This window comes from Equus asinus, chromosome 16 (genome assembly GCF_041296235.1).
Source record: "Equus asinus isolate D_3611 breed Donkey chromosome 16, EquAss-T2T_v2, whole genome shotgun sequence".
In the NCBI taxonomy this organism is placed as follows: domain Eukaryota; kingdom Metazoa; phylum Chordata; class Mammalia; order Perissodactyla; family Equidae; genus Equus; species Equus asinus.
Window position 1 is genome coordinate 50,829,812 of NC_091805.1, and position 288,358 is coordinate 51,118,169.

The following is a 288,358-nucleotide window of genomic DNA, read 5'->3' on the forward strand; positions in this document are numbered from 1 at the left end:
TGTCAAAGAGTGTACTGCCTACGTTTTCTTCCAGAAGCCTTATGGTTTCAGGTCTCACCTTTAGGTCTTTGATCCATTTTCAGTTTATTTTGGTGAATGGTGAAAAAGAATGGTCAATTTTCATTCTTTTACATGTTGCTTTCCAGTTTTCCCAGCACCATTTGTTGAAAAGACTTTCTTTTCTCCATTGTATGCCCTCAGCTCCTTTGTCAAAGATAAGCTGTCCATAGATGTGTGGTTTTATTTCTGGGCTTTCAATTCTGTTCCATTGATCTGTGCACCTGTTTTTGTACCAGTACCATGCTGTTTTGATTACTGTAGCTTTGTAGTACGTTTTGAAGTCAGGGATTGTGATGCCTCCCGTTTTGTTCTTTTTTCTCAGGATTGCTTTAGAAATTCGGGGTCTTTTGTTGCCCCATATGAATTTTAGGATTCTTTGTTCTAATTCTGTAAAGAATGTCATTGGGATTCTGATTGGGATGGCGTTGAATCTGTAGATTGCTTTAGGTAGAACGGACATTTTAACTATGTTTATTCTTCCAATCCATGTACATGGAATGTCTTTCCATCTCCTTATGTCATCATCCAATTCTCTCAGAAAGGCCTTGTAATTTTCATTATATAGATCCTTCACTTCCTTAGTTAAATTTACCCCAAGGTATTTTATTCTTTTTGTAGTGATTGTGAATGGTATTGTGTTCTTGAGTTCTTTTTCTGTTAGTTCGTTATTGGAGTATAGAAATGCTACTGATTTATGCAAATTGATTTTGTACCCTGCAACTTTGCTGTAGTTGATTACTTCTAAGAGTTTGCCAATGGATTCTTTGGGGTTTTCTATATATAAGATCATGTCGTCTGAACTCACTATCACTTAGTTTACCTAATTCCAAGTCCTCAGGACTTAATTCTATGTTTTTATTGTTTTCCTTCTGGTCTGGGGCTTTTATAAATTGCTGGATGGTAGAGGAGCGGTTTTTTCACATGGTGGTAGAATTTGGTTGCAGTTACAGCCTGTTGCCACTAGATGGGGGCCGAGAGCCACGTGTTATGAGCTCTCCGCCTTCGGGCAAGATGGCTGCGCCCAGTGGCTTTGCCGGGAGGGAGGGGCTGCTATTCTTGCCCCTATCTGGATTCAGATCAGTTCTGTTCTCTGGTCTCCCGAGGCCCTGGGTTTATGGGGTCCCCACGCACGGAAGCTTTCCCCTGTCAGCGGGTTTCCACTGAACCAGTGGCAGGAGTCCTGGATGATCCCTCGGTCGTGCAGCCCCTCCCCCACTCCTTCCTGGACCTGCGCAGCAGCGATCACAGACTCTAGGGGAGGGAGCCACGGTCTCTCCTACCTGTTCCAGTGCCTCCGAGGCCGTGAGCAAGGTTTGTGATCCCCGCCTTCTTGGTATTGTAGGTCTCTAACTGTTGTCATTAGATTTATTCTCTGAAATTCAGTTTTTCCAATCCTTTGTTGTATTTTGGAGGGGAGAGAATCCCGGGTCAGCTCACCTGCCATTTTGCTCCACCCCTTCCTGTTTAGCTCTCTTTTTAACACTCATTCCCATCAGCTGAGGAAAGCCTTGCTTTAGGGCTGACTTCCCTGGGCTTGCTCTGCTAGTTACTCTTGGGAAAGTCACTTATGCTCACACTGCATTGGAGTTTTCTGTTTAAATGTCACAATCTCTCACTCATCCTGCCCTTTTTAAGGCCGGAGAAGACTTTCGTATCCTCAGTAGCTATCATGCAATAGATGCTCCATCACTGCTGAGTTATTTATGTACAGGAATTCTGAGGCCGTTCTGGGCCCAGATCACACCCCATTTCCCTATGTGGTGCCCCCCTCGGTCACTTCAGTGAAATAGCACAATCCAGAGAGACAGCAGCACTGACTCCCCACGCTCCTCTGAGGTAACTTTGACTGACTATGTGGGTATCTCCTAGTGAAGTAAAATGGATACATTTGTTGGGTTGTGTAGACAACAAAACCCTCCATTTGCTTGGACTGTGTCACTTTCTGTTGGGTGGCTCTGAGACCTGTGCTCCAGGCCTCTCTACACTCTGCTGTTTTCCTGATAGGTCTTGTACAGCAATTCGATTATTCTTTCAGTAAGTTCTTCATCTTCTCATCCTTGTTTGATTTACGTATTTCTGTCTTTCTTCCTGACAGTGAACTCTTTGAGGGTAGGGGCTGTTTCTTGTCCATTCCTACGTCTTTGTAGCCCATCTAGGGTCTGGGCATGTAGTATGTTCTCCATCAATGCTTACAAAATTGAATGAGTTGGGTACACATCCCCTTCTCTCTGTTTCACCAGACAGGTGACTTCTCAGAATGCCAAGGAAGGCCCCTTGATTCTGAGTCAAATGAGACCTGGAGCTCTGGGTGACCCCTTGCTTTAGAGACACTGGTCCAAATGTGAGCCAGATTTCCTACCTTAGCATCAGACAAGTTCCTCAGCTTCCTGGAGTATCCATAGCAATTGGACTTGTGGTAAAACCATCCAGTGGCACAGCTGGGTCTCAGGATGGTGTCAGCATATAAACAAAAGGCAATGACAAGTTATGATGGCAAGAACAATCAATTCCCACACTTGAGCCAGTTTACAGACCTGGAATGCCCTGAATGAAGGGGAGGCTGGATGCCTTTGAAGAAGGATCTTACTAAGCGATTAAAACTTTATACGTTACTCTTTGTTCCAGCCTTCTCCAAAGGGAACTATGGCCTTTTTTTTTTTTTTTGAGGAAGATTAGCCCTGAGCTAACTGCTGCCAATCTGCCTGTTTTTGCTGAGGAAGACTGGCCCTGAGCTAACATCCGTGCCCATCTTCCCCTACTTTATATGTGGGATGCCTACCACAGCATGGTGTGCCAAGTGGTGCCATGTCTGCACCCAGGATCCGAACTGGCAAACCCTGGGCCACCAAAGCAGAACGTGCGAACTTAACTGCTGTGCCACCAGGCCGGCCCCAACTAGGGCCTTTTACCATGGTAACTGTGCACTGAAGAAAAGGAAATAATCGGATCTTTTGAGAATTACTAGACACTGGCTCTGCAGTGACAGTAATTCCAGGAGACCCAAAACATCACCGTGGTCTGCTGGTCAGAGTAAGAGCACGTGGAGGCCAGGTGATCAATGGAGTTTTAGCTCAGGACTGTCTCACAGTGGGCCCAGTGGGTCCCCAAGCCCCTCCTGTGGTTGTTTCTCCAGTTACAGAATGTATAATTGCAATAGACGTGATCTGCAGCTGGCAGAATCCCCACATTGGTAGTGAGGTCAAACAGCTATAATTCAAGGCATCACAAGAGTGGATGAGGAGTGTAAATTGGTAGTTTTAGGCATTACAAGGAGGAAGCAGGTTTTTTGGTCAGGGGACACAGGTCAGGTTAGATGGCAACTTGGATGGGACTTGAGAATAGGTGGGCTGTAAATCCATAGCAAGGGGAGGGGGAAATTTTAGGCAAAACTGGTGGGTGAGCAGAGGAATGGAGGCAGGAATGTGCAAGATGTGCATAGGAAGAGTGAGTACTTCAGTTTACGTCGAGTGTAGGGGATCTGTCAGACAAGCATGGTAGGAAGGAAGAGGAGAGAGTCAGGGCCTAGAGGCCAAGGAAGCCAAGATTAGGGGAGGCACAAGCTCTTCCTGCTAGTCGATTGGTAAATGGGTCACGTCAGTGAATCTGAAGATCTCTGAAGAAGGGGAGCTGGCTGGGAATGCAGAGGGCCCAGATGATGAAGGGAATGCCAAGCCAGCCAGTTTGGACTTTGTGACAATGTGGTTACACTCCAAGGCCACAGATGGGTGTGGAGGTCTTTCTGCCCCTGGTAGACATCCGCAGACTGTTGTTGTCAGATAGCATTTCCTCTCTCCTCACTCAGATGACACTATTGTCGCTTGTTTGCCCCACTCTTCTGTTCTATTTCATCCCTTGCCTATAAACTTCCAGGGGCTTCCCATTGCTCTCAGATAAGCTCCCACTCAGTCTAGCGTTTAAGGGCTTTCATGACCTGGTCCTATTGCCCTATCCAGCCCCATCTTCCTCTGCAGCAGTCCCAGCTCCATCTTGGAGCATGACACTCATTATGGACATAGATCATTTGCACGTGCTATGCTTTGTACCTCTGAATGAAGGACAGTGACTAATGCAGGTAAGGCACAGCACACAAGGTTTCAAGGGGTGCCTCAAATATGCTAGGAACAAGCAGCAAAGATACTCATGTATTTAAATGCTTCACCTTCTACTACTTTTAGAAATATAAACACCATTGTATGTGAAATAAAAAGAAGGCTTTTATGCCACTGCTGCTACTTCTGCTACCACTAGCACCAGCTTCCATACACAAAGTGCTTCCTTGCTGCCAGGCACTGTGCTAGACAGTGTATGCATACTGTGTATTTATCATATATATATATATATATATATATATCAGATTGGTATGATAAATGTATATAAATATAAATATATGTCACATATATATCATATTGTTACGATAGATATATATGATATATAAATATATATATATATATATATCATAACTTAGGGAGGTGAGGAAACAGGGTGAGGTGGTCACCTGCCCAAGGTCACACAATAAGGGAGAAAAGCTGCTTTCCAGATTCAGTTCTGTGACTTCCAAGTCCATGTTCCCACCACCAGTTCTCTCAACTGTGGATTTTATAAATATGGAAAAATAAGAAATTAGAAATTTAGCAACAGAAATCAGAGGGTTGGGATGTCTTGGTTATTTTGTCTGAAAGAAAGAAAACGAAAGAGATCCTTGACTCCTGAAGTGAAAATTGATCTTCTTAAAGAGAAGGCCGACCACTGATTACCATTCCCAATGAAAGGCTTGAGTTTCAGTAAGGGACAGCCTAGGGAGATGTTAGGAAGCGTGCCTTCCAACTTAACCCTGGTGAGAAGATCCTGAAAGGGTGGTGGAGCAGAGCACAAGCCTCAGACCTTGGTCTGAGGATTCAGACCCCTTACATCACACCAGATGCTCCTAGTTCAGTTCACTTCGATTTTTTTTTTTTTCTGTGAACTCTGAAGTGACTCCGTTTGGCATTCTGGAGCAAACCTGTTAGGACAGATCCTCCACCATCATGATCTTTATTTTTCCTGAATCTAGGTAGTGAGAGCGGAGTTCCCAGGGACACACATGGAGGACCTGTAGGGGCTCAAGGCAAAGGAGACCCAAGATCATTCTTGTGGCTAGACAGTCAGTGCTCTCACTCTTCTTTCTCCGTCTCTGTGTCTCTGTCTTTTTGAGTGTCTCTCTCCGTCTCTGCCTGTCTCTCTCTGTTCAACTCTCTCTCTGTGCATCTCTGTGTCTTTCTGGCTCTTTTTCTATATTTCTCTATTTCTCTGTCACGCTGTCTTTCTGCTCTCCCTGGCTATGTCTCTGTCTCTTCTGGACTGTCCCTTTCCATTGGTCTCTGTGCCTTTTTGAGTCTCTCTGTGTCTGTGATGCTCTATCTCTCTGTCTCTCATTCTTTCCTTGTCCCCCCACTTCTCTCTTCCTCTCTCCTCTCCCCTCTCTGGTGCTCACCCCACAGTATCACAGCTATGGCCGTGTGCTCCCTGGTGGAGACACATTAGTTCCTAGAACTACAACTATGCTGCCCTGCTAGAGTTACTGTGCTGCCTTCTCCGACACCACCTTTTTATTCAGCCTTGACTGTGTACCTGGCACTGTTCCAGAGAGTTTACATATATTCTAGTTACCCCCGTAGTAACCCTGTGAAGTACGCATTGTTATTTTCCCCATGTTCCAGATGAGAAAACAAGGGCCCACAGCAAGTAAGTGATAGAGACAGGATTTGACCTGAGACAATATGAATGCAAGTGGAAGTTCTTACTCGTTGCAGTCATTAGGCTTAATTTCTTTGTTTTAAAACTCATATGGGCAAGTGCATTCATTCAGATTGCCTTGTTTAATTACCAGAAACTTCCTGAGAGATAGGGATGTATAGCCCCATTGTACAGATAAGAAAACCTCCTCCGGGAGGTGAAGTAACCTGCTGAGGTTGCCCAGTTGGGGAGTAAGAGGGTTCCTGGGTGAGAAGCCAGTGTTCCCCCAGCAGCCCTCGCCCTGCTCTTTTGTGGTGTTAGAGCTCCTCATCACTGTGCATGCGGCGCCATGAGGCTTTGGCTCCCAGTATCTTGCCTGGACTACTACTGTCTTTTTATTCCACCACTTACTAGATGTGTGGCCTTGGGAACAGTATTTAACTGCTTTTAGCTTTAGTTTCCTTGTTTGTACAATGGACTAACAATAGATACCTTCTTCATAGGGATGATGCATATACAGTGATCAGCATGGAGCCAGTATGTAGTAATTGTTCAATAAATAGTAGCTCCTTAATAAATTGTAGCTATTAAAATAACCATATTATCATCAAAACCAGTGTACTATTTTTGAAAATAGTAACTGGATAAATTTTTTAATTATTTTATTTTTTTGAGGAATATTAGCCCTGAGCTAACACCTGCCGCCAATCCCCCTCTTTTTGCTGAGGAAGACTGGCCCTGAGCTAACATTCATGCCCATCTTCCTCTACTTTATATGTGGGACGCCTGCCACAGCGTGACTGGATGAGCTGTGCTAGGTCCGCACCCAGGATCCGAACCAGTGAACCCCAGGTCGTTGAAAGGGAACTTGCAAACCCTAACCGCTACACCAATGGGCCAGCCCCAGATAAAGCTTTTTATTGTCCATAAATCTTATTGCTCTTTGTCTCCCCATGCATTGAATTAATGTCATGCATTGCTTTGGGTGAAGGGCAGCTACAGGCCAAGAACAGAAATCACTGTTGAGGCCATAAGGGTAATAATCTTGACCACCAGGTCTTGTTGAGAGAGAAAATTAATTTCTAAGTTCTCCATACTTCCCTTAAGGGAAGATTAGACTTTGCCCATATGCCATAGTGCAAACAATCTATAGGATGTGTCATAAGAGAGGGTCCCCCAAGATAGTAAGAATAAGTAGAAAGCCTTTCCACAGCTGGGAAGACGATCTGTGAAAGAGCAATGGAAGGACCAGTGGTGAGCGGCAGGGTCTACCTCCCCTGGGGAGAGAAACTGGGGAGCTTTAGTGAAATCCCAGAGTGGGGCAGCTCATTTCTCACCCCCCAGCATATAGCTTGGGCAAATTTTAAGCCCCCTCAGAGAAGCCAGAACCAGAGCAACAGGGAACTAACTACCTAGTTAGTTGGTGAGAAAAGTCCATGAAACGTGGCTCCTCAGGAGGAGCTTGAGGGCAGCCTCTCATCGTCTTTCACACTCTAGCATGGTTCAGAGAAAGTGGCTGAATTCCCCGGGTCCTGAGCAGCCAGAGGTGATTGAGAGAACTGGTGGCTGGAAATAGGCACAGGGTTGAGGGCAGAGAGCCTTAAAGCACAAGGACGTGTCAAGGGTGGGGCTATGGCACGGACCACAGACTTCAGCCACAGGCACCAACATGATGCCTGAAGAACCCTGCTTATCTTCATATTTCCTTCCAATCGGTCCTTCTCTTGACCAAGGTATTCCCCGGTGGGAGAAGTGCCAGGTTATAGACCACACTAGATTCCCTCAGGAGGCCCTCTTCTCAACAGAAGTGCTGCTCAGGCATGGTTTCTTCACTCACTCTGCTGCATACAGGCCCAGCAGGGCCACGTGGGACTGTGAAACACCCAGGGCTAGGAGCCAGAGCATCGCATTATCTTGCTATGTGACCTTAGGCAAGTCTCTACCCTTCTCCGGGCCTCATTTTCCTCATAAACAGAACAAAGGAGTTACACCAGATGAGCCTACATTTTGTTTCCTTCCATTTCAGATATTCTGTGATGCTTATTCTTAGCTCACACACCCAGTTTTCTTCCCTGGCTTTCTTCACTGGAAGATCCTAGGGTATTGCTTTCCACTTTGTTGACGTGTTACTTTGTACTAGATGCTGGGTCTAAATGTGTGTAGGAGCCATCTGTCCAACTAGGCTGTAAGTCCCTTGCAAACCAGAATCCTGATATATTCAAATAGGAAAACAAGGCGTAAACATTGGGTAGCTCTAATTATAGCTATTACTTATTGACTGCTAGGAGTCAGGTGCTTTAAATACATTATCTCTACCCTTCACGATAAACTTGCAAAATGATTATTATAATCTACATTTAGTTGATGATTTAACTAAGGCTCACAACCATACAAGGTTAGAATTTGTTTGATTCTAAAGTCTTTGCACTTTTTACATCACTTTATCTTTCATACCTGTCTTTGACATCTATTTCCTGCAGGGCCTAACTATTTTGGGGGCGGATGGGTGGCTGTGTCAGTGCGCTGCATGAACATTGGCTGTGGGCTCAATTCCAGCTGAGTGACTGATACTCACCACCCAGGACTTCAGTGCTGGCTGCACAGCTCAGCAGTAGGAGCAACCACATGCTTTTGGAAGCCGTCTTCCTCTCCCCTTGGGGATAGAAGTGCTTCGGAAACCTCTACTGCAAGGATCTCAGAGTCCTTGTTAGTTTTTCCTTGAAGCTCCTCGATTCATCTAGAACTGTGATCTGAACACATTTGCACTGATGAGATGGACCCAAGAATTTAAATGCCAAATCACATCTGGAGGGGATCCTAGGCAACGTCCAGAGTTTCCATGGTTTACAAAGTGTATTTTAGAGAACCTCTGCCATTCTCGTGCTGCCCTGAAGAGAGAACACAAGGTTTGGCTTCCAATGGATCTTGGTTCAAGTTCTACTTCTGTTACCTACTCACTGTGTAACATTGGGTGTGCTCCTGAATCTCTCTGAGCTCAGTTTCCTAACTACATGCGGTAGAATATTACCAGATGAATTTATTTTTTATGCTACCTGTTAAACACAAGCCCATTGCCCTTTAGGTAGCTGAATGGGAACCATCATTGCTTCATGGCACAACAGAGAACAAAGATATTAACTCCAAGCCTTTTACATTCAAAAGCACTGGTCCAGATGTAAGAGAGAAAAGTGTTGACAAAATATGTGTTTAGGTGGATCGCCGCCCCCCCCCCCCAACCCTCACTGCTGTCTCCATGCCATTATAGGAAGAGTTTAAGTCTTGAGATGAGAGAAGAGAGAGAAGGAGATTAAAGAAGCCAATTAGATGTTGATAAGACTTTAAAAGGTCTTTCAGTGAATTCTCTCATTAGTTAACTCCAAAGGTGGGTATTGAGAGAACCCACATAAAAGAGTGGGATGTGAGAACATAGAGGACTGGAGAAATATCTGAATTGAAAAGGTCTACTGAACACTGAGTAGGATTATTTCAAAAAATTTCTACATGTACACTCACCACTCATGAAATTTGGCAAGGGAGAAACCTGAAACCACAAATCAGCAACAGTTACCTACAAAACAACAAGGATCAGAATGGCACCACACTGGAGAAATAAAAATGGAAGTCAGGCAACTTTAGATTATCTTTAAAGGGTGAAAGGAAACAACTTTCAACCTGGAATTCTATACCCAGCCAACCATTCATTAGGAGGGACCATGAGATAAAGACATGTTAAAATTATAACAATGTAGAAAGGTTACTGTTCATAGACTCTTATTGAAATTACTGCTTAGGTATGTCACTTGGCAAAAAAATAAAATGATCCCTGAAGAAAAGAATGTGGTACCGTAAAGAAACATGTGTTGAATATAATAATTATAATGAGGTTTGGAACAAGATTAATGGTAAGTTTGTTTTACTTTTTAATACAAAGCAGAACTAAAATACCACACAATAGCAACTGGGGTTAGAGAGAGTTTGGAATGAAGTTAAAATGTTCTAAGATCTGATGCTGATTAACTTTAGACTTTATTAGAAAGTTTTAATTTGAATATATGTATTTCCAGAATACTCTTTGTATAATGCAAACTTAATGCTGTTACTATATAATGAGAAGGTGAGTCTTGAAACTTTTTCCAGTCCTAAATCCTAAGCATGAGCGTAAACTACCCGTTAGTTTACAAATCTATAGAGGAATTCCTCCTCGCCCCCTAGGGTGCAAATTTTTACAGTCTCAGACTTCGCCCTTTCATATTTGACAGAGATATTGACTATGAGCACTGCTGCCAATGAGCCCTGTAACATCCCATGATGCTGGATCAAATCCTTTCAGCGAGAGAGCAGAAACGAGTCACTGAGGAGGTGTTTATTAACTTTTACAGCCAGTCTGGAGAAATTCTTGTCTTGAGGACAGTAGAGTTTATGCCCACTCACTCAGTCCTGATGTGGGGGACAAGTGGCTTGGAGCAATGTTCCTTTCTCCACATTTCCTGGGCAATCTACTATCTATATTTGTGAAAGCTCCACCAGCTAGAAAGCATCAGCTGATTTTCTCAAGAGGTACAATGGAAGTTATGCCACAGAGATGTAAACTGAAAAGTCTATACATGACTAGCTCTCTTCTTCATCCTTCAGTGCTTGCAACCTGGGCCTCATCTTCTCCCTGAGCCCTGCTGTAAACCAGCCCCTCCTCTGTAATAACATTTCCTTCTTTATATGGAAATTATCTGTTTATGGACCTGTTACCCTCAACAGGGTGCCCCTTCTCAAGCAGAGGGATGTGACTTCTCATCTCTCTCTGCATGTCTGGGACTTAGGTGGTGCTCAAAATGTGTTTGCTGGACCAAACACTCATTATATTGAAATGCCCAGGACAGTGCTTAACACATAGAAGATACACAATATATGTTAGCTTCCATTTTCTGTATTTCCTTCTAAAGATTTTCACTAACTTGATTGGGCTTATTATCTGAATAACTTATACATGTTTTACAGATTCATATGTAGAGGTGTGAAAATATTGTTGTAGTAGTAGGCACCATAATTTGATTTGGGGAGAGTTGTCTTCAAAGACAGTATCTTGATAAGCAAATTGAGGGAGAGTAAGACCCTAAGAATATTGATTAGCAGCATAGAAGCATAAAATATATATCTAAATAGTTCTGCTTTTGAGCAATAAACGTGAAATTTGGTGGAGGGGAGCAGAAAAGAAAGGTGAGGAGAGGGAGTGAGAGGAGAGAGGGGTAGTGAAGAACTGTGGTGTGCCCAAGGGACTTTTAAAAACAGGTTGGTCTAATGTCAGACTAGACTTTCTGTTACTATTATGTAAACAGCTCTACATTTCCCAAAGCTTTATAAATTCCGTCATATTCACAGAGACCTCATGAGATTGAGGGGTTTGGTTTGCTTTTATTCTATTTTTATAAAAGGATTTCACCATATAATATGGATTGAAAATTACAGTTTACTATGTAGACCATGATCTCATTTTTTGTAAAAGAAATCAGCTCTGTAGGTATTACGTGTGTATGTATTTATGTCCCTAGAAAAGCATGCAAAGCACATTTACCTGTGGCTACCCCTGGAGAATGAGGTGGGAATGGGAAAAGGGAAGAACTTTCGCTTTTTCTGTGATGTTGCATTGTTTGAAAATGGTAAAAAGCATATTTTACTTTTGTAATTAGCCAAACAAAAAATAAATGAAATAATCTCTTTATTACTCACCTCACCAGGCTGCTGGGAAGACAATTAGGATAATCTATGGGAAAGCCATTTTTAAACTGTAAAGTGCTCTGTAAACTCTAAAGTGCTATATGCACATAGGGGATTATTTATGACTTTGAACGAAGTACCTCATGCCTTTGATTCCTCATTTGCTTATCTTTAAAATGGGGGAGTTGGGCTAGACGGTTTCTTAAACTCCTGCCAGGTCCAGATTCTTTGTGGTCTGTAGCTGTTCCCTGGTTTTCAATCACCAAGCTCTCAAAATTTCATCCTCCTGCCTCGGGGGCTTCTGCCGCATGTCCTCAGCACCCCACCTGTCACACTGCCTTGGGCTTTCTGAGTAACTGGGCATCATTTAGCCTTGTGCAAGGAGGGCTTCTCAGCCACTAAATGTACAGGAGATCTTTTCTGTTTGCTGACCCTGCTGGGTTCCATAAGGCTGAATTAGATGTCTGCAAACATCTTTAATGACTAGGATTATTTGAGAATTTGCCAGTGCTTGTTCTTTCTCGAGGAAGGCCATTCAACCAGAGGACCACAGCTTGTGATTTTTGGTCACTTGCATTCTCTCATTTCTCTTTTCATTTCACTTTTCATTTCACTTTGGATTCTCATGGCTTCAAAATTTTTCGCTCCCCACTCACTGTTTCCTTCCTTCCTTTTGTCCTTCCTTCCTTCCTTCTTTCCCCCATCCCTCTCTCCTTCCATCTCCCCCTCCCTCCTTCGTTCCTTCCTTCCTACTTTTCCCCTTGTTCTTTGAGTCATTTGATTTCCACTGTACCATCCACTCATTTCTTGTGTGTTGAGTCTTGCCATATCACATCCTCAAAATGACTAGGTGAAAATGTAGTTCCCCTTATTGCTGAATTCCTTGTTTAATTTTGTTTTGCATTTAAAAAAGATTTTCTTATGATGACATTACTTTATTAGGCTTCATTTACATTGAATAAAATGCACACGTCTTAAATATTAAGCTCGAAGGATTTTGACAAATCTATACACCTGTGTAACAGTGTAATATAGATGAAGATATAGATATCTTCCAGGTGAAGATATAGAACATTTCTATCACCCCAGAAAATTCTCTCCTGCCTCTTCTCAGTCACTCCCCCCACCAAGGCAACAACTATTATCACTTCTATCACGTAGATTAGTTTTGTCTTTTTTTTAACTTTATGTGAATGAAATCATATACTATGTATTCTATTCTGTGTGGACTTTTTTTACATGACAGTGTTTTTTCGATTCTTCCACATTGCTGCCTGTATTAATAATTTGTTCTTTTATAATGCTAAGTAGCTTCCATTACATGACTATAGCACAGGTTCTTTCTTATTGTGATTACTTATTCCTGGTTGAGGGACATTTTAGCTGTTTCCAGCTTCTGACTAAAGCTGCTGTGAGCGCGCTCAATCTCTGGGTGGACATATGTTTTCATTCTATGGCTGGGAGTGGGTTTGCTGGCTCATGGGATGGGTGTGTATTTAAGTTTGTTAGAAAGTGACAAACTGTTTTCCAGAGCATTTGAACCATTTTACACTCCCACTAGCAATGTATGAGACTTCCAAGTGCTCCACATCCTCAATAACACTTGTTATTGTCAGCCTTTTAATACCTTGGTCTCAATTCAAAAAGTAAGATATTCTTTTCCTCTGCTGTAACTTATCCCAAAGTAAAGGATCAAAAACTACCCAAAGAAAATGACCTAGACCTTAATGGGAAGAAAATTCCTATGTGGGAGAATCAGAATTCCTTTCTGGGCCTCATTATTGTCCCTAAAATAATGGCATTGGAGTGGATGAGTTCTGAGACATTTCTAACTGAAATAATGGATTTGGAGGGAGGCAGACAAGTGTAGTTGTCAGCACACGGGCTTTGGCATCAGAGACTCGGGTTCTCACAGGCTCTGGCACTTATTAGCTGGGGGCTTTGGGGAGAGAGCAAAGGGTTTTGCATAGTGCTTGGTACCTAGTAAGAACTTAACAAATATCAGATTTTAAAAAATAGACACTTTGGGGGCTGGCCCCGTGGCCGAGTGGTTAAGTTCGCGTGCTCCGCTGCAGGCGGCCCAGTGTTTCGTCGGTTCGAATCCTGGGTGCGGACATGGCACTGCTCGTCAGACCACGCTGAGGCAGCGTCCCACATGCCACAACTAGAGGAACCCACAACGAAGAATACACAACTATCTACCGGGGGGCTTTGGGGAGAAAAAGGAAAAAATAAAATCTTTAAAAAAAAAAAAAATAGACACTTTGTAAAGTGTATTCTGGGCATGAAGGTGGCATTCTAATGAACATGTCAGTCCTTAGTGTGGCTGACATGATGTGGATGGCAGTTTCTTTCCTTGAGAGATTTCCAAAGACTTGAAGTACTTCATCATCACAAAAATTTTCAAACATAAAACAAAGTTGAAAGACTATTACAAAAGTTGTATACTTTAACCCATATGCTCATCACTTAGATTCTATCATTAGCATTTTACTACCTTTCTTTATCACATACTATATATTTACCCATCTCCCAATGTAACCATCAATCCATGTTGGAGGAGTTTTTTTTGATGCGTTTCAAAGTATATTTCAGACATCAGTACACTTCTCTATAAAGGCTTCAACATATATATCATTTACTAAAGTTTAATATTTATTTATACGTTTTTTATTTTCAGGTAAAATTCACATACAACAAAACACACAAATCTCCAGTATACATTTGCAGAGTTTTGACAAGTGCACACAAACGCATAAACCAAACCCCTATGAAGGTATAGAACATTTCCATCACCCTAGAAACTTCCTCATGCCTTTTCCCAATCAATTCCTACTCCATCCATAGGTAAATACTATTCTGAATTTTTTCCATCATAAATTAATTTTAAGTTCCAAAACTTCCATCAATGGAATTAAAGAGTATACACTCTTTTGCTCATGGCTTCTTTCACTCAATAAAATGTTTCTGAGATCCATCCATGTTGTTGTGTGCATCAGTAATTTGTTCCTTTTTATTGTTCACTTTTAGTATTCCATAAAATGAGTATATCACAGTTTAACCATTCTGTTGATAGATATCTGAATGTTTCCAGTATCAGCTATAATAATAAAGCTGCTATGAATATTCTCATTTTGTGGACATGTTTTAGTTTCTCTTGGATAAATACCTAGGAATTACTGAGTCATAGAATGGGTAGTTGTTTAGTTTTATCAGAATATACCAGATTTCTTCCCAAAGTAGTTAAACCATTTTGCATTTCCACCTATAATGTATGAGAAGGGAGAAAGCTTTTGCTACTTCCAAAGAAGTTTCTCGATCTACATGTGTGAATTTTTCTAACCAGAGACATGGCTGATGACTTCAGGAGCATGAGAATGGGACACGGGGATAACTCCACCACTACCATCACCTTGGACCTCAGGAAGTTGGTCCATTGTGTAAAGAATCCTCGAACCAGCATGAGTTCCTGTCAGACCATGCAAGGTACTCAAGGCATCTGGGCATAGGAGGCCCCGAGGTCACCGGTAGGGAAGTGTCTCATGGTGAGTTATTACACTTGTGCCCACAGGGCAGGTAAATACATTCTTTGCTCCTTCTTGGTAATCCTTAAAGATAAGGATGGTCAAACAAAGTAATATTGCCTCTGGAGAAACTCAGGTCTTGGGAAGATTTAAAAGAGAGGAATGAAGAGGTAATGCCAAGAAGTAGCCAATGGGAATCAAATTTAAGCCTGTGGGTCAAGGTGTGGAGTCAAATCTAGAGAATGTTTTTGGAAGAGGCCACCAGTTGTTTTTCCAGAGCAGAGGTGGGTTCTTTGTTTATTTTTCTCTCTAATATAGCCCATATGCTTAGCTGAGAAAGCTTCTTCATCTCTCTTTGAATGTCCATATCTCTTGTTTAATAATTCCCTAAATATTCTTTAGAATGTTATGACCATCCTTCATGGGGTTTGGCCTTAAAATTAATAAATTTATGGTATTATTGCAAAGTCTTGCCTTTGTTTCCTTTTTAAGATGACACAATTTATAATATGCAAGCTTGCTGTCTGTCTCCTCCCTTTACGTACACATCAAATGAGCAAACATTTGGCCATGACACAGACATCATAGAGTTGGTTCAATGTTTGTGGGTGCAGCAACCTGAAAGCCTCTTATCTGAAGTAGCCCTAGGAATGCCTGGACACAGTTGACATAAGGTGTTCGACTGGCTACTTTAAGATGTCTGCTTCCAAAAGCAAAGTGATTGAAAAGGACCCAGAATTACAGAATGTCAGGGCCAGAGGAGAATTTAGAGGTCTTTGGTACCTCCTCCATATCTTACAAGGGAGATAGTGGAACCGAAGCAGGGATAATTCTGACGACTGCATTCACAGTTCATTGGAAATTGTTACTGTTAAGATTTTGTTTATAATGAAGGAGAGAAACACTCCAGCCAGCTCAACATCAAGTGGGTTTCTTGAAAAGATAAGCATCTTGCGGAAAGTAAGCATGACTGGGTCTTGTGGGCTCTGGCTACGGGAATGAGAAGCTATTCGTGGCTGATGCAGTCACTGACTCTGGGATCACATGGTCTGTGGTTCCCTTTGGGCATCTATTCTACTCTCTTGCTTCTCCCCTTAGCCTGGCATTCTTCAACACGTAATCAAACGTGGCTGCCCCAGTTCCAATGTTACCTGACCCTTTAGGTCAAATTTAAAAAGCATGAAATGGCTGGCCTTTTATCACATGTCTGTTGGCATGACAGTTGAGAATCCTAATATCTTGACTCTTGGCTTAGTGATTTATGCTGAACTTTCTGTTCTGAATGTGAGCACAGACAGTGGGAGAGCTTAGCGTCAGTTCCCTCATCACTAAGTCAGGGATAATAATAGTTCTACCCTGCAGAGATTTTGTGATGATTAAACCCATTTAATACATGTAAAATGCAGAGAACAATGACTAGAAAGTACGATATTAGTGTTACCTAATTTTATTAGCTGATATTCTTCTTCTGCTCTCCCTTCTCACCATCTCCACCACTTGGCACCAGAAACCCTCTCCATTCATCACTGTCCTGCTTTGTGCCACTGGAGGTTTCTTGCCTGCAGAATGCATGCCCTGGGCTCCCTTGCTTGCAGGATTCCAGTTAAATTTGGCCAATGGGAGACAGCAGATGGAGCCTGGAAGTGAAGTCAATATTTCTCCCCTCTCCCTCCCTGCTCTGGTACTGAGTATCTGGCAGTAGCTGTATCCCTCCAGAATTTCAGTGGCCCCTCTTCCACAGTCCCTGTTCTCAGTCGGTCTCGTAGCAGAATTTCTTTCCTTGTTTCCTTGCCTTGCACCAAGGAAGGTCCAGAAGACCTTCTCTTCACCACAGTATTAAGAAATGCATAGGCGAGAGGAGCTCGGGCATCCAGGAAAAGGCCCTGCGGTGTGCGTCCTCTGTAGGCTGAGCTAACGGTGGGAGACGCTGCCATGGATCTGGCTTCCTGATGTTGGTGGGAATAATAGGATTCTGGAGAAGCAGAGGACAGCCGGTGGCACTTAACCACCTAGAGACAAAGTGAGAGTAATTACGTTTAGGGCAAGGACATACGGTGGTGATTAATCAGCGTCCCTAGGAGTGAAATAGTTGGGAAGTCTACTATAAAATTGGTTTATTTACATAACAATTTTTAAAACTCAAGTTTGGGGTGACAGAGACCTGATTGAGTCACCATAGTGGGCATTTGTGACCTCTCACCTACTTCTTAGACTTGGAGCTCCTTGACTGAGAGGAGACCGAGACTCTCTGAGAAAGAGTGAACCCTGCTATGCAGCCACAAGTGTAGGCTGTAAATCTTCCTTCAGGCCTTCTCTAGGGTCCTGAAGCCATTTCCTGGGGTGGCTGGGGGAAGGGAAAAATACTCAGACCTTCTGGGACTTATTAGGTTCTCGTTCTGAGTAACGCCAGCGTATGGGGACCTGTGGTGGCCATGAAAATACACCACTCATATCTCCAGCAGCAGAAAGCATAACTAATCAACAGCCTCAGCTAACGTGCTCTGAATCCAGGGCTCTCTGACATCTTCCCAGGTTCTGTGCTAGCCCATGAAGAAGAAAGCCTCACACCACTTCCCTGCAATAGAATACTCAAGATGAATCATGAGGATGTAAACCATTTTCCTGTCGTAACTCTGACTTTTCTTTCTCCACAATTTGTTTTGTTTCTGCATACTAACTTATTTATATAAAAAAGAGAATGAATCATTATGCTTTCATGAATCTCTTTATTGAATCCTGCGGTATGATACAGTGATGCTAAATTCAAAATGATTTTTTCTACTCTGTACCATGCAATCCCTTCTCCCACAGGATCAGTATCTTTGTATAGCTACTCGTCTTAACAGATCATAGCTAATTAGATGAGTAAGTAATAGACCCAATTCAGCCTAGTCAGTACACAGGCATCCATTCCTCACGCTGTAGTACTTGTCATCACTCCAAGGTCTTTTCCAGTTCATATTTGCTTCATTTGCTATTGCTGCATCACAAATTATCACAAACTTAGAGGCCTAAGACAACATCTGTTTATTATCTCACAGTTTCTGTAGGTCAGAAGTCCAGGCACAGTTTAGCTAGATCCTCTGCTTAGGTCTCGCAGGCTGAAATTAAGTTTTCATCCAGGTGTTGTTACTTTTTGGAGCTTCTGGGAAAGAATTCACTCCCAAGTTTATTCAAGTTGTCAGCTGAGTTCAGTTCCTTTTGACTGTTGGACTGAGGTCTCCATTTTCCTGCTGGCCATCAGCTTGGGGCCTCTCTTAGCTCCTAGAAGCTACCCACATTCCTGGCCACATGCCCCCTCCATCCAGCAAAGAAGGGACAGCTGTGCAGAAGGGTGGCTTCAAAATTCCATGTAGGTGTTTCATGTAAGTACTTTACCAAGGCCTGGGCTGCACCTGCACAGGAAAAGATTAAATGAGGTTTAGCAGAGAGTGGCTGCTACAGGGTTGAGTATAAATCAGAAATATTTGAGGTCCAGCTGTGTTGGGAAATCGGTAACGGAGTTTCCTGCCCATCCAAGGTGGGGAGACCCCAATAACACCTCATTAATACCCCAGAACTATCCAGCTGAGATGCCAGAAAGGCTGTACCTTAGGAATAAGTGCCACGCTCTGGAATAAGACCTATTCTAGACCAGTCCTAGCAAAGTCTAAAATAACATCCTGCTAAAAAATACAGGAGTCAAAGAAGAAATCACAAAAGAAATTGAAAAAGACTTCAACAAACTTAATGAGAATAAAAACACAACATACTAAAATTTGTGGGATGCAGGTAAAGTGGAATCTAGAGGAAAATATACAACTTTAAATGTCTGTACTAGAGAAGAAGAAAATTTTAAAATGAATGATCTAAATTTCCATCTCAAGAATCTAGAAAAACACAAGTGAATTCAACCTGAAGTAAGTAGAACAAAAGAAATAGTAAAGAGTAGAAATCAATGAAATAGAGAATAGATAAATAATAGAAAATTAACAAAGCCGAAAGTTGGGTTTTTGGAAAAGAAGAATAAAACTGATAAACACGTAGCAAGAGTAATCAAGAAAAAGGAAAGAAAATATAAATCATCATTATCAAGAACTTACAAGGTGATATCCACAGATTCTACAGACACTAAAGTTAACAAAAAATTATAATGAACAACTTTATGCCCATAATTGCAATAACTTAGATAAAATGGACACATCTCTAGAAAAATACAATTCAGCAAAACTGAGCAGAAGAAATAAATAACAAGAATATCTATCTGTGAAAGAAATTGCATTCATAATAAAAAAAAAACCTGAAAAAAAGCAAAATCCAAACCCAGATGATTTCCTCATGAATTCTTTCGTTTTTTTAAAGAAGAAACGATACAAATATTATACAAATTCTTTCAGAAAATAGAGGAGAAAGAAACTTGCCAATTCATTTTTGAGGCAAGCATAGCCTTAACACCAAAACCTGACAAAGATTTTATAGGAAAAAAATATACACACCATTTCTCATAAACATAGATGCAAGAAATCTTCTACAAAATGTTAGCAAATCAAATCCAGACATATATAACAGGCATAATACATCTTGACCAAGTCTAGTTTATCCAGGAATGCAGTTTGTTCAACATTTGAAAACCAATTAATATAAATCACTCTAGGGGCCAGGCCTGTGGGGAGTGGTAAGTTCGCGCTCCGGATAGGTGGCCCACAGTTCCCCTGGTTCAGATCCTGGGCACGGACATAGCTCCACTCCTCAGGCCATGCTGAGGCAGAGTCCCACACAGCACAGCCAGAGGGACTCACAGCTAGAATATGCAAGTACGTGCTGGGGGGCTTTGGGGGGAAGAAGAAGAAGAAAAGAAAAGAAGATTGGCAACAGATGTTTGCTCAGGTGCCAATCTTTAAAAAAAAAAGTTCCAGATGATGTCACCAAAAATTGAAGATGGTCAGGGAAATGTAAACAAAGAGAATACTATGTAGGAAAGTTGTGCTATCCCAACGCAATTTTCACAGTCTAAAAAGTATTCCAAAGTCATGTTAAAGGGAAGTCTGAACTAGCCAAATTTAGAGTTTCAGGAACCTACTGTTCTTTTCAGCCAGTGTTAGTATGTGACAAACTACCAACAAGCACACTTTCTCTCTACTATTTCTTTACGTCACTGTTTTCCTAATACTGCCTGGACTAACCGCATACGTGTGTGTGCTTAACACAATACATACTCCAACAGCACAAAAAGACTTGGACCAGAGCAGTCTTGAGACAAGTTGTTTCTGCACCACCGACTGATCTCCGGTTAGAAGGCAAAAGGGTGCCAGGCGAGGGGGAGACCAGCTGACGAGGCTCTCACAGCCCACCGCCAGAAAAAGAAAGCTGATCAGCTTGCTCATCCAGAGACACCCTGACCTCACTTGATATGGTTATTCTCCAAAGAGACTCGTAACTTGTGTTGAAGATACTGTTTTCCACAGGTTGGTAAAAGGCAATCCGCTAAGACTGCCATGCTCGCCAATGATGAGTTTCTCCAACCAGAGCGCTTCTGAAGAATGGACCACTAAGGGCAGCTTTCACAAAGCCCCTCAAGAAGGGAAAACACCTAAAATCCTAACTCGAGGTAAAATCCTAATTCTGACTTTTAGAAATAACACCAAAGCAGTGTCTAGCAAGGCAGAGGGTAGGCACCAAAAGAGAAGATGTTATTGGTCTTTATAAATTCTATGGACTCCCGGTTTCCCTTCTTCATTCCAGACGCTCCTGCCTTTTCTTCCGGAAGCCCTCCGCACGCTCTTGCTCCGCGCCCTTCAGCTCCACCTCGCTCCTCCAGAGTCAACCGCACCGCCTCCCGGGGGATGGGCCTCCCCGACCCTGGCTGGGCGCTGCGCAGCTCCTAGTGGGACCCAGACGAGTCTTGGCAGCCCAGCCGCCCCAGCGGCCCGGCTCGCCCTGCGCGGGTCCCTCTGGCGCCTCTAGTGGTGGCCACTGTAGTTCACGCCGGGCCTTGGGCTCAAGCTCAGGTCGGAAGGCAATGGGAACGTCCCAGTACTGGACAGCTGCTAACCTTGCGGGCAATCTGTGCTGGCTCAGCCTGCCTGGGGCAGGGTTTTAATTTCCACCCAGAGCGAGGCTTTGACTCTTACGATCATCATCACCCCCAGGAAGCTGATCCCAGAATGGAAAAACAGACTGTGCCAGGACAAGTGTGCTACTTCCTGAACCCGATGGGCAGGAATGTCTCCTTTCCCTGAGGCCCAATAGGCTCCTGCTGCCCCAAGCCTGCGAGTGTTGTTCACAGAGGGAGCCCTCCCGGAGGATCAGCCTTATTTACCTGGACATTGCAAGTACATGGGCTTTGTGGAAGGCTCCCAAGGAATCTGAAGCCACGCTAAGTACCACTGACTTAAAAAGTGAATTGGCCAGTTGTTTTATGCAGAATGAGTTTATTTGGGAATAGCCAGAGGAATTGCAATTCCACATACACAGGCTACACCCACGATAAGCAGACCCAGAGAAACAAAGAAAGGGGTTTGCTTCTAGTATAGAGGAAAAGGGGGAGAAGGGAGGGGCTGTAATAAACAAACAATCCATTGGAGAAAACTGGGAGTCCAAAGTGTAAAGGCTTCTCATTGTTTGGGTTGCCACAGTCTCTCATTGGCTGGGCTGTTGCCAGGCAGGGAGAGAAATCTACCTTCTGCTTTGTAGGAAAGCAGTAAACACCTTCCTGTCTGAGATGCAAGCGTACGTTCCCTTATTGTTCGGCATAATTGACATTGTATGATAGGGTGTGAGAGCTCCCCCTACAGGTCTTCCCGCCTCCAATTTAGTAGTAGAGCGGAAAGAAAATGGACGCAAACTTGCAGAGTCCTGCAATGGGAATTCAAGCCTCTGCCCAGATGATCCTTATGAGTAAGATGAAACTCCTTGCAAAGGTGGTTGCCTTTGTTACAAAAAGGAATGCTACATTCATTACCTATAGTGTAAAAATATATTTGGAGAAGAAGCCATAGATGGGCCACGTCAATGATACAATGCAGTGACTTTACGGGATGATGGATCTGGAAACTGTGGAATCTAGGTTATATAACATGTAAACTGAACATACATCATGTGGAAGGACGCCGTGTATCAGTGTCAAGGCCATCCCTAACATGCTTGATCATATTACTCTACCTTCCACTCATCTGCAGAAGGAAAATCTCCTGTGCTGGGGCACAGAGTATCATGCATCTTTGATAGCCTGTGGATTACCAGATTTGGGCATCGTGAGGGATGGCACTTCCTGTGGTGAGGACCTGGTATGTATTGACAGAGAATATGTCAAAATCACAACCCTAAAATGTGACTGTTGGCCTGAGATTTGCAACTACTGAGATGGTAGCAATAATAGAAAAAACTGCCAATGTTTGTGAGGTTGGCCCCTCCTTTCTGTGAGGAGGAGTGGTTTGGAGGAAGCATTGAGAATGGGCCTCCAGGAGAGAGCAAACAACACCTGTCCGAGAAAGCACACACACTGTTGTTTCTGTTTATTCGCCTCTTTCTCCTCATAAGGTCTGTGATTCTTGTGTTGTCCAGGATAATTATAGAAAAATATCTTCAACCTATAAAGATAAGAGAATTGGTAAGGAAAACCCAGGCCAAAAGTAAAACCAAATCAAAGAGATATGACAAATAAACATTATTCATGTGTTTATTGACATAATACCACCAGATTCCCTTTTGAATAACTTAACCTAAAGATAATTTATTTTGCTCTTCTGTAATTTTTTAATAATCTCAATGATCGCCGTTTCCTTCAGGTGAAGAATAGTGAAATATAATTAGAAAATTGAAAGGAGAAACATCCTAAATATACCAACCAAGATAGTCACTATTTATCAAGAATATCATCCTAAAGTGATTCAAGTAAAAGCAATTATGCTCAAAGTTACCTTATTTTAAATGCCAGTCCTATAAGTTAGTAGTCGAACAAAGGTACTGATTGTGTGTCTGTCATTCTAATTTATTTTGGTATCTTAATTCGTTTTAGTATGGTTTTCCCTTGGGTTTTCGTTAGCAAATAGCTTTTTCTTTTCCCTAGAGTCTTACATTGTTTATCTGACCATTGAACCTCAGAATGGTAAATGCTGTTGAGAAATTACAGTAATTCTCCACATAGAACTGTCTGTCCCAGGGCCTTAACCTATAGGGAGACTGTTTTGTTGTTTGTTGTTGGCACTGTCAAGTCCATTCTGACTGCTGGCGACCCTGACTTCTCAGCAGAAACTACACAAGCTAGAAGAGAGTGGCATGATATATTTAAAGTGCTGAAAGGAAAAAACCTACAGCCAAGAATACTCTACCAAGCAAGGTTATCATTCAGAATGGAAGGAGAGATAAAGAGTTTTCCAGACAAGCAAAACTTAAAGGAGTTTATCCTAAGAAACCAGTTCTACAGGAAATGCTAAAGGGATTTATTTAAGTGGGAAAGAGAAGACCACAAATAGGAATAAGAAAATTATCCCCCCAAAAAGGCAATAAAATCACTGGTAAAGGCAAAAGTACAGTAAAGGTAGCAGATCAACCGCCTATGAAGATAATATGAAGCTTAAAAGACAGAAGTACTAAAATTACCTATTTCAATGATGAGAGTAATAGATACAGATACACAAAATAAGAAGTTATATATGATATCAAAAACATAAAATATGGGAAGAGGGGAGTAAAAGAGTAGACCTTTTAGAAAGAGGTCAAACTAGAGAGACTCTCAACTCAATATAGATTGTGTATATGGAGATTTGTATATATGAACCTCACGGTAATCACAAACCGGAAACCTATAATAAATACACAAATAAGTAAGAGAAAGGAAGCCAAACATATTACAAAAGAAAGCCATCAAACCACAAAGGAAGAGAGCAAGAGAAGAAGAAAGTAACAGAGAATTACTAAAACACCCAGAAAAAAAGTAGTAACAAAGAAGGTACAATGGATACCAGAGAAATAGAAAGGATTAAAAGAGGCTGCTGTGAACGGTTATGTGCCAACAAACTGGACAACCTGGAAGAAATGGATAAATTCTTAGAGTCACACAACCATCCAAGACTGAATCATGAAGAAATAGAAAATCGGAATAGATTGTTTTGTAGTAAAGAGATTGAAACCTTAATCAAAAACCTCCCAAAAAACAAAAGTTCAGAACCAGACAACTTCATTGGTGAATCCTACCAAACGTTCAAAGATTTAATGCCTATCCTTCTCAAAGTCTTCTAAACAATTGAAGAGGAGGGAAACTTTTCTAACTCATTTTATGAGACCAACATTACCCTGATACCAAAACCATACAAGGACAATACAAAAAGGGAAAATTACTGGCCAATATCTCTGATGAACATAGGTGCCAAAATCCTCAACAAAATATTAGCAAACCGAATACAACAATACATTAAAAGGATCACACACCATGATCAAGTGTGATTTATTCCAGGAATGCAAAGATGACTTCACATCTGCAAATCAATCAATGTGATACACTACATTAATAAAATGAAGGATAAAATTTATATAATCATCTCAGCAGACACAGAAAAAGTATTTGACAAGATTAAACATTCATTTATGATAGCAACTCTCAAGAAAATGGGTATAGAAGGAAAGTACCTCAACATAATAAAGCCATATATGACAAACCCATAGTTGACATCATATTCAATGGTGAAAAACTGAAAGCTATCCTTCTAAGATCAGGAACAAGTTAAGGGTGCTCACTCTCACCACACTTATTCAACATAGTATTGGAAGTCTTACCTAGAGCAATTAGATGAGAAAAAGAAATAAAAGGCATTCAAATTGGAAAAGAAGTAGTAAACGTGTCACTATTTGCAGATGACATGATTTTGTATATAGAAAATCCTAAAGACTCAACCAAAAAACTACTGTGTTTCTATACACTAACAACAAACAAGCAGAAAAAGAAATTAGAAAACAGTTTCATTTACAATAACAGCAAAAAGACTAAAATATCTAGGAATAAATTTAATGAAGGAGGCGAAGAATTGTACACTGAAAACTGTAAGACATTATTGAAAGAAATTTAAGAAGACACAAAGAAATGGAAAGATATTCCATACTCATGGATTGGATGAATTAGTGTTGTTAAAATGTCCAGATTACCTAAAGCAATCTACAGATTCAATGCAATCTCCATCAAAATCCCAATGACACTTTTCACAGAAATCCTAAAATTTGGGGGCCTACTCAGTGGTGTAGCAGTTAAGTTCACATGCTCCACTTCGGCGGCCCAGGGTTCACTGGTTCCGATCCCAGGCAGGGACATAGGCATCGCTTATCAAGCCATGCTGTGGCAGGTGTCCCACATATAAAATAGAGGAAGATGGGCACAGAGGTTAGCTAAGGGCCAATCTTTCTCAGCAAAAATAGGAGGATTGGCAGCAGATGTCAGCTCAGGACTAATCTTTCTCAAAAAAAAAAAATCCTAAAATTTGTATTGAGCCAAAAAAATCCTGAATAGGAAAAGCAATCCCAAGCAAAGCTGGAAAAATCACACTTCCTGATTTCAAATATACTACAAAGCCATAGTAATCACAACAGTGTGGTATTGGTAAAAACAAACAAAAAAACAGACACAGAGATCAATGGAAGAGAATTGACAGCCCCAAAGTAAACTCACACATATATGGGCAACTAATTTACAACAAAGAAGCTAAGAATATACAATGGAGAAAGGAAAGTCTCTTTAATAATGGTGTTGGGAGAACAGGACGGCCATATGCAAAGAAATGAAACTACACCACTGTCTTACATAATACACAAAAATTAACTCAAAATGTATTAAATACTTCAATGTAAGACTTGAAACATATAATCCTAGAAGAAAATATAGTCCGGATGCTCTTAGACATTGGTCTTAGCAATATCTTTTTGGATATGTCTCGTTAAAAAGGGAAACATAAGAAAAAATAAACTAATGGCACTACATCAAACTAAAAAGCTTTTCATGGCAAAGGAAACCATCAGTTAACTGAAAAGACAATCTACTAAATAGGAGAAGATATTTGCAAATCATATATCCGATAAGAGGTTAATATCCAAAATATATAAAGAACTCATACAACTCAACAACTAAAAAAGAACAACCTAATTAAAAAATGAGCAGAGGATTTGAACAGACATTTTTCCAAAGAAGATATATAGATGGCCAACAGGCACATGAAAAGGTGTTCAACATCACTACTTATTAGGGAAATGCAAATCAAAACCACAATAAATTATCACTTCATGCCTATTAGAACGGCTGTTATCAAAAAGATGAGAAATAACAAGTATTGGATAGGATGTGGAGAAAAGGGAACCCTCATACACTGTTGGTGAGAATGTACACTGGTGCAGCCGCTATGGAAAACAGTATGGAGATTCCTTTAAAAATTAAGAATAGAACTACCATATGATCCAGCTATTCTACTCCTGGGTATTTATCTGAAGAATACAAGAATACTAATTCGAAAAGATATATGCACCCTATGTTCGTTGCAACTTTATTTACGATAGCCAAGATATGGAAACAACCTAAGTGTTCATTGATGGATGAATGGATAAAGAAGATGTGGTGTACATATATACAATGGAATACTATTCAGCCATAAAATCTTGCCATTAGCAACATCATGGATGGACCTTGAGGGTATTTTGCTAAGTGAAATAAGTCAAAGAAAGATAAATACCATATGATTTCACTCGTGTGAAATTAAAACAATTTTAAAAAGTAAAAAACAAACACATAGATACCAAGAACGATTGGTGGTAACTAGAGGGAAAGGTGGGGTGAGGGGAGGGTGAAATGGGTAAAGGGGGTCAATTCTATGACGTCAAATGGAAACTAGATTTTGGTGGTGAGCATGCTATAGTGTATACACAAGTAAAATTAGAATGTCATACATTTGAAACATACGATTTTATAAACCAATATTAGCTCAATAAAAAAGCTTTCTTACAATAAATGTAATAAGCACTAAAAATACAGATTAAAAAGAGAAAAATAGTTCATTAACATGTGCATTGCACATACACATGAGAGTGTTCAGTGATGAGTAACTCAAAGGGGTGGTTAGAACTTGGCCTTATATAGCATCTTAACAAAAGAACAATAAACTTGTAGAGAAGTAACAAGACAAAGGACTTAAGAGTTCTTAGGGTGGCAGATAGTGGGAAGGTAAGTATATGGGGGAAACAATGGAAGATAAGGGCTAGTTAGCACAGTCTGTGATGTAGATTCCTTTAGTGCTGATTAGTGTCTCAAGTTGTCTCTGGTGATTAACTTCCCTCTTAGTAGAGAGGGGAGGAGGGACACCTTTACAAATTTATGTCCTGCTTTTCAGCAAATAGAGGAAGAGCAGAGAACTTTTCTTGTATCTGCTTCTTCTCAATTGCCTGCAGCTCAAAATAATCCTTACACCAAAGTGGCATATTTTGGGGTGGCATATTCTGCTTCTATTCAAGTCTATCTTTCTTCACATCTTGTAAGTGGTCCTTGTATGTGTATAATACTAATAACAAATATGTACTGAGAATTTACTGTGTGCAAGACGGTAGAATGCACTCTAGCTACATTAGTCATAAAAGCACAAGTTCAAGGGATTTGTGTAATTTATAAACTCTCCAGGAGGGCCAGAAATCTCATTTGGATTAAGGATTAAGTAGTCAGAAAAAACAGGAGCCAGGAAAAAGGCCCAAACACATCACAGAGGTTTTCCAGTGGAAACCAAGAAATGCTGACTCCCCACATGTTTCTTCTGTCTTTCATTGCCTGTTTCCACATATGGGTTCATCTCAAGCGGGTTCATCTCTTTGCAGCATCTAGGCCAATCTGCAACCCTCACTCCAAGGGAATCTGGGAAATATCGCTTATAACTTTTCATTCCCTGCAATATTGGAAGCCAGGATAAAAGGAGGAAAAGATATCTGCCACAGTAGGTATTAGTAGTATTATACACTTTTTACATAAATTTACTTTTTTCTTTCAGTCTATTAATTTTTGAAATATATTAATAGATCTTCTAATATTTACCCATCATGGCATTCCTAGAACAAACATAACTCATTTATGGTGATTCTTTTTTATAACATATTGCTTAATTTGACTTAGAGATACATTATTTAAGATAATGCCTTAATTACCAAAATAATATTGATGCGTTGAGGTTTGTTTGCTTTTTTGTTTATTTGTTGTTGTTTACAGTTCATGAACCAATATTCATACATTAATATTGACTGAAGGCCATAGTTTACATTAGGGTTCACTCTTTGTGTTGCATAGTTCTCTGGATTTTGATACATGTATAAGGCCATGTATCCACCATTAGAATATCATACAGAATAGTTTCATTGCCTTAAAAATCTCCTGTGCTCCACCTACTCATCTCTCCCTCCCTACCCCTGAACCTCTGGCAATGATTGTTGGTTCCTATGGTAAGAGTATGTTTAGTTTTGTAAGAAAAGGCCAATCTGTCTTCCAAAGTGGCTGTACGATTTTGCCTTCCCGCCAGCAATGAATGAGAGTTCCTCATATTGCTCCTTAGTTCTAAAGTCACCCTTTCTGCCTGCTCTGTGAAAATGGATCTGGGCTCTTTAAATATTTTTGCTTGCTAGCATTCTGTTAAGCTTTATCAGTAGAGGGTGCTGGAGAGGTATTTTTTAGGAGTAAGGGGTTTTTCTTCCTGGTTCCAGTGACTCCCTAGACAGGCTCCTCCTGCAGTGTAAGTAGCTTGCCAAGTGCCAGGCTCCTGAAGCACAGGCAGCTTCTCCAGCGCCCAGGGTCTGCAGTGTATGGCAGCTGGAGGCACCCACCAGCCAATAGCAAGCCCAGGCACCCACTTTTTCCCAGGTGGCTTTGTAGTAGAGTATATTAGATGCCCTGGTGAGACAGCTTCCTGGGAACAGCTTTCCCCAGTCCTCAGAGGATGGATTTCTGGCAAGATCCACCAGAGGGGTGCCTCAGTGAATTCTCTGCCATCCAGCGACCGAGGCTGTGCCTCCAACAAAATCTGGCTCTTAGCCCTGAAAGATCGAGGCTCTTCCTTGGATGCCCTATTTCAGCCCAATAGCTAGTAGTAGACTACACTATATATTATAGTATTTAGATTACATTACACCATTTCTTATCTTATCACTTCAAATCTGCTATATTATGTATTATATCCACTATTCCAATATTCTTTAGAGTTCTCTTTACATTTTAGTAGTAAATCTCTTATTACTCCAATTTCCATTATAATTAATAATTCTTTGTGTTACATTTTCCCTCTTCAGTTACGATATGGATTCTCCCTCCTGATTTAACCCAGACTGATAGATACAGAGGGTAACTTTTGTAGAGAAATAAATACTACTCTCTGTTGTGCTTAGTTTTATCCTAATATCAACAAGTCAAGGCATTTTGGAATCTATATAATTCACTTTCATTGATTCACTTGCAAAAAGGAAATAATGAATCATGATGGCCATCTCAATAAGCTGAAGTTATGTTTTTTTAACTTTTAGAAAAAAGGAAGGGACAAAATATAAATGTTTACAATGTAAGTAAAAAATATTAGCCATATTTAATCTACTAGCAGTATCCCTTCAACAATATCTTTATGATTTTAAGGTAATCTGTCAACTTAAAGATTAATGATTCCAAAGCATAGTTAATTGTCTCATCTCACAAAATAGATCAAAAGACTATATTATTAAAACTTTTTTCATCATGAAATGTAACATATACAGAAGTGAGCATAAAAATTTTAGGAATGATTTAACAAATATGTACAGCCAACCTTAGTGTTCAAGCAGTATATTGCCAACACCCCAGCACCCTAGAAGCTACACCACCATACTTGCCCCTCCAGCATCCCTTCCTGATTATAGCCCCTTCCCTTCACCATGCAAGTAACAAGTCTTCTGACAGTTCTGGTAATCATTTCTATGATTTATTTTTACCAATTATGCATGCAGCCCTAAAAATAAAGTTCAGTTTGTCGGATTTTGACCTTTATATTCATTTGTTTTGCTTTTCCTTGTGTGTAATATTCATCCATGTTGTTGCATATAACTGATTCATTATCTCCATTGCCACGGTCACTGTTGATGGAAATTAGGATTGTTTCCAGTTTGGGGAATATCGCTACATCCATGCGTCCTAGTGTACATAGGTACACATTTCTGTAGGGTATATACCTAGGAGTGAAATTTTTCTGGATCATAGAGCATATTTTGAACAATATGAGATAATGCTAAACAGCTTTCTAAAGTGATTTTACTGATTTGCATTGCCACTGAAGTGTATGAGAGTTCTTATCATTCTACATCTTCACCAAAACTTCATATTATCAGTCACTTGAATTGTTGCTAACCTGATGGCTATAGTACCAGAGAGCAGCTTTAATTTGCAGTACTCTCTTTAATATTGTGGTTGAGAACATTTCCATTTGTTTATTGGCTACCTGAATTCTCTCTTTTGTGATGTGCTTGTAGAAGTCTTTTGCTCACTTTTCTGTTAGATTATCTGTCTTCTCACTGATTTGTCAGAACCATTTATAGTCCTCTTTGTCAGTTATAGGATTGCTTAATATTTGATCTAATAATAAAACAGAATCATACCACACCTAGGAAATGAAATTGTATTCCATACAAACAAAATCAGAGATGTACTAAAAGAAATTTGTTAAAGCACATATTAGGCAGACATTTTACAATCGTAGGATGAGGGAGGACAGAAGAACGCCATGAAATCCAGAAGCTAGACGGGCTTAGAATGCTCTGTATGATGAAAGACGCTATAAAAGTTAAGTGACGAATAACAGATTGTCAAAATTAATTTGCAATATCTAAGTAGCTCCAACAAATCAATAAAAGCAGAGAAAACTATGTAATAGAAGAGTGGGCAAAAGATATGTGTAGGCAAATTTAAGAATTATTTAATAAAATATTGTACATTTGAAAGTTGCTAAGAGAGTAAATCTTAAAAGTTCTCATCACAAAAAATTTTGCAACAATACTTAGTGATGGATGTTAACTAGACTTATTGTGGTGATCATTTCACAATATATACATATATTATATCATGTTGTGTACCTTAAACGAATGTAATGTTAAATATCAGTTATATCTTAAGTTAAAAAAGAATTTAAAAAGTAGTTTGGCATTAAGCTATAATACTCAACTTCACTAATAATCAGACAATGCAATTTAAAATAATGAGCTACATTCTTTTTCTAATGTGAGTCTAGATTAAAGAGTTGGATATTAAGTGCTGCTGGAAAGGTTGTAGGAATATGGTCCTTCTATAGCTGTGCTGTCTCATGTGGCAGCTAGTAGCCACAAGTGACTATTTAAATTAACTAAAATTAAAGTTTGAAGTTCAGTTCCTCAGTCACAATAGCCACATTTCAAGTGTTCAATAACCACATGTGGTTAGTGGTACAGTACTGGACTGGATTAACACTTCTACCATTGCAAAAAGTTCCATTGAACAGACTAAAGACATCAGCAAGATAGTAGAATAGGAAGCCCTAGACACTCCTTCTCCCACAAAAAAACACAAAATACCTCTGAGAAAGCCAGTTAAGGGGTTCCAGCACCCCAGGTGAGCATGAAGCCAACCACATGGAAGCTGGGTACAGAATTTGCAACACTCTCCACTCTCTCTCATCAGAGCTTCTCCCTGCTCCCACCCAGCCCCTCAATGAGGCAGCATGTTTGGGAGGAAATGCTCAACTCCCATCTTCTCCTTGGGGAGTGAAAGAAGCAGAATGTAAGTCCAACTGACTTTCAGAAGGTTGTCTGAGGGACTAGTGTCTGTTTTGCCTGTGTTCTAGTATTGATAGGAATGAGGGTGCCAGGTTGAGGACTCTCTGAGGACAAAGACATAAACCATGCACCAGGGTGTGTAGCACCACAGATGGACACTAGGTGGAGCCTTGGATGGTGATTTACTGCAACAAAAGGGAGGCTGCAATATTGCAGACAGACACCAGTGGGAGCTCCTGAGTAGAAACTGGCAAATCTCTTCAAATATGTTATACACAGAGGCCCAGAAAGGACACACACACATTACATATTACACACACATACCCAGAAAAGACTTGAGAGGTCTCCTGAATCTCTAGCCTGTCTATGTAGAGAAAGCCCACCCTCTATGAAACCAGACAGCAATCTGAGAGAGTCATCTGCTTCTTTAGATGCCAAAATCCCAAACACAAAAACAACAACAAAAACAAGACATACAAAGAAACAGGCAACCATGACAGGTTTAAAGGAACCAATTACATCTCTAGTAACTGAATCTAAAGAAATGAAGATATATGAATTGCCAAACAAAGAATTCGAATTACCATTATAAGGATGCTCAATGAACCAAAAGACAGCACAGATAGACAACTAAACAAAATCAGGAAAATGATGCATGATCAAATGAGAATATCAACAAACAGAAACTATGGAAGAACCGAACAGATTCTGGAAATGAAGAATACAATATCTGAATTGAAAAATTTACTGGAGAGATTCAACAGCACACTTGACCAGGAAGAAGAAAGAATCAGTGAACTCAAAGATGGGACTGTCATAATTAGTGAAACAGAGAAAGAAAAAGAATGAAGAAAAATGAAAAGAACCTAAGGGACTAATGAGATACCATCAAATGAAACAACATATGCATTATGGGAGTCCCAGAAAGAGAAAGGAGGGAGAAAGGGCCAGAGTACCTATCTGAAGAAGCAATGACCAAAAATGTCTCAAATCTGAGGCGAGAAATGGACCTACAAATTCAAGAAGCTCAAAAAGCTCTAAGTAGGATAAATCAAAAGAGACCTACACTGAGATGCATCATAATCAAACTGTCAAAAGTCAAAAATAAAGAGAATCTTGAAAGCAGTGAGAGAAAAGTGTATGACTGTTTCATACAAAGGAGCTCCTATTAGACTGTCATCAGATTTATCAGCAGAAACCTTGTAGGCTAGAAGAGAGTGGGATGAAATATTCAAATTACTGAAAGAAAAAACTGTCAACTAAGAATGCCATATCTGGCAAAACTATCCTCCAAAAACAAAGCAGAAATTGAGACTTTCCCAGATAAGCAAAAGCTGAGGGAGTTCATCACCACTAGACGTATCCTACAAGAAATTCTGAAAGGAGTTCTACAAGTTGAAGTGAAAGGATGATAAACAGCAACACAAAACCATACAAACATATATAATTCCCTGGTAAAGGTAAATATTTAGACAAATAAAGAATTCCATAGTATTGTAATGTAGTTGAATTAATAACTTATAAATCTGGTGTAGAATTTTTAAAGCATGAAAAGTAATTATGAATCTATGTTAATAGATAAGCAATATAAAAAGAGGTAATTTATGTCATCAATAACATAAAGAAGGAGGGGGATAGAGATGTAAAAGAGTAGAGTTTTTATATGTGATTGAAGCTAGGTTGTTATCAGTTTAAAATAGATTGTCATAACATTAAAATGTTTTCTGTAATTGCAATCATAACCACACAGAAAACATCTACAGAATATACACAAAGGGAACAGAGAAGGGAATCAAAGCATATCACTACAAAAAATCAATGAAACACAAAGGAAGACAGCAAGAGATGACAAAAGGGTCAAAACAGCTAGAAGACCTACAGAAAACAATGTAAAAAATGGCAATAGTAAGTTCTTTCCTGTCAGTAATTACTTTAAGTGTAAACAGATTAAACACACCAATTAGAAGACATAGATGGGCTGAATGGATGAAAAAACAAGATTCTACTATATGCTGCCTATAAGGACTCACACAGGCTAAAAATGAAGGGGTGGAAAAAGATATTCCATGCAAATGGGAACCTAAAGAGAGAGTGGTGGCTCTAGTTAGATCAGAATAAATAGACTTTAAGTCAACAAGTGTTACAAGAGACAAGGAAGGACATTATATAACAATGAGTCAATTCACCAGGAAACTATAAAAGTTAGAAATATGTATGCACCTAGCATTAGAGCATCCAAATATATGAAGCAAACATAGACAGAAACTGAAGGGAGAAATAGACAGCAACACAACAAAAGTAGGAGACTTCAATACCACAATTTCAGTTATGGACAGATAAACCAAACAGAAGATCAATAAAGAAACACAGGACTTGAACAACGCTATAGACCAAGTGGACATAACAGATATATACAGAACACTCTACCCAACGACAGTAGAATACACATTCTTCTCAAGTGCACATGCAACATTTCCAAGGTAGACCACATATTAGGTCACAAAATAAGTCTTCACAAATCTAAGAAGATTAAAATTATACAAAGTCTCTTCTCCAACTCTAATGGAATGAAACTAGAAATCAGTAGCATAAGGAAAACAGAAAAATCAACACATATGTGGAAATGAAACAATGCACTCTTAAACAACCAATGAGTGAAAGAAGAAATCATAAGGGAATTTAGAATATCTGGAGACAAATGAAGACACAACATACCAAAACGTATGGGATGCAGCAAAAGCAATAGTAAGAGGAAAATTTATAGCAGTGAATGCTTACATTAGAAAAAAGCAGGAGCTCATATAAAACACTTCACCTTACACCTCAAGGAACCAGAAAAAAAAGAAAAAACTAAACCCAAAGTCAGCAGAAGGAAGGAAATAATAGAGATAGGACAGAAATAAATGAAATAGAGAAAAGAAAAGCAGTAGAAAAAAATCAATAAAACCAAGAGTTGACTTTTTAAAAATATCAACAAAATTGACAAACCTTTAGCCAGACTAATGCAGAAAAAAAGAAAAGACTCAAATATCTAAAATTAGAAATGAAGGAGGAAACATTACAGTTAGTCACATTAAATTAAAAAAATTATGAGACTACTATGAATAATTACATACTAACAAATTGGATAACCTAAGAAATGGATAAATTCGTAGAAATATACAACCTACCAAGGATGAATCATGAAGAAATAAAAGATCTAAAGAGGTCTATAACTCGTGAGGAGATTGAAGCAGCAATCAAAAACCTGCAAAAAAGGAAAGCCCAGGACCAGGTGGTTTCACTGGAGAATTCTACCAAACATTTAAATAACAATTAACACCAATCTTTGCCAAACTCTTCCAAAGAACTGAAGAGGAAGGGACACTCCCAAACTCATTCTATGAAGCCAGCATTACCCTGATACCAAAACCAGACAAAACGCAACAGGGAAAGAAAGCTACAGAACAATATCCCTGATGAATGTGATACAAAAATCCTAGACAAAATACTAGCAAACTGAATTCAACAGCACATTAAAAGGGATCACATTTCATGACCAGGTAAGATTTATACTTGGATGCAAGGATGGTTCTTGACACATGAAAATCTATCAAGGTAATATACCTCATTAACAAAATGAAGAATAAAGCCATATATGAAAAGCTTACAGCTGGGATCATACTCAATGGGAAAGCTTTTCCTTTAAGTTCAGGAACAAGTGGACAAGGATGTTCAGTCTAGTCACTAATATTCAACATAGTACTGGAAGTTCTATCCAGAGCAATCAGACATGAAAAAGAAATAAAAGGCATAAAATTGGACAAGAATAATTAAAATAATCTCTGTTTGCAGATGATATGGTACATCCTTATACATAGAAAACCCTAAAGATTCCACCAAAAAACTGTTAGAACTAGTAAATGAATTCAGCAAAGTTGCACTCAAGAATCAGCACTCAAAATTCAGAGGCATTCCTATACATTAACGATGAACACAATCTGAAATGAAAATTAATAAAACAATCCCTTCTACTATAGCATCAAACAGGATAAAATACATAGGAATAAACTTAACCAAGGAGGTGAAAGACTTGTATTTGGAAAACTACAAAATACTGCTAAAAGAAACCAAAGAAGCTTCAAATAATTGGGAAGACATCTCATGCTCACAAACTTAATATTGTTAAAATGTCCCTAAAACCCAAAGCAATCTACAGATTCAGTGCAATCTCGATCAAAATCCTAATGGCATTTTTTACCGAAATAGAAAAATCCATCCTAAGATTAGTACAGAATTTCAAGGGACTCCAAATAGCCAAAACAATCTTGAAAAACAACTAACTTGGAGGCCTCACATTCCTGATTTCAAAATATACTACAAGGCAATAGTAATTAAGATGTTTTTGTGCTGGCATAAAGATAGATGTATAGATGAAAGGAATACACTTGAGAGCCCAAAGACAAACCCTTCCATATATGGCCAAATGATGTTCAACAAGAGTGCCAACACTACACAATGGAGAAAAGGCAGTCTCTTCAACAAACAGTGTTGGGAAAACTGGATATCCACATGCAAAAGAATGAAGCTAGACTCTTACCTTACACCATTTACAAAAATCAACTCAAAATGGATTAAGACCTAAATGTAAGAATGAAAACTATTAAACTCCTATAACACAACATAAGGGAAAGCCTCAGGACACTGGATTTGGCAATGATTTCTTGGATGTGACACCAAAAGCACAGACAACAAAATAAAAAATAGACAAATTGGACTACACCAAACTTTTAAACTTCTGCACACCAAAAGAAACAATAAACAGAGTGAAAAGGCAACTACAGAATGGGAAAAAATAATTGCAAATCATATGTCTGATAAGGGTTAATATGCAGAATACATAAGAAACTTCTTCAACTCAACAACAACAAAAAATAATCCAATTGAAAAAATTGGCAAAGGACTTGAATAAACATTTCTTCAAAGAAGTTATACCAGCGGCCAATAATCACATGAAAAGATGCTCAACATAATCATTACAGAAAAGTAAATCAAAACCACAGTGAGATACCACCTCATACCCAGCAGGACAGCCACTATCAAAAGAACAGAAAATAATGAGTGTTGAGAAGAATGCAGGGAAGTTGGAACCAGGAACGGTTGGTGGGAATGTAAAATGGGGCAGCCATTATGAAAAACAATACGGAGGTTTGTCAGAAAATTAAAAATAGAATTACCATATAATCCAGTAATTCTACTTCTGGATATAGTTTCTAAAGAACTCAAAGCAGGATCTTGAAGAGACATTTGCACACCCATTTTCATCACAGCATTATTCATGAAAGTCAAGGAGTGGAAGCAACCCAAATGTCTATCGACAGATGAATGATTAAAGTGTGGTACCTACATACAGGGAACATTATGCATCCTTAACAAGAAGGAAATCCTGTCACATGCTACAACATGAATGAACCTTGAGAACATTGTGCTAAGCGAAATAAGCCAGTCACAAAAGGACAAATACTGTATGATTGTACTCATTTAAAATATATTAAGAATTCAAAATCACAGAAACAGAAAGTAGAAAGGTGGTTACCAAGAGCAGAGGGAGGAGGAGTAGAATTAGCGTTTAATGAGTATAGAGTTTCAGTGTTGTAAAATGAAAAAGTTCTAGAGATCTGTTGCAGAAAAATGTGAATATACTTAACACTATGGAAATGTACCTGTAAAAATAGTTAGAAGGTAAATTTAACTTTATGTTTTGATCATAATTTTTAAAAAGTTCTATTGGACAGGGCTGCTTTATAGATAGGTGGTAAATGAATATAAGATTTTTACAGGTCTATTTGATTTTTAGAGAGCTCAGTCAATATGAGTACTTGCTTTCTTTTTGATCTAACAATTTCAATTCTAGGAATCCATCACAAGGGGCAAAAAATGTGTGTGTATATAAATGTGTGTGTATCTACATATAAATATATAATATAAATTCTTTTAAATGCATATATTTATTACCATGATGTAAAATTTTTATAAACAAGATAAATGTAAAAATGTGAAGCACTGCAACCTTATCGTCCACGCATAAAGGCAAAGGTTAAACAATGATTATGTGAACACTATAGAATATTATACTTGTAGTAGAGGCAATGATCTAAATCTGTATAAATGACCTAGAAAATTATTATAATATGTTGTTTACTGAAAAATAGGTGTATCAAAAATATATGAATGGCATGTACTATTTTACAATATGACGTAACTTCTATATTGTTAATGGCATAACAAAAGATGGAGAAATAATCATACCTAATAATCCTGTCTGGGGAGGCGAGTGTGTTGGAGAAGTCTGCAGGGTGGAGGGTAAGGAGGCTTTCATTTTCTACTCTATAAAATTCATGGCTATTCCAACCCTTTATGATACATATGTATAATTTTTGTAAATAAAGAGAAATATGTCAAATCAGCCTATTTTCACAAGGCTCTGTGTGAACAAACACGCTACAGAGTTTAGCACACAGACTGTATTGTAGCAATAGAAATTAGCAGCTTTCCTCAAGAAATTCTCCAACAGCCTAAAGGAAAATGGTAAAGAGATGAAAATGGTGATAAAACAGAATGGATGCAGGAGATAGATTCCAACTGCCCTCCTCAATTTAGGCCGCTGGGTGTTGCTTGAGAAAATCAACTGGATTTACAGACTGGGGAAACTAATTTCTGGTTTCCAACCTGAGCTAGGAGCTCAACACACTTGGTGATCCTCCCATTTTTCCCAGTCAACTCTCTCCTGAGTTCTCTTCTTCATCTCCTCTACCTCTACCAGCTACTCAGGCTCAGCAGCAGACTTCTCAGGATACAGAGCCTTTGTACTGGCCCTCCCCTACTGTCTTCTCACTACATTCACAGCTGCTCCTGCCTGCCCACCAGCTCATCTCCACTGTCCACACACCCTCTCATGGAGGCTGAGTGGGGCTGTCTGCTGCTGCTTTCCCACCAGCACATGAGAATGGCCAGGACCCTCCCATCTAACAACCACTCTTTCCACCACAGAGGACCCTCCAGTGACTGTCCCATCTCTTCTCTCTCTGTCACATCTAATTTCTTGAAGATGTGGTCTGGATCTGTGACCTCTCCTTCCTAATCCCCCATTCACATCACGACCTTCTGGCATCTGGCTTTGCTCCTCAGCAGTTTCTCAAACAATTCTCACTAAAATGACTTCACTTTTGCTAAATTCAGTGTGCTTGAACTCTGCTCAGTATTTCGACTGTTGACCACCACATCTTTCATGAAATGCTTCTACGACCAGCCCTTAGCCTCACTTTCCCCTTCCAAGGGTATCTGCTTCTTTCCAGGTCATTGCAAGCTCCTTTCTTCAGGCTGGTCTTAAATCCTAGTATTCTGGAGGCTTTCAGTCATGTCTGTTTCTCTGCTCCTTCCACACAGTCCCTTGAGGCATGTCATCAGCGTTCATGGCTTCATTCAGCACCACTGTGCTCATGACTCCAGCTCAGCTCAGGCCAGGCACCTCACCCCAGATGGTGCTGCCCATTTATCTGACTGCAGTTTAGAACCCTTTCTTTGACACTCCGCTGGCACCTCAAAATCTACAGTTCTCAAGTGGAGCTTGTCGTATTTCTTCTGCTCACCCAAGACTACTACTTGTTCTGAAGTTTTCTCCTTCCCTGAGTGACAGGAACCACAATACACACATCTGCCTGAGCCAGAAAACTGAATATTCTTTTTCATTTTTGCCTCTTTCTAACTGGGAGAATCCATTCAATCATTAAGTCTGGCAGAGTCTTCATCCTTCATATATTTTGAAACTGTCCACTTGTGTCCTTTCCCAGAGAGACAACAGAGGTGACTGGTAAGGAATACAGCTCTGGGGTGGAACTGCCTACAAGTGTGTAGTGATTGCATCACCTCGCATCACCATCTGAGCCAAAGTATTGTTTCAGCTTCCTCGTGTGTAACATACGGATGATAATAATAGGGTTATGATTATCTGCAAAATAGGATTATTATAAGAATTAACAGGCTGATTCATGTAAAGAGCCTGGCACACAGTAAGCCTTCCTTAAATACTGTGTTTCTCACGAGCCCCAAGCCCACTGTTTCTGGGCCCACAGACAACATTGCTTGTCTGGATGGTTACAAGAGCTTCTTAACTGGTCTCCCTGACTCAGCCTCGTCCTTTTTTAACCTTTCCCTGTAATGCAGCCAAAATTAAGTCCCTAAGAACAAAACTGAAAACGTTCTTCTTGTGTCAGAATCCCTCAACAGACCCTTACGGTTTACCCTTTCCATGGACAAGTCCCTCCATTGTCTTCAACGGACCTGGGCGGTCTCCTGCTCACTCACACTGCAAAAATAAACACTTGCCTTTCTCTGGAACCTCCCGGGTTTTGCCGTTTTCCGAGGTACTTTTCTCTTCCTAGATTTCCCCGCCACTGTACACACACCCCCACAAATCACGCTCATCCCTGGCACCTTAAGGACGCACGGCACAAAGAGGCCCCCCCCCCCCCCCCCCGCCGCCGCCCCCACCTGAACTCGGAACCTTTCTCTCGCCTGAATTCAGGCGCTGCCCGAGACGGGGCTGGAATGTAGACTCTGCACTGATGTTCTCAGCTCTGCTGCTGCTCTTGCCGGCTCCGTGGCGCTCCTTCCCTCCGCCTCAGGCGAGCCCAGGGGAAAACTGGCAACGGAGTGGTGAGGTGGGCACAGTGGCCCATAAAACATCCCATTCCAACCGATGGAAAACATCAGGTATGCACTCGGGCCACAGAAACAAGACTAAACGGCACAGGCATAGTGAGCCTTCAACAGGTTCTCTGTTGTTCTTCCTATTCCCTATGCCTGCTTTTCCCAGACCGCTCTCTGCCCTTTTCCATCCCTCGTGCCAATAGCCTCTCTTTTCTCTTTTATTCGCGCGCACGTTTCCCTCGTTTCTTCCACGTGCGCCCAACGGCGCCGCCCAGAAAACGGTCTAGGTATGGTTCCGGGAATGTCAGCTGGGCCGAGCCCGGGAGGCTGGAGCTCCCGCCCGCCCTGCTCTGGGAGCTCCGCACTTTGCGCTCCGGCGCCTCTAGTGGCGGCCCCTGGAAGTCTGACTCGCAAGGCCGCAGCGGCAGGGACTGACTCCCTAAAGGACGGGGCTGCGCCATGAGGTCAGTGAGGACCTTACTCTCCCAAGGCCGTTCGCTCTCCATCCTGATCCTAGTCCTGGGGCTGCTCCTGGTTGATTCTCTCGGCGAGGATTTAATTTTTCACCCTGAGTGGGGGTTTGACTCGTATGAAATCATCATCCCCAAGAAGCTGAGTTCACGGGGAGGGCAGGAGGCTGTGGCCAAGCACGTGTCCTACCTCCTGCAGGTAAAAGGCAAGGAGCATGTCCTCCACCTGTGGCCCAAGAGGTTACTATTGTCCCGAAATCTGCAGGTTTTCTCCTTCACAGAAGAGGGCGATCTCCTGGAGGATTACCCTTACATACCGGGGGACTGCAACTATATGGGTTTCATTGAAGGAACCCGGGATTCTGAAGCTACCCTAAGTACATGCCTGGGGGGTCTCCAAGGCATATTGAAAATTGATGCCAAACATTACCAAATCGAGCCCCTCAAGGCCTCTTCCAGTTTTGAACATGTCATATATCTTCTGAAGAAAGAAGAGGAATTTCACAATCAGTCCTGTGGCTTACTTGATGATGAAATAAAACGGCAGATGGCCCAGCATGAGAATGTGGCTCGGCTTAGGGACTTTTCTGACTCCTATAAACACAAAAAGTACCTTGAATTAGCCCTGGTCTTTGATCATCGTAGATATTTGTACTCCAATTCCAATCTTACTCGAGTCATAAATGATGCCATTCTTATGACTGGGATTATGGACACTTACTTCCAAGATATCAATATGAGAATACATCTGAGAGGTATTGAAGTTTGGACAGATGCAAACAAAATGAAGGTTGATTCTCCAACGACACAGCAGGTTTTAAGCCAATTTTTGCTGTACAGACGCAGGACCCTAAATGCCCGGATCCCGGCAGATTGGGCACACCTATACCTTAAAGGACAATATGTCGATTACCTTGGACAGTCCTTTGGAAGAGTGTGTAGTAAGACATACAGTGGAGCTATAAGTGTCTTTCCAGATATAAATGTCCTTGGACCTGCCACCTGGAGTGCTCATTGCCTTGGCCATGGTGTGGGAATGTCCCATGATTATGAATACTGTCAATGTAAGGGCAGGCATAGTTGCATCATGGGCACTGGGCGAACTGGGTTTAGTAATTGTAGTTATTCCTATTATATTGCTTTCATACACTCAGCAGGAGCGTGTCTAACTGACATCCCAGAAGTAGGCTATGTGGTTCAGAGATGTGGAAACAAAATTGTGGAAGAGAATGAGGAATGTGATTGTGGTTCAAGAGAGGACTGTAAAAAAGACCAGTGTTGTCAACCAGATTGTAAATTGAAACATGGTGTCAATTGTAGCATGGGACTTTGCTGTCATAAGTGTCACTTTCGTCCCTCTGGGTATGTGTGTCGGAAGGAAGAAAATGAATGTGACCTTGCAGAGTACTGCAGTGGGACCTCAGGTCTCTGCCCAAGTGACACTTATAAGCAGGATGGAACCCCTTGCAAGTACGAAGCCCGTTGTTTCAGAAAGGGGTGCCAATCCAGATATATGCAGTGCCAAAGGCTTTTTGGACCTGATGCCAGGGAGGCTCCCAGTAAGTGCTATGATGCAGTTAATTTAATTGGTGATCAATATGGGAACTGTGGTATTAGAGGAATTGGTGACTATCAAAAGTGTACTAGGGAAAATGCAGTATGTGGCAGGCTACAATGTATCAATGTCAAAACCATCCCTGAAATGCCAGAACATACTACTATCATTTCTACTCATTTGGGAGAGGAAAACCTCATGTGCTGGGGCACAGGCTATCATCTATCCAAGGTACCCTTGGGAATACCTGACATTGGTGTGGTAAATGATGGTACCTCCTGTGGTACGAATCGGATATGTGTTAACAGAACCTGTGTGGATAGCTCATTGCTGCAGTTTGACTGTTTGCCTGAGAAGTGCAACCACCGGGGCATTTGCAACAATAAAAAAAACTGCCACTGCTTGTATGGCTGGGCCCCTCCTTTCTGTGAGGAGGTAGGGTATGGAGGAAGTGTTGACAGTGGGCCACCGGGACCGCTAAAAGCAAGGGTGCCCACCTTACTTCAGGTTGTTCTCATCATGTTAACACGCATTTCTCTCTTTGCCATCTCAGTGATTATTGTGTATCTCAAGTGATTGGTAGAAAATTGTTTAAAACTCAAACAGAAAAAAACACCACCAATTAACACTGGAGTTAGAAAATCCAAGGCAAAGGAAGTCAAGAAACCAAAAGACTAATCAGGCAATCCACAGTCACTCAATAATGCAGGGCCGTATATTGAACAAGCTTGTTTATCCACAAGGCTCTTGGTTCTTCTTCCCATTCTTTTTTACTTAATTTTCCTTCAAGTGTTGATCAACAAATAAACGATATTCTTATTTTGGAAACAAATCAATGTATTTTGTTTTCCTAGTATTCACTTGTCCTTTAGTTTGTGATTGAATTTTGGATGTCCTGAAAAGAAAGCCCCGATGGACTTTCTGAACACTGAGGCTCCGAATGTTGTGGGTTTCAGGGAACTGCAGTACAGTTCCTGTCTCTCTGAATCCAGCAAACATAGTGCTTGTCTGCCTTTCCCTCTGCCTCCCTCAGGTGATCAATGAGAACATCCGTGCCTGTGCCCCCCGCTGAATGATAAATGGTGACTACCACATTTTATAAAAAGAGAGGGGATACTTTACAAGGAGTGTCCCCGCAGATTGCTATTTTCCCTGTTATGGTCACTGTATGGTCACTCCAGCTCTGCAGACATGTGGTCTCTGACTCAGTGTCTGGGGTGACCTCAGTGGGTTAAGGACAGTAATCTACTGTAACTCCTGCACTGCACTGCAGTCTATAAATGATGGCAAGCTCTGGCAGTGTTCTGGACACCAGACTCTTAAAAAAATTCTGGGCTTTGGGTTTCTCCTTACAGGGGCGGGTCTTCCAGGAATGTGTGCTGAGGGACACCTGGCCCTAGGTTTGCCACACCCCTAAGTAGAGCTGAGAAGAGGGAATAACGTCTTCCACATCCAAGTCTCCCCATGTCTGCCTCCAAATGTTCTCTCCCGTTTGCCCAGTGCTTTGGGATCACCAAGTGTGTTGAGCTCCTAGCTCAGGTTGGAAACCAGAAATTACAGTTTCCCCAGTCTGTAAATCCAGTTGATTTTCTCAAGCAACACCCAGCGGCCTAAATTGAGGAGGGCAGTTGGAATCTATCTCCTGCATCCATTCTGTTTTATCACCATTTTCATCTCTTTACCATTTTCCTTTAGGCTGTTGGAGAATTTCTTGAGGAAAGCTGCTAATTTCTATTGCTACAATACAGTCTGTGTGCTAAACTCTGTAGCGTGTTTGTTCACACAGAGCCTTGTGAAAATAGGCTGATTTGACATATTTCTCTTTATGTATTTTATTTTTTATTTATTTATAAAAATTATGCATGTATGTTCTAAAGGGTAGAAATAGCCCTGAATTATTTAGAGTAGAAAATGAAAGCCTCTTTACCCTCCACCCTGCAGGCTTCTCCAACACACTCGCCTCCCCAGACAGGATTATTAGGTATGATTATTTCTCCATCTTTTGATATGCCTTTAAAAGTTTAGAAATTATGTCACGTTTTAAAATAATACCTAACATACATATTATTTTTACACTTGCTTTTTTCACTAAATTGAATATTGTGAATAATTTTCTAGGTCCTTTATGTAAATTTAGATCATTCCCTCTAATAAATGCAGAGTATTCTGTAGAATGCAAGTAATAACTTATTTAACCATCTCCCTTATGTATGGATGATACAGTCATGTCATTTAAACTTTTTACATTTATGTTGTTTAGAAATTTTTAAATATGTGTGATTAAGCTTAACATATATATGTTTTTACAAAGAAGTGTATGTCTATATTTATATATAAACACACACACATATATGTGTAAAACTTTTTACCCCATGAGAGTATTTCTGTGGTGATAGATTCCTAGAATTGAAACAGTTACTTCAAAGAAAAAATTCAAATGTTCACATTGATGGATACTGCCAAATGGCCCTTTAAAATCTTGTGCTAATTCATAAGCTATCTGCCCAGTAGGACTGTCCAATAGAACGTTTTGCAATGATGGAAATGTTAATACAGTCCAATACTGTAGCCACTAGCTACATCTGGCTATTGAACCCTTTATATGTAGCTAGTGTGACTAAGCAACTAGATTTTAAACTTTATTTAATTTTAGTTAATTTAAATTTAAACAACACGTGTGTCTAGTAGCTGCCACTTTAAACAGTGAAGCTATAGAAGGCCTATATTCCTACAGCCTTTTTCAGCAGTGTGTAATATCCAACCCTTTAATCTAGACTCACATTAGAAAAACAGGATCGCTTGTTATTTTACTTCGCTTTCTGATTATTAGTGCGATTGAGCCTATTTTAGTAGCTTAATGCCGGTCTGCTTTTGTAACTCTCAAATTTGCCTGTTCATGTTCTTTGCCGTTCGTCTATTACACAGTTTGCTCTGATTTATTGGTTTGTTGGAGCTGTTTATCTATTGCAAATCAATTCTGCCAATCCCTTGTCACTTAACTTTTATAGTCTTTCACCAAACAAAACATTTTAAGCCCTTCTGACTTCTGGGTTCCATGTCTTTCTTCTGTTCTCCCTCATCCTATGATTGCAAAATGTCTGCCTAATATGCTCTTTAACAAATTTCTTTTAGTACATCTCTGATTTTCTTCATATGGAATAAAATTGTGCCTACCATCTGAAGCATGATTCTTTTCATTGGATCAGGATATTGAATAATCCTATAACTGACAAAGGGCAAAATCTTAAATGATTCTGACAAATCAGTGAGAAAAAGGCAGATAATCTAATAGAAAAAGTAGCAAAAGACTTCTACAGGCATTTCACGAAAGAGAATTTCAGGTAGCCAATGAACAAATGGGAAGGTTCTCAACTATATTACCAAATAGAAGGCTGCAAAGTAAAGCTGCTATCTGATGCTACATACCGTATCATCAGGTTGGCAATGATTCAAAAAAGATTGATAATCTGAAGTTTTGATGAGGATGTATAATGATAACTCTCATTCACTTCTGGAACTTATATAAATAGGCAAAACCACTTTAGAAATCTGTTTAGCATTATCTCATATAGCTGAAAATATGCAGACTCTATGATCCAGCAGTTCCACACCTAGGTATATACGCTACGGAAATGTCTACTATATGTACACCAGGATACATGGATGTAGCGATATTCCCCACACTGCAAACAATCTTAATTTCCATCCGCAGTGATTGTGGCAATGGAGATGACGAATCAGAGTTACATGCAACAACATGGACAAATAGTACAAACATGGAAAAACAAAACACAAATAAATATAAAGGTCAAAATCAGACAGAGTTGAACTTTACTTTTAGGGATATGTGTATAGTTGGTAAAATAAATCGAAGAAGTAATTACCAGAACTGTCAGGAGAGTCATTACTTTTAGGGTGAAGGGAAGGGACTATCATCAGGAGAGAATGGAGGAGGGGTAGACTATGGTTCTTGTGGTTTCTAGGGCGCTGGGGCGTTGGCAATATATGCCCTGACCACTGGCATTTGCTGTACATATTTGTTAAACCATTCCTAAAAATTTTATGCTCATTTCTGTATACGTTATATTCACATTGAAAAAATATCTTGGTAACGTCAAAGTTTTTGGTCTATTTTCTGAGATGAGACAATTAAATATGCTTTGGAATCATTAATCTTTAGCTTGACAGCTTGGAGCCATGAAGTCATTATTGAAGGGCTAGTGCTAGCAGATTAAATATGCCTAGTATTATTAACTTACATTGTAAAAATTTATATCACCAATGTATTTTGTCCCTTCCGATCATTTTTTCTTTTTAAAGAACAGCTCCAAGTTTTTGAGATGGTCATCATGATTTATTATGTCTCTTTTGGAAAGGAGTTAATAAAAGAAAATAATGTAGATTTGGTGATGGCTCTGACTTACTGATATTAGGATAAAACTAAGCACAACACAGAGCAGTGGTTTTTTTCTCTACAAAAATTATCTCCTGTACCTATCAATCTGGCTTCAGTCAGAAGGGAGAATCCATATCGTAATCAAAGATGGAAAATGCAATATAAAGAATTATTAATTATAATGGAAATTGGAGTAATAAGAGATTTACTACTAAAATGTAAAGAGAACTCTAAAGAATATTGGAATAGTGGATATAATACATAATATAGCAGATTTGAAGTGATAAGATAAGAAATGGTGTAATGTAATCTAAATACTATAATATATAGTGTAGTCTACTACTAGCTATTGGGCTGAAATAGGGCATCCAAGGAAGAGCCTCGATCTTTCAGGGCTAAGAGCCAGATTTTGTTGGAGGCACAGCCTCGGTCGCTGGATGGCAGAGAATTCACTGAGGCACCCCTCTGGTGGATCTTGCCAGAAATCCATCCTCTGAGGACTGGGGAAAGCTGTTCCCAGGAAGCTGTCTCACCAGGGCATCTAATATACTCTACTACAAAGCCACCTGGGAAAAAGTGGGTGCCTGGGCTTGCTATTGGCTGGTGGGTGCCTCCAGCTGCCATACACTGCAGACCCTGGGCGCTGGAGAAGCTGCCTGTGCTTCAGGAGCCTGGCACTTGGCAAGCTACTTACACTGCAGGAGGAGCCTGTCTAGGGAGTCACTGGAACCAGGAAGAAAAACCCCTTACTCCTAAAAAATACCTCTCCAGCACCCTCTACTGATAAAGCTTAACAGAATGCCAGCAAGCAAAAATATTTAAAGAGCCCAGATCCATTTTCACAGAGCAGGTGGAAAGGGTGGTTTTAGAAGAGTCAATAAATGGATAATCTACACAGTTTGCTAGCAGGAATTAGATTTGCCAGTCAGGAGAGGCAAGATTACAGAATTCTAGTTAGTGCTCTATTTGTTTTCACCCAGATGTCTGAGGCTGGGACAAGGAATGAAGGCTACATGCTTCCAGGATGATTCTTCCTGAGGTACAGATGGAACTGCTGGACCCATTTTTTTCCTCCAGTGTCCTCCGTTAGGTCAACAGAGGTCTATAAATCTATCCCCTTTAATGTCCCCGTTCTCACCTGACATGGGTAGATAGATTCCTGTACCCTACAGCCAGAGTGTATTTAATTTCCTTCACCATTTGGTTGGAGTCAACTAACTGTTAACAGGAAAGAGTCTGTGTGTTTGTTTGTTTCCCCTGTCTTCTTTAACGGCCACGAGTTCTAACAGTTTATATATTCTCTTGGACTTTTTATGTACGTTACCAGATGGTGTGTAAGCAATGACTGTTTTTGTTTTTCTTTCCTGGCTGAAACTAGAATTTCCAGACTGAGTTGAATAGAACATATGAGAGCTGGCATCTACATTATACCTAACTTTAAAGGAAACAAATTTAACTCTCATCATTAAGTATGATGTTTGCCATAGATTGTGGTAGATAGCCTTTAGTAGTTTGGGGAAGTTCCTGTTTCTAATTTGCTATTATATTTCATAATTTTTATCATGAAGATTTAATTTTACTAAATACTTCGTTGCGTCTATTACTTTTTTTTCAGTGAGTTCATTAATTTCTGTTTATCTTGATAATTTCCTACCTTCTATTTCTTTGGATTTAGTCTGTGGTTCTTTGTCTAATTTCTTCTATAAAATGCTTAGGTTATTGATTCAGTCTTTCTGCTGTAATATAAGCATTTAGGCTAAAGTTTCTCCACTTAAAACTTTAGTTGCTTTCCATAAGTTTTAATAATTAGTATTTCAAAAACAGTGGTACTATTGGGTAAGTATTTTTGTGCAGTTTCTAAATATCTTCTAACATATTTGTGTTAACAACTGACTTATTTATAAGTTTTTAAAATTTTCATACATATAAGTATGTTGGTTACATGTTTATTTTTGTTTCTAATTTGATAGTGTTGTGTTCAGAGATAACTGTCTGTATGATACTGATTCTTTGAAACTTTCTCTGAGATTTTATAATGACTTCATATACGTTCAATTTTTGTGAATGTTCCAGATATTCTTGAAATAAATTCATGAACTCTTACTGTTACAGTCAGTGCTCTGTATATAACAGGGTGTGAAAATGGGATTTTTTTCTGTTTTGGAGTTTGAGCACAGGGCCCTGCTGATATCTTTCAAAGACCACCAGGAGCACCTCTGCAAGTCAAACAAAGATGGATTTATTGATGCTCTTTGCTGCAGGGAAAACTGCACACCAGGGGGAAATGTGGGTATCTCAGTAAGTGGGTGTCAGGAAGGGCTTATTATAGGATTTGGAGTTGTGTTAGATGGTATTGAGATGGATTCAAAGAATTGAGTATCTTAATGAATTTTTATCTAAGTTGTGGGCATGATCAGATATATTTATGATTTTTATCTAGCAGGTGGGAAGAATAGAGCAGAGCTAAAGCTGTAATTGATAAAGCAGCAGCATCACTCAAGTTTTCAGGAGTAGGGGGTATTTGGTAATATTTGCAGTTAGGAGTTTTTTTAAAGGTTATTACTGTGTGTACATTGGGGGGAAATGTGTGTGTGTGTGTGTGTGTGTTTGTTATTTTAAATGTGGTTTTTTTCTTCAATTACATCGCCCAGTTGGTATTCGTTTATAACAAAGGTTTTTCTATGAATTAGTTTTACATCATTTTATTTATTGAATTCCTAATGGTTTAGGGTAGTTTTTCAGTAAGTTTTCTTGGGTTGCCCAGGTATATAGTCTTATTGATCTCAGATGCAGATAGCTTCTCTTTCTCCTTACCAATTCTTCTATGTAAAACCCTGCAGTAACCATAGGAACACAGATTCTGATATGACATAGTGGCTGGTGCGTATCCTCTGTCAGGACCATGTTCTTAAACCTTTTTCCAGGAGTCAAGGGAAAGGGATCATGGAGGAGAGAGAGAGAGAAACATGAGACAATTCCATTAGAGAGAGCCAGGAGCTGAGTCCCTACGTCTAGTATTTGCCTTGCCTAAATTGTCTGAAATAGGCATATGAAGCAGGTGATGATTTACAATGAGGTCTTGCAAATCCCAGCCAGATTACAGAACCCAGAATCAACCGAAACATGTTTATGCTGAAGCAGACAAGGGCTACCAGGTAGTGCCAAATAGCAGCCAGGACCCAGAGCAATACGGATTATCCAGCCCAGCTCCAGAACGCCTACTCAGCTAGCCAACAGCTGACTCCCCTCACTCATTTATTAACTTTGCAATTATGCAGTCCTATATTTTATATAATTGAATTTGAAAATATATTTTCTTCATGGATAAACTATTGCAAATAACAATATTTTTAAGAATAAAATAATCCCCACAAACCAAATTTATGAAAACAAGTAAATGGGAAAGGGAGGAGGGAGGAAGAAGAGGAGGAAGCAGGGAGAAATAAAGAAATTATCTATTATAAATTATATATAATTTTATAATAGTGTTTCTACATTTCTGTTTACTATTATACATTTTACAGCAGTGTAACTTACATAAGTAAAATGCACAAATCTTAAGTAAATTTTACATATGTATACATTCATGTAATCACCATGGATATTTTCAGATTCCAGAAAGATTTTTCTTGCCCTCTTCTCAGTCAAGATCCCTCTCCCAAAAAAGTACCCACTATTCAGTTCTCTATGTACCTTTTTTTTTTTTTTATCCTGAATTATATAATTGAATCATATAGAACGTCTTCTTTTGTGTTTGGCTTATTTTGCTCAACAGTATGTCAATGACAATTCTTCATATTGTTGCATTTTGTTCTTTTTCATTTCTTTACAGTATTCCACTGAATGAAGATACCATAAGTTATCCATCCTACTGCTGATGACTGTCTTCAGTTTGGGTACTTAAAGCCAAAGTGAGGATGAAACACACTAGTAGATCTGGAAAAGAAGTTAAGTCAGGATTATGAATACATAATTCCTTTTACTTTGTTTCCTGCCTTGACACATCAATGGCAGGCTGTCAGGAGAAGTTTTTTAGAAATGTTATGGTTGGAGGGAGAATGTTTTGGATAATGACGTGTTTGCACCTTCAGACCCACCTTCTTCCTTTCTCCACCAAGCTCTTTGTCCCCGGAAGCTGACCTGTATCAATGGATCAAATCCAACGGGCTCCTGTATTTTCAGACTTCCACTTGGATTCAGCAAATGGAAAGTCCAGGGTGGAAGTGGGTGGAGATGAGATCAGGGTATTCATTCCCGGGCTTCTTCATTGTGAGGGGACCTGGGGCTCACTGTGTTCCCTGACAGAAGTCACAGCTCTTCTTGACGTAAGTTACTCTACAAGACTCTCTCCTTCCAGGTTCCGGTAACCTCTCCCAGCCTTCATCCCTTTGGACCGAGGGGTGGTAACAGCTCTGCTGGTGCTAGCCAGGCTTCCTGCACTGCCCCTTAGAGTTCCCCTACACCTCACACACACACTTCATAATTAGTTCTTTTGTAAATAAACTCTTACTGAATTATCCTAATTTGAGTTTGCCCACACTTTGCAGTTGGGACTTGACTAGTGCAAATGTTTTAAATGTGTTTTGCTAAGCTCTAAGTCAAAAGAAGAAAAAGTTGTATTCCCTTTTCGACCACTCACCACTGTGACTCGACCACTCACACAGCTGGTCTGGAGCAGTGTTTATTGGGAGCACTTACAGAGGCAGAGGAAGTAACAGGTTCGCAGTTCCCCCATTGTCCATCACATCCTGGACCTTATGCGGGCATTCAGGATGATTGTTCTACTCATCACGTTCTGAAAGAGGAACTCAGCCCCCTCTCCTTGGGCTATGAGGATTTTTAGCTGCATCACTGGGGGAAGCATCAGTCCCTCCCCTGGCATGACCATGGCCTGGTGTCCAAGTCTATTGTTCCAGCTGTGTGATGTGGCAGCCCTTGGCCTCCAGCCCTGCTCTCCATCCTTGGATTTCATGACTGGGAGAGGCCTGGATCCTCCCCACACAATCAAGGGCTAGGTTTCTAGTCTTGCAATTGCAGGGCTAGGATGTGGTCAGCGGCCCAGTGGTCTGCAGCACAGACCCACCAAAGCAGATTTCCCTGGGGCAAGTTTTAGTTCCCAAGTAGCCTGAAGAGGCAACTCCAGCTCTGAGAGGCCAGCCTACAGAGGACCAGACCTGGTGAGTCATTCCTTAGCTCTCAAGTTCAATCTTTTTACACCATTACAAAACCCAACATGAGGACTCAAAAGTGTCTTATCTAAAATTACAACACTCTCAGGATAACCAATGTGTTACCAGTTGTGTTAAAACATATTTGTGCAGATCTTGAATAAGGTTCCTTCATCTGCTTAACTGAAACATATCCTGAGAATTTAAGTCAAGTCATTTAAAAAATACTGCTACCATTTAGTATTATGCATGTGTGTTGTAGAAGTTTCTGCTAATAGAATCTGGAAATGAACTCCATGTAGATATAAGACTGCTGATGCCATACAGATCACAAAAGTCAAATATTTATGTTCAAATGTCTCACTAATTGACTTTAAAAAAAGCAAACGTAGGAACAAACTTGGTAACATATTTATATGCAAAATGATATTTTATAATTGCATATGTTAAGTTCTACACAAAATTTGAGGAATAATATTGCAAATTAATGGTTTAAGTAACAGCACCATCAATATTTTTAATTACATCCCAATCCTCAGTTCTGGCTTTAGCAAACACTCTCCATTTCCAGTGGAAGGCACTTTGTCCTGAGCAATTGTCCACCTGTCACCAGCCAGTGCACAGAGAAGTGACTCAGTCCTGCAATGCTTCCTATCTGACAAAAGCTTTTTCCTCAAAAGCATTTATTAATGACCCAACTGGAGAAAGAAAAAAAGAAGCCTAGTGCTAGGCTTTGTGGGATTCAGAGTGAAAAGAAAATGCTTTCTCTCTCAGCAAATCACGACCCCATGAGCTAGATCATTGTGAGACCGGGGATACAGGAACGGAAAATAAAAACTGCAGTGCCACTGAACTTGACATGTAACCTTTTTTATTTTGTGATAAAAATGCTTTCATATAAATTTCATCTTAACTACTTTTAGAATGAAACTTTGAAAGTAAAAACAAAGTGTGCGTTTTCCTTACTATGTATAGTTAGGAATACGCAGTCATTTTATTGGTTACTGGGTTTTTCATACAAACAGATATAATATCACTTTTAAGGTAAATGTACACAAGGAAGGAACCATAGTACCAGACAGTTACGAGTGGGAGCCTAAGGGCACATCAACGTGTCCTCTCAGTCATCATACATTCAACGTACTGGTTAAGGCCAAAATCCCCAAACCATCTGCCAACGAAACATTACAGATTTGGTTCTTTTCTATGCAAGAATTGTGAACTAGCAAATTTAATAAAGGATGGACTTGAGCATCCTAGCTGATTGCTTACATTAAAATCTTTAACTCTCAGTCTCCCTTTCCCTCAAACCTCTCCCTCGCTCACCATCATGTAAGTCAGAAAACGATGCTTAACACAAAACAGAAAAAACAAACAATTAAACAAAACATCTATCCCCCAGACAGACAGGAGTCAAAGGAAAAACTTATAAAAATAAAAATAAACCAAAAATGGGGGGGGGGGGATGACCTATAGACAGCATAAAAGATGCGTTCCATAAAAACCTAGTCTCCAATTCTGAACCCAAATGAGAAAGTGATTCTCCGTCTTACCTTCTCTTTTATTAGATTCTATACACTCAAGGGCTCTTAAAATGTAGGAGATTGATAAATGCTCGAAAGGCAGTGTCTTCCTTCTCATCACTGAAGCCTGTCTGTAATGGCAGCTTTCACATTCCCTTCCCCAAAACCCAAGGATCCCAAGAAGGAGAAGCAAGCAAATTAGGCCTACATTGAGCTCAGGGAGGGGAGAGGCTATAAAAGATCCAAGCTGCTAGATCAGAGGCTGATACTTTCAGGACGTGGGGCTGGAACAGGATGACAGAGAGGGTCAGATGTGGTGGGGTCCACAGTGGTCCATGCAGATAGGTTCTCCCCATCTGTGAATTGACAAATGGGTCCAAGGATAGAGAATCACCATTTAGAATGATAAAATGTCATACACCATGAAAGGGGCTGCTGGAGCTGCCATATGAGAGAATAAAACACAGAATGAACAATCTGCTTATGTCAGGGCAGAACTAATTATTTTTGTTGGTTAAATGAACTTGGGCAAGACTGAAAAAACCATTTGTAGACTGCCATGCTAACAGACACACAGGGTTTCCATATAGGGCCATAGACAGATAAATCAGGTAAGTGAGAAGCACTGAGAAACACTCCCAACCAATGGGAATGAAGACTATCATTCAAACCAAAACAGAGTAGGGAATTTAACTATTAATATCTACAAAAGGGCCCGGCAGAACTAATTTTCCAGGTTTCATGACATCATAGCACAGGGAGAAGTGACAGTGTGACTACAGGACCAATTATCAGCAGACTCAGGGAGAAGAGGAAGAAAGCTATTCTCCTCCTATTTCTAGTGATGACTGGAATGCTTCTGCCCTTGACAGAGGGTCAAGGCAGTTACCAAGATCACAGATACAGAGAGGAGACTCAGGTGAGATGCAATCACAATCTGAACCTGAGGATGAGAAAGACGGTGAGTCTGAAATTGTCCATTATCATCTAGAAGGTGACGCTAGGAAAGGGAAGTGTCCTGATAAGTGTCTTTGTTAGTTGCCTAAACAGCAGTGTCATGACTGCTTCAAAGGAAAAGAAAAGGTAGCAAAAAATAGCAAAGGCTGCCTCATAGTTCCTCCCTTTCCAACCTTCTTATAGGGCTGGCTTGGACCCTAGAGAACGAGGTCAACTTTCTATTTCCTGCACTTGATCATAGAAAATCCATGTGTGCGGTGAGAACCTACTGGGTGTACCAGTAACTCAGACCATACAATGTGGAGGGAAGACTGGTGAACAGGCCTTTGATCAGAAAGAGAATCAAGAAGTAGAGACAGTGATCACCTGACGAAGGGAGGGCGACTGTCATGGGGTCCCTTGAGCTGAGGAAGGTTCAGTTCTAAATGGCAAGGGAATATCGTCTCAGACATTTTCTTCTGTGGAGATAGATGGAAGGAAAAGCTCAACAGCTAGGACTAGCTTCACCTGCTGGATGAGTGAGTGAAGCAGGCCGAGGGTTCTAAGCTCTGGGAACAAATGTGCTTCATGCTGGCAGTCAATGGAATGCTTGGCAGGAAGGGAAGGGGGGGACCTGTCAGTGGGTAACCACTTCTTGCATGAGTTAGCTTATCTCTTGGTCATTCCAACATTCCAAACCTTTGTCTGTCTGTTTGTTTTTGTAAGGAGGTCACAGTACCTATGGTGCCAAGGAAAAGATGTCACCCTGACTAGGCCCACAAATGGAAAACAACCAATTTTTATCCTTCTTTCTAGTAAGGTTTATATGAAGCCCCACATGCAGGCAAGAGAATTAAGGTGCAGCCTCTTGAAGGGGTCTCCTGTTCCCAAAATGGGTTCGAAGAAATATATTTTGCTCCCTTCTTCTTCTGGGAGTCCTATTATGTAGGAGAGTATAATAGGTCCATTTTCTAAAGAAACATACCTGAAAGGTTTATGCTGAGAACCATAACCAAAGTAAACCCTGTGAGACTCCTAGGGGCACTGGGAAAGTAGGAGGGGAAAAAGGAGGCTGAAGTTGCTTTCCAGAGCAGGAATGAGTAAAAGCACAAAGGTCTTGCCCTAGAACATGCTGGTGTGGCTACAACCATAGAAAGGTGCAAAAATTAAAGCACCAAATGAAGTCAAAAGAATTTCCAAGGATGAGAAGATGAGATAGCTCAACTCAGGCAGAATTCCAGGGCACAGTTCCCAGTAGGACTCTACTGTAGAATCTTCTCATGGATATGGCAGAAGCCCCCAGGGCTTAAAATGCAGTCTAAGCTGCAAGACTGTCTGGGCTACAACAAGCATCCATCCTAGTCTCCAAATAGAAGAGAGTAAACATGGTCCCAAGTCTTGTATTCATCTTGCATTTCCATGAACTTGGCTTGATGGGCAAGAGACTAGGAGCCATGTCTCTCCCCTACAAAACTCTGCATATAGCCAGTGAAGCTGATAAAATTGCTTCCCTTGCATTATCTAAAAGGTAAGAGCATCTCCTCTCTTCTGCCTCCAGAGGCTGGTTCCAGAGATTTCTTCATTTCTCTCCCGGATGACCTTCATTTGTTCCTCAGCAGCATTTACAATAGGCAGTTCTGTCCCTAAACTGGAGGCAGACTTTTTCATGCGTAAACCTGCATGTTGCTGCGTGGTGGCTCAGACATATGTGTCCCAGGTCCCCGCTGACCTGCTCCAGCACCCCCAGGAGTAGGGCTGGTGGTCACATCTGACCAGTCAGAAGCAGAGTGGGGTGATGAACTTGACCACTGGTCAGGAGATTCTGGGGATGGTGTCAGGTAGGGATGTTCACCCTGGAGGTGACCACTGTGACTGGGTGTTCGCTCAGCAGCATTCGAGGAAGCATAACTATGCTGTGAAGGGGGTGTGGGATACTTGCCCACAGAGGCTGGAAAAGGATGATAGGCTGGCAGAATGGTTTGAGCAACCTGCCCATCCTGCTGGGGCATCATGGCAGTGGGGAATGCCACACTGGGCAAACGAGCCATTTCTGGAATCTGGTACATGGTGGGCAGGGGGCCTGCAACAGCAGGAGGGCAATTGGACTGAGGCTGGGGAGCCCCAGCTGGCTGGGTAATACTGCCTTTGGGGATTAGCTGGAAAGTCACAATGGGGGGCAAGGGCTCCCGAGGGGTAGTTATATGCTTCCCTTCAGGTGGCCTGCTCTGGGGAGCTATGCCAGGGTGGGTGCCCTCAGCTGGAGCCAGGACCATACCAAACATCTCATTGTACTGGGTCTCATTCATCTCCATGCGGTTCATCCAATCTGCTGGCACAGTGACTGGATGTAGCCTACCCAAGCTCCCTGCACTGCCATTGCCTGGGGGAACAATGTGGTGGTGGGACAGCAGCTGGCTCACTGAGGGCAGCACAGTGCTGGCCCCATGAGACAAAGGCTGCATCTCATGAAGGTTAGAGAAAGAGAGTGCATGCTGCGCATGAACTGGGGCAGGGGGTGCAGCAGCGGCCAACATAGGGTTGGGTGAAGCCTGTAAGATTCCAGGAGATGTAATCATTGGAGAGGATGTGGTGTCAGAAACATATGTGTGAGGAGATTCTAGGGAATCAACAGGGGATAAAGTCACTGAGCTCTCAGAGAGCTGGCCCTTATCACTCAGAGACTTCTTCCTCCTACTACCCTTGGCATCCTTGGTCTCCTTGGCAAGGTTAGGGAGGCTAGTGGGCATGGCACTCTTGGCATTGGGCCGTCTAGGCTTCTTGCCCATTGGGGTGTGCTTCAGACTGAGGAAAGATCTGTTGGGCCCACAGATGACAGGTGAAAGAGCAGAAGTCAGCACAGTGCCTGGAGGGCTTGGTGTCACATTGTACTCGTCCAGGAGGCGGACAATGTCATGGTGCATGCGGTCCCGAGCCACATCCCGAGGAAGACGATCCATATGGTCTGTGATGTCCCGATTGGCAAAATGGTCTAAGAGAATCTTGGCTGCTTCATAGCTCCCCTCCCGGGCAGCAAGAAACAGAGGTGTCTCTTCCTGCAGAAAAGGCCCAGATAGAGCACATTTTAATAACGTTCTTGAGAATACAGCAGTTTCTCAATCTTTTTGTTATTATCATTCCCTTAGACATTTTTTTCCTAACTCCCTCCCACATGAAATTTTAATACCACAGATAAATTGTATATCTACCCATGTACTGAATGGATATCTGCATTTTATATACAAAAGAGTAAGATGATTTCGCACCTCCTCAACAATCAATTTTCCCTCATTGAGGATGTTATCACCTTAATGGGGAATGTATGAAATTAAACATGCCACTGGGCCAGAGAGTCACTTAAAAGAGCACTGAGCTCACCGAAATAGGGTTTTAAGAGGAAAAAGAGTTAGAAATAAGACAGGTAGGAGGGGAAGAACCTAGAGCATGTACAGAAATGGCAAAAATAAGGGAAAATAAAAAGAAGAAGAGATAAAACGTGTTCAAGAAAGAACTAAAATAAGGGAACAGAGGAAATAAATGAGACAAGATAAGATGAGTGAGAGAGGGGAAGCCTGACATAAAACTCAGGAAGAAAAGTAAAGAGGAAAACATCATGGTGTCCAACAGGAGAGAAAAGAGCAGTGGGAAAAAATGAAAACACACAGGAGAAAAGGAAGTGAGTGTGGACAGAACTGAGAGCAGGAGAAGAGAAATGTCAGAGAAAAGAGAGGCGGAGAAGGCCACGCCAGTTATTTACAGCACAGCCCGGTTCAGACTGAGTGCTGAGCAGACAGAGGGCTCCATCCTGACACTGCTCTGGAGAAGCCCAACACCCTTCCTCAAGCTCTCTGGACCAACTTCCTTTCCAACCTGCCTTCATCTTTGTCTATACATATCACAGGAGGAGCTACAGGACAAAAGGGAAGGCCTTCTAATCTGAGGCGCTGCCATGCCTGCCCTCCAGCTCAGAGCCCAGACTGTACCTTGTTGTCCTGCATGTCTCGGTTGGCCCCATTTTTCAACAGCAAAAGGGTCGCCTCCACATTATTGACAGCAGCTGCCCAGTGAAGAGCAGATTTTCCTGCAAGGAAGAACATTTTTATAAGCAGACAAGAGTTTAGAAGGACGTGAGCTACTCCTAGTAGAAGGAAACATCATGACTTATACAAGAAAACCTTAAACTTCCCAGAGAGCAACAGAAAGCCAGTTCTCTGTGAAGGCCCATAGGAAAAACCTAAGTGTTATCTTCTTGTTCCTCTGTTCTAGAAATACTTCTACAGGCTGGCTGGCCTTCAGAAAACCTCTGTGTAAAGGACCACTTGTCTACGGTACCCACATCCTCCACATGGCACAATCGACCATTGGAGGATCTACCAATCACACACTGAAGACAACAACCTATTTATTTATTACATGTCAGACTGTGTATTCAGGATCTCTGACAACCCCCCGAGTGAAGTCAGCTCTCATAAGTCCTCGTATCAAGAGTGGTATCGCTGGGAATCTACACAGGAAATCTATGCGATCTACCTTTCACAGACCTGCTTTGAGGACCAAGAACCCTCACTAAAGATCCCTTCCCATCTTCATCTATGGACTTCCCACTGGTCCAGTTCTCTGAACTCAATATGTCGAAAAGGAAGAATTAATGAATTAATCTTCAGTGGATTCAGATCTGAGACAGTTCTTTAAGGATCATGTAAAAATTTTCCTCCTTAGAGGCATGCTTTTCAGGGGAGAATTTGAATCCCTGCCTTTTGTCCCTACCATGGTCATCCACTGCATTCACATCTGCTTGGCAGTTGATCAGTTCTGCCACCATTCCCTCCACAGCCAGGCGGGCAGCCAGGATCAGGGGTGTGGTACCATCATTCATCCTGGCATCTAGATCAGTTACTCGGTTGCGGATCAGAATCTAGAAGAGGAGAACGTACAGAAAACAGAGTCACCTGGATTAAGGAAAATCATGAAGCTAAGAAAAGAAACAAAAGCATCAGAGCTGAAGCTACACTGTAAGTGCCTGGAAGGGACGGAATGTCTCGTTATCTTTGTGCCCAAAATTCTACCATGGTCAATCAATAAATATTTGTTGAATGAAAGTACAAATAAATGGATGCTCAAGAGACAATGGCTCATGTAAAGTGATGTATTTCTACTTTCTAAAGAAAGAAGGAGGTGTGGGAAAATACCATAATTTCAATTATGGCGTTAGTTTAAGCTGATTCAGAATACTTTCAATTTCCTCGTAAGGGTAAAATAAAAGGGCCTCAAGGAGTACACTGTGAACTCACGTCAAGAAAACCACCAAGGAGCAGCTGGAAGCCCATATGGTCAGATAAATTTACAGAGAGAAGCTGGCACTAGTCAAAGGCTTTATAACAGGTAAGACTCCTATCTGATCCATTCATTTGGGAGGCATTTTGCACATCGAAAAGAACAGTGATTAAGAATCAGAAGACTTGTGTTATCTGCTGTTGGTTCTATCACTATCTGGCTGTACAGAGTTAAGTCAGTTTGCCTGCCTCGCTTTTCCTGCTTTTCCGTCTAGCAAGCATGACTCTACTAACTGCCTTATTCTCTCAAAGAATTATTGAACAAATATAACGGGATATTAAGTGTCTTAACAAAGATAAAACATTATAGATCCATAAGGAACCAAGTCTTCTCATGTTCTTTACCTGGAAGACACCTTGTGCATCAGCTGCCACTGCAGCATGGAGAGGGCAGCGGCCCATGTTGTCCTGGGCATTGGCATCTGCACCTGCATCCAGCAGACGCTTGGCAGCATCAGCTCTTGAGTAGCGGGCTGCAAGGTGCAGGGCCATCTCACCAGTCCGGTCTGTCTGGGCCTGGAGGCTGGCACCCTGGTAGACCAAGTCTGTGATAATGTTGGCAGAGGAGTCCTCTGCATCTTCATCTTCATCACTCATATCTGAGCTGCCTCCTCGGAGAGAAGCCAGCATCAGTGGAGTGCACCCATCTACAGGAAAGGAAAATTCCAAAAAGTATTCAAGGAGGAGAAGGACGTTAATGTTCAATTAACTCTATTGTTGGAAAAGTTCAATTTGAGTAAAGTTCTTCTTATGGGGAAAAAAATCCCTGTGGTTCCTAATTGGCAATTCATTTTACATTTGGGACCTACTTTTCCTCTGATATTGTTCCTTCTGTAAAGAGTAAAGGGAAAGTAAGAGTCATTTTAAGCTGGGGGATCTTTTCTAAGTAAACAAGCTTTTCTCTTCAAGTTTCTAAGTGCTATGTTATTTTGAATTGGACAACAATTTGAAATATCCAATATTAACAGAACTATATGCACTCAGGTGCCAACTAAACTAATTCTCTAGCCTTCTGATTGGGGATATTATCTTTCTATCCTAGTAAAATCTATCCCATATAATCAGCCTGTTCTCAAGCATGCTGTATGTGAAGCAATGTGAAATCCTCCCCTTTCCTCTCAGGTAAATTAATAATTTCTGCATGCCTCTATTCTTTAAGCATTCGTTTCTTCATGCTGATTTAGAATCTGTGACATTGGCAGAGGGCATATCATTAAGTGGGGTCAACACAAGGACAACACTGCAGAACCAAGGGCAGGCATGCCCTAGTGAAAAGGGGAAGCTTGCAGGTGCTGACCTGGGCCACGGACATTCACGTCCAGCACATCCACCTCCTGCTCTGCCTGCGGGGGAGTGAGAGCCAACGATGGTGTCCTACGGATATCTGCAGCTTCAAGGTGCTGCTGTGTCCATGGACGTCGATCAATGGGGTCATCTTCTTCTGAGAGTAAAGCCTCATCTTCAGCCTGAGAGGGGAAAACAACTCTCCTATCAATCTGGCCCACCACCAGGAACTGCAGACAAGGACCTAGTCCAGAGCCTCCCACCACTTCTAATCTCCCCCAAGCTTTCTCTCTCCTCCTAGTCTACCCCTCCAGATTATTAACTGCATCTGCTTCCCACTGCCCTCGTGATATGGTTCCTATTTACCTCACCTGCATCATCTGTCCAACTCTCCCAACCGCCCATCTCAAACTCTAGGCTGCAGCCCTAACATGTCACCTATATTACCTACCTAATATGCTACCTATAGAACCCCGAAGCACCATTTTCTTGCTTCTGGGCTTTTGCCTCTGTTGTTCCTCTGCCTGCCATGGTCTCTCCCAATTCTTTGTTTGATTAACTCTTACCTACTTTTCAAATACAAATTAGACTTTAATTCCTCTTTTTGGTCCTAAAAAGCACACTCTGCCTACCTCTATTTAACTGACTATGTATGAAGTGCTACCAAGGCACTACATGGAAGTCTCTACCTCTAGACCGCAAGGTTCGTGAGAATATGGAACAAGACTCGTTCGAGGTTGCCCAGCACATAGCAAGCACTCAGGAAATATTTGTTGAACGATAATTATTATTATAATTTAAAAAGCAACTAGCCTTCATTGAACATTTAGTATGTGACAGAAAATAGGTAAGGCGCTTTACATGTATCATTGTGTTTAATCCTCACAACTCACAGGGGAAAGAATTATTATTGTCCCTATTTTACAGATACGGATAATTAAGTAAAAAGAGATTAAGTAATTTGGTAGCTACCAAGTAGCAGTGTTTTAGAATCCAGTTCTGATTATAACTAAAGCAATGTCCTAACCATCATGCTGTACTACATGCCTGCATTCTTCAAGCATTCATTTCTGTAGCTAATCTAGAATATCTATGGGATACATGCATATCCCAGCCATGTAGAGCTATGGATAGAAGGATGGTCTCCTTTTTCACATCAGCTTCAGCCCAATCTACTTCTGACTTCCATATGGCTTTAGTTTCCTGGGCTCAAGATGCAGAGCCTCCAAACTCAATGGTCACTGGCTTTCTTTCCCTGTTTAATTCCACCTTCCCTTCCAGAAGGAAAAGTGTCCAGAAACGATAAGGGAGAGAGCTAGCCATGAAGAAATGCTATTTACACACATCAGTCCTTATTCGACTACCATCAGCATGACACTTGAGGAAGGAAGCATGTTTGTTTCATTATTTTTAAAGAGTTCTTATTGAAAAACATACACAGGTAACCTAAGGCCATCAACGACCTAAAGAGTCCTGCCTTTCATGACACCCTGGGATGGTCATTGCCTAAGCAACATACAAAGACTATCACCCTTTTCTCCCTTCCGGGACACTCTAGATACCAAAGGACACAAATTGAAATGTGATCAGCTAATGGCCGACAGTGGTGGTTCTACCATGGCCAGCTTACCTTGGCTTTCTTTGGCTGTGGCCCTTCATCATCGACCCAATGTTCACTTGTTCCGGAACCAATTAGGTTAGCCTCTGAGACTTGCACTGAGAGATTCCTGATATGACAGAATTATGAAGGGGAAAAATAAAAGCAGAGATTATGTTACAAACTAATAGAATGGTTTTCAACTTCTTCCACCATGACACACTCTCGTGGCTATACTCAGACTTTCAGGCGCCTTGGCCTACAAAGGATGGGCAGTATCTTACATCCCATCGCCTGAGAAAATATCCTTTCCTTTCCCAATGATCAAGAGCTCACAACAAAAGTGTGCCTCAACACAGAAGCTGAGCATTACTGCAATAATATATACAGAATAGAAGCATCCAGACTATTATTTCATAGTCACTCAGTAGACATTCAGAATCATGGTCAAGTGTGATAATGTGGTGTGGCCAGAGCTCAGAATTTAGAAACATGATTCAACAAGACCTGCTTTTCAATTTATCCCTGCTCATTACCACTGTGACAGTAGCTTGTTGGCAAACCCTCTTACTTCAGCCCCACGGCATCCTGTCCCACTGGCTCACGACGCTTGTGATTGCTGGAGTCTCGGCGAAGGGTGAAACCTTCAGGCAGCCAGAGGGAGCCATGCTTACGCTTTCGTTTTGCCATGATAACCCCCAGCAGGATAATAAACAGGATGATGACAACAGCAACAGCAAGTAGATAGAGAAGCTGAGTGCGTTTTGGAGTCAAGGATTCACCTGAAAGGGCGGAGAGACAGGGAAAGCGCTGAACAAAATATCGACCTTTCAATATTCGCATCAAATTCATTTAGAGGGTAGCTTTGACCTCACCAGCCCTGAAAAATAGAGAACTGCACACTGAAAAGTGTGATGTTTTCTCTTTGCTCCCAAGTGATGCCTTTCACCCCCATACTTTCCCCTTAAGACCAGTGCCACTCACTGACGACAGACACAAGAGGGTACGACAGGGTCCCCTGGATGGCATGAGAAGCCAGAAGAGCTGCTGCTGCATCTGTGTTCTTGAAGCACTGGTCTGAATCTTGAACACACTGCCGGTTGTCAATTTCCAGAAATACCTTAGAGCTGTGAAATGCCAAGGGAAAGAGGAAAAAGGGAAATGCTAAGTAAAACAGAAGGTGCCAGTCAAGCAAGATGAGTCAGAAAGGGTTATGTGATCCTTCCTTCCTCACCTTCAGCATCACGCTTTCCATCTCTGTGATGCTGCCTCCAGAAAGATCTCAGAAATTAAGATATTGTCCCTTCAGATCCTAAACAATACTTCCCACTCAGGCGATGTCTCACCTGCTTTGGTCTGGGTGAGTCTAAGCCTTCTGACTCAGGCACACAGGACAAGGTGAGAAAACTGGGTAGCGCTGGACTTCGGTGCTCTCCTGGTTGGGTGGTCTTCTTTCACCCCTTCCTAGGTACTCAGCAGCACATAGTGCTACTCTAAAAATATACCCCCCCATACTTTTGGTTCTTATTCTCCTTTGTTTCTGCATCCCTATCTCAGCTAGCTATAGAGTTGAAAGGTGCGGGATATACCAACAAATAGTGGGGTATGAATGACAAAACAATTGGAAATTATTACCCTCATCAAAGAGAATTATATTACTAATGAAGGGCCTTGAAAAGAGGGCAATGATTAGTACAAAGGAGGAGTCACTACTAAAGGGATTTGAGGCAACACTGGCAAAACGACAGAGATTCTAGCATTTGAGGAGGGCTTCCAGACATCCTGCCTCCTGCTTGCTCCAGCCCACCCTTCAGGATCCCAAGATCAAGGCAAACCTTGAGCCTTAAGCATAAGTACTGTGATAATCAGTTTGTTTGACCTGATACACTGCTCTGTTTGTTTGGGATTCGCATTTTTATAGGTTCAGTTATGACTTCTGTGTATCAAAGTGCTCAGCTTTATAAAATTAAGCTTGAAGAAATTCAGAAACCAAAAACCTACCCAGCCACCTCCTGTTCTTCATCACTAGGAAGGGACCTGCGTGTCATCCTCGGCTTCTTCACAACAGCTGACTTCTCACCATAATAGGGATAGACCATGAGGCCCCCCTGGGAGTCCCGCTTAATGCGCAGGTTGGTGTGGAGCAGAGTGCCCAGTGCCCGCAAGAAGCTGCGGGCATCCTGACGTAGTTGTTCAGGTGGCATCAGCACGACAATTACCAGGGTACCCTCTGCCAGGTTCTCTGGCCGGTCAGCAGCACAGTCTAGTCCATCCCAGCCACACTCCTCGCTGTTGCATCCCTGGTCACAATGGTTGTCTTTGAAGTGGTCTGCACAGTATTTGTCATATCTAGGCAGGTGGAGGCAAAGGAGGGAGAGAACAAGGAAGGGAGTTCAGACTTGACTGGAGCTCTATTTGGTTTTCCACTTGGAATTACTGTGGATTTTCCTACCTGTCCTCTGTGGCCCAGATCAAGTCCCAAATGCCCCGGGAAGCCTTCCCCGAATCGCCTATCCCTGACATCATAAGTACGTATAGTCTATGCCACTTAACATCAGTGAATGCTCCATGAATGAGAAACAGCACTGAGCTCACTATGCTACACAGGCTTATGGGGCCCCAGGCAGCTCGTAATCTTGTTAAGTCAGATTTGTAAACAAAGCTGTGTATTTGAAACAAAAATCAACCTGGTTCATACTTCCTCTGTTTTTGTATCTACTGCTCCTGTGAGGTAACAAGAGGCTTTCAGAAGTATAAGCTGCCTCTAGAAGATTCTTCCAGAAACTGGACACATAGCCTTGAACCATCAAGAGTTGCTATACAGAGGGCCATGTCACTATGGCCCATTTCTTTCCCAATCAAAACTGAATACCAACTATGGAAGGTAGGCAGTGAGGGGTATGTCTCATACAGGATACCAGATCTAACTTGTACAGCCTCTTTCAAATACTGAGAATAGGAAATTGAGTCCCAAAACCTGAATGATGCACAAACCATTTCATCTACACTCTCCTCTCCTCCCCCACCCCTTGATAGTGACATGATTTGGTTCAACTTGCCACACTAGCTCAGTGAAGAGATGAGGAGTCAGGAATAGCTCATGTGCTTTGGCAAGACCTTTAACATCCCAGGTCTCAGTTCCCTCACCTGTGAAAGACTATTAACAATACCTATGCCTCACAAGGTTGTTGAGAATTAATCAGGGTTAAATTCAATGGGATGGCTAAAAGGAAAGATTCTATGTAAACCATAAAACACCCTATAACTGCAACAATGAAGATCAGCAGGGTTAAGTGGCCTAATCTAGTGTACGCTCCTTGATAAATCCAGATGGGGAACCCAGTCCTAGGGAAAGGATGGGGTGAACAGAGAGAGTACAGACCTTTCCATCCATCCTGCAGGCAGGTTATGTGAGAGGCTGCCTGAGAGTGGGTAACACCACTTCCAAAGTTATTTCCCCTGGGAGGTCACGAGAGCAGCAGGTGAGAAGGCAGAGATAGGCAGAGAGGGGGTGGTTGTGCAATGAGCATTCCTGGACCTCTGTCAGCAAGGGAGAGCACGGGGTAGCGTGTGATGGGACAAGGCTGACACCAGGAAGAAGAGGACCTTCAGGGCACCAGTCTGAAAAGCAGAGGCAGCTTGGGTTGAAGCACTGGAGTGGTTAGGAGTAAGAACAAGAAACTGAGGTATGTTAGTGACAGTCTCCCTCAGCTTCTGGGGACCGTGGACCCTTACTTGCATGTCTTGCTGTTCCCCTGGCATTCAAAATTGTCAAATAGGCACTCAGCCGTGTTGCACAGCTCATCACATTGGTTGTTGATATAATCCCAGCAGGGAAGTGGGGAGGAGCAGTTGGCCCAGGGGTTCTCCATAGTGAGGGAACAGTCACCCCCATCCCATTGGCAGGCGTGGCTGTTGCAGGCCTCATCGCAGACGCCATCACGAGCTTTGTCAGCACAATACTGGCTCAGACAGGTGTCAGGCGGGGTGCTAGTGGGGGCTGTGTAGAGTTCACAGCGGCTGCCCCAGAATGGTGGAGAGCACTGGCACGAGTAGTAAGGAGGCTGGCGCTGAGGGTAGCAGCTGCCCCCATGCTGGCAGGGGTTACTGGCACAGCTGGACTCGCAGTCCTGGGGGTTGGGGCAGAAGCAGCGGGGTCCTGAGGCCGTGTGCACACACTGCTCCCCTCTCCTACACTTCACTTGTCCACAGCTGCTCTGGCATCTTGCCCCGGAGAATCCCTGTGGAAATCAGTGAACAAATGAGGATGGTGGACCGACTCTTGAGGGCATGACCCGTTTTCCCTCCTAATCCCTTCCCTGTCACACCCCTGGGGAGAGAAAGACTGGATGCTTGGCTAAGATCCTCCATGTAGCCTCCTGGACCAAGTTCTAGGAAGAGACTTCTTCAAGTCAACCTATAGGTGAGGGCTGAAGATTCCACGGGATGAATGTAGAATTCTCTCCCTTTAGGAGCTCACTTCTAGAAACTAAGTCCACAAGTCATGGTGGGATGAGTCAGGTGACATTGTATCTATAAGCACCTTCTCTAACTGTCATATAATGGCTTTACAGGGGGGAAAATATCATTTCAGGAGGTTTGGGTATCTAAAAAAACTTTCCTGTGTCATTTCATTCTTATACTTCCTGATCAGCCCAGGCCAAGGTCACTGGACATGTTTCCTTTTGGTATCTCCCCACATATAGTGATCTCTGCTCTAGGGAGGTTTTAGCCTCTGGCAGTGGCAAAAGAGTTTGCCAGCAAGTGGCTAAAACTAGGCTTCCTTCTAGTTTAAGAAACATCTTGCTCCCAAATAGTTGCTGCTAAGGAATGTAAGCAACTCTACCCAAGTCTGGGCAGCAAGACCACCCTCCAGCATAGGACTCAGAAGTCAGACAGTAGTCCTGTTTTCAAGGGAACATTCCACAACTTGTTGTGGTTTTTCCTTGGTGCTTCTGAAGACTGACAGTCACAGATTAGGGAGCTCACTGTTTCTGGGAGTATCTTAACAGCTTTACATGGAAAATCTAAGCACTTTCTTCTGAAAGAGATAAAATTAAGAAATCTCCCCACCCAGAAAGTTCCCCATGGAGCTTGAAAAAACCAGGTTTAATTTCAGCTTTGTCACAGACTGTGTGAAAGAGAGCATGCTCCTTAACCATTCAACACAGCACTTACCGGGGGACAACGACAAATGAAACCATCAGGCATGTTGCTGGCCACAGCACAAGTGCCTCCATTAAGGCAAGGCATCTGGGGACACACATCGATGAAAGTTTCACAGTGACGACCTCAAAGCAGAAGATGAAAAGGAGTTTCAAAAGGCAGAAGTAGGAACTACAAGCTACCGAACAGAACACTGCTGGGTTGTGAACTAGCCAGAGGATTAGATATGGAGCAAGAGGTGTGAGGGTTCAGTTCTCAGCCTAAGGGAGCATAAGATGAAGGAAACACAGACCGGATCTCCACATGGTTGACCCATCACTGGCTCAGGCCAGTTCCTCATCTGTCTCACCTATGCAATAAGGACACATGGCATACATCCCCAAACAGGATGGATGCGAAAAACGACTCTAATCTCACCAAAAATGATGCCTCAGGTTTTTTTAAGGCACTTTACCTTTCACAAGTCAAAGAACATTTAGCAAAACTTTCACTCTACTTTGTTAACATCATCTACTTCACAGGAGAGGCTACTCCAGGCCAAGACATCTAAATGATGATTTCCAGCTTATAGAAAATTTTCATCTGTAACATCTCTTTTCAATCATTTTCTAGCCTTTCTGTAACCTGACTGGTACTGCTTTAAAATACAGTTTAATTTTCCCAGAGTTAATTTTCTCTAGAAACAGTTCTAAAATAGAAGGCATATAGAGGCCACTGCTCCAACACAAAGTAAATTAAGCAACTGAAATCATGGGGGAGACATGGAGGCACAGCTGGGCCCTCTTGGCACATAGCAAGAGATGGGCCTCATCTGGCTTATAGTCAATTAGAAGGAAAGAGGCAGCTTGAAAAAGGAAATTAAAATAGTAATAATTTTGGCCAACCAGAATTAATAGGCAAGAGTTACAGATGTTTGTCTCTTCCAAGCACAGCAGCAGCCCCTAACCAAGAGCAGGTATCACATGGACACACGGTCAGAGACCAACGGTCCCTCGATCTTCATCTCAGCATCAGCATCCCACAATAATTACAATCAGGGAGCTCAAGGGATTTTTTTTCATTCACAAACGTGGGAAATGCACAAACACTACTTCCTGGCTGTGGGACCCTACTTCAAGGTGGTCTCCATTCCTTCCTTCATGTGTGCCCTCTTTCTTGGTAAGTACTTGTCAGTGTTTCCAGATAAAGGAAGCCTCTGAGGCAGTGAAAGGACCAGAAGCCAGCTTTGCCTCTCTGGCTTCCCAAGCACATCATGGCTAATATGAGACTGTAGACAGATTGTTCAAACTCTTTCTGTCCAGCACTGCCTCAATAGGTATGATATTCATAATGGATTGTTTCTCTTTTGATATTCCATCCAGGCATCTTCCATATTGCAAAAGCCCTTCCAATCTTTATAAAATTCCAAAGTTCTTAAAGGTAACATAGCTTTAAAATTGGAAGGAAGGAAGTTTGCAGATGGGCTCAGAATGTAGCAGAGTCCAACTTGCCAAATTATTCGTAGACTACTGCAACCTATTATATGACTCCCAAGGAATACTACTACAGTATAAGATTTGGAATGACCCCAGAAATGCAAGACAGATTTCTAATCTGAGCATCTGATGATACTACCACATTTAGATACAAACAACTATTTTAGTCCCAAAAGGTCACCGAGCTGCCCTTCTCCAGAAGTAACTAGTGAGCGCCCGTGGTAAAGCTCCTACTCTGAAGCAGGAGTTGGTCATCGTTATGATCTGTGATGAAAAAAAAGAAGCCTGAGAAAGTCCAGACCCTCATCAACTGATTTTTGATTTAACACACCCAAATTTGGACCTACTCCCCTTAAGCACCCTAGAAGATCCTAAGTCTCTCTGGGTCCCAGAGTTGGAAAGAAGGTCACAGTGGCAGCAACTACCCAGAAACTCAAGTCACTAGATGCCAAAGAAGGCAGAGTTAGATGTAAGCTTCTTGAAAACAAGATGCTATTTTGCTCAGATAAAAAGAGTTCTGTGGATGGATGGTGGTGATGGTAGCACAACAATGTGAACGTGCATAATACCACTGAATAGTATATTTTAAAATGGCCAAGATGGCAAACTTTATGTTGTGTGCATTTTGCCACAATTAAAAAATGTTATTTTGCTCAACTACCCTCAGCATTCTATTTCTTTTTTTATATTTCTGCTCCAGTATGATACAATCAATGTATAACAAAAGAAAAAGTGTCTCTCAGGAAAAAGAAACGGTAGAGATTGATCATAACATCCATGGAGCATAGACGTAAGAAAAAATTGGGCCCGTGAATTAAGCTGGTCTAGGTTTTCACATATAATGAAAAGCTTCACTTGGGTCTTGGACGTGTATACAGGGCCCCACTTCCTCACTGAAAGCCCCCTCGGAGGCAGAGTGGCTGGAGAGGCTGGAGGGGCTCTCACCGGTGAAGGCCCTGTGGCAGACACACAGGTAGTCGTTGATGAGCTGTATGCAGTCCAGGCTGCCCTCAGAGCTGCAGGGGCTGGAGAGGCACTCATTGATGTCCCCCTCACACCGCTCTCCGGCAAAGCCAGGCAAGCAGCGACAACTGTAGCCCCCAATCCTATCCACACACTGACCACCATGAAGACAGTGGGGACCCCCAGCACAGTCGTCAATGTTGTCTTCACAAAGCAGGCCTGGAGGGAAGAGAAGAGAGAGAGCATTATGACAACCCTTGGAACACTGCTTTCCAGCAGGGAGAGCCACCCTGGTTGGCACTTGCACAATTAATCAGGTTATACTCCTCAGTCTGTGGTGGGACCTGTTAGGTCAGGCAGGGCAAAGCACACTCTTGATCCATGACAGCTGCCATCCTCTTGGCGACCAGTAAGAGCAAAGGAAAGGATATGCGTAGAGCTTCTCATGGACTCTCTCACACAACCAATGAAGCCACCTCCTGTGGAGCAGCTGGTACTGTTTGTCCCAACCGAGAGACAAAACACTAGAGCTCAAGAGAGACTCAGCACTTTTTCATTAATTTATCCATTTTAATTCAAAATATAAAAACAGTTGAAAAGAGAATATAACAAGAAATCATAGATTACAAATACGTAAAAATATTGGTAAGAATTGGAACTAAATTTGAGTGATATATTTTTTTAAGTTTTATATCCATTGTGTTTTTTTCCTGTAAAATAGTGGCAGTGCACTAGTGTCTTATTTTTAAAAAAATAGAGGGAAAATATCCTGTTGAGAGCTCAAAGCTTATTCCATTTACAACAGAATTCATTCAATATACTGTAGATGTAAATGCACCATCTAGTATGAATATCTGTAAATATTTTTAAGAAGCTAAAGAAATCAATCACTATTATAGAAATGATTCTATGATTAATTCAAAAAATTACAAAAGAAAGGAAAACAGTTCTGTATTCCTACCACTTGCATTTGTAGCATACACTAATACAAGCAAGACTATTAAAAAAGAAAAAGAAAAATGTAAGAAAAGGCCTCATTTTCAATAGGAATAGCAAAAGATAAAATAGGAATGATCTTAATAAGAAATGTACTACACCTATATGAAAACTTTAAAATATTCCTGAAAGGCACAAAAGGAGATTTGAATAAATGAAAAGACACTATGATTTGGTTAGGTAGATTCCTCATCAGAAAGATGTCAGTTTTCTCTATACAAATTTATCAACTTAATGTGACCCCAACAAAATACACCAACAGAATTTTTTAATAGACAATCTGATTCTAAAATTGTATGGAAAAATAAACTATACCCATAGCCTGGAAAACCTGGAAAAAGAAGATCCATAATAATTAAAACAGAGTGGTATTGATAAATTAATAGAACAAAAAAGAAAGTCCAGAAAAACACTCAAATACACATGGGAATTTAGAATTTGATTAAAGTGCCAGTTCAAATTATTCTATCAAAGATCAAATATTCAGTAAATTGTGTTGGGAAAAATCAGTAGCCATCTGGAAAACGTGCTTCAGTATTCTAGTACTTGAAGAAAATATGGGAGAATTCCCTTCTAATCTTAGAGAGGAAGGTGTTGCTGACTAGGACTCAAAATCCAGAAGCCATTAAAAAGGTTAATAAATTCAACTTGACTAAAAATAAAAAGCTCTGGGGCCTGGCCCAGTGGTTAAGTTTGTGTGCTCCACTTCAGCGGCTGGGGATTTGCAGGTTTGGATTCTGGGTGCAGACCTACACCACTTGTCAAGCCATGCTGGGGTGGCATCCCACATAAAACAGAGGAAGACTGACACAGATGTTAGCTCATTGACAATCTTCCTCAAGCAAAAAGAGGAAAATTGGCAACAGATGTTAGCTCAGGGACAATCTTCCTCACACAAAAAATAAAAATAAAAAAGAAAATAAATAAAAAGCTCTGCATTAAAAAAATCACCAAAAAGAAAAGCAAAAAACAATATATTGGGAATATATTTACATTTTGTATTATAGACAGCTAACCTCTGCAAAATATTAAGAACAACGTAATGGGAAAAAAAAGGACAAAGATATAAACAGAAAAACCATAGAAAAAGGAAAACCAAATGACTCTTAAATGAGAATATGTTCATCCATAATGAGAAGCCAGTATGCTCATACATTGCAATTCAGCAATATCAATCAAAATTACAAATAAACATATTCTTTAACCTAGCAATTCCATTTCTGAAAATTTATTCTACAATACACTTATATACATGCAGGACTACCCAAATTTCTATCACTAGGGCACTGGTTAAGTAAAATATTGTATGCCCATAAAAGGGAATTCTGCAGGACCACAACAAATTAAGGCAGTTCTATATTTTGATATGAAAATAACTCCAATTAACTTTAAAAAAACAAGTGCAAAAGACTGTGTTTAATATTCTATCTTCAGAGTAAGAATTGGGGTAAATAAAATAATCTTTCTATTTGGCTTCTATATACATAAAGAAACTCTGGAGGATACATTAAAAAAAGTCTAGAAAGATATAAAAAAAAGCGGTGGTTACTTGTTTGTGGGAGAGAGAACTAGGTACGGGAGTAGAGGGGTGGGAAGGAGACTTTTCACTGTACGCTTTTTCTACTTGTGTTTGTGCAAGTGTGTGTGTGTGTGTGTAAAATTCTGGACCATGTGCATATATCACCTATTTACAAACTAAATCAAAAACAAGAAAGCAAAAATAAACAAAATCAGTATGTGCTCCCACTCTCGTAGAATATTTGGTATTTAAGGTCTGCTAGCAAATTAACATAGACGCCTTATCCTCCCATCAGAATGGAACCAGCAGTAACGACAGACTTATCCAGTCAGAAGGAGCTCACCCTCAGCCTGAAGCAAAGTAGGAGGGAAGGCAGAACTGTTATAGTGAGCCCTTGACCTGGGAACTGTAGGCATGCCCAGACCAAGATCCAAAGTTCAGGAGAACAGGAATAAAAACAATCATTGTGCTAACTCTCACCATGAGGTCATGGGACTTGAGAGTCTCCTGGAATGTTCACCAATGGCCAGAGAAGTCAAGCCAGGAGAGAGAACTAGCACTCCACATATGTAACCAAGCACACGTAGTATAATAACTCAATGAATCCTAAGTATGAAAAACTCAAAGTGATCCACATCTACACACATCATAACCAAACTGTCAAAAGATAAAGACAGAGAGAATTTTGAAAATACCAGGAGAGAAGCAATCTATCATGTACAAGGGATCCTCAATAAGGTTAACAGTTGATTTCTCATTTAAAAAGACACAGAAGTCAAAAAGCAGTGGGATGACATGTTTAAAGTGCTGAAAGAAAAAGACTGTCAATAATAATAGCAAAACCATTGTTTAAACCATCCTTAGCAAATGGTCAGAAGAGAGAAATTTTGTTGCTTTATGAGATGGTCCATTCTAGACCAATCTAGAGATGGTCCATATCTCTAATCAATAAAAAGTTTATGGGATAGCAGAGATTTTAGTGTTCAATGAAAATCCATGTGCTCTCCCACATTTCCCAGTCACCCTTGGATCAGGTTGAGACCGTTTTACTAATTTTGGTCAATATATATACTATAAGCAATAGTGAGGGTGTCACTTCCAGACAGAGGATGTGAAAGGTGCGACATGACCCTACAAGTCTGTCTCTTTTCCCCTGCTGTGGAGGCCTTAGAGGCCAAGAGCTTCAAATCACACTTCTAAAACACAGAGAGAGGTAGCCCAACACACTCAGACTATGGGTAACAACAACAACAAAAAACGTTGTTGTTTGTCAAGCCACTGAGATTTGAGGCCTAATTTGCTACCACTAAAATTGCAGCTTGTCCTAAACAGTACAGTTATTCACATGAACAAACTAATAATGAAACGAAATTCACTTCTACTTTTCTTTCAACTATTGATTTCTAGAGCAGAGAACAACTCTCCTTTTCACAGGACAAATCTTCAAATATTTAAAGGCTGTTTCTGCTTAGTTTTCTCTTCCCCTTTAACCTCATTGCCCAATAACTAGCCTGCTACTGGGGTACTCTTCTATCTTGCTTTAGTCAGATTCTGAACTCAAGTAAGCTAAATTCTCAAAATCCACTGAGACAAATGTCTACGACGGTATAACTACTTCCCTGACATTCTACTCTCCTTGACACTGAGAATGAATTTTCCACCACCGTGGGTGGCCTCTTACATTTCTTTCCACAGACTGCTCAGAGCAGGTACCAATATAGCTACATCTCCTCTAACAACCAACACTCCCAGCTCTTTCCTGAGGTTGTTTGGAAGCAGAGCAATGCCCATAGTAGTATGGTGGCCCCACCATCCACAGTCTAGGGTTGCATGTCATGCAGCCTTACTGCAATTCTTAGTTACAGCCTTTGGCCAACAGTCTCCTCTCCTGGGCTTATGAAAATAGGTAAATGTTTTCATTTCATTTGTTCTCCCACCTTATGGAGGCAAGACTTGGCATGCTTAAAAAAATACATAAGCTGGTAAATGTGAATTATTTATGCAGAAGGCCACTGAGCTGTTTTCCCTTGAAGTACCAAGAAATCTTGCTAACCAGGCAAATTTTGTTGCAACATTATATCATTTCCACACTTTGTGTTTCACGGAACATAATATGTCAACACAACAAGACAGAACTGAGAACAAGAGTCAGAACATCAGAGTTAGGCAAGAGATGAGAGAATAAAATGGCTTGAATTACCAGGATTCAGAACTAAACACTTGATTTTTTAAAACTCCCTCAACACTGAAAATGGATTTATGACTTAGAGACGCCCTGGACAGAGGACAGCTGAGGCTGACTTCATACCCCGAGTGCCTGGTGGGCAGGAGCACTTGAAATGGTTCACAAGGTCGATACACGTGCCTCCATTCTGGCATGGCTGATTCTGGCACTCATCCACTTCATACTCACAATTGACACCCTGATATCCTGGGACACACTGTCAGGAGCAAACAAAAAGGATAAGAAATATTGGAGCGTTGTTGGAAACAGACCATGAGAACAAATGATATCTGGAATGTTACTGCCACCCTCTCCCCCACGCCCATCCAGCTCTTGTGTGCTTCTCTGGCATCACCACACGCCCCACTCATCATCCTGTGCAGGGGCACCTTGCAGCTCACAGGCACTTAACTCTTCCAGCTGAAAAAGCCACTTTAAAGGGAAGGCAAGGACTAAACATTCTGAGGAATATTTCAGATCTGACCCCTGTGCAAAACTTCTGTGCCTCCTGTGTACAGGTTTTCCCATCTTTAAAATATGCATTCCTTTGTATGTGATGAAGACCCTATGACTCAGTCAAATGGTATGTGTAGATGGTCGTAAAGACATTGCATTTACTGATCTCCAGATTCAGGACACTACATGTATAAGTGGGAAAATGGTTGAGATAGGGTTGAGGGCAGGGGAGGTGGGCTAGCTGGCTGTAGCAGATGTAGGGGTTCAAGGACTTTCAGGGCTGAGCAAGGAAGACGATATTGACCATGAGGGCTTTATTTGGGCAATGCTTTGACAGGTCTGCATATGGGGGAAGTCCCTCACAGCATGAGGTCGTCTGGAGCCGGGGAGGAGGGTGAGGAGAGGAAGGCAAGTGAACTCAGGGGGGAAAGTGGTCACAGGGAGGGGGCTTACATGTTTGGTGATGTCACTCAGCAGCCAGGCCAGAGAGCTCTGAAGGGCAGCAGTGGCTTGGGGTCTTTTATGTCCTGGGGCTTATCTTATCTATGCCTAGCAGATTTGGGGTACAGTTTTGCAGAATATACAAAGCAGGCAGGCTCTAAATGGCTAAAAATCTGCTTATTAGGGCTATGTTTAAAACAAGTGGATGTGTAAACATTTGAGTTTGGTGTCAGCAGCTTTTGAGCTAACAGGTCTCAGCCTGCTGCGAAGAAATAAATAACCTAGGGGAGAAAATACAGAGGCCATCTTTGGCTCATTTATGAGACATAGAGAAGCAGAGCTTTTCTCAGTGTTGCTTGGTGACTTGAATTGATAACAAATTCTCATCTCTGGTGTTTTGTTAACATCTTGCTCTAACCATTATTGGCCCAAACATTAAGAAGACAGTGACATGCTCCTTAAAAGACACACACTTCCCCAAATATACACATGTAACACTTAGTATGAGGCTACAGGGAACAGGCTAACAAACATTAGTTGATTGATGAATGACTATATACAAAGATGACACAGGTCAAAGGAACACTCCTCAAAGTGGCTTCTCCTATCTCAGCTGCTATTCAGGGAAGTAAAAGGTGCCACTGGTCTGGGTGGGCCTGTGAAATGCATTCTGGTAGTAAATGTTAGCTCTGAATCCTGGAGGCAACCCTGTGGAAATGAGGCCGTTCTAGACCTCTAAAAAATATCTGACTGGAGCTATGTTAACTTATTGTACAGGGGGACTGAAAGAAACAGTGATTAGTAAACACTGTAATGGTGATTGGAACAAATATATATATATATATATAAATTGTAAAAATAAGACATAAGCAGCTAAGTTCAATATGCTAGTGTTCACAATAGTTGCACCATCTTCTGGGAGGTCTCTGACTTCTGCCCACTCATCCTACTCACCTCACATCTGTATCCGCCAATGAAGTCGCTGCAGGTGGCTCCATGCTGGCAGGGATTGGACGAGCACTCATTGAGCTGCTCCTCACAGTAGCTCCCTGTGTAGCCTAGAGGGCACTGGCAGTGATGCGAGTTGCCAGCACTGATACAGATGCCTGAGTGCTGGCACAAGCGGTCAACGGGTACCCCTGGAAACCCAGTGGAGGAAGAAACATCACAGAAGAGTACACAACACATCAGGTTCAGACCAACTAACATGCAAACTAATCTAAGCCTGTTGACACATCAAATTTTATTCTTATCTAGTTCATGACCCTCAGTACCAGATTTGTATTGAAAAGAGACAAGCCCTGAAAGTGGAATATGCCTTCGTTTCATTTCGAATATATTTCTTTTTGGAATCTCTAAATCCATTCCTCTGCCCTATCACCTTCTGTCTCAGATCCTTTTTCTCCAGGGTCTTGCCCATCCACTACTGTCTGCCCTTCTCTCTCATCCACAGTGGTAATTCGTGCCCTCAAATGCCGCTGGTCAGTCAGTACTTCAGGGAATGACCCTTCAGGGGGCAGAGCTCACCTCTGCGGTCGGCCGCCACCTCACAGGAGACATTGGGCACGTCACAGTAAGCACCAGCCCATCCAGACGGACACAGGCACCGGGACTCTGCTTTTTCCTGAATGCAAGTACCTTGGTTTTTACATGGAGACCAACTACAAAGGTTCACCAGGGTCTGAAACAGAGGCATCCACATACATCAACATCCAAATCCAGAAATGAAGAAACTAAGTTACACTGCATTCTATGAAATCAAAAGAAAGCAGCACACTAATTCATCAAAAAAAAAAAAAAAAAAAGCTCTCATCCAAGCCTTAGATGAGATCCAGTGCTCCCAGGTAATCTAATCATCTTATATAGTCTAATCCTCTTGGCTCTGCTATTTGAAAAGTTCTTACACAGAGGTTTAAGAATTTAAAGGAGCCTAATAGCTTAAATTAGTCTCTGTATCATGATTATGTCAAGATATCTGGCCACCCTCAGGGCTAGAAAGAAAGTTCAAGCTGTCGGACAGGCCTATAACTCCCTGTGCTGATCCCACGTGAGGAATCCACCTGGGTCGTGATCAAATCTGTCTGTAGTAAACATGGGTAAAAGGACTTAAAGTCTATTAACAAACCTAAACACTGTCGAAGAACTTATTTTGAGGGAAGAAAAATCAAGCTCATGAAAAACACAAGGCAGAGAGTGCAAGCAGATGAGCACTTTCTCCATAACTCACATGTGGTGGCTTGGCCCCAGTGGAGAGGAGGGCCACATTCACCACACAGACTGTTTGTGAAAAGAGGGGCTGGGGGGAATGGGAGAGTGCTCCCCCAGCACTTGTAGTCTCACACTGAGAATAAGCAGGAGCCCAGTGAAAAATGTCTTCCTGATCCTCAGAATCAGCAAAAAGCTGTTTAACATGCAGATATCCAATATAGCTGAAGCCTTATTGGAGTGCACCCTGTAAGGCTGATTAAATTTGGCCATTTATTCCTAAATTCTTTGGAGTTCTGTTATTCTATTATTGTTTAAGAGGCAAAGTCGCATAAAATTAAACACAATGCTGTTTGGTATGCAACCTTGGAAAAGTTACTTTGTACCTCTGGAACTCAGTTTCTTCTTCCATGAAATGAAAGGCTAGACTAGGTGGCTCTGAGGGGTCCTTCCATCCTAAGAGTCTAGGAAACTGTACGTTTATACATATTTGAATTTAAAAGATATGTGAATAGCTTGGTTTTGAAAATGTTACAATATTGCAAGATATGATAATTATTACTATTATCCCCTTACATGTTGTATCTGACCTTTAAAGATTTTATTTTGCTTGTTTTTTATTTCCCATTTTGCATTTCCAATGTAAGTGATATTTCTGTGTGTGTGTGAGGAATATTGTCACTGAGCTAACATCTGTGCCAATCTTCCTCTATTTTATGTGGGATGCCGCCACAGTGTAGCTTGATGATCGGTGCTGGGTCCGTACCTGGCATCCAAACCTGCAAACCCCAGGCCACCAAAGTGGAGCACACGAACTTATCCACTATGCCACCAGGGCAGCCCCTGATATTTATGTGCTTATTTTCCACATGTATTTTTCTGCAGTTCTTGGTTAGTCTGTTACAACAATCTTATGTTTGTTAACCCGTATAATCTTGCCAGTGTCACCATTTCGGAATCCACCAGCTATTAAGAAGTTATCCAGATTGATCTCAGGGGCATCCCTGAGACCCACAGTCTTCTCTTTTAGGAGGGGCTTATTCTGCCTAGAAAAGAATAGATGTAACCCTCAGCTACTCGGAGAGAGCTGAGTGAGTGGGATGGAATTTAATTACCTGACAGTTTTTCCCAGTGTAGCCCAAGGAGCAGATGCAGCGGTAGGTACCCAGGCCATCGACACATCTTCCTTCATTCAGGCAGGGGTGAGAGTTGCATTCATTGATCTCATGGAGGCAGAAGGAGCCAGTGAAGCCCACAGGGCACAAACAAGAGAAGGAGTTAATCCCATCAACACATGTGCCGCCATTGAAACAGGAGCTAAGAAACAAACAGGGAGAGCAACATTGGCTGTGCAATCTGTTCCTCTGACCTGCTCCTTACAAAAGTAAGGTTCTTGGAATTTAAGACATTACAGAGGCAAATACTCCTGAGCACCCCAAACTCCTACATCTGGCAAATTTTACCTTTTTCCAAACTAGATTGGATGCCAATTAGACTGAGTCCCAGCTTCCCTTCCACAACCAAAAAGTTTAGAGGAGGATTTAAAAGGCTGAGCTTATTAGAGCTTCCTAGAGAAAGTGAAGGTTTCCAGGTTTTACCCAGGAATGCTTTCTGTAGTTTTCCATGTAGTGTATTTCAAAGTCAATTTAATTTATAAGGAAAGTGCTAAATAAATAGCTCTTGAATCTAGATTTCTTTGAAAGAGAAACAGAACTTGTTGATAATAAAAAAAAGACATAAATCTCCTAGAAATCACTTACATAGTGATGACAAATCTGCAAAGAAATAGGAATTTTTAAATTATCAACTGAAATGAACAAGAGACAAAGAGAAAACTTATAGCTCCCTCTGTTCCCTAAGGAAGAAATAAATGATGATTCAACTTACTAGGCTTTTCAACCTCTGACCGTTGACCAGCTAACTACATGTCTAAAAGGAATCAAGCACCTGGCAATAGGAGATGATGGCAGAATGGGACCTAAGTGGATGACTGATCCCTGCCCCACAGCCCGAGTAGTGTGCTCTGTAGTTTCCTCCCCTTTTTCCCTTTTTCCATAAGACACTGGTGCCTGACCACATAGGTTGCTCACCTCTCAGTGCACTCGTCGATGTTGTTCTCACAGTGGATTCCATCAAATCCCGCCTGGCACTTGCAAGTATAACTGCTGACATAGTCGGAGCAGGTCCCTCCATTCTTACAGGGTTCGCTCAGACACTCATTCATGTCTGTCTGACATTTATCCCCAATGAAGCCCGGAAGGCACAGGCAGGAGAAAGTATTCACTCCATCTACACAGGAACCTCCATTCTGGCAAGGATCTAAGCCATTACACACAAGAATGAGAGCTCCGAACAGTCGCTTCAATTTAATCTTAGACTCATAAAGGTGAGTGACCTGAACTGAGTCACACTAAGAACAGTAATAATTCTGATTTTTCTGTACCTGTACTTTTAAGTCTATTTTGTCCTGACTCCTCCATTTACGAAAATGAATGCAATAACACTTGGCTGTTTGATAACTGAAATCAAGTTTACATACACCACTAAGAGTTTTGGAAAATTAAGAGTGATAAAACATGCATTGGTCCCCTACACGTTTGCAAATCAAATATGTGCCCCCAACACACAAAATCTCAGAAATATCAATAAAGATTTTCAAAAAGTGTATGTGGTGGTGGAGTGGGTGGGGTAGGACAGAATATATATTATTCAGCCCCCTGTGCCGATTGATCTTTCTTTCCTTTCTTTTCCCTCCCATCTTTCCTTCTTTCCTTTCTTTTCCATTTTTTTGTTTTTCAGATTTAGGTAGAAGTAGGAAACAAAGGGGTTTTTTTGTTTTGTTTTTTGTTTTTTTTTTTTGAGGAAGATTAGCCCTGAGCTAACTGCTGCCAATCCTCCTCTTTTTGCTGAGGAAGACTGGCTCTGAGCTAATATCCATGCCTACCTTCCTCTACTTTATATGTGGGATGCATACCACAGCATGGCGTGCCAAGCGGTGCCATGTCTGCACCCAGGATCCCAATCGGCAAACCTGAGGCCGCCAAAGCAGAACGTGCGCACTTAACCACTGTGCCAATGGGCTGGCCCCGGAAACAAAGTTTTTTTCATTTCAAATATTACATAGCTCAATCTTAGAACACTTTACACTCACAACACGTAATCAACAACTTTTGAGCTACTCTCAGGGCACGGTCCTCTGCAACATATGGCATATAAATCAGAACAAGAAAAACAAGATGTAGCTCCTGCTCTTAAGGACTTTAAAACATAATTGCAAAGACAGGTCATAAACATAAAAAGAAAACTAAACACCAGGTGGGTAAAGTGGCCCCTATTGTATAAGAGGGATACGTAATGTACCTATTCATCTATTAGGCTAATTTCATTCTAAGGCTCATCTGCAATCTACAGTGGACCAATGGTAAAAAATCACATTATCACTTCTTACCCACAATACACGGTACACAGTTACTGTAATTTCCATAGCTCCTTTCAGGAAACTCACCATAATTTACTGAATTATTTTAAACTAATTGCAAATATTGCTAGTCCTACTTTAAATAGGAAAAATCTTAAAATACTGGAAATTTTGACTGATATTGATTAATGTGGGACAGGAATCCAAATAGTTGGATCTCACTCTCTTAAATTTCTCCATCAATTATAACTTGGACATGTTTTTTTCATTATTTGTCACATAATGTTGACATTATTTGTCTAGATGTCTTTCTTTCCTAACAGACTATGAGTTTCATGAATGTAAGGACTGAGTTTTATTTATCTTGGCAGGGCCAGGACCTACTTTGGTGCCGTTTAGATGATGATCTGAAATTATATATGCCGTGAATTAAGGTGCCATTATTCTTAATGCATTGTGATAACCTCATTTAAAGTTTAATGATTTAATCACCACACAAGTAACTGGGTACTGGTAAGTATGAGTACATCACAGGCATATGATGAAACTATTGAAGCTGGGGAAATAATCACCAGAAGGAAGTAGGCAGAACAATCCCTACTGAGAATAGCTTGTGTTTATGCCACTCAGGATGAAAAGACCTCCTGACAGGTGCAGCACTGAGTAGGGTCCTCATAGAATGCTGTCTCAGTAGGGAGTCATTTTAGCCCTGAGCTAAAGGCTGATCCGGACCCACCTAACAAATCTTGAAGAAAAGACTCAAAAGGACCAAACTGTTTCCAAATAATCATTAAACAAAGCTTAAAAATACTTCAAAGGTTTTTCTTTTGTTTGTTTTAATCTAGCATCCAATCAAAAATCACCAGGCAGGCAAAGAAGCAGGAAATTCAACTCATGATGAGGAAAAAAATCATCAATAGAAACAGACCCAGGAATTTCCCATATGGTAGAATTAGTGTGAGGAAAATAAAACAACTATAATAAATATACTCCAGGGGCCGGCCCTGTGGCTGAGTGGTTAAGTTTCTGTGCTCCGCTGCAGTGGCCCAGGGTTTCGCTGGTTTGGATCCTGGGTGCGGATGTGGCACCGCTTGTCAGGCCACGCTGAGGCAACGTCCCACGTGCCACAGCTGGAGGGACCTGCAACTAAAATACATAGCTATGTACTGGGGAGATTTAGGGAGAAAAAACCATAAAGAAAGAAAAAAAAAGATTGGCAACAGTTGTTAGCTCAGGTGCCAATCTTCAAAAAAAAAAAAAAATATATATATACTCCATATGTTCATAATAAATGACAAAAAAAAACATTTATACATATATATGTACTCCATATGTTCAAGAAGGAGAAGAAAGTACAAATATGACAAGAAGAAAGATAAGGTTACAAGAAAGACTCAAATCCAACTTCTAGAGATAAAAATACAATATCTGAGGGGAAAAAATATACTGGATGGGATTAACAACAAAGAAAACACTACAGAGGAAATGATTAGTGAACTTGAAAATACAGCAAAATATAGCAAATATATCTTCAAATAACAAGATGATATAAAGTGAAACACTGAAGAAAAAATTCTAAAAAGTTAAGTAAAATAGAGCATTAGTGGACAGAGGGACAATTTCAAGTAATGTAAAAAATGTATAATGAAAGTTGTAAAGAAGGGCAAAAAAGTTTTGAAAAAGTAAATATTTTCCAAATAATGGTTGAATATTTTCCAAATTTGGACCCATATATCCAAAAAGATCAATGAGCCCCAAACAGAAGAAACATGAAGAACACTATACCAGGTAACATAAAAGTTAGTGGAAAGAGAATATCTTAAAAAATATTTAAGGAGAGAAAATAACATATAAAAAAACAAATAAAAGGATATAGCCAATTTCTCCTCAGAAATAATGCAAGGAAGAAAACAGTAGAAGGATAATTTTAAAGTGCTGGAGAGAAAAATCAACTTAGAATTCTGCTCCCTATGAAAATATCTTTGAAAACTAAGGCAAAATAAAAACCTTTCAGACACACAAAAGCAGAAAGAACTAATCACTAGGAGATAAGCACTACAAGAAATATTAAAGGAATTTCTTCAGACAAGGAAAATGATACCTGATGGAAATGCAGATCGACACAAAAGACTGAAAAACATCAAGAACTACACATATGTAGATAAATATACAGACTTTTAAATTATTTTTTAAATTTCTTGAGAAATTAATTGACCGTTTAAAGCAAAAATCATATTTTGGGGGGTTTACAATACAGATATTATATGACAACAAGAGAACAGAGAGCAGGAGTATAAATGCAAGCATGCTGCTGTAAGGCTCTTATCCTCTATACAACATCATATAATTGAAGGTAAATTTTGATGAGTTAAAGTTGCATACTGAAAACCCAACAATCACACAGACACATAAAAGATATGGCTAATATGCCAGTGGAGAAATAACAGTAATCACAAAAAATACTCAATTATTCTAAAGAAGGTAAAAAAAGAGGGAAATGGAAATAGACAAAAAGGACCAAGACAAAGTAAACAGCAAGATGGAAAATACTGAACTCATTTATATCAAAAATAACATTAAATTTAAATGTATAAACACCTCAATTAGAAGCCAGACATTGTCATGTCAGAGAAAAAAAGCAAGACCCAATATATGCTCTCTACAAGAAATCTACTTTAAAGACACAGACAGGCCTGAAGTAAAAGGATGAAAAAGTATACACCCTAACAATAATCGAAAGAAAGCTAGAATAGCTACATTAATATGATGCAACATAGACTTCAGAGGTAGGGATACTACAAGGGGTAGAGAAGGTCATTTCAAAGCCAAGACTCAATTCTTCAAGAGGACATAACAATCCTAAACGGTTATGTACTTAATATCAGAGCTTCAAAACACTACGCAAAAACTGATAGAATTGCAAGTAGAAACAGACAAATACACAATGATAGTGGGAAATTCCAAAATCCCTCTGTCAATAATTGATAGAATAAGTAGTGAGAAAATATGGGAGAGTATAGAAGACCTAAAAATACTGTAAGCCAATTGGAATTAATAACATTTACAGAACACTCCACCAAAAAACAGCAAAATAGACTTTTTTTTCAAGTGCACACAGAACATTTACCAAAACAGACCATACAGTGGGCCATAAGACATTCTTTAAAAATTTAAAATAATTCAGATCATGCAAAGTATGTTCTCTGACCACAATGTAATTAAACTAGAAGCTATCTGGAAGGAATCAGCAATAAAAGATATTTGGAAACTAAAGAAAACACCTCTAAATAATCTATGAGTCAAAGAACAAATCAAAATGGAAATTAGTATTTTCAGCTGAAAGAAAAAACATGACAAAAAAACTTTCGAAATACAGCTAAATCAGTGTTTTTAGCAAAAATATATAGCATTAAATGCTTATGTTAAAAAAAAGTAGAAAGAAGTAAAATTAATGATCTAAGTTTCTATCTTAAGAAACTAGAAAAAGAACAGCAAACTAAACCCAAAGTAAGCAATGAAAAGAATACAGGGTAGAAATCAATGAAATAGAAAACAGTAGAACAATAGAGGAAAATCATGAAACTAAAAATGAGTTTGCTAAAAAGATCACTAAAATCAATAACCTTCTACCCAGAGGAATCAGAAAAAAAAGAGAGAAGGTACAAATACCAGATATCTTATAGACATTAAAAGTACAATAAAGGAATATTATGCATGACCTATGCCAATAATTCTGACAACTTAAAGTAAAACTCATTCCTTGAAAGATAAAAAATTACCAAAGCTCAATAAAAAAGAAATAGATACCCTGAATAACACTGTATCTATTAAAGAAATTAAATTTATAGTTAAAAATCTTCCCAGAAATAAAATTTCAGGCCTAGATGTTTAGTAGAAATAATAACAATTCTACACAAACTCTTCCAGAAAATAGAAAGAGAACACTTCCCAATTTCTTCTATGAGGGCAGCATTGCTCTCTTATCAAAATCATACAAATAAAGTACAAGAAAACTGGAGAATGATATCCCTCACGAACATAGATACAAAAGTTCTTAACAAAATTTTAGGAAATCACATCCAATAATATATAAGAAAGATAATACATCATGACCAAGTAAAATTTATCCCAGAAATTTAAGATTTGTTTAACATTTGAAAATCAATGAATATAACTCACTTATGTTAAAAGAGCAAAGTGAATGGTATTACCACCTCAACAGACAGAAAAAGTCATTTGAAAAAAATAAAAGTTCATTCATTATAAAAAGAAAGAAACTCTCAGAAAACCAGTAGTACATGGTAAATTCCTCAAATTGATAGAAGGCATCTACCAAGAAACCTATAGGTAACATCATACTTAATAGTAGAAGGCTACATACTTTTCTCTTAGAATCAAGAACAAGACAAGACTGGCTTTCTCTCACCACTTCTATTCTGCATCTACTAAAGGTCTCAGCCAGTGCGATAATGCAAAAAAAAATGAATAAAAAGGTATACAGATTTAAAAAGAAATAAAAGGCATACCAATCTTATTTATTTAGAGATAACATAATTGTTTCTGTAAGAAAATCGTAGCTATCTAAACTAAACTAGAACCTAAACTAATCTAGAATAATAAGTTTAGCAAAATTACACACCAAAATTAATATTTAAAACCTTTAAAACTCATGCTATATGTAAAAATTAATGCAAAATAGATCATGGTCCTAAAGGTGAGTGCTAAAAGTATTAAACTTTTAGAAGAAATCAAAAGATATAAACCCCAGTGATCCTGAGTTAGGCAAAAATTTGTTAAATAAGACACAAGAAGCATGAACTATGAAAGAAAATCATAAATATATTAAATTTCATCAAAACTAAACTCTTCCTCTTCAAAAGAAAACCAAAACAGAAGCTACAGATTGGGAGAAAATAGTTTTAAAGCAAATATCTGACACAGCATTTGTATCTAGAATATAAAGAATTCTTTCCACTCAAAAATATGACAATCCAATTTTTCAAATGGGCAGAAGATTTGAATAGACACTACACCAAGTAAGATATACAACTGGCCAATAAGCATGTGAAAAGATGTTCAACATCATTAATAAATAGGGAAATGCAAGTTAAAAACACAGTGAAATACCACATATACCCACTAGAATGGCTAAAATTAAAATGTGTAATCATACCAAGTGTTCCTGAGGATGTAATTCAACTGGAACTTTCATATAATGCTTGTGGGAATGAAAATGGTACAATCACCTTGGAAAACATTTGGCAATTTTGTAAAAAGTTTAACATACCTACCACATAATTCATCTATTCCACTCCTAGATATTCCACTCCTAGACATTTACTCAAAAGAAATGAAATCATATATTCACAGACTCATTCACAGCAGCTTTATTTGTAACACCCAAAGCTGTAAAAAAGCCAACTGGCCCACTAGTGAATGGTAATATATCTAACCAATCGAATACTACTTAGCAATAAAAGAGAATGAACTATTAATACACACAACATAGGTGAGCCTCAAATAACATGCTGAATGAAAGAAGTCATATTCCTTCCCTCTCCCAAAAGAAGAGTTTGCATTATCTGATTCCATTTATACAAAACTGTAAAACTTGTCAACAAATCTATGGTGACAGAGGTAGATCTCTGGTTGCCTGGACAGGCAGGTGAAAAGGAGGGTTAAACTACAAAAGAGATGAGAATACTTCCAGGGGCATAGATATGTTTGTTACCCTGAATGACGGTTTCAGTTGTCATATGTCAAAACTTGTTGAATTATAGATTTAAAATATTGACAGTGTATTGCATGTTAAAAATAACTGAAACTCAATAGACCTGCTTAAAAAAAAAGGAATCATAGCCTTGTCCCCACTTTGTCAGTGTAGAAAAACAGTAAGTACGAGAATGCTTAAAAGAGATTGCATTGCCTCAACTCCTAAAGCCACTAGCTTCAAAAAGATTATTAAAATACTAATATTAAAGACATGATAAACTATTAGGATGGCCCATCTCAGCACTGAGAGGCAGCTGCCTCACTGAGCTCTTCTGTGCTCCCTGGGTGTTCTCCTCTCCCTCAGGGGGTTTAGGAGCTGGCTGGCATACTTACTGGCAAGGCAGTCATCGATGTCCTCCTCACAGTCCATGCCACTGAAGCCTGGAGGACACTCGCACATGTAGCTGCCCTGGGTATTATGGCAGAGACCATGGTTCATGCAAGGCTTGGAGACACACTCATCAATGTCAATTGTACACCGCTGACCTACAACACAGGGGCAATGAATGGTCCAGTCTTTGGAAGCTGCCTCCCATAGATATTTCTGTGAGGCCTGAGCTTCAGCTGGGATGGATGGGGCTACTCCATGGATATTTTCGTTGGTCTCCTGCTTTGGCAAGTCCCTTAAGGCTTCTGTGCCCTGCCAAGTTGCTGCCCAGGAGCTAAAATTCCCTGTAGAACATCATGGTTTCGGACTCAGGTTGGAATCTTCCAGCCACTAGGGGGCCCCAAAGACACGAAAAATGGAAATGCTTTCTAAGGCATTCCAGTTTCTGTACAAGGTCTGTGTTCTTGACAAAGATGGACAGGCCTCAGAAGACTAGGGTCTTTCATGTTATCTGATGACATGACCACTTTGTTTAAAGATCTTGGTTTCTCCACTCTTGTGGTATTACCTTGCCAGCCAGGAGCACACAGGCAGGTGTAACTCTCAAAATTTGGTGCCTCTTTGCAAACAGCAGCATTCTCACAAGGATTTGGGGAACAGGGAGCCAATACAGTCTGACAGTTCTTGCCTATAAAGCAAATGATAAAGTTTATGATGGAGAACTAGCCAAGGAAATTTCCCCAAATCCTATATTAAAGTATGCTCTCCAAATTCAAGTCTACGGTAGTGGTTAAGAGCTTGGAATCTGAGAGACCTAAGGTCCTTTGAGTCTTGGCTCTGACTTGATTCCTGTGTGACTTCAGACAAGTTATTTATCTTCCCTGGGCCTTCCACATAAGTAAAATGGGAATTAGGATGATATGTAACTCACAGAGTGTTTTTGAAGATTAAATGAAAAAATGCTTACAAAGTCCTTATTAGCACAGAGCCTGGCACATAGAGTGAGTGCTCAACAGCTGCTGGGTTGCTGTCATCTTCGTGTTATCATGAGCAGTTACACTGATGCGGATGCTTGCATCATTGAGGGAGTGATAGTTTCTGCATCTCCATAGCTAAGATTCAGGGGTACTCAGAAGCTCAGCCACACATATCCTCCTTCATGTGAGCAGGGAAGAAGCAACACAGCCTCCTACTCCTCATGACCTCTGCTGGCCTGCTCCAGAAGGTGATGGGGTTGATCAGAAGGCCATTAGAGGTGGGAAACTGTGAAGAAATTCTGACTGCCTCCTTATACCAACATCAACAACATGCCATGGACATCTGCCCACAAATATTTCTTGCCTTAGTATACTGAATATTAGCTTCCAGCAAAAAAATATTAAAAGAATTCTTTTATTAAAAGGAATATGAGGTTTTTAAAGTCAAGTTACAACTAACTCAATTTTAAATTTTATCAGAAAACTTTGTAGAAAGAAAAAAAAAATACTATCACAAATTTTCACTGATATCCCCAACCAGTTTTTCACATGTCTGATCAGATATAGTGGCTCATGGGGAAGGTGATGCTGCTTAGTTCCTTTCATGATGGCCAAACTCAATTACACTTAGAAGCCTTAGCCATACTCAGCCCTGAAATTCTAATCTGCGTAAGCTTTAAGTCTAATATAATTCCCAAAGTTCACATGCAGCAAATTCTTTTATTGGGATCCTCATCTGAAGAAAAACCAATAGCTAGCATATAGTCCAAATATTTTTATAGTATCTGAGTAGCATGAAGACAAAATAAGTATTTTCAAGATGAGTTGTACACCTAAGTCACGCTCAGATAAGCCTATACTGTGACTGAGCATGGTGACACCTGCTCATATCTCCTTACAGCCACCAATTCTCAGTCTTCATGGACTAAGACAGATGATCTTCTCACTACCAACACATGTGATCGGCATTGTTACCATGGAATGACATTACTTAGACTGTCCTTGTCTGGAAACAGCTAGAGATCTCTGATAACTTTGACTCTATCAACCAAGCTTGCTAAATGTACATTCCCTACCTGAACATTTCTTCTAAAGAGGGACAAAGGGAACAATGTAGTATCAAGTCTTTTAGGTAACAGAGGCATGCTTTTGGCCACTCTGCCACTCTCAACAGCTTAGCGTCGCTATTAACAGCCCAAGACTCCAGAGGAGCAAGAATTCAGCCATGCTCCTGCCTGCATGCTGCACACTGGAGAAACAGGCAAAGCCATCATCCAGGTTTCTTTTTTGTTTCTCATGGATGAAGAAAATGGATGACGAGGAGGTAAGTGAGCCGCACAAACACAACCAATCACAAGATGGCAGTAATGAGGCAGGAGAAAAGACAAGAAATGTCCAAGCACACACCTAAAATACCATCTGAAACAAAGACACCCGATGTGAAATGAAGTCACACCCATGTCTTCTGTGTGTGGGGTCACCGTCCAAGGGGCAAAACCTCTCTGAATGGGACGTAGTGGTACTGAATGTGAGGAGAGAATGGCAGTTAAGAGGACAAGCTTTAGATTCAGAGAGATTTAGGGGTGAATCCAAGATCTACCACTTACCTATGTGACCTTCAGCAAATAACTTTGCTTTGCTTTAGCTTCCATGTATAAAATGGCAATAGGACCTCCTACTTTGTAGAATTACTGTGAGCACTAGATTAAATAACCCAAAGTACATAAAGTGTATGGCACATGGTAAATTACCAACAAGTGGTAGTTGCTGTGTAACTGAAACTAAGACTAAGAGGGCAGGCCAAGAAGACACTGGGTCCATGCAAATAAGGGACTAAACCATCTGCTATGCATTGATTCCAGCCTATAATATAGAACTAAAAAGAAAATTTCAAACCCTAAAGTACAAAGAAGGCAAATGAGTTTCCCCACCACTTGCATCTAGGGAGGCCACAGTGTTTTCTCAGAGCTCACGTCCAAGTCAGTGAGGGCAGGAAGGGTGACCAGGGTGTATTTCCTTGGAACAGCATCTTGACCCACAGGCCGTGACTCTGAAACTCAGATGTTTGGCACAATAAGGCAAGACCAAGCATCTCCCCTGGCCCTGGCACCTGCAGGTCTCACCTGTGTATGGTAGCACACATTGGCAAGTGTAGCCACTTATGTCATCAAAGCAGGTTCCCTGGTTCAGACATGGATTTGAAGCACATTCATCAATATTCACCTGACAATTAAAGCCTGTAAACAGAAAAGGGGAAAAACCAAAAACAGTGAACCTCTGTGTTAGCCTCCTCATTACCTCAATTACTAAGCAATCCTCAGTGATAAAAATTAAACACCTCAGACATCACATTAATTTCCTCAGGCCAGTGGAACACTTTTTCATTCATTTCAGTGACAAGCCCCTGACATACAGTCAGTCGGTCAAAGATAGTGCTTAATTAGTCAAAAAGATGAATGGAAGAACAGTATATTCTAACAGCTGGGAAGTCTAATGCACCTCCAAATACAAGGTATTTCTTAACAATGGACCAAGAAGTTTATTAAGAGGAATAATCTGCTGCTGTATCTAAATACAAGCTCTTTCTATACAAAGTATGTGGGCAGGGCTTAAAAAGGGAGTATAAATTATCAAGGAATAACATTTGTGAATACATTAATCAAAGCCTCTGATTTATGCCCACTCTTTCATATACACAGTCTCAACCATCGATGTGGTAGTACTTCCTGAAGTCCAAAGGCTGTTCTGCCCTGATCCAAGACATGAAATCTACTCCCACTATGAAAAAGAGAAAAGAAAGGAAGCATCAATGGGGATAGGACTGTACCCAAATATTACACACCTTTGCATCTTCACTAGGGCCTGGCACAGAGCCCTAACATGAAGGAACTACAGCACCGTAAAAAAAGAAAATGATGGTCTGGGAGTACAGAGGTCTGGGTTCAAGTTGTACTCTGCTCCTCAACAGCTGTACAGCTGTGGATTTACATTTTGATCTTATTTTGCTCATTAATCAGCAAGTCTCAAAGAGACAAAGAAATAATAGTGCTTTTATACCTGTAAGTTTCTTTGCAAATGTAATATAATATATCAGAAAATCAGTGATGAAATGGTCTCAGAAAATTTTTAAGTAATCAGATAACCTGACTCTGAAACATATTGCTGTATCACGGTGGCCTGGCACAATTTTTGAGTAGGGAAATCAATGACTAAGTGGAGAGAGGAGTGCAAATATCAATGACTTATTCACCGATTTCTCTCCCATGAGTTTCTAAGAGAAGATTGAGGACAACTCAAAAAATAATTTTACACAACACCCACTATTCTGCATTTTTTCCAGGAGGCCATAGGTGACTATGTATCTAAGAATATCTCACTATGCAAGAGAATTTGTTGGAAGGGTTTTGAATACATAGATTCTCCTATGATATTACTGCTATCATAATTACAGTAAAACAATATTTTCATTCTACTACCGATATCCTTTTTGAGTTATCATAGAAGCAAACCCACACGAAGGGGCTGACAATTAGAACACCTGTCCAAGCTGTATAAGTGGAATCATAGCAGCTCACCTTAACTAGTACTGTTTCAGTTGCTCACCTCTCTGCTAGGCTGAAACTAGAATTTATATCTACATTTATGTTTTTTATTCCCCAATTGCCTTACAAATACTAAGTGCTCAATTGATGTTTGCCATATGAATGAACAGGAAAAAGAAAATGGAAAGGAAGAAAGGAGTCAAGCTGTGTGCAACAACAGAAAGGCACAGAGAGAGAGAGAAAAATATGCACTTTTGTTGCACCTTTGAAACCCTTCTTGCAGGTACACCTGTATCCATTCACCAGATTGTCACAAGTTCCTCCATTTTGGCATGGGTTAGAAAAACATTCATTTTTGTCCACTTCACAGTTGATGCCAACCCAGCCTGCTTCACAGAGGCACTTGTACCTGAAAGAAGATAGAATTCTTTACCATGGGGGGATGAATACACAATTCAGTCATAGTTAATACAGGACTTGGTGAAGAAATGAGGAACAGAAGAGCTCACAGGTGAGCTCATCTCATTTCTCCTCTTTGATGGACCTATACCTGGATCACCATGCACATAGTGTGAATCATGTGGGACCATCTTGAATATTCAGTAAATAGACCTTCCTGGTGCTTTCTTGGCTCACAAAGATGCTAGAGAAATTCATTAATTATAGTGAGCTTTCATGTGTAAAGAGTGGTTGGTACAACATATCAGGCCAATCTGATAGTCACATTAACATGGATAAATCTAAATGGTTTCTTTTCTTATATATGAAACTAAAGTAAAGCAAATCCTTCAGATCATTTGTTTCTGGTGCAAAACAGACACCCAGGAAGCAGGTCAGTCTCACAGACTCTAAGCCACTCTGAGGAGCTACGGGAATGTATGACTTTGGAGACATGCTTTGTTCTGACCTGAAACCCTGCCCTAGAAAGCACCTAGGGTACTGAGCAGGGAAAAATGAAGGTATTTGAAATATATGGACATTGTTCACAATTTGAACATCATTAGCACTTAGAACGTGGTATCGGGAGATAACTTGTTTAGAGATCCTTAGGAAAAGTGTAGTTGGGTTGGCATGCTTTGAAGGCTGTCATACTCTGAAAACAGGAATACTGAGTTAATTCATCTTGGAAATAACTTGATTTCCCACTTACCTCTAAATATACTCTTCATTCTTTCACCTGTTGGAAGTATGACAATAGGCAATGCCCAGAGCCCTGTCCTCTGGCAAGCACAGCACGAGTATAGAACTATCTCATGGGACCTAATGTCACACTCTGTGATTCTACAAAATTACCTACCAACATATCACATAACTCTCAGGGGCTTGCAAACTGTAAACATTTTACTAGGGCCACATCTAAAGTTAGCTGAGACCAACTCTACTTCAGTGGCACACATTTGGTACCATGATAGAACAGAGTTGAGCTTTTTTTAAGCAGAGGAAAAAATCAAATAGAATATCCCTGAGAACTCAGTTTTGCAGTAAGTACTAAAAGCACAATTGCCAAAGACTCAAAATAATGCTGGACTCCTCCTTGTGCTGACTACCCACCTGAGAGAGGCATTCCTTCTTATTTTTCACCTACTCGGCATTGAAAGATAGGGAAGAAGTGGCGATGTGGAAGACTATAATGCAGACTACCAAATCTTCAGCCGATTCTCAGCTCAAGCTCCTGACTGACTTCTACAGGGTATGGTCAGTACTAAAACCTAATGGCTTGGCACAGGTCAATAAGAAACTATTAATACATGACAGCTACTCACCCACTGAGGCCCCCAGTACAGTTTCCGTGGATGCAGGGATTGCTCAGGCACTCGTTCACCTGTGAGTAGCAGCTGGGGTGATGGGGTCCCTCAGGGCATATACAGCGGAAACCATTCACATCGTTGATGCATGTCGCACCTTTGCGACAGGGATTGGAAGCACACTCATCAATGTCAATGTTACATCTCTGCCCTGTAGAGGAGGGGTATAGTTTTTGTCAAATCTAAAATGCTTAGGGAATAGACACAGAACTATAAGACATTGCGTTGAGATCTTCATCTGCCCAAGCTATAAGATGCCTTGGCATCAAATGTCAAGATTTAAAGAAAAAAACCCAATGGCGCTCAGTGCCATGTGACGAAAGAGCAAACAGCTTATCAAATGACAATGAAGCAAAGTTAACGAAATGCTGGAACAGTGTTGTGTTTTGACATATTTTTTTTTCTTCACTCCATCTTAGAAACAGAGAAATATGCAAAGATTCAAAAAAGAGAACATCGAATGCTAACAAAGTTGCCTGCTCATCTTAGTGCTGTTCTGAGCATTGTCAAAGAAGCTTTCCTTATCACTGTTTTCAGCTGGTTCTACTGCAAATTCATTTTTTCAGTCAGCCAACATCTTACATTTCTACATATGGTAAATCTTAGTTAACTAGAATGCTTAATGAATGGACTATTAACATAATGATTAAATTGGTTAAAAAGAAAAACCATTTTGCTTTCATTCTTAGAGTTATATTAATCCATTTTCTGCCTCAGGAAGAAGAACATTTTAAGTATAATTCTATTGTCCTCTGATAACTGAGAAAAACATTCAGGGTCTCCCAGTCTAGACCAGTGGTTCTCAAACTTTAATGTGCAAAAAGAGTCCCTTAAAGTACTTGTTTTAAAAGGAGATCCTTACAGTCCATCGCCATGGACTGGGATGGGTGGGGTCCAGGAACCATATTTGAAGTAATGCAGGTGGCTCAAATGCTACATTCTGAGAAACTCTGATATAGACAATTATTAGTTTACCATCATGTAAAAATGTAAATACTGAGAATATACGAAATTGAAGTGAATATATTCTTCCTCTAAAACATACTAAGACTGCACTTTGAAAAGACGTCTGCTATAACCTTGATATTTATTGCTTTAAGCTAAATAAAATGTGCCAGTTATATAAAAGTTTTGCCTTGTTAATTTTGAATCAGTGAAATTTAACTATACAGTCCAAAATAATACCAAATTTTTAAATAACCCATAATTCTATAAATGAACGGCAATGAACAACTGCTATGAAGGAATTTATAAATTTCAAAGAGTACAATGTTCTGATTCAGATAAAAACATGCATTTTTATTTAAGAAAGAGTAACCCTGCATTTGGAACAGGAAATTCCAAATGAAATAGATACCCAGCCCGTTAAAGTATGGGTATTAACATTTTTTCACCCTCCATTGCTCTCTACACCATTATTGGCGGTTCTTGTGGCAAAGACCCATAATCTGCTAGTGGTTGTTGTTTTCCTCTTACATGTTTTATTAATAACTTATTTTACAATACTACTTCCTTAGCCTCAACCTCCGATTTTTTTTAGATGTTCAACACTGGCACCAAGATATAAGCCAGAACTCTTCAACTTCAGAGATGCCCTCAGCCTGCAATCCACTGGAGAAAGAGAGAAAAAAGCCTTCCTTTTCTGTTCTTTTTTGGAAGCAACTTCTCAGAAGCCACTCCTCCCATGTTTTCTTTTAAAACTCTTTCCAGAATCAATTTCAAGACATCTTTAGGCGAGAGGGTTAAGTGACTCTTTGTGCAGTCTACCATGTGGACTCACAGCTGCTTCACTAGCAAGGTCCTACGCTTACAGAGTTTCCACCTGGCATCAGAAATGCCCACCCAGCAGAAGACTGTGCACCCTGTTGGGCTCAGTAACTACTCAATGAGAAGTCAACCGTTGTTTCTTTTAGGTACTCAACAAATTGGTGTTTAATGAATGAAAGCATGGTATAGCTCAGACTCAAGAATCTGGGAATTAGATGTCAGAAGTCTCACATTTGAGTTCTAGTCATTCATTTAACTACATTTACTGAGTGTTTCTTCTGTGCTAGACACTGTTTTAGACATTGGCTAAAAAGATGATTTAGGGAGGTCCCTGCCTTCTTGGAACTCACAGTCCTAGCTGTGTGACTCCTAGCTGACAACACGGACACATCAAGCTCTATTTCTCAGTTACCTTATTTGTTAAATGGGGATTAAAAAAAACTTCCCTAGCTTTTTAAATTTTTTTATTGAAATATAATTGACATATAACATTGTGTAAGTTTAAGGTATACAAGGTGCTGATTTGATACATTTATATATTGCAATATGATTACCATTGTAGCTTTAGCTAACGCCTCTATCATGTCACATAATTATTACTTCTTTTTGGGGCTAAGAACAATTAAGATCTACTCTCTTAGCAAGTTTGAAGTTTATAATACAGTATTGCTGACTATAATCACTTTGCTTGGCATCAGATCTCTAGAACTTATTCATCTACTAGTTGCAAGCTTGTATCCTTAAACAACATCTCCCCAATTTTCCCACCTCCCCTCCCAGCCCCTGGTAATCACCATTCTACTCTCTGCTTTTACAAGTTCATGTTTTTTATATTCTGCATATAAATGATATCATACAGTATCTGTTTTTCTCTGATATCTCACTTAGCATAATGCCCTAAAGGCCCATCCATGCTGTCACAAATGGCAAGATTTCCTTCTTTCTCATGGCTGAATAATATTCATTGTATATATAAGCCGTATCTTCTTTATCCATTCATCCATTGATGGACACTTGGGTTGTTTCCATATCTTGGTTATTGTGAATAATGCTGAAATGAACATGGGTGTGCAGATATCTGTTTGAGATACTAATTTCAATTCCTTCAGATTTCAATTCCTCAGTAGCGGGATTGCTGGATCACATGGCAGTTCCTATTTTTAATTTTTTGAGGAACTGTAATACTATTTTCCATAATGAGTGTACCATTTTACATTCCCACCAATAGCGCACAAGGGTTCCATTTTCTCCACGTTCTTGCCAACATTTGTTATCTCTTGCCTTTTTGATAACAGCCATTCTAATAGGTGTGAGGTGATATCTCATTGTGGTTTTGATTCTCATTTCCCTGATAATGAGATGTTCAGTATCTTTTCATGTATTTATTGGCCATTTGTATGTCTTCTTTGGAAAAATATCTATTCAGGTCCTTTGCCCATTTTTGTTTCCTGATTCTAAACATTTATTTGTTTTCCTTCATCACTTATGCATTTCTTGAATGTATGTACACTGTTTATACTTTCTTCCACAGTCTTCTGTCATTTTCTTATGCAGGTAGTCTGGGTTCCTGATCACACTTTAAATCTTTTTGAAGGCGGAACTCATTTTCTACCACTTTTGCCACAATGCAATGCTCTTCACTTCCCCTTGTTCTTGGCAGTATGCCTGTGCAGGATACGCCACTATCTGGTTGACTAAGGGTCAGAGAACCAAAAAGCAATTGCACATTCAACATTTATAAATTCATAAACACTTACATACTCTACTACTGATTAGAAACTATTGTGAGAGATTTAAAAAGAGAAGAGATTGTAAAACTCATATTTATGTTTTCTCCTTGTATTTTGGCAATTTTATATAGTTTTATAAAGACACTATAATGAGGACCAGCTATGCTGGTAGATATGTTACTCATGATTAGCCTTTCAAACGCTATTTGAAAATCACTATGGTTTGGAAAATTGTGAAGCTTTCAAAACTCACCTGTTTCAGATGATATTGGATTTCTAAATACAAATAATGATTTACAGCTTAAAAATACAATCACTCCATGGTTAAATCATGCAGCTTTGAGAACTAGAGTGAACACTTCCAGAATCCTCTACCTGGAAATTATTGGGAATTTTCCAACAATATTTTCTAAAATTGTGTTTAGTCACTCCTGCCTAATGTGTTTTTTAATTGGGGTATAAGTAACATATAACATTATATTAGTTTCAGGTGTACAACATAGTAATCTGATATTTGTATATATTGCAAAATGATTACCACAATAATTCTAGTTAGTATCTGTCACCACATAGTTACAAATTTTTTTTCCTGTCCTTTGCTACTTTTTAATTGGATTATTTGCTTCTTTGCTATTGAGGTGTACAAGTTCTTCATATATTTTGGATATTAACCTCTTATTAGATATATTGTTTGCAAATATTTTCTCCCATTCTGTAGGTTGCCTTTAACATATTGACTGTTTCCTTTGCTGCGCAGAAGCTTTTTAATTTAATGTATTCCTGCTTGTTTATTTTAGTTTTTGTTGCCTGTGCTTTTGGTTTCTTATCCAATCTATCTACTTTTACGGGCTGTTAAGAGAAGTCAGTAAAATAATGGACATGAAGGTAAAACTGGAAAAGTAGTTTACAGAAGTACCACATAATTTCTTACTTTCCCCATTCAATCAGTAAGTATAAAAAGGTTTGAGGAGAACAGAGAATTTAGTCTTATTAAAAAGAAAACCCTCCCTTAAATCTGTCAAAGCTGCTATTAAAATGGTAAGAAAAAAAAAAAGAAGAGAAAAAGTAGTAATATTAAAATAAAATAAAGGAAAGAGTAAAACACCTCACATTTATACTTCACAAGTATACACCAAAGTTGTCTCTGATATTTTTAGGAGCTGATTTTAAAAAACAGAAAAAAAAACAAAAAAAACCCAGACATGGAAAACAGTTCCAAGAACAGGGTACCACCCAGTAACCAAAACATTCCATTTTTTGGTTATGTAGTTTCATGCTACACCTTAAGCTTATTTTAGAATATTTTTAGCCATGTCCTCCCTCCTTAACCTTCCTGGTTTGCTGAATGTTAAAAAGAGGGAGAATATGATACACTGACATTTCCAAAAAAAATAATTCCAGTCTAAGGCTTATATCAAAAAAGAAAGCACAAGAGGCACTCACTCACTTGGGCTGCCCAGTGAAATGGGAATGAGCAGGCTCTGGAGGACTGCCTGGGGCAGACTCCTTGCCATAGTATGCTGGCAATACTACTTAAGCTCTCTAAGCTCTGGGGTTCTCGTCAATACCATAGGAATGATAAACGCAGTGACAATTAAATGAGATTAGGCACTTGATTTAATGCCTATCTCAAAATAAGTCCTTAATAAATGGTAGCTATTCTCTCCTTATTACTTATTTAACAAAAATGCACCTATTATCCTATCAAGAATTTTTGTGTATTCAATTGGCTTTCACTTAATCTTGGAGTAAGAAGTTTCAAGACACAGGAGAACATCCTGGTTACCAGGACTGCTCGGTGAGACATGAGAGCTCTCATCACACTTGTCTTCTGAGTAATCTTCCATTTAACAGGGATTACAGTGACCCAGGTGGGTCACAAACACTCCTCCCTGGCGTCTACAATCATACCAAGCAGGAGAAAGGACTGTGAAATACAGAGGAAAGTAAGTTCCTGGCAAGTGAGAGGCAGGCATCCACTTCAACTGGCTCTGATTGCCTTTTGATGTTATAGTTTAAAAAGCTCTAAGGAAGTTTCTTACATCGGTTGCAAATGACCACATGGTATTTATTAAATGGTAATATCATGTTAGTGTCTGCTTGTATGCGGCACTGTCTTGAAAGAATAAGATGGGCACAGTATATGCCCTCTGATAGTGCCAGTGACAAACAGGTATGTCAGTAAGAGGCCTCAGGTTTCCTCAGCAGCCTCTAGCACTTTTTGATCAGAGTAAAAGATAAAGATAATCTTATTAGCATCAGAAGAGAGAAAAGATGTGTGTGAGTTTGTGTGTGTGCACACGTGTGTGTGCGCATAAATGCTCTAGCTGCTTATAACTTAAGAATTATTATAACCAATTTCATTTTAGCCATTTACTTTCTTCCTTTGGGGGAAAAAATCTCACTTGTGCTAGCCAAATTAGGTTGGTCCTCTCAAGTTCTGGCCTTATTCAACAATCTCCCATAAGAAGAAGCACTCAGAAAAATGCATTCAGTGTTTTTACAGACGTTTACCTTGGCTTGGTCTTTATGGAAATCATTCCCTACTAAGTGTAGAAAAATGAAGGTGGGCTTTGGAAGCTATTATATAACTCAAGACAGTGACAGAAACTCATGGTCTGACTAGAAATTCTTTTCAGGTAGCTATAAACACATGGTCTAAAAATCCTAACCAAGGAGTTTCATGCTACCATTTACGGAAAGTCTGCAAGTAGAAAACTGGGCCAGAGAAGCACAGAAACAAAACTTCTAACCTTCCAAGAGACAAAAAAATAGGAAACAGGGAAACATTAGAAAAGTAATTTTCCTTTAGAAGCTCTTTTCTCAAAGTGATGGGGCTGAAGGTGGGACCTCCCAGCAAAAAGGAGCAGTACCCGGGCTGGCCCCGTGGCTGAGTGGTTAAGTCCGCGCGCTCCGCCACAGGCGCCCCAGTGTTTCGTTGGTTCGAATCCTGGGTGCGGACATGGCACCACTCATCAGGCCACGCTGAGGCGGCATCCCACATGCCACAACTAGAAGGACCCACAACTGAAAATATACAACTATGTACCAGGGGGCTTTGGGGAGAAAAAGGAAAAAAATAAAGTCTTTAAAAGAAAAAAAAAAAAGGAGCAGTACCTGTGAATCCTGGTGAGCAGACACAACTGTAACGATTAACACCATCCATACAGACTCCATGGACACAAGGATTACTTGCACAGTCATCAAAATTGATTTCACAATTAACACCTGCAAAGATAAAAGCAAAGAGAAACCACGAAACATTACCACACAAATATCAGTGATCTCTGCTTATGACACTAGGTGTTAAGAAATTAAAGAGTGCCCGGCCAATCCTGGATGGAGTGAAGCAGTGGTTCTCTAAGCGCAATCCTCCAGATGCTGTCAGGGGGATCATGAGGTCAAAATGATTTTATTAATCATACTAAGTCACTATTTGCCTTTTTCACTGTGTTGCCATTTGCATTGATGATGCAAAAGCAATGGAGGTAGGACTGCTGACATCTTCGCAGGAATCAAGGCAGTGGCACCAAATTGTACTAGTGGTCATTGTAGTCTTCACCTCCATGCATTCACGGTTAAAACAGTCAAAATTATTAGCATTATAATTTATTATATCTCAGCTCTTGAGAATACATCTACTGTTCCTTGTGACAAAATGAGAAGTACTCATAAAACAATTCTGTGGCATGCCGTCTCCAGGAAAAGAAGTTGTGTGACCATCTGGGTCTTGAACTGAAAAGTTGCTTTTTTTCATGGAATCTCATGTTAATTGAAAGGACAACTGACAGAGAAACCAGGGCTATTGAGATCTAAGTACATAGCAAACATTAAGTGAAAGAAGTAAACCTGTCATTTCAAGGAAAACAATTGACAGTATTGGGCTCCAAAGATAAAACTTAAGCTTTCATGTGAAAATGGGAATTTTTGGACTTGTATCCACCACCGTAAGCTTGAAACTCACTGTCACTATTATGGGCTAAAGTTCAGGATAAATCTTATGATTTTGAGTAAGTGTACGGTAACTTCCTCCCAGGTATGCTGCCTTCCTCCTGGTCTATTCCCAGACGAATGACTGAGTTTGGCTATGTTAAGAAATGTTTAATTGCAGATATGGGTAACTAAACAATAGAAATATACCAATCATTATTGTAACCATTATTTTGTAAAAATAGGATATTTCATTATTTATTTAACATGAATTTAGTGATGCTTTTTGGGTATCATAGAAGAATACCTTGATAGTTTAAAAACTAAAAATAAAGCCTGGTAATAAGGATATACACTATCAAACGAAACTTCCATGACAAAATGCCATATTTTTGATTCACTCATACTTAGTATTAATATTGATTAATAACAATAATCACATTAAAAATTTATTGAGCTATTAATACGTACAAAGTATTCTGCCTCTCTCTTTGCATAACTTTTCTCTAATCTTCTCACTCAAACACCAAATCATGTTGCATTACACCCATTTTGTCATGGACTTGCACAATTACGGCAGCACAGCTAGGATGCAACCCAGCTCTCTGGATTCTATACTGTTCACCACACCATTCTGGTCATTGTGTGATTAATGAAGCTATACTGCCTCACTAGCCACAAACGAGGCAACGGTTTCCATATTCCTTGTATACAAGTGGCTACCTTTAGGAGATGTGTCCAGCCCTTGGCTGACAACCTCCATTTAACAACAACTGACCAAGGCAGACCCCAGGAAGCCAGAGTGGTCCAGTGTGACTCTGCCCTGAAGGCCAAGTTTTGTTCCGGCAGGAACAGACACCCAACCCAAGTTGGGCCAATCAGATTCCCTCACTGGAATGTTGGAATATGAACTGTGTGACCTATGGTCTGCAAATGGCCCTGACTCCTGGCTCTGCAAAGCCTTGTGGATCAATTCTTGTGAGGAGTCTGTAAGATGCTTCTGTGTGCTTTCATGAAATTCTTTCTGCTTGTTTTGTTGTTGTTTACTTGTTTGTTAATGATTCTTTAAGCTAGTCAAGTTGGTTTCGGTGACTTGAAACCCAAAAAAAACTTATTTCAGGTTCCCATCATAAGATGAGAGGCGAAAGAAAGCAACAGAAGCGATTCTGGGTAGCATATGTCACCTTAAGTACCCAGTGAGTGAGAAACCACAATCATAACCAGCAAATTGTAAAGTATCCCTTCCGTCTACACACTCATTCCAATGCCAACCTACCAATTTAGACCATATTATGAATGGGTCATGGATTCTTACTCTAGAACTCGAGAGTCTATTCATAATGATTAATTGAATGAATCCTTTCACCCAGGCCCCTACCTAGTACACGCCAGGTCTTTCTCCAACAATTACAGACCAAGATTCTTTATGTTGCCTGCATCTCTTTGCTTGAATTCTTCAAACAGCCACAGGAATGGATTTGGCAGTTTTCTGAAATTCTGGGCCTTCCTTCTCTAGGCTGTCTACACACCACTCATATTTACTTCTTGTCTTTCTCACTGACAGCTACTTATACCTTCTCTGCCCTCCCCAAGGAACACACCTGATACACCCTGGCATAAAGATGCAATCCCAGAAAAAACCAAGTGCTTGCCAACCCACCACTCACCCAGGTTTCCAGGACGTTGTTATAATGGGAATGATAGCAAAACCTAAAACAGCTCCACCATTCTAAAGGCATCCATTCAATTGCTTGTAAATCTCTCAAATTTCTTTTCGTACTGCAATTTCTCATGTCTGGGGACCAGGCCGGAAGCAAATTGCTTTTGGAAGGTTTCACAAAGATCTATTCAGTCCTTTTAGTGAGTTATCTAAACGTGGGGAGGGGGAAGGCATTTTCAACTGTGAAGGCATGGGATGTTTTTCGTATGCTTGAGCAACTCAAAAAGGACTTTGTTTTCAAACTTGGCATGTATGAGGTCCTGGATGAAGACCAGGGCCTTTGACAAGTTTGAAGAAATGGATTTGGAAATAACAAAATAAAATGAGGGCAGCGAACCACCTCCCCCACCTTTGCCCCCTACATAGACCATTTTCCTTAAATTGAGAATGAGTTCTCAATAAATCACTCCCTTCTATTGGCAGGTCCCTTCTAACAAAGGCACACACTAGTTAATCTTCCACTAATACATTTTCCTTTGATCTGAGACACAGTACTTCTCTGTCCATTAACCACAGTTGTGACCATAATTATTCCTCGAATAAGGAAAACAGAATCCAGTGAAACCTGTGAAATGCTACTGCCTGAGAAAATAATTCAACATTTCCCCAGAAAGAGCAGCATGCCCTCACAACTAACAAGCAGTCATTCAACCGGAGTCAGGAAACAGAATGAACTTGGGATGGGAAACAGCAGCTCTGCATTCTAATTTACAATGACTGGGACATGCAGCAAAGTCTTTCCTCTCCCTTACAATCCCCTAAGATGCCCAAGGCCCACCAGAGACAAATGGCAGAAGAAAAGTGTCACATTAAAGATAACGGAATCTGAAATACAGAAAAAACTATTGCAAGGGCAGGAGGAGGGGAGAGTGAGAGAGAGAGAGAGAGGGAGGGAGGAAGGGAGAGAAATTGAAAGGGAGGGAGGGAGGGAGGGGAAAAGACCAAGTTCATTAATCTAAGTGGGGTGGAGGTTAAAGAAAAAAACACAATCAAATCAAGACACAAAGGCAAAATGGTTTTCAATTTTAAATAATAATTTCAATTTTTTGAAGTGGTGTGCTTCTTCTAAATGAAAAACACATACACAAAATCATCAGCTTTGTAAAGCTATTGTCTCTAATTTCTCCACTGGCTAGAGCCATCTGCCTCTGAGATGTTTCTGGCTGTGGCTTTGGCTGTGCTTCTCTGAATCGGGACTATTTTTTAGGCATCTAAGCATATGCCAAGAGAGTCTGAGACATCTGTGTAAACTGTTTTTGAGAAACAGTGAAAACACCAAAGGGAACAAAAACATAGCGAGCTTACCTGACGTGCCTGGCTGGCAGTTGCACTGGTATCCATTTACCAGGTCGATGCAGCGACCATCATTCAAGCAGGGGCTGCTGTAACACTCATCTATCTGGTCACTGCAGATGGCGCCCATGTACCCAGGATTGCAGATGCAGGTGTAGGAATCAATCCCGTCCTGACACTGGCCATGGTGGCAAGGGTCAGGGTCACAGTTGTCGATGTTTTCCTCACACAACACACCAGTGAAACCTTGGAAGGAATTTTACCAAGTAGGCTTAAAAACCAAGGCAGATACTCCACCCCTGAACATAAGTGTAGCCACATCCACTTACCCTACACATCCCACGTCTTAAACAATTCACATTGTAGGCAATGAGCAGTTGAAACTGACTACGTGCGTTGACTTATAAGGCAAGCCTAATCAAATCAAATTAAAGAATTCACATAACTTTTTCTAAATGATCAATGGTTTCATTAGAGATGCTTTAACTGCATCTTCGTTTCATACTGGACTTCAGTGAGGAAGAGCTCTCAATTTTTCCTTTATATGTTTACCTCTATATTCTGTTTCTCTCAAACCCAACATACAGGTACTGTATTAATGGTCTCATGGACCTTATCTTCCCAATTCTGAACTTAGAGGACAGAGAACTTTTCTTATTCCTCTCAACCCCTCCCAGAGTGCTCTGCATATATAGTAAGTTTTTAATAAATACTTGCTGAATAAAATGAATGAACAAGTTATGAGCATTTAAGAGAAAAAGGGACAAACAGAAGTTCCTTCATTCAACATTAAATCTCTTTTAAAAGACACTAATAGGGCTTGCCTCCTTTTTAAATATGAGTCTAAGGTTTTTAATTTCTCTCCAATGAAGGTTATTCTCCATGAGCATAATCCGGTCAGAGGAGGACAAAATCTGGAACTTCTCCAACCAGAGACAACAGCTATGAAAAGAAAAGGAAGTTAAGCGATTCATCTGACAGGGCCTGTTCTAAATGGACCTAATAAGTGGTAATGTTCCACTACTACTGAAATATTAATTCTCTGTGTTTATTTTTGTGACTTAGTTTGTTTTTCTGTGATAAGAAATCATGCACATGATGTTTAAAATCCTTTAAGAATCCATTTTCTAAAATAAGAAAAATGTCTTGAATTATATTCATAACTTCTTTCTCTCTTAAGCAGTCAGATAAAAAAGAAACTGGGAAATCACCTCTTCTAATAGTTTCTAGTCTTACTCTACATTGGTCTGTGCAGAAGCAAATGTATAATAGGGGACAATTAGCTTATTCGAATCCACTCCCAAATGAGAAATGTGGCCATAGATCGGAAATGTAGAATATTTATAAACAGATTCTTTTTGGTTCTAGTAGCAGAAGTCAGGAAAGAGGACTTTCCCAAACAGAGCTCCCTCGCCTGTTCAGATACACACCTGACTCTCATACCGTGAGTCGTCTTTCATGCAGAAAACCTCTGCACTTCCACACAATCGCCCTTAGACTTCTGGGCCTTTGTTCAATCACTTGCCTCAAGAAACACAGACAGGCCTCCTGCTGAGAAGCCTCAGTGAAAAATAGCTTTCAATTGGAATTCTTTTATTTCCCAAAAGAGTAAGTCAAGCCAGCTGGAAACTCACCGCTGCCAAAATCTGTCCCAGAAAGACATGGACACCAAATGGAAATGTCCAGGCCAGGCCACTATTGTGGAGAACGAGGCAGGTGTTATAGAAGGAAACAGTGAGAGCAGCAAAAAAATTTGCCAGAAGACGCTAAACACAGAGCAGCCCCTGTTAGTGGACTGACCTGGTAGGGCAGCTAGAAGAGGACAGTCTCCTATTTTGTTCAGGTAGACCTACCAGGGGAATAAAAAGTGAGAAAAATCTTACCTGTGGCACACTGGCATTCATAGCCATTCGGGTGATCAATACACTTTGCCCCATTCAGACATGGAGTACTGGAACAGTCATCAATATCAATCTGGCAAACTGGTCCAGTGAAACCTTAAAAGGGCACGGTGATGATACAAGTCAAAGGATTATCCTATGTCTTCCTTTATTATGAGAATCATGCCCATAAAGAGTTGGGTTAAGTTACTGGCAGGGCTTAATATCAATGAGTCAGCAAATGTAAAATTATTGTCCCTAACAGGTTACTGGAATAACTGGGTGAAGCTCAGCGCATCAGAGGCACCTGTGTGTGTCTCTACATCTGTTTCTTCCCAGCACAGATTTCACTTGTAGTTAATGACTGAATGATTACAGGTAGAGCCTTCAAACAAGTGAGTGCAGCTTCAGAGGAACTAGGACCTTCCCTCTGAAGAAACAACAAAAGAGGCCATAGTCTATGGCAGAAAATTTGGCATGTCTTCAACGATAGCTTTGGGGAGCAAAAGGTGAGAAAGAGTGCTCTCTGGAAAAAATTGACTTGTTTCTGGATCGATGGGTGAACTATCTAAAAATAATCATCTCACAGAGGGGCTTCAAGAATATGACCCAAGGGAAAAACATAAACTTCTGAGTAGCCTACAAGGAAGGCTTCTGTGAGGTATGAACTTTCTGAAATATACACACAGACAGAGAGGTCATGGGCCATTCAGAACAGACTTGGACTTTTGGCCACAAAGGATTTGGAAGATATATTAGCTGAAACAAATTCCTCATTTCTGTACACACACACTCCTATTCCAAAGTGCTCACTTTAATGACTTCCTCATGTACAGCCCACACACATTCTCTCCCTCCTCTGTTCCCTGAGGTCAGTCAGCTTTACGCTTTCAAAGAAAACAGGGGCAGGTGGTGGGCACTTACCAGGCGGACACAGACACTGGAAGCGATTGACTTTATCCACACACTGCCCATTGTTCACACAAGGGTTGCTCTGACATTCGTTTATCTCCAATTCACAATGCACACCTTTGAAACCTGAACAAAACAGACCACACAAGTGGCTTAGAAAGAGAGAAAGGCATATTCTAGCCAAGAAAGTACAAACTGGCAAAAATGACTACATCCTCTATGAGAATCAACATTTCTGCAGAGGGCAAAGGGAACTCTGCCATGATGGGAAAGAGACTTAGCATCAGACAGGGATATCCACGTCACTGTGAAGAGCGGGAAGAGGTTACCTTCAAAGACAAGTAAGTAGACAGGTAAGACCTGGCATGCCAACAAAGACTGTCCCACATTCTCTGACCAGTCCAGGCATTGCTTTCAGAACAGTCTCAGGCCACTCATGTTCAGGATCTCCACTCCATGTTCCTGAAGACCAGCTGAGGTGGAGAGGCTGTTGTTCTCAGGGTGCAGGTGAAGGTCAGGGGGGCCTCCCAAAGCTAGATGGCTAGCATCCTTAACCAGGCAAAGCAGCCACTGTCTGCTGACATTTTAAGTTGGATTTGGCTGTGCTCTCTGAGGACTCAAGAAACAGTCTTTGCAGAAGAGCTCCAGAATATAACAAAGCATGTGTACATCACTATGAATGAATGGCAAGTTCTTTTACAATTATCTGTAAAATGAATTTCCATAAATGGAATGGTATGGTGTTTGTAATATATCAGGGGATGAGGAAAGCTTACTGTTTACAGGATTCATGTGGTAAATCGTGTATTAATCCAAGAATATTTGCACAAAAACAATCACTTTTGAATTCTTCTCTTACATGTAAATGATGCTGAGGGCTTATTTAATTTGGTCTCTATAGCTCTAAGAATTCTACCACAGCCTTACTCCTTAAGGGTCCCCTTGGCTGGGAACCCTGTCATTATTGGGAATTAAATGCTAACAGAGCTCATGGAATTGACACACTACACTGAGTGCTCCACCTAAGAGAAGCACAGTGCAGCGCCCCCTGTATAGACCCCACACACTGATGGGCCCATGTACCTGGCATGCACAAACACGTGAAGCCTCCAATCTTATCCAGACAGGTGGCATCATTCTGGCAGGGGTCAGAATGGCACTCGTTGATGTCCATCTCACAACGAGGCCCTGCATAACCCTTCAGGCACTCACAGTGGAAGGCGCCATCTGTGTTCACGCATTTTCCTGCATGCTCACAAGGATTGCTATTGGCTGGAAGACACAAGCACCAATTACCGGGATCAAAGCACTTGATGGAGTTTCCACAAATGTGGACTACAGAAGCACATCTGACTGCTACAGCATGAGGGCTAGGCCTTTAATAATCTGGTTCTCAATTTCCATATCCTTCCTTAAAAAAAATAAAGAAATAAGACAGACTAGGGCAATCTCAATTCTTGCACGTCTCTGCTGTTCTTTTGCCCAAACTGTCACTAAAGCAGGGCTTTCTATTAATAACCAAGGACAAATCTTCCATATATTTCAATTCCCAGAAGAGAATATGTGGTTAAACTGACAGGTGAGTTGTAAACAGCAGGCATGTGACAGGAGAGATCTGAGGTTTGGGTGAAATATGGCCCTACAGTAAAACGTGCTTCAGTTTAAATGCTTGCCGAGCTCGACAGACACCATGAGGAAGAGGAAAAGTTCCATATACTCACCCATGGCACACTCATCCACATCTTCTGTACAGTCAGCCCCTTTGTAGCCTTGTGGGCAGGTGCAGATATACTGCCCATTCAGGGGGTTGGTATCACACAGTGCCCCCTTGTGGCAAGGATTGCTGATGCATGCATCATCCAGGTGGCATAGGAGACCTGGGGAGCAGTGGGGGGGACACAATGAGAACAAAGAGAAAAGGTCACTTACTTGGGGAAGTTTTCTCTTTAAAGAAGGAGGGGAAACCTTGTGATGGACTTATCAAAATCCAGTATGGAGACTGAGCAGCAACTCTCCCTTTTGTCTGATGCAATCTTAGGGACACACTGCAGCCATCAGCAAAGCGAGGGGCTTCTGCAACAACCCTAGTGCTCTGACCCTGAGCCCTCTGCTAGACCTCTCCTAAAGGGGAGAGTTGTCCAGAAAGTGAGATGGTTAGATGATGGAGACAGGAAAATGGAGATCTCCTTCAAATAGAGCTGCCAGATTTAGCAAGTAAAAACAGAAGATGCCCAGTTCAATTTGAGTTTCAAATAAATAGTAAATAATTTTTACTATAAGTCCCAAACATTGTATGCATCCTGTATTTTATTTGGCAACCTGCTTTCCTAAAATCATGCTACCTGATGATCACGGGGCCAAAAACATTTCACTAGCCTCAGAATAAAAAAACTGCTCAACATCATTAGCCTGTACTAAGGCAACCTTTTAATAGTGTCAACATTCCAGGCTCAAATGCTCCCAGGACTCTGAAGTTATTACTGGGCTCAATATTCTGCGTAGTTCACATGGGAACTGGATTTTCCAGGCTGCAATTAGCTTAAGAACAGGTAAGTAAGGCTTCTTCTACAAAGCTGGAGGTGGGGTTTTTGGAAAGACATAGATATGAGAACATTTCAAAACTGCTGGGCACAAAGTTCTCTCAACTAAGCTATCTTCTTCCATCACATTCCTCCCTTCATTGCTCTCTACTCCTAGAACTAGAAGCTGTTAAAACTGAGAGGCTAGAGCAATGTTAACTTCGCAGTTGGTAAAAATTATCCTTTAAAGGAGTATTTCCATAGACATTGAGAGGTGGAATGCACTTAAGTGCTTCTCTTCTGCCAACTCCTTCTGAGTAAATGGATTATTTCTTCTTAAAATGAAGTCCCCAAATCCATTTATTAGTAATTCTGTCTTAATTTCTGAAAAATTAATCTTAATTTCTGAGGTGCCTTTCAGCCTAATATCTTAAAGAAGTCAACAGATGCTCCCAAGGCAATAGTTAACTAACTTTCATTTTGCAGGATGAAACACTGAGGTGCACAGAGTTGAGACGAGAACAAGAAGTTCTAAGGAAGAAGACTAACTTTATAGCACTTTGGCTAGTGATTACATTTCCAGAACAGCATTAAGCAACATGTTCCTACAGATGGTAATTAAAAGGACACAGTGATCAGGATGAAGAGAAGGCAGAAATTCTGAATGCTCACCCGTCCCTTCCCTGATCTCCAGCTCTGTCCTTCTACTGGCCTTACCTGCCTTTCCTTCTGGGCACATGCAAGAGAAGGAAGCCACTCGGTCAATGCAGGTGGAGCCCGGAGTGCAGGAGGCGAAGGCACAGTCATCAATGTTCTCACTGCAGTCATCTCCGCTCCAGCCATTAACACATACACAGCCATAGCCCCCATTGCGGTTGGTACAGGTGCCCCCATTCTGACATGCATTGGGTTGCAGCAAGCATTCGTCCACATCCTCTGTGCAGAACTGTCCTTTGGGGGAAAAAGTGACTTTGATTAGGGCTCTTAAGTCTCAAAAGATTAGTACCACATCAGCCCCCATACATTCTTCACCTTCATGTGACCCGCCTGAAATTAAGTCAAGCAGAAATCACAGCAGACCAGGCCCTCACATGAATTTTGAGGCCACCTTGAGCCATCCAAATAATATTTATTCCAGGCAAATAATTTAAAGAAGAACGGAAGTTGCTATTCTTAGAAACTCTGACAACATGAGAATTTAGCCAACCTGTCAAAGAGAAGATAAGTCTTGTAGGATGCTTGACTCAGTTAAATCCTTGGGACATTAAATATATAAGTGAGAAGAGCGAGGAGAGAAGAGTCTAAGAAATGAGTAAGGAAAAGAATAATTAGAAGGAACCAAAAAGTCAAAATGGTAGGGCAATTGTTCTCTATCTCTATCTATGGGCAATGCCCATATCTGGGTTACAATACTGTACAATAGTTTTACAGGATGATGTTACTATTGGGGGAGACTTGGTAAAGGGTATAGGGCATCTCTATATTAATTCTTCTTTGGTGTGTGAGGAAGATTAGCCCTGAGCTAATTACTGCCAATCCTCCTCTTTTTGCTGAGGAAGACTGGCCCTGAGCTAACATCCATGCCCATCTTCCTCTACTTTATACGTGGGATGCTTACCACAGCAAGGCTTTTGCCAAGATGTGCCATCTCCACACCTGGGATCTGAACCGGTGAACCCTGGACCACCGAGAAGCAGAACGTGCGAACTTAACTACTGCGCCACCGGGCTGGCCCCTCTATATTAATTCTTATAACTACATGTGTAATCACAATTATTTAAAAATAAAAAGTTTAATCAGAAAATAAAAGTTAGGACAAGCAAGGGTAGAAAGAAGAGATTAAGGACAGTGAAAAGCCTTAGTAAAATATGGGTGTGAAAGGTAAAGTCAAGATGATATTGAGCAAATTGTGCTTAGCCTGATGCATTCAAGCTTCAAGGATGTGAATTTGTGGAATAAGATGCAGAAAGCTGACCCAATGTAATAGAAGATGGAAAAAAGGATCAGTCTGCTCTGCCTGAAAAAAGACCAAACTGAAGGATGATAAACATTATGGACACACTGCAGGTCACCACAATAGCAAAGGGTGGAGGACTGTTGCAAAGGTCTCAGGCTCCATGACAAGGAACAACAGTATGTCTTCAATTTACAAGCAAGAAATTTGTGATTAACAAGTAGTTTAGTCCCAGGCCACCAGAGTTGTAAAACAAGTTGATGAATTGGTCTTTTCAGAGGTCTTTTGATACCAGTTTAGAGAGCTATCAAAAGGAACTAATGTTCAGATCATCTGAAATCTCTAAGACACAACACAAGCGCATGAAACTCAAAAAACTTCAAGGTGGCCTTCTTTCTTTCTTTGACGATAACTCAATGAATAACTCAAAAAAGCATTCTGATGAAGAGGTCTCAAAGAAAAAGCATATGATGTTTATACTCAGAAAATGCCAAGTCTATCCCTAGTCCCCAGAATACCTAACAATAATTCAACTGACAAGTATTTCCAGAAAGCCTGCAATGTGTCTAGTTGTATAGCCATCCCTGCAGCAGAAGCTGGTTGTGTCTGAGCTAAGCTAACTGATCACCTATTCTTTACTCCTCTCTAACTTAAACATCCATTATTACAGCACCAACATCACTCTATTGCCTTATTTGATTGCACATCCATCTCCCATCATTTGGCTGCAAGCAACCTCAGTTCAGGAATACCTGTTTGTATTCCCAGCTAAGATCCCACAGCCTAGGATGGCAGGATGGTAGGATGGGTGTGTGGGCATCTCTGGAACTCTACGCTCAGTGCCCCACTTCATCCATATAATTCTTGAAGGAGCTACCATGTCTTTACATGATCACATTCTCCTAGCTACAGCTGACTGAGCCAGGATGGGCATCTGATACAAGCTTTATTGCTGTGTCTCCTCCACTATTTTGGACTAGGAACCCTTTGCCACATGGATCAAAAGGATGAAGTGGCCAATCTACAAACAAAGTGATATGGGTAAATCAGATGTGCTCTGAAGAGAAAAACAGAATCATGGAGGCATTCAAATTACTGGTTTCTGTTGTTCCTAAAGCTCAACTGCTCCTAAGCCCATTCAGGGGCACAGCCATGCTGAGAGATGTCACTTTGAACAGATCCCCTAATTTCAGATGAGGATCTGTCAATTGAAATTCATTATATTAAGTAACACAGAGTGAGTAAGTGAGTGAGTGCTCACATTGGCAATCAATTACCCCATAAGAGATAATGTCATTTATTACAGAAAGCTTTGATCCCTTAATATACTGGCAGAAATCCTACCTCAGAGCAAAGGTAAATGTGTAATTAGGATACAGGTGAGATTTAGAAATGAAAACATGACGAAGAAGTAGGTGAAGAGTTGTATAACCTGGAAATTACTGACAATCTTAACTCTTACACTTAATGCTAACTCAAATATCTATGCTACCCTCAAACCAAATTGACTTGCTGAACGTGAGCAATTTGAATGTTTTTCTTTTTGACTGGCTCTGTGATGATTCTGGGTATAAGACACTGTGTGTTTAAAAATATCTCATATATTTCTTACGCATAATATAAGGTAAATAAAACAATGCTAGGAATGGAAATTTGGAAGTCTTTGTAAAGGAAACCAAGAGTCACTGATTGCCCACTATAAACCAGCCATTGCGCTTGGGCTGTCACAAAAATTATCTCACTTATAGTGGATGAAACAGACTCAGAGAAGTAAAATAACTTGCCTAGTGTGAGGCAGGAGAGCTGGAAGTTCAACCAAAGTCACCTGACTCTAAATTCTTAACAAAGACCTAAGGTGTGAATCTCACCATATCAAACCATTTCTGCATGTCTCATTTTCCCAAGCACACAAAGGCATGGGGAGGTGGAGAGGATGGAGAAAGTGAAAAATAAAATCATGACTCACACAACTGGATTATTGGAAAAACTTATGACTCTGAATTACTATCCAAAAGTCAAATGTACTTTTGGGTACAGTTCACTGTTTTTTGAATGAGATTGATTTTTGAAGGTTAGATACTTTCACTGAACACCTTAGATACTGTTTGTTAGAGAAATCAAATTTAGACAGCCAAGAGCATACTGGCTTATTAGTCATTTTCTACAAAACAGATCATTTTTCTCTAAGGTTCAGGCACATTTCTAGAGAACAACACTCCCTCCCAGGCTCATTTCTGCCAGAACTTTTTTCCCCTCATTCCAATTCTATCACCCAGTTTAAATTCAGAAGGAGGAAAACAGTAACCCTGGTGGCGACTACAATTGCTTGTTCCAAAATTCCCCAAAGAATGTCTGCTATGATACTGCACTTCCTTCATGTCACCACATCTTGGAACAGGAGGAAACCAATGCAGAAGGCTAAAAATAAAAAACATAAGGCTCAGAAAGGTTAAGTAACCTTCCCAAGGTCATAAACTAGTAAGTGAGAGCACTGTCATTCAAACCTGGATCAGCCTGACTCAAAATCTATTGCTCTTTGTACTGAAGCACAGTTAAGTATCCAGCCCTGGATCTGATCAACAAGATCTACAGACTAGGTCCCTGATCCTAGAGTTTTAAAGAACACTGAGAAGACATAGAAGCATGAGACAATTAAGAACACCCTTGGTAGAAATGAATAAAGGCAGAAAGTCTCTAGATAGTAGAATGGGAAAAGTTACTGGTGATTATCTAGAGGGGCTGCGCGCATTGTCTACAGTCATTTGACTTTCCCACTACAGCATGCCAAGAAAACACCAGCCTGGGCTGGAGAGAGAAAGCTTACTGAGGGTGGTGGGGAGGTGCTTAAAAGGAGAAAAGGTTGGAGATCATTAGAAGCTTTGAATTCAACTATAAATTCTGAATTTGATACAACAACCAAAGGGGAGTTATTGTAGGCTCACGGGTGGGCAAAGACATGATCAAAATTGTGTTTGAAGATTAGTCTGCCAGTAGAATACAGAAGGGACTAAAAGCAAATGACTTTCTGTGAGTAGGGAGAGATGGAGAGAGCACTAAGTTATGAGGTACCCAGCATATAAAAGCCTCTGGTGAAAAGGGAGAGCTGTGTTGTTTCCATGCCCTACCAAGCTACTAAATCGTCAGTCCAAACAAGTCTCAGCATGTATCACCATCTGTGTCAACACGCAAACTTTGCTGGTGAACTCCCAAAATACACTGCACAAAGCTCAGTTAGGCAAGCTTTTGAGGGTATCAATTATCCCTCTTACTAATTTCCAACTGCCAGACATTGCAGGCTACTACCATTTAACACTAGGAATAAGGCAGTGGGCTCTTAGGCCCTTCCCATTGCTTGTGTGCAAAAAAAAAAAAAAAGAAAGAACAACTTAAAAAAAAAAAAACAACAAATTACCTTCCCTATTGCCACCATAAGTCTGGACTAACTAGAAATGTCACACTACCAAATCTTTGGCTGATACCTTAAACACGTAGAGCCACTGATAGCAACTGACAATTTTCTGGGTGATAGTTTTAACCTTGTAAATATATCACAAATACGTATCTTCTCTTTACATATTTTCCTTCAGCCCCCATGGCTTACTGTTGGTTCCTTAAACATTAAGTTCTTTCCTACTTCGGAGTCTCTGCATACCCTGTTCTCTGCACCTCAAATATTCTTGCCCCTCTTATTTATTTATACGACTAGTTACTTCTCATTCTTTGACCTCTTTTATAAATTAAGAGATCTCCAAATTCACATCTCCCTGTTTTTCCTCCATCATTGCATCTATTCCATTAAATCCATCCTGCCATTTACCAAGAGTTGTAATTTTATATTTATTAACTCTTTACAGTCTCTGCCCCTATTAGACTGTACGTACCATGAGGGCAGGGACTGTGTCTGCCATTCACCTCAGTTTCCACGTCAGGCACTGTACTAGACACTTGGTATCAGTGGTGAAATAGACCTTAGACCTTGTATCTAATCTAACATGCTCATTTTCCAGATGAGGAAAGTAGGACCAAAGAGGTACGGTGATTGTCCACATTTGCACAGCTAGTTGGCATAAGAATTGGAAATAGACAAAATTAAAGATGGAAATCATTCAGTGCTAAAAAGGATGCTGGGGGTGTGAGATCACAGCAGATCAAGTTAGTCTTCAAAATGGGGAAGGGGACTCTGAGCTGACTGTTGAGGGACAGGGCAGAATTGAGTAACACAGGGGAAGAGCAGGACGCCTCAGTGGTGCTATTAATGAAGACAATACTAGCAACCAACCATTAGAAAAATAAGCATGCTGTATTGGTTTTATAGGAGTAGCGTCACTTTCATGTTAATCTTTTCTTACTGCCCAGTCCTACGATCTTAAAACCAAAGGATGAATGAGTAAGATTAAGGGCACAGCCTGTGGCAGTAAATATAACAACAGAGTAAACCTAAGAGGTCTGTATTGAAATGGAAACCATGACCTAGGCCTCATTAGCATTCAAGTGAGCCAGGGACCACTAAACAGACACCATTTTATGAGCTGCAACGCACCGGGGTACAAACAGCTCATTATGGCTCTCTCAAGATACCACAAACACCATCAATCTGACTTGGAGTTACAAATGACTGGGAAGTGAGAGGAGGAGGGGGAAAAAAGAAAAGAAAAGAAATGATCACTGAGTCTTAGCACTTTGAGAAGAAGCCCTCACCCTTCCTAGTCATCTCTCAACTGTGAAGTGTGTGGGAAAAACCTTTATCACATCAATGGCCCTGTTAAGGGTCAACTCTCATTGCAACAACAATCACCACATGGGGAACATATAAAAATGTTCCTTGCCCTGACCCTGCTATCTCCTATTCTATGGTTAAATTAAGATAATTTGGTCTCCAACATATCCTTCCAGCCAGCAGTCACCCAAGATCCTGAGTTATGGAGTTTCATCTTTCCATATCATAACAGAGTTTTCTTATAACCTCTGTCCTATAAACCTTCTCCTCTGTACACAGGAGATCTTCCATTCCGCTGCTGAAGTGAAAGAACAGAGAACAAGCTTGACTGTTCTACTGCCTGCTGGGTCTAAAGCTGGTTGAAACATTCTGTATAAACCCTGGAGCCTACAGAGTCTGCCTAATGAGGGAACGTGAGTGTGCACTAATGCGCAAGCACACGAATATGTATACGAAGCCTGGGGGTACGGAAGCGGCTAAGGGGATAATGTAGAGGTAGGGGATACACATATGGATAAATGCAAGAATCTCAGTGAATGTTCCCTAATCCTAGACACCATCATTTTTTTAGGACTCCTCAAAAGCCTGGTTTCCCTGCATCCTGATCAATATATTTTCTAAAGTGTCACCAGAATGATCTCAACATGTACAGGGGATTGTGCCATTTTGCCCGTTCGAACCCTTTGATGACTTCTATTACACTTAGGATAAAATTCTAAATCCTATCCACATTTTCCGCCTACCTCTCCAGTCTCTCCCCTTGAAACATCACTAGCTCCAGCCACTCTGGCTTTTTTTCATTTCTCAAAATGATCACAATCTTCCCCCTCCCCCCCCCCCCCAGGGTCTTTGCACATTCTGTTCCCTGTGCTTGGAACACTCTTACCCACATCTTTCCCGCACTAATTATTACTCATTGTCCACAGCTAAAATGTCACCTTCTCAAACAGACCTTACATACCTACCCCAAATTCAAGTACTTCTGCCTGTTAATAAGCTCTCCTAATAACCTCTACTTTTCCTGAAGGTATTTATTACAGTTCAAAATTTTACAGATGATTATATGATTTCTGTCCTTACTAGACTGTAAGTTCCAAGAAGAAATGAGTCGTTATCTATTTACTTCATCAGTGACTCCTCAGCACTTAGCACAGTGCCCAGCTAACAATATTTCTTGAGAAGTGCTCAAAAATATTTCTTAAATGAATGTTTATCTGCTTCTGTTTTCTCTTAAGTCATTCTAATCACAAAATAATAATCATCTTTCAACTCATCTCTCTCACACCTTTAGGGTGTCTCTACTCTATTCATACTCCCAAAGTTTCCATCATCCACTTATCCACATCCACCAATCAATACACAAACTTCTCATTCCATTCAAACTTCTCATATACAGATATCTCATTAGTTGCTGAACTCCATCTCATTTATACCATACCAAATTCATCTTGCCTTTTGACACTAAAAGTTCAACTACATCTAAATAGTAACTCTCCATCATGGTGGGTACCTTCCTTCTTCAACTGAAACCTAAGATTTCCCTAAAGAATGTATCCCAGCTAGCCCTCTTTGACAGAGGTCCTCCTCTTCCAATTACTTCCATCTACATGAAGGTAAGTAGGCAGATTCAACTTTTTCTTTAAACCCTAATGCTGCTACTGACTTCAAAGAGTGAAAATATATTTATTTAGCTATTTCTAGGTACCAGACACTGTGATAAGTGCTTACATTGATTGTCAAATGTAATCCTCTCATACAATTAGTCCAGTTTTACAGATGGAGTACACATCCAGTCCACACTGAAGAAAGATACTAAGTATCTCAGCCAGGTAAGGAGAAGAGACCCTGACAAAACCCAATAACAGCCCTGAATTTGGAGAGAAGGGTTGGGCCAGGAATAACTACAAAATTTAATGTCCCAATTCATTCATTTATTCAACAAATATGTATACACTATGTGGCAGGCCCTGACCTATATACACTGAGATTTTAATGGTAAACAGTTGTGGCTTCTACTCTGTAGAACTTACACAAATAAGTGTTTTACAACCAAACAATTACAACAGAGGGTGATAAGTGTTGTAATGGATACATGTTGCCTTGGGAGCACAAAGTAGGAGAACAGAGAAGAACTATGGTCTACAGGTCCAGCTGGGGATGATGAGTTTCACTGGCGAGCCACAATTATGGAACCCAATGACAGCACATATCAAGGCAATGTATTTTTTTAACAATTCATTCTCCTACAGACCACCCCTTCAAATCACCTAAGGTTGCATTTACAAGAATTTATTATCAAATATTAACAATAATGGCAGCATTTGTCTTGATATTCTAAGATCACAGTGGTCTCTTGCTTTAACTATTTCTACTTTTATCCATTTGTTCACTCCTATGTGATCCAGACCCAGATGAGCCCCTAGTGCCAGAGACTGCATGAATCTATAAAACAGACAGAGATAGGTACAACAGAATATCTCAGGAAAGGAATCAGAAGTATGCCATGTGATGCTACCTTAAAGTCAGAATAACCTGCATTATAACTGAATAAACTTTAAATTACTGTTAAAAAAAAAAAGAGAGAGAGACTTCATGTGTTAACCAGGTTGTGTGAAAGTGTGCATGTGTGTAAGACTGTGTAGAGGAAGGGGGTGCAGTGTGGAGTACTTCAGGCGGAAGGAAGTGTATGTGTATTGGTTTGAACAGAAGAGAAAACATGGCTCATTTGAGGCAATGAAGAAAAATTAGTGTGGTTCAATGACAAGGCATGCACCAGGGGAGACATGGCTGCAGAGGGAGTTGTATGCAGAACCTTGGAACTCTATCCAAAGACAAGGAGGACCCGCTGAAGCATTTTAAGCAAAGAAACAACACGATCCAATTTGTGTTTCAGAAAGCCCACTCCGCTGCTATGGGGAGAATGGACTGAACTCCATCTCACCCCTCCAGGTCAACAGCAATTTAAAGCACTGGGGACTCCCAGGGCTCCTGTGGCCGCTATAGCAACGAGAAAGTCTGTGGTGCATCTGGGGCAAATTCTGGATGCAGCAGCACCAAAGAGCATCCAGCCTCAGCCACTGTATGGAGAGCAGTGGATGCTGTGCCAATGCTGGATATTCATAAAGCTGACCCCTGGCACAGAGGCTTCTCCACAGAGAAGAAAATGGTGCCAAGCTTTGGTCCCCCTGCTAGGAGGCCCACACTCTGGCTCTCTCCCTACCTTCCTGCTGCTGGGCTGTTAACCAGTTTACATATAGAGCTCCTCACCTCAATGGGAGAAAAAACTAACTGCAGCAGGGGTTCCAAAGAGAATCAACATACTCTGTTATGGGCAAGCAGTTACTATGAGCAGAAGGAGTAAAATGGAGTTTAAAAAAATAACATGGGATCTATTAAAACATTTTGCAATATAAAAGATGGAGAACATACTATGTAAGATGTAGATAAAGAGCATACTTGTGAAAAATATTCACATCCAGAAACTAATATACTTTAGAAATAATTGGCTCTGGATTCTCAAGAAATTTAGACACATATATGTTCTAAAAAGAAATAAAAAATAACATAGAACATCAGATCTGATGAAAGGGTACAGGCTGGGAGAAACGCAGAAATAGAGAGGACCTAGAGGCAATGAGTAAATATTGTAAGAATATAAAATTGCAGTTCAAATAAAAATCAGAATTGGAAGCAATAAAGGATAGAACTGACAATGAAGAAAAATAAATCGGTGTTCTGAAGGAAACGCTTAAGAAGCTGTCTTAAAATGCAAAGGAAAAAAACAAGCAGATTAAAATAAGGAGAGAGAAGCTTTTAGCTATGGGGAAGAATGAAGACCTAATGTAAAGATAATAGGTGTTCCTGAAGACACAAAAAGAATGAAAAAGACACTCTTTTCCTGAGGTGAGAACAGACCTAAGTCTGCAGATACACAGGACTCAAAAAAGTACTAGGAGAAAGAATAACAGGGAAGATACCTATACAATATTGGTTTAAGATTTAAGTTTTAAAGAGAGAGAGAAAGAAGAGAGGAGAGACAGAAAGGGAGAGGGAGTGAGAGACTCATCTGACATTGGACGTCCCTAAAATACTGACCACGAGAAGCAAAGGAACAACGTCAAGGAACTTAATAAGATTAATTTGTGACCCAAGATTTCAATATCCAGATAAGATGCCATTTGTGCATTAAGGCAACTAAATCAAAAGATATTTTTCAAATATCCAAGAGCTCTGAAGATATGCCAACATGTCACTTTTCTGGAAAAAAAATTACTCAAAGATGTACTCATTTGACTGAAGAAAATAAACCAAAATAAAGAACTCAGGAATGAAAAGGTTGTGATATAAATGTTAAATGTACTGGTAGTTAACACAAAACAAGTTACACATAGAGCTAAGTCTAAAATATTATAAATTGTATTACAAAACAGCATAAATATCAAGAATAATTTTAAAAGAACATGCATACGATTTTTAAATTTTTAAATCCCAGATCACATAAACAAAATCTGGAGAGTGAATAGAAGATATAACAGAACTAAAAGTATGTTTATTCCTCATCCTACAGAAGAGGCAATTCGTATATACAGTCTCATGTTTGACACTAAAACAGAGAGATGGATTCAAATCCAAACTTTTCTAAACATGTATACCTCTAAAAACAAAATTAAAAAACACTAAATGCTATAATTTAAATCATCTCACCTCTATCTATTGTCCTCCTGGACCACTTTCCACTTCCTTGAATGACTTAAGCACATAGCTTATGTTCTTCTCACTCTTTCTTCTCCCATCTCCCATGAAATCAACATCTGGGTTGAGGACCAATAAGGTCATCCGAGCCAAGAATTATTACTTTTCTCAACTCATCAGACCTCTACATCCACTCCATATCACAAGTATACTCACATTCTAGATCTCATTATAAGACACTCATTGTTCCAACTCCAAGATCTCAAACCTAGCACTTATACTCTCTGACTATAACTTTCCATTTCTCTCCTTTCCCATTCCCAACAACCGTTTCACCTAATTTACCCCCACTAAAACTTGTCAAAGTAAATCCCTCCTAAATAACCCAGTTCATTAACCAACTCCCTTCTAGCTGCCTTCACTCTTAGTTTAGCCAGGGTTCTATGGTAGGTCACATGAATGAAGATCCTGTCCTCTATAGCTACTGCCCTGTATCTCGCCAATTTTTAGCTGCACAAAATGTTGAATGAGTGATCTATACCCACTCCTTCCCTTCCTCCCTTCTCAACACCTATTTTTCTCTTTAACCCCTTGCAATCTGGCCTCCTTCTCTCCTTTATATTGAAACTACATTTTAGAAGATTTCCAATGACCTGAAAAATTCTGATTAACGCTTTGCAGTTATCATTCTTATTTGAGTCTCCTGTCATTCATTCAGTAACTATAATTTGTTAAAATTGGTCCTGGGAATGTCAAAATAAGTAAGACCAGTTCTCAATCCTCCAGAGGCTGAGAGCCTATTAAGAGAGGAAAGCATATAAACCAATAAGAGCAGTAAATGTTACAAGTGCTACAACAGAGGCATGCAGAATTGAGTCAAGGGCACAATCTTAGAATGCACCCCCACCCCCCAACTCAGGATGCTATTAAGGCAGAGCCTCTTCCCAACTCTCATACATCCTCTTTTCTCACCTTCCTCCTTTGGATCCCTTTCCTCACCCATTTTCTTAAGTGTGGACAATTCTCACAATTCAGGTCCAAACTCTCTATTCTTTTCACTCCACACACTTTCCCTTACAGCCTTGATACATTCCCAAGACAACCAAAGATGACTTGAAATCTGAGTCTCTAGCCCCTCCCTCTGTTTGGACCTCCTGGTCTTTCTGCTGGATGTTTTTCACTTGGAAAACTCACCTCAAACTTACTATCATCGCTAGCCCATTTCTCTATCTCTGTCAATAGTCCCCACATTCTCCCACTGCTCAGATTCAAACAGAAGTTAACTCTTCTTAATCTCCCCACTCACCCAACTGAGTACTTAGATGGTCCCTAATTCCTACCTATGCTTCTTTCAAACTCACATTAATTCATACTTTCTACCTCCTATTGTGGTTATGTGTAGACTTTCTTATTTCTTCCTAGTGAATCTGATCATTCTTTAAACGTAGAAATTGATATATTTCTTCTATCTCTTCCAGCATCCACCACAGCATATTGGCTATAACAGTTTTTCAATAAATATCTGTTATTGAAGCTACCTTACAACCATCCTATGGGGGCTTGAAAAGCCATGAAGTGAGACTGGATCCTGCCTGGGCTGTAGCCAAAGCCAGACATTGAATTATGGACCACAAGGGCGGGAAAGACGCCTGTCAGTCTCACCCTCTGGATTTTGTGCAGGGTCATACTAACCACTCACCCCTGTTCACACCCCCGAGCACTAATTAGCTCTGAGACCTCTGGGATGAGGGTGCTTCAGGTTAGCACTCCGGCAGTCTGCCCAACTGAGAGCAGACTGAAATTGGGGTGGGGAAGCAGAATTCCAGAAAACAGGCTTATTATCAAGTCCTCACAATCAAGTTGACAGTAGAGAAACTGAAATGGGAGGTATATTTTCCCATTCTCCCATGCAGAATACAAATGAGAAAACTTTTATAGTCCCAGAAAAGAAACAAAAAATGGTTGTGAGAAAAGCCTCATCCTAGAGAATAGCTTATAACTAGAGGATAGACTGAAAGAGGAGCATTTGGTTCAAAATCAAAATACCACCATGAAAAGACTCCATTCCCAGACACAAGGAGCTCAGGCACTACCTCTGGCAGTATGCACTTGCTGATTCATGCCAAAAATTTTTACTGAAATTGGAGCAACAGACAGCAAAGGGAATCTTAACTAAATCTTTAGGATCATCATGTTATAAAGGAGAGCTGAGAGAAAACGTAGTCAGTTTTATTTGACTCATGTCCACCTAACTTCCATCGTTCACTTCTGCTTAGCATCCCAAAGCACTATTCCAAGCCCAAGCTGAAATTACATTTCTGGGTTAATAACAAGCACAGGAAAATAAATCATGTCTGCCCTAGAAGTGAACCCAAAACCAAAAGCTGCCAGAGAGGAATTTGTGAGTTGAGTTTAGAGGCAACTTTAATTCTGAAGGAAATGAACCTCTAAAAAGAAAATTCAAATCACAAGCTATGTAGACAAAACATTAATCTACACTGCATTAATTAATTTGGGAGACTTTAAAAACTTTTTTTTTTCCTTAAGTGGATATCTGCCAGAGCAGAACTTCTTTCATGAGATGACTTGGGGCCAAATACAGTAATAGTAAAGACATTTGTGCTCAGGCTTCATCAAATCCTTAGGTATGCTTCCATTTCCTAAAGGAGCATCCAACTACTCAGACTTATCTCTGTAACAAGATTTCTACAAAAAAGTAAACCATTTGCCAACCAACACCAGTTTCTTCCTCCTGTGCTTTAGTTCATCCAGAAGAGTGGTAGCTTTTAAAGGCACAAACTAATACTATTCTAGACAGCCATGTCAAGTAAAGAGGTTCTGCAGTGGACTAGAACACAGTTCTATCCACAACTGATGTAGAAACCACACCAGAACAAGGCTAACATGCTTTCCTCTAGTGAGGCCAACACAAGGCCCCTCTGCAGATAGCTACAAAAGTCCATCCGTCTATCACCCAGGATCAGAGAGGAGGCTCCTACAGAGTAGCAGCAATGGTAATACCTACAGATTGTCTCTGCATCTAAAGTAGTGTTGCCCAAGAGAAATATCATGAGAGATGCAGATATAATTTTTAAATTTCTAGTAGCACTTAAAAAAAGGAAAAAGAAACTGGTGAAATTATCTTTAATATTATGTTTTATTTAACCCAGTGTATCTAAAACATTATCATTTTAGCATCTAATCAATACTTAAAACATTATTAATGAGACATTTTACTTTTTTTTCTAAGTCTTCAAAATCAGGTATTTTACAGTGGTGACATCTCAATTTAAATCAGTCACCTTTCAGATGCTCAGTAGCAAGATGTGGCTAGTGGCTACCCTATCAAACAGCATGGATCTAGAATGTTTTACATGATAATTGTTTGCTGAATAAATGAAAAGCTCAAAATCTTGTTATTGTACCATTTATTCTCCTAATACTCCAACAAAGTAAGACATATCAGTTGCATGGATAGCAAATAAGGACTTCTGAAGAAAAGGAAGCTGACTCATTTACCCCAAATCAAACTATGAATAGACTCGGAAAAAATTTCTGGTCATCTTGAAGTCCAGAACATGCTATAAAAGACCAAGTCTTCTACTTATGTGCACTTATAAAGCAATACAGTACCTATCAGGCTCTTCTCATTAAAACTGTAGCCAATTCCCAAATCTCCAATTATTTCAAATTGATACCTAGTTATTCAGCTATATAATCCCATCCATTCTTTTTCAGATAGCTGGCAAGTTCATTTCCTTTCCTAGTGCCTATTCCAACCCTTCCTTTCCTATTTTGTCAAAAGCCAGACCAAACAACATGCTTCAATAGCTGGAAACTGTAAAGGGAATTCTGAACAAAATAGTAATAAGGTTCTTAGGTACAGTGAAAAAAACACCAGGCTGAATATAAAACATTCACTTAATTCACTTAATTTCTAATCTCAAAGTAAACAGGCAAATATTTAAAAAGGAAAAACAAAAAGACTAAATCATTATATCCTAGGATGATAAAATTATAAATTGAACTTTCAATCTATTAAAAAGACTCAAAGTCCTCAAAAAATAAAAATAAAACAACCCATAGAGTCAATCTGTATAGAAAAAAAGACCACAGATTTGAGCAGACTTGGCGTTCAACAAGCCTAGATTCAAACCCTAATCCAACCACTATGTGACTTGAGTAACTGTTTAACCCTTCTGAATATCCATCATCATCTGTAAGAAGCATATTTAACAAACTCTACCCCAATACAGTTATCATGAAGGTTATACAAAATAAAACATTATAATTATCATTTGGGTGCTAATAAACCTTAGTTGACTCCAAGTGCCCAGTCCCATTCATTTCTTTAATTTATGTAATGCAGAAAATATTAATTTGAATTTACAGCTCCAACATCAATAGAAATAGGAACGCTATGACCCAAAATTTTCTTTCTATTTTTCTCAGAATGAAGTGGGGGTTGGAATGGTGAACAGCTCGGCTATATTCTACTGAGAACAAAGGTCTATAAAGGGTTCCAGTAAGTGGTGTCATCAATAGTTCAACCACCCCATAACTCAGTACTTCTCTTACCTCAAGCATATAATAATGCCAATATGAACGTGGGGAGCATTATCACAGAGGGATGTATGGGGTAGTATGGAAGCCCAGAGAAGAACACTTAACTCAGCCTGGAGAGAGGTCATAGAAGGCTTCCCAAAGGAAGTAACCACTTGATCTGAGCCAGGAAGGCAAAAATGGTGAGGACAATAGGGAGAGGAGTGGAGAAGGGAAATCTAAAGAAAAGGAACAGTATGAATGAAGGCACAGGATGTGGTAGATATAGGAGAACTGGAAGCAGTTCTTATTGCTAGAATATGAAGTGCTGGTGGATGCATGAGAAGACTATAGAAGCAGACAGAGCCAAGGCCAGGAAGGACTTCATATTACAGAGGAAGGACCTTGGATTTCATCCTGTTAGTGATGGGGATAGAAAAAAACAAGGATGTCATTGGAAATCAAAGAATTGGCATGAGTGAAAAGAGGAAGGAAACATGTGATGGGAAACTGAAGACTGAGTCACTTTAAATGAAAGCAGATCAAAAGAAATAAATATTGCCACATTGAATTTATCCATCATTCCTACCATCCTTTCTAGAAAATGGAAAAACACATGGAGGAAGAAACACCTTATCAGGACTTTCATAGAAGAGAGGTATTTATTAAACATCCTGCGTAAGAAATTTTGGTAAACTATTATTCCACTGGGAAAATTTCCCTAAGATCAGGCCTTCCTAATTCATATCAAAGCAGGAAATTGAGTATGGTATCAAAGAAAAACCAGCAATGAAATCACAATATCATTTAATCTTCACTGGCATCAGAAGCCTTAGTACCTCACAAAGCCAGTCTCTCACAGGGCAAAGGAGAGATGAGAACAGGGTCATGTTCCTAGCAAGTATCTCATCCTGCCCAACACCACCGTGAGGATCATTAAAAAGAAAGACATTCAAATCTTTCCAGGTATTATGTGTCACATAATTAACTTCACAGTAACTGTTTTAAGTTGAAAAAAAAAAATGGCCTCTGAAAAGTCTACCAGAGAAATGGCAAAAACTAAAGAGAATAGAGAATTCGACAGAAAGAGCAGAGGGTTGGGAGTGAAGTCCTAGGATCAAGACACCGAGAAGAAATTCTAGGGGAAGTCCAATTCCAGGGAAAGTTGGTGGGAAAGTAATAAAAATGACAGTTTGGGGATTAAAAGCAGAAATGTGTGGCCTTCCAGGAAATCATGTTATTGAAGTTTTAAACCCTTCTAATCCTTTTCTATTCATAGTTTATAGCTCTAAAGAGTACTCTAAATGATTAGCTGCTACAGAGAAGGGAAAGCAATTCGGAGATTTGAAAGACTCCCAGGTGGTATCGGCAGGGACCCAAGATCTAGACTTCTCTGCTGGGCACAATTCCTCGCTGGCACTGGAGTTTCTTCCCTCTAACATTCACTTATTCTTGGGTTTCCAGATTAAAACAATCAATTTCTCTCTTAATCACTTACTCAGGTCCTAATTGTCTCCACTTTCAGTTAGACAAATAGAAACAGAAATTGGAACCAAATGTCTGCATAAAATCACTTAACTTTCAAAAGTAAGTGGAAAATCTGCCTAAGACAACATGAGAAACTTCCAAGAGGTTGTGAAATTGAGCAAGACTACTCCCCTGACGTCAGAGGCAGAAAAATCTATTCTTTTTCCTATATGCAAAAAGGGATACAAGAAAAGAAGAAACAGAAATGTAGGTGAGTGTCATAAAAATAATGCCATCAAGGGGACCTGCCCCACTCTTTGCACAATTATAGGACACGACAATAAGATGAGATAGATTTCTGTCTGTGAAGATAAGCTCTGAACTCTTGCATTCTGTATAACTTATTTTCACTTTTTTTTTCAGTTGGAAGGAGTATTTTTAATGGCCTTTTCATATGACTATGAATATTCTTTGATATTACACCAAAACTTGACAAGTTTTAGTTTCCCTTTTTTCCAGCTTTACTGAGATATATTTGACTTATAACACCATGTAAGTTGAAGGTGTACAATGTGATAATTTGATATCCATGTATATTGCAAAATGATTACCACAATAAAATTAGTTAACACATCCATCAGCTCACAGTTACCACTTGTGTGTGTGTGGTGAAAACATTTATATTTTCGCATTTAAGTATGTTCTTGCCCTCTCAAATATTTATTAAGCATCTACTATGTTCCAGGCAATGTACTGCTTTTCCCAGATAGTGACATCAGAGTCTGTCAGTCATGCTCTTCTCTCATATCTGCCACAGCACCTAGCATGGTGCTGAGATCAGAGCAGCTGCCCAATAGATACCTGTGAAAATATTTCTTTCTTTCAGAGAAATAGGTGAACAGACAGAGTTAGCACTTTACCCAATGATGTAGCACCCTTATAAAAAGTGCCCACTTCAGTAAAAGCCTGCCTCTGGATACCAATCCTTGCCCCATCCTGAGTGACTCACCACACTGTACATACCTGTCCACTGAGGCGGGCAGCGGCAGTTGTACGTATTAACACCATCCACACAAACCCCTCCATTCTGACACTTGTGGTTAGGGCAGTCATCAATATTCCGTTCACAGGTGTTCCCTTCAAAACCTGGTGCAAGAAGAACAAGAGAAAATGATGAATTCTCATAGAGGAGAGGTGATCTACTCTTCTCCCATAGGACATGGTCATCAGAACAGACCTACTTCATTATTTCAATTCAGTAGCCAGCAGTTGGTCCACCCAGGACTCACCATATAAAAAAAAATCCGTCAATCATCTATCTTCTCTTGCCTCAAGCATCACTAGACAGTTAAAATGAATCATTATGCCAACGACATGCCTTCATAGTTACCTCACAAGTATTTCAAAGTGTTTTCATGAAATAAAATCCCAGTGAAGATGAATGTCTAGTCAGGACAGCTATTCACTGCTTCTAAAAAAAAAGATTATTATATTTGCCCCAGTTCCATGCTGGGGAATGAGCCGAACAGATAAAAGATTACCTAATTAAATTTAAATTCCTTTTATTCTTTTCTTGGGATGATTGGTTGGGAAAACTAGGTGGAAGTAGGGAGCATAAGAAAAATACTGAACTTAAAGTCTGAAGATATGAGTCAAGTTCCAGCCTCATTATCTATAAGCTATTTAACACATAGTAAATTACAAACTCTGAACCAGCTTCCTCATCTGTAAAAAGAGGCTGATTCCACCTGCCCAGCCTGCCTTTCTAGGTTGTTATAAGTGCCACGTCATGAGTAAAGTGCAATATAAATATAAAAAGCCAGCTGAAAATGGAGTGGCATTATTACTAATTAAACTTACCAACTCTCCAAAATCTTCATCCTCCTTTCTACATTTATAACATTACTTCCTTCCTCCTCATTTTTCCCTTTTATGAAAAACGAACCAGCACACCAAACTTCGCCTTAACTGACCGCAGTGTGTTCCTCTGTAATTTATATATTGGGCTTTTTCATTTCTTCTTGCTACCAAATCCCTTACTATTAAAATAGAAGACTACCAGCTTTAAAACAAGAGAAAGTTCACAGAACATTCTCCTATTTGAAATATAGTATGACTAAGTATTTGGCCTCTTCGAAATATCCCTTAAAGTTTCCCTCTCTCACTCAAAACACTTATTTGGTCTTCAACTAGGCACTGGGGATATAACAGTGAGGAAAAGAGACAGAATCCCTGATTTCAGGGCATTTTCACCACCATTTGCCTGGTGGGTGGGACAGACATCAATCACATCTTGCTTTATTCATTCCTTAGCACAAGCTACTGTGATATTCTACATCTGCTCTGCTCCACTGGAACATGGCTGGTTCCTCTGAATACAGTGGCAGTCAGGTAACTGAGTATAAACCAAGTGGCCAAATAAATCACCCAAAGACCAAAGGAAATCACTCCCTAGAAGACAGGGATAAGTGAAAGCTTGACTACAGAGAACCATATTTCTCCAGGTATTTGGTACTCAGTCCATTCAAGCAGATGAATCACCAAGTAAGACTGAGAAAGACTAGGAAAATTTTTAGAGACTCAGATTTTAAAAAATTTCTTGTATTACTCACATATCTGTTTAATCAAATGAAAGTCTTACAAATAGAATACTGAGTCAGAAAATGTTGAATTGTTTAGGCCCACCCCTAATTACGATAAGTGAGGGCAAATCTACAGATCCACCAAGTAGCAGTCCCCAAGCAAGAACTGAGGTCCATACTCCTAGTTTAGTCCTCTTAATGGAAATATTCTTTAGGAAAGTTAAAGATACAGTTTTAGAGTACGGGAGAGAAATAGGGCTCCTGACCCTCCACTGTAGAACCTGTGTGGTCTGGGGGTGTTCTAGAACTGGCAATGGTCATCTTCCCCCTACCTTGATCTCTCTGGTGACTAAGACCAAATATGGCTGACTAGGGTATCAGGGAGGTGATGAAGCCCTTGCAGCCAAACTAGAAGGAATTGAAACTGCAACCCTGAATTTATACTAGCCAATGCTACAACTAACTGAATTCACCAACCACAGACAAATTAAGAAAGCAGAAGCATTTCAGCATAACCACAACATATGAGAAATAAAATGTTTTCTTTTTATGACTATTTTTAAGGTGGTTCTTCCTTGTCAATAGGTAAGTAGGTAAGAAGGCAGGTCGGTGAAAGAGTTCATTCACAGTTAAAGCAGGGCCTCTGGGGCCCTAGGTTCAACTCTCAACCTTGCCATGCCATAGTTACGTGAACATGGGCAAGATACTTACATTTTCTTTCCTCTCTGGGAGAAGTAACAGGACCTAACTCAAAGGGTTGTTGTAAAGATTAAATGAGTTAGATATAAAGAGCACTTAATTTAATAAATAGTTGGACAAATGACTATCTACCTGCAAAAGAATAAAGTTGGACCACTTCCTCACACGATATACAAAAATTAACTCAAAAAGTAAGAGTTAAAATTATAAGACTCTTAGAAGAAAACACAGGGTAAATCTGTGACTCAGGATAGGCAAAGCTTCCATAATATGATCAAAAGCACAAGCGACAAAATAAAAAAGAGACAGTTTGGACTTCATCAAAATTAAAAACACTTGGGCTCCAAAGGATACTATCAAGAAAGTGAAAAGACTGCCCACAGAATGGGAGAAAATATTTGCAAATCATATATCTGATAAGAGACTTTTACCTAAGATATATAAAGAACTCTTACAACAATGATAAGAATACAATATACATAATATAGTAATAAAAGACAACCCAATTATAAAATGGGTAAAGGATCTAAATAAATATTTCTCCAAAGAAGATATACAAATGGCCAATAAACACATTAAAAGATGCTCAAGATCATCAGCCATCAGGAAAATGCAAATCAAAACCACAATGAGATATCACTTTATACCCACTAGGAGGACTATAATCAAAAAGACAGATAATAACAAGTGTTGCCAAGCATGTGGTGAAATCAGAAACCCTCATACACTGCTGGTTAGAATGTAAAATAGTGCAGCCACTTTGAAATACAGTCTGGTAGTTCCTGAAAAGGTTAAATAGAGTTATCATATCACCCAGCAATTCCTCTCCTAAGGATATACCCAGGAGAAATAAAAACACATGTCCATACAAGTACTTCTAAAAAGATGTTCATAGTAGCATTATTCATAACAGCCAAAGAAGTAGAAGCAGCCCAAATGTCTATTAATAGACATGATGAATGGATGAATAAAATGTGGTAAATGCATACAACTGAATATTATTCAGCCATGAAAAGGAATGAAGCACTGATATCTCCTACAACAATGGATGAACTATGAAAATACTATAAAAACATTACATGAAAGAAGCCAATCACAAATGACCACATAGCATGTGTTTCCATTTATATGAAACGTCCAAAATATGCAAATCTATAGACAGAAAGTAGATTAGTAGTTGCCTAATACTGAGGGGGAGTGGGGGGTGGCAGGAGATGGTGACTGTCTGTTAATGAGTACAGGGTTTCTTTTGGAATGATAAAAATGTTCTAAAATTGACTGTCGTGATGGTTACACATATCTGTGAGTATAGTAAAAACCACTGAATTGTACACTTTAAAAGAGCAAATTATATGGTATACAAATTATATCTCATAAAGCTGTTATATTTCCGGAAAAAGCACTTAAAACAGTCTGATGCATAATAAGTATTCTATACATATTAGCTACTACTATTATATATCAACGGGATCAAAGCATTCCCTAGAGATTATCTACTCCAATCCTTTTACGTTACAGATGAAGAAGTTGAGGGCCACATGGCTGATTTACCCAAGTTTACATGGCTAGGAGATAGGAGTCAGCGCTGAACCAGAAACTTCACCCAGTTTCAATCAGTATGCTCTCGGGGACTCCAGAATTTCCTTTCAATAATCTGAAAAACTGACCTCAGGTCAAAAGTTCCCACGTCTGAGAAAACTCAAGCCAAATCAGTTCTCCTCCAGAGTTAAGACAGATTTATGCTTTAAAAATAGAGATCCAGAACTCTTTTTGGAAACAGCTAGCAAATACTTATAAGAAAGTCTAACAAAGTGGGGGAGGGGGTAAGGTTTATATGAACAAGTTAGAGTGCAATCACTTCTTAAAAATATTTTTTAAGGTTTTAGGGGAAAGGGAAACAGACAAGTCTCCAGACCCGTGGGTGGGATGGGTGTAGCCGACTTAGGGAGAGGCTCACATGACTGCACTAAAAGGAGTATACTGCTGAAAGCCAACTCACATCCTTAAAAGGCCAAAAGGAGAGAAATTAAACTTAGAAGGAACATTTTAAGGCTGTGTTGTTATAAAACCGTAGGCCACGTAACTGATAAATGATGACAGTGAGGGTGGGGAGCAGAAAAGAGTCTTTTGAACTTGTCATCCCACACAGAAAACAGCATCTCTCAAGAGAGCATCATATCTTTCCATTTTCAGACCCTGGGAGGTGTGAGGGTTGAGAGATACAAAGAAGAGAGCAGAAAGGGGAAGATGAGATGACACAACCAGGATTCTCTCAGGCCAAGCTGAAAGTTCTCAGGAAGAGCTTCAGCGCACAGCGATGAAATAGTGAGGAAAAAAACAGGGATACCTGGAACCGGACAAAGGCAAAAGGTAAAAGGCTACAGGGCCACCTTCTTCCCTCCCCCCCAGGGAGAAGCCTATCACAAAAGCAAACTGACCGCATCTTTGTCCAATTGGTTTCCTTGGCACACATCTTCCATCCTCTGAATGGGCCCAGATGAGCTCACTGACCCCCATGACTGGCCCATGTATCCCTCAGCCCTACCAACCACCCAGGCTGCTGCTCCTACCTGCTTCCCTTGATGTTTCCTTATGGCTCTCCACCTCCCTTTCAACCTTATCACCAAAAAAGTCAGACAAATGAATAAGGGGGTTCAAAAGCAATAAATTCAGTACATAAAAAAAAATTACAGAATATAGGAACTCTCTTCTCTATCACAATGAATTCATTTATTTGCCAGATATTCACTGAGTCTCAATTTTGTGCCTCGCACTAAGTTGTGTACTGTGGGGAAAGTTAAAATGAGAGTGTCTACTAGGAAAAAGGAACAAATAAACACTTGGTTTGATAAGTGCTGTGCTAGAGGTATGAAGGTTGCCAAAAGACCTCAGAGGGTCTCTAATCCCCATGGGGTAGAAAATATAGAAGGCATTTCAGTGAAATAGGTACCTCTGGCAAATCACAAAGAATAAGTTCTATATAAAAAGGTGGGGTAAGGGGTAGAAGATGAAAGAAAGCTGAAGAGATGGCATGGGCAAAACTACCAAGCGTGGGAGAACAGGAAAGACTTCCAGGAACATCAAGTCAAAGGAGCTAAACCAATGCCCCCTGGAAACTGGTACGATCATTTCTGCATCTGCTCCAGAGAAATCTGCCAAATATGATTAGTATAATACCCAAGAGAATATCACATGCCCCTGCAGATGAGAATGCAAGAGGGGATTACTTCTAACAGGTGTTAAGCTCAGCAACAACAGAGGAGACATAAAAGCCACAAAAAGTGTTTAAGCTTTATTTTAATGATATGGGGATACTACACGTAATCAGCCTGTGAAGTAAAGAGGTGGTTTACAAAGAATAAACCTTCGTTGTTTGGAAAGGACAGATGACAGCTTTTTTATGAAGTTTAAAAAAGATCACGGAGGAATAAAGAGGTGTGGGAGAGAGAAAAAGAGAAAGTATGTTGAGGCCTGTTTAAGTGTGAACTCCCAAGGCATAGCCAGTAGATCCAAACAACCCACTGTTAGATTATTGTGCTACTTTTTTAAATATCCACAAACATAAAACCAGCCTAACTCATTCTCTCCCCACTAGTTGGCCCTAACCCCAAATTACTGAGAGTCAATGATTCAATAATTTATTTTCTATTTTGCTCTTACGTTAAAATTATCCTGGCTGAGTGCCCTTCCTCAGGGCTTCTGCTAAAGATTTTACTTAATGGTAGCTCATGAAGGATCTGGATTATTAACAGTTGTTGATCCAAGGAGAAGATGAAATCTAGTTCCCTGGTTTTATTCTATTAGTTCCCTCTTGAACATATTCTTTTTTCCTTCCCTCTACGGAGAAACACTTCTTTTTTTGTCACACAAGATGAGTCATTTTTTCAGTTTTAATTCCCTCCACATGAGTCTTGCAATAATACTAAAATCAACTTACGGTAACTTTTCCTTTGCAGGAAAAGAACTATAACTTAGCCATTTGAATATAATCACGAATTTATGTGGGGTTCACTGACTTTGAGAGTTGAAAGGACTCTCAAATTTTTCTTATCTAGTACAAGAGTATACACGAACAAAAGGAGAAGCCAAACTAAGTCCGGGTGCATCCTCAGCAAACTAAAGATGCATGATACCAGGAAGAAAATGAGAAGACCAAAGTTATATTCGCAATACTATGATATTATACTAAACTCAGTCCATAAATATTTGTGTGCCTATTATGTACCTGTCACTGTTTTTAGGTGTTTGGGATACATTGCTAAACAAAAAACAAAGATTATAGCTTTCCCTCTGGTGGGGGAAGAGGCGGGAGAATTTGGAAAAAGGCAATAAACAGTAGACATAATGAAGTAAATTATATAGTGCAAATTATATAGTGAGAAGATGGTTAAGTGTTACAGAAAAGGAAAAGAAAAAGTAGACCAGGGCCAGTAATTAAGGGGGGAAGGGGACTGGTTACAATTTGAAATAGGGTGATCAGGGTAGGCCTCAATTAAAAGTGCAAAGACTTGAAATATGGTGGGAACCAGCGATGGACAGTTGCAGAGCATCTTAACAAGCTACTTCACCTCCTGCTGACTTGGTTTCCTCATTTTTAGAACATTCTCTTCAAATAAGGGTAGTGTTTACATTGAGAGAGTGATTATTATTTTAACTAACATTTTAGTCTCTTGAATAGTGTGGAGGGCAATGGAGGGAGGGGCAAGGAGAATGGTATTACATTATGAAGAGGACTTTCTAAAAGAAAAATTGTCTCCAGGCACTATTTCCCTATTCCAAACTCCACCTGGGACATAGAGACAATGAGCATAAAATCTTACAAAATGTGTAAATACATATTTATTCATAGTGTTACTGCACCATCTATTGTTTTGAATTCTTTTTTGATTTCCTTCTACACGTTGTCCAAGCTAATGTCATCTGCTTTAGATCCTGGGACCCCAAAGGCAAGAACTAGTCTACTTATTTTTAAGTATGTGCATGATGCCATATATAGGCTGATATGTAATAAATACTCTTTGATCGTAATTAGAAGTATCTCCTTTTTCTTAAAACATGAAACTACTTTTTTTTAACCCAAACAACTCAAAGCATTTAACAAAAAGTTTCACACATTTCAGGGGCAGACAGGCAGCACAGTGTGATGCAGCTGGATGCACAAGGCACAGGCTTTGGAAATAACCTGCCTGGGTTTCAGGACCCAGCCTAACCACATGTCAGCTGTGTAACTTTGGGTAAATCACTTAACATCTTCAAACTTGAGTTACCTCACCTGGGAAAACTCAAAAAATCATACCTATCCTCAAGGTTTTCATGTAATTGAGCTAATGGATGCAGAAGTACCTGGCACAGTGCCTGATTCATAAAAAGTATTAAATAAATGTTGGTTTTCTCTTCGCCAAATCTTCTCCCCGCCCCCGCACTCCCATCCCAATCTCTAACACACACACAGACACACACTTCATCAGGGAGTAAATAAACGTCTTGCTTTAAACTACAAGCAGAGCATAAGAGACAGCCAAGATCTCCTTACTCCATCCCACTAGCCCTGGCAGCCTCTCAGCTGTGGAATCCCTGGTTATTTCCTTTCTCAAGGAGATACTATTCTGGTTTGACAGATCCTTTCCTGGACACACTCTCAGAATTCCCTAAGGTTCTTATCGTGGCTAATGGCTAACAATGCAGAGACTATGGGAGTGAATAATCACTCTCTCCTAGCTAAAAACTTCCTTTATTGACTTCTCTCACTTCCCGTCAGTATTTTGCTGCCAAATCAACCTCTGGTTCTAGGCAACTATTAAAAGTAATTTTCTTGAAACTGAAAAACATATTTAGCCTCAACAATAAATCACACTAACCTCAATTACTAGCCACTGAGACTATTAGAATATTAGGCTATTAGAATATTTGTAACATTAAATTGTTTACATTTCTATTTGCTTCTTTAATCCTTAAAATACAAACAAACATGGGAGTGAAGAAAGATATCTTTTAGTTATTCCTTCTAAAAGATAATGTGGGTGATGGTAATATTATGTCAATAAAAATTTATTTAGTGTCTAGAATGATAACATTATTTACTCTTCATTGAAAGAGAAACTGAAAGCAATACAATTACTAGCTTGTTCTTGTGGTTTACAGCTAAATGGTATAAAGTTTTCTATTATGCAGCAGTGTCTTGTATCATTGTATCCCAAGCACACAGCATGGTGCCTAGAACATGGCTGGCAGTCAGTAAATTTTTACTGAATGAAGTGAATAAATTACCATTTGGTTTTATACCAAGGACCAAGATATCACCTTTAATCTCCAAATTAAACACACAACCCCATTATACGTGAACCATAGCCACAACACCAGAACCTAAGATTCCCATTCTGCAAGAGTAGCTAGAACAACTTCTTTTTGAGGCAGTTCTGCTTACTTAGCACATTACTCTCCCCTACAGTTTTCCTTCTTTTGTTTTTGTACTAAGAATATTTGTATAAAAACAGAATCTTTGTTGCTTAGTAATTCATCTGCTCCAGCTGCTTGTGTTCTGTTCCCAATCAAAATTCTCGGTTTTCAACCTCCTCATCGTTTTTATAAGGAGTTTAGTGAATTGGCCAGGCTTGCTCCTTTCTCCATCTCCACAGAATGCAGGGCCCCAAGCTCCCATACACTGATTCTCTCATTGCTTCTATCTTGGAATTAAGCACTCACTGATTAACAGAGCACCACACCCACTCAGTTCCAAACTTCTCTAGCTTCAAGTTGGGGCAGGGTTACTGTGAAGTCAGTGAGGGTACATGGAGAGGGTTCTGAGGGAGAGAAGCCCAAGGAAAATCACAAAAGAGTAGGCAGGTGCATTTAGGTAGACAGGAAAATAATCTATTACTCCATCAGAGGTGAAATAAAATAAAAGTTGGTCACCTGATATTACTGTCAACTCAGTCTAAAGTGCTTTATTAATCATACATACCCATTTTTCTGTCTAATTCTCACTGTGTTCCTTTCCATGCCATAGACTTCTCTATCCCTTTCCTGGAGCTCTGTTTCTCTTATTTCTTACTGTTTCTCCAAAAAGAACAATAAACAATTTCCTAGCCACTCATCATCATAAACCGTGACATGTTAAACTACCCCCTGCTCAGTTTATGGACCACATTGGGCCCATAAAACCCCTCCCTCACCAGTGACCCACCTCACACAAAATTCTCACTTCCCCTTTTCCCTCCTGGGAAGACTACTTCCTAAAGGAGCAATTGAGCCACACCTACAACCTTCCTTCTGTGCTGCACGTGCACCCCCAATCCCAAGACACTAGGGGGACTGCTTACCTGGAAGGCAGTTGCACTCAAAAGTGAAGTCACCAGTCTGCCGGCAGGTGCCTCCATTGACACAGGGGGAGGGTGCACAGGGCACATAAGGGCTGTCACAGTGCTGGCCTGTGAAACCCTGGGGGCACTGGCATTGATAGGAACCAGGTAGGTTGAGGCAAGTGCCACCATGCTGGCATTGTCCAGGAATTTCACACTCATTGACATCAGTCTCACACTTCTGCCCTGTGAAGCCTCCAAGGCATTTGCAGGAGAACTGGTTGGCCACAGTGGTACAGGTACTTCCATTTGCACAGGGATGAGACAGGCAGGCATCAGTCCATTGGCACAGCTTACCTACAGGAAGGATAAGAGAACTCAGTACTGCCCACAAAAATGGGAGTTAGCCCCATCCTCAACACCCCACATCTTGACACCAGGGAGCTCCTAAATGGAAAATCCCTAAACTCTCTGAATTTTACAGGAAGCCCAAATAAGAGCCTCATCAAGATCATCTGACACAGGCACTCTCCAGGGCCCTCAGCTGAGACACAAAGAGCCAACGAGCACATGGAGAAGACTGTAAGCTAGTCACAAGAAGCCCAGTCCTGCAGGATCCCATCAGTCCCTGCAGCAAAGAAGGGTCTGGGTCCACCTATTGTCTCACACTTCCTTGTCTTTGCATAAGGTGCTCTTCGGTTTGGAATGCTATCTTCCTTTTTGTTTTCCTAGTGAACTCCCAATTATCTTGACAACTCTACTCATAAATCACGGTTACTAAAGTCATCCTTAATGCCTCCCTCAACTCCCCAAATCTCTCTCTCTCACACACACACACACACACACACACGCCCCTGCACACGCATCTCAAGCTTGCTGTTTCCTTCTGTTATACCACCTGCCACACTGTCAAGGGCTGGATCCCCGTAGTAGGCTCTCAAATCATGTCTGGTGAATGAATAAAATGTACTGATATTTTCCGCAGCATATTACTAGTTACTAAATAAACCTCTTGGATGATAGAAACAAGTCAACACTACTTCTATTTCCTTTAAACCAACACACATGCACACAAATTCTGGGAAACATTTTATTAATTGTGGTCTTGCTGCAAATATTGCTTGATGTGTTTGAAGAGGATGAAGACTCTCTGGCTCCTTATATATGAAAAGAACTAGAAGTTCCCATAAGAATAAAGGTCTAAAAAGGTAACTGTTGTGGACTCTCTCAGGTACGAAAGTACTAGCAGAAGCAGGAAGACTCTGACGTGCTAGATCCTAAGGCATGACTTCACAGGAGCAAAGCAGATTCTTTGAGATAGAAAGAGAGAGAAAAAAAATACTCCCATGCTACTAGTAAATTTGGCATTCACATGGTTTTCTGTTTTCATTAGCCTCATCCTTTTTTAAACTAAAGATATGAGAACTCCATGAATTTATTAATACTCCATCTGGTTGTCTAGGTAAACATCCAAATCTTTGACCCCCACAGAAAAGCAAATGAGAGCTATGACATCTTTTCTAAAAGGGACAACGAGGTGACACATGAGCACATAGAAGTGGTCTCTGCCTATTAAGGACCGTCAAATCAAATGGAAAAGGTGCAATAAAAGTCTGGGCACAGCACATATATCTCAGGGTGCTAAGCAGAGAGAAAATGAAGGAACTGTAATTTTTCTCCCTATTTTCTCTCATTCCACTGAGAGGTACTTACTTACAGTGGAGAAGAGATAAAAATGCTTACTTCTAGCAACCATGTGTGTCAGAATGTTTGCCTACAACTAAAACAGAAAGGTCCTTGAACTTGGTTTTCCATGTATGTTACATAGGCACTAATATACATAGGCACTAACTTCCTGCCTCTGTTTCTTCATCTATGAGTAGATACAAGCTAATATGGTCTGACTAGATGGGGTATTGGCTTATCACAAAACCAAAGGGATGAACTTGACCTGTGGTGATTCCTAAAGTGACAGACAAGTGGCAGATGTATAAAGATGATCAGAACTCTGCAGAACACCAAAAAGAGATCCTTTTAAAAGAAAAGGAAGAAGTCATAATTTGGGGATCATTTCAGAGTAGCATTTTAATTATGAAGAAAGCACTGCTGGCATTTCCACTGAACAAGATTAAAATGTTTTAAATGGGTATGTCCTCCCCTTTGGCTGTGGAGCAAAACAACTCAAACCAACAATTAGGAAAAAATTAATCTGTTAACCACCACATCTCTTCAATGACTCACAGCATCACTGCTGTCATAGTCATGATGGAGATAATGGATCATCCTAACTATCCTCAACCCCACCAACACCTTTACATGAAAAATCAGTATAACAAGTATTCCTAACTAGTCTAGTTTTATGGGTATGTTTTTTAATTTTTGCCAATTAGATCTACAGAATTGTTGGTGTGGTGGGGGACAAAATGGTAAATGGTTCTCCTTTTCTCATATAACTTAATAAACATTTATGGTTCATCCTGAATAAAGCTCAGACCCACCTTTAAAGAACCCATAATCTAGTCAGATGAGAGACATGTAAAAAATTAATTGCAATAAAAAGTGACACATAAAATAAGAGAACATACAAACTAAACTGCCTCAAAGAGTCATGAAAGGGTCAGTAAGACAGAGTTTTACATAACATTGGGCAATCACCAATTGTAGAAAAGGGCATTCCAGGAAGAGGGGTGTGTAATAGGATGGAGGCAGTAGGAAGGGTGACATTTTCAGGAAGTGATGAGAATGTTGACGTGACTAGAGCTAGATGCTGGTGGGGAGGTGAGGCTATAAAAATACAGAAGGCCTAGACTGGGAAGGGCCATGGAAGCCATGCAAAAGAGTTTACAGTTTACTCTGTGGATGATGAAAAGTCAGCAGGCCTTCTAAGCAAGCAAGTCTGTGAGAAGATTTGCATTTATAATTAAAGAGGTGGCAATGTGACAGGTGAACAAGATGTGGAGAAAGTAAAGGCAAGGAAACGACTACGGGAGTCCAGGTGAGAGATGACATGGACCTCAATTACAGAGTAGGAGAGGAAATGGATAAGAGTAGACAGGTGAGAGGTAATTCAGAGGCTGGGTTGGGTGACTGGGTCCAAGTGGGGTAAACACAAGGGAGAAGGAGTTTCTAGTGTGGAGTGTTTGGAGTATACATTGGTGCCACCTATTTATATCAATACGTTGAGTTTGAGATACCTATTGAATTTCCAAGGATAACATGCAATGCATAGTTAGAAATATGAGCCTGAGTGTCAGGGTTGGGGTGGAGTGAAAAGGATAACTTCGAGAGTCATCAGCAACTGATAAAGATAACACAGCTGAAAGTAATTGGAGATGGTGAGATTCCCTGGGAAGAACTGTGATGTGGCTCAAACGAGGGCCCAAAACAGAGTTCCAAGGAAGACAAAAATTTAATGGATGAGGACAAGGAAATGCAGAACCAAAAGGAACAATCAGAATTTAGAAAACCAGAAAAGGCAGTACCTTGAATGTCTAGGGAGAGGAGATTTCAAGGAATAAGTTATCAAGAGCACAAACAGCTTTTCTTCTGGTAACAGTGAAATAATTCTGATCCCCAATCCTGACATATACACTTTAGGTAGTCAAATGCTCAGAAGCATATGACTTTTTTTATCTCCTTCTCCCCTCTTAAAACTATCAAAAGGAAGTTAAGGATAGTCATCTGGAACATGCCAGTCCCTTACCATAATGTTAAACATGCACCAGAATTGGGGAACCCTTAAGAGCAAGATGCCAAGATCTAAAAGATGCTAAATAGAGGTACCTGCTGAAAATAGAAAAGTATGGGCCTGAGTCCCATTTGTTACCTGTAAAACCCACTTGGCAGGTGCACTCATAGGCATCCCGGCTAAGTACGTGGCAAGTGCCTCCATTCAGGCAGGGGTGAGACACAAAGCAGGGGTGAGTGGTCGAGTACTGGCAGTCCTCGCCTGTGAACCCCAAGGCACAGCGACATGTGGCTTTCCCCAACATGGCCTGGGCCACACATGTCCCACCATTCTGGCAGCGGTTCTTCTCACAAGGGTCTCGATGTTGACAATATTCTCCCAAGAAGCCCTCTTGACACCTGTGTGGAAAAGAGAGGAGTCTATGAAAACACTTGACTTCTTGTGAGTCCAAAAACTTACAAGATAATGTAGTCCATTCAAGAAAAACCTGAAGATACAACTTGTAAAACTGCCTCGCTTTAAGAGAAGTGCTCGGAGAACTTAACCACACACTCCCGTGTCCTCTGAGTCTTAAGACTTGAAAGGTGACAGAATACCACGTGGGTGATCCAGCATGGTCTGTCATAGCCAGTCAGCATGACCCTTATTCAAAGGCAAAATACAATCATAGCTTTTTTTCTTGTAGGTACAGGTTGGTATGGGGTAACAGTACCTTTCTGTGCAGCATTGTTGATACTTGTCTGTTTAAATTCATTAACTTTTTCATTTTGACTAAGCCATCTGAAAGGATCAAGATGGTCACATGACAATCCATGGGCTGATCCTCTTATCCTCTCCAATTTAAAATACATAAAATATCATGTGTTTCTCTCCAGTAAGCATTGAGAAATAATAACTTTTTCTTTTCTTATTTCCACTGAGACATTGACTGGCCTATACATAGATTTCTGGGTTCTGTTCAGGGGGTTGAGACTGTGATAAAGAAAGAAAAAGTAGGTACAGGAATAGGGAAGGGTTCGAAGGGGTTTTTTTTTAACTTAAATCTGTTAAGATATAAGTAGTAGGTAGCTTTTATAACCAAATAAAAAAGCACAAAATATAATTAAAATAACATAAAAAATATCTAAGGTAGCATACAAACACCCAAGTGAAGAAGGGAAAACAATTCCAGAATAACATCCTACAACTTCTTCCATATGCTGTGTTGAGGAATCCCTTCATATGCCATGCACTGATTCAGAAGATGCATAACCATCCCAAATTGTGTGCAATATTTATGGAAATTTTCTCTAAACAGCATAGAAAAGGCATGGAAAGTCTCCATCTTCCTAATGAGGAAGCTGTTTAAATGGGACCTCTAAGACACATTTAAAAGAACACAAAGACTGATTCTAACTATAAATTTTGTCATTTGGCTGTCACCCCAAATATTTGGTTCAATTTATTTCTCCACTTTCCTTTTTGAAGGATAGGAAACTAAACCTAGAAGGCTGTTCTACCATTACCTCAAAGGTAACACATTTAAACCAAACTCGAAATTTTCCCCTCAAAGCCAGCTCCTATCATGTCTTCCTATGCCCAATTACTGTGTCCTGATTCTCCCAATCACCCATACTTGAAGCACAGTTTTACTCCTTCCTGTCTTTGCCAAACATCCCCAAGACATTTCATTAGCCATTGGGTGGCAAGGTGAGGTCTTTAGAAGTTACAGTTATTGAGAAAAGAAGGAAGACCAAATGTTAGGGAACTAAGAGTAACGTGCCCAGAAGAATTAGGCAGTAGCTAAAATGGCTGGAGGGGGAATCAGCTGCTAAGTAGCTACAGTAGTAGTGATGTAATTGGCCACTGCCTCCTCACCCCTTCCCAGAGCTGTATACAGTAAACATGGCAGTCAAGAGCAGCTAGAGCTTTGAGCATCTTCATGAGCAGGTGAAGCTAGAGATTGAAAGGCAGGGAGGAGAAGGCACAGCGCTGAAATCAAAGACCGGCTGAAATTTCCAGGGAGGAGTCTGTACCTCATATGGTGAGAAGGCCTGTTGGGAGTCCCGATGCTGTGACCTTGGACAAGTTACTTAACCTCACTGACTATTAGTTCTCTCATATTTTAAATAGTTAATAAGGCTACCTACATCGTGGGATTATTGTAAGAATTGAAAAAAAACAAGTGTGTGAAAAACATTATACATAAAAAGTTTTGCAAATGAAAAACATTTTTCTTTCCTTGTACTTATTGAGGAAAATATGATGCTTTATTCAAATCACAGCTTGATTTGATAATAGGATAGGTTATTTTCTGATTTTTTTTAAGTAGAGGAGCAAAAATTGTCAATGTAGCACTGCTAAAATTAACCTTGAGCTATATTATCAAAAGCATTTGTAACTTATTCAAGAAATATGTTGTGAATGATGTTAAAAACTGCAACACAATTCTCATGTACAGTGATAGTCCTCTGGGCATTAAGCCTGGCTGACAACTCTTGATTCTCCCATATGGGAATTATTCACCTTGTAAATAATAGTAAACTTTTAAACTTGGGTGGGCTTTGCTCAGCTTTGCTGCCAGACTATTACACCACCACAACCTCTCCAACCCTATCATGTGGCACATGCTCAGAGAATGCAAACTCCTTTAAGTATCAGCATTGTATACACGTAATGAAAACATAAGGTGCTCAGGAAAACAAACAGGAAACAATATGAAAAATTCCGGAGCCAAACAAAAGTATTCCTGAATTATCTGTTACTAGGGTTTAATCTACATTGTTGCTATCTACCAAGTATGGAAAAATAAGTTTCAACTAAGATATGTTAATAAACCAGGAAAGCAGAGGTTGGCAAACTACAGCTTACAGGCCTACTCTGGCCCGCTGTCTGGTTTTTTTTTTTTTGGGGGGGGGGTGGGGGGAAGATCAGCTCTGAGCTAACTGCTGCAATCCTCTTTTTGCCGAGGAAGACTGGCCCTGAGCTAACATCCGTGCCCATCTTCCTCTACTTTATATGTGGGACACCCACCACAGCATGGCTTGCCAAGCAGTGCCATGTCCACACCTGGGATCCAAACCGGCGAACCCCAGGCCACGGAAGTGGAATGTGTAAACTTAATCGCTGTGCCACTGGGCTGGCCCCTCTGCTGCCTGTTTTTGTATAGCCCATCAGCTGAGAACGGTTTTTACATTTTTAAATAGTTGGGGAAACAAATCAAAAGAAGCATAATATTTCATAACACTTAAAAATTATGTAAAACTCAAATTTCAGTGTCCACAAATAAAGCCTTATTGGAACATAGCCACACCTGTCCATTTATGGATTGTCTGACTACTTTTGCATTACAATAACAGGGTTGAAGTTAAGATGAGACTATATGGCCCACAAAAAATATTTACTATCTGGTGCTGTACAGAAAACATCTGCCAACTCCTGTGTAAGAGAATATATGAAGCCTAATTCTATAAATAGCATCCAATATGCTTATTAATAATGATGTTGGTGATGAAGAAGAATGTTTTCATATCAGTTTCCACAAAGAATATTACACTCATTCATTCATTCAACAAACATTTAGCAAGTGCCTATTATGTGCCAGGAATTGTTCTAGTGCTAAGGAAATTCTTGAACTTGTGGAGTTTAAATTCTACTAGGAGAAGATAAAAAACAAAATCAGTAAGTAAAATACATAATTTGTTAGGTGGAGTTAAGTGCTATGTAAAAAATTAATTAAAACAGGAAAGCAGGATAGGAAAGGATGGAATTGGGGAGAGCAGGGGGTAAAGTGAGGTATTTTGATTTTAAATAGGAAAATCAGAGAAGGCCTCAGTGAGGAGGCACAGTTGAGTCAAGACCTGAATGAAGTGAGGGACTAGCCATGCAGGCATCTAGGGGAAGCATGTTCAAGGTGGAGGGAACAGCAAATGCAAAAGCCCCCAAACAGGGACTGGTGCCAGCAGTTTGAGGAGTAGCAAGGAGACCTTTATGGTTCTACCAAAGGGATTAAGAAACAGGGCAGCTGAAAACAGATGAGAGCTGTAACCAGAAGGCGGATCATGAAAGGCCTTTAGTCCACTGTTAAGAAGGATTTAGTGTTTTATTCTAAGTGAGATAATTCTTGGATAAGAAGTTTAACTGACTCACTCTCCTAAAGTCCTTGTACAGAACCACATCTTATATTTACGTGAAACTAGACCTACTGCTGGTATAATAATAAAGACTCAACTTCTTACTTTAGATGTTCTAGCAGGCTAGACATCAGCCTCTTTCTTTACCTTAAAACATGTATAAGTCCCTTTTAACCTACATTTTTCACTAAGCCCCATTTCCCAATTCTCCTTCCTTCACAATCAAACTTCTATAACTATAGCCTAATTTCATAGATATTTTCCCTTTCTTTTCCATCTACTTCTTACTTGTCCCTTTGCAACAAAAAATTCATTCTAATTATTGCCCAGAAACTATGTTCTAAGATCAATGACCCTCCCCTTGTCAAGTTCAACGGTCTCATCTGAGATTTCATAAGGAAATTCTCTCCTATAGGAAGTATTGCTGACTGTGCCTTCCATCATTTTAATCTTTTCACATTTGGCTTCCATGACTCCTTCTGTCTACCTCAAAACTCCATAAATTCTTAGGTGTAGATGACTGATTCCTCTTCCCCTTCTTCCCCCTCAATTATGACCACTTTAAAGTTGAAGTCCGGGCTGCACTGCTCTTTTTTCTCATAAGCATTTGTTATTGTTGTTGTTCACCTGGTTTTAAGCAACTACCTTCATGTATTTGACTCTTAAAATACAGCTCCAGTTCCATATGCTCAGTTTACTAAAAGTCATCTACTTACCATAACATTATCCTGCCAATATCTGAAACTAAACATTTAAAAAGTGGGATCATTTGCCCATGAAACTTCAGTTCCTCCATTTTTCTAAGGCTTCCATTCACAATCTCAAAAGTCGCTTTGGTTAATCCTTTTCAGTTATATATAATTTATTGCCATGTTCTGACAAGTCTTGTTAACTAAATTCCTATAATACTTATCATTCATATTCACAGTCTCCTTTTTGATACAAATTCTGATCATCTTAAAAGCCTCAGGCCAGGCATCTTGTTGCTGGCTTTCTCCTGACTTCGATCCATCCTCTGAATTCAAGACACCCTAAGGTAATTCTATCCAATGAGATAATTCTTTCTAAAACAACCCTCAAAGATGATCATAAGCCTCTACCTGAATACCAGCAGTTAAGCAAGGTGCCTAGAAATAGTAAGAATTTAATAAATTCCTGAAGTTATTATTGTTCCTGCTATTAAAAGGATAGACTCTAGATCCAGAGTACCTGGATTTCAATCCTTGCTCTACCATTCACTTGATGAGTGGCCTTGGGCAAGTTGGTAAACTTCCCTATTGTAAGATGGATTTAATAATAGTGCCTATCTCATAGCATTTTTAAATAATTGTAAAGCATTTAGAATAGTATCCAGCATATAGTACACACCATGCATTTGTTACGTAAAATAAAATTACTGGCTCACTACTTCAACAATAGAACAGTCTTCAGTATGGGTGGATCCCTTTGTCAGAAAACTCTTTCTTTCTGAAGTCTTAAAATTCTGCCACCCCTCCTAGGTATATACCCAAGATAGCTAAAAACATAAATCCACACAGAAACTTGTAAAGAATGTTTGTAGCAGTACTATTCATAACAGCCAAAAGGTGGAAACAATCCAAATGTCCATAAGCTGATGAAGGGATCAATAAAATGAGGTATATCCATACATACAATGAAAAATAATTTGGCCACAAAAAGGAATGAAGTTCTGTTACATGCTATAACCTGAATGAACCTTGAAAACATCATGCTACATGAAAGAAGTTAGGCACAAAAGGCCATATATTGTATAATCTCATTTATATAAAATATCCAGAAGAGGCATATCCATAGAGATAGAAAACAAATTAGTGCTGCCAGGGGCTGGGGAGAGGGGGAAATGGAGAGTGACTATTAAGGAGTAGAGCGTTTCTTTAGGGTGTAATGAAAATGCTTTGAAATTAAATAATGGTGATGTTATACAATTCTGTGAATATACTAAAAACCACTGAATTGTACACTTTAAAAGGGTGAACTACGTGAATTACATCTTATTTTTTAAAAATCTGCCTTCTTATAATTTCTACCTACTGGCTAACCCTGTCTTCTAGAACACATAGTCCTTCAAGAATTTGAAGACAGTTATGTTGACCCTTTGTTTTCTTTTCTCCAGGATTCAGTGCTTTGGACTATTCCTCAGTGTAAAATTATTTCCAGACTTCCTCACCATTTTAATGACTCTTCTATGCTTAAGATAACAATAGTAATAATAATTATAGTGACAACATTTTTGAAACACTTACTATGGATTATGTATTTGCTAAGCATTTAACAACTATTATCTCTTTTATTACTCCCTATAACAATATATTATATTATGACCTCCATTTTGTATTTGAGGACCTTGAAGCTAGAAAGATTAAGATTTCACAGGTAGTAGACAGCAGCGGCAAGATTCAAAACCAGGTTTGACTCCAGAGCCCATGTACAGTCATGTGTCCCTTAAACCATGGGGCTAGGTTCAGAGAAATGCATCATTAGGCGATTTCGTCGATGTGCGAACATCATAGAGTGCACTTACACAGACCTAGATGGTATAGCCTACTACATGTCCAGGCTATATGGTACTAATCTTATGGGACCAGTGTCATATATCCGGCCTGTCGTGGATCAAAATGTCGTTATGCAGCGCATGACTATACATCAACGCTGAGCTATCCTGTCTCCCCCCACTAGATGATTCTAGTTCATCAAAAACCTCTTTAAAGTGCAGGGCTCAAAATGGGGGTAAAAAAACCACACGTGTTCTTACCAGCACAGCATAAAGCTGGATCATCACCTCCTGTGATCTGGATACTATGTTTCTACTTTGGTAGCCTCATGCCACAAAATACTATATATGCTACTGAACACAGAGTCAGTTAAAAAGCCCAGACCTTTTTTTTTCCACGTGAACTACTTTTATGACACATTTCTCTCACTGTATACGTGTACATGTTTTTTGAATCCAGTAATGGGACCTGTTATTTATTCCTTTTTAATTCATGATGCTGAATCCTTATCCCAAGTTTCCTTGATTGGGATAACTTTTATACTCTATTCTTAGAATCGTAGAATGTCAGCACTGCACTATGCCTCAGAAGTCAACCGGTCTGAAGCCCTATTGCACTGATAAGGATGCCAAAGCTAACTGACTTGCCCAAGTTTGTTGTCTGTGAATCTAGCAATTTCCCCCAGTTTTGTGTCAGCTACAACCGTATCTCTATCTTCACACAGATCTTTTATCAAAACATAAAATGGCACTTAACTGAAAGTATTCTACTAGGTCTCGCCCCGAGACCAGCACCTACTCAGTCAGCTCTATCATCCTAACTGCAGCGGCATCCTATCCACATCTCTACGTAAGGACAGCCTGGAAATTCCTTGCTGAAACTAACTACACTACTTAAAGAATAACCCTTCTCACGCACAGTTTTGATGACATCACTTCTCTGCTCAGAAACCAGCACTAGTGCCCAGCTCCTCAGAATCTACAACCAGCTTGTCTGCCCCACTCCTACCATCTTACTCTCTAGTAACTTATAACTCAAACACTAGAGATTTCCACACCTTAGCTACTGTTCCCTATGTAAAAATCTAATTTCCTGTGAGAGATATCATTCTCTCCCATCTGATATGTCTCTAATTAATGTTCCTCTCTTCCATCCTTGTTTCAAAAAAGATCTGCTCAAAAGCTATGTTCTCCATTAAGGCTCCTCCAAACCATCTCACCCACCTCCGAGCTCTCCAACGGTAGATGCAGTGCCGCATTACACATCATGCTATTTCTGCCAGTATGTCTCTTCTTCATTTAAGCCATTGTTATGTAGTTCCTGTGCCTTTTCAAACTCCCCTCTAATGGGGGGGGGGTGGCATGTCTTGAGACCCTGGTGCAGGTTCCTTGAATATCATAAGCATCTACTTACCATTAAGCAACTGGTTCCAAAGCAAGTTAAACGTCATAGGATGAACAAAGTCAGTCTCTCAACCCCAATCTGCTACAAAATCCCCTTCCAACCCCACACTATGCTCTGCCTGGTAAAACACAGGCCAAATCAACCCTAAGAATCATCCTGAGGTACAAGATTATCCCTCACACCCCAGGAGGCTAAGCAGAATTATGGACATGGGAAGAAAAGGGAGAAATGGGTAAGGGAGACAGCCAGAAATAAAGGGCCTCTGTTTCCTAAGGCAGGAGACCTTTCAACTTTGCAAATCCCTGTTCAACTGTAATACAAGAACACTATATATCCTGTAAGTATGAGCGGGAATTAAGACTCTCTGCCTGAAAACAAGAGTTTAAACAGCTCTCTCCCGGAGATGACTCAAGTTGAGTTTGGTTAGGGGCTGGAAACATGACTGATCATCCAAGTTCCCTCACAAATCTATAGTTCTATTAAGCGACCCCAGTATAACTTTCGGAAAATAGCTTACATCTTGAACTAAAGGTGTATGTAAGAAATTTTCTAAAAAATAACCAAGTAAATCTTTTTGGGGTATGAAAGCTGCCTTTTGTTCCCAAAACTATACGAATGCCTCCCTCCTGGAGGGAACTTATCAATATTTTTGTAGTTCTCTCAGTGACTTTCTCCTATCCCCCTTCTCAAGTTTTGGAACTCTCAAAGAATAGTTCACAGAGGAGGCAGTTAATACAGGGAAAGTTTTGAGGAGCCTTTCCCCTATAAAATAATTAGTAAACTAATGTGAATACTTATCAGGTCCATACAGATATATTCATGCTTTTTTTTCTGAAAAAGTCTGCCGTTTCTGACATGAAGAGGCCTACTCTTTCATTGTCATTGTTCAAACACACATGGGAGTAGGGTGAAGGGGAGGGAAGGACAGAGGAAAAGAGAGAAAAAAGACGGGATTCCTCCTAATGGAACTAGAAAACATTCCATTTGAAAGGATGCCCATACAGTTACCCCCTCAATAAAACAGATGAAAACCAGACCCCAACTCTCAGATGTCACCAGCAGGCTGGATTCGTTTACATGTAGCCACTTTACAGATTTCAACGAAGCTGGGATTCGAACAGCAATTCCAAGCTATCTGGCAATGGCTACAGTTCAGGATCAGTCTCCCTAGTAATACAGGACAGAAAAATTTGTTCTTTCAAGTTTCCTAAGTGAATAGCCACTCGTCTAGAGAAAAGCTGAAAACACTGTAGCAGCTTGTGTCAGCTCCAAGATGACTGAAATCTGAGCAGGAAATAAGCCCCTTTTCCAAATAAGAGCCAGCGTTCTCGCTCCTTGTTTTCTCCACCGAATGTTCTGTATCAGCAGGGTGAACCCAAATTGCATCCAGGGCTTTGCTGCAGCTCTGCCTTTAGTGTTTTTTAGCAAGGATTTAGTCTTTAAAAAAATAAAACAACAAAGCAAAACCCAACCACATACAAGAAGAAGAAAAAGAGAGGCGTGCTTTACAAAACAGCTATTTCAAAATCGTGATTTTTCAAAATCTATACAGAATGTGGAACAGAGGGGAAAAAAATGTCTCATGTGGGTTGCATCGGCCCTGCAGCTGCTCCTCATTACAGCTCCTCTTTACTCCCTCTGGGCTGGTTTCCAGCAGAAAATTCTTTAAACAGCACTCTGCTTTCAACCCACTTTCTTCTTGCTCTGGGCCTCTCAGCCCCACAGTCCGCAGTGGCCGCCTGCCCTAGCTGAGCTCTAGAGAGAAGGAGCTGTCGTTAAGGTAAATGAGGTAAGGGCAGGGGAAAAAATAACAAAACCCAGAAACCAAATTAACCATTGGTCAGTAACAAAGGTCTGCAGTCTGAAAAGGCCCCAAATCAGTCTGTTCTTTCCTGTGACCATAATGCCAGCTTAGTTTCCTGCCCCCTCCCCCGCAACCCTGTTAAAGTAGATAAAAATAATTGCTAACAGCCAAGGCTAACTGTAACCAGTGAAAGTTCCTATATAACATTTAATTCCCAAGGCTCTGGCTACAAACATCTAGATGCCCCAGAGCCTACAGAATCAACTCTGTTCTCTCAGGTTGGCATTCAAGAGGCCCAAACAACTAATCTAACTTCATCACCCCCTCCTCCCAGCACTTCCAGTTTGATATCTCATCAGACTGTCAACTTTTTAATTCTGTAACTCTGTGTAAAGGTAACTAACTGGGTTATACCAACTACTGACTTTGTAAAAAAAAGAAAAAGAAAAAGCAGCTGCAATGAAGACTTCTAGTTAACTTCCTGATACAGAGGGGAAGAAAAAGGAAGCAGCTCTGTCATGTTGACTTCTTCTTGGCTATTCCCACTCCCACGTTCCCCTCCCTTCCCCCAAAAAAGAAAGAAAGAAAGAAAAAAGGAAACACTATAGCTTACTCAGCAAGAAGGAAAAACAAAAAGAACTAAAAAAAGTATTCGTGTACAGTTAGGGCCCAGTACTGGGCTGTTTGTGGTAAAACACACTTTCTAGGGCTTTGTTGGTTTGATGTAAAGGAAACAAAGACAAATATACAATCTGTCTGTCTCTCTCTCTCTCTCTCTCTCTCTCTCTCTCTCTCTCTCTCGTCAAACATACACATACACACACACACACATACACACACACACACACCACACACAACTTTTTACCACAACTAATAAAGACTACCAAAAAGTGCAGGACAGCCCATTTTCCTACTATGTAAATTTAGCTTCCTGAACAGAACATTTCTGCTTTTCTTGTAGAAGTATTTCAGAAAATGTTAATCTGGGTTCCCACATTAGGCTGAATGCTTCCAAATTAAAAGTTTCCCACAGGAAAAGAATTTCACAGGGAATTGTGAGGGTGGGAATTATCTTCTGAAACTCCACCTCACTTGGTTTCCATGTGTTCAGGTTTTTCAACCCCCTCATCCGAATAAAACAATAAATGCATGCTGATTTTAATAAATCCAAACCAAAAGGAAGTTGCAATGGTACAAGCTTTAAAACTGTTAATTCACAGCATTGTTCATCTTCATCAGAGACTATGAAATCAGTAACCATTGCAATGGGAAACCATGCTGTATTTACACAAGAATTTGCAAACACCCTTATCTTCCAGTTTACAGTCTGGCCTCATTTATCAGAACTCAAAAACTGAAATGAGCGCCTAGTCTCTTCAATCATCACTTGAAAGATTGAGCAAGGGCACACAAACAGTGCTGAAAGGCTTATGTTGCTGCTAAAACAGAAGGTGGTCTTTCTTCCGTCTTCTAGCATACATTCAGTATCTTACCATATTTCACTGCACTGGACCCTGAGAAAATGTCTGCTTGTGATTAAAAGATGGCAAACACACTCTAAACATATGAGTGTACAAAAAGCACCCTTCACAGTAATAGGCAAAAATGAATGAGTTAAGCCAGTTGTTCCCAAGCTATGGGCTGTACAGTTATTGCATGGGCTCTGCAAATGTTTAGAAAGCATTCTATAGACCACTAAATAATGTCCTCCCCATATTTAAATGTCTATAGATTATGTTATGATTATTAATATATAAAGGTATTATAAAATGGTTTACAGAATTCTTGGTAGATTTTGACATTTTGCATTGCATTCCAAAATAGACTGAGAAACGGCTTCACCTCCAGATCATCTCTCCTTTATGCTTGACACTCTTGCTGGGCTCAACTTCTTGCAGCTCCCAGAACATGCTAGAGTGTGCCACTTCTCACCTCCAGACCTTTGCACAGCCCGAAACACTCTTTCCCACTCTCTTCTCATAGCTAAGCCCTAAAATTCCTTCAAGCCTCAGCTTAAATGTTATTTCCTCTGAGAAATAGGCCTGATACCCGCAACTGAATGTTCCCATAACCCTGACATATCACTCATTATCCTTTATTCTTATTATTTGTCTTCTCCAACAGACTAAGAATTGTTCGTCACCATACTCCCAGTGTCTAACACAGTAACTGGCATATAGAGACTATTCAGTGCTCATATTCTTAAAAGCCAAAGGGCAAAATGCAAGAGTCATGGAATCTTTATATCTTAAAACCCTCTTTAATTATACTTGAAGTTGGGAACCACTAGGTTGGACTATTTACCCAAAAGCTTATCAAAGCCAATTAAGATTCCTGATATATACAGGACTTCTTAACTCTCACTCACCCCTATATCATTCAAAGTGGGCCAGCCAACCCTACATGGGGTAGATGTTTTTTAATCACATTTTCCCCCAAAATATGAAGTTAACCAATACACACACACACACGGAGTCTTCATTCTCTGTTGCACTTTTATTAATCTTTGATAAAACATTGACTACATGAACCACCAGAGCGTGGAGTCCTTAGTGACAGAACATCCTACAAAGCAGCCTCAGTAGCATGAACTGCTCAGTTCTTCAGAGACCAAGCAATGAAAATTAAACAAGATTTTAGGAAAGAAAGTGAGTGGGGACGCCTGCTTTCTGTTCTCCAGCATGAGTGGATGACCCCCTTCAAAGTTCTGAAGTCCAAAAACTGTCTGAAAGCAAAACAGTTCCAAAAGCTTAAAGTTTGGTCTGAAAAAATTCCTAATTCAAAAATAATTGACCCAAATCATATCAAACGAAAGCTGACTGTGAGAGTTAGTGGGAGAAGAATCTGCATTCCTTCAAACTTTAAGAGGATAAAAAATATTTCTTTGTAGATTTGGAAAAAATCATTATCCAAAAAAAGAAGGAATCACAAATGTAGATATGTGAAACTGTTCAGTGAAAAATTGGGAAATACAATTTCAGTATGCCCTGAAACACAAGAAAAATCCCATTTAAATGGCCTCAATTAGAACCACAGATAATAAAAATAGTGGACATCATAGAAAAAGAAATAACAGTGTTTAACTGTACGTCAAGACAAAAACTACTACTTCCCTTAAAAGACAGGACCGTGGCCCAAGGGGTAAAAAAATTGGTTCTTGGGGGTCAAAAAAAAATCTTAGATATTAGAATCATTTGAGGCCTTCCAAAGGGCCACAACAGATAAACAGATATACAGTATATGATATTAAAATTGGGGGTGGGGGGACTAGGAAAAAAAGCCTTAAAAGGTTCTTTTTGGGTAAGGGGTAATGATAAAAAGATTGAGAAACACTAAGATAACTTATACAAGTAAAGTAATTCTTAGCCTAGTATCTAGCACTCATAATACTCATAAATGTTGGTTGAATTGAATAGAAATATTTCCTACAAATGTTGCCTGTATTAGTATATATCCAAACTCACAGGTCTTGAAAATCAAGTGTGCCTCAGCTTTGGAAATTCCTTCACCTATGCCTGATGTGCTGTTATGAACTCCAAGTCTGCGCCTCCACAGGGACAAAGTGAAAAATCCTACAGAGCCAAACAGTAGTCTCATGAGAAAGTTTACCTGACCTACATCCAGACACCAGACAGATTATTTCTTTTAAAAGTACAATGCTATCATTATTTCACGTATTCTTGCATTCTTACATCGACAAAAACAACAACAAAACTCAGAAACCCTCATCATGTGGATGATGCTAGTAGTGCGTGTGAAAGTCTTAGCCTCCTGGAGCCAATCCTCAGAAGCATGCTCTATCACCAGCTACACTGCTGGGACTGGATTTGGTCTGTTTATCTGTTTTCCTCTGGATTATATGCTTTTGAGAACAAACATAATTATTAAAATCATCACCATCACAGTAATCACCCAAAAATCTTTTCCACACAAAGGATAACTTTCATGAAGTCAATGACATCTCACAACATTGATTACTTTTATGGCAACAAGGGAATAGTTTATCGTTAAAGAAAAAAATATAATGTTCTCATTTATTTTCTTGCTACCACTCATTAACTTAACAGGATCTCAGCTTTAGTGCAGACCTCCGCTACAGATCACCTCAACTAGAAAAGTGGCATCAACCAAAAATAGATAAAGGAGGACTCAGATATGATTCTTTGTTCTAAGTGCAGCAACATCTGCTTCAAGAATTTCTTCTGTATATTAAAAAAAACAAAAACTAGCCACAAAGAATGGTTCTACCAGTCTATACCCCACACCCTGGGAGGATGTGAAGCATTTTAAGTGGCTGTTATGCTCTAAGGTAAAGGTCAGCCAATACTGCCCTCAGATGAAATCCACAGGCCACCTGTTCTTATACCTCCAGCCCAGGAGCTAAAACTGGTTTTTACATGGCTATGTTTTAAGTAGGTATATAAGTACGTACATAACATCCTCAATTTGCCTCTTGGCCAGCAAGCCTAAAACATTTACTGCCTGGCACTTGAACAAAATATTGCTGATCCCTGCTCTGAGGCCATGATGGCATTAAAGTATATGTAAGCAAAAACAATCCCAAAACACGTGCTTACAGTTTAGGTAACTTTTTTTGTTTATTTAGAAATCAGGTCAGTTTAGGAGCACTTGTAATGAACTATGTTTAATTTCAGAAAGGCAATCAAATGGTCAAAGGATCATCGTCAGTCGCCATACCTTTGCATAATTAGAACCAAAGATAATAAAATAATGGACATTACGGAAAAACATTATGGTGTCTAACCCTAATGTGGTGACTCAAGACAAAAACCACTACTTCCCTAAAAGATAGGACCATGGCCCAAGGGGCCAAAAAAAATCGTAGCTGTTACAATGATTTGTGGCCTTCTAAACCAGAGAAACTGAGTATCAAACAGGTATCCTGGAAGTTTACTCCAAGTGAAGACAAATGCATTCTGCAAATACATTACATTTACCCCAAAACCAAAAAGATGGAGGTAATAAGCACAAAGACCCTGTGAAACCTGAATGGCCCAGGCTGCATCTGTACTTAGCACCCAAGCTGATGTTCCAAATAAAATCTCCCCACTCTAAACAAAAAGAAATATTATAGCAGAAACCATGATATAAATCAAGACTCAAGTTTTCACAGTAACTCTGGGGAGGCACTTCACTTACTGATCTGAGTCAGGTCCAAGCCACACCTGACATGGCTACATTCTCCTGCATCATTCTGCTTAAAAAACCCATGCCTAGTGTTAGGTGAGATGTTTTTAAGGCATACTTGAACAAATATATATTAAGATTTCAAAACTTATACACATATATGTTTATATATATGTTCAAGATTGTCCTAAAAACATCATATATATAATTTTTTTAATCTTAAGAGTTATGAGTATGTTTTTCATCTGAATAAAAATAAAAATATAATTAGTATATTTTTGTTTTACAAAAATCTCTCACCCAAGACTTCAGCATGTTCTCAGATCTTTTTGATAGAGTGGCTCCCCAGAGACCTGTCCTCTGGACCAGCCAGCCCTGGCTCTTCCCCTAGACGTTAACCTTGAAAAAGCCACTTTACCTCTCTGAGCCTCAGCTTCCTTACGTATAAAAACAAGATGTTAGACCACATAATCCCTAATATTCCCTTTTGCTCTAAAATTGTATGAATCCAACTCCAAAGCCCCTTGGATACTAATATAGAGTAGATTTCCTTTATGAGGAACTCAAAAGAATTTCCAGACTATTTTGTTTCATGGAATGTTACAAAATAAAAATGCATAGCTAGAGTTAAAATACTTGGTCTTTCAAATTGCCTCACAAAAGCCCTGGTTTTTTTTATTCTGCTTTTGTGTGTGTGTGTGTGTGTGTGTATTCACCCACATTGGTTCCTTGAAGGTTGGTACCGAGAATGAAAAGAAATAGTGCTGAATCTTTAGATTGTCTAAAGGGGTCTAAGAAACAACTTTTAGTCCCAGTCTATATTCTAATCAGTTATATAATACAGGGTAAGTCACTTGGCCACATTAAATCTCAGGCTCCTCACATATAAAACAAGATGAGTGGGACAGGTGCTCGCCAAAGTCCTTTCAACCTCCTAAGTATGATGACTCTACAATTTCAGCTTTTGAATTCCCTCTGCAATATCGTCCAAGGATGTAATGACGCTTGCTGATCTTAATGCCTGGGGTCAGTGGTTGTATAAATCCTGACCGTCACACTATCCAAGCAGGGTCTGCCTGGGGAAAGAAGTGTGCCTTGTCTCTCTCCTTTTATATCCCTCACACTGCCTACCTATTACCCTTCTAAGTGCACAGACAGTTCCATACGTGCTTGTGTAAATGAACTGTTGCACAACTCACACTTTCAGCTAACCCCTCACAGGAAGCATAAGGAAGCTAAGAACAAGCAAAGGAGAAAACAACAATATATTTAAACAAGACACAGAAAATAAAAAGGAATCCTGAACTTAAAAGGGAAAGAAAGGTCTTACCATCTTCCCCAAAACAACTGGCCAACATGGGAGCCCATTTTCTTCAAGCACAGAGTGGTTGTAGACACTGCAGTCTCTTTTTGAAATCTGACCTGCTGATAAACTACACAAGGCTAAAAATGACTCCTGTGTGTGTAAAACAATGCTTTGGGAAGAGACGCACCAAAGTGAAACCCACGGGGAATCAACCACTTAATTAAATTCATGTAGGACTTTTCCCACATATCATTTTTATATATCCTCTCAACACAGCATAAACGCTTGTCTTACTCACTTCCCCAGCTCATGACGCTCTCATTAATTCTTATAAAATTTGGGAAAGAATAGATGATGTCCCATAATTAGAGACGTTGCTTCTGTGGAGACTAATTATCAACTCTGATAGTCAGTGTCAGCTTTTGCCTGGGAGGAAATGAGTCAACTTTTCATTAGTAATCAAGGTCTGTCCATTTTTTAAGAGTGACCCAGAAATTCAAGGCCATGAGTTTTAACAATATGAGACAGAGACTCAAATACCACAAACATTATATACAAATAGGACTAAGACAGAAAAACTTAAGTCAAAGAAGTTCCTGAGGTACTTTTCAGGATGACTGAGGTTTCAGAAGGGGGCAAGTTGCCCAGTAAAATAATTCCTCAAGGAGATGTGTCTGGCTTACACAACAAGAACCAGCATTTCAAAATTTTAAAGGGACAGGCAGTTAAATGGCTAAGGCGCTACCAGGGTCTAGGCAAGAGAATCATAACTACTGTCAAATGTTTTCCACACAGAACAGGCAGCCCTGGTTTATTCTGGATAATTGAGGGTTTGGATATGTACTATATAATCAGAGGAAACAAGCAGTAAAGGACATGAGCTAATTTGGGGTAACCAAAGACTTGGCTAGCAGATGCTTGGTTACTCTGGATCCCTGAAATGAACTGGGTCAAGCCAAAGATATGCTGGAAAAAAGAGATTTGAGGTTGGGATACCTGAATTCTCAGCTAAGAAAATGCACTATGAAAACTGATCCTGTTCTTAGCGTCTCTGTTTTTATATCACTCCTCCTATCCCAACTCATTCTTTTTCTTGCCTCAGAGATTCATGGATTCTGAGATTCCTTATAAATGGTGTTCACAAACTTATCTGGCTGCTTTGTTCTGGAAGCAGCACAAGAATCAACAGTCAAGACCAAAAAGGTTGGGGGTCCGCGGGTGGGGGCAGGTGACTGCTCCCAGCTTCCCTCTCCTCCTGTCCCCTGGTCTTCCCCTTCACTCCTCACTCTAGACATTCTATCTTCAAGGATTCAAGCCACCATGTGCTAAAGGAATGATTTTTTAAATCACTTACCTGTCACTGTGAAACCAGATTAATCCACATACTGGTTTAGTAAAACCTCACACAAACTGGAGTATAGACAGAAGAGAGCAACCAAGATGTAGAAAAGTTTTGAAACTATGTCATTAAGAAAAAAAATGATGAAGATACTGGTAGCAATTATTCCAGGAAGCAACAGCCCTTCTAGTCCCATCAGTTTCCCCACCTCCATCCTTCTACTTATATATCTTCTAAGCTACCACTAATATTCTCAGATTTATAATCTAGATAATCCACCAAAAATCCTCTGATTTTAGTCTTCAGTCCCATAGTAGTTGCTCCTTTGTCTGAATCTCCATAGTTCTTATCTGTGCCACTACATGGGCAATGATAGACTGTTCGAATTTATACATATATGTATGCCTTATCTCCTCAACAAGATAACAAGGTGTCAGAGGACTGCCACCATGTCTTATGCAGGAGAAACACAACATCCGTTAGCAGACACTTTGGAGGTGTATATACTTGTGAGTAAGGAAGTCAGACAGCTCAGTCCTCTTGGACCTTTATGTATATTCACAATTCTGAGCACAGTATTACCATAGGACCCAGCTCAATAAGTACCAGTTTGATGAAAATTAAACTTTTCTTTGAAGAGTGCTATGGACTGAATGTTTGTTTCCCCCAACCAAAATTCCTATGTTAAAACCTTAATCCCCAATGTGATGGTATTTGGAGGTAGGGCCTTTCGGTGGTAATAAGATAGATGAAGTCATAAGGGTGGGGTCATCATGATGGGATTAGTGCCCTCATAAGGAGATGAAGGGACCAGAGCTTTCTCTCTCCACCATGTGAGGATATACAGTCACACACCACACAATGACATTTTGGTCAACAGCTGACCGCATATACAATGGTGGTCCCATGAGATTAATACCATATAGCCCAGGTGTGTGGTAGGCTATAGCATCTAGGTTTGTGTAGGTACACTCTATGACATTCACACAATGACAAAAATGCCTAATGATGCATTTCTCTGAACATGTTTCCATCATTAACTGACACATGACTGTAGTAAGAAGGTGGCCATCTGCAAACTAGGAAGAAGGTCCTCACAGGGAACCAAATAGGCCAGTACCTTGATCTTGGACCTCCCTGCCTCCAGAACTGTGAAAAATACATGTCTGCTGTTTGAGCCACCCAGTTTGTGGGAGGTTGCTACAGCAGCCTGGGCCGACAAAGACAAAGAGTAAGGATCTACAGTGCTTCAGGGTCTATCTGAATTTCAGTGTTCAGGACACATGATACAGACATAGTAACTGCAGGAAAGTGGCCTGAATCTATACAGATTTAGTACCCTAACTGCTACTGTTCTACATAAGTCCTAATCAGGTTACTTTCTCATTAACACCTACCTTCTCCTCACACTTACATGAAAAAAAAATTGGACATAATGTTCCAGTTGGATGTGTTCGCTCAGTAATACTACGTGTCCCTTAAATAATGTCTTTATTAGTCTTTACTTTCACCTGTCTTTCATAAAGGCCTTTCATAAAGATCCAAGTAGGAGACTGTTTAGAGGAAGAACATTTTAAACAGAAGGTAACAGCATTAATAAAGGAAGGCTGAAGGCACTAGTATAAGAATCAGTAATACATTTTTAGTCAGACTATAAAGTGTTAGTGAAGATTACTGATGATGAATAAATAAGATATAGAAAACTTTGGGAAATCCAGAGAAATTGTAATTTACCTTACAATGAGATCAAAAGTAAAACACAACTAATACAAATATGAAAACAAAACACACACACATAATGATGGGGGTGGAGGAGTCAGTAAACTTAATTCCTAGCTACCAAATTCCTGGCTACAGGATGTTGAGAAGAGGGCTTAGCAAAAACCCCCATCACTCCCACAAATCTATGCTGGCTTAACAAAGAAAAAAGCACTTAGAAATTTTTAGATAATTACATTTTTATCACATTCTGAAATCCCCCCACCTCTTTGTATGCTATCTCGCTAGCCTCAATGAAAGACAGATAGCCAAAATTTAAAATAAAGGATTTAATTAAGCTACTCCAGATCTTGAAAGAGAAATATTTCTTATCCTGCTTAATCACAAGGAAAAAGGGGAAAAAAGAATTCCTAGATGAAATTAATGGTGCTGACATGCCGCAATGAAACAATAAGAAAGCAGCTTTATATAGGATTATGGTTAACCTGGGGACTATGTTGAAAGAAGCCTAACTAAACTCACGTCTATTCATGCCAGGTTTGCAGGCCAAAATGAGTTGATCTGACTTATTGGCAGTTACCCAAGACAGGCAAAAGGATACAAGCAGAACCTAAGAACCACCTTCTCTTATTCTCTACCCAACACTGAAGTTTATAAAGATTCCAACCTAAAGAATAAAGACTGGTTCAAAGAGTAAGAGAATCCTGTTGTTATATATTGACAAGAAGCTGCTAATCAGGACCTCCTTTACGAAAAATTCCTCAGGGACACTTAACATATTTGTTAAAGGATTTTTCAAGGACGTAAGTGTTAATAAGAAGAGTCACTGAGGAATGGTACATTAAAGGGTCCTGATCTTAAGTCCCAAACAAAGAAAGCCTCACAGGATACACATCTATACATCTATAACTCGCTATGCAAACGTACAGTGCTGTGTTTAACAACCTGTGACTTTTGTGCTGGCAGCAACATTTACCATGTATCAGAAGTCGTTGAATTTAACCTGTCTCAATTTCACAGCTGCATAAAATCTGTCTGGACTTGCTCATCTTCCATTAGGAAAAAGAAGTGAGAAGTTTCAAGTTTTTCAATTGACTTTTCTCCACGAAAGATCATTTTAATAGATAATATCCTCTATCCCCACCTTCACTGCCCTCTTCTTATATTTCATCTGCAGTAATTGCACTCAGCTTTAAAATCAAAGATCACTTCTCAGAAATGCAGCATTAGCCAAGCCTGGCCATGTACACTCATGTAACTACAAGTAGGCTCAATACTCGAGTATTACGTGAACTGCCCAGGCCTACCTAATGCTACAGTCTCTACTTTAAAATTAGGAACTATATAAAGCAGAGTTTTAATCATATTCCTGATCTGAAAAGCCACTTTTCATATACTTTCAAATGCTCTACACTTCCTTTTCAGAAGATCCTGTTTGAATTGCCACTTTAAAGTAGGTAATTTTGTCCCATTTTACTGATAGGCAAACTGAGACGGGGCGATAGCACATTTTCCGAGAGCACATCTCAGGTCCACTACTCAAGAGTTATGTGACCTTGGGCAAATTATTTCACCTCTGAGTTTCCATATACTTGTTGATAAAACAGGGATATTAAGACTACCTTATATGAGGACTAAAATAACACCTGTAAAGAGCTTAATTGGGCACAGAGTTTGGCACATAACACATACTCAATAAATGTTAGCTAGCACAGTATTCTTTAAGTCGCTAAAGGCCAATTTCTAACAGGAATTAGGGCTCAAACTCAAGTCGATGTGGCATAAAAACCTATGTTGTCTCCATGTCACCAGGCAGGGCTCTTCTAGATGCCTTAATCTACTCACGAGTACCAAACTGAACCATATCGGAGGCTGAGGCCAAAGAAAAAAATCAGTACTACTGATTTTCTCTTTATTCAAAATTTGGATTTTTTTATCATAGTTTTTTTTTACATTAATTTTGATTTTTGGAACTACTGCATTAAAGTATTATTTATCTTGATTATTGAGTTTTGGGCACCATCTTGAATTTTATACCTAAGATGAATGCCTCACTTACCTCACGCTGGTCCCAGCCCTATGTCATTGGTGGTTCCTGCACCAAAATACCATGTTACAGTCAGTCATTTCACAACTTACTCTACAATACTCTAGTAAGACTCATTCTGAACTCCTTTAAGAAGTCCAGGATAATGAATTGGTCATTATTTTATTACTTCCCCAAGAGGTATGAAATAACGTCAAAACAATATTGAATAATTCCTACTACCACAGACTTGAGGTATGTTATATGTGGTACACATAAACAGCAATACAATAGATAATTCCTGAATTAATAACTCCTTAAGCATCACATTAAAAAAAATTACTCCATGAAAGGTATTTAGTAAGCCAAAAGACAGCATTCCTCATTTTATGGTAAAGATAAAAGAACTATCGAAAAGGGGCCAGTATCTTCCAGAAAAATTGCATTATAATGTTCTGCTAAATAGGCAGTCCACTTGAAGGAACGTTGCTGACAGAACCACTTTGAGCATAGAAGAGAAAGTGATTTAACAGTTGATGCTTTTCCCAGTGTACTTCTTTGATCTGACACGGCCCCTGAACAGCAGTGAGTCCATTAACAAGGTGAGTAAAAGGGAAAAATACTAAATCAGTCATGACTTTTGAAAATGTCTTTCTAGGGGAGCACCACCACAACACAAACATTGATGAAGAATCCTCTGCTATAAGCCAGGCTCTGGAGGATTCTGAGAGCCCCTATTCTCACTTGACTATACAGAAACTTATCAAGAGGACAAAGAAGAGAATGGCTGCAATTTTCTTGGATGGCTTTAGGAGGCCTGGACCACCAACATTACTCCCTAACCCTGGCAAGGAAAATTGTTAGTTGTTAATGTTTAATGTTTCTTACAGTTAGCAGACAAATTTTAGGTAAAATATGGCACAATGTTGTATTTTATAACATTTTATAATGATTGACTTTAAAATGCAGTTTCTAGTTAGATACTTTGGCAAAAAGTAGAGATTCTCAAATGTAGTCACTCATCCACAAGAACCTATAAAACTCATGGTGACTTTCCATTGTTTAATAAACACTATGCTAGCTACCTTCTAAGTGGTATGTAGACAGTTTTGAAAGCCTCCTTTATAATTATAATTTTTATCATTAAAAATAATGGCAGAGTAACATATATCAGACCAATTCTCTTGCTTATAATAATTATCAACTCTGGACAAAATATTAAAGGTACCAGAGAGCAACCAAAAGAGGGCAGAAACTGGAAGGGATATTAGCATCAAAAAAAGAAAAGCCAACTATAGGAAACCTACATTTATACAGCTTTTTCCTTGAAGGTATTCCCCAGCCCATGCAGCACAAGAGGAACAGAATGCAAGCAGAAAATGGAAGTCTTACTGGGCTAAGGAGTCAAAGGTATCTGGAACTGTCAAAGCTGCTGGAATTTGAGGAAGAGAAATCCTGGAAAAGACAGAACCACAGAGGGGTAGCCCTAAAAACAGCATACAACTCCACTCAAATCCTTAAATGATTCCTGACTGTGCATGAACAAGACGATACTTAGGAACCCAAGGGAAAGCAAGAACTGGAAGGCCAAAAGGCTGAGCAGGGCTCTTAGGAGTCAGAGGTATGCATTCAAGTCCCACCAAATTAGAGGAGCTTGGGAAAAACCCAGAGCTTGGGAACACCTCATGCTTTTCACTGAACCCCCTGAGGGGTCATATCTTGGGAGTAAGGACCATATCCCAGGACAAAGACATACACCATCAGACTAAGGGCAAAACAGACCACCATGGCAAAGCCTAAAACCAAGTTTCCACAGGATCACAGTGATCTTCCAGTAATGTAACCGCCTGCTAGAACAAAACTCAACATTCTTTAGTGGAAGATAAACTTTAAGATGCATCACCTATAATGTCCAGTAAATAATAAAAGCTACTATAAATGTGAAGTAAAGGGAAAGAGAAAGAGCTGTTGACAGAAACACACCCAAAGACAACCCAGATGTTAAGAATTGGCAGGCAAGGACTTTAAATAACTATGATAAATATGTCCTTAAAAATGCACATTTTGCAAATCGTGACCTCACCCACCCCCAACATTCTAGTGAACTTGAGTTGCCCATGATTTTTAATCAAATTGGGATTTGGAATGGTTTATCTTGAAAGCCTGAGACAAACAACTTGAAAGTGATTAATGACAGCCAAACTTAATTATATATTTATACCTCCCAGTAGGACAAGGGAGAGAATAAAATGTCTTATCTCTCTGTAGTGAGAGGGCTTTATTAAGATCTGACAACAACTATTAAGGAGCAATAATTGAGTTTTACGCAAGATTACACAGGTTCTCCTTGTCTGGCATCTCAATCTAATCACAGACTGATAGAATACTCAGGCTCCTAACAGTGAGAAAAAACAGGTGAGCTGTGCACAAAACTAACCTTTGAAAGTACTTATCCTCCTCTGTCAATGTGAGCTTATCAAGGATTTCTATAATTTCTATAAACAACCATTATATTTTAGCTGAAACAGCAGCATTATGCTCTTTAAACAGATAGTCAGATACCTTCTACTCTGAAACATTTTCCATTAATTCCCACCCCACCCCCCAATAAAAGGAATTTGGCTTCAATTTTCTTAATCCACTAAGCAATCTCGTGAATAAAACATAATCATATGCTCTGCATGTCTGATGTAATTTTTATAAACCTTCTAAATGTCCTAATATTCATTTACCATTTTGTGAAAATAATATTTACTGAACAAGTTGGATTACCTTCTTTCCCCAGGGAAAAAAAGCAAAGTTGATGAAGATACACTGAAAGGTCTGCCAAGCAGATGTTATTTCTGCTAAAAATTTTGCTTAACCTTCTATGGAGGTTGGCATGGCATTGCACAGATCTTTGACTTTACCTCCCTAACACTGTTCTTGCTTTCCCTATGTCCACTTATGTTGACACTGCCACTCTTGAAGATGCTAATATTGCTTTTACTGAGGTAGAGGAACACTCTTAAGTTTTACAAATTTTGTTGTTCATATTGGTGTGCCAAGAGGATGGCCTCAACCGTTTTTTTCCTTACCCTCCCTTCTCAGGGGGCTTGTTTCCCTCACAACAGGATTGGAGAACATCTGAGGGACCTACCCTAACTATATCCATAAGCAACCCATCCCATTGACAGTGAAAAAGTATCCAGGGACAGAATTCAGGCAGCTCCATTGTTGTCAATCACAAAATGAGTCCCTGTTTCTCTGAGTGCCTCTTCCAGAATTGGGGAAACTTTGTCTTTCTCACCTTGGTTGGAGAGTCTGATAGCGGCAGGCCACAAATTTGTTTTCTCCTGAAAGTTACCCTCAGTGACCTCTCCTGGTGCTCAAAGATTGGTCTCCTCTAGAAATCCTCTCTCCCCATACCAGACTACAAATACGTAGACCAACAGTTAGACCTATTTGAAATTCTCCCTACATGAATCACCAAGTTGAATTATCTCCAAATAGAAGTAAATCGCCTTTCTGTATAGTACTACTATCCTGGATACTGCGTGAAGCAAATAAAATTCTCAGAGAGAACCAGCTTCTTCTTATTTAAGACAAATAGATTAAAAAACATGTGAATGATGGTATCTATTGACCACCTTTTGGTTCCAGAAACAAACAGCTGAGCGCTAGCTATACACCAGGAACTGCACCAGGCATTCACTATACAAAAATGCTTAAGACCAAGACCTCACAATCCAGTAGGAGAAACAAACATATCAACAAATGACCCTAGTGTGATGGGTTAACTACCACAAGAGAGCTGAATAATAGAATAAAGCAAGTAGCTAAGACACCAGATGCCAAAAAGGGACTGAAAAGATTTCAGTGGCCAATTCTAAGGTATTAAGTTCCTTCCCTTATTATCTGCTGTTGCGTTTCCAATCTTAGAGGTGAATGCATCACGTTTTTGTTTTGTTTTGTTTTGTTTTGCTTGTCCAGCTAGAAAAGCTAAATGAGCAGCCCATAATCAGTTACATAAAAAATTTCATTTCCAATGTTATCTTTATTCCAATCCAAACAGCCTATTGTTAAGCTTTACTGTCATCGCAGCTTAAAATATTTTCACTTTGGTGAAGAAAATTTTTTCTGACTTGGAAAAATTCTTGTTTATGATATTAAAGAACTTAGATCCTGGTGCCAGAATGGACTTGATTGGAACAAATGTCATTATTATATTTATAGTATTCAATTAAATATCCAGAGAAGAAACAAAAATGTGTTGGATAAACTCAAAACTGTTTATCAAGCAAGTACCTCTACCAAAGCAAAGAACAAATATACCCCATACGAGTGGTAAAGAAAGTAAATTTCATATGGTCAAATCTTATTTTCCATGATATAAATAGAATGGATACATGTTCCTACCAAAAATTTTCAACTGAGGTAGAAGGAAAAAAATGGTCCATAGGAAACCTAGAGAAGCTCTTTATGAGATTATCTCATAGGCTTCCTCAAACAAACAAAAAGTATGGCTAGACTAGATGGTCGGAGAGAAAGAAAGAAACGCTCTTGAGAACTAGCCTACGCTCCCTAGTCCTGTTCCTGATCCTTACTCTTTTAAAACTCATGTAACAACATTCACCCACAGCCCCTAATCCCCACTCCATCCCTACATGTTTACGTGCATCTTCCCCTCTCACAGTCTCTCTCTCAGATTTGGATTTTTTACAATATAAAAAAATACTTTCACATGGCTGTAATATTCACTTGTACTAGGCAGAATTAAAGTTAATATCTATTTGGTTTGACTTAAAAATGAGATCATAGCTAACATACTGAGAAGTGATTCCAAGGCTTTGCCTTAAACTGAAAAATGCATAAGAATGTACTTAATATATATATATTAACTAGCCACTCACTGAAAAGTCTTTTTCACAGTGAAAAAGATAGTAAGATAAGAAGTTCTTATTAACCATTTATCTGACATCCACATCCTTTCATCCTCATCCCAGCTACAAACTCATCTGAAAAGTCAGAGAACCAATAACATTTCACAGCAGTATTAAAAACGGAATAGTAGAACCAAATCTTGTCCAGTGTCCTACTGAGGAAAAATAAATATACAAAAAAGAAAAAAACCCAGAGAAAAACTTACTTGCAGTATCCTGTGCCATTGTGGTAGGTAACACATATTCCTTCATTTACACAGGGCTCATAGCCGTCCCGACATTGCAATGCTAAAAATAAAAACAAATGCACATTAGAAATAAGTAACTGATCATAACCTTCAGACATCAAAGAAATGTTATCCACTCCAGGCCAACATTCATTCCCATGTCCAACCTGATCTGAGTTTCCCTTTAGAATTTTAAGCAGTTTTTTATCTTTTTGTTTTTGGGGTCATAGAAACACGGAAGCTCATCCCAAAAGTCTCTTCCCACAGTAACCGTTTTGTGGTCTTGATGATGTTCTTAATTCTCTGCACCTCTATCTCCCCAGCTGTTACATCCTTATCTCATAATGATACTAAGAAAATTAAAGCTATAACCCCATGACATGCCATGAGCCTCTTGGAATTTGGATATTTCAGATGAATAATATAAGGATTCATCAATGGAGATTTAGAAAGACTTGGGTAGATACTAGGTGACTGTGATATTAATGAATTACTTAAGCCTTCAGGTGAAGTTTCAGAACAGGACACTTCAAGAAGTAATCAGAAACATCGCCAGTACTCTTTCAACAAACAGTAGTTGAGAGCCTAGTACGTACCAGGCACTATATTAGAAGTCAGGGGGAAAAGGGGAAATGGAACACATAGAGAAATGAATAAAACACAATCTCTTACTTCAAGGTGTTCACACAAAGATGGAGGGTAGACCATGAATAGAGATTGTAGAGGAGCAGACATTAAAGTAAACGAAATGAAAAGCTAATTTTATACAAACAGATAAAACAATAATTCTCAAATTCTTGAACCCCAGTCGCTTTACAAGGCAATGAAAAGTCATATCACCACACTAATCCCTCCCAGAAACAGACAACTCAGAAATAAACAGCGGTAGTGGGAACATTCGCTGATTTCAGCCAAAAGAGGAGGAAGGCCACCCAAAGTCTGCCATTCACTCGCTGGATAGTTACAATACCTTGATTGTTTAGCTTTTAGAGTTGGAATTTTCATCACCAAAATGCTTATCAAGGATCCTAATAACAACTGGAAAGACAAGACAGAAAGAAACCTAGCCAAACAATAAAAATCAAAGTTGAAGTTCACAAACTTTTTCTGGAAGATTATTAAGACGTCCATCTCCTAGGATGGTTCATTACCTGAAACCAAAACTGAGAAGTCTCCTCCTCTGAGTTTCCTCCAGCCACATCACTCTGAATAAACTGTGCAATACCAGAGGCTCTGGGCCTGCCATTCTTGGGCATCGAAACCAGCTTCTTTTCACGGCAAGGCCCAGGCACAAGCTGGATGCTAGAACAACTCCATTAACAATTACTGCATAAGAACCCTCTATCTGCCCAGTACTGTTATCAAGTGATGGAACCATTGAGAACATGCTCAAAGAAATTTCATCTCTTAAGACAGTAATATTTTTAAAAAATAGTAATAACAACAGCAGCTAACACTTAGCACTAACTAAATATCAGGTATTGTTCTAAGCACTTTAGATAGACTAACTCAATCTTCCCAACAACCCTATGAAGTAATTTCATTACGCCCATTCCACAGAAAGGATAAGTGACCTGCCCATTGTCACACCAGTGAGTGAAAGAGCAGGACTCTGAACCTAGGCGGTCTGGATCCTGTGAGAGTGTCCGTGCTCTTAACTACAGTGATACACTGCTTCCCACCACCTGACATTGTGCTTCTCAGGACAGGCAGGACAGGTTTTATTATACTCATTTACTAGAAAGTGAAGGCCAAGGAGGTTAAGTGACCTCCTCGTGGGCATCACACCACTAGCTGTGGCAATGTTGGGCCTGGGACCCAGGTCTGTTACTGAGTCCAGCCCTGTCTCCATGACAGCTGCTGAGGTCACACAAGCAGTCACTAGGCTGCAGCCTGAACAGGCAGATTCAGGAAGAGGGTCATCTTGTTGTCCATATCCCACTTCCCTGTAGGGCTCCAATGCTCTCTCTTCCCACACTGATAAGCCCAATGCAACAACTATAATTAAAACAGTTAATGTCAGGTTATTTCCTCCATACTAAAGTTCTCAAACTGATTTTTTTATTCTCTTTAGACACTTTTATTAGTTTCAATGAGAACTTCCTGACTTTTTTATATTTGTTTTTTTTCTTTAAATAAAAAAGAAAGTCTCTCAGTAGGAAAGGAATGTCCTGCAGGCACAGAGCAAGCTGCAGCTCTGTCCTCTCCCTTCAGGAATCCTGGTGCAGTGGAGGGAGTCAGGAGACCTGAAAGCCCATCTATACCACTTACTAGCTGTGCTACTGCAAACAAAGCACAGCCTCACGGGGGCTCAATTTCCCCACCTGTAAGCCAAACGAGGGTGAACCAAATGTTCACGAAGGTCCCCTGTGATGCAAGATTGACACTGCCCTCATTAAAAGTATATGAATGGCATGCCTGGTACCTGGAAAAATCTACCCAGAAGAGCATAAGGACCCAGCCACCCATGACTCAGAAAGCCATGGGTGCAAAAAATCATAGTCTGTTCCTATTAAGTGTCCTGGCAAATCATTACAGTGACAGGTTCAGAGAAATACAAACAACCCAAAGTCAATATGTGGCAATCAATCTAGCAAATAACTTTACAGCCTGGCCTTAGTGAACTAATCAAATTCAGTGGTCAAAAAGGAGGTGGGCTTACAGGGCTAATTATTAATGCCATTTGGCTGATGTGTAGGATCACTCTACCTTGAACCTTTAACATTTACTGAGCTACGGTTCTCAAACTTCAGTGTGCATCAGAATCATCTGGAGGGCTCATTAAAACACAGATTGCAGGACTCCATCCCCACAGTGCTGACTGAGCAGGTCCTGAGGGGCCTGGGCACGTGCATTCCTAACTAGTTCCCAGGCGATGCTAACGCTACCAGTCTGAGGAACCACATTTTGAGAACAACTACTGTCCTAAAGCAGGAGTGTCCACCTTAAGGAATCTTCTAAGACTATATAATCCACTAGAGGTCTTAGATGACCCAGACGATAATATATTGTATGAATAAACAAAAGAAAAACAAAGTAAAATTTGAGAGTCATGACTTTGCTCAGGGGCTATTTCTAAATGAGCACTGTAATTATTTGCCATTCAACAAGAGTTAAAACTTTGATAACTTAAAACCATGACAGTGAGACTGGGAAAGACCTCATTTCAAAATTCAATTTACTTTTTTTCCCAATGTACAATATTTAAATTTAACAACGAAATTGAAAGCAGCTTTATATTTGCAGAGTAAAAAAATGAAATGTTCAGTCACACCACAGAGAACTGATGCTTAAAATGTTTTAATAGACTCAGAGAAACTAGTCACTCATAAAACGAGTGACTTTTTTCCAAATTTTCACCTTAAGCCACAAACTGTGGTCACTCCATAAATACTGGCTGACTGAAATCAATCTCATATACTGTATTTGTGTATCTATATGTGCATGCCCTCTCCCCCAAAAAAGGGCATAAACGAAGAGAAGCAGTGGATTCCAATGTCATCACTCCATCACTTGGCAATGTGACACAAAATCTAGAAGCCAATTTTCAATTTTCACACATTTTCCATGCAGTGTATTTGGGAACCAGTCTTCCAATATTCAGAACATATTTACAGAGCATCTACTGTGTGAGGTACAGGCCATGATGTCAAGGATGCCATGATTAACAGAATAAACTCCTTGTCCTCAAGAACCTTATTTCTATTAGGAAAAGACAGATAAACGAATAAATAAATAAATATTTTCAGACAGGGGTAAGTGATAGATTTTGATGGAAATAGAATCCAGTTATGAGATACAGTAATCACAAAGGCTGGAGGTGTAGGGATCTACTTTCGACAGGATGACTAGGAAAGGTCTCTCTCAGCAGGTATCCTTTGAGCCAAGAATTAAATGAACATGAATCATGAAGATACTGGGAAACGGTAATCCCAGGCAGAGGAAACAGCGAGTGTAAAAGCCTTGAGATGGGCATGAGACTGGTATTCAAGGTTTGTATGGATAGAGAGTATTAAGCAAGGGGGAAAGTAGCAGGAGACAGGCCAGGGACGTAGGCAGGGTTAGATCTCAGCTTCTACTCCAAGTGTGAGGGTGAATTACTGGGCTGCTTTAAGCAAGGAAAATGACACAGATTTATTTTTGAAAAAAGTCAAAACTGTAAAATGTTGCAGTGAGTGAAAGGTTTTTTTCCATTCTTATATAAGCTTATTCAAGTCATCTGTTTTTAGACTAGGCTGAAGATATCCATTTTCTCAGGTCCCCCAAAATGGTTAAGGGTTTTATTCTAATGGCATCTAACCTCCCAGGAGCACCGCTTGAAACATGTCACTCCACTACTCTCTAATCTACAGTGGCTTTCAGTTCTTAATCAGTTCTCAGAATTTACTGTCAGGTTGGCTTCAGAAGAACCCGCTGAGAGGTCTATGCAGTACCTTCACACAGTGCCAAGCTTGGCACTTTTTTTTCCAGGGACAAGCCATTCATTACTTCTTGCTAAACCCTCATGCTCACCTGCAAGACTGCAGCCTACCTTACCCGTCCAGTATTACTTTTGAATGCAGTCTCTTGCTTGAATAGATCACCATCGAACTCAGTTCCATGCCTCCATGTGTGTCTCAGCTTCCTCTGATTGCTGCTTCCCACCCCCCCCCCCCCCATCTAAATTCTACTCATTCGCCTGAGGTTCTGCTCACCTCCTACCTCACCGACAAAGCCCGGCCTTGACAGTTCTGGTCCTCACAGGCCAACTCCTACTCTCTAACAATCATAACTCAGTTTAGAATTTAATTCTATACTGTCTTCTAACTCTCTCTGCTTTTTCACTTTCAAGTTCCTAGAGGATAGAAAACATTTCCTTTCTGTATATTTGAGGCAATACAGTGTAGTGGTTGAAAGCATAGATGCTGAAATCAGGATCTGGGTCTGAATTCTAGCTCCACCATTACTATCTATCTCTGTATCCTCTTCATGCTTCAGTTTCCTCCTCTGTAAAATAATCTCAGAGCCCTGGTAAGAATGAACTGAATTAACACATTTAAAGAGCCTAGAACAATGCCTGATACCTCGTAAGAACTCAAAAAAAGGCTAGCTCACACAGTAGGTACTTAAATTCTTAGTCACTGATTCCATGATCAACAGTGCCTTTAGGGAAACTTGTCATATCAATCAAACCTCAGTCTAAACAAACTGAGAAACCTGGAAAAATAGAAGAGCCCTGGACAATGTAGGATGTGATATCAATAACTGGAATAAGTTCTTCCCAGTTGCCATCACTAAGAGTCTAATAAAAGATATACTGAACTACCACTACAAAAAAAAACAGAGGTCACCGCTCTTTAAAAATAAAAAGGTACAGCACTGCAGGCATAAGAAGTGAGTCACTAAAGGTAAAATCAACACTGTACATGAGCAAAAATGTCACTCAGTTTTAATACAGTTCTATTAACATTGTTGAACAACTACTATGAGCATGGCTCTCTACAGGGCATTGCATGGAAATCAAACATGAATAACACAAACAATTGCTATGCTGATGATCCATACAATCTACTGGAGGGAAGTTAGGGATGGGGACAGAAAGACTGTGACCTACCCAAATGACTCTAAGATAAACACAAACAAAATAAAAAGGGCTTTTTTTTTTTTTTGAGGAAGATTAGCCCTGAGCTAACACCTGCTGCCAATCCTCCTCTTTTTGCTGAGGAGACTGGCCCTGAGCTGACATCTGTGCCCGTCTTCCTCTACTTTTTATATGTGGGACGCCTACCACAGCATGGCATGCCAAGCAGTGCCATGTCCACACCCGGGATCTGAACCGGCGAACCCCGGGCCACTGAAGTGGAACGTGCGCACTTATCCGCTGCGCCACTGGGCCGGCCCCAAATGGGCTTTTATTATATACCTTTAGCAGACCCTCTTAATCTGAGTCACTCCAGAAAAAAACCTTTAAGAAATACACTACGAACCCTTGTTGTTTAGCACTAACTAAAACTCAGTCCAGACAAGGTTCTAGCAGTTATTCAAGTTTATCAGCTTCTTTTGTATATAAATACTGCAAACAACAGAATAAGCTGTCATTGATTTTAACCAGTTCCAGTGCTCAGGAATTTGCTCATTTAGGGACAGGCCGAAGGTACACAAACTTGATGGAATCTTCCTTAAAATTTCCTCTAGGCATTTACATTGGTTTTCCTGGGCTTTTCAGTATCATGCCAGCTACGAATCACTGGTTTAAAAGCCTCTCTTTGTTTTAGGAATCTCTAACATGAGTAATTAAGCCTGCACCCCAGCTAGTGTAATCTGAGCAGCCTTCAATGTGTTTCACTTGTTGTATTAACATGTAATCGTTTTAAATTGGCATTACTTGTTGCTTTGTAGCCTCTTCAAATAAGCCTCTGTCTCTTTTCTATCTCACATGATTTTTTTCATATCCTGCTCCCTCTGTCTGCAGTGTGGTATCTGTGCTTATATATCCACTGCTCAATCAAAAGACATGTTAATGCCTTGAATGGCTGGGGTTCCTAAAATACGTGAAGAGGAGGTATACAGGGCCCTTTTAATTTTCTCTTCAACGTTTATGCAAATTTCAAGTAGGAGCATTTGAGGGAGACGAAGTCGGAGTTTACGCCCTAGGACCTCGGCTGTGGCTGGTTGCTGTTGCTTCAGGCACATGGTGTCTGGAAGAGGCTCAGTAAAATGAACAAAGCAAAGTTTTCTGAAATGACTGCTTGCATTACTACCAAAAATAGGAGAATTGAGGGCAGACAGGGAGACATCAGGGATTTGAAATAATTCTCGTAGCACCCCGCAATTTCAAACAACAAAGCTTTCACTAAATTTTTTATCCCATTTTTTGGGATCAAGCCATGAAAGGAAAAAATCCAAACAAACAGAAGAAGTGCAGAAGCTTCAAATCCCAAGTGGTACATTTAAATAAAAACAAAGTGAAGAAAACATCTGTCTTCCTCCCTGAAATTTGTCTTGATTAAAAGGCAAATAAATGCAGCAAGGGAGATACTAATTTTATTTTCCTGCCAGTGTTCTGAGGATTTCCATGCCCCTTACAGATATCATCTAAAAGAAAATGTGTTTCCTACTTATGAGATGCTGATACCAGAACCACAGAGATTAAAGTTTAGGCTACAGGGTTCATATAGGGTTCAGCAAAATATTACTACTTTTCAAAAACAGGTATGCCTTGATTTAAGAAAATATAACCAACAAAAACTGAAGGTATGAATAACATAAGGGTATTTTTGACATTACTAATAGAATTTTTGTTTTATAAAGATATTCATTCCAGTGACTTGATAAATCTAGAATAATCTTTCATTTTAAAAACTTCAATTTTGTCTTATTTCATAATACTGGATTTACTGCAAAAAACAAAATCCATCAATATTTGCTGTGCTATATTGACATATACTATGCACTGTACTTTTTCCTTTCCATTTTATTTTTATCTTTTTAAAGACTGCATAATTTTTAATTTATTTATTAAATTTTAATTTCTTAGTTTGGGGATGAAAACGGATTTAACACTTCCATACGAAATGCAAAATTTGAAAAATCCACATATACTTATAAATTAGATGTGGCCCATTTGTTAATGATCACCTGTACACACATACACATTTTTCCACCTGGAAAATACTTCCCCTCCCTTTCTTTCTTCTCCATCTTGCTAACTCCTACTCATATTTCAAATCATAGATAAAGCCTTAGGAAGCCCTCAGAGACCCTCTAGTTTGATTTAGATGTTCCTCCTCTGTGCTCCCACTACATCCTGGGAAGATGTATTATGAGTACTGGCTCACCAATCTCTCTCTCCAACCTCTGTGCAAATTCTCTAAAGGCAGTGACCATCATCAGCTCATCTTTGTATACCCAGGACCTAGCACAGTGCCTGGATCACAGCAGGTATACTCAATACTCACAAGATGTTCAATGAACTATCTGTAACTAAGACAAAACCTATTCTCAAACTCAACAATCAGTTTATATGTTTAAAATGTTCCAAGGCTACGATTTTAGTAAGCATAAGGATACCCAAACATGACTGTGTCTAATAATTCTGATTTCATTTTGTGTAAGGAGTAGAAAAGTAAAATGAGAAGGAAAAAATGATGCAAATTTCCTGGCCTTTATCAGGGATGAAAAGTTGATAAGTGGAACTGTACTTTTCTAATCTTCATAAAACTAAAACATCTTTGGAAGTTCCTGCCCTAAAATTTGCATGAATGAAGATCTACCTTCCTCTACCCTCCTCCAAGAATCTTAAGCCATGTGTATTATGGTAAGACTTTGATTAAAATGGGTTGAATGGAAGCCAAAATAATTTACATCTAAATGACAAATGCAGAAAACAAGGTAATAAAAATTCCAAGCAAATGGTAAGCTAAGATAGTGTGTTTTCATTGTACGGTACCATTTTCCCTATGAGTAGATTCACTGATACACATGCATAAGCACCAATCTGATCCAAAGTATCCCAATGTATTTCTTCACTATAAGTATCTAACCCTTTGTAAAATGACACTGATTGAAATAATTACAGGATTTCCATGTCCATAAGGTTCAGGATCTTGGTGTAAAACAACCCAATAGAGGGTGAAGAAGCTATATCATATCTAGAAGTTAAATTATTCTCTATACAAAGGGCTACATATTTGTGCACAACTTAATGGTCAAAAAAGGCCAGTTGGAGGTGTTATTCCATTGTCTTATCTTATATCTTCTATTATCTGTTTTGTTCTATGAACTATATCTGTTCTGTTATCAGAGACGAATTCTGCCTGTCACTAATTTCCTGTGCTTTTTGCAAATGCTCCCTTTTAAAGCTTTTTAAAGACTATTTTGTTAAGTACAGCTTCATTTTTTAAAAAGCCCTTAATTTTAAATACATGCCTTTAAGTGCACTTGCCGGAAAAGAATTTTATAAATATATATAATCTTCTTGCTGCCCACCCAAAAGAAAGAAAGTGTTCTTTTAGCTTAAATGGTTCAGGACACTTTTTAAATGGAGTAGACAATTTCTATTTTTTGTTAATTTAGAGGTAGAGCCCAAAAAGAAAGAGTAAGGGATGAAATTATGTTAAAAATGAAAATGGAAAAACCTAAAATTGTTATATGTTATTATATAAAATCATGAAGACTTCCCAAAACCAAATGGGGAAAATCCAGAAAACAGCCCCAGATTTCCCCATGGGCATCCTTCCACCACAGCCTTTTTTACAAACCATTGGTTAGTAGCAATGAAGGCTACTCACAAGAATCAAGTCACCAGAACACCATAAACAATGTGCTGTGTTAATGGATGATGGGAGGTCTGAGTCCCACGTAAAGTCCCCCTACATGTATAGCTAACCATTCTCAAGTCAGGGTTTGCAGAAGCTAAGGTTCTAATATTTGGGTTATTTCTGTTATTATCTGAGTCACAGAGGTCTTACATCTTCAGCCAAAAAACAAACCCTATTCACCTGTTGACAATATTCAACTCAAAATCCCTGCACACATCACTGAGAATTGTGTAATCCCAAGAGTTCAAAAGGTCCTAAACGGGGGCTCATAACCAGAACATTCCAGATAAGTGTGGAAACCAGCACTGTGAGGAAAATATCTAAATCTGGAGATGGTAAATGCATATCGTTCCCATTTCCACAGAACATGCCTGGGGCAACAACCTTGGCACAGAGGAAGAGCGGACAGCAGGAAAATATCAAATTTTTATTAAATATTGAGAGGGGAAGAAAACAGGAAATATAGCCCCAAATTTCAATTTTATTTAGTTTGGTTTTCAATTGCTCCCTTCTTTTAATTTGTTTCTTCAAACACAAATCAGTGCCAATTCACGTCAACATAACTTGGGCCCCATGGTCAACAGAAAAAAATAATAATGCACCCTTTAAGATATTTGATGAAGAGCTTATAATTTCAATGGTCAATTAAATCCTCTTAAAAACTCCAGTCCTCCAACTCCATAAACCTTTCAACTACTCACATTTTTTCTTTACTGCGAGTGTAAGCAAGAATTTATCTCCAAGACTCCTTAGATTTCTGTGGAGTTCAGTAACAGCCATTTTAATAAAAACAGCCCAGCACACTAGTAAACAGTCACAATCAGGTTTGCAAATCCTGACGTCCATTCTTGCTCATCCAACTGATGCTGGATGAGCAAAGAAAGGAAGCAAAGACAGAAAATTTTGTATACATCAATAAATGACCATACCAGAACTTAAACTTTCCATGCTTGTGTCTTCAAACACAGAAAGGAAATCGAGGTTTCTCCATTTGCAGCAACACCTGATTTGGCAAACCCAAGAGTTACATTGCCTTTGACAAAGATTATCTTGGTTCTAGAGAGATCAAAAGACTTCTCTTGTTCCAGCTTCAGTCCAGAGTTCTCAGAAAGAGCAAAAGAAATGACCTAAACTGTAATATATTAAAATAAATTTTTTTTGGTAAATCCTGTAAGGGGTGTTGACTTTCTGGAGCTTAGTGCTTCCCCCACTCTCATAAATGAGTCATAAATTCCTAGAGGAATTTAAAAAAAAAGCAGATGCCCCAACCCACCACTCATTTCATCTGCTTTGCTGCCACTCCTCCTGCCTGGCAGCCAAAGGAGTTCCAGCAAAAGACAAATCCTGGACTGGGCAACACCTACCTGATGTCTGCTCCATCTAGCTTCAACCCAACCATGACGCCAGGTACATGGTAAATGCTTAGAAAATGTTTGCCAAGCCCAACTGTTGAAGGAGCAGGCCAGTAATTATCTATCTCCCTCCAAGAGAATATAAACAAGTCCTTAATTTCCCACAAAAGAAGACAAAAATAAAATCTGCAAAATGATAGTTTATTCTAGCTTTCTAAGGTTACAATGACCTGGTACAGGAGATATTTTAATCTCTTTTGTTTATCACTCTTAAAATATTCTCTCCATAAAAATTCATTCCACTTTGGGGACATGGGAGTGACATTCATGTTGAACAAGAGGGATTTACAAAGGGAGTTTTACCAGTTAAACCACTCCAGGCCTAGTAGGAATGTCCTTCCCCCATCACCTCATCACATTAACAGGATTAAGTCCTTTGGAAAACCAGTATTAAAGCAAGTAACCCTCAGTTCAAGCAAAGAGACAAAGGATTTAGTGAACGTGGTTATTAGTGTAGTGCTAGTGATTAAATAACATTTCTCCTCCTCCCTACCAAAGCACACATTACCTCATTGAAAATATTAAAACCAAGGCATTGTAATCACTTTGGCTATAAGCCTAAACACAAGTTACCATAGAAAGTCTCAAATACTCTAAGTTTTATATTAAAAACATCAAGTGAATCAAGTATCCTTCCCCTCAATGTAATCTGGCTTTACAATTGTCAAGTAGAACAAGTTTATAAATTTGAGTACAGTGAGCTTCTGTATGTGCCCTTCCACCTCCACAAAAAATAACCCAAAAACCTTCCAAAGACACCATACCTTACATTCAAGGAGTAACTCTAATGATGTGCATTTCAGACATTAGCCAGTTTTATCCTAAGTTAGTAGGCTGGTCAGTGTCCTTCCAGTAAAATGGGAGTAACAAGCACCTATTCCACCTAAAGATGGAGTTGGTGTTGACTTGGCAACACGATTTTAGGATTAACATCCCAGCTTCTAATGGGCAGGGATTTTCAGCTGATTTCCATCGATGTTCCCTCACCCAAACCTACAAGCATTCTAAGGCAAATGTGAACATTGTGACCAAACAAACCAGAAAGTCACAATCCTTGATTTCTCAGCCCTCAGAAGAATGACCATACCCAGAACAACTGGCTAAAGACAATACTAATACATATCTTCACAGTTTACAAAACATTTCATACAAATGATCTCATTTGATCCCCACAACAACCCTGTAAGACATCAAATTGATATTAGCACCACTTTACAGAAGAGGAACTTGCAATTCAAAAAATAAGAGACTTGCCCAAAGTCATTCAAGTCAAGATGGCCAAAGCTGGACTAGCACACAAGTCTTTTACCTACTAGTCCAGCATCATTTCACTCATTACATCTCTTGAACTGCAGTCAGAAGAACATGATATCCACCACAATCTGCAAACATCCATAATATACATTTGTGACTACAACATCCTCATGTAGATAAGCACCCACATACCAGCTATGTACATAAAAAACATTTATGTCAAAGATCAGCTAATGACCACAAGCTTGTCAAAAGCAAAACCAAGACTGAGTTCCCAGGACAAGAGGAGCTACCAATGCTGCATTTCAGAACCAGTCTTCACACACATGCCAGAACAACAACTGACATCTATTCATCAGTATCCCTTCTACTTCCACAAAAGAAACCCACTTTTGAAAAAATGCTAACTCTAGGATTCAATATACTGCTCTGTATTATTTCCCAGGAAAAACACAAAAACAAACTATCCTTTGAGGTAAAAGAATGGGTGAAATTGCATAGAGTTCCTCCTTTGTAAAACTGTAACTAGATACCATTTCTTCTCAGTAACAGAGTAACATCGCAGAAGCAACAAGTTATGGAACCAGATCATACAACTGATCACATTTATATTGATAAGATTTTACTGTTAAGAATGGTGACCCTCTTAAAAGTAGGCAACCCATCATCATTTGATCAAGCTACCCGTAATTCAACTGATCAAAAATAAATCCCTCCAAAGAACATAAGTGCAGTTAAGTTAGTGGAAAGTGACCCAGTGAACAGGAAAAGTATGGCCTTGCTACTCAGAGAAGGTAGGTAATAACTAATGTGGTAAACCAAGAATGCTGGAAGGGAGAACATTTTCTTCATTTGGTCTGCTTCTCTCCAATTAAAGGAATCAACTGAGAGGGGAAAAGACAAAAACTCACCTTCCCAAACCAAGAAATAAACTCTCCAGACACATACTCTTAATGATATTGGATCCCACTTAAGGAAAACTCAGCTCACGGTTATTTTTCCACAAAGCTGAGAACACCAGATTCTTGTCTTCCAAAGTCAAAAGGATATATTTCATCATTACAGTTTGGTATATTGTTCCATAAAATACCATCTTACTTCATGTCCACACCGCTAAGGAACTGTAGAAAATAATAATGTTAAAACAGATCACTTTCCTGCTTCCCTTATGACATTTTTTAAAGGATATCTGACATCATATACCAACCCTGGTCCATCAATTGGTAAATGAATTCAAAATAAAGTTTTAAACTACAATGGGTCTATAGTAAATAATATTCTCTATAAAAAAAAGTAGCCTGTCAAAATTCAGGAAATCTAATGATAGAAATCTAAGGAGAAAATAAATTTTTGAAAAGTCTCAGGCAAAAAGAAAACTAAACGGCTATAATTGAGAAAGAAAGGAAATGGGCAACTTCTGTTTTTGCATCTAAGTCTCACTTCTGAAACAACAGTTGTCTTTGCTCAGCTGGAGGAAACCACAGGACTTGGAATAACTCACTTAATGTACTGTCCCTCCTTATATTAAAATGACACTGTTGACTCACCCTCAGTAGGACATGTACTTGGTTTAACTAGTTTTTCCAGTAACAGTAATGACCGAGCTGCTCTAACGTCGAAATGATTTGCATCCTCACAACTGAAAAAATATTTGAAAATACCTACAAATATAGAATACATGTCCCTGAGTTTGTCTGGCTCTGCTGTGTAGCCAAAGTGAGTTTTATCCCTCTCTCTAATTTGCTCTCCAGAGTCTCTCTACAAATGATGACCAAGGTTATTCCTTTTTATTTTATTACAAAAATGAAATTCCTTCTAATTGTCAAAATAATCTTTCACTGCATTTACTCACTGTACCTTTGTTTTAGCTAATCCCTGTAGTCCTGGGCTTCCCAAGTCTGAAATGAAATGAACTAATTTATTTTCTTTACTTCTGATTATAAGTCTTGCTGGACTTTGGGTGATATTGCAGAAGGCCTAGAACAAATCAACAGCCCTTGCATGCTACCAGTCTCATTCAACAGCATTCCTCAGGAAAGTGTAATATATCCCCCATTCTATTGCTCTATCTATCCCCCAAACTATTTCTAGTTTGCTCTCTAGTTAAGGCTGAAAGAATTAAAAAAAAAAAAATCAGCAAACATTTACCAAGTCCTAATATGGATTATGAAGCAGGCTAATCACTATAATGGTGGGGAGGGAAGGCTTAATGACACCAAACAAGGATTTTGCACCAACAAAGACCACGAAAGGGAAAGTGGCTTATTCTCCATAGATCAAAAACAGCATTCTTTCTCAAGGAGAGATTCAACCTAATTCACATACATCCTCCATCCTTAACCTCTTCCTCCCTGGAAAGATAGCATTTTAATTCAAAACTTCAATTCAAAAACTATTTTGCAGAAGGACTTTAGAAATATTAGGAGTGAAAATAATCTATCTAATGAAAGAACCAATAGCTTTGACACTAAACTCTTCAATTTTCATTCTGCACCAGCAGTCTGCAAAATGAGATGTGTGTATCCCAGAGGTGTAGGGGTGCAAGACCATCCACTGGGGTACCAGAAGAACTTTTAGAACGTCCACATATTTACAGTCTAAAAAAGCTATTATCAAGCTTTACTAAGAATTAAATATGCATGTACGGTTTAATAGTTGTATATGCATATAATTTATAAATATTTATTTACTTATTTGGAGGAGAGGGTCCATGCTCAAAAAAAATATCTTTCTTGGGGCATACATTTTTTTTTAAAGTTTAGAGGTTTCTGCCTTATCCATGCATTTCACAAACTAGGACACACACAGCCGTGGGGTACACAGCATTTGGGAGAAAATGCAAAGAAACTGGATAAATCTGGTACATGTTCCTGGTGTCTATTGTATGTACTCCAGGGTAAGTGACAGACATTTTTCTGTAATCAGATGCTTTGGAAGACAACCCCCCGTGAACGTGTCTTAGGATGAAAGGGGCCACAGAACGATGACCTAGGTTCTCTCCCTGGCTGTCTATCGTCTAGCCATCTGACCAAAGGCCAATCACTTTACTCTTCTGGGTCTTTTACGCTGTTTTTCCTTTGAATTTTATGATTCGCAAGTGAAGGTTTTCATCCCGTCCTTACTTGCTCTACACATCATTCTTCTAACTAGAATGTATTAGCCTCTCCTCCCCACCAATCTCAACCTCTGCCTCCCTCCCTGATGAGGCCTTGCCTATGCATCCCCTCAGCTTCCATGGACTGTTTGTCTAATGCTAAAGGAAACTTGCTGACAGGGTTTGTAAGCATTCTCAAATTCTTTCCAAGTGTCCTCCGTTACTCCTGGACAGAACATCAGCTAAAGTGCGGGGGCACCATTCTGCATGGGGGACCAATATATATCATCACCTGATCATGCAGACAATCCACAGCCCTGCCCCTGATACAAATCAGCAATGTATTAATTTAAGGGGAAAAGTAATCGCAACCTAAATCACCCATAAAGGTAGGTGATCTGGCACAAGAAAATGAAGCTGAGACCATGCTCAGGTAAGCCAGGCTGTGACGAAAATAGCTCTGAACTCAGCAGGAACAAAATGAGGAACTGGGGACAGCATAGAGAAGTGTTAACTCACACTGGTAGGATGCCCCCTCTCACTCAAAACAGCCAAGTTTATGTCCCAGCCATGGCAACCCTGTCAAAATAATTAGTAATTAAACGAGTTAATATATGCAATGCGCTTACAGCCTCGCCCCGTTAGTTAATATTATTATCCTCATTCCATCAAGTACACCAGAATTAACAAGAGAACTGTTACATCTTTGTCTGCAGACTTTAGGGTCTCCATGGCAGAATTTTCACCTACTCATAGCAGGCTGAGATTCAACTTCCCTTTTCAGGTTTTGTCAACATCTCTAAAGTTTCCATGGCATATTTCCCATCACGTGAAAAGATAAGACTCAATTCCCAGGCAATATAGTGCACTTTTAAGGAAGCAGCACGATGCAAGGGATAAAGCAGTGGACCAGGGGCTAAAACATCAGACACCTGATCTTTGTACTGCCACTATGTTTGTGCTCTTGAAAAATTACTTAATTTTCTAAGGCTTAAATTGTCAAATCTGTTAAAAAAAAAAAAAGGCAAGATTAGATGACCTATGGTCCCACAGCCAATGAGGGAGTAGCTTACAAATAATTTTTACTGTAATCTACAGTAAGAAATATATTTTAAGTCAAAACTCAATATTCATATATACGTACACAGCAAAAAACAAAAATTTCAAGAAACAATGCTTATCCTTACTGTGTTATTTTCTATTCTATTCCATTTTTTCCTCCAAAAGTGCCATTTGAGACCTACCAAATTGATTTTATGACCCACTAGTGTTCACAATCTACTGTTTAAAAACACTGGACTAAAGCATGGTAGTAAAGACACGGCCTTGCAGTCAGATAGATTGAGGTCCACCATTAACTAGTTGCATAATCTTGAGTAAGTTACCAATTCTTTCAAAGTTCATCTTTTAGATTGAGATGAAAACACCAGAGTTGTTCTAAAGATTAAATGGGATAATGAATGTAAAGCTTAGCTACACTGTGTCTGACAAAGAACAAGCACTTAATAAAAAGTTATGGTGATGATTAATAATATCACTGTTACTATTACTAAATTCAAAGATTCCCAAAGAAAGTAAAATAAGTGGTAGGAAGCTAGGAAACGAAACAGGCCCACCTGCAAGCATCAATAACCAGCAGGACTGATGTCAGGTTAATCCTGGTCTGTGCTCATTGAAGTTCCACTTGAAGTTCCAAATGAAGGGATATTTTTGTGTGCTTTCACAGTATCCCCTAACAACTATAACAGTGCCTGGCACATAACAGACACTCACATATTTGTTGAATGAATTAATACATCTGGAAGCTCATCTCTATGCACTGGAATTGCTGTGAAAAGATCCAGCCAAGCCTGCATAGCTCCCTCTCCCCCAAAACTGAAACACCTGAGGTTGCTCTAAGCCAATGGTTCTCAAAGTCTAGTTCCCAAAACAGCAGCATCACCTGGGAACTTGTCAGAAATGCGACTTACTAGGTCCCACTCCAGGCCTACAGAATCAGAAACTCTGCAGGTAAGGCCCAGGGTTCTAACAAACCCTCCAAAACTCGATTACACTCAGGTTTGAAAACCACCATTCCAAACTGCGATGACTTGGAACCCTACAGCAATCCTAGGGAGCTACGTGTAGAACCAAAGGGACTCCTGAAAAGTTCATTAGTCCTAGGAACTAGGTACTCACCTAGTTCAACCAAGACTCCTAAGGGCCAGCTATAATCTCTAGGGAAGTTCCCAGGAATTGCTTCTCCTTAGCTCACCATTAGAAGCCTAAACTAGACAAAGAGGCCCTTTGAAACAACTACTCTAACATTGAACACAAGGCCTGATTCTTAGAAGGAATGCAAAACCCATTTCTTCAACAGTGTCTTACCTAACTAAGCATGTTCCCTGGGTTCACAATGTCCCAACCAGGACTTCTGGATCACAGGCTCAGGGTGCTTCCTGAAACTCTACATCAGTGCTCAAAAGAAGACCTAGGTCTCAGAGCCAGTCTGCACACAGCAATCTTGGCACTGAAGTTACCTAGTACTCTTCTACCAATATCCACCTTGCATTTGACAACTTGTCAAAACAAGAACTTATTAAGCATACATTTTGTGAACATATATTTGTTTCAGAAAGAAAGAAATCAAATACAAAAACTTCAAAATTAAAATTTATAATGTGTCAGTAAATCAAAGAACACATTTTTATCACTAGAGTGAGTCTACTCCTTCAGAAAGTAATAGAAAAGCTCACTAATTTCTATAAAACCTTAATTTTCCAAAAGGCACCTTAGTCAGAAGCCCTGCAGTGCCATGAGACTCTAACAATAAGACTTAGAGAGAAAACGATGATTTTTTGTCAAAAGGAAGGAAAATATAACTATCTTCTTTCCACTCTAGAAAGGATTACTAACATAACTTCCAAAGGCAAAGGGGCACCTTTTAAAAACAGAAAGACTCCGTATTTCTGCCAATAAAATAATGATCCAGTTATACACCAAGGAACACACAGAAGACCTGGCTTTGGTTCTCCAGCTGGCCCTGGTACCTACAGCGTGATTCTGGATAAGGTCTCAGGGTCTCCGCCTCAGTCTCCACAAATGAACACATGGTCTTGTAAAAGAGTGCACATGAAAGTGCTTTGCAGACTATCAGATATTGTCTTCTCAACATGCAAATTTATTCCTGTGAACCAAATCCTCCCCTCCCACTCACAGTGACCAAAATGATTTATATTAGAGAGTGCTCATAAGTGGCTTCACGGAAGTTGTAAGAAGTGTAAACTAGAAAAGATACTAAACACTTTTGTACACATAAAGCGGCGTGAAGCCAGACATGAAGCCTCTCAAAGGACAAAGAAATGGGCTAGAAAAATGACCCATGGTACATTGGCCCTTCCTGGTTTTGGCAAAAATTTGAACTGGAAAGACACAGTACTTAAGAAGGAAAATTAATGACAAGTAAGAAATAAAGTGAATTATTTCAAAACCTCACAAAAGGGTATGTTTAAAGAGAAGATTGGGAACAAGAGGTGAGAGAGGGCTAGGTGTTTGTCAGGTCTGACTTGCCCTATGCTGAGTACACTGTCTTTTCATGCGGCCCCAAAGAAAGAGTTGAGCCATTCTTGTTGTTGATAATGACGAGCAGATGCTGATGGGATGACTGCACATCAACAGTTCTCAGACTCAGGTCTTGTGTAATTGGGTGTGTCGATCTATGTCACTCCACAGATGGTTATTAAACTAGTTACAACTTCCCTAAATCTTTTCAATAGACCTGAGCAACATTCTGGATAGCTATTCTCTGCCAACTGAGAATAGGCACCATTATAAAAAAAAAAAATTAACAGTACCAAGGTCTATTCTTCCTCCCAACAAACGAACTCACAACACACTTAAGGCAGGAATGTTTGTTTACTTCAAAGATCCAAATTATCAAATTTGAAATTTAAAACTTCACCAAAACCACAAATTTTCCTTTACTACAGTGAATGTAACAAGTCTATTAATTTCAACCTGTCATTAATAAAAAAATCAATTCCCAATTTTCTATGAACAAATTATACGCATTTTGGATAATCCATGTGCCTCAGGAGCAAGGTTGCTATCAAAGTTCCCCTCAGGATAATGGAGAATGGGGAATCCCAAACCTCATGATAAACAACTGTCAAATTCTTCCTAAAGAGAGAGCTGGATGGCCCCAATGTTGCTAGATGACAGCAGCCTTCATCAACACAGCTTTCAACGGACCACAGGGCATGACCAAATGTCCAGCCAGATTGCTAGAGGAGTCAAAATGGTCCAAATGGCATTTTGTTGATAGTGAGGTCTCAAACTTTCAACCAGTTGGCCACTCTTTGTGCTAAGCCTTACTCTGTACACCTGAAAGAACATTTGTTGAGATGACTCCCTTGAAAGAAAACTTGTAAAATGCACTTTTATGGAAAGGCAAGCATACTTTCATATACTAATAGATGGAAACAAGACAGAGACTCATACAAGTTATCAGTCTTAGAATTAGTAAGCTAAACTGAAGTGCAACATGTGAGTTCGATCGTTCTTTCTTTCCAAATGAACAATTTGGCAGAGTTAAAATTTTAGCCCTTGTGCATTTTCTTCCCTGAAATGTATCAGTTACAGTTCCCACAGAAGCTTGCTACGCATTTCCTTGTGGGTGTATGTGTAAAACTACCATAACAAAACATTTTCTATTTCCTCATTTTGATTAAAAGGAAAGAAGAAATGCTAAAGTGTGCTTACATAAGTGACAGTGCACTACTGACACGCCTATCTGTATACACAACTTATATTCTGTTTGAATTTAAGGTTTTAATGATTAAGGAGGAAATGCCAAGAGCTACGAAATAAAATTACATTAAGAAGTTAGCCCACGCTGTACGCTCTTGAGAGACTTTAGGGAAACTTAAGGAACAGCAAAGGTACTTCAACCCACTTAGGAAGAACTAAGGTTTGAGACATTAAAAACAGCTGAGGGGGCCTGCCCGGTGGTGCAGCAGTTAAGTTTGCACACTACACTTCGGCGGCCGAGGGTCACCGGTTTGGATCCCGGGTGCGGACCTGGCACCGCTCATCAAGTCATGCTGTGGCAGGCATCCCACGTATAAAGTAGAGGAAGATGGGCATGGACGTTAGCTCAGGGCCAGTCTTCCTCAGCAAAAAGAGGAGGATTGGCAGCAAATGTTAGCTCAGGGCTTATCTTCCTCAAAAAAACCAAAAAGCAAAAAAACAGCTGAGGAAAAATACTAAGAAATAGACATCAGAGCACACAAAATGCATGTAAATGTCATTTTGAACATGACATTATGGATTCTGTGGCAGAACATCTGGAAGTTGTGCTCGGTTAAGCTGAGTCAGCCATACTCTCCTCCCTAATTTCCCTTTGGATCAACATCCTGTCCAGGTAACAGAGACTACTGGTTACTGCAGGCCTAGAGCAGCTTTAGGAAAAGCTAACGGACTCCTCTGCGGAAAGAATCCTCAACTTCTGCTTCATTGCTGCCATGCTCTAACTGACACAGCTAATCAAACAGAAAGGAAGAGAATCCTTTCATATCGTGGGGAACAGAATTCAGATTTAGGGACATGATGCAGGAAGCAATGTGGTATAATGAAACAAGAACTGCCCTAGAAATCAGAACCTGGGTTCTAATCCTGGCTTCGCCATATACTCAGCATGTGATCTACAGGAATTCTCTTAAGCTCTTTGAGACTTATTATTCTCATCTGTGAAACTAAAATAGTATCACCAGGCCTCCCTCCTTAGCAGAGTTCATTTGTTACTCAAATAAGATCATGTTTATAAAGGTGATTATGCACCGGAAAGCAACTATTTAATATAAAATATTATTTTATGTAAAATTCCTAATCCAAAATTCTGTAAAACAGAAAATCCTCACCATCTAGCCCAGAAATGATAAACTATTACATGATTCAAATTAGGTCACATACACCTATATTATGAGACCAGCCCAAATGATGGTGGGAGGTACATGTGTGTTGGGCTACTTTAACCAACGTCGACAATTTAAAAAAAAATTTCCCCCCTGCTCTCCTAGTGTCTCAGCAATGCTCAGGAATTAGAAGCAAGAGCAATAATCTCCTCAACCTCCCCTAGCCTTCTCTGGCACAGAAATCCGACATAGGCCACTTCACATGCCTGATTAGATAAGCTTTCCCAACTGCTTCTAACATTTCAAACCTGATTTCCATGAAGACTCAGGGGTGAAAGATGGAAACAAATAAGCCAACCAAGTAGCTCCTCCTTACTGAAAAAGTTCTCCAGCTTTGATTTGAAACACTAAGTTATTTTTTTCTATGAATCTTTGCTTGAGAGTTGAGAGGTACAAGATGCTGCAAACTATGAGCAGACAAAAGGGTTAGAAAGGCTTTTAATTCACACACAGTTAATCTACAAACTTGAAATTTCTAGACAATAGTGCTTTCGTCTGTTCTTTAGGTGAACCATAATCTCATCTTGAAAGTGGAGCCGAGTCTAAAGGAAATCATTAAAAACAAAGTGAAACAAGGAGGTCCAGAGACAACTAATTCCCAGACTCTGTCTTCCAAAGGGAATCACCATAAGGCTAACGAAGTTTAAACTTTGGGGTTCCCCGCACTTGAGTACCTATTTTGTTCCCAGAACCATGCAATTAAATATGTTGTTTCCAATATTTAAAAACAATCCTGCAAGTTAGGTATTACTATTACTCCCATTATATAAATAAGGGAACTGAGACTTAGAGAAGTTACGCGGCTTGCCCAATAGTCTTAGCTAAGAATCAGAGCCAGGTCTAGCTGGTTCCAAAACTTACCAGCTATGCTAAAGTAAATATCAAAATGAAGTAGGGAAGAGTATCTAAAAGTCATTCCAGGAGGTAATTAAAAATAAACAACCAAGTCTTTACTGTCATGTATCTCTTTCATTATCCATAATATTCCTGGGCATTCTCTCCTTCACCACTTACCTGGTGGCTAACAACAACTAAACCTTAAGGAAAAAGTCCAGTATGTTCAAAAGGACCCTCATGTCTGAGCATGCATGTGCAGGACTTTGTTTTAAAACATAAGGGAGTATATGGGATAATCTGTTGGTGTCTAACATACTTCTCTCACCTATTAGTACAGATGACCATCAAGTTTCAGTAACAAAGGAGATAATTAGGAAAAAGTTCACAGAAAAGAAAAACCAAGGTTATCCGTATGCATTTTCTATAATGATATGTGTAGAAATGTTGCACACAGTTAATTCCAAAGTTCCCAGGCCAAGATAGGTTAGTCTTTGGTAGTTTTAGCAACTGGTTATGTCCATTGTTCACATGCTGAGGTATTCCAATCATTTTACATGGTCTCTTACGTCCCTTTCAGAATGATACAATAGGAATACAAGCGCACAGTCAAGAAAAAGCTATCCGCAACTAAAAAGGCCAGCATCAATATGACTCTGGATTGCCATTTTCAATCTTTCAAAATGTTTTTTATTAAAAAGAAAAAAGCTACACATTCATTCCTGGTCTTAATCTACTAAAGAATTCCTTTTAGGATCAAGAAGTAACAGGGAAAGAAACACTAAACAACTTTCCTTGGATTACAAAAAACATAAATCCATGCTTCCCACTTTCAAAGAGATTTAGAAAGAACTGCAACTCCTTAAAACGGAATTTTCAAGTTTAATTAATTTCCATACTATGCAAATGTTCATTCAGAGGTGAAGTGTTAAGAAGAGTAAAACTTAAGTCAGTTTAGTGTGCAAAATATTATTAAAGTCAAAGTTACAGTATCTGTGAGACTACAGGGTTCCATCAAATAGACAACGGCACTATTTATAGGGGATAAGTGTGTGAGCAGTTGAGTCAGGCAAGAGAGGTTCTGGTTCCTGGTCTATACTACTGACTAGCTGGGTGACCTGGATGACCATCCCTTAACCTTTCAGTAAACAGGAATCATAACACCTACTGTGAGGAGTAAAGGAAACGGGTAAAAGAACTTTTTCCCCAAGCATCTGTCACATAATAAACCCTCAGTTTACAGGAGCTATTGTTACTTCTTATTAGCTCCTTGAAGACAGAGATTTCTGTCTGTTTGGTTCACTCTGTTAATAAGGAGGCATGCCTCGGTCAGCTTTCATGCAAATACTCCCAGTTCCTCCAAAGTGACATTCACACTCATCTATATTAATTACATTCAAATGCTGCTATCCTCAGTGTATACCTCCTCTCTCTTACTGTAAGTGGCTTCAGCTGGTTTTTGGAAAGATTTAAATTATTGGAAAATATTTTAAGTGTTTTAAGGGTATTTGAGTTAACATATGCACCACTTACATTTTGTGTAAACAGTGTGCTTACACATAATTATAAATATCTCAGACTATAAAAGAAAACCTTTCATAGTACTCCCACAACTGAAAAACAAAGTCTTAGAAATAATTATAGAGGGAGCAGAGGGGAGTGGTAGGTAGAAGACAGTTTACTAAATTGGCAAAATAAAATCTGGAGTTTTGTCTTAAAACAAAACAAAACAAAAAACCTGACAACCATTTGCTTAAGGCTGCCAAAACTTGAGAATAAGCAAACTGTCATGGGAAACAAATGTTAAAATATGAAACCCTTCTCTGAGAAAGTTAACTCCACCAGTCCTGGCTAACCCAATTCTGAAGCACTAATGACAGCAGCCCTGCTGGGTTGTCTTAGCCACCACAAAGAAGTCCAGCAGGACAGGCAGGGGTTCACAGGCAAATATTTTCTCATCTATCACTGATATTTTCAATATGGCCACACCTCTCCCCTCCCTCCCCTCTCCTGCTCCTGTACTGTTCCCTTCTCGGATCTCAAAAGGCAGACGGTTGACATACTAATACATCATTTGAGTAGTGAGTGGAGAGAAAAAACAACTTGACTAGAAAACAAGAGCTTGGATTCTGGCCCCAACCTTGACCTCGCTCTGGACCCTTTGGCCAATCACTTCACTTCTCTGGGCTTTGGTTTCCTCATCTGTAAAACAAGGAAGGACTAGGTGGGTGGTTCCAGCCTGAGATCCCAAAATCTCCAGGAGCTCCTGAAGTTGTAATAACAGACCATGGGATATTTCTATTACTTCAAAATGTCTAACAGAGATAGTCCATTAAGAGCTGTAAGGCTAATTAAAACATCAAATATTTTGGCCTTAGGCTAGTACTCCACATGGTGACACTGAATGGCATGTGATGATATTTGTCATATCATAGGAAATTGGGAAACAAGAGTGTTGGACCTGACATTGTCCTCAAAGCCACACCTCAGAAGAATCAGTTTCTGTACTAAACATAACATCCTACCACAAATGTTGGTTAATAAATAATGGGGAAATCATTTAACACCTATCAATGAAATTTGTATAACAGACAAAATTTCTCCAAATTGGAAGTACACCTCATTAAGGTAACAGACTCAAACACAATACCCATAAATATTTATAGGGTTACTGGAAGCCAGTGAACAATCTACATGCTACAAAGGTAAAACTCCTATTTATCAGCAAGTGTCTGAATTACTCATTCACTTTTGTTTAAAGAAAAGTGAAAGAAACAAAAAGCCCATCCACTCTGCAACATAAAATAACACCACCATCAACAGTAACTACTATTTACTGCACTCTTCCTATGTCCAGGCACTGTGCTATGAATTTAAAACTTATTAACTTATTTAATTCTCATAACAACCCTAATAATTACATGCCGCTATTATCTGCATTTTACAAATAATGAAATTGAGACATAGAGTGCTTAAGAAACTTGCCCAAGTACACAGGGCTAGTATGTCTAGAGCCAGACTTCTAAGTATCACCACCCTCTCTCCCCATAAGCTGACAACCCCCTCCCAGAGAGAAGTCTCCAGAAAGACAGACAGGAATGTCCACATGCAGAACCCTCAGGAGTTGAGCCATTACTCCTGAGAGCAGCCCCCTCTGAAGAGCTCATAGTTGTGGCTCAGTTAGGGGAACTCCCCTCCTCTCAACCCAAATTCAATTTGCTTGTCCGGGTGATAGAAAGCAACTGAGAGAAAGCAAGGGCCATCAGTCAACTAATGTCCACCCATTTCTTATTTATTCAGAAGATACAAATGATTTCTAACAGCTGGCTCCGACACTCAAAGAACTGACAGTCTTATGAACCAATTTTTAGCTACACATATCACAAAAACATGCATCTTCAGTGTACTGGAATGAGTAAAGGTTATGCAGACAGATAGGCCTAGCTCTAAATCCCAACTCTGCCACTTACTAACTGCATTATTCTGAGCATGTTAAAGGCCTCAGTTTCCCCATTTCCCTACTCCCCATCTCATAGCGTTGTTGTGAGGTTTAATTGTATGTATGCACATAAAGTGCCACGGCTGACTACAGAGGCCCTGGAGCCAGACAGAGGTTGAATCCTGGCTCCATCCCTCACTAACTACATGATTCGCCCCAACAGCCAAAGCTATGAACCTAAGCTCCGATTTCTTTATCTGTAATATGAGGATAGTCATGTGAAATTGCTTAAATAAGGAAATATATGTAAAGTCCCTAACAGAATGACAGGCATATAGTAAGAACTCAATAAATGTTTAAAAAGTCAAACCACAAATTTAAGTCCCAGCTCTGTCACTTATTATCTAGGACTAAACAATGGTATACAAGCTAACTAACCCCTCTGAGGCTCAGTTTCCACCAAGGCTTTGTTAAGATTAAAGGAGGCAATTGTGTTAAGAGTTTTCTGTAAACTCTACATTGCTATGTGAACATTGGGGTTGTTTTGCTTTATGAAAATAAGTTTTATGTTAATTGTATTGCCTAGTCCTTTCAAATACTATCTTCATCTTTAAAGTGGAAAAACTGAGAGAAGTTTTTTTTAAATAAAGCACTTTTTTTTTAGGATTGGCACCTGAGCTAACAGTTGTTGCCAATCTTCTTTTTTTTCCCCCCTGCTTTTTCTCCCGAAATTCCCCCAGTACCTAGTTGCATATTCTAATTATGGCATGTGGGATGCCGCCTCAGCATGGCCTGATGAGCGGTGCCATCTCCGTGCCCGGGATCCAAACCGGTGAAACCCTGGGCTGCCAAAGCAGAGCCATAAACTTAACCACTCGCCCACGGGGCCGGCCCCTGAGGCAGAGAAGTTTTAAGCTATAGAGGGAAAGTTGACGATTCCAAAAGTAAGATGGATAAAAAGACTGGGCCAAAATAAATTCAGACTATGACAAAGCAGAAAATCTAAAAAGCCTTCAAGAAGAAAAATGAGAATAAACACCCATAAACCCGTGCTTTTAATCAGCAGCTTCACCTGCTGATTAAGTCTCTCAGCACACAGTCGAGGCATAAGAATTCTCTAATTTCCTCCCAGGAACAGTGTTAAACTTGGCGGTGAGAAAAAGCTTCACTGTCAAATCTCTTTTCCCATCCATATATTAATTTTGTGGATGGGGCACAGAAATAAAGACCACTGGACACAAACTGGAATCTCACTCCAACTGCCATTCTCTTAACTACATGTCAAAAAAAAAAGTCACAATCCTTCAGAGAGGTTTCCTTCTTTGGTTGCTCAGAAATGTCCTTGTTCCCCAGGTCTCCTCATGCTAAATATGGTAATAGCTGGCAAACAACCAGCCCAGTAAATTCCAATGATACTTAAGAAAGCATTCATATTGCCTGAAATTACTCTGAATCAAACAGTTAAGACTTGCAGGGCTTCCACACAGAGCAGTTCAGATGGAGTTCTTAATGGCAAAAGCATCAGGGTGCCTAAAGAACATACAAGCTTGGAAAAAAAAGCAATCTACTCTTCTTTATTGCAACGTTCTTCAGCAACAACATTGATCTCCTACCCACTGTGCACGATGCACTAGTGCAGTGAGAGGCTGCAGGGAGAAATGGAAGAAACAGGTGGTGTCCATGGGGTGCCAAAACAACAGGTTGATTCAGTCAGTTCTGTCCCACAACTAATCAATTTGGTGAGGGGAGAGGGGAGGGCATCTTAGTCATCCTGCTGTCTGACCAACCTGACTGGCTAGACCACTATACACTTATCAATTAGGTCAAAACGTGAGACTTAGTAGTGCATTAGTCCTGCCTTTCAGGGATGTTACATACTTCAAAAATCTTGGACATCTAGGGAGACAGGACAGAAGCAGATTACCCTGTTGCCACCAAAAAAATCACATATTTGGCTTCAGAATATACTGTTTTCCTCCAGTATCTTTTTATAAAGTATTAAAGTAAATGTGCATTTCCTGGGCATATACAACTGATGGTTTGTTGATTTATGATACAGTCAGATTAGGCTTTTAAAGTAGCTACAGAAAATAACAGTTAACAAATACATAAAAAACTGACCAAGCTCATTAGAAATCAAAGGGTAAAAAAATTAACCTATCAAATAAATAATTTTTGATATCAATACTGGTAGCAACTTGATATTATGTTGTTTAACCAACCTGTCTATATGTGTTGCAACATATATAAGATAGACAAAAGACTAATATTTAAAGACTAATCAGTAACCACAAAATGAACACCTTGATGGGTAAAAGATACAACTTACCTAAATAAATAAATTTTTAAAAGGCAATACAAATGGTCACAGACCATATGAAAAAACATTCAACATCACTGTAATCAGAAAGGTAAATTAAGATGAGGTAGCATTTACGACTTATCAAATTGGGAGAGAGTTTTAAAAATAAAAACTAGTGTTGACAATGGTTGCATACACTGACAGTCCCATATTCTGCCACTGGAAGTATAATTAGGTCAAACTATATGGAAGGGAATTTGGCAGTGTTTAGCAAAAGCCACAGAAAGGTCCATACCCTTTGATACAATAATTTGACTTCCAGGAGCTTATGTTAAGGAAATAAATATTCCTACTGAGATTTATATACAAGAACATTAAACATAGCATTATTTATACTTACAAAAATTGGAATAATATTGGAAATTGGAAAAAATCTAAGAACAGATTTCAGTCTAAATAAAATATAGTAGATCCTTAAGACGGACTAGTACACAGCCTTTAAAACCGTGTTCTTAAAGACTATTTATATATGTGGGAAAATGTTCACAATATTTTAACTGGTACAGAAGCAGACGATAAAACTGTACATATGTTAAATCCCAATTACAATAATAGATATAGAAAAAAGCTGTCTAGAGTGCATCAAAATGTTCACCATGAGTTTTGGTTGGAGGTGACGGGACTATTGGCAATTTTAATTTTCTCTTACATTTTCCTGTTGTTGGTTTTAACTCTGTTACCTGATTTTTTTTTTTTAAAGATTTTATTTTTTCCTTTTTCTCCCCAAAGCCCCCCTGTACATAGCTGTGTATTCTTCGTTGTGGGTTCCTCTAGTTGTGGCATGTGGGACGCTGCCTCAGCGTGGTCTGATGAGCAGTGCCATGTCCGCGCCCAGGATTCGAACCAACGAAACACTGGGCTGCCTGCAGCGGAGCACGCGAACTTAACCACTCGGCCACGGGGCCAGCCCCTCTGTTACCTGATTTTTAAAAATCATTCTCTTTGACATAGTAATTCTTCTTCTGGAAATGTAGCTTAAAGGAAAAATCCTAAGAAGGGAAATTTCTTTCTGTATGAAGATGATCAGGACCATTTATATGGCAAAAAAAAAAAAAGGAACCAATAAAATATGCAACCGAACCAAAGGAGAGTGGTCAAAACACAGTAAACCTATTAATTAGAATACTATTTAACCATTAAAATATAATTTATGAAAAATGCTTGAAAATATGAAAAATATTTATAACCATCAAAAAAGGTAAACAGAAAATTGTATATATATTATAAATCAACAACTTTTGTAAACCTAAGAGTAGAAAAATAAGGCCAAAAGATCAAAGAGATACACCAAAATATTAACAGTGGTATGATTGTGGATATTTTTCTTACATTTTTCCAGATTTTTCAAATATCCTTAACTACTTTTAAATGTAATTACTTTTTAAATATATATATATATTTATTTTACTGAGGAAGATTCACCCTGAGTTAACATCTGTTGCCAATCTTCCTCTTTTTGCTTGAGAAGATTCGCCCTGAGCTAACATCTGTGCCAATCTTCCTCTGTTCTGTATGTGGGTCACTGCCACAGCATGGCCACCGACAAGTGGTGTAGGTCCACACCCGGGAACCAAACCCAGGCAGCCAAAGCAGAGCACACCAAACAACCACTAAGCCACAGGGCCAGCCCGTAATTACTTTTTAAATAACCACTTGGAAAAAAAAATCTTGTAAAGGTGCCAGAGAAAATCAACAAAGTACAAATACGAGGTAATTGTGTGTAAACACAAGGAATAATTCTGTTGCTATGTAAACCTAGCTTAAAATGTTACAATGTTTGTTTTTAGTTATGACCATTTTCCTTAAATCTATTAGAAAGTATATGTCACAGGAGCCACAACATGTTGTTACTGACTTTAAATAGTAACATAATGCAAAAGACTTGCATGATTCACAGGATATAGTTTTTCCCCTAATAATCCTCATAAAGATTATAAAGTGGTTTAAATGTTGTAATAAAGTAAATGTCCTTAATGTTTCCAATTAAAAGAGGTCTAGCAAACAAATAAAACCATGTTCACAGCAAAGAAAAACATTATAAAAAGTAATAATCAAAATACACATATCCTCAAACTTCAGTTGAGTCCTACTTTCTGGACAAACAAAAGCATGTGAAAGCAGAGAATTAAACAAAAGTCTCTTTCCATCTTATATTCACCATTCAGAGAAGTTAATACATTAGCATTACCTAGTTTTGTGACTATTCATATTCAGAAACTCAACAAAATATATTAGCGAGTAGACAGTATTCAATTATTCTTATTTGAATGTTTGATACATATGCCAAAATAGCAATTTCTCCCTGTTAGGTACCAGTTAAAATAGGCTATTTCCAGAATTTCGTCATAAAAGAGAGATAAGAGTAAAAAGAGTTGAAAAAGAAGCAAACAACAATAATTTTAAAATGCACCTGCCTCTGAACAAGGCAGTATGCTTTAGAATGGAACCACAGTTTCTTGTACCACCCTTTATTCAGAAAGCAAAATCATATTTAAGAGATGCTATTTGCTAAAAGACAACATATTATTAAGGAGACAATATCTGACTCCAATCAAAATATTATCATCATATTTTCCTTACCTCACAAAATACACACACAGTTTCTTCATATGAATAAATATATATGAGGGCGGGAGAGCTACTCTTAACCCAGAAACAGGTTCTGCAACACCCAGAAATCCAACCTGTCTCTGTGAGGCGATGAGTCCATCTTGGTGTGATGTTTGGCTGATGTATTCAAAGAACCAGAGTCACTGCCCAGCTGCCAATACCCTGTAGAAGGAACTAAAGTGGAGACCAGAAACTGCCCGAGGCAGGCCTCCAGGGAAAGTGCTTCAGTCCAATGGGAAGAGAGACCCAGATCCCTCACTGCTTGGCCAGGAGACCAAGGGCACCAGAGTGAGACCAAGGTAACTGGCCCGCAGTTCAAGAGTGGCAAGGGACAGTAAGATGACCCCCCAAGAGTTTGTTGAATCATATCTAGTAAAGTCCAAACTTTGAGGAGCTGGTAAAACAGGGTTTTGCCAAGACAAGCACAAGAGGGTGAGGGAAATGTTAGTACGATTAATCAATGCCACCTGAGGCAGCAACTCTGGGTGTGTCCATACCGCACCTCAGTCATTGCCTGGCTGTGATGAGAAGTTCCTTCAGCTACTGCCACTGAGAACTAGATCTTCCAAAGAAGATACTTTCACCTTAAGTTGTCCTAGATCAGGCTCGGCATCCCGGACTGAGAACTCAGCCCTCTCTCTTGCCACAAACCCACTAATAGACATAATAAACACCACAACATGTGCCAAATTTATACTTACACCCCCACCACACAAATGGGTCTTTGTCTTTTCCCCAAGTCAAGTTTTGATACCCCTAAATTACAGCAGAGAAAGAGAACAGCAGACAAGCCCAGCAGGGGTGAATGGGGGGTCACTATTCCCTGGTGGAGCTGGAATTTACTCCCCCAGACTCTACAGCTCTTAGTCAGCCTCACTGCAGGAAACTGCTTTCAGAGAGTGTAGATAAGTGATGAAATGACTGTGCTTCATATTCCTAATTGTGTGCTCATCTGTCTTGTCTCCATGATGATGTCAGCTCTTTGGGGTCAGGACCCTACCTTCTACTTGGTCAACGATTCCCACACATCTAGGAGAGTAGAATACCCTGTACTCCTGGCCACATGATATTAAGGGAAACACACAAATTAAGGATAACAACACACCACAATCCTCCCTAACACACAATTAAGACAGCAGAGCTACAAAGATAAATCTTGGCACCAATAGCCAGGGCTCCTACCAGAGTATTATACAAAAACATATATTTACATATATAAATAAATTAATACAATAATCGCTTCACTTTTCTCACTCTAAGCTATGGCTTCTATCATCTCCCCTTCTAGGCTTTACTCTTCTTTTTAAGGTCACAATGCATTTTCTGCCATACAGCTGGTATTCCCCTCAAAATGGAGAGAGGGAGAGAAAGAACAGATCTCCAGCAAACCTCCTATCACTACAATGAACACTGCAGTCTGTCCTATCCAGAGGCCATGAGCATATCCTTTCAGATCTGAAGTCACGTCCTTTTTCCTATCAAGGACAACAATATCAAGTATCTGTATCAGAGCAGTGTTCCTGGGCTCGTTCTTGCAGGGTCCCTGGGCCCCTCTTATTCTGCTTAAGAAGTCCTTGATTCCTCCTTTATTCACCCTTCTTTATTTCATTTGCTGCTGCAGCCCAGATACCCCAAAAGCAAGACTGCCTGAAATGAATGGCCTTTATATCTTTCTGCACTAACACATCTGAGGGAAATCCCTGACATCAGATACGTTCATGGGTTAACAAAGCAGACATCCTCAAAGGCAGCATCACTCACAAGGGCTGAGGACAGAATTCTTTAATGGACACCAAAAAGACTGGAACACCTATGTATGCTGGCACCTCAGGTAACATTCTGATGAAGGAATAAGGAGGCATCCACCAAACTCATGCATGACACACACACAGCAGTCCTAAGACTTTGCATAGTGTGTAGATTATTTTTTGAAAGACAAAACCTACAATTTTACTAGCCTTATGGAGATAACAGAGCAGCTTTCTTCTCCCTAGGGACCTAGTATGCAGCAAGAAGGGGCAAAAAAGACCACAGGACCCAGTCAAAGCAACCCATTCTAGCACTATCAAAGAACAAACCAACAAAAACTAAACTATAAACCTTTGGCTTCTCCACATTCACTCTGCAGTAATTCCAAAACTTGCCAGATATAAAAATTACCAGACTATTTCTTAAATATACAAATTCCCAGACACTATTCCAGACCCAGTGAATCAGAATCTCTAGGAGAACACCCCAAATTGGATCATCTTCATGCTCCTCATTGAGTTTAACTTCTTTCAAGGAGGGGGAGGTGTCAGTTCAATAAGGTACCCCTTTTGGATCCCTGTCGTCCACAGGGCTCAGGACTCTATAAGGCAAATTCCTGAGAAGACACCAATAGGTGCAAATCATAAGGAGACTGATTACAGCTGAATATAAGATCTTTCTAAGAATTAGAGCTGTCCAAAGGTGGACTAACCTGCCTCTGGAGGCAGGGAGCTGCCTATCACAAGAGGTATTCAAGCAGAAAGAAGGCAGGCTACCTCTTGACCAGGATGTTGTAAGAGGAACAGATCCAGCACGGGATGGACAGAAGAACTAGATGAATTTTAAAGTTCCTGCCAGCAGGTAAGTCAACAAAGAGGAAAATTTCAGCTACTCACTAATTAACAAAAAGAGATAGAATAAAAGCCTGTAGGTGGGGTCAGCTTTCAACTGATCTTTTCTCTTCAAAGGAGAAAGGAGCACAAAGACACATCTCTGACTCACCACCAGCCTCTCCTCCAGAACGTTCCAGAGGTGGGGAGGACAGACCAGGAGTCACAGATGCTGTGACCAAGCCTGCCGCTCAGCTGACTCTGCATGTTGGGCATATGCTAGACAAGTTTTGTAGGTCAGAGAAGAAATACACGTGAGATAGTCCCTGAACTCAAGAAGCAAATCCTGTAGGGGAGACAGCTCACACACTATATGGTTCTCTCAAAAATTTATCATATCCCACCTTTGGAGTTTGTCAATGGTAGTGGTTTTCAGGGAGCTCTCTTGATGGGAAAGAAAACAAATAAACTTTACTAAATGTACATATCCTCTTAGTCCAGTACAAGTCTGCCATATCGAGCTCACAATGAAAGAAATCTCAAAAAAAAATCATCTAACAAACATAAACTTAGTTAACTCTAATTTTAAAAATAGTATTCCAGTAGACCCCAAAATGACCAAATTACAATAAAATGTGGCAACTCTGAACAAAATAATAGAAATTGCTGGCCTAGTAATATACTAATACAGAAAGCAGTAGTAGCAACTCAGGGGAGAGGCAGGGGGTGGGTGCCAGCGCCTTTGAGGTTAAATTCCAAAGTCAAAGTGACCTTTATGAATTGCAGAAGTGATCAGAACAAAAAGAGAGAGAGAGAAGAAACCACACACACAGAAATTCAAAATGGCAAGTTTAAATAAAACATCCGGGGAAGGGAAAAATTTGTCTTTTCCCCAAATGTAAGGTAAGCAATGACTTTTACAAATACTATTTTTTAAAAAACTGTCTTGGAGTATCACAGTAGCCAGAATAAGAAAATGACTAAAAGTAATTGTTCAAATGAACAAATATTTATTGAGTGCCTATTAGACGCCAAGGCACTGTGCTAGGTATAAGGGTAGGGGTGGGAACATTAGAATAAACACATAAATGAAAAAGAGTTATTTTCGTCAACAAGTACACATGAACAATAAGCACTTGAGGATATTCTGAGTGCTTTTATGTACATGAGCTCATTTGTGCAAGAGACAGAAGTGGTGTGGAGAGTGGCCAAGGCATTGGACTGAGGACCAGGAGAGAGAGATTCCAGTCTCAACTCTGTAACTGGCTCAAAAACTATGGACAACATACCTGAGCAAATGGAGGACCAAAACTGCCCTCCCCCAAGATCAGAAGACTAATTAATTACAGACCTGAAGGAGAATTCTGGTCTTCTGGCTCCTAGACAGTGATCTTTCCAAAATATTAGACATATGGTGTACCAATAAAGAGATAAAAACAGAAGAAAAGAAAACCTTTTGGTTTGAAGTCATTTGCAAAGGACGGGAAGAAGAAAAGAAGAGAATCAGGAAAGGGTGGGAGGAAACTGAAAGGTTCAAGTTGCATTAGTTAGAGATGTCCAGAAAGGAAGCACTTAAATAACAAGTGTAAACACAATGTAAGGATAATGTAAAATCTCTTATTATATTCTCATTCAAATCACTGCTTAGAATTTTTTACTCTAAAATCATTAAGGACCAACAGATAAAAGGTCCAAAATGATATAGATGAATGAGCTTGAGGAAAAAGAGATAACAGAAGAAGTGGGGCAGTGGGGGGGGGGGGGGGGGTAGTTTATAATAATATCATTCAAATACACAAAGCCCTTCTGAAGAGACAATTGGAACCCACTAGCCCAGATGAACAAGAAGAAATGGCATCACACTCTACAGCTTTTATGTTAGCAATTTACAAAATCTTTCAGAGTCAGAAGGTTAAACATTGGAATGTCTGACTAAGGTTAGGTTCATTCTGGAAATCATTCAAATTAAGAAGGAAACACTCCACATACACACCTGAAGGCACAATAATGAACCATCATGGGTTCCAATCAATGCGCTGTATCAGAACCTATAAATCTTGGAAAATGCAGACTCTCAGACCTATTATATCAGAATCCCTGGGTGCTGAGCCTAAGAATCATCCGAGCAGATTCTGAAGCAGCCAGACCGTGGAGCTTTGTTCTATCACAGAGGACAGGGTAAGGAGGGGGACTACTAGGAATTGCATCAGAGAGTGGGAACTAGATCAATGCAAATTTTGTGGGCAAAATAGAATTGCTGTGGGTGTGATATTTTTAAAATGTATTATAAGGCTGCTCTGAAGCATCCAAGCATATCCCACTGAATTTAAACATTTTCTAAAGGTCCTGAAGTCAGCAACTACAGTTCAGGTGAACCCAAAGTTACTCCTCTATGTCGTAACGAGTCTACAGAAGAGGCAGTGGAGGGGGACTGGCACAGAGAGACGCCAAGGAGATGTGGGTAAATACTTTTAAAAACCAAAACATCAGGAAGAGGAAAAGAGACCAGAAATAATCACTCGCCTTCCTCCTCCCTTCCAAAAAACGAGTAATAATAAAGAAAGAACAAGAAGAAAGAGAAAAGGAAAGTAGTTTTAGGGTACATTTCATCTCCATCTGAAAGAAAAAAAACAATCGCTCTTTGTGATTTTTTAAAAAGCAAGAGAAGAATTCAGCTGAGAAGTTATCTAGCAGGCAGAAAAACCAGGGAGTCACTGCCCATGGCAAAGCAAAAGTAAACAAGGAGCAAGGGGTGGTCTTGGATAGCTGTTTAGACAATCAGACAGAGGGGTTGACAGCTCCTTGCCTTAGGAACTCAGTGATGTTTAAATTAACGACTGGCCACAAGCCAAATACAGGAACACTCAAAAGTTTGGAAGAGTGTTATAATTGGTACCTCGGCAAAACACAATGCTGATAAGCTGAGAAGATTCAAGAAGCCTTCACTGCTAGACTCTGAAAAGTTTTAAGATTTGTACTGAGAAATGTTTTTTAACCTCTTATAGTGCAGTAGCTTAGTATCTGAAGAATACCTGTCGATTTTTTAAAAATTAAAATATCAAATCTTGTCCTTTCAGCTAATTGACTAACACTCACTTTTCCACCTGAAAGGCAGCTAGTAATAGCAATACCTGCTCAGTGCAGAAGTATAAAAGAGGGTGTCATTCTCTGTAGTGAGGGCCTAGAATGAGAAGCCCTGTGTGTCAGAGTATCCTACTTCTGACACCAGTCTTATCATTTAACACTTAATTTTGCAATCATATTATTCCTTCCAGCTCTCTAAAGGTTATTTCTTGAGTTCTATTTTATAGGTGAGGAGACAACAGATCATGAAGATTACATTATTTACTAAAACAAGTTAATGGAAGACCAAGGATTGTAACCCTCAGACTAGCCCATTGTTTATACTCCTCTCTATCCTAAATCTACACTTATACTAAAGTTCCCACTCAAACAAAAAAGAAATGCAAAAATGCCAATCTACATGCTTTGTCAAACTCTTCCGAAACAACAGTTTTTGTTCATCATCACACAGCCTCATGGTCCACTTCTGAAATTCTTAGGGACCTAGAGGTGTGAAGAATTTGAACTTCCCAAGAAGAATGTGGTTGATGCTGAACCCAGCCCTGTAATAAATAACCTTGTTCTCTTTTAAACATCTGTGATTGGCATGTCGACTGCCTGTTAACAATGAACAAACAGCAAATTTTTCTGAAGCTCCTCATCTTCTTAACCTTTTCTTTGCAAAGAGACACAGCTCATATACTAGTTTTTTGATAAAAGTAAAAATTTTCCTTCAGATTAGGCTAGGAAAAGAAGGGACCCCTTTCAATTTCAACAAACATGCACAAGCGACCATCCCACTGGAAGCAGAGTTGGGAAAAAATAAAAACCAGCCCTGCCCTGAGAGGACTTTCTACCTTTTGACTGCCATGGGTTTAATACACATTCTCTTAATTAATCCTATTAGCTGGGTAATTTTATTCCCATTTTATTGGTGAGTTCATACAGCATAGCTGGACTTGAACCCAGGATTACAGAGCAGGGCTCCAAAGCCCCAGCTCTTTCCACTAAACAGCCTGAAGAAATCTGGAATCCAAGAGTGCGAGTGGGATGGGTAACATATGATTCGATTTCCTTTCCTTGGTCCAACCGTGTTAAGAAAGGCTGTTGCAAATATCCAACCATAAAGAGGCTTTCTAAGGAAGCACTTTGAATTAACGTATCCACTTTTCCTCACCCGCCCGTGCCCCACCCCCAACCATGCCAAAAGAGCAGCAAATGTCGCAGCCAGGTTGGAGGAGTTGGTGATCGTCACACCACATTCCTGGGGCTGGACACAGACTCTGAAACAGCGCCCGAGGTCCGCGCCTCGGAAAGAATAACAGCAGTTGAGATTTTTAAATCATATGGCTCACCATGCAGCCACACCAGTTTTCCTTCTGCTCCTGCCTCCACCTTTCCAAGACTCGAGCCAAACAGACCGGATTCATCGGGACCATGGATTCGGAGTGTCAGAATTCAGACGCATCGCAAAACCCTGTCCCCATCCAAACCAAACCCACCCACCCACCCAGATTGTGTGCCTCCCTTTGGCGAAGCGAAGGCAGGCTGTGAAGGTGCAAGCCGTTGGCCTTGGAGGCCCTGCCCCCGCTCGCTCCTCGCCAGAATCTGGCATTCCTTCGCTCAGCCCATCTGCGGTCCGCGGCCGGCGAGGGCTCGTCTCGGGCAGCCCGCCCCCGGCTCTCCCTCAACCCCAGGAAACGCGGAACCAAAAGGGCAAGACTGCCCAACTCCCCGAACTCAAGCGCTCGAGAAAGGGGGTTTCTGAGACTTGCTGCCCGGCCTTCCTCCGGCCGAGGAGGCGTGTGTGGGGCCACCCGCGAGGGGAGCCGGAGGCAGCGGGGAGCGAGGGGAGGAGGCACTCCCGGGGAGGGGGCCCCGACGATGTGCAAACTTTCGGGAACCAAGTGGCCTCGCTCCGCGCCGACGGCCGAGCCCGGCCTTATCCCAGAGAGGAGGACGCAAGGAGGGGAATGGTCGCCCCAGGTGGCCGGCCGGGCCGGGCGGGGGCGGGGTGCGCGGGCCTGGGCACGGGGGACAGCAGCCCTCGGCGCGGTACTCACCACGGGCGGGGGCCGCGCGGCACAGCCAGAGCGCCAGCAGCGCCCACAGCTGAGCCGGGCGCAGGGCGGGCATCTTCTCGGTCGCCTCCTCCTCCGCCGCCGCCGCCTGGGCAGATCCACATGGGAAGGGGGTCCCGACAGAGAAGCCCCCACTTTCTCCTCCCCTACTCCTGCTTTTGCGGCTCACGGCCTCGCGCTGCGCCCCGAAGCTCAGCTTCAATGCCTCCACTCCCTGTACCCCAAGGCCGCAGCTCCTGGGCCGCCGCCTCAGCCGCCGCCCGAAGTTTTGCCGAAACTTTCTCGGGTGTGCAGCGAAGCAGCCTCGTGTGTCCTTCCGCCTCGCCCGCCTCCTCCCTCTGCAAACCCCGCCCCCCTGTCGCCCTAGCCGGGCCCCGCCGCCTTCGGCACCCAGGGGTTTCCCGCAGGAAGAAGCGCCGGCCCGAGCTGCGCGCGGAGGGATCTACTACGGTCCTCAGACACCCACTCCAGCCTTCTCCAAGCCGCGTTGGGTACGGACGCGCCTTAACTCAGTCGGCGCTGGAGCGCCTCGCTGGGCCGGTCTCTGGTGAAGGGGGTGGGTGTTAGGACTCTGAGCTTCATACACTAGGATTGCCGAGATCGTGAACTTGCAGGGAGAGACAGCCCTCATCCAGTGAGATAGGTCTCGCCCCGCACACCCACGCGTCCACACACTCTCGAGCTAGCTAGAGGAAGGCAGTAGAGAAGGACCAGTGCTGTCAAAGAAGGAAATAGGGGCTAAGGCGCCAAAGCCGTTTAAAATGAACAGAGCCATCAACTGGGCTGTGCTGTACCATTCATTCATTCTTTCATTCATTCGTTTAGCAACTATTTCTTAAGCGCCTTATTTTGGGAAGCGTTGTGCTTGGCACGATGAAATGATACCAAAGACGCATGATGCGCAAGCTACTTTTGAGCACCAGGACTTTGCTGCTGCGGGCCGGTGAATTCAGAGAAGGCTTTCACGGAGGAGCTGGGATGAGAGCAGGATCTTGAAAGGTTAGTAAAATTTGTGTAGGACAAGGAGACCAGCTAAGGATATTCATTGTAACATTTTCTGTAATAGCCAAAAATTGGAAACAACCTAAATGCCCACCCATAGAGGAATGGATGAATAATGGTATACTTATAAACTGAAATGCAGTACAGCAACTGAAAATACTATATTCACATATATCAATAGGGATGAATCTTAAAAATAAAATGATAGTGAAAAATTAATTGCTGAAGGAGATATAAAGTATATCATTTATGTATGTTTAAATTTTTTCAAAATAATACTATATATGATTTATGGATGCATGCCATACAGTATATAGTCATAGAATATAACTGAAATAATGGTTACTTTCAAGGCAGGACCCGGGGGATGTGATCATACATGGGTACAAATGGGCTTGCTATTTGTAAGAAAAGAAATAAACGGCAAAAAAAAAAAGTTTATGTGGGTGTAGCATTCCAGGTGAGAGCCACTGTAAAAGCAAAGGTACAGATCAGGGAATGAGTAGATGAGTTCTGGCACTATGAGCAGTGACAGGAGTCAAGGAGGGAAAGAGTGTTGGGACCAGATTATGCAGGACCTTGAATGACAAGCTGAAAAGGGGGAGGGGCAGTTCTCTCTTAGGTCACGGAAAACCATTGAAGGTTTTTGAACAGGAGTGAGACTTGATGGAAAGGAAGGTTGCTCTGATAATCCTGTGCAAAATTGATTGTCAGGAGCAAAAGATGAACTGGAGTCCAAGGGCCAGTCAGGAGTTGGTGAAACAGACCAGGCATGGGTGATGAAGGGCTGAACTAATGAGGTAAATGTCAGAGTGGAAAGGAAGAGATGGATCTGAGACAATCTTGAAAGAAAAAAAAGAGAGTGGGGGGAGGGGCAAACCCATGTGACTAATTGGATGTGGGAGTTTATAGTCCTTTTGGGGAGGGAAATCCTACCCACAGAGCCTCTCCCTGGCTCCTATAGGATAAAGTCCAAACTTCTAAAAAACGGTAAATACAAGGCCTTTACTTCATTGGGCCCCATCTCTTGTCCTCTCTGCCCCCACTGTGAACTTTACACAATAACGGTATTGAATGACTTGAGATTCCCCCAAACATCTTCTTGTTTCAGTCTCTGTACCTTCTGTTCCCCTGGCTTAGAATGACTCTTGTAGTCCCCTTCCCTCCTCCTCTTGTTGAACTTCTAATCATCATTCATCCTTCAGTCCTGAGAAGGCTTTGCAAATTCCTTCCCCTCACAGACAGTCTCTTGGCTATACTGCTTCTTTATCTTACACTGATATCTATTTTTCACACAGGACTCCTTATATTTTCATCTTCTCAACTAGATTAGGAGGTCCTTATGGGCAAGGACCATGGCCTTATTCATTCCCAGCGTCTATCACATAATAGCTATTGAACTAGAATGTAAAACAACAGTAAACAGGTGCAAGTCAGTATGATCATTGGCTTATGAAGTTGCAACACTGGATTTTAATAAGCACTTTATAATAGCTAAGCAAGTACTATTATTGAAAGTAGTCACCTTGGGATGCTAGAAACTCTTCAAAAATAACATAATTAGTCAAGATAGTTTTGGAATTTCCCTTGTGCAAATACGTTCAGAGAAAGATAATAACATTACTTTTTAGTTGTGGACCCATAGAGTTAACAGCTTGATCATTCTCTTTACTCACTAAATATAGCTCATGGTGACTTGGCTATATATAAATTTTAAAAATCACTTGCAAAAGTTAGATTTGTCACTGTTAAAATCTATTCAGAAGAATGTAGGAGTAATCATTCCCAAAGAGCAGTTCTAGAAATGACTGGGGCTATGCCAACATTATCAAAACAGGTGTGCAGTTTCTGAAGGTGACTGTTTTAAGGAAAGAAGTTATTATGATCACATCTAACTTTTTTTTGGTTTTGTTACAATGTTAAATTTATTGCATACATTTCCATAAGGACAAGAGGAATAAAGAATAAATGTTATGAGTGAAAGTAGAAGGCTATGACCAAAGAATTGTTTTAAAAGACGTGTTTCGGAGGAAGCTATGGATATAAATTGGTAAAAACAAAACAAAACAAAAAGGGAGCTGAAAATCAAGGGAAGAAGTAGAATTGGCAAAAACTGAGAGATGAGAACAAGAAGTCCAACCCATCAACAAGCATTTTGGTGAATATTTACCATGGGTGAGATCCTGTGTGAGGAGTTGAGAGAGAAAGAGAGACAAGTAATCAACAGTTAAGATCAGTATGACAAGTAGAGTGTTGCGGGTTCACAGCTGAGGAACTGGGTAGTCCAGTCAGGGTAGGCTTCCAGGAACACCTCAGCAGCCAGACTAAGACTTGGAGGACCAAAGATTAAGCAAGCAAAGAAGAGATTTCTCATGTTTAGAGGTCTAAGGCTATTTGAGGCACAGGGAACAAGTATAGAGGCAGGTAAACAATAGAAACCAGAGCCTGTTACCTAAAGCGGGAAGACAAGAACTTAGGCAGGGCCTGTGGGAATGCAGAAAAGATGGGCATTGGCTCCTAAGACTAATAACTGCTTAGATGAAAGAGGAACAGTAGATCAAGGAATAAGCAATGACCTCAGTATCTTGAGGCATAATGAGCTATTCCCAGATATAGGAAATATAGGAGAAGGGAAAGGAGGTTTGGTAGAGTATTTAAGCAGGCAAGATATCAAAGTCTCTGGAAGGGGAAAATGGTGTTCAGGAGGAGCAGCAGCAGCTGTTGACTGCTTCAGGGAAAGCCAGGAGTAGACTGACTGAACTGTACTGAAATATGCTTTCTGCTATTGGCCTCTCCCCAAAGCTAAGCCTAAATTCCAGTGTGTGCATTTAGGTGACCATTTCTCTCATCCCTCTCAGAAGCCAAGGGGTCTTGTGATGGTGTCTCAAAACTTGAGTAGCAGCTGAGGATATGAAGGCAAGGATCTGCCTGGAGATGTCAGCCCCAAATGTACTCAGCACATTAATTACTCAGTTGAATTGGAGCATGGTCTTCCCCAAGGTGAGTGCTTCTAGTCAAAGCAAATCCAACTTTGTAGGAGAAATTGGCAGGAAAACATTCAGGTGATCCTATAATTAATCATAGCTATTGCTATTCCTTAAAGTTCCATAGCTTCACTGATACAAAGAAAAATAGGATCCCACAAACTTTCATCTGAAAGAAAAATCTCAGTCTCCAAGACCAAATAAAAATTTACAGATGATTAACAGTCTAAGGGCCAATTCTAGTTTTCGTTTTAGTCAAAACTAAATATATATGTATATACGTATGTATATACATATGTATGTATATGTCTTTAATAATTAAAACTCACATGTAAAATTGCCTCCTGAAACAAATGCAAAATTAGGCACTTACTTGTTCTCATGTCTGTTCTCTCAGATCCAATAAGCTGAAAAAACCCCACAAGGGCAGAGATCCTGTGTCATTTGTCTATTTTGCCCCAGTTCCTAGCACAGTAGTTAGTACACATATGTGCTCAATGTGTAACATTAAATAAATGTTGAGGGAGGGGCATATATATCTACATGAATTGGAGAGAGACGCAAGATTGAGAGAAAATCGAGGTGTTTCCAAGCCTGAATCATTTAAACACTATCAGTGCTGAAGAAAAGATTCTGGGGTCCATATTAAGGAAAGGTTGACATATCAAGCTACTCCACACATCTTACAACACAACCCAGGAACCTAGGGTTGTGTGATAAAGTGTTTGTGGAAGCAGGAATTAAAGGGAAGATTTCTTTCAAAATAATGCCTTGCATTTGTGAAGTGCTTCAGGCTTTCCAAGCCACTTTTAAGTATATTATCTGATTTGATCCTCAAAGCAATCGTGGGAAATAGCCAACCCAGTCATTATTATTCCCATTTCACAGATGGAGAAACTGAGATAGAGTTTAAGTGTCTTGCCCAAGGTTAAATAACTCCTTTGTGACAGAGTTGAGACAGAACCCTACTGTTTCTGATTTCTTATTCAGTCTCATTCCACTGTCCCTTCCTGCAACACTGTGAAGCATATCCAAGACAGTATTTAGTGTTGGGACCTCTGGGCAGAGGTCCACTAGCTTCTTATCACTTCCATATTGGTACAGAACAATCTGACCCACTGTAATTAGGAAACCTAAGCAAGCAAGTGCATTCTTTTATTTAAAAGCATTTTTTGAGAGCCTACCCTCTACAAAGCACATTCTTGACTCTGGCAGTACAAACATGAATCATATCCAGCCCCTGTTCTCTGGAGATCACAGGGCACTGAGTGAGGACAACATACAAACAACATAACTACAACAGAGATAAAGCACGGGGCTGTGGAAAAGAGAGTGCTGTGATTAATTCTAAGGCCACTTTCGTTTTGTCCTCTACACAGCCTGCAAGATACAAATGAACAGAGGTGGCCTATACAATTGGACTGTACAGTGTGAACACAAGAACCTTCTTTTATTCATGTCTGCAAATACCATGGTAATTGGGTCTTTGTCTTACATAGAGTAAGTGCCCAGTAAAGATACACATTCTGAGAGGTCCACCAGTTTCAGCCAAACAGAGAACAAGTTCTAGGAGGCAGGAGTTAATCTCAAGATCCAAACTAGCTCTGAGAATTAGGAGCCAATCAGACCCTTCAACTGAGCCTAGACCCAAATATGTAATACAAGAAATTGTAATTTTGGCTTCTTGACATATTTTTGTCCTTTTAAGAATGTGATTATTTCAATTCAATTGATATCAAGGAGAAGAAAGTTTCAGATTGTCTTTGTACAATTAACTCTTCCTAGCATGCATGTACCATGTGACGAATGGTACCTATAAAACTTAACTACGAATCCAAAATTCTCTGCTATCCATGAGATAAGCAGGAAAAGTTAGTACAGGAATGGTCACTTTAGCACTACCTGACTAAAAATTTCTTTTAGGTATTTTATGCAGGGAGATATTACACTTCAACTCCTAAGTGAGTGTACACTTTATAGATGTAATGATGTAAAAAAAGAGTTGACCTGTATGCACCAGGACATCTCCCTAATTCAAGAGTAGCATAAATCCACAACTGTGTAATTATCAAACCACAGTATTATTGGATGAGTCACAGTGCTTCAGCCACTCAAGTGGTTATACATCTCTGGATATTTGTGAAATGTTAAGGTGTTTGTTCTCAGGGACTATTCAATTGTTTCTACTCAACATTCTTATATTATTCCCTCACAATTAGCCAAGAAATTCTTGAGCAGTGAGGTCCAGGCATACAGAAAGTTTCCACCTTAAAGTATGGAAAAATCTGCATGCTGTCTGGGTGCAGATCACATCTAAGTCTCCTGAAGCAGAAGAAAAGAGAACGTTTTCTTATATGTGGAATTCAAAATGGTTAACTAACTAGGAGGATGGGGGCATCAAAAAGAAAGGAAAAGAAATCCCATTTTTAAAAGTAAGTGTAAAAAAATCTTCTAAAGTAATTCATCAGGAGATAATTAATGGCTGGCAACAGGTATTTATAATGGAAGCGTACATGGCCTTAACGAGAGGGTTTGCCTCTGAAAACATTCTAATTAAAAAGGGAAAGAGTAATTTTATAGGAAAGTACAAATCAGTGGTGTGTATGTGTGCTAATGTGTGCAGAGACAGAGGTGGTAATTGCTAGGCTCAGAGCAAGCATCTGTTGCTGAAAATAAAGACCTTGTAAATATACAAATGGGGTTTCCAACAAAGCTGAAAGTGGATCATTATTATTCATCAGTGTGGAATGGAATGTGAAATTGGAATTCAGCAGGCGAGTGGTGGTTGTACCTGATCTGGATATCAACTTATTTTTGTTTTTAATCATTCTGATTTCTGTTAAGAGTAATGTAATATGACTGCTCTGTTCTCTTGCTCAGACCACTGATCTAATCATTTTTCTTTCAAACATTTGAACTCTTTCCCTCTTATCACACATACTAAAAGCTGAAGCAGTAAAAGAACAGATGCGAGCAAGACAGAGAATGTTTCTGACATGAAGATCTACATCTGAGTCCAGGAAAGTACACTTCGTTGCCAAGATGAGCCCTGTGGACAGTTCACGCCTCTGCGAGTTTCTTTTGTAATTTATAGTCACCTCAAAAGAGCCTTCCTTAATTGAACTCTTATGGTCTAGAATACTTGCCTGTCTACTGAGGACTATCATTTGTTGTGGGTATAGATATTTTTAAGTAAGTGAAGGAATGGGTAGGATGAACACAGAATGACTTATGTAAACTCCTAGTGCTGGAATTAGGAGACAGCTTTCAAGTTTCTAAAAGGCAAACTTAGAACATGCAAAAAGTAGTATACTTCCTTACTCATCCACCACTTGGGGTTTTGAGGAGAAAAGAGAAGTAAGAAGGGTTGAGGAGAAGAAAAACAGAACGGAAGAGTTGGGAGAGGAAGGTGAAAGGGTGCTCTGGAGTAATATGCACCTGTTTGGAAGTGGGGAAGTGGCATGAACACCAGCAAAAGAAGAACCAATGTGGAGTTCCTCCTTGCACATCTCTCTCTTCCCTCTTGAAGGCCTGGGGTGAACCCACAGCATTGTTCTAGAGTTGAGAGAGAACCGCCCTCAGGACACCTCCCTGAATTCTCTCCAAAGAATTCAGAGTGCCCCCAGTCCCAATCAGTGCCCTCCATCATAAATATTTATGGATAATAATGACAATAATTGCATTCGTAATGGGAATGGCAGTAACCATTTATGGAGTGCTTATTGTGTGCCAGGCACTGTATTAAGCTCTTGACCTGCTATATTGTTTGTAATGCTCCAACCAGCTTATGAGCAGGTATTATTATTCCCACTTCACAGACAGAGAAAGTGAAGCCTGACAAGTTGCCCGAGAGCACACAGCTGCTGGGCAGTGGCACAGCCCAGGTCCATCTGACAACCTCCAGTGCCACACAGTTGACCTCTGCATGGCGTGTATGCCTGCCCACAGGTCTCTGCCTCAGAGATCCAAACCCATTTGTTGTTTAGACTTCCCACTTGAGCACTGAATAAGTCACCCTGTAACCATTTATTGTAAGCCTGGTCTCCTAAATTTGTTGATATAAGGGCTTGATCACATACCTCCTTTGTGCTCCCCCACGGCATAATCCCCAATCTCTTCCTTATCAGCCTCCAACTGTGGGACAACTCCAAGACTTCATTGCCCTGCTTCTGCCCCCTAGATGAGAGAAGGTCAGACAATTCTGCAGTGTGATTCCACACTACAACTTTTTATTTTGAAATACTCTCTTCTAAGTCTATCTAATAAAAGACAATTCCGGTAGGGAAAGAACCAATTCTATTGATTGCCACATCCTTGTTGAAATTATCAACAAAAATATATTTTCTTAAAAATTAAAGGAAAATCACCTATAATACCACCATGGATAACATTTTGATATGTTTTATTCAGTTGTTCCTGCATATGCACATTTCAAATAGTTATAACCAAGACATACAGTTTTTATCCTGCTCTCTCAGCTAATTCATATATCATAAATCGTTTCCTGTGATGCTACAGAGTTGTCATATATAACAGTGTTATGTCTGCATTATATTCCAGGATTGGTGATATAGAGCTAGAATGCTCTCTCTCTTAGTATTAAGATCTGTACCAGAGTTGTCCATCTCATTGCAGAGACAGCCCCTGCAGACAATCTACCCACACTGCTTCCACTGCCAAAGCCACTGGGGTGAATGGGTGGGCCCTTCAGCAGCTGAAATGGGTCAGCCCCAAAGAATCCCCTGCTACTGCTCTCTAACCTCACTACCCATCCCCCACCTCCATGGCATTTACAGCCTTTACCACTCTCCTCTGGCCTCTTTCTCTCTTTCTGTTCCCTGTTTCCTTGCCAGAAAAAGGCCTCACCTCCCACTTCAATAAAGACATCTCCTAGCACGATTATCACCTCCCCTGTAAAACATTTCCTTGCCTTCCCCATTTCTGTATTGGCAGGCCATCTAAGAACTCTTCCAACCTCTCTACCTCAACCTCATAACTTATCTCTTCTGTACCCACCTTTACTTCCTAGCCTTACATCTCAGAGAAGAGTCGTTGCTTCATTCCAATGCTAAGCCTTCCGCATTAGCCACTGATTTCATCCTCTTCTGCTTTTTCCAAGACCATTTTGCCATTGATTAGCCATCTGTACCCAGTGTCACTGTCATTCGGCTCTCCCTCTCTACTGGCTTAACCCCCTCAGCCGGCGATTTTCTTCCAGCCTTAAGGCACATGTGTGTGCACACACCCATGCACTTTCTATTGTAGGGTCACTCCCTACACTCTTTCCTCTCACTCTCAAACCTCTGAAAAGAGTAGTTTATCCCTTTCTGTTCTTGCTTCCTCAACCCATTACAGCTTCCTCTCACTACACTTGTTGAGCATCTACTACATGAAAACAATGGGGAAATAGAGATGAACAAGGCAGTCCCTGCTCCTGAGGAGCTTCTAGCTAGTGGGAAAGACAGACAGTAAACCAAACAATGCAACACGGTAAAATAAATGTCATAATAGAAATATGTGCAAAAGGATCCTTGAAAGGCTGCCTGGGGGAAACTGGAAGGACTTCCTAGGGAGGTGGCCCTTGAGTTAAGCCTTGAACAATGAGTTCAGTATTGCCAGGTAGAGACTGCATATATGTACAATGTTGAGTCAGGGAGAGCATACAACTGACAGAGGAAACAACTTACACAAAGGGCTGAGAAACCATAATATTAGTGATTATTTAGGGAATACCAGACAGCTCAGTTATTGGAATAGTTGGGTTCCTAGTAAGGACTGCTAGAGAAGAGATGGAGAAAGATTTGTTTAGGCCAATGGTTCTCAAGCTTTAGCAAGCATCAGAATTATTTAAAGGGCATACGAACACACAAATTTCTGGACTCCACTCCCAGAGTTTTGGGGTGGGGTCTGGGGTGAGGCTGGTAATTTGCATTTCCAGTAAGTCTCAAGTGATACTAATGCTGTTGGGCTGGAGACCACACTTTGAGAACCATTGGTTTAGTAACCTGGCTTTGGCTTAAATTGTTGTAGTGAAATTATTTTTATATGTCGCCAAAGACCTTCAACTGCCAAATTCAATGCACTCCTCAGTCCTCATCCTCCTTGACCATTTTTCAGTATTTGACACAATTGACAGTGTCTTAACTGGTCTCCCAGCTTCTAGTCTCACCTTCTTTCAGTCCATTCACTACACTGAAGCCCAGAGGACTGTCCAAAATACAAGTATAATCCTACCGCTCTGTACTTAAAACCTACCAGCGGCTCCCCATTCCCTGTAGTTAGAACCCAAACTCCACGGGCTGATACAGAAAACCCTTGGCACTCTGGCCACATTCACCTCCTCTCCTGCAGCTGTCCCCGTATTGCCCAGCCTACATCAAAGGCACATCAGACAACTGGCCAGTCCCCAGTCATGCTGTGGGCTCATGTGCTCTTCACCTCTGTGCATGCACTTTCTTTTGCCTGGCATGCCCTCCTTCCTGCCTCTTCCATCTTCCCCTTGACCTGTGGAATCCTAGCTCAAGGCCTAGCTCAAATGTCTTCTCCTCTGTGAAACTTTCCTCAGCCTTGTTGAGCCTTTCCCTGAGCCCCTCTACAGTTGGTTTCTGCATATTATATACACCATTTAACAATTAGTTGCACATGTAACTACAATATTTGGACCTAGTGGAGTGCGCAGTCTGAGTCTGTCTTATTATTTTTGTTATTCTCATTCAAGACAACCAATATAGGTGTGTTGAATGAATGTTGGGTACTTAGTACACACTCAATAAATAAGTGATGATTTGAGTAGGCACTCATTGCCTATCCAGTGGAACCCAGCAGTGGCCAGGCAGGCAAAGAGGAGGACATAAAGAGAAACATTGTTAATGAGCAAAAGTCAAACATGACACCTCACAGCCACCTGACCCCATGCCTGAGAGATTGAACCACAGGCTTTTATTTCCCATGAGTCTCTCTTTCTCTGATGGCACACCAGTTTGTCAGCTCCATGGACCAGGCAATCATGCAGCTGCCTTTCTTGCTTTCGGCAAAATACCCTCCAGGGACTTATCCAGAGCTAAAGAACAACATCTGTGGAGACCGAACAGGAAACTCTTTGGTTACCTGGCTTGATGAGCACACCACCAGCAGGCAGCCATTCACCTCTCATTCCTGTACTACTGCTGAAGGAATGCTGAGATTCTCTGCCTTTGGGGAGAACAGATCCTCTCCATTCTTTCTCCCTCTCTCTGCCTTACCCCTACACATTCTAATTGCTGAGGTGACCAGATCCTGGTGAAATAAAACAGGCCTGGATTTCTATGTGAGTAGCCTGCATTATCCTCATTCTCTAATGTTACTGTAAGGTTAAGGAAGCATGTAGCAGCTAATGAGCTCAGAATGCCCATGCCTTTTGTAACCTAGCCTTTTCCCATCTCTGTGCAGATATTCCTAGAGAGCAGCCCTTTATTCAGTGACTCTTATGTGCTAGGTGTTTTGCATACATGATCTCATTGGATCCTTACAACATTCCTGCAAGGTAGATATCTTTGTCTCCATTTGACAAATAGAGATACTGAGGCTCAAAGAAATTAAATAACTTATCCAAGGTCAACAAGCTAATGAATGGTAGGGGTAGGATATGAACCCATGTTGTAATCATTCAAAAGCCCGTATGTTTTCCATTATTCATACCATCTGGGATAACTGAAAAGGTTGAAAGTTACAGGGTCAGCCAATGTCACAGCAAGGATTAAATTCAAGGTGTCCTGATTCCCAGAGCAGCCTACAAATAGTTCACTAATTTGAAAGAATTGTTTGAATGGGTATGTTTGACGTTCCAAGAATTTACAAAACTTAAAAAAATATATTGAGGCTGCAATGTGAAAATGACCCAGAACTGCAAAAGACGTTTAATTACCCACCAGTGTCCCTTGTTGTTATTCTCTTGTCATCAATGGCCCCTCTCAGTTGTGTGCACCTAAGAAGAGATGCTTCCCTATCCCCTAAAATCATACATTTACCTGTGGTTCAGACTCCCACTTGAAGCAGTGTTTTAAAAATCTTCCCTTCACTTCTCTTCCCTTCCCTCTGAAGTGCAGAGTATGACCAGAAAGGAGGAATAAGACTGACTACATGCACAACTAGTTTGACAAAATATAAATGAGTGTTTATTTCTAAAACAATGCCAAATTCAGTAAAATAATGATATTTCTTTTTTTCTGGTTCAACTGAACAGTTAAAGAGTAGATCTTCCTGAATATTTCCCTATTCAACTGGTACTCTTGGCATTGTGAATAAACAGAGTTGGTGATAACATCCGTCAGAGAGTTAAGCCCACACAGTGGGTGATAAAGTCAACAAGAAGCTGAAAACAAGATTTACCACCGATAAGCTTCCAAGAGTTGGCTATAGAATCTAAGTGGACACTGTGGCTCATCCATCTTCCCCCTTCAGCTTTCCACCCCAACAACATCATCTCTGCTTCAGCACTCATGACAGGAGTAGGAAAGCAGGAGAGAAGGGAAGCTCGCAAGTCAAGCACAGGAGATGAATGCAGAGCATGGATGATCTGACTAGGATAAAATGCAAAGACTCAGTGGTAAATTCTTAATTAATTCTACAAGAGAACGAAGAAGAGCATTTTAAAAGTCAAAACAAACAACCAAGTCAAGGTCATACTCTAGAAGAGCAAGTAGACACACATATTTGCCAGGCTTCCTTTAAGCAACATTCTGTTTCCTGGTCCTAACCTACCACAAGCCCAGCTAAGGAGGTTCTAGAGTCTGTCTATTGTTCAAAGACTTGAAATTGTTTTCCTTGGATTATTCCAACTCTTGTATTTTCCTTTCCTCTCTTTTCAAAAGTAGGTTGAGGATGTTCAGGTTTCCCTCAAGCATTTTAATGAGTTAGTCATGATTACAATTACATCTTTTAAATTGCCCAACCGGTTGAAAGGCTGCCATGAAAGGAGCTTTTACAAACACAAGCTGGGCTGTGTTTCTTATTTTCTTATGTTGCAAAATGTGAATGAGGATTTACCTCCAAGTGTGTAATTAGCCTAAAACCTGCTGAAGCAGAGAGGAGATAGGAGGGCTACTGTCTCAGTGGAAAATGTTGCTGTTCTTGCAAGGAATATGTACATGGAGACTAAAATAAGGAGATGCTTTTCACTAACCAATGTGAAATGGTTTCACACAGCTCATGGCATATAATAAGTGCTCAAAATTTGTTTGCTAGATTAGAGTCTTCTCCCTAATCTACTTCTCAGTCAGTAACCAACCATGGCTTCCTCCATTTCCTCACCATCCGCTCTTCTTGTGCTCCTCTTGTGGCTTGAATTTCAGCCTCACCACCTATCAAAGTGTTTCTCAACCTTTTTCCCCCCCGTTATTGCCCTGCTAAGGAGCCTTTTAGGACATTTTTTAATTGCTCCCCCCATGACATTTTAATACCCCAGATATATTGTTACATCATTTTATGTTCTGTATTTATATCTGTAGTTTACACACTAAAAAATTAAGTTGTTTTTCATTCCCCCAAGAACCATTCTCACTCCTGTGGAGAATGCATAAGCTATCAGACTAAAGTAGAGTGATCTGGGACACAAGAGAAGGATATCACAGAACTAAATGCTACATGAAATCAATTTGGGAAATAAATCCAGACAGGAGGCAGGCATAGGAGATTGTCTAGATCAGGTTTAGTATGGGTCAAGACAGACAGCTGGCCATAAAGATTAGCCAAGAAGGATATAGGTTGGAGAAGGCAGCTGAAGGCAGTTTTGGTGGAAGACAGGAAAGGCAAGGTTCAAGGCAAGCAGAGGCATGGAGAATATTGGTCCACTGGGTCAGAGAATGTCTCATACAGGGAAATCCCAATATCCAGAAAAGCTCCATGGAAGAGAAATTGCTCTCAGATCTGAAGCCAGATTAGACATTTTGCCTTTGAAGCTAAAGAACCCCTAGACTACCAGGCTGCTTATGCCCCATTGATGAGAATTTCTAATTATTATTTGGGAACACGTCAAGTTGATCCCTGTTTTCCCTGAGAACCACCCACATGTCCCGATACTTTGAACCCTTTGTATCAGATGACCAAACCAAGCCTTCCAACCTGCCTTGGAGCTGCGCTGTGGTGTTCATGTCCTTAGGCATTCAAGAAGGTTGACTGGATAAGAAGTCTTGTTTTCCTCTTCCTCAGGTCGTTTATCTTCTGGAGATCTTTTTTCTCACAAACTGAAAACAGGAGCAGACCCAGGGCCCTGACTGAGCCTCCCAAAGCTGTGCTTCCTAAGCCATTAGGAGCTCTTAAAGGTCAGATCCAACAGCCTTTCTCATTGATTTTCCAGGTCAGCGTCTCAGTGGCATTTGATGCTGCTAGCCACACTCTCCTCTTTAATTAGAGGTCAGTCACTCTAACTCTGGTCATCATCACACTCTGCTTTCTTGAGTCTTCTGAACACTCTTTGTGAGTGTCTTCTCAGTCTCCTCCTGCCTCCTTTACCTTTTCTCAAGGGCATCCTTTACCTTTGGTTCCTTCCTATTGCCCCCCATGCTCACCCCTTCCATGCTCGTCTTTTCATATGTCCAGTTTAATTTAATAAACTTTGCTGAGCACTCACTATATGCCTAGCACTGGCATAAACAAGACTTGGTCCCTGCACACTGCTGTGGGGCAACAGACATGTATGTAACCAAGCAAAATGGAATGTGAGATAGAGAATACAAATATGTACAAAATATCTTAGCAACTCAAACAAGCAAGGAATTAACTTTGTCTTGAAGGATCATAAAAGGCATCACAGAAGGAAAAATTTTGACTCATTCCTTGAAGAATGAATAGGGCTTCATAAAACAGAAAAGTTGGAGGAAGAGCATTACAGATAGAGAGATGAGGATGGGAAGGCATGGCATGATCAAGAAGGGTTGGAAAGTCCATGTGACTCCAAGTAGGTGTGAAAGTGGGGCAGTGCACAGGCACAGTGGTAGAAGACGACCCTGGAGAGTCCAGGACACACTGTAGCTTCTGTCACCATTTAAATCTACATTTTTAGGTAACTTGAAAATGGGTCATCCTAGTACCTGGCACATTCATTTTAAGAAAATAAATTTAGCTCATATTTACTATATGTCATGTAGTATGCTAGGTGCTTGTGATACAAAGATAAATAAGCTGCCCCTTCAAGAGCTCAAAGTGTAGTACAGAGATAGACATGTTTAAAAAGCTAATATATGCCATACAAGCTAATCCATGCAGTGATGGTAGCATGTATATGACCCAAAATAGAGAATGACTGGCTCTGAGTGGAAGGATTACCAGAGGATGCTTCAGAGAAAAAGTGATACCTGAGCTGAGATTTAAGAGATCAACTGCGGTTAGATGGTATGGTAAACAGAATAATGGTTCCCCAAAGATGTCCATGTCCTAAGCCTGTGAATATGTTACCTTACATAGCAATGGGGACTTTGCAGATGTGATTAATTTCAGGGAGGATGGAAAGATTACAGATTATCCAGGTGGGCCCAATGTACTCACAAGGATCCTTATATAAAAGAGAGAGAGGAGTGTCAGAGCCAGAGAAGGAGATGTGACGATGGAAGCAGAGATTGGAATGACGTGGCCATCAGTCAAAAAAATGTGGGCAGCCACTAGAAGCTGGAAAAGGTAAAGAACAGAGTCTCTCCTAGAGCCTCCAGAACGTATGTAGTTCTGCCAATACCTTGGTTTTAGCCCCATAAGACTCTCTTCAGACTTCTGATTTCCAAAAATGTAAGATAATGTTACAGTAGCAAAAGGAAAAGATACAGATGGAGCAGTAGGCAGGGTGTGGGTGTGGAGAGTGTTCCAGACAAAAGGAATAGCATAAGAAGAGCACAAACTAGCATGGCACCCCCTTGGGGCAAGGGCTACAAGTAGTTTAATGAGCTTCAAGGATCACCTAGTGAGAAAAGCCTGGAGTGTGAGGCAAGTGCAGGTGATATAGGGCCTTGCAAGGGGCTGCCCTAGCAGGGAGCTTGGTATTGCTTAAGGTAAATCAGGAGCCACTTAATGATTTTAAACAAAAAAGTTAAAATACTGAATTTTCAATTTTGAATGAAAGGTTGAATGGGGAAGAACCTGGGCAGGGAAACTACTTGGGAAGCTATTGCAAAAGTCCTAGAGAGAAGTGCCACAGGTTGAACTAAAGCAGTGTGAGTAGGAGAAGGAGAAGTCAGAACACAGTGGTCCCTTTGAATCCATGGGGGATTGGCTCCAGGACCCCTGAAGATACCAAATCTGCTGATGCTGAAGTCCTTTAGTCAGCCCTCCATATCTCAGGATCTGCATTGGTGGATTCAACCAACCATGTTAGGACTCCTAGAGCAACAGAAAATTGGGGGGAAAACAAAGGGAAGAGTCAAGGATGACCACTTCCTGATTTGCACCTTAATACTGCCTACTGAGATGGGAAAAACTGGAGATTCCTCCCAATATTTCTTAGATTCATATTTTCTTTATTTCTGTGTCCACTAGGCTGATTAGTCCCAACAACCTATATTTAGACTATCTTTAAATTCTCCTATGCTTTTTCTAATGCTAGCTAGCCTTTCCCCTCTATTCTCTACATTGTAGTTAGAACAACTAATTCAATCTTCAACCATGTGCCAGGTACTGGTATAGACCCTAGGGATATTGTAGTGAACAAAACAATTTTTAAAATAAACTAGCCTATACTTAATCTAGAAGGTCTTTTTAGAAGGTAGTTTTGGACATTTCCATCACCAATTCACATCTTCTACAACGACTAGTAATTTCCTCTCACTTTATATCTAAATTTTTTGTGTGCGCTCAAGCTCTGTCAACTAGATTGTCCCAAACTAACTTTAAGAAGTCTTGCTTACAAATTGGTTGTGATCTAAAGCAGTGCTTCTAAAACTACATGTGGGGTTTTGTTTGTTTTTTAGATTTTTAAAAATTTTCAAACAATTGTGGTCTGACACCTGGTCCTCCTGTACATGACTAGTGCACAGGTCATGCCCCAAGTGACCCACTGTGTAAATCCCGCAACACCCAAACTCGTCCATACCCTGTTCAACGACATGAGTCCACTGATGATGTGCTTGTATGTCACAGCATTCTTGATTTGCTCTGAAAATTTCAAAATGCTTTCTCTCAATTTCTGTACACTGTCCATAGACCACACTTTTAGTCCCCATGGTTTTGAGGAATTTGGAACAAATTATATGGTGATTGCATTTTTCGCTAGCTCACTGAAGCCTATGTTGGCCATGCTAGCTTATAGTTTTCTCATAAATAGACCCTAGACTATGTGGAGGCAGGAAAATGAAGAGTTCTAGCACTGCTGTTTGGCACATCACCTTTTTACAGAAGAAATACTTCTTATTTCCCCTTCCTTTTCATGTTTATCTTTTACCTCTTTAGTCAGCTACCTCCTTAACGCAATTCCAACTCATACAAATGAAGAAGAAAATTAATGTGAAAGCTCCTCAATTCTTTGTCAAGTTCTTGGCGGAGATAATCTAACCACCTCAATTTCACCAGCCCAAAACAGATGAAGCTATTTAGCATAAATCATAGTTTAAGTCAACCTCAGGCTTATGAACTGGATGGGACCAGGAAATAGAAGGAGCCTTTTGTCTCTGCTGGGGCTGGCTTTTGCTGGACTTCCTCCAGCCCCCAATGAGTACCTTTGCAGCCTTTTATTATAGCTCTTCCAGGACCTTTTCTCAATCCTCATCATCCTTATCTTTTCTTTGGTTTTGACACAATTAACTCTTTCTTCCCTGTGAATAAACTCTCTTTTTCTATCACTTCCATGACTCCATGTCAGATTTGTTTCTACTTCTTTGTCTACTCCAATTCATTCTTTGTTGGCTCATTCTCCTCTCCTCCTTTCCCAAGGGCATCATGCTAGACCTTCTTCCTTCATTCTCACACGATCTCCAGATGCTCTCTTCCTCTCCTATGGACTCAGTTATCATTGGGATATACTCATGAGCTAAACTCTTTCCTGAGTATGAGACACATAATTCCAAGTGCTTTCTTAACATCTTCCTGTAAGTATCTCATAAGCAAAACAAACTCAACTTAATGTTATTTTTCACAAATCTTTTCTTCCTGCATTCCATATGAAGACACTGCCATCCATTTAAACATGCAAGATAGATTCTTGCAATCATTCTTCACTGCTCTCTTTCCCTCATTCTTCATCTTCAACCAGTCACCACTCACCATTCCACCAATGCTATGTTTCTCCAATCACTTTTTTCCTGCATCTCCACTGCCTTGCTTCAGGCCGTCATCACTTCTCACCAGGACCATTTTCAGTTCTCTTAATCCTCAGATCAGCAATGTCATATCTGGACTCAAAGATGCTAGTCCCACCTCTCTCTAGAGTAGCCTATCCTCAGTTGCTGTATTGCCCTTTCTCTTGACAGACAAGTTCAATCAGTCATACTCTTGAATACTGACCTCCACAACTCTTCTTTCTCTAGCTCCTTGTAATACAATCAAAATTCCTTTCTTTGAATGGATTACCAGGATTCTCGCACACAGGCCCTGCTGACTTTTGTAGACTCTTCTAGTTTAACAACAAATCACCATTTATCAAAGATGCCACCATTTTCACCATTTCTCAGGCCTCTGCACCTTTGTGCATTCTATTCTTGCCTCTAGGTATGAACCAATCTTTGCCCTCTGCCTTGATGGACTCCTGATAGTCTAAGACTTGGTGCATATGCTTTATCTTCTGGGGCAGCTCCTCCAAGCACAGGTCACTGCTCCTTCCGTTGCATTGCTATAGCACTTTGCAAGGCCCTCTGCAGGCTGTTCATTCAATGGAGTTTTTATGAGCCAGGTGATGAGCTGTGTTCTAAAGGTACAAAGAAGATGGTCCTGCCATCAAGGAGCATACCTTCAGTTAGTAGATAAAGACATAAGTGTAAATAGCAAATACATATATTTAAGTAATTAATTAATTTTTTGGCAGGGAAAGATTCTCCCTTAGCTAACATCTGTTGCCAATCTTTCTCTTTTTTCTCCTTTTTTTCTTTTGTTTTTCCTCCCCAAATTCCCAGTACATGGTTGTCTATCTTAGTTGTAAGTCATTCAAGTTCTTCCATGTGAGCCGCTGCCACAGCATGGCTGACAAATGAGTGGTGTGGTTCCATGACTGGGAACTGAACCTGGGCCGCTGAAGTGGTGAGCACCAAACTTTAACCACTAGACCATCAGGGCTGGCTCTAAATGTATTTATTTTTAAGAAATCAGTGTTGGAAAGTACTACAGGTGCTATGGGAGTAGTATAGACAGGACACAGTGGACAATAAATACAGGAGAGAGCAGCCAATTCTGCCTGTGAGGTTGGAGATTAGAGGAGAGAAACCTAAGGAAATATGGTATAAAGGAGATAACCCTCCTGGAAGATGAGGAGAGGAGGGCATTCAAAGCAGAGGACAGCGTGAGCAAAGGCTTAGCAGGACGAAACAGCGTGACATGTTTAGGGAAGAGCAATTGGTTCTCTATGTCTGATCTTGGGCATCAACATAGATGAGGTTAGACAAAAGGCCAGAAAACAAGGAGGAAGATTTACCCTGTAGGCAACAAGCAGGCACTGCAGGGCTTTAAGCAGGGACAAATAAAATGTTCCAATTTGTATTTTTAGAAAGATCATTCTAACAACAATGTACAGAATGAAATATAATGCTTTGGCGGAGTGGGAGTGGGGGTGTGGGGAAGGAGTCTATATGTCTATTTGCCCTATTAGATTTTGAGCTCCTTGATGTCAAGTATTATGTCTCTTTCATTTTTATCCTCTCAGTGCCTAACATACTTAGTCACCAAGCAATAAGAGAGAAGCTACATGATTTTGTTGCTAGAGTGTGGGTCTGAGAGTCAGGGGAATCCAGCTCTGGCCAGTCTCTGCCCCAGTTTGGCGAGCCATCAGCAAGTCATTCTGTGCTTCAGTTTCTTCATCTACAAAATGGTAGCTTATTTGAGATCATCTTTCAGTTCTCTTTCGCTCTAACATTCTGTAATTCTAGAAGGGAGGTTCCTTTTAAGTTTACAGTCAATATTTGGGAATGCAAGTAACAAATCTGTCTCCAGTTTATAGAGGAGAGTGTCAAGAGCTTAGTGCACCATGAAGCACAAGTTGACCCAAAGGTTATATAAACCATTCTCTGAATGGTGAGCAGTGATTCTGGTTAAATTGTTCACACGGTGAAAGGATGGGTTCTTCCTGATGAAGGAGTACAGAATTTGTGTCCTCAAATGTTTATTCCTTTTTAGAGGAAAATAAACAGAACTTAGATTATTATTACTATAAGCCTTAAAGTGATAGGACAAATACATTTTGAAAACATTAGAAGCTTGAGAGAAACCCAATGGTTTTGTCCACCTTAATTTAGTTAGTTCCCTGTTTATTAGCTCAGCAGAATACACAGAGCTCTACCAGATTCTCCATGTCCATTTCATAATTTTTGTATATGTTTGACTTAGCAGACATTTCTGCTTCATCAGTATAATACTGGGCTGAGCACCAGAATTTAAAATTCAGGATCTCTAGCACCAGAGCCAATTTCTATTGACCAAAAAAGCAAAGGCTTCTCTTAGCCTTCATACTATTTGAGCTTTATCTTGATGAGACTATAGCCTTTAACTCTCTTATAAAACATCTCTTTTTGCGGATGATATGATTTTACTATCTTTTACCCAGAAGTCTCTCTTAATTAAAAAACAAGTTTCCCCCATGTCCTTCTCAACCATGACCTTTCTCCATTGATATTGAAATAGAATTAAATTTAATTTGTTAGAGATTGTGTTTTTAAATTTTAAAGTTTAATGTCTTATTAGCCTTTTCCTAAGAAATAATTCACTACCTAGTGTTGAGCTCAAATATATAAATTATCTAATTTCCTAATATACTGTGTATTCATAAAACAAAAGAAAATTCTCACTTTGACCATATTCTCAGAGTAAACAAGTCCCTGAGTTTCTTTTTATGGTAAAATGTAGCTGATAAATTTGTGCCAGGGTATCAATTTCCAGGGGGGCTTGTAAACCAGCCACAGTAATCTGGAAATGCTCCAACTGAGTTATGCCTCCTTCACTACAAGACTCTAGAAGAGGAAAAGAGGCCTGTTTTTTCAGTTTTGTGAACACAAAGAGAAAGACAGTGGTGACCCCACCCTTCCCCTCTTCTCTCACAGACACTCCCATGCTCCAGGTGGGCTGGGGAAGCCTGTGAGCTAGTATTCCCTTGGGTTTTGACTTAGCTGAGCATGGACTCTGTTTTTGGTTGCTTGGCTTGTTCTTAGAAAATAAGAGAACAGGGTGAATTCAGCTCTCAGAATATCATCTAAACAAACAAGTTGTGTAGTATAGCAGTTCTGCCTCCAGAGAGGGGCTCACCTTCTTACAGTGCTCCTTTCTCTGCCCCTCAGCCCTCCTGCCCATGGGAAAAAGCAGGACTGTCCCTGACTGGTCATCTCCCTGAGATTGTTATTTAAGAAGGGGCTTATTCTCATTGGCCCATTGACTCCTAAACCCAGTAAGAGCATCTAATTTTCATTTGTTGAACTGCATGTGAAATATATTTGGGGGTATAAGATTAATAATAATCTTTAGGAACCAAAAAAGTCTCCTGGCTGGGTCACCATGACACAAGAGAAAGTTCTAAAATTCACAGCAAATTTTGAACCAAAATGCACTATCTGAAATTTAAACAGAGTATAATTCTAACTTCTCTTTTATCTCATGAAGAAAGTCACAATAATGTTCCCTAGGAAAACTCCCAATATACAGGTTGTACTTGTTGTTCCTTTCTTTATCTCCAAATCTCCAAAGTAAGATGATTACAATTTTTTAAAAATATCCTACGCAAGAAATAATAATGAGGAGAAATGTTGTCATTCTAGATGAGCATCTCTTCCCCATCATAGACCCAGCAGAAGCTGGAGAAAATAGCATGATGAGAGTTACTGAAATGCTAAAATATCATAAATTAATAAGTCTGAATGCTTTCTCATCCAGTTCTTTTTCCTGGTTTTTCCCTAAGGGTATCAAATGTGAAAAGGCTAGTCTTATATCAAACCTGGAATACATGAGAGGGAATTGTGTACTGATGAGAAAAATGGCAGATGAGAAAAATGAAAGATACCTTTTGTTATATAGGAAGATTTTAATGCGTATAAATAAAAAATTTGTCCTCACAAAAGTAACTCTACACTTATTTTGTTTCTAAAAGGTTACTATCCAAACAACTACCTCTTGTGGAAAAGAAGGCAGAAAAAGATGATTTAAAAAACTAAGCTTGTCACTTTTAGAAACAAAGTTAACAAATTTCAACAGGTAATAGGTAATCATCCAACAAACAAGTGCCATTTAGACATCTAAGAGTTGTTTTCACAAACCATTTACTTGGAGATGAGTATTGGGATAACTAAGTCTGCAGAGCCAATCCAGCATGGTGGCTACAAGTGTGGCCTCTGGAGTCACACTGTCTGGGTGTGACTCCCGACTCTGTCACTCACTAGCCGTGAGATCTTGGACAAGTTAATCTCTGTGCTTCAATTTCCTCATCTGTAAAATGGAAACAATAATGATACTACCTCATAGAGTTTTATGAGGTCTGATATGTAAAATGGTTAGAAAAGTGGCTGGCATAGAGTAAGCACTTAATTAATGTGAAGACTGAATTACGCCAATTGATTCTGCCTTACAACTCTTTGTAGCCATGAATGGCCCCAACTTTTAATGGGGTATAAGACTGAGACTGAAATAATACAGACCACAAATCTAGAAACTTCTAAAAGTGGCTCCTAAAATCTTCTGTCTCCTGGAATCTCATTGTTTACACTAAAGCAGAGATTGAAATCTTTTAGCTAGAAGCTATAGCTATAATCAAATAGCCAAAATTAAACGTGGTTTAAAAGTGAACTTTCATTTTGGCTCCTCCTCTTGTTAATCTCCTACTCTTTTCTGCTTTTCCTACTGGTGTAACATTTTTTTCAATTAATATAATTTGAGTTCCAGTTATAGTAAAGACACTGGGCTAGATGCTGTGTAGGAGTCAAATTTAAGTTTGAAGAGTTTATTTAAGAGCTAAATAGACTATTATAGAAATCTTACCATCATGTACAACATTGTTACTAGGGAAAACACATTCCACAATGGCAAATAATTGCTTGGGTATTCATCTCCTTTCTATTTAATACGTCAAGGGCCTAGGGTTGTTGATTACAGCAATTCCCATCCAGCAATTAGGAGGAATACTCACACCTGGGAAAACAGGGGTGATTCTGTAGGCCTGCTTGCAGCTAAATGAAATGGGGCACACACCCTAACTCGGGAAGCTCATTGCTGGGTTGCCCTGATGAGTTCAGTGTTCACCAAATGTTGTGCTTAAAGGGTTATGGGTGGATCGTCTCTCCAGATTATCTGTGCACTGACCTCTACTCTTGCAGTGATTTAAAACCCTCACACTCTCCTGTGGCTTCCCCACTGTGATTCATGGTTTGGCCATGTGACAAAGGAGTGATCGTTTGCCGCTGCTTCTGCTGAGTGATTTGAAATACACTCGTTTTAGGTGATTGTCAAGCCCAGCAATTTAGACACACTATTGCTTTTAGGACTGAAAATCAAAAGTCTTCCCAAAAATGTCATAACTGTATATCTAGAAACTACTTATAAGAAAACACAAAGAAGTTAATTTGCTTATCAAATACAAGTAAACAACACCAAGTTGAGCATAGAAAATAAACATAAATCCTGGGTACAATGTAAGCATTGTATCAGCCAGGCCATGCTGTCCCCAACCTGACCCCTCTGCCCAAGCTGATGTGTGCCTCTTGCAGATGTGGCCCTGCCCAATCCTTGTGCCAATGAGAGCCAGATGTCATTCCTATTCTTTCTACAGAAGAGAGGGGAGAAATCAGGAAATAGTTTTTTCATAGCTTGATTCCCAGCACCTAGCCCCATGCCTGGCACGGTGCCTGGCATATAAAGAACACTCAGTAAATATTGATTGAATGAAGAAATAGGCTGCCACCCCCACAGCCAGTACCCCGTGGGACTTGGGATGGATTTACCCTCCTGAGGCTTCTTGTATGCATTAATCTTCAGTTTCCCCACCTGCCTCTCACCATGTGAGGCTGACCCTCCTAGTGGGTCACTCTGATCCAGACATCTGCCCTGGTTCCCCTTCTCAAACCCCTGGGATGATCACAGCACAGTCTGCAACCCCGGCTGATGGGCCAGGGGTGAGGGGGAAGGCAGAGATGGCTTGACCTTCTTACCTGGGTGCTACAGTCCCTTTTCCCTAAGCCAAGGCCCCTTTCAAGGATCTCTCTCTTTTTTAATATTGGCACCTGAGCTAACATCTGTTGCCACTTTTTTTTCTTTTTCTTCTCCCCAAAGCCCCCCAGTGCATGGTTGTATATTCTAGTTGTGAGTGCCTCTGGTTGTGCTGTTTGGAACACCGCCTCAGCATGGGCTGATGAGCGTTGCCATGTCAGCACCCAGGATCCGAACCAGCTAAACTCTGGGCTGCCAAAGCAGAGCGCGCGAACTTAACCACTCGGCCACGGAGCCGGCTGAAATCTCCTATATTGCCTGGGAACCTCATGATTAACAAACCTGAATCCTGGTGCTGAGAATCCCCTCTCCCCAAGGCTTGCACTGCTTCCTGACTCATTCCTGACACTATTGCCAGAATCTGCTCCTTGTTATGACTCAACTTTGACTCGTTTTGCCATAAGGTATTTTACTCTCATCTGTTTTGCAGTTAATTCCAAATATGAAATCCATGTTAATATAATTTTACCATATATTTGCTCAAAGCTGCAAGAACTTGAATTTACTTGGTCTGTTTCCTTCTTATTTTTCCATTAGCCGATCTTCTCTTTCCAAAAGAGATTGAAGTTACCTCCCTCTTAGAAGAGTCCTCCTTTCCTCATTTGATTTTTGTGGGCTACTTCTAGTAGTGTACTAAATTCTGTCTCCCATGTTTCTAATCAGTCTTCACAGCTTCTTTCCTTTCCACCCCTTTTTTTCTGTTCCCATTTCTACCACATCAGTGAAGTCTTTCACTGGCTCTTGCCTCAGCTATAGTAACACCTCCTCCATGGTCATCTTACTTACTGCACCCATTCACACTGGCCCTGGCAATCTACGGGGCCTGGGCAAGTGCTTTCACCTAATCCCCAGTTTCCTCATCTGTAAAACAGGCAAATTATAGTACGCGTACCCTATAGGGTTATTATAAATCCAGATGCTAATTAAAAATCATACTAGTTCTCATCCTCCCCCAGATATTTTTTGGGAAACCCACAAAATGGATGAACTCAATGAATATTTTTATGGAATAGTCTGTGCCAGTCACTGATCCAGGCTCTGGGGACACAGCAGTAAACAGAGACCTGGACACTACATTCATGGAGTTGACGGTCTTGAGTAGGAAAAGAGACCGTTTTTTAAAAAAGAAGATGAAATAAGAAAAAATACAGTATGTGAAATGGAGATAAGTGTTATGGAGAGAAAGTTGGGATGGGTGCTACTGGGGGGTGGGGCAGCAGGGGAGTATTCAGTTTTACACAGTGTGGTCTTATTGAAAAGTTGTTATTTGTGTAAAGATGTCAAGTGAGCCATTAGTGGGCAGATCTTACCTGTTTTCTTGAATCAGTCATCATCTGTTGTTACAGTTAGCTTAACTGGACACCACGATGTTGGCTCTGGCAGCACCACAGTGAGCTAGAAGCCCACACCACTGCCTCCTCTGGAGCCCTGCATTGTTCCCCTAGTCAACGATGCTTTTGAAAAACAGGAAGTAAGAGAGTCCATTTTTTCAGAATTAATGCTCAAGGTAAAGTATTATACCGTTACCTTGCTGCAAATTGGGTGAAAACTTGTTCTGCCACCCCAGCTGGCCCTGTGGTGCTAGTTTTGTGGAAATTTAGGGCTGGGATAGCCCCTGTGATGCCTGTCAGCATCCTTTTTCAAAGTGAGAAGGGAAAAGCTCTCTTCCTGGATGCTACACTTGGTTACCCACCGGGGGATAGGCCCTCGGGCACGACAGAGTTTTATAAAATGGCTCTTTCTATGACACAGAAGTCCTTCTTTGTTTTCTTCTGGGAAGACACATACAAGGAAGCTGAGTTAGGCCCTGCCCCATGACAGCCAGACTGGCCATGGGCTTCTAGGACTAGAGCCCAGCCTTATCATTGGAGACTCCTTCCCCAACAGGCTGTGCTCTCCCTGGGGACCCCACTATACCTGCCAGCAATCTGTCTACCTCTGGAACTCTCCCTAGACATGTCAATGCATGACTAAAACCCTACTGAAGCCAAGATTTGGGTTTTTCCTCTCAGTAAAGTTCTCACCTCCCTTGTAAATCAATGGATGCCAATCATTGCTTGAGGGGAAGCGATATTGTCTTACCCTGCATCACAGACATATCTATCTTAATTCTGGCCCAGCTGGCACTTTGTATTACACAGTAAATAGAAATAGTATTTATAAAGTGACTAGCATAATTCTATTTAGTGGGTGCTCAAAAATTAATAACTATCATAATTATCTAGGTAGTTGAATTATGGGGAATTATAAATTTATTCTTTATAATTTTTTCAAAATGCTTTACAAAATTATGTACTATATAATCAGAAGCAAATTCTTAGAATAAAAAAATGACAATTCTTGACACGTACCTGTTTTCTTCCCCTCCTTTTCACCTAAACTTCTCAGAGAGTAATCTTATACCCATTATTTCCACTTCCTCAACTTGCTTCTATCTGGTTTCTGCCCCAACCATTCCTCTGAAATTGCTCTCACTGAAGCCACCAACTATTTCTTAATGTCATTTCCTCAGGAATACGTTGGTGGGCTGGGAAGGGAAGGCACTCTCAGGTCAATGATAACTTGGAGCAGAGTGAATCTAAGTAGAAGGGAGGAGGCAAGGGAGCAAGAAGCAAGGCCATTTCATCCAAGCTAAAAGCATGATCCAGAACCGAAGTTGAATCCAAACACTCACCTTGTCTAAGAGTCAAGCAGTCAGGTTAGAAGCCAACTCACCTAAGTAGAAGAGAGAGTCCAAAACAAGCCAACTCCAAACAGGTAATAGGCTGACAAACCAAGGTAGTTCCAGAAGGAAGAGTGCAATGAGATGCCAGGCCAAGAGGAATTCCAAACTCAGCAAGGTACCAGCTGCATTTGGCTGGGCTTTCCTGGGAACGCCTGATGAAAAGTCCTAACCTACAAAGTCACCTTTTAGAGATGAGAGATGGGCTCCCAGGAGCACTCCTATACTGGATATGTCAACAAAGTGCCTGCCACACCCAACTTCCTCTTCGAGATGAAACTGCCCCACCCACAGCCCCCTGCTCTGAGAAGCAGAGCTGGGTTGTTCTTTACTCAGGGATGGCTCCTGATTGGACCAGGGATTGGCCCCTCCAAAAACCAGGGCTTGAATGGCAAAGATGCATTCAGTCAATCAGATTCTCTCCTTCTCAGATTTGAATTGGGAAACAAGGAGATAATGAGGTAGTTAGTTGAAAAGATGCTATACAATGGAGTAGGGGCCATGGAGGGTCATACAAAGCAAATCTATGAGGAAGCAGAACTGGATGATAAGAAAGCAGAATTTATGAATAAGCAGCAATTATGCAGTAGAAAAAATACATGAAGAGTAAACAGCATGTATTAGTTAGAATAGGACAGAAGGAAGAAAACCTGCAAAGAGTACCTGAGAAATGGTACACCACTGTTATGAAGATCCTGTCATCTGGCTCTACTAAAAGCTACTTTCCTGCACCCAGATTTACTAAGGATCCTGTGTTCTTCATCGGGCCATCCCAACTTCCTGGATTCCTTTGCTAACATATGTTGGGCACCTACTATGAGCGAGGCATGGTTTTAGGTGTTTGAGATCCATCAGTGAACGCAACAGGAAAGCAGTTATAACAAGCTCCTCATTACTTTGGGTAGGATCTCTGTTTCAAAGGGTCAAATTAAAACAATTCCTTGTGCCTTCACTCTTTCCCATGGTCCAGTTGGTGACGTCAGTCATGGTGTCGTAATGAGTCTACTCCCTCTTGGGAACACAGTTCATGTTTTTACCCCCTCATCATTGGGGTGATGACTGGAGAATTAGGATAAGAGAAAATAACAGAAGAAGCTGGGAGATCGGGCATGGAACAAGTCAGCTGATATATGACAATGGCAGTAGAGTGGCTGAAGACCCAGTCTTTAAATTAACTGGGGTTCAAAATTAGGCTCTACCACTTATTCATTACATGATCATTGGCAAGTCAGTTTTATCAGCAATAAATTGGAGGTAAAATAGTATCCTCTTCATCGCATTGTTGTGAGAATTAAGTGAGAAAATATATGCAAAGCATTTAACATAGTATCTAGCCCACAGTAAGTGCTCAATAAATGATAGCTGTTGTTTCTGATGTTATTATTATCAGCAATCCACTAGCTTTCACATTAGGTAGGCAGGATGAATGTGCTAGGGGAGAATTAGATGGCATCCTATACTCAAATCTTCTTGCAGAAGGCTGACTGCCAGCTAGAACTTGGTATACTCATCCAGGTTCCTTAGAGTCAGTGTGTACCTTCCCAGGTACTCTCTAGCTGCAGGAGTATCAACAGTGCAAGAAAGAAGGGGTACAAGAAATTGGTACGGATGAAAACTTGCTGCACAGAAAAGCAGTTCTAGCAGGAGGGAAATAATAAATTCTGAAAGCAAAGTCTGAGGCAGTGACATTAGCCAGAGCAGTCATTTCTGTGTGGGAGGTAGAAGAATGTAGGTATTCCTTAGGCACTACTCTTGTCACCTGTCTAGGAGGGGCAGGCAGGTGGATGTAGACTTGATAGCCTCAAGGGCTCTGGTTGGAAAGCAGTGCTTTGATAGACCACAGAAGCAGAAACTCTCTTTTACCCATAAGGATACAAGTGGCTAGAGTGGATGGAGGAGCAATGCATGGAGGGAAGCATGCCATCTTTATGAAGCTGTCACTGCTAGGACAGTCATAACTGAGCAAGAGGGGCAGACCAGAGATGGAAGTCCCACAGGAGTCTTGGAAGTGTGTAAGAGTCAGAAGGTCACAGCTGCTCTTCAGGAAGCCCAGATTATCGATGCCTGAGATCCAGGAATTGTCATGATAGTGTACCAGAACACATCATGTTTGAGAGGGCCACAGATCATTTTGATAACAAAACAGATACGTGGCTAAGCTGATGCTGCATTCAGGCCTTCCTGCAGGATGTGCACCGCCTTCCTCATATAGAGGCCTTCCTAGTAGTTTACACCTCTTCGAGTTGCACCTAACAGGCCCTGGATCTGGATTAGGACCACATGTAGATGTCTGAAAGATAATTTGGGCTGAATGACTGTGAAATACTGAAGCCAGAGCCTTCCAAGGTTGAGTCTTTCTGCTGGTCCTGGTGCTGAGGCTTACAACATAGACCACCTGCTCTGTGGTTCTGTTGCTCGCTGTGAAGCTGATGAAGCACCAGAGGCGCACAAGATAAGGTGAGCCACCTTGCATAGCATGGACTGAGCTTCCAGGTTTGTGCTGGCTGCTCTAGGCTACTGCGGACTGAACTCACTGTCATGCATTAGCCCCTCTAGGCTTTGAAGACATTTTGACAGCAAGCCATTCTTCTTCCCAAATGGAGATACTGGAGGATAGCATAGGGCTCCTTCTCAGTCAAGGTGGCCTATTACCCCATCCACAGTATTGGCAGCACCAGTCCCAACAGTGTAAGGTTGAACCAAAGCTGGGTCCAGGCTGCCTTGTGTTGGCACACAATTAAGAGGACAGTCTCTGGAGCTGGATTGCCCACATTCAAATCTCAGCTTTTAATTCTTAGCAACCTTTATACCTGTGTGACTCTGGAGGAATTACTTTATCTCTTTGTCTCAGTTTCTTCATCTGTAAAACAGCAATAACAGCAGCATGTAAACTGTAGGGTTATTACAAGCACTAAATTATTAATATAGATAAAGTCCCTAGAAGAGTGTCTGGCACAGAGCAAGTGCCTGCTAGTGTCAGAACGGAGCAGAGGTGGAGGGAGTCTTGAGTTGCCTGAAAAATAGTGTCAAGCTCAGCACATCAGGCCAACTTCCTTCTCTTTTTTATGAGGTCATTACCAGGTCAGTTGCACAGAAAAGAACAAAATGCTATCAAGCATATTTTGGAATGTCTAGGTGTCCTCAAGTGACCAGGGGTCTCTCACTCCAGAATCATAGACACCTGGCTACACTGAACTGAAGTCATCTGGAGACTGTTTTGGAGGTGCTGATGCTTCAGGTAATCTGGATTGCTGGACTAGAGGATTATATGAGGCATAGTTGGCAGGGTATGTGTGGAGGTGTTTAAGGGCATGGTAGGACATTGTCCACAAAGTACAAAAACTGTATCCTAGAAAGTTATGCAGGATACTGATCATTTGGTGCTGCCACATGTCAAGGGGCGTCATGGTCTTTACAAACTGTCTAGACACTTCTAGAAAGCCATCTTTCACTCTTTATCTTCCAAATGCAGCTGATGAAAGGCAAACAAGCTTATAGGCACTCAGAAGGTCTAATTTCATGGAGCCCCAGAGCTGGCCCAGGAGCATGAGGGGACCAGACAGGATCAGGACCCCAGTAGTCCTAGCAGAGGCCCAGTTCTCTGCTTTTCTTCTTCACAAAGTACCCCAATACCCTCTTGGGACAAGTGGAGGCCCAATGGATCCCAAGGTATATGAATTTCTACTGAGTTTCAGGTTATGGGGGTTATGGTACCTATAAGGTTGCCAGATATCCTCATATTTTTATTTAATAAATCAGGTAATTCTCACTGGGGGTTGTGGTCAGGGAAGAGTGATGGATGGGTGCAACCTCCAAGCGAACACAAAGAGCAAAGACGCTAGAGGACTGTGGTGCCCTTGCCATAGAGGGACCCCATAATACTTACTCATTCAGTTCAAGTTGCTGGGAGTGAGGGAGGTCTAGATACCTACCCACTCTAATGTTGTAGTTGGCTATTCCACGGACATAGAGGACTCTTGCTGGTCAGTCATGGCTGGGATAAAGCCCCAGGGGCGACAACAGTGTGGGCTTCTAAGCTGTAGTTGAACAGTTGTTTAGACTCCTGCTTTCACAGCAGAAAAGAGAAGTCCCATTTACACAAGTGTTCTCCTGTCCCCAAATATAAATCTATGTGTCCATAAACAGCTGGAGCTAGATTAAAAATCATGGCAACTATAGGGCCACCTGCAGATAGAGAGTCTGCTCTGACAACAGGCAGTGAAAGGCTTGGCAAGGTCTGAACAGCAACCTGTGATCTCAAAGCCAGCAGTGCCATGGTCAGTAATTTGTCACATCTACAGAGCAGAAACAGTAGCCACCATCTGAGACCACAACTCCTCATTTCCCTTCTGGTAGCTGAGCTGCAGAAAATTAGCAGGAGACACAGCCTTGTGGATTGAGGGACAGTGTTCGACCTCACTTCCTCAAGAGGGGAGTAGGTAGTAACCAAGAGTAAGGATGTGGTGTAAGGCTGGGTTTCTTAAGCTGAGAGAACAGGCTAGAAACTCAGACAAGTACACATAGGCACAGAATCCAAGAGCCAGGTCACCAAGACCCAGAAACAAAGAACTACCCAACCAGGTCAAAAAGTCAAGGCAGTCTCTGGAGGTCAAGTTCAAAGAGAGTGAACCAGCAACAGGTTGGTGTTTCCAAAGTTAGCACGTGACTTGCCAACTGTGGTTCATTTCTCATTCCTGAGGTTCTAAGTGGAGAACATGGCTGGTTACAGATGCTTCCATGAGGTTAGAGATATTCTCAGGGACTAGGCCTAACCGTCAATAGCAGTGGACCTTTCCCAGCCCTTCTCTTCTGGTCCTCTGCTGTCCCTGACTCTATTAGACACTCTCTTTTGTTGTCACTCTCTATGCATTTGGCTCCTGAGACTTTGTACTCTTCTGGTCTCCTCCTCCTTGCTCCTTCCCTACCGTCTTCATGGGCTCCTCTTCTTCCTGATCCTTAAATATTTATATTCATCAGGGTCCTGCCCTGACTCACCACTCTGCTCTTCTCTTTCTTCCCATGGGGCCTGGATATTCTCATTTGCTGAGAACATCGTTCCAACTAAGAGCATAATTGGTTGAAATATGGGTTGTGGAGACAAAACACTTGGGTCTTTTCTGCAACTTCCTAGCTATGAGATGTAGGCAAAGTTCTGTTTGTTTTTTTTAAGCTTCTTTAGGCTTCATACCCTTATCTACACAATGGGGATAAATAACACCAACTAGCTTGTAGGGCTATTACAAGAATTGAAAAAGAAAATGTATGTCAATTGCTTCACATAGTGCCTGACATAGTAAGTGGTCAATAAATGTAGCCATACTAGCTATTATTTATCACTACTTATTTGTTGTTGAATTGTAGATCTTTGTTTCCACCTCAGTACTCTTGCAGGAGTCACACTCACATAGCCATCTGTCTACTGTATATGTCTACATGGATTTTCCAAAGACACCTCATGTTCATTGGGTCAAAAATCAAACTGGTCCTTTCTCCTTAATCTCGTTTCCTTCTATACTCTCTATCTCAATTGTTGACACTTATTCATCAGTCACCCAAGCTGGTATCCTGGAATTCATCCTTGACTCCTGTCTTTTCCTTGACATTTGCCATCTGCCTCTGCTCCTCATCAAATCAGTCATTAGAATCTGATAATTTTGTCTGTTCAACTCTTCCACTTTATATCCTTTCCCCATTCTTGATAAAAAAACCTTTTTAAAAGCTCATGATTGAAGGCCAAGGCCTTGGTTCTGAGGAAGTACATGACTTTGGTGGCAAAGACAGACTCCTGTGGTAGTTTATATTACTGTTCAGAATATTTGTTGTCCCTGCCTATGGGGCCTATAGGAGGAATAATATCTTTGCCCCATTGACATCTGCCTTGGCTATTGACTTGCACTGGCCAATGGAATGTGAGCACATGTGACACTTGCCAACTGTGAGCAGTTCCAAGCAATTCTGAGCAGAAGCTGTAAGAGTCACCATGTGGTTACACCATTACTCTTTTCCCCTGCTATGACACCACCATGTCCCAAATAGGGCCTGCTCCTTTAGCCTAAATCACAAATGAAACAGATGAAACAGGGCGGCAGCGAATTGATGTACATGCTTTCACTGTTAGGATATTGGGATCGTTTGTTACTGCATCATAACGTAGCCTAAAGTGACTGATACAACTCCTTTCAGGATTATTCATAGTCTTTGAAGCTAATGGACACCGATATGGAAATCAGTGAGTCATAATGATGTGAAGCACAGTGTTCTCCAACAAAGCAAGAAAGCCAGATGTGCTGACAAGCATCACTGATGCTTCACACATGCAGAGGGCACCAACATTCCTCTGTCAAAGTTCTGATTCACAAAGTAAATTTTTACCATTTTGAAGATGTCAGTAGCTATAGGAGTTTACATAAGGGACCAACAAAATCAGACTTTAAAAAAAATATTTCTGGTGCATAAATAATAAGGGGGGGGGACAAAACAAGAGCTAACAGAATCAAGAGATATCAGGGATTCGTAGAGTTGCATGTTGAAAGGAAATGGCCCTACTGTGAGCTTATTTATGAATACTTCAATATATTGGAAGAAATGGCAGCAATTTGGGGGTTGGTAACATAATTTGACAGGAAAACAGCTTCAGTTTTCTACATCTACCACAAGCCCCAAATCAGCCTGACCGTTTCCAGGGCACATCTCCTTGGCTTGGCAACAACGGTAGCAATAACAACAGGTAATAACGAATGATCATACATATTGAACTGTGTTAACATATCAGTAGACGTTAGAGCATTACTTTGCCATTCTATGTGACAAATGTGTGTATTAACAGGGCTCTTCAACACTCAAGTAGTCTTGACTCAATACTCAATAGTAAGGCAATTTCTAAATCTCAGTATATTGACATTTTGGGCCAGAGAATTCATTGCTGCGGGGACTGTCCTGTGCATTGTAGGATGTTTAGCGGCATCCCTGGCCTTACCCATTAGATGCCAGTAGCACTCCCACAGTGGTGACAACCAAAAATGTCTCCAGACATTGCCAAATGTCCCTGAAGTGTCTTCCTGCTCTAAAGGAGTGACTCTAGTGGTGAGAAGTTAGAAACATTGGCATACTAAACTGAAGATACTTTTGAGTGGACAGGACTTTTACTGTATCTAATTAGTTGAGGTAGGTAGTTCTTCACTTTGCTTATAAATCAAACCAACTCTGCCCCAATTCCAGGTAACAGCTATTGATTGAGTACCTATTGTAGACAGGAAACATAACTTGCATAGTCAGTATACCTAGAGATTAAGCACTTGGCTCTGGTGTCAGGCGCCTGGGTTGGAATTCTGGCTCTATTTGTTTGCGGTCTGACCTGGGATAATTTCCTTTACCTCTCTGCCATTGTTTCTTCATCTGTAAAATAAAATGACATAGTGTATGTGAAATTACATAGAAGTGTTTGAGAATTCAATGAATCAATGCACACAAGGCGCTTTGAACTGAGCCTAGGGTGTGGAAAACAGTAGATATTTACTGCTATTCTTAATCATTACAACAGCTCTTAAACTTAGGTAACATTATCTATGCTTTATGCACTTGGAAGGGAATATTCAGAGAAATCACGTGCAAAATCACACAGCTGCTAAGTCACTTGGCTGGCAAGAAGAGAAGTCACGAATCAAACTCTAAGACGACTGTTTCTCCCTACAGCCAGGCCCGAGTGGAAGACAGGCTAAACCCAGGTTAAACCTGGGAGGAAGAGTTCTCTTTCAGGGATAAAAACTGGAACTTGTCCCCTTGGCTTGTTGCGTTCGCAGCGAGTAATGGAAAGACTCACTGAACAGGAGCCGGAAAAACCGCTTTACCGCTGACCAGCTGTGAGAACTTGGGCGAGTCTCTCGAACATCCTGCAGCTGTTTACTCATCTGCAAAATGGACGCAAAAACACCTGCTCTGCGTTCTTCACGGGCGGTGGTCAGAGTGATGTGAGAAAAAGCATGCAGCAGAGCACTGGAAAACTATAACGTGCCCAACCAACGTTGAGGTTGGGAAGGTAACGCTCTCGGCAGGTTTGTGCTGGCGGGGAGGCACGCCTACGACCTCTCCTTTCCTGGGCCGTGTCCAGCAGCTCCACCAAAGCGTGTACTGCTGGGGCCCCGCCGGGGGCGCCCGGCCTGGGCTGCAGCATAGGAACCGGGAGGCCCCGGGGCTGCGCAGCGGGCAGAGGTTGGGCCTTCTCCCGCCTCGTCCAGGGTGAGCAATCTGGGAGGTGACCCCAACATGGATGCAGCAGCTGCTGCTTATCTGTAGTTAGTCAGCGACCCAGACAGATGAGGTGTCCGTGGCGACCTTCCTGCCTCAGTGAGTGTGGGAACTCGGGGCTTCCCAGGGCCGGGAGGTGGGAACGTAAACAAAATGGCCCCTGCTGAAGCTCCCGCCTCCATCCTCCCTCGGCGCAGCCCTAACCTTGGAGGAGGCACGAGAGATCGAGAGATCGTCTAGGCACCGCCACTGAGGGGGCGGAGGAAAAAACGCCGGAGCTCTGGGGGATCAGGTTTGCTCTTCCTCCCGTCACCATTCTGACTCCCCCAGAGGTGGATGCTTCCTGCCAAAAGTCCCACCACCACCACTCTGCTGTCAACGCGGCAGTCAGAAATATATCAACCTGGTGGAAACTCTCCTTCCCTCCCTCTTCCTCTCAGCAGGTCATCACTGTATTCCGCAGACTGCTCCCTGGTTAGTCATCTGTAGAGAGCAGGGGTTCCCCATCTCTTTCTAGCAAAAGGCAGCAAACAAGAGGCAGTTTGGGAGAAATGGCTCGTTCTCAGCCTGGTTTCATTCGTCTGCGGAAGGCTTGGCCTAGCTATGGGCTCTCAGGGCAAACACCTGTGCTTGTTACTCTTTACATTGATTTGCTTCCCCATGCCTTTCTTTTGTGTTGGAGTCTTTCTTCTCAATTCCTTTCAATTGCCTGCTCTACATGTCCTCACTCCTCCCAGTTGCACCACTCAGAGTGATTCTGTGGCAAAATGTCAGGCGTTTTAAGTTCAAGTGCATGTCTTCTCACTTTTCTCTTCTTCCTCTCCGTCTTTATATTGGCCAGCACCTGGCTCTGCCTTTAACAAATGTGCCAGACACCATAAAGGTGCTGCGGATACATTAGCCAGCGAGCAAGATAAAGTTGATGACTTCTTGTTGCTTACATTCTAGCTGGGAAGACAGATAGTGGACAAGTATGCTCAATAGAAGATGTTCAGGGTGCTGTGGGTGCCGGTAGGTGCAAACCCAGACCGGGCCCAGGAAAGCCTCCTTGAAGAGATGTTTACTTTGAGCCTGGAAGCATGAGCATTATTCAGTGAAGGGTGGGGAGAGGGTGGAGGATAATATATGTGAAGGTGATGCGGGAAGGCAGAGCATTTGCAGAACCAAATGAATAGTACTACCACTTGTGGTCCATGACGTAGGCCCCACCCTCTCCCGTGAGCAGTGCTTTGTCGGTAACACTTCTGCCTACTCACCCACCATAAAACCTGTCATGTGTGCTCCTTCTTTGCAGCTCTGCTTTTTTCATTCCATGATGCAATCTCAATTGATAATTTCCTAAAATGGGCTTGGAGTCTGGAGTTTTAGAAGGGTCTCAGTCTCTTGGTATTCTCTTTAGTGCATGTCTCTCCACTTTCTATCACTTTATCACTCCCCGACTTGGCAAGAAGTAGTGCTGGCTCTGAGCCCACAGCAGCCAATGTGGGAGGAGAACTGACGTGAAAAACAGAGGAGGTGAAAGAGGATAACTGTGGTCTGATGCTCCCAGGTCAGATGAGAAGCAATGAATAAGAAAGTCAATGAGCTGAAAATGACGTGAATTCAGGCACCTCCTAGGATTATACCCCCGTAAATGATTGTAATAAACCTTTGTTTAAACTCCTTTAAAGTACTTTGAGCTTTAACATCCATTCCCGCCCCCCACCCCCACAACATAGTAGTCCATCTTGAAGAGTAAGAGCACATTCTGGGTTCAGATCCAGGTTCTATCAGATTCTGCCTCTTACGAGCTGAATGATATTGGGCAAGTCACAATAGCTCTATGCCTCTATCTCTTCACCTCTGATATGGGAAGAGTACTGTATACCTCACGAAGTTCTTGTAAGGATAAAGGAAAATAAAATGTGGCAAGTGTTTTGCATTCAATATTTAGCAAATGACTACTTGATGGTATTTTGCAGGTGACAACACAGATGTCCAGAGAAGTTAACTTCCTCTTCTGGGTACCCCCAGCTAGTTAGTAGCAGTGTCAGGGGAAGCAGTCAGGCATCCCGTCTCTGGCCCAGGGCTCTTTCTACTCAACCACATGGAGCACCAATCCCACACTGAAATAATTTTCAGGTTTCAAGTGACTTTTCATGCATAACCTCTTTAATTTGCACTTCTCTGCCAAATCCACATGTTAGCAAGCACAGAACTCTGAAGAAAAGGCTTATGCAGGGTCTGGAAAATTAGTCTAGATCTTGGGTGGCCTGAGGAGACCCAAAGAGCTATGTGTGACAGAAAAAAGAAGACACCCTATCACACCCCCTTCAGTTGTGGACATGTAGATTATTTGCTTTGGGGATTGATGTGACACAATCTTTAATCCCATGTTGGCTACGCTCTGCCACTTCCCTTCACCCTTCATGGGTGCGTGCTGGAGCAGTGTAAACTCAGGAAAGTAATGCAAGTTAATCTGCTTTTTACACCTCTCACCCCCCCTCAGCCTCCCTCCTCTCTTTTTATTTCATCCCTCTTGAGCTTTAGAAAACCAGAGATAAATACTTTTTCAATTATCTTTGCTCAGCTTCCAATGTGGAAACAACAGAAAGATGGCCAGACTGGGAGTCAGGAAGCCAGTGGCTTTAGCCTAGGTCTGACATGGGTTCCCTGTGGGCCCTCGGGCAAGTTAGATCAGTTCTGCAGGCCTTGGTCCCTTGTCTGTAAAATGAAAAGAGGAAAGGAGCATTTACAGGGTGCCTACTCTGCCAAGTGCCTTGAATTATGTTGCTTTATAAAGTCCTTTTAAAAAACTTGCTCAATAGGAATTTTTATCTGTATTATGCAAATGAGAAAATAAAGAGACAGAGAAGCTGAGTGAACTGCCCCAGGCCCAGGTAGCAAAGAGGAACCTGAGCTGAAATTTGAACACAGGACACAGGACCATGTGATTCCAAATTTTATGCTTATATTAGTAATCCAATACAATTTATAAGGCTTCTTCCTATTCTAAATTACGCTGCGCTGTGAGCATTGTTAATCAATTGTTGGTTGAGTTTGTTACAGTGAGTCATTGCTACATGCCTTGGGGTCTTATTCTGAGTAGGCAGAGGCCCTGAGGAGATTTCCTTCATCCCTTATTTGGTCAGCTATTATGTCGCCAACCATACACCCTAATGTTATAAGAAGTAGTTTTGTAGCCATCAATGGAAATTTGGTACTTGCCTTCGTCTTAAATGCTTCTTCCAATAAGAAAAACATTTCCTTGGAAACCCTACCCTATCCTTCCTTGGAAGCTTAATACTTATGTAATTGACTTTACCTTTAATTATTGAAGACTGTTCATTTGGTTTATTAAACCAAAGATATTTCATATTTTTGTATTTAAAAGATTCTAACCCAGATAGAATCAGGGAGTAGTATGAAGGGTACTTGATTCCTCAGAAGGGGGAGGGTTAGAATATTGGTGAGGAGCACAGGACATGGAGTGACCAGCTACTCACCGTTGTAATGGAGATTTGTCCTTCTCCCTCCTATTTTCTGATGTCTCTGAAGTTCGACTCAAATAAGAACTTAACATCTCTCAGCTATAACTTCACTGCATAATAGCTGGAAGAGGGAAGTATAGTGGAGTGCGCCCCACTATATGGGAGCAAAGACAGGAATACTAAGTGTTACCTATTCCTTTTGTTGTCAACCAGGTATATCATCGGCCTAGTTCCTTCACAGGGTAGTTATGCTTTCTAAAGGTAAGGGTGATAGTTGTTTTATTTGTTGTTACATCCTAAGGCTAGCCGAGTACCTGGCACATAGTAGGTGCTCAATAAATGTTAAGTAAATGACCAGGACAAGGCAGGCCAATAGGGAAGATAATTAGGGTAACCTACACCATCACTGGATTAAATGTCAGTTTAATCTACCTAAATCATGTGATAGCAGCTCCTTAAGAGCAGTGACCTTATTTTACTTATCTTTGTGTTCCCCATGATTTAGACTTGTATAATAAGGGATCAAAAATTTCTAAGGAATTAAATCATCTTTGGGGATTCCTATGATCATGTAGTAAAAATATCCTAGAAGACAATGTGGCAGAGGGATGAGAAAAAGTCTAAGTGATCTGAAGGTGATAATCACAAGGATGACAATGATATATAATCAAACTTGGTAGTGGTGAAGAAAAGGATGCTCATGGTAAGGAATGATGCTAGTGCTGGTGAAATTACAACAAAAGATGTCCAGGGAAGGGTTGTGGTGTCTGAGTCCTCTCTGTGTTGCCCCATGGCTGCCAAAGTGGAGTCCACCCACGTTGGTACTTTAGGGAAAGTGATTCCCCAACATTCCATTCAGTTTTGCCCCCATCATCTTCTAATAGTCCAAAATATCACAGCTGTCACTGGTCACTACATATAGGCACTTTCTGGGTACGTGAGCCCCAAGGTGAATTCCAATGTCTGCCCTTCTGGACCCAGTACCAAATTCCTCTTCCTCTCCAATGACAACTTCTCGCCTAGGGTTTAGGGGTGCATTTCGCTGTACCCATGCCTCCTCTCCTTGCCCTCCTAAAGACAGCCATGCTCAGTGATTCCAGGGCGATTCCCTATTCTTCACTGTGTCTCTCATGACTGACAACTTCTTCTACTAAAGAAGAGAAAAACATACTTTTTAATCTTTAGTGGGACACCTCCTCTAGAAGAGGACATCTTGTTCTGTAAGAAGCCCAGGGAGAACAGATGACTTAGTGATGCTTCATAGATTTCTGGTGTGGGGTCAACTTAGAGATTGACTCAAAGTTACCATGAATAGGAATAAACTGATGGCTTTGGTGGGGGGTGAGTAAGGCTGACTTGAAGTCTGGAGGGAGCAGTGTCCTACATAGATGAATAAGACAGACGGGAAATATTCTTGAATGTAGCAAGAATGTGGGAAACATTTGGATGAACAAACTGAGACAAAATAAAGACATGCAGAGAGCTTTAAAGTCCACATTGAAGGCTTTGGAAGATAATAATAACTAATATTATCCACCCAGCATTCTTCTCAGCTCTTAAGATATATATACTGCTCTATTTAATCATCACAACAAGTCTATGAGGTAGATATTAGTATTATCCTCACTTCACGGATGAGGAACCAAGGTACAAAACTATGGAGTAACTTACTGAAGGCTACATACAACTAAGTGATAAAGAAAGCTAGAATTTGAAGCTTAAGCTCTATCCTATTCTAACATTTATTCAGCACTAACTATGTACTAGGTAGTATGCTTTAGTCTAGATCTAGACTGACCCCAGGAGACCTAAAGAGCTATGTGTGAGAGGAAAAAAAATATGCCCTGTCACATGTCCTTCAATTGTTAACATGTAGATTATTTACTTCGTGAATTGATGTGACACAATCTTTAATCTCATGTTTTTTACACACATCCTTTCATACACACTGTAAGTGTGTATATGTTGTGGTATTTACATATTCAAATACAATGTACCATCAGTCTTCAAGATCACAAGATCATGCCTCATTCTTACCTCTAGTTTTTAGCATGGTTTCCATTTACTGTTCCTGAGAGGAAATGAGCCAGTCTTGCTATCTTATAGATGGTGAAAGTGGTTTGGAGGAGGTCAATGGCTTGAGCAACGTCACAGATCAAGTTAGTGGCATTTGGCTTGAATCAGGATCAATAATCTCTGTCCCTCCAGCCTGATCCTTTGAGGGTCTGCCTGTTCTGAGGCCTGGGCCACATTCCAAATTGGGTAATCTGGTGCACGCTGCCTGTCTGAAATTCCCCTTGTGGTTTTGCTCACATCTGGTGTTTTTCACTTCTCTTTCTAAACACGTGCTTTGATCCTATTGCTGCTACAGCAGAAAGATGTCCATGGTTCCAAGGAGCACAGTTAATTTAGTGAGAGGTGAAAGATACTCCTCTCAATGAGACTTCTGAAAATAAACAGAATCAGAGCCTCATCATGTCATGCTTGAAGCACTTCCCGGAAATCCCCAGACTTACTAACTTCTACACAGTTTCTGCGTAGCCCCCAAATCTCGCTTGTACCTAGACTCCCAGCTCCCCAGCTCCTCTCAAATGCCCAGCAGGTTTGAAGTCTTCTTGTGTTGTTCGTGCTTTTGGTCTTTCTCAGGGCAGACAAGGATAAGGTGGTTCAGTGTCTTCCACAAGAGTTCCATGGTCATATTTCTCCATCAGTTCACACACACTGAGCTGAGAGCTCTGTATATTTACTCCCAGAAAACCTTATCTACAACTAGCTTTCCTGTTTTATTTGATCAAACTTTGTTACTCATTCTACCCCTCACCTTAGCTTAGTAAGTCTGTTTCTTAATTATAAAAGTATTTTTCCGTTATGTTAAAAATTTTATGAAAACAGAGAATAAGAAAAAAATCCACAATTCTAGTACCCTAACATAACCATTATTAATTATTTGTTTTCTTCCAAGCTTATTTCCCCGTATGTGTGTGTGTTTTGTGTTGTTTCTTTGTTTTTACATAGCCAGAATCATAATTTACATGCAGTTTTTATGTTCTCTTCTTCTTACTATTTAATATTATAAATGTTTTCCTGTGTTGCTACATAATTTTGCAGATATAAAATGAAAGGAGACATGTAGGTTTTGGCAAGGGGAGTGGACAAAAGCTATTAGTGACCTCCCATAAAGAAAAGGATTGTGCATATCACTTGTGGGGACCCAATTCTTCCCTAAGTCGCTGGGATTTAGAGCGGGGATAGAGAAGAAGATATGAAGAAGGAAAACAGCCCCAAATTCTTGAAGTCCAAGGATTAATTTGAAGTCACAAATGGCTGAATTCAAGATTCCAGACAATTAGCCCTCCCTGTTGAGATAAGTCAGAGGCAAGGCTAAATGTTTTGGTGGCGCCTACCTAAACAGTCTCCGGAAAAGAACGTCTTATCACAGATATGGCCAGAGAGAGAGACGTTTGGGGAACGCCCCTCCTCAGGAAAGAACATCTTCCCATGGGCTGTGGAAGGTTATAATAAGTAAGTTATGTTGCCCACTCCATTTGGCTTCTGTTTTCTACTTTATCTTGGTGCCTCTTTCCTCTTCAGTTGCCCCATTAGACCCCCACCTCAAACTAAGAATCCGTACCTCAAATGGATTAAGTTGTCCTCATTTAACCACTCTTCCTCAATCAATCTTCCAACCTCTCTTGCTTTTCTTTGCTGACCCTCCCAAACCCGAGGTGCCCAGCCAGCTCCCTTGTTCAATCTTAGTCTCCACATGCACCCTCACCACACACAGAGGCCAGTGCTGAGCAGCATCCACGTGCCCTGCTCGGCAGCCATGGCAAAGCCTTCTTTTAAGAGCGGAGCGATCCCCTAATGAAGAGTAGAAGAACATGGGCTATCGTGCCTACTTTACTTCCCTGTGCTGCTCTCCCCACTCGAGGGATACCAACTAACCTACTGCGCGTCAGGCACTTTAATCCTACAACGATGCTGGGAGACTCAGATGGCTATTCTCGAATCACAGATGAGGAGCCTGAAGCCCAGGGATTAGTCTATGTATTTGTATGTCTACATAATATTGTAGAGATGTGAGAGAATTGAGAAAATACCCCAAAGTGCAGAGAAGAGTACAAAGCAAAATTACCTATCTTGCACCCTCCCAAAAGAAACACTGTTAACTTTTTTATATATTTCCTTTTAGTTGTGTGTGTGTGTCTGAAAGAGAATAAGAGAGAAGGATAATCCATACCATATATGGGTTTGTTTTGTTTGACAAAATTGGGATTACAGCATTTCTACTAGTTTGCTAGGGCTGCCACAACGAGGTACCACAAACTGAGTGACTTAAACAACAGAAGTGTTTCACGGTTCTGGAGACTAGAAGTCTCAGGTCATGGTGTGGGTAGAGTTGGTTCCTTTTGAGAGCTTTGAGGGAGAATCTGTTATAGGCCTCTCTCCTAGCTTCTGGTGGTTTTCTGGCAATTTTTGTTGTTTCTTGGCTTCTGCTGCATCATTCCAAGCTCTGCCTTCATCTTCACACGGTCTTCTCCCTGTGTGCGTGCCTGACTCTCCATGTGGCATTCTTTTCATAAGGACAACAGTCATATTGGATTAGGGACCCACTCTGCTCCAGTGTGGCCTCATCTTAACTTGAGTAATTACATTTATGATGACTCTATTTCAAAATACGTTGATCTTCTGAAGTCCTGGGGAGTTAGGACTTCAGCACGTGGATGGGAGGGGAGGACATAATTCCACCCATAACAACTATTTATACAATATTGCATCTCATTTTATCTTTTCACTCACCATTCTATTGTAAACATTTTCTGGGACAAGTACATCTTTGTCAGGGAAAGGGACTGGAACATGTGGGCCGGGAGAAAAGGCCTGAGTGGGGCACCACAATGAGGAGCACTCCACAGCCGTGGAAGGGAGGCAGGAAAGGAAAAGAGCATATAGAAAGGGCAGGAGAGCTGCCAGAATGTTGACCGTCGTGCTGATTTGCCTACCTCACAGGTTTCTAAGAAAAATGCTTCTCAGAAACATGTGTTAGAAAGGAAAGCTGCCAGGATCGCCCAGTCTCCTCCATGATCATTTCACCACCCACGTACCATTATCCGCTTGGAAGAGATCCTGGAGGAAGATGCGAGAGAAACCATAGAAACAGACAAGAGGGAATAAGAGGGAGGGAAGTTTTGGGAGGTGAATGTAGATTTGTCAACTAGGAAGCACTCTAATATGATAATCAAGAAGTCCTCCATAGAGTCAGAGAAATGTATTTTCAAATTCTAGCTCTGACACTCATTTTTCTGCAAGATCTTGGGCATTATTACTCAGTCTTTCTAAGTTTCAGTTTCCTCTTCTGAAAATGGACCTAATGATAGTAGCTATCCATAGGGATGTTGTGAGAATAAAAATGCAGTGACATATGTAAAATGCTGACTGTGGTGCCTGGGATGAAGAAAGCACTTCATTCATTCATTCAACAGATGTTTGTTTTGTACTGTTCCACGGACTGTGTTGAATGCTAAGTATACCTTGGTAAACAAAACTGACACGGTTCCTGTCCTCACGGAACTTACGCTCTGCAGAGAAAGGTAGATATTTAAGCAAAAATACAACTAAAGTCTATAATTATAAATTGTATAAGTAATTTGAAGAGAAAAACCAATTTCTAAGATAGAAAAGTGGGGAAACTGATTTAGCTTGGTGGGGGCGGGGAGAGCGGCCGCTCAGGGAGGGGCCCTCTGAGGAAGTGATGTTAAGCTGAGACCTGACAGTCGAGTTGGAGATAGCCAGGTGGAAGGTGGGGGGCGGGGTGGGGAAGAGTGTCCCAGGTAGAGGGAGCAGGCCCTCAGACTTTAAGAGCTGGGTGCCGTAGAGGAACTGAAAGAAACATCCATGTAACAGGAGTGTAGGGAGCAAGGGGGCAGGGTATGTGTGAGCCTGCAGACAGGCAGACACCAGGTCTTGCAGGGAGTCAGGGCAGCTCTGTGGATGCACATTCTTGAGAGGGGAGCTGAGGGGAGGAGGCAGTCAGAGAGAGAATAAGAGGTAGGAAAACCAGATAAGAAGAGTGACACAAGGGAGATGGAAGGGGCAAGGGGCAGTTCAGAGAGGCAGGAGGATAGGTGTTAAATGTCAAAGGCTTAGGGAGGTTGAGGAGGATGAGGACTGAGCAAAACTAAGGGATTTAGCACCTAAGAAGTCCTTTGAGACTCTGAGGTGGCAGGTTTGCTGCAATGGTCAGAATGAACACTGGATTGTACAGGGTGAAGGAGTAGCATGTGGTGAGGAAATAAAGAAAGAGAAGGATGTTAGCATATCTCCTTTGTGGAAGTATTGTGATGAAGGAAGAAAGAAAGTTGGGGTGATAGCTAAAGGGAGAGTTTCTTCTTCATTTATTTTTATTTTAGGTCAGGGAAATTTTGAGCATTTTTCTAGGCTGGGAGAAGGATCCATCCAGTGGCTAGAGATTGAAGACAGGAAGAGAAAGAAGGACTGAGTCTGCTCTCAAGAGGCCTCATTCCCATGGGTATTTCCCTGCAATTAGAATGTGGTGGACTCTGGTGTCTTTTTTTGTGTGTGAAGAAGATTGGCCTTGAGCTAACATTCATTGCCAATCCTCCTCTTTTTACTTGAGCAAGATTGTCACTGAGCTAACATCTGTGCCAATCTTCCTCTATTTTGTATGTGGAACGCCACCACAGCATGGCTTGATGAGCAGTGTGCAGGTCAGCACCTGGGATCAGAACTCATGAATGCTGGGCTGCTAAAGCAGAGGGCACAAACCCAACTACTATGCCACCCGGCTGGGCCCTAGACTCTGGTGTCTTGATATGATCACAGAGCTAAACAGTGGGATTTTGGTCACAGATATGTTTCATCAAAACTCTGTACAAAGCATTTCTATGTTTTTCTTGAGGAAGATTAGCCCTGAGCTAACATCTGCTGCCAATCCTCCTCGTTTTGCTGAGGAAGACTGGCCCTGAGCTAACATCCGTGCCCATCTTCCTCTACTTTATATATGGGATGCCTGCCATAGCATGACTTGCCAAGTGCTGCCATGTCTGCACCTGGGATCCGAACTGGCGAACCCCAGGCTGCCAAAGCAGAATGTGTGAACTTAACCGCTGTGCCACTGGGCTGGCCCCTCTATGATTTTTTCTTTTTAATTAAAACTATAAATTAAAATAGTCATTTTAAAATTTTGGATTTTAAGGCAGTAGGCATTTAAAGTAAAATTTCAAGAAATTCATATCCTGACGCAATTAAGAATTTATTCCACTGACACTTTAGTGCTGCTAATGGCTCTCTTAATGTAATCCTGGTTTTACTTTTGAATTTGATAGAATCCTTTCTTTGCACTGACCTTGGATCATTTCCTTGGGTTAAAACCCTCTTAGGGCAGCCCCAGATTTCAGGTCAGTTTGGCATCAACAGCTCTTTTAAAGATTTTTAAGTCTCAATTTCCCAGTTGCTCATAAATTCGTTTTCCTGCCTCAACAGGAGATGGAAAGACAATGGTCCTGCTGGGTTGATGGACTGAAGAAAGAACAAGGCTTCACTTTACCTTCCCAGCTTCCTTATCGGCTTCCCAGGAATGACGCACATTCTCTGTCTCATCCTCCTCAAAAGGAGAAGCCCTTTTTCATATAGAAGAAGAAAAAAGATAAATTACTGATTTTTATTTAACTATTTCTATCAAAATTAAATATGCACATAGTTTAAAGAATCGAATGGTTCTACATTACTAAATAGCAGCCCCCTGCCCCCACGCCATTTCTCACTCCTCAGAGGAGATCACTTCCAATGCTCTAACTAATCCTTTTTGTTCTTTTGGAATCACTGTATCTCTAAACAGCGACTTCCTAATTTTATCTAATCCCTTTCTACTGTGGAAAATGGGGATTTAGCTTTCACCCCTTCCGTTACCACACACATACATTTCCTGGGCTTATATACCTATATCATTATTAGATTAATACTCAGTGTTTACATTATTTTGACCAAATAAATACTATTGACACCTGTTTTGTATAATAAATTATGATCACTTCCCTGAAAAACATTTTTCTTTCTCTGGAGTTCATCACTGTCCCATTTTTCATTTGGCTAGATTTTCCTATGCATCTATCACTAATTTAATCCCTATTCTCTTCCAGTTGTTTAAGTCTCCTCTCAATATGTTCAAACAAACTTAGTATTCAATGAATTTCACCTTAAAGAAAGTCTTTTCAGAGCCTTCTGATCTGCTCCTATCTGGGCTGGTTCACCTGTAGGCTTGCTGTACAGCTCTCACCTTGGGATCTCCCTTCATCACATCCTGGGAATTCCCTTCACCTCTTGTGTTGAATATTCTAGTTCTTGGATTCCACCTCTTCCTCTTTCATGACTCATTCCATTGTTTTGGTGGAGCACATCCTCCAGTAGTTTCCTAAGAAAGAGTGCTGGGATGATATAACAGATGCCATCAGCACCCTGCCCATATTCTCTTGACACCCACCACATCCATGCACTCTAAGTTCCAGCACAAATGTCTCTTTTCCTGAGGGCTTTTTCTGGTCACTGGAAGTTTGCTCATGAAGTGTTGGAGAATTAACTCCTTCCTCCCTGGGAACAGCCCTCAACCAATGACTGATGAGAGTTGGTAGACAAAGACCCTGGCTTCCTCAGCCCTGAGTGGGGACAACTTTGAGGCATGATTTCTATACTGGTCTCCCAGAGAACCCCAGAGGAATCATGTTCCAGTTGTCCACAGTAAATTGCTGGATATACTGGCATCCTTGCTGCATTTTCCCACTGCCACGGGTGTTTCCTGAGATCATCTCCCAGATAAACTACTTTTGCTCTTATATCTTCTATTTTCTATCTCTTATCTTTTTGCTTTACTTCCTACTTTCCAAATCTTCTGCTGAGTTTTTTTAAATTTCTGCAATCATATTTAAATTTCTAAGATACCTTTTTTGTTCTCTAAATTTTCCTTTAAAAAAATAGCATTCTGTTCTCATTTCATGTGTGCAGGATCTCCTCTTATCTCTCTGAGGATATTAATAATTTTTTGTTTTCTTTTTCTCTCAGAGACGCTGCTGCTTCCAAATGATCCTTAGGGCATTTCTACCCAGTGTGTCAGGTTCCCAGAGAATGCTTGCCGAACCTCCTGGCTGGATGTCAGGGTTGTATGACTTAAGTAAGGGAAAAGGGCAAGGGGTCTGCAGGTGATCTTTCTTTTCAGCATGTTGTCCTTTCACACAACTGTGTCTGGTCCTCCCTCTTTCGTACTCTCCCACCAGAAGAAAAACCTCTATTCTTTGACCATTGTGGGGAAGCGGCAGTCCACTGGACAGCAGTAAGGGGAAGAGGGGCTCTGGCGACCTCGTTGCTTCTTGAACTGATTTTCAACTCATTCTACTGTTTTTAACCACAACTTTACTCGCAAAGTACTCACAAAAGTACCTGGTCCCACGAGTTGCTGAGCACATGGGGAATTCTGAAATGTAACGCAGGTTGCTTTAGCTTTCTCGTCTGCTGCTTAGATCGCAGCCTTGTCCCGGTTATTGATTCAGCCACTACTCATTGTCTACATTCCAGCTTTTAAAATTATCCTGCTGTGTCCCTTTCAGATTCTCTTTCTCCTTATAGGTTTTCCTTTAAAAAATCCATTTAGCTAAATTCTTACTTGCTTACATATGCATAAAGAAGCTCTGGAAACACACATTTAAAAACTGGTAACAGTGTTTACTTATGGACGGGAAGAAGGTGGGATGTGGGCCAATGGGAGACATGGATGAGGGAAACTTTCTGCTCTGTGCCTTTTTACATTTTTTGGTTTAGAACCATGTGAATGTATTACTTCATCAAACATCAACTTTTGGTTGAGTTCTAGGAGGGAGTGAAACACAATGCATGTGTTTAATCTGCTGTCTTTAACCAGAATCTCAAGTGTTGTTTTTCTAAGTTGCAGCTTCAGTGTTGACACAGTAAGAAACTTCCCAACTGAAAGCCATTCTAAGCAAATTCAGAAGCCATAAGCAAAAATCTAGAAGAATCTGACTCCATGAAAGTTAAAGATCTCTGTGAGGCAAAAAACAAAAATCAAATACAATAAACAGACTCAGAAGACCAAAAACAAATTGGGAAAAATATTTGCAACAAATATGAAAAAAGGCTAGTTTCCTTAAAATATAGAGTTCGTGCAAAAAAATTAAAAGCAGATTAAAATCCAATAGAAAACAATAGGCAAAGACCATGAATAGACACATAGGTAAACAAATACAAATGGCTTTTAAATATAAGAAAAATGTGCAATCTCATTCACAGTTTAAAGAATGAACATTAAAACAATGAGAAACCATTTTTCACCTATCAGAAAGGCAACATTACAAAACTCTGATGATACTCATTGGTGAGGTGAGGATATAGGGAGATATGAAGTCTAAAACGTTTTTAGTTGGATTAAAACTGGTGCACTCTCTTTGTACTACAGTTTGTTATTATCTGTCAAAATTAAAGAGTTACACCCTTTGATCCAAAAACTCTACTGCCAGAAATTTAGCCTATGAATGTGCTTACACTTGGGATTGAGACATATTTAAGACATATTTACAAGGATACTCATTACAGTCTTATTTGTAGTCATCAAAACTGTAAGCAACTCGACTGTTCAAAGTAGGAGACCAGCTACATAGATTATAGTATATTCATTCTATATACTGTATGGAATACTAAACACCATTAGAAAGAATGAGGCACCTTTATGTTTATGGAATTCTCTCCAACATGTATTGTTAAGTTTAAAAGGAAGATATAGAATAACATGTATTGAATGACACCATTGGTGTGTTTTGGTGGTTTTTTAAAGTTTTTTCTTAGATACCTACATAAGCTTATGGACACAGAGAGTATCTGTGGAGGAATGCATAAGAAACTAGCAATGAGGGTTGCCTCTAGAGAGGGGAACTGGGAAAATAAGAGGTCAAGAAAGGGAAGGACACTTGATTTTTTTTTCCCCTTAAACACATTTTTTTTTCTTTTTTAACAAAGTGCATGTTTTAAAAAACATAGCAAGTGCATTAGTCAAGTTTGGTTGTAAGCAACAGAAACAAACTCTGGTTAATTTAAGCAGAAAATGAATTTATTAAATGATATTGGGTAGCTCACAGGCTTTCCAGGAGGTCTGGAGACCCAGGTTTAGAGGCTACATATCCAGAAAGGACTTCTAGAATTATGCTGCAGAACAGCCCCGTGAAGACACTAATGCCTCCACTGCGTGGACATCACTGCTGGGACAGAGGACACCCCAAGTCTGGATGCTGGTCTCTGCTGCTAGAACCACCACCACTGAAGCATCTGGCAGCTGAATGTGGTTATTGCCACTAATGCCACTCTCTGCAGAGCAGATCCAGCAGTCTTTGCTATTTGAGGTCACTAGTTCCTGAGTCAAAGTCCAGTGCAGATCGTTATACCTGTGCATAGCTGCAAGGGAGGCTGGAAAATAAGTATCTGATATTTTCAGCTTCTATAGTGGGAGGTTGTCTCTGTGTCCCATCAAGGCCCATAAAGTGGGGAATGTCCCAAATATAGAGAATTTAGATAGCTGGGGTATAGCAAGGGAGAGAGGGGGAGGGAAGGAACAGGGAGTTTCCCGCTAATTTTCACTTTGCTTTGGAAGAAAGTAAGAAATTCTCTCCTGACTCCCATCTGACATACTCACTTTCCTAGCTGAGTCTTTGCATGCACACTATTCAGAATCATAGGTCTTCAGAGTGGAAAGGTCCCTATAGGTCATTTGGTTTCACAATCTTGTTTTATCGTGGAGAAGTCCAAATTCAAATTAAGTTTGGGCAAACTCAAGATAACCCAATGAGAGTTTTTGATGATGTGATTAGGGCCTTCCTGTCTGGGCCCCTATACTCCATAGAATCTTTGTGCATCATCAGTACTTTAGCAAAAGCTCTAATAAAGTATCAAGATGTAGATTTGTTTCCGGTAGAGCCTGTCCTTAAACAGCTGTTGCCATTTGTTACAAATATTATTGAAACTTTGTATAGGACTTTCAAAGTTTATTTTAAAAACAATTTTGTTTTTAATTACTAAAATGGTTTATTTATTAAAAACAAGCAAGCAATATTGAAGGATATTGAAGCAAATGGTAAAATTTCTACCCTTATCTCCACTTTCCTACTCCTTAGGAATAATCAATGTTAAAAGTATGATGAAGGGCTGGCCCTGTGGTATAGTGGTTAAGTTTGGCGCACTCTGCTTCCACAGCCCAAGTTCATGGGTTCAGATCCCAGGTGTGGACCTACACCACTCATCAGCCATGCTGTGGCAGTGAGCTGCATACAAAATAGAGGAAGATTGGCACAGATGTTAGCTCTGGGCTAATCTTCCTCACGAGAAAAAAACAAAACAAAAGAGGAAGATTGGCAACATATGTTAGCTCAGGGCAAATCTTCCTCAGCAAAAAAAAAAAAAAAGTATTTATAAATACACGTAACACATATATAATCTTTTATAACTTGCAATCTGACTCTACACACATGTATAATAGACATAACTGAGACTTGACACAGCTGCATGCCAGTAAGTTACTGGCAGGTTAGTAACCCCTGCATGGAGACACAGTGTCTGAGGAGGGGATGTCACGCACTGTGGAAGGCTTGATGGTAAGGTGATGTTTTTGGCCCAGTGGGCCTCATGGTATAAATCATCTCATGTAGAAAACTACTAACTTCACCTATATTCAGGGCTGCTTTGGAGCATGAAGGGGCGTCCAAAATCATCTAGTCCAACCTCATTTCTAGGTAAAGAGCTATTTTCCTGGGAGGAGAAGGTGATTAGGGTCCTCGCCCAAGGTCACCCAGCCAGGAAGAGTGACAAAGTTGGGACTTCTTTCTCCAAGACTTTTGCTCATTGCATGTTATTGCATTGCTTTCTGCAGTTTTAGAGGGAGAGGGAGGGCAGAGCTCAGTTTGAAAACATTCAGATGCTCAGACCACGCTTGATTTCTCAGACAGCGGTGCTTGTTCTCCATGCCTGGCTTTGTGCCCATGAGTTCTTCCATGAGCTTTTACTTTCGCCTGCTGCATGCTTTAACATTACCATTAATCATTTCATTTTGGACTACCAGTCTTGTACTTTCCAGTCTTCTCTTGGCACATCTCACTCTTCACTCTTCAAACATAGCTTTATCATTTGCTCAGGTTTCGCAGAATATTGAACAAGACATAGTATTAGATGGATGATAAATGGTAGGGGAAAAACAAAGACAGACAGTCAAGTTCACACAGATGCCAAATTTATTTATTTGGGGAATGGTCATTTAGTGCCAGATAATGAGGATGGCGGTGGGGCACAGATTAAAACAAGACATATCTCTTGCCCTCAAGGAGCTTACTTTCTAAAACAGTTACCTCCAAACTCTTCATTGTGCCACTCCATCAAAAACACTGAGCATCCACTCCCAATAATTGCATATTTATTATAAATTATATATGCTCTACTATACTAATTTTTAAAATATTGGTAAGGCTTAATTTTTTTAGCATTTTAGATTAAACAGTAAATAGAAACAAGTATTCACATATTTTCTTCCTACACCTCAGTGTATCATTTTGGGCACCCTACTTTGGAGCCCACTGTTCCCACAGGGGACTCAAATGGATACCCCAAAATACTATAACACAAGAGAGTGTGAGGAAGGTTCTAATTTCAGGGCAAGCAAAGTATTCTTAGATCATCAGGGAAGCATTGCCGAAGGAAAGGAAAGCTGAGAATACTCGAGGACTTCTGACCTAACCCCTGAGCCCAGCTTACCTGGGCTTGGGCTACAGATTAGTGCCGGACTTCATCACCTAGGCTGGTGTCTGCACAGAGACTGCTTGATGAAAAGACTGCACCTGAGAGCCTACTTCACCCCTGAAGCAATCCATTTCCCAGTACCTCGAGCATGTGAGGGCTTAATAAATAACATGGCGTTCCATGGTGCTGGTGCTGGACACTTCTGACCCATGGCCCAGAGCCACCTTTGGCTGTCTACACTCAACAGTGGATATGGAATCAGGAGGCTGAACTGAATCTAGGCTCTCATACCAATCAATTGTATGACTGTGGCCCTTTAACCTGTCTGAGCCTTAATTGTCTCATCTGTAAAAAGAGAACAATAAATGACTTCCAGGACTATGAACAATTTCTACACGTTGAGTTTTTCATTGTGTTAAGTGCCTAACGTGTATCATCTCATGAACTCTTCATGACAGTATGATGAAGCAGATGCCATGATTGTTACCTTTTTGCAGGGATGGGAACTAGGGTGTAGAGACAGTAGATAATTTTTACGAGTTCACACCACTACAATGTGCAGAGCCAGAGTTCTGAGGCTTGCTGGACTCTGAAGCGTGCACCCTGCTCACTGTGCTCGCTGACCTCACAATGCTGCCTGGAGGGGGAGGTGAGTCACGTGACCTCCAAGTGCCCACAAGGTACTATTACACACAGTGTAAGATTTAGCCCTCGTCCTCTAGTCTAAATTCAAAATATGCTTTTCTACACAGTCCTGAAGGTCAACAAAGTAGGACGTGATTAGAAACAAAAGGTGGAGAAAGAGGACTTTAAAGTTAACTTCTCTAGTTTTGGTCCCTTAAAATGAAGTAGGATAATCTGGAAAGAGCGCTCGGTTAGGAACAGGAGAGCAGTGCTGCCCCATGCACACCTCTGACTTTGGGTGCATCATTTAAGCTGACTTTACCTATCCATCAGGGGTCCTAATAAATGAGCTCCACAGGATCTTCTTATATGACTGTCCCCAAGCTTCAGTCTCAAACACTGCAATCTGAACTCTCCCTGCTCTCCGGGGAGAGCCCTCAAGTCAGGCATGAGGACAGGGTGGCGCTGCCCAGGTTCAGCTGGCGCTTACTCAGACAAGGCAAGGTGGGGGCAACAGAGAGGGTGGATGGGGACTTGGCCAGAGCTCTGGTGGGCCAGGCCGGTAATTATAAGAAAACATTGCAGAGAAAGTTTCTGTTGTGGTTGTTCCCTCTGTTTGCTTTAGGCAGTTCTGTCATTTTTTAACTGACCCTTCCCAGATGAGATCGTCAGTTTTCAGCTGGGTAAAGTCAGAACCTTGCAACTGATGGGGTATTCGAATCCTCTGTGGCTCTGCTGCTGGAGGGAGGCCAGGGCAGCTGACTCCCCCTTCAGGGGAGTAAAGCCAGGGCTGCAAACTTGCTGACAGTAGCCGGTGGCCGGCAAACCCAAACATCCTCCTCTCCTCCGCCTCGGTGGAGCAACGTGAAGAAAACAAAGCCACGAGCTTTCCAGAGCAGGGAAAGGCTCCAGCCATTCCCTTCCAGCATTCCCCGTTCCCTTCGGCTCACAGCCATGTGAGCACAAGGTTATAGTTACAGTTGAGAACTGCTGATGTCTACTTTTTGTTGTTGCTTAAAAAAAAAAAAAACCACTCATACATTTTCCTTCGTGGCTTAAAGCTTCACCTAGTTGATTCAAACCTGAAGGTGCATATTTGCTTTGCTTTGCTTTTCATGTTTTCTTAAGTGTGAACACTATGAATGTGGCTGTTTACGAGTCAGAGAGAAGGAAAGCTCATTTGCTTATACTTTTCCTAAACTTTCCAGTTTCTTTTGGCCTCTGAAAACCAAAGAATAGAGTCTTTTATGCCTACGATTAGAAACATCTGGCCATCACATTTGAGTAAGGCTTGGCTGAAGTGGGGGAAAGCCAGGTGGAATGGACTGCATATTTGAACTATGCAATTTTAGGCAGTGATGGGACTAAAAGTTACTAAATTCAACTGCTTCATTTTACAGATAAGGAAACAGGCCCAGGGAGGTTAGGATTGGCTTGATGTCACACATCTTGTAAGCGTCCGGGGTGAAGCCAGGACCCAGGAGACAATGGGGAGAAGCTGGCTCCCAGGCTACCACTCCTTACATATACCCATCTGTAGAGAGGACTGGATTGTTGAAAAAATAGAATGTTTATAAGTATTCTTAATCCCTCATTTGACACACCCAGCTATTTCCAGTTTTGCACACTTGCCCCCAGCTCTTGTCCAGTGCTGTATGTTCTTCCTCAGGAGACAGGGATTTCATGTTCACAGAGCACCTCCTGTGTGCCAGGTGTTCATCACATTTTCTCACTGAATTTTCACAATAGGACTGTGAGGGAGGCATGATTATACCTGTTTCATGGAGGAGGAAATTGAGAGGTTAGGCACACTTGCCAAGGTCACACAACTAGAAAGCAGTGGAGTCAAGATTTGAATCCAGATCTCTCCAATTCTTCAGCTCCCAGACTGCACTGCACCACAGCCACTGTGCCTGTCATGGTTTATATCTTTATACTATTCCACTTTCAAAATTATGATGTAGTTTGTATAATTATTACTTTTATGGATGTATTCATTCATTCAACAAATATTAAACAGCTACTCTGTGCCAGGCACAGTCCAGACACTGAGGATACAATAGTAAGCAACATACATAAATCTCTGTCTCACAGAGCCCAGGTTCTATGGGAAGAATCAGTCAATAGTCCAAATCACTAAGTCGGATAAGGCAATAAGTGCAATGGGAGGATCAAGGAGAAAGGGGAGATGAAATGCTGGGAGGGGGTCTGGGGAAGACAGCAATTTTAAATAGAATGCTCAGGGAAAGAAAGTCCTCTCTGCGACATTGCAGCAGAGATCTGAAGGTGGTGAGGGCACAAGCCAAATGGATATCTGGGTGAAGAGGCAAGAGTGAATTCAAAGTCATTGAGGCAGGAGGCCTGGTGTGTTCAAGAAACACTTAGGAGGGCTGTATAGCCTCCTAAGTGTTTGGGCTGCAAGAGGAAAAGTGGGATCAGATGAGGCCAGAGAGTAATGAGGCCCAGATGAGGTAGGGCCTGCGACCAACAAAAGATAGCAGCTTTTATACTAAATGAGAGGGGAGCCATGGAAACTTGTGAGAAGAGGGTTGACACGTTCCTCTGACTACTGTGTTGAGAGTAGACTAGGGGGTGGGGAACAAGGGTGAAAGCAGAAAGACCAGTTAGGAGGCCATTGTAATAATCCGGGTGAGAGATGATGTGGACTGGGGGTAATAGAGAATGCAGTGAGAAGTGATGCAGTTCAGGGTATGTTTGGACAGTGGAACCAGTGTGATAATCTACCATCTTTACATGCCATGATGTCATCAGACATTTATTTTAGAGATTTCGGTTGTTCCAGCTGATGCTATTATAGATAACGTTCTCATTTACATGGCACTCACACTTTCTGCATGTCTTATTTCCTTAGGATAAATTATCAGGAGGTAGATTACTGCATCAAAGAATGATCATCCTCACGCCTCTTGCCATATATTGTCGTATTCCATAGTGGGCTCCACCAGCAGTACCTTAAAGATCTCTCATTTTAAATGCTCCAGAATTCCTCTCCTATCGCCAGCATCTCTAATCCTCTCTCTCACTTTGTTTTTCTTCTTTTTCTCCCTCTCCTCCCTCTCCTTTTGGGGAACTTATAAAGGGGAAGGGTAATGAAAATGGACAAAGGTTAGGGCTGGCCCCAGAGAGAGGTCAGAAAAGACAGGGAGGTATTTCTTCATTTTTTTCTTGTCTTACAGCCCTGAGAAAGGGCCAGCTGCTTCCCTTAGTTGGATGAGAATCTTCTTCTGTAAAAATCAGCAAACTAACAATACTGTTTACTTAGAGACCGTTTTCCTTCTGGGGAGATCAATGGACTTAACAATTTCAATTATCTTTCACAGTGTTCCCCAGTGCTAGATCAAACTGCGTCCTCTGAACAAACATGCCTCTCACCAGGGTGGGAGGTTTACCAAACGTTTTCCTCCTTTATTTCCCTCCTTCATCAGTTTGGTTCCCCCTTCAAAGGACTCTCCTGCTTTCCACGACTCCAAAGTGTACTTGCTCAACTGTTGCCAAGCTTTTCTTTTTTTTTTTGCTTTTTCCTTCCTAAATCCCCCCAGTACATAGTTGTATATTTTAGTTGTGGGTCAATCGTTTATTAAAAGTGGGGGCTTTCTTATGAATTTTAGGATCAGTTTGTCAATTTCTGCTGATCCTAAAATTCATATGGAAATACATGGGACTCAGAATAGCCAGATGATCTTGAAAGAGAACAAAGTTAGTGGACTCATGCTTCTTGATTTCAGAGCTCACTGAAAAACAACAGTAATCAAGACAGTCTGGTACTGGCATAGGGAGAGACATATAGATCAATGGAACAAAACTAAAAATCCACAAATAAACCCTGTTATAGTCAATTGATTTTTGATAGAGAGGCCAAGACTATAAAATAGGGAAAGAATAGTCTTTTCAATCAATAGTGCTGGTACAACTGAATATTCACATGCAAAAGAATTAATTTGGACCTCTACCAAATATCATACCAAAAAAATTAACTCAAAATGGATCATAGACCTAAATGGGGGAGCTAAACTATAAGACTTTTAGAAGAAAACATGGAGTAAGCCTTTTTAGGTTAGGCAATGATTTCTTAGATACAACACCAAAAGTACAAGTGATAAAAGAGAATATTGATAAGTTGAACATAATCAAAATTAAAAACCTCTGTGTTTCAAAGGACACCATGAAGAAAGTGAAAGGACAACCCATAGAATGAGAGGAAATATTTGCAAATCATAAATCTGATGACGGGCTTGCATCTAGAATATTAACAACTCTTACAATTCAATAATAAAAAGACAACCCAATTTAAAAATGGGCAATTACAATAGACCTTTTTTAAAGAAAATATACAAATGGCTAATAAGCACATGGAAAGTCATTAGGGAAATGCAAATCAAAATCACAATGAGATACCACTTCTCACTACTAGAATGGCTGTAACAAAAAAGACATAGTAAGTTTTGGTGAGGATGCAGAGAAATTGGAACCCTCATACACTGCTGATGGGAAAGTAAAATGGTGCAGCCACTTTGGAAAACAATTTGGCAGTCCCTCTTAATGCTAAAAATAGAGTTACCATATGGCCTAGCAATTCCAATCCTAGGTATCTACCCAAGAGAAACAAAAACATATGTCCACACAAAAACTTGTACATGACTGTTCATAACAGCTTTATTCGTATAATAGCCAAAAAATGGAAACAACCCAAATGTCTGTCAACTGATGAACAGATAAACAAAATGCAATATAGCCATATGATGGAATACTGTTTGGCAATAAAAAGGAATGAAGTACAGATACATGCTACAATATGGTTGAACCTCAAAAATATTATGCTAAGTGAAAGAAACCACCTATTGTGTGCTCTCATTTATATAAAATACTTAGAATAGGTAAATCCATGGAAACAGAAAGTAGATTAATGGTTGCCTAGAATCAGGGAGAGCAAAAGGGTGGGGTGGGGGAGTGGAAATGTGAGTGACTGCTAACTGGTGCAAGGTTTCTTTGTGGGATAATGGAAATGTTCTAAACTTAATTAAGGTGAAGGAAGCACAACTCCCTACATATACTAAAAACCACTGAATTGTAACTTTAAATGTGAACTTTATGTTATACAAACTATATCTCAATAAAGCTATTTTTTAAAGGTGGCTTCTTGTTCACTATTGGAAAAAGACACCAGATTGTTCCATTCAGTGCCCTCAAAATATTTGTTCATGTAATGCATGAAGGAGCATGCTATGGGATTGGCCTAAGGGGTTGCTAGTAATAAAAGCTGGAGGCAGAGAGGGGACAGGGGAAGAGGAGGATGGAATAAAGGATGGAGGAGGGACAATAGGCAAAGAATGCACCCAGAAATGAAGGCATCAATCATCTCAAGGTTGGAAAGCCAGGTGGGAAAAGGAGAGGAAATGTGGGAGTGGAATTTGCAGGATATCTTTACTACAAACTGTGTAGGAATGGGGGTGGGATGGTTTAAAGCAAAGCTGCAAAGCAAATAACTAGGAGGAGAAAGTCTTCATTGATTCGCTGAGCATCTAATGCCGTGTGAAGCTGATGGGAATTATTTGGTAGAAGTACGTGAGCACTATAGCCAATTGGAAAAAGGGATCATGACTGCTGTCGCCAAATTTGTATCAAATTATAATGCAATTCTGCAAAAAGCCAGAAAAGATAAAAGATTAACCCTTCCTACAAACAAAGCCATGGATTAACCATAGGTAACTTCTAGGAAACTGCTTCTTTGTCTAAGCAGAAACCCATATATATAATCTTATTTGTGTAGCCCCTTGTATCTCAAGAAGGCTATTTTTAATTTCTGGAAGTATTTTCCCTAAATTAGAGCTTTTTAGAGAGATGCTGGGTCTGAAATGTGTCCATTTTTTAATAAGAATTTTAAAATAAGAACACAAGTTAAATAATACAGCTTAAACTTATTGTATCTGATACGCGCGCACACACACACCATGCCCCAAAGGTCCAAGCATGGCAAGATAGAAATCACTCCACTGTGAGCCTCTTCCTTGTGGGTCTTGGCCCTGCCTGCTGGAAAGCCCGTCTCTTCCTCACAGCCCTGTCATACGAGGTAGAAGAGACAGAGACAGAACAGCTGTACGCGGACTCACTCAGCTGCACAGTCACTAGACAGTGAGAGTTACATAATTACCACGTGTAAAGGCTTGGCCGTAGACAAGCCACTGCTGTGCACTGCATTTTAATTTAATTCTAATCTCCATAGAAACCTCTCCTTTTTTTTTTCCCCAGATGCAAGAATCAAAGCCTAGGAATGAAGTGACTTGCTTAAGATCTCTCACTACACTCTTTCTCTCGAAGTATGTAAACATACCTAAAACTCTCTCAGTTTAAAAAAATGAATTCCATTCTTTACTCCACATGACCTCCAGCCAATCTCTCTCTCTTCTTTCATAAGTAAGCTTTTTCAAAAAGTAGCTCACATTCCCTGTCTCCCCCTCTTTGCACTCACAGTGTTAAGTTTCCTGGTCCAAGGAATGTAATGTCCTAGGGCAGGTCACAAGCTGAAAGATCGCACCTGGGGAGCGCAGCCACCCAGCCCCTACAGCCTGGATCACTCATAATTATTAAACACAATTTGAGGGTTTCACAAGAGGAATGTCCTTGACCACTGAGGAAAGTGGGCAAACTGGGCAGGCACTCAGGCTTGGGAAGCTTGCAGCACACTGTGGCTACTTTCCCCCTCCCTTCCTCAAGGTAGGAAGGAGGGAGGGAGGGTAGGAAGGAGGAAGGGAGGAAAGAAGGAGGAAGGAAGAGAAGGTTGGTTTCAAAACAAAGTCACCTGACTACAAACTCTATTCCTTTTCTATCTTATCAGGATCCATTCCAACCCACGGCTGTTGGGTTTGCTAAAACGGAGGCCACCTTTTTAGCACTTGTAGCTCTGGCCTTGTGAGAGAAGGTCCCTCTACTCTAGAATTGTTTTCCTCACCTCCTATCAAATTGCATATAATTCCTCCACCTAAACTTCGTTCATAATCTAGATCTTGGAAGATTTTCTGGGTTGAAGAGACTAAAGAAGCTGAACACGACAGGAGTGGGTGAGAATGCTGCAAGGGAGGGGGGTATTCCTGAAGGTGTGTTTCACCTACTTCCCAGTGCTCCCCAAGTCCTGGGCACTTACGGGATAGAAAAGTGTGGTGCAAAGAGGCCAACGAGTAACTTAATGCTTTTGGGTACACATGAAGTTCTCTCTCCTCTCCCAGCTGCACTAACCCTATTTCCTGTTCTGTTATCTAAAGTGTGAGTCTGGCACCCTGTGAAGATGCAAGTGCCCACTTCAGCGAAGCAAAGCAAAACAGCCTTTCCTCCAGACCAAGATGGTCAACCCTGTTCTCAGTGCTCTGCTTCTCCAGCTGCAAAGGCAGAACGCAGCTCTTACCTCCCCAGATTCTGAGGTAATGAACCACTATGAGGCTGTAATTCCAAGGAGTTCCCAACCTTACCAGTGTTTAGAATCTAGATTTATTTACTACACATTGCCCCACACTTTTCATCCCCTTCCCTATAATTCAGGCTGCTGAAGAATTAGTATCTCCTTTGATAGCAAAGGGGACAAACAGGAATACTCAGGGTGGGCCATGGGCAAAATCATAAAGTAGGTGAAATATATCTTTGATCTTCCATCTCATTCCTTTCTCCTTCTCCCTCTAGTGAAGTCAGGAAAGAATTTGGAAAAGGTCATTTATACCTTAATGTGAATTTAAAATTCTCTAATCTTATCTCACAAGGACTTTATCTTCAGTTACAAAATAAAAACTACTAGAAGCAACCTTTCAGGCAGGTACAAAGGTATTTTCAGGGAACATGGGAGCCTTCATCCGGGCATCACCACCAGTAGAGAGGCCCTAAGAAACACTAGGATACTCGAGATCTTCGTGATCATGGGGCTGGGCCGTGAGGGGAGTTTGACATGAATGGTCCACAGTCTTTCTTTTCAGGGACTTTCCCCCAGCCTCTACCTCTCTGGTGGCTTTTCTGCCATGACCCATCTTCTTAGGCCAGTACCTAGTCACACTCATGGTGACACAAGAAAGCTGGATCAGAGGAAGTGGAGGACAAGCTGTGCTGATGATATATTAAACTCTGTGGCTTCTTCCTCCTCCACAAGCCTCCTCATCAGAGGGTGCGGCTTGGGTCATGCTGGGCACTCAGCAGCTTTGTGGTGGGTATCGGTTTGTGCTTCCTCCCCTTTGCTTTCGATTCAATGCTTTCCTGTTGCAGTCTGAGAAGTTCTCTTTAACCGCAGCCCCACAGCAGCTACCACTGTGTGCAAACTGGGTCCACTGAGGGGCAAATGCAGGGCAACCAGAGGGGAAGGGCTGAGAGGTAAGAAAGGAGAATGGTGGAAGCCAGATGGAAATGACGAAAAAATTCCAAAGAAATAATGTCATGATGAATAACAATCAAGAAAGCATTCCAGTAATTTAAAAAATATGTTCCAGTTCACATTCGGCTATGGTAAAAGTCAATCCTGATCTAAGTTAATTAGCTCAAATACATTTTCTTTAGAATATACCTTAGGATGTATCTTTCAAAGAAATAAGAAATGTATAGGATAAGGTTAATTTGGGTTTTAATTCAAGAATTAATTAAAAATTAAGTATCCAAATTCAGTTCTGATTCAGGAATAAGATAAATGACACTTTAGCAGTAGGATTTAGAATAGATATGTTCGAGGCCCTATAATAGAGTGTTCCAGGCAAAAGAAAGAACATTTGTGAAGACCTAGAAGCAAGAGGAAACAGGATGTGTTTGAAACACTGGAATCCAGCATGAGAGGAGCGCAGACTGATGGCAGGTAGGCAGGTTGCTGATCGTGAAGGGCTTTTGAGCTGTGCTGAGAAGTTTAGACTCTAGCCTAAGGATAGTGGGAAGGAAGTAAATGATTTTAAACAGAGGAGGTGAACTTATCAGAATCGCATTTATAAAAAACTTTCTGGTGGCTGGTGGAAATGATCCAAGGGGAGAAAAACTAGAAGCAGGAAACTAGCAAAGACTTGCAAAAATCCAGAGGTGATCACTTAGGATAGGTGGGGATGACAATAAGTGTGTAGATTAAAAGAAACAGATTTTACCGGACTTGGTTATGGATTGAATGTGGAAAGTGAGCAAGAGTAATCAAAGATGAATCCTAGGCTTTTGGCTAGAGCAAGTGGGTGGATGTTGTGGCACATATTTAGAAAGCAACATTAGAGAGGAATAGTTTGAGGGAGTGAGTTGATCAATATGGTTTCAAGAATTTCCAGTTGGAGACATTCTAGAAGGCAGTTGATTATATAAGTCTGGAGTACAAGGGAGGTAGAGATTTGAAGGTCATTGGCATGTAGATCTCAACTAAAGCCATGGAAAGGGATGAGATTTCTTGGAAAATGTGTAGAGGGAAGAGAGGCTGACATAGGAGAGAATCCTGAGGAACACCAATACTTAAGGAGTTCATAAAGAGGAGCTTGCAAAGGATACTGAAGATCCATGACTAAGGTAGGAAAAAATAATAGGGCGTGGAAAACAAAAGAAGACGGTGAGTCCGTCAAGGAGACCAATAGCACCCGATACTGCCCAGAGTCAAGTAAGATGAAGAATGACGTATCCATCAGATTTAGCAATATGGGGGCATTACTGTCCTTAGTGAAAGCCCTTCAACACAGTGGAGGCAGATGCCAGATTAGACTGGGTTGAAAAGAGAGGGCGAAGTGAAGAATTAGAAACAGCAAGAGTAGACAGCTCACGCAGCAAGGTGTGCAGACTATTCCCTCTCCCTCAAATGCCCTTCCATGTCTTTCCTATTGGGTAAAATCTTGCTCATTCTAGGATAGGGCTCAAGTGAAGGGAATTTATAAACACGCAAACAAAAATCTAAGGAATATATTTTTTCTCCTAGAGCCAAATTCAGCCAGGGCTGGAAGTCAGGATGTGAGTGACTTATTCCATGCTCACCAGACAAGAAATTTTGACCAATAAAGAAGGCCTGTACACTCCCTGGTGCCAGTGTGGGGGTGTTGGGCTACATTAAGCCAAGAATGTGATGCAATTCTTAACAGGAAGAGGTTGTTTAGCTGGAATGGAAAGAGGATTCTGACTTGGGGTGGCAGTACAGGGGGTAGAGTGGGAAATAGAGTAGTTTTTTCAAACAAGTAGAGCCAGAAATAAACTGACAAAAGCGGAAGGAATTGGAAAACTGTAACTGAAAGCCTTTCTACCCCATCTCTGACTGTAGTAAAGCAGACAGAAAAAGCATCAGATTCAGAACGGGCTCTTCTTAGGAGCAGAGCCTCTTATTAGGAGAGAGACATACCCACTCCTCAGGACTCTCTGACACAAGGGGCATGCCCCGGCACTTTTCTCCAAGCAAAGAGCAGCTACACTGATTCCAGATGAGAAAATTTACCTGTAAAATGGGAATAGTGGCTATCAACCCCTCATATGAATACATGTGAGAAAGCACCTTATATGCAACTAAGGACAGTTCAAATGTCAGCTGCTGCTGTTCTTCCAAGGTACACAAGCACGGGATATTTTTAAACAAATCTGAATAAGAAAGGTTACATACAGATAACGCTTGCCCCGAATGACAGAGACACAACCTATGACAGACACATTTAGACACTGCTGGGAATCATTCTTTGCACTTAGCTAAGGCATCTTAAATTGAAAGAATCAGGCCTGAACAACTTACTTTCTTCTTGTTAAAAAAATGATTTATTTAAAAAATGATTTATTTATTGGTGCTATGTGAGATCTAAAAATGTGGGGTTAAATGGAATAACATGCCTAGGGGTTTCTGGTTACATAGGTCAAATCGTTAAAATGAGATTAAAGAAAAAGTCCAAATTATTTTCTTCAGAGAATACAGAAACAGCAAAATATTATTTGAAATGGTGAATGTTTGTTGTGGTATTTATGGGATTTTCCTCATCTATCTCCTAAAGACCATCATTCTTTAAAGGCTATTTCTCTTCACAGTACAGTTGTCTTCCTCTCAAGGAAACACTGCTTTAGACACTTTGAGGAAGGGGCAGAGCCTTCGGATTGGCATTTTGCTGCCCTCTTCTGGGAACATTAAGTCATGGCCAAAGGTTCCTAAATATGCAGTATAACCAGTCCAGGCTACTGACGCTTCAGGAGTAAAATAACTATGGAACTGGGTTGTTAGCTTCCTGAGGAACAGGCAAGATTGTACTAGTCACAAATGCTTCCCTTGAACAGTTAGAATAGTAACACTAATACTAATACAGTATTATTACATATACTGTATAACAGTATACAGTAGTAATAAGAATAGTGATACAGTATGGTACTCATAGGTCACTTCATAGTTCATAAAATCCTCACAAGCATTATTGCATTTTTACCTCCTTTTATCCTCAAACAGTCCATCTGAAGTAGGCAGAGCAGATATCATCCCCATTTTTCAACGATGGGAAACAGGTACATAGAGCCTAAATAACTTACCTACAGTCCTACAGCTTCAATGGGGAGCTGGGTCTAGAAGCCAAGTCTCCCAGCTCTCAGTCCAATGGTTTCTGCCCTCTCCCCTCCACAGACCACTGCTGCATGTGATGCCAATGATTTGTCTCTGCTGCAGTTTCATAAATCTCTATCCTTCTTCAGCAACGTCCATTCTACACTGTAGTGTTCACCAGATTAATGAAAATAAATATGCTGCTTTGTATATGATACAAGCAAGGCTACACTGTTACTGTAGCAAAAACAACAAAAACAAATATATCTACATAAATCCCACAAGCAAGTGGATGAGCTATAGCAGAACTTCTTAAACTTTTGCTTGGAAGTTCTTCAACGTCTTTTTTTTTTTTAAGGAATTTTTGGCAAGCAGAATTTTGTAACACTAAGTCCCAACTCTGCTACTGGGGAAAATTGAGTTTAAGAAAGATGGAAAAATGTAGAGGCTAAAGACGGAAAAAAATCAAGAAAAAACAATTTGAAAGTCAAAGTACTTTTATTATAAAGTTCTAAGTGTGCAAATAAGCACTCTGCATATTAATGCAAATGGCCAAAAGGCATACAAATAGATAGGTCTTCAGTCCTTCCTCTTATAGGACTTACAACCTGCCCCTGCATGCCCAGCCCAATAAACCTCACTGCCACCTACACTACTTGCAAGGGAAAATTGGGAAAAGTCCGGCAGGCGCAAACTGCCATCAGTTGGTCAAAACTATACCTTCAACCAGTTTCTAAACTTTAGCACAGTAAAATACGCCTCACTTTATATGGCATGGTGGTCAAGGTATTTATTGTTGAACTGGAGCCACTTTTTCAGATGACAAATTGGTAAGGAGTTAAGTGACATGTAAAGTTCATTTAATATTAGCCACACAACATAAAGCAATCATAGCCATGATGGCTCTGTGGTCAACTAGAAACATTTCCAGACGGAGATCTGCCAGTCTATCTGACTTTGTGCTTTTTCTGCAAGTCTAATTTGTCTCCATGCCTTAACTTCCTCTCCCTCTACACTGTCTTACCTTACAATTCTGTCCTAAGGAATCAATTTCACTTGCTATATTATCTTTCTTTCTCCAGTGTGTTCACCGTACATAGACAGAATCTTCCTGTTAGTCCTCCCTTGTTCTGACTGGTGTGTGTGTGACAGAGATTGGCCCTGAGCTAACATCTGTGCCCATCTTCCTCTACGGTATATATGGGATGTCTGCCACAGCATGGCATAAGCAGTGAGTAGGTTCACACCCGGGATCCGAACCTGCAAACCGTGGGCCATAGAAGTGCAGTGTGTGAACTTAACTGCTATGCCACTGGGCTGGCCCCTGTTCTTACTTCTTTTTAATGTGCCTTTTTCCTTTCCCATTCCCTTATTTGGCCTTTACCATTTAATACCACATTTTCTCCTTTCATTCAAATTATATGTATATCCATGACTTACAGAACAGCCCAGTTCCAAAATACCTGTGCATAAATTTTTGTAAGTCAATACACTCATTCTGCAAGTATTTGCTGAGTACTCCCAACATGTCAGCCATTGGACTGAGTGCCAAGGATTCAAAGACACATGGATAACAATTGGTCTCTACCTCAGGGACTTCACATGGTATACAGTCAGGGAGACAGACAAGTACACACCCACTGCTATTCTAAATTGGTAGGTTCTATGCTAGAAATATGAACAAGTTGCTATGGGAGGATGAAACTATAACTTCTCTCAGGTTGGAAGGAAGGAGGATGTGAGAATGTTAGAAAGGCTTTACAAAGGAGACGTTAGAGCTGGGTCTCCGAAAGATGAGCAGAACTTTAGTACAATGAAGGTGAAAAGGACAGGGGTAAGGAACACAAAAAAGATGTTCTGGAGAGAAGGCACCAATGAGCCGAGGTACAAGGTAAAATGCTTCATTGGTTAGGGAAGCCTAGATAATCTGGTGTGGCTGAAACAAAAGAGGTGGTGGGGATTGGCAGATGAGTCTGAAATGGTACAAAGATTGTGGAAGGCAGACTGGAGTAGGTGATCTTTTATTCTATAGGTATTGGAGGTGTGATTAGTTCTTTAAAAAAATTTCTGGTATTAACTTGGTAGCAGTGGGTTGAGACACGTGTAAGGAAAGTAGTAAGGAGGCTACTGCAAGAGTCCAAGTTAAAGTCACTGAGAGCTTGAATCTAAGACAAAAGGAAGTAATGGATGAGAAATATTTTGGCGGTTATGAAAAACAGATTTTGGTTAAGAGCTCAGAGGTAGAAGGAGAAAACAGGAGTCATATGCAATTCATGACTTGTAGCTCAGGTCACAGGGTGGCAGGTAATGCCTAAAACCCAGAAATATAGTAGGAAGCACAGGTTAGGTTTTACCTTTGAGAGTAATGGAACGGAGATAATAAGATGTTTTAGATGCACTGAAATAATTATGGGATATTCAAACACAGATACTCGTTAACCAGCCAAAAAATTGGGGTCTCGGCCTCAAGTTTGAGGATTGACAGGTATATTTTGAAGTTATCAGAAATATAAGTGACAGCTGAAGTCCTAAATATAGAAGACAAACTAGAGAAGCTTGTTCTCGAAGAATTCTTGCAATGTTTGAAATTTTTTATGGAGATTCCTTAAAGCAGGGGCATATCCGCATTGACTAAGAACAGTTTATTATAAAATCAATAAAAGGTAAGATAAATTAAGGTCTAAAAATAAAGAGTAAACATAACAGTTTATTTTGAAGCTCTCGCTTGCAGAAACAAAGTTGTAGCATTACATTAACTCCTAAGTACAAATACCATCTAGGGAAATGAAGTAAAATGGGAAGGGATAAAAGAAGGGAAGAGAAAGAGTGGAGGAAAAAGAGCAGAGAATGGGGGAAAAAACAGGAAAAAAGGGGGGATTTATTTTTAAAAATCACTTCGCTAAACCTTCAGTGATTCAGATGTAAATAAACGTTGAATTAACATTGAGATAAAATGAAAAAGTGCGAGCAAATAAAATAAGATGTATTACAAACCAAGCATGAGAAAGGGCAAAAAAGAACTCAAGAGCACAAAATATTAAAAAGGAACAAAGGGAGAAATGACAGAGAAGTAAATTAAAAGGAGATGGGAATAACGAAATCATAAAAATTAATTTACCCTTTCAAAAAAAGGCAAACTAACCCGACAGGACAAACTGAAACACCAGAGCTTAAGAACGCGTTTACATCATCATTCAGGAGCAGTCAACAGTATAGTGTACTGACTGACTAGGGGTCCAGCAGTCCTGGAACTGAACCTAAGGACTTCAACTTGCTATGTGACTTTGGGCAAGCTGGGAAAATGGTTATGAGGACTGTAATAATACATGCAAAATGCCTAATACACAGTGCTCAATAAATAAAGGTTATGGGAGAAAAAAACAATCCAGTCTTGATTAGTATATGGAAACCAAATTTACAACAATTTGTCTAATCTAAAACATGAATTCAGTTACAGCACTTGAAATAAACTTTATTAGAACTGAGTGGTTAAATTGCTCGATATAGTTTTACACTATTGGGTCAACCCTGTCTGTAATGAGTGGGATGTGAGACCAAATTTGCCCATTCTATCTCAAACTATGTCAGACATGCTACAAATTTTTCTTTGGGGACCTTTACAGTACAAGCTGTTTAATCCAATCAGTTAATGTGCAGTTACAGTAGTAACATCTATACAACCACTGCTCTTTGCCTTTTGCTGAGCTGAAATGACAACCAGGTGGGGCTCAGTCAGTTCTGCTAAATACGCTAACCAAAAGCCTTAATTGTGTGGCCACCACCACTTCTGCCCTTAGTCATGCAACTCCCAATAAGATGAGAATTTAAATTATGAGATGTTTTCTTATACATGTATTAAATACCGTGTGTGCAGAAATGATTATCCATTTGCCTTCTTAACTTGCTTTTATAAGACTTCCCACTGATAGAAGAAACTATAAGTTTTAATATCCTTAAATGTATATTTTTTTCTATAGAACCAGATCCCTGAAAGCACTACAGGAAATTTTTTTTTTTTTTTGGGTACACAATTTCTCAAGAATGCATCTCATCCACGAAGTTAATTCAAACTGCAGAATTCTTCCAATTCACCACAGCTGGACAGTTTTCAAGGCTTTGGGTACTTACCTTTGAGTTCCACATCTTATATATTTGGAGTTCTTAACTGGGGAATCATGGACCACTAGGTCACGAATGGGCTCTGTGGAGCTCTTGAATACCCTGACATAGTATGTGATACTTGGTATGCACGTACGCAGGAACATTTTTCTGGAGTAAAGGCACATACTTTTCATCAGATTTTTAAAGGTTTTCCAAAAAGGCTAAGAACCACTGTTAGGCAGTTAATGAACATATGTACGTACAATGTGCCAAATACTGCTACATTTTAATATTTGTGAGACGTTCAACTAAAGTATGTTATGAAGTTCAATGTCATAACCACCAGAGAAGCTACTTGTAAGAGGAGTTCTACATGTTTACTTCCCAGTGGTTCACACGATCCTCAACCCATTGCAATCTGACTTGTCCCCACTTCTCTGTAATTACTTCTACCTGTATGATTAAGTTCCTAATCACTAAATTCAAAATACATTTTTTGGTACTTATTTGACCTCTTGGTGGTATAATATAGTGGAGAAAAGCAAGACTCTGGAGCCAAACTACTAGGCTCAATTCTTAGCTTCATCACTTTCTAGCTCTGCAACTTTGAACAAATTACTTAACTCTTCTGTGCCTCAGAGTGGTAACCGTTATAAAGTTTCTTCATTCATATGGTATGAACAGTACTTACTTCAAAACACCAATGTGAGAATAAAATAAAGTGTCAATGTGAGAATAAAATTAAATAAGCTCCTAACAAAGAAAGCATTATGTAAACATTAGTTATTATTTGATACCTGGGATGACTCTTTTCTTGAAAATCACTTGAAATCTGTCTCCTATGTCTCATTCTACCTTGGATGGCTCCTTAGTTTCATCTCCCTATTTCCAGGCTTATCCGTCTCTAATATATCTTTTAAAACTATGGCCAGAATGATCACTTGAAACTATAAATGTGATGTCATCTCTTGCCACTGATGTTAGTGTAGTCTAAACACCTTAGGGCAGCAAAGTCCCTTTATGATAGTATACCAGTCTAGTGTTTCTTTTTCAAGTCTCAACTGCCTACACTAACGCTATGAATTAAGGTGAACCAAGCTAATAACCATCTCCAAAACGTGCCTTGTTCTTTGTAACTCATGACTTTGCACAAGCCATTGACTCTGTCTAGAATACCCTATTTCTCCTCTTACTACACTCTTCTCCAAAGTAAATTTGGTGTCCTTTCTTAATGTGCCCCTAACAACCCCATATAGTTGTTTATCACATTTTATTTTAGATGTCTGTTTGGTTGCTGATACATTTCATCCAGTCAGATCTTCCCACTACCTCCAATAAAGAACAGAAGTAGGAGACATATTATGACAGTCTTTTTCTTTCATTTTTCTATCATCATAATCTTAAACTACTTTCTTATTCCTTTGTTCCTCATCTCCTGCTTCTCATTTTTTTAATTAACCCACTGAGTTTAGGTAGAAATGTACCTAGAAGGCTATGTGTACATAAATTAACTAGATAACAAAACTGCACACTGAAGGGAACATTCTAGAAGTATTTATTTCATTGCTGAACACGTGGTTGCAGCATGCAACTCTCAACGAGCTGCCACTCTCCACTCGTTTAGAAGTACCAAATGCTATGGTACCACTACTTAGGTTTTTAGCCTTTCAAAGGCTTTTATTATCAACATCATTACTTAGGGACAAGGCTTTTAGGGCCTTAAAAGCACTTATTCTCTATAAAAAGTAACTTCCTATTTCATGCACCAAACTCTAATTGGCAGATTTAGGTTCAAAATGGAAAAAAAAATTGTATTCTAGCTCTGTAAATTATCAGGAATAAAATAAGCATTTCTCCTTGCCTTGTTATAAGGAAACAGGATTTTTTTCTCTATCAGGAATCAGGACAGTAGCTTTGATGATCTCTTAAAGTTATAAAATTGCTTACTGGTTAAAGTTCTTTCCAAAGATGTGAAGAAATAAGAAGTTGGCTCATTTTCCTGCACAATTTAAAGAAATATTTGCAGTATGTGTAGGAATTATAGGTTATATTGTAGACCCTTGTGACACTATTTAAAAGTCCTGTTCTTCTCACTTAAAAAATCCTACCTCAGAAGGTAAAAGGAAATCCCTATCATCCCTGAGCAAAAAAGGGAAAAATCATAGGTACTTTTATTTGTTAACAGAAGCCACTGTAAATGATTAATCTATCTCTAGAACATTCTCAGGGAATTTACACAGACTGAAGGAGGTATGAAGTACTCTCAGAGACTTTCTCAGATAAATGTATTTAGTAGTTTGAGCAGTTGCTATGCAAAAATTTAAATTTAATTAACTACACAGCTGAACATTTTCCATTTTGAAATTTGAGAATATCCTGAGAGGATGTTTATGGGACACGAAACTAATGGTCACAGAAGAATTTAAAAAATGTTAGCAAACTGTGGCAGGAGGAAAAGAGTGTGGGGAAAACTGTAATGGAGAAAGTGAGAAAGGGGCAGGACAATGCTGTAGTTACGAGCAGGCCTTTCTTCTCATTACATCAGGGGCCTGTGGCTATCTATAAGCTATTCTCACTCTTATATTAACATAAACCAGATGCTGAAAAATAACATTAAGAATGTCCGAAACTAATTTAAGTCTTTTAAGGAGTAAATGACAGAAAACATTTTAGCTTCTTAATCAAGGAGTGCTATAATTTCAAGGCATCTTAATATAATTCATTTAACCCTAAAGCAATTGTGCAATAAGCAAAATATCACAAAAGAAAAACAACAAAGGTTAACTTCCTACAGGGGCCAAGAGACAAGATCTTTGCAGCACAGCAATTAACCTTTACATACTGGATTCTTATTTAAAAGGCCATCCAAAGCTCAGATTACTGAAATTCACAAATGTCACCAACAAAAGGAATGTTGATCAGATAGAGTCAAAAATCTTCCCAAAGGGCTGCCTTCTCTGAAGGAATTGCAGACTATTTCTAGCACAGATTGGTTAAGCCAAACCTCACTGATGGCTCCACTAGAGAATGAGGATGCCCTGATCAGTGCTGTTTTAGAAATGTAAAACACTGGGAGGGAAAAAACAAAAGAAAACAATCTACTGTTCCCTAACACATATGGCTTAGCACCCAGAGAAAGCCTCTGCCCACACAAGAGACTTTCTACACAGGGTTAAGCTTCGTTAAATGAGGTGTAACCTTTCATTTTCAGGGCGTATCTTTTCTTGCAAGGTCTTTAGAGGCAGAAATTCCACTTGGATTCTAATACACATCTCTGTGAGCTCAGCTTCCTGAAAACATACACCTGCCGAATTGTAGGTTCTCCCTTGCCAGTGACTGGTTCATTACTTCACAGCCACCAGAATCGCACATACACTATTAACATGACGAAAAATACAGCTACTGCTGCAAGTTTGGCATAAGTGGAACGCATGTTCAAGTACTTTGCATCCTGGCGGTATTTCTTAGACAGACTGGACAAATTGTTAGCCTTTGAATCCAAAGCTGTCAAAGAGGAAAAAAGGAAAACATTAATTAGTCCCTGGAAGTATTTTATCAAATGTATTAAGACATAAAAATAACCAAAGTGAGTGTCACTATACCAAACAACCATGAAGCTTTAATTATCATTTTTATTTTAAAGGTAAAGTGGCCAGTACTGATTAACTCATGATCCCAAAGCACTGTAAAATCTACAATGCATTTTTAAACTATCAGACCAAATTAACTCAAATTCTTGAGGCTGTACAGTAAGGTAGTTAGGAATACAGGCTCTGGCCTCAGATTCTGGTTCAAATCTCAGCTAAACCAGCCATGCGACATTGGCCAACTCACTCAGCCTCCCTAAGACCCAGTTTCTTCAACTATAAAATGGGGATAATAACAGTAACTATGTCAGAGGATTACAGGTATATGAGAGTGCCTGTAAAGTGAGCACAATGCTGGCATATGGTAAACACTTAATAAATGTTAGCTGACATTAATCATCTTCATAATTCATCTTCACAGTGGTGACTGTGACCAAATTTGTAAGATTCTCCACATAGCAAAGACTATTATGAAGGTAAAGCTATCAGAAATTATATTTCAAGAGACATAGGAAAGCTGTAACTAAAATACAATCATAGGTGCTAGAAAACCACCAATATCTATTAAATTAAGCTTTTCAGAATCTTCTGCAAAGTTTTTTGTCCTATAAGAACATTTGTAATGTTGTTATCTTCTTATAATTGTTTATATTCTTATAATTGTTAACTGAGCACTTAGAAAACAGCCAGATATACACAAGCTAGACTGGACTAAAATATATGGCATATTTTAGTAAAAAGTAAATTCTCAGTTTGATATAAAGGAATTCTATCAAACTTTCTACTTCTTCAAACTTTTGAAAAACCCTATTTTGCAATCGGAATTTGCTTGTTCTTCCTTGGGGAATGCTTTTGGAATATCTAGAATTGCTTAACAGAGACTGGTTTTGATTGAGAAATGTGGCATTGCTTAGCAACACAGACATGACAGTCACTTCTAAATTAGCAACTTGTCCTGTAAGTAAGAAAAACACCTAGTCACACAAGAAAAAAGTTAGGGGATGAGAAATAACCATGACAACGCTGCCAGGAATCTTCCTAGCCAGTGTACTGGAATGTACACTCCTCTAGACAGAGGTTTTTAACTACTATGTTCACTGCTATAACTCCAGGCCCTCGAACAGGCACTGGCATATAGTCAGTGCTCAATAAATAAATATTTGCTAAATGAATCTAAATCTGCTGAGAATAACTGGGCGGAGAACAACTACTAGGTCACATAAAATACGGAATAGTCAGAGAATTCCTCTACACAGGAACATGTTGAAACACATGCTATAAAGACAAAGCAACTTTTGGGAGAAGTCATTTAGCAATATTTACATTACAGGCACCATGTGAAGTACTGGAGGATACAATGATGAACAAAACATATGTGATCCCTGTATTTGTGGAATTTACAGTCTAGTAGGGTGACATGTTTGAACGAAAAAACAAAACCCATGGCTTAAAAGACACAAGTATATTTATGCAGTAAAAAAGGACATAATTTGATCTTGCTGAAAGAACCCATAGGAACTATTCTTGGGTCTTAAATGCAAAGCAGACTAGCTCTTAAACTTTAAAAATTACAAAGAGAAAAAAGCATAAAAGATGGATGCTTTTTATCAAGAAACTTGAGGAAGAAACATTTTTTGAAGTAGGCTAATCTTTTTACTGTTCTTCAAATATGCTCTTTTCAGATGTTTTTTCTTCCTCTTAAAATACCACTCTCTTCACTCCTTCCTAATCTATCAAAATTCAAGAAATCGTCCCTGTCCACTTCACATTTATCTACTTCCTTCTAAACTTTTATAGCTCTTATTGTCTATTTATCTATTTAAAACTATCATACACTGAAGATGGACAGGGACTCCGGAGGCCAACAAATTCTGCAAGGCACTAGCAGTGAGTGTGACTTTTGGTAAGCTATTTAAGTTTTCTGAGTCTCTGCTTCTTTATCTGTAAAACTTGTTTGATACCACCCATTTCAAATGGGATTACTCTAAAGAATAAAGAAGATATATGTAAAGGCCCCCTACTATATTGCCTAGCACAAAGTAAGGGTTCAATTGATGTTGGCTCCCTTATACTGTCTATGAATTATTCTGTGACAATGTTCCTTATCTTCCCAATCAGACGAAGCTACTTGAGGGGAGAAATGTACTTCTTTTTCAATTAACATAGCACCTTTGTAGCAACAGCACAGCACTTAGAAGAGAATCCCTTACACTTTTGATAAACTGGCCAATATATAAATTTTGGATTTAAGAAAAATTCTTGTGCTGGTGTACTTTATCCCAGATAAAAACTGTTAAGTCTGTTATGATAAAAATTTACACAGACTCACTTATCCAAAATCTGATGTTTAAAGAGTGTGAAGCTATATGCTAGGACAAACAATGACTACAAACATAAAGGTTAAAATTTGCAGTCATAATAAAGGAAAATCCATTTACCCATGATTATGTAACAAGGTTGAATTCAAGAAATATTCATTAAGGTATCTACTTGTGATCATTACTGTGAGAGAAATAACAGAAGTACATGAAAAAGATATGAAACACACAAATACTACCTTTAAAGAATACATGACCACATTAAACACTTAGGTAAGATTTAATTATTAGGTAAATATGTATATTTTAAGGTAAATTAGGTAAATAAGTACACACAAATACATGTACACACACACCATGATGTGCTAAAAACACCATGCAGCTAAGCGCACTTTAAAAGTTTAAAGGACAAAAGAGATTAATGTGACATGGGCTATAGGAATCAGGAAGGCTTCTTTGAAGAAGCAGGTGTTATCCAGATCTTAAAGAACAAGTCCAGCATGGTGAGGAAGCTACCTGGTTGAGGCAGAATGTTCTTGTACTAGGGAGAATGAGAGACGTTTGCAATTTCCTTATCTTCCATTATAGAGAATATGATGCCTTGCACATTACAAGCATTCGGTAATAATGACTGATTGAATGCAAAGTAAGTTGAGACCAGATTAGATATGATCTTGTAGGCACGGATTCTAAAAGTTTTCCAGCAGAGGAATGCCTTGATGAAAATGGCACTTTATAACATTTGATCTGGCAGCAGTAAAGTCTCTCAAAGTGGCTACTCAGGAAACCACTACAATAAATCTTTTGACAATTTCCTCATTCTTCTTTTCATTTTTCTTACTTATATGTTTCTGTAAATATTTACTTAATTTTGTAAACATCTTGGAAACAATAATTGTTTCTGATATGTAATGAGACTTCTACACTGTTTCAACTCAACAAAAACTAATCTTGCTGGGAAAAAAATGTATCATATTGGGAGATTTGTAATGTTACCTATCTCTGAGAGAGGAATTCTTAACAGTAGCTAGATAGAACCTAACAGGAAAAAAGGTATCCCAAAGTAAGCTACCCTTGCCTATGGAATGAGAACCACTTCTTCCTAAGACTCTTACTGCTTTCAGGTACCTGAGAGTGCTTCTCCCCGTTGTAACACTTCTTCAATATTGGCCACCATGATCCTCTGCACATCTTGCAATTCAGTGTTGATCGAGCCCAGGTTTCTCCGAGCACGACTGTCAATGTAGAGCTTCTTGGTTTTCTGAATGTAGGTATCTAGAACGATAAAGAAAAGTGATCATTAACAAATTCTTTCATGTCCATCACAGTACTAAAGTAGGGAATGCAAGTTCTGAGTTGGGTCTGGATCTGCAACTGACCATGGTTAACCAAGCTCTTGACTGACTATCAAATTTGAGTTTTGATTTCTTCATTTGTAAAATGTAAAGATATAACAGATGATCATTCAGGAGAAATTTCCTTTGCACACCTTCAAATTAGAAGTATCTGCTATCAGGATCCTTAGATAAATTAAAACCCTCTACAGTAAGCCTTTCCTGAAAGCAGAAATTTTCAAACTATATTCCAAGGACTCTCAGAATTTCCTTACTTAACTCTACACGTTCCCTGGAAAGGATGCTGGCAACAATCTAGCATCACAACAGCCTAGCATGGAAAAGAGTTACATTCTCATTCAAAGGTTGAAAAACATTGTCTTAAAGTATTTTCTTTAACCTACATTCCCAATTTCACACTGTTCTTAAACCTTCACATAAAGCAAACGTGATAGGGAGCTTCCCAGAATACCACTATAAACTGCGGTCTCATTCATGTTCAGCCCATATCTGTATTTCTCAACACTGTAAGAAGAATGACTAATTACTAAAAATTGCATTTTTAACTTTTGACAAAAATCTTAAGTATGTGTGCTGAATACCCTTCATTTTCCTTTTTTTTTTTTTTTTTTTTGAGGAAGATTAGCCCTGACTTAACATCCACCGCCAATCCTCCTCTTTTTGCTGAGGAAGACTGGCCGTGAGCCAACATCCGTGCCCACCTTACTCTACTTTATATGTGGGACACCTGCCACAGCATGGCTTAACAAGCAGTGTGTAGGTCCACACCCGAGATCCGAACTGGCAAACCCCAGGCCGCTGAAGCAGAACGTGCGAATTTATCTGCTGTGCCACTGGGATGGCCCCTCATCTGCCTCTTTCGATCTCCTCTCCAGCCTTGTGCACTCTACTTTCTGCCTTGGGAAGCTCACCTGCATGGACCACATCCATGGGCTCCTTGCTCTCCAGCTTCTAGCTAGGTTCAGCCAGTGGGGGGAGCCCCAAGAGTAAGGAAGAATGGATAATGACATCAGGCTATTTATTCCCCTAACTCCTCCTGGAGAAGTCCCCTTGGACTGGCAGTGTCCCTCCACCAAAAGTGACTGTTCCTCTCAAGTTGGCATTCTCTATAAATTTTCTCCTTTCCAGTTCAAGAAACTGCTCCCTTCTCTTATCCCTCAGGCCTTGGGATGGTAGCAATTACTGTGTTACTGGTCTCAGGTTACTACACCTTGTGGTTCACCCATAACCCATTCATATCTTTGTACATAATCTTGTAAGCTAATTTGAGTGCACAAACTATTCCCTGTGTGACCCTGATAGCGTAGTCTTATTTTTTTCTTGGGTTTACTGGACCTCTATTGTCTACAAAAATAAAATTTGAAAATTTGGCCATTATAAAAATCAGCACTTGTAGAGTTTGTAGTTATGAAACACTAGAATGTTTCATTAAATTTTCTTTATTTCTAAAAAGCAAGATGGCCCACATATCTAGCAAACTTGAAACACTTCAGAAATTCAGATAGTAAAACCAATTTTCTTTTTTAACTAAAAAGTCAGTGATGTAGTCTTATCATACTTGTTCTCACTTCCTCTACTTACTGTACCTAGGACATTTCCTTCGATCTGTTGCCATGAGGCACTCTACCAGGTCTGACCAGTGATGAGTTCTTCTATAATTCTTGCACAAATATGGATACCCATGCTCACTACTTCTGCATGTAGTAAATGTTATCCCCCAATACCATATTCTGTCTGTCAGCTGTCATACTGTGGCAGCTGTGTGTTGCTGTGATGCTGAAAGCTATGCCACGGGTATTTCAAATGCCAGCATGGTCACCCATGGTGGACAGGTTTCAGCAGAATTTTCAGACTGAGACAGACCAGGAAGAACGTCTTGGCCACCCAATTCCAAAAAAAATGGCCATGAAAACTCTATGAAAGCAGCAAAGTATTGTCTGATATACTGCCGGAAGGTGAGAGGATGGTGGGAAAAGATTGGGCAGAGTTTCACTCTACTCTTCACAGGGTCGCTAGGAACCAGAACCAACTCAACTGCACTAACAACAACAATATCACATTATCTTCTGGTACTTTTTTCTTAAACTAGAGGATCTTATTCTAATAAAAGAAACAAAACACCATTCTTTCTGATTTCCAAATTTTGATCTCCATAAAATGAGCCTGACTGTGTGTGTGTATGTCTGTGTGTGTATCTGTGGGTTGGGGGAAAGAAGAACTCAGCGCCAGTCAAGTGGATCATTAGGCACAGTTCTTGACCCTAATGAAGAATCCAACCAAAAAACAAAAAAGGGCAAAGGGAAACAACTTTATGGGGAAAAGATCAACCACCAGAGAAAATTACTTATGAGAAAGAAGCCTCAATCATTCAAAAGGACAAAAAGAGGTGGTAGGAAGCTGAGGCAGAATCCAAAACTTCAGTAAGTAAACATCAGAAAAAAATGTGTCAACATTGTATCAGTGTAACAAATAGCTGCTCCATATTGTTTGCTCCCTACATAGAGAGGTGAGGAGCAAAAACTTACCAAACTCAATAAAGGAATAGGGTCGAGACACAGTGGGCACCTTCTTTCCATGCTGTTCATCAAACTCAGAGTGTAAATCTTCTAGGTAGGCAAAAGCCAACTTCTTAGGAAAGGCAGCCTCACACAAAACCAAGTAGCACACTCCCTGCTCAATGATGTAGCTGCAGAGACAAAAAAAAGCATGGAAACGTTGTTTGTAGAGTAACAATACCTCCAACAATTTGAAACAGACTCTTAGTGGCATACAAACTTTGAAAAGATTCTAACCTAAGCCCTTTGAGTCTAAGTAAATCAGAAAGTCAATTTCAAACCATAAATCCTTGGAATCAGAAAGCAAACATCTTCCAACGATTAGAAGTATATTCCAAAAGGAATATTTAGACATGTTTATTATAACTGTTTATTCATCACATAATTTGCCAATTAAAATACCTTAATACCTAAGACTTTTTCTTGAAAACTCGGAGTTGCGACTCCATCTAACCTTTGATTATGTATTATGGTAAACCAGTATACACATATTTAAACTCCTTCCAGCTGTAAGAAAAATAGTGAAACTGGAAATTTTTGTGGATACTTAAAAGTTGGAAGTTAATGCCACGACATTTACTGGGTACAGAACATAAGAACCTGAAGACTAATAACATTGCCTAATTTCCAGGGTAGGAGGACTCTGTATCAAGTGGAAACTATCCCATAACAGAACTGACTTCCTCTTGTGAGAGGGAGCTCCCTGGCACTTTGGAAGGGGCCATATGACTGCATGTCTGAGGCAGCCTTGGAAAGAGGTTAGGTTATTCAGTGGTTTTCAAATGTTTTTTCAACCATAATATTCTTTACTTTAGCAATAATTATGTTCAGAACACCAATACGTATAGCAAATAAAGTCATAAATTCTTTAAGTAAGACTTTAAGGGCCCAAAGTATTATGCACATCCCCATCCCTGCCCTTTATATGTGGTTCCTAAGGCATCCTAGGACTCCACAGAGCATAGTTTATAGTCTATTATATTCTATGATCTCGCAGACCCTTTAAAATAATAGTAATAATGATGATGCTGATAATAATAATACTGCTGTCCTATCTCTTGCTTGGGCACCTGAATTAACCGGTCTCCTTGCCTTCAGTCTAGACCATCTTCTAAACCACCAGTTTTATTCCTAAAAAGTAAATATGACCATATTACCCTGCTTAAAAACTCTAGGGATTCCTAAATACCAATAAAATAAAATTGTACTCCTTGGTATAGTATCTGTAGCCCTCCAAAACAAGTACAGGCCGCATTCCATTATATATCCCAACACACCAAACGATATCCTGTTCTCCAACAAGCTGGGTTTTTTCATGTCCTCATGGACTTCTGCTTATAGTGTTCCTTTCTAACCATAATACTTTCTTATGTACCTAGGGAAATCTTGTTCATTTTCATATGTTCGATTCTACTATAATTTTTTCTGTGAGATTGCTCTGCATTCTCCCTCCCTCTACACCGTTCCCTAAAACTTACTCCCTACAAATGGGAATTTCTTGCTTCCTTCTCTCTCCTCCAAAGCATTTTATTTATATCCCAATTACAGCACTTCTTGCCATTAATGTTTTATAGTATAGTCGTTTGCATATGTGTCTCTCTCTAATAAGAGGATAAGTTCATTAAAAGCTACAGACATTAAAGGCAGGACTTAAAACATGATCTGGCAAAGAATAAATCTTTAATAAATAGCTCTCGCATGGAAATAAAGGATGAGATGACACTATAAAGGTCCTAAAGGAACCAGGCAGAAGAACATCTCTTCAATTCCATGAAAACTTTCCTAGATCTTTTCTTCCTAACCCATGGTAGAGATACGGATACTATATAATTAAGTGCCTCCAATAGTTTTTGATGTTGAAAATTCCATTTATAGAAAATGTTTCATATACCATGTAAATTAATACTTTATGAAATTTAATATCCACTACTTTCTTAACCAACAGGCCAGGGTTTGGTTTTGGTTTTGGTTTTGGTTTTGTATACTTGTTTGCTTGTTTTTTGGTAAGTAGAGGTTTTCTTTTTTCCTTTTAAATTAAACACAGCAGGTTTCTCTCAAGTCTACATAATCTGAGTTCCTAAAATAGCAAGGATTATTCAGCTAATCCTTTTTTATTTTCCTCTGATCTTCTTGCCCTCTCTTTACTTTTTAAATCCTTCCTGTTTTATCACCTTCAAACTTGACACGTATTAAACATTTAATAGCAATTATTTGTAGATTATTTGAAATCTAATCAAGTCCCTTTGATCTCTCTCTCGGCCGCATGCACTGTCTATAAATACTGACTGAGATGCTCTTACACTAGCCTTTATAATTTTCTTTTTCCTAACTAATAACTAACACTTAGTGACTATTCTCTATGTACCAGCCAAGATGTTAAGAGATATACATGGATTCCCTCATAATCTTCACAAAACTATGATTATTCTCCCTATTTTATAGAGGAAATTGAGGCCTGTGAGTTGTTCAAGGTTACATTGTTAGTAAATGTTTGAGCAAGGGTACTAACCTACATGTGTGTGGCTCCAAGAAGCTCCTAAAGAAAAAGTTATCACTAGACACAGGATTAACAGGTTAAATTACTGTATACAAGTTGAATAAAAAAATCAAGATTTCAGATTTGCAGAGAATTAGAGCCAGGGAAGTTGCTTCTATGAAGAGACTATATTTTTAAAGTTATTTTTACTTCTAAAAAAATGTTACCATTCTTATCAGGTGTTACTTATATTTACCGTATTTCATACTTAAATGATTACAAAGAAGTCAAGATTATACTCACTGGAAAGTCATGGCACCAGCTTCCAAGGTACATCTGGTAGGGGACTGTTCATTCAGCTTTCGGAAGAGTTGCTTAGCCTGACTCTGGTACTGTTGAAGGTCGCGGCCAGACTGAAAGAAGACACCTTCATTTAAGAATTTTCCACAAAAAAAGCTGTCTCAATTATGAGAAGCATCACATTATGAGGATGCTATGTGAATAAGGGCCTTCATTTACAAGTTAATAAGATTCATTTTAACAAAAGAACCATGGCCTACTTTTAGAGCAAAAGGGGAGACCGGAACTCCTAGTTCTTCAAGAAAATCACATTAGTTATTTGCTAAGAAGTAAAAACTCACCCCTCAACTACATTTAAAGCAGGCTTAACTTCCAATTCAGTGTTCCTTCCATTGTTAGGTCAGCGCCCTCCTCCACTTCACTTGCATAGTTACTGGCACAGAACTCACATGTTCTATACTCAGGGGGAAATCCTGGGAACAACAGACTAATGAATCTCATTCTTATGCTGGAATACCAAGCAAAATCTTCCACAAAGTGTTACAGTATGGAGCATTCAAGCAAAATTAAATGTGTGTAGCCATGACTGCAAATTATTATGAACACTCTAACTGCAACTAGGTAAAAATGAGGAAGAGTAAGGACAAAGATAGGAGAGTCAAATATCCACTACTGAACAAATCTATTTGGTTCCCAAGTTCAGACAGCAAAAGTCTGCATGGCAAGGGATGTATGTATACAAAAATGAAAATAATAATATTCAGATGATAGAATTACAGGCAATATTTTCCTGAACAATTTCTAAATGATTTAAAAAATTTTTTAATTATTTATTTTATTTTTTATTTTTTTGAGGAAGATTAGCCCTGAGCTAACAACTGCTGCCAATCCTCCTCGTTTTGCTGAGGAAGACTGGCCCTGAGCTAACATCCGTGCCCAACTTCCTCTACTTTATATGTGGGACGCCTACCACAGCATGGCTTGCCAAGTGGTGCCATGTCTGCCCCAGAGATATGAACCGGTGAACCCTGGGCTGCCGAAGCAGGATGTACGCACTTGACCGCTGTGCCACTGGGCCGGCCCCTAAATTTTTTTTTTTAAAGAGGGAAA

At 40.3% G+C, this 288,358-nt stretch overlaps 3 protein-coding genes, 1 long non-coding RNA gene and 1 pseudogene across 4 annotated transcripts in view; 3 read left to right on the forward strand and 2 right to left on the reverse strand.

Annotated features, from left to right (window-relative positions):
• The first annotated feature begins 40,299 nt into the window (after nucleotides 1-40,299).
• ADAM30 (ADAM metallopeptidase domain 30) lies at nucleotides 40,300-44,786 on the forward strand. Its single transcript, XM_014831043.3, has one exon. The coding sequence runs from the start codon at nucleotides 40,902-40,904 to the stop codon at nucleotides 43,041-43,043; it is 2,142 nt and encodes a 713-aa protein (XP_014686529.3). The 5' UTR covers nucleotides 40,300-40,901; the 3' UTR covers nucleotides 43,044-44,786.
• Nucleotides 44,787-52,885: 8,099 nt separating this feature from the next.
• On the reverse strand, nucleotides 52,886-206,307 carry NOTCH2 (notch receptor 2). Its single transcript, XM_014831045.3, has 34 exons — nucleotides 205,859-206,307; nucleotides 167,878-167,959; nucleotides 141,517-141,776; nucleotides 137,712-138,047; nucleotides 128,135-128,257; nucleotides 110,457-110,690; nucleotides 108,942-109,097; nucleotides 108,304-108,492; nucleotides 107,233-107,346; nucleotides 106,312-106,425; nucleotides 104,441-104,674; nucleotides 100,603-100,713; nucleotides 93,947-94,139; nucleotides 92,447-92,592; nucleotides 90,765-90,878; nucleotides 88,233-88,352; nucleotides 87,670-87,822; nucleotides 80,237-80,465; nucleotides 79,262-79,463; nucleotides 77,469-77,622; nucleotides 76,896-77,080; nucleotides 75,129-75,261; nucleotides 70,288-70,524; nucleotides 67,880-67,992; nucleotides 66,437-66,942; nucleotides 64,703-65,050; nucleotides 63,686-63,828; nucleotides 63,273-63,483; nucleotides 62,735-62,831; nucleotides 61,118-61,286; nucleotides 60,166-60,467; nucleotides 59,255-59,402; nucleotides 58,471-58,568; nucleotides 52,886-57,543 (listed from the first exon to the last, which is right to left on the reverse strand). Exons 1-34 carry the CDS (start codon nucleotides 205,929-205,931, stop codon nucleotides 56,155-56,157), a joined length of 7,416 nt encoding a protein of 2,471 aa, XP_014686531.1. The 5' UTR covers nucleotides 205,932-206,307; the 3' UTR covers nucleotides 52,886-56,154.
• Nucleotides 118,468-119,053, forward strand: LOC139040413 (ubiquitin-conjugating enzyme E2 D3 pseudogene; annotated as a pseudogene).
• On the forward strand, nucleotides 206,238-214,237 carry LOC106824638 (uncharacterized). The gene is made up of 5 exons (XR_011494953.1): nucleotides 206,238-206,367; nucleotides 206,702-206,875; nucleotides 209,737-209,878; nucleotides 211,242-211,336; nucleotides 212,810-214,237. It is a non-coding gene; the product is annotated as an uncharacterized lncRNA (long non-coding RNA).
• A 60,271-nt stretch (nucleotides 214,238-274,508) lies between these two features.
• Nucleotides 274,509-288,358, reverse strand: part of SEC22B (SEC22 homolog B, vesicle trafficking protein) — a 21,071-nt gene continuing 7,221 nt past the window's right edge. The window contains exons 2-5 of the mRNA XM_014831046.3: nucleotides 287,252-287,361; nucleotides 284,443-284,603; nucleotides 281,691-281,837; nucleotides 274,509-278,161 (exon numbers count right to left, since the gene is read on the reverse strand). Coding sequence (XP_014686532.1) covers nucleotides 278,007-278,161; nucleotides 281,691-281,837; nucleotides 284,443-284,603; nucleotides 287,252-287,361 — 573 coding nt within the window. The 3' untranslated portion in view covers nucleotides 274,509-278,006. The remainder of the gene's footprint in view (nucleotides 278,162-281,690; nucleotides 281,838-284,442; nucleotides 284,604-287,251; nucleotides 287,362-288,358) is intronic.

Excerpts from the sequence above, each read along its gene's own strand:
- ADAM30 (XM_014831043.3), top strand. The coding sequence starts at position 40,902 with ATGAGGTCAGTGAGGACCTTACTCTCCCAAGGCCGTTCGCTCTCCATC.
- NOTCH2 (XM_014831045.3), bottom strand. The coding sequence starts at position 205,931 with ATGCCCGCCCTGCGCCCGGCTCAGCTGTGGGCGCTGCTGGCGCTCTGG. Across the intron at positions 88,353-90,764 it reads ATGTGTGCTACCATACACAG|GCAAGAACTGTCAGACTGTA; the intron begins GTGAGACCTGCA and ends TTTGCTTTATAG. Across the intron at positions 80,466-87,669 it reads CATCGATGACTGCCTTGCCA|ATCCTTGCCAGAATGGAGGT; the intron begins GTAAGTATGCCA and ends GTAATGGCTTAG.